General features: G+C 38.2%; 3 protein-coding genes across 13 annotated transcripts; 2 read left to right on the top strand and 1 right to left on the bottom strand.

Annotated features, from left to right (window-relative positions):
• Positions 1-93,235: 93,235 nt before the first annotated feature.
• On the top strand, positions 93,236-191,460 carry CHD9 (chromodomain helicase DNA binding protein 9). 2 transcript variants are annotated; one of them, XM_086621060.1, is made up of 41 exons: positions 93,236-93,274; positions 101,352-101,425; positions 102,214-102,302; positions 110,436-112,038; positions 134,884-135,221; positions 145,046-145,157; positions 147,988-148,134; positions 149,348-149,416; positions 149,505-149,560; positions 150,983-151,100; positions 151,606-151,692; positions 152,547-152,684; positions 154,902-155,023; positions 156,267-156,510; positions 157,650-157,826; positions 158,749-158,892; positions 159,400-159,655; positions 160,483-160,693; positions 162,806-163,001; positions 163,773-163,940; positions 164,526-164,705; positions 167,316-167,426; positions 168,108-168,304; positions 169,092-169,291; positions 169,799-169,958; positions 170,962-171,051; positions 172,109-172,212; positions 172,330-172,447; positions 173,125-173,182; positions 173,495-173,537; positions 173,688-173,907; positions 174,098-174,300; positions 174,551-175,459; positions 177,554-177,717; positions 179,726-179,998; positions 180,813-180,981; positions 182,028-182,167; positions 182,677-182,898; positions 183,646-183,774; positions 185,774-185,878; positions 187,963-191,460. In XM_086621060.1, the coding sequence occupies exons 4-41, from the start codon at positions 110,602-110,604 to the stop codon at positions 188,824-188,826; spliced, it is 8,679 nt and encodes a 2,892-aa protein (XP_086477186.1). In that variant the 5' UTR covers positions 93,236-93,274; positions 101,352-101,425; positions 102,214-102,302; positions 110,436-110,601; the 3' UTR covers positions 188,827-191,460. The 2 variants fall into 2 exon arrangements, with proteins under 2 accessions (XP_086477186.1, XP_086477187.1); XM_086621061.1 differs by lacking the exons at positions 93,236-93,274; positions 101,352-101,425; positions 102,214-102,302; positions 110,436-112,038 and adding an exon at positions 133,537-133,676 and having other exon boundaries at positions 179,726-179,950; positions 187,963-191,458.
• Positions 191,461-196,846: 5,386 nt separating this feature from the next.
• On the top strand, positions 196,847-221,589 carry RBL2 (RB transcriptional corepressor like 2). 4 transcript variants are annotated; one of them, XM_086620970.1, is made up of 23 exons: positions 196,847-197,041; positions 198,573-198,703; positions 199,561-199,761; positions 201,430-201,494; positions 205,645-205,773; positions 206,693-206,853; positions 206,959-207,023; positions 207,746-207,932; positions 210,095-210,261; positions 210,927-211,036; positions 211,906-212,009; positions 212,365-212,502; positions 213,006-213,170; positions 213,679-213,790; positions 214,458-214,730; positions 215,237-215,511; positions 216,080-216,256; positions 216,414-216,485; positions 216,865-216,982; positions 218,084-218,286; positions 218,716-218,880; positions 219,670-219,859; positions 220,211-221,589. In XM_086620970.1, the coding sequence occupies exons 1-22, from the start codon at positions 196,847-196,849 to the stop codon at positions 219,838-219,840; spliced, it is 3,384 nt and encodes a 1,127-aa protein (XP_086477096.1). In that variant the 3' UTR covers positions 219,841-219,859; positions 220,211-221,589. The 4 variants fall into 4 exon arrangements, with proteins under 4 accessions (XP_086477096.1, XP_086477095.1, XP_086477097.1 ...); XM_086620969.1 differs by having other exon boundaries at positions 219,670-221,589; XM_086620971.1 differs by having other exon boundaries at positions 218,713-218,880; positions 219,670-221,589.
• Positions 221,590-225,125: 3,536 nt separating this feature from the next.
• On the bottom strand, positions 225,126-242,443 carry AKTIP (AKT interacting protein). Of its 7 annotated transcripts, none has more exons than XM_086620977.1 (12): positions 242,424-242,443; positions 237,779-237,894; positions 236,305-236,510; positions 234,224-234,288; positions 234,029-234,129; positions 232,638-232,726; positions 232,466-232,564; positions 232,143-232,250; positions 231,387-231,447; positions 227,485-228,592; positions 226,844-226,981; positions 225,126-225,658 (listed from the first exon to the last, which is right to left on the bottom strand). In XM_086620977.1, exons 2-10 carry the CDS (start codon positions 237,818-237,820, stop codon positions 228,482-228,484), a joined length of 882 nt encoding a protein of 293 aa, XP_086477103.1. In that variant the 5' UTR covers positions 237,821-237,894; positions 242,424-242,443; the 3' UTR covers positions 225,126-225,658; positions 226,844-226,981; positions 227,485-228,481. The 7 variants fall into 7 exon arrangements, with proteins under 7 accessions (XP_086477103.1, XP_086477101.1, XP_086477100.1 ...); XM_086620975.1 differs by lacking the exon at positions 242,424-242,443 and having other exon boundaries at positions 225,126-225,240; positions 225,464-225,658; positions 237,779-237,859; XM_086620974.1 differs by lacking the exon at positions 242,424-242,443 and having other exon boundaries at positions 227,485-227,638; positions 228,084-228,592; positions 237,779-237,859.
• Between the last annotated feature and the right edge of the window lie 45,915 nt (positions 242,444-288,358).

Genomic DNA, 288,358 nt, shown 5'->3' with positions numbered 1-288,358 from the left:
TTTTTGTTTTGTGTTGTGGTTTTTTTTTCTAATCTAGCTTAAAAAAAATTAGAAATGGATTACAGCACTGCAGCTGTATTGGAATAGAGAGGAGAAAAAGAGGGATATCTCCATGCAAATTCACAAGCAGAGGGAACACTTCTCAACATCTTAAAACCCAGCTGCACAGCTAATTTGCCAAAACATGGGGTTATTTTCTTTTTTTAAAAAAAAGAAAAAATACTCCATTTTACAGCCATATGTGACCATCTCCCAACTTCTATGTGCGTAGTAGTTTGGAATGGGATGGTACTGTTTCTGTGTGTTTATTTAGATGAAGTGGAAAAAAAGTCAAACCACAACAAAGATGGAGTAGAAATCTGTGTAGATCTACGGGTAATTCAAGAGGCAATGCCACAGACAGGAAGAGAAAGACAGATATTGATGTAGCAAAAGAAAAATGAAGGAAGACGGTTGCAAATATATTTCTGGAGACTAAGGAGAAAGACACTGAGATTGCTCATTTTTTGGCCTAATGAATAAATCATTTCAGTTTCCTCCCCCCTTATGCACCTGCTGCTTTGAAAAGCCCCTTCCACAACCAACAACTGAACAGCAAATGCTGCACAATGACTCAAATGTTGCTGGAGCCATGCCAGCAAACATTACCACTCTTCAACCAAAGATAAACATCATATTACTTCATTACCCTTTTAAAACATATGCAAATTAAATCCATTATTCTTTTTTCTTACAGAAATGAAGTTCCTTTGGCTGGAATTCAACAGCTCCCTTTGTCATCGTTGACCATGAATGGATGAACTTCATGTAGATGATGCCCATTTCCCATCTTTGAATCAAACATTAATACCATTTGACAGTAATAAATAACATTTATCACAATAGGGATCTACTAATGATTTTCCCACTAAGCTGGCTCATCAGAACCTATCAGCTGACAACTGCATAAATGAGATTAGCATAACAGCTGCCTATGACAAATGTATCTAAATCACTTTAATGCCAGCTAGCTCTTTGATCTCCCTATCACGTTGTTGCCAAAACTAAATCCATTTCTTCAAGATACATGTTGTTTATTACAGATACATGTGTATATTCCACACCATTATGTACTCTAGAGATATCCGTAATTAAAAGAACTAAAAATACTGATCAGATACTGCCACTATAATGTAAACTTGCTACACTGCACTTCAGGAGTAGCATTCCACTGCCTACTTAATTCCTCCCCTCCCACTCCAAATTGTAGGATTCAGTGTTTAATAGCTTTGTGTTTGACAGAAAATACATGTTTTAATGTAAATGTGTATTAACTTCTCTTTGTGAGTATTGCTTACAGAAGCATAATTTTCATACAATTTCAATTAATTTCCCAGTAATATGGGACTTAGTTCCATGCACACATCAAAGCACTGAATGATCGTGTTTGTATAAATGCAAAAGTGACAGGGAAAGAAAAACTCGCTGGTAGAGCAACGTATTTGTGGTTTAATTGTTATTACAAGGGAGGTCTATGAGACTGTCATACAAACTCATGAAAACAGATTTCAGACTAAAACCAAAGCCAACAGCTCTTGCTGCACCTCTATAACAACATTTTTAAAAGCACTCCAACTTCCAAACACTTCTTCAGTTCAAAGTCAACGCACTCTTCAAGCTGAATTCAGACTGCCAGAGTTCTTAAGGTCCTAAAGGACACAGATGGCTTCCTTGATGTCTAAAACAAAGGGGAAATGATGCCCTCACGTGCTTCGGAAAAATCCCAGTTAGACTCATAACTTTTAGATTATATCCACGGTGCTTCAGAAATGAACAAACCAGATAAAACATGGGAAAAAAAAAGGAAAATACTAATAATTATATGTTCCCTGATTGTTTCCCCAATCTATTTTACAGCATTTTAAACTATAACTTCCAAAACCATTTACCTTAGCTGTGTTACAAGTTACTTTAAAAAAATGCCTATTTTCATCTGTTGGCACCTAGACATTTCGAAAAAAAATCCCTCCTTCTCAGTTTTGAACTATTTTGGAGCCACCAATCTGTTGAAACCTGCAGAAGAATGCCTATTGATTTACTTAAGCTTGGATTAAGCTTTTGATGACTTCACCTATGAAGTAACATCAAGCATGTCTACACTTGAGTGCCCTCAATTTAAAACCCAACTGTGTGTACCTTTCCTGGACTGCATAGCATTACACACGTTTATTCTGTAGTTTTGTAGAGATTAGCATTTGTTCTCCCATCAGTGCTTTCAGGTGAGTTCTAAAGAGAAGTGCTCATAACTACTTATACTTGAATCATCTTAATGGCTATCCTGTGAATAAATAGAAGGTAAACTGGGTACTTGTGCTGCAATTAAAATTAAAATGCATATCCATTTACCCAGTCAGCTAAGTAAATTCTGGAACATGAATCTTTTGAGTTCCACTGAGAACCAACATCAAGTGGCACCAGAGCTTAGTTCTACTAGAAGTAGCACCAATTCATGGTGGAAAAGGTTTCTAAACTAATGCTTCTAAAAGAAAAGTTTGAAGGGTTTTACATAAGCATGGAAAATGGGCAAGTATGAGAACTAATGAGATTGCAGGCTGAGAACTGTTGAACTATTCCAGTTACAGCGCTATGTAGCAAATATCTTGTTTTCAATGCTGTTACATTCACAAGCACTTTGTTCTTTCTTGCAGTTCAATTAAAATTCATAGGATGTTTTCTCCACATATTTTTCAAGTCTGCTTGCATTTTCCATATCTTAGAAAAATTTCTGGCCATTATTTTTCATGTAAAATGAACAGAATGTATGGTCTTTTGTCCAAGTCTTTTGTTTTGTGAAGCAGGCCATTTTTCATGGATGAAACTGAGGCACATACTTTCAGTTTTGACAGGATTTCTTATCATTCCTCCCAGTTAGCATTGTCACCTTTCATTATTTAATTTTGAAGTACAAGGAAGGCTGATTTATACCCCTGATGTATAATTACAGGCAGATGGAGGACTTGGAAAGTAGAAACACTGAATTAAGGCTGTAGCAAGTGCCTGTAAGCTTCCTGTGAAAAGTCCTCTCTGTGCCACCAGCTAAAAACAAAAAGCCAAACTAATTAAACTATATGAATCCATGCAGTTGTAAGCGCTGCATTAACGAACGTGAATACAAAACTAATAAAATACATTGGTTGTGGTTGCAAGGTAATTTAAAACGTTTTCAAGTACAAATGATTAAATGTGTTTGCATTAATCAGAATCATCTTTGAATGTGCTCATGGTCAGAAAGGCTTTTTTTTTAAAAAAAAAAACTCTACTTCACTTGAAATCACTTTGACACAAGTCCACTCTGCATTTTGGAGAGAAGCACTTTCTGCAGTTCTTTCATATGATAATGTACAGTATATTTCCAGCTGCCTTTTTAAAGTTTAAACAAACGGAAGGCTTATTAAGAAGATATCATAATTACATGCAGCTATTTTACTAGCTCTTATCTGAAGCAAAAGCAAGCAATTAGTTGAGAACATAAATTCATTCAAGACACTTACTGAACATGAGGGAATAGACCAGCAGGAGAAAATAGGCCCATTTTACCATTTCATCTTCCCTGTAGAAAGACAGTAAACTTACTCTACTAGGTTTAATACCACCTACAAAATAGCTCTTATTTGAAAAATGAACTAATATTTCAGAAGGCTTTGAGATTTTAGCAAATGGCTAAACATTCCAAAAAAGTCACCCTAGTAGTCTTAGATGGAGGACAGCTGCTTTGACAAACAGTAAGGAGTTGTTGTAGTAGATACAAAAAACTATGAAAAACATCACTGATGCAAGTGGTCACTGGTTCAGTTATCACCAGCAGAAACGTGAGCCCACTGCTGTCTTGAAATCCCATTTTACATCCAAATTACGGATCACTGAAAAGTAATCACTAATAAATCAAAATAATGAGATTTTTGCTTCATGCTGAATGCAGAGACCAAATGGAAAAATATTAGGAGCATTATTAGTGCTTAGTCTATTTGATTTTTCTCTGCTTTTTAAGCATTCAGTTCTCTAGAGTGCTGATCATGACATCCCCCACCCCCAAGCATACAAAATATTTCACATGTGTTTAACATTAAGCACATGAATAGTAGTGTAGAAGACTATGGAAACATTCAGGGAGGTTTAAAGTTAAGGACCTGCTTAAAAGTGACAGAATGGAAGGGAAGACTTCAGGCCTACAGCTGCCACGAGTTCTCACAATGATGGTGGCAACATGCACCAGAACATGATTCCCAACCACAGGAATCACTCCCAGCATATCAGAAACATCAACCCAGACGAAACTCCTCTGAGAGGACACAGCTGACCAGATTTAAGGTGCACAGGAGCCTGGACAAATTGCTGACCTCCAAGGGCAAGGAGCTGAAGAGGGCAGAAGGGTGAAGACTGTACAGCAGCAAGGAGGACAAATAAGATGAACAGGTTCTGCATGGATACATTCCTTCTCTATTTCGAACTTGATGTTTAGGACATCGACATTTCTGTCATAAGGAAAAGCTTTACTTAAAGCAGGGAGGGAAAAAGTCCAAGATTTTCAGCAGTTACTCTGTCATTGTTAGACTGCAGAATGACTGTAATCTTTCACTGAAGTTCGTCCCAGATAATCTGAGATAATTCTTCAGGTTCAGAAAATGATCATTTTGCTGATAGGGAGCTCAGTGTTCATTTTCAAGTCCTGGTAACCCAAAATGCAGTTAATACATAATGGTTACTTTGTATCCTAGCTTTTCTTTTTATATTCTTATTTCACAAATAAAAGTCAATTAAAAATAATTTAAAACATAAACAGCAAGAGCATTCGCTCTTCCCCTTTTGTTATGGGGGTAACCAGGAGAAAAAAAAAAAAAGAGTATTGAAAACAAGATCTTTTACTTTATGCTTAGAAATTTCTCACGTATTTAAAACACCACCTACATGCAAATCCTCTTTCTCTAGAAAGAGTGATAGAATATTTGTGCTGGAATTTGTTAATGCTTTCTAAACCAGTCGAAAAACAACTGTTTTTCTAGCAGAAGCATTTGGCAGGCACATAGAGTAATACTTTGTCTTTCTGCAGTTGTCTTCACTTGCAAATCTCAGTAACATTAATTAATTTTGGAGAAACAGTCTAATGATTTCTCTCCCCACCCCTTGTCAACGATTGAGCTCTAAATGTTTCTTTTAATGAATGAGACATAATTCATGCGTAGTCACTACTGAACCCAGCAAATTCATAATTAGTGACAATTTTGCACCTGCTGTTATGGGTAGATGCTGTTCACTTAAATTTAACTGGATACCTTGATTATTCATTGGAAACTGCATGAGATGGCGATTATCTTGCACATTTCCTGAAAAGAACATAGCAGTCACAACTTGATAAGAAAAAAAGAAGCCTTTTCAAGAATTTTCTAATGATCAGGACCCCGACCCAGCAATACATACCTACTTTGTACCTACGCACACGCAGTACATTCATTAACATTGAATCTCAGAATGGTTTGGGTTGGAAGGGACTTCAAAGATCATCTAGTTCCAACACCCCTGCCACGGGCAGAGACACCCTCCACTACACCAGGTTGCTCAAAGCCTTATCCAACCTGGCCTTGAACACTGCCAGGGATGGGGCATCCACATCACCCTCAAGACAATGGTAGTATTTCATATGTTTAAAACTTAAAAAAACCCCAAACCTAAAAAACTCCTATGATAATAAGTTTAACCATATTATTAAGTTACACTGCTAGCTAAAGTTGGGAGTATTATCTATATTTTTATGCAAGATATGATTCTGCTGGAATGCGTACACGACTCTCCAACTACGAAGGTTAACCCCAGCAAGCAATTAAGCCCCACACAGCCGCCCCCCTCACTCCCCTCTCCCTGGGATTGGGAAGAGAATTGGAAGAGTAAAAGTGAGAACTTGTGGGTTAAGATAAAGACAGTTTAATAGGAAAAGCAAAAGCCACGCGCACAGGAAAAGCAAAATGAGGAACTCATTCACTTCTTCCCATTGGCAGGCAGGCGTTCAGCCACCTCCAGGAAAGGGGAAAGCAGGACTTCATCATGCGTAACGGTTACTTGGGTAGACAAACCCCATCACTCCCAACATCCCCTCCCTTTCTCCAGCTTTATATACTGAGCATGACATCATGTGGAATGGAATATCCCTTTGGTCAGGCGGGGTCAGCTGCCCCAGTTGTGAACCCTCCCAACTTCTTGTGCATCCTCAGCCTACTCACTGGTGGGGTTGAGTGAGAAGCAGAAAAGGCCTTGACTCTAAGCACTGCTCAGCAGTAATGAAAACATCCCTGGATTATCAACACTGTTTCCATCACAAATCCAAATCATAGCCCCGTACTAGCTACTGTGTAGAAAACAAACTCTATCCCAGCTGAAACCAGTAGAATTGGCATTTGTGCTACCAAGATGTATTTGAATTTTGAACCACAAACATCACGAGGTAGCTAGGAAAGCTCGTTCTGATTGAAAGAAGGGACATATTACATACAGGAGATTCAAGCAGTCATGCTGGATGCATGTGTATTCAAGGCTGCACAGATATCATCTTCCTGCTGCTCAATACCCTAGAATGCTCAAAGGTAGTATAGATATCTGATCATTTAAACTTGGTTTTATTCTTAAAACCCATCTCCCCGTAGATTTACTAGTGTTTTTTTCTAGAAGCCTAAGCACCAGCTCTTTCAAAAAGAGAAGGGAGAAAATAAATCTTGTGTGTACAGACACAAATCTAAGGTACCAAAACAAATCCTCTGCAACCCCTTCAAGCATCTCACAAACCCAGAAAGCCAGAGGGTTGGCAAACCTTTTGCACTGGCACTGAAAGACAGTACATTTGGAGCAGTGCTGATGAGCCTGCTTTAGCCTCTAGGAAAAGCTGAAAAGGCCCCCAAGACTGTTCCCAAGAACGGGCTGGCACATGAGGTTTCTAGAGTCAATCCTGGACCAACCATGCAGCTGTGGTACAGTATAACAGCACGTGACTCAAGGTATTTTTAATTATGCCTCACACTCCAGCATTCGAAAATCTAAACACACACAAAGGCCACTACTAGCTGATGATTCCATCTATCATCAGTAATCAGAGTAATAAAATCCCCATTTTTTCTTCTTTTTTTTTAATGTCAGGTGATATTTGTTTCCTGCCTTATCAAAGTACCTTTTTTTATCTCTAGAAGTGAACAGCATAGCATGGTAATATTAAAGAATTATCTTTCTCTCCCCCCTCCCCCCTTTTTTTTTTACAGTTTGGAAACACTGCTGCACTTGCTGAACCTTTTAGAAAGCCTTATTTCAGTTTTCTTGTATAACTTTGCTTAGTCAATAATTACCAGAAGTTACTTTCTATTAGGTAAAAAAAATTAGAAAAACAAGAGACATTTGTCACATCCCTGGACACTATTCAGCAGAAAAGAAAATATTCAGCACCACTAACTTGAACAGCATCTTGCTACAAATTAAATTCTCTTATTGGCCTACTGATGTTAATGTCTAGTTTCTGCATCCTGAAACATTCCAGTATGATCCACAGACCAGAAGGGGATGGTTCTGAATCACGTTACAGGCAAATCACAGCCTTGTGTGCTTCTGAACTCTTGAGTTTCCCACCACATACTCTCAATGCCAATAGCCAAGGATTTAAACAGCACAACACCTGTCATTTAAGTTACTCTTACAGAACAGAAAACGCAGTTAAATATTTTCAATCAGGACCTTTTCACAACTATAACCAATCAGCAGAAGGAAAAAATAGCATTTCTAACCTACTTTACCTGGGTGAAGGACAGATGCAGAACCAAAATAATGCAAGGAATAAGGTGCTCACCTGGAAACTGAGCATGATCTTTCAGAGTACAAATCATACTTATGACTTTTTTCTGGGTTTTATGGTATGCTTTTTATTAAAATTAACATGATAGATCCTCAGTTACTCTTCATTCTACTTCAAAATGAAGGCAATGACCAACCCAGTACTGCTGAGATTCTTCTTTCATTTGACCAAGGAAACCATACAATGTACACAGATATTATTTCAGCTGCATGATTTTTGTCTTCTGCTCTTTAGAGGGCTCCTGCAGATGTTACATAGTTTTGCTTAAGGATAAAACTCTTCACAAGAAAAGTTAATACAATAAATTCTCTAGAGTCAAAAATACAGGACCAAGTAGGTATTTAATAATAAATCTGATCTTCCTGACCCAGCTTGTATCCTTAGCAAGTTGTCTCATGATTCTCTAGATGACTGACATAACAATTATCATAAACTGAATTCACTATTAGAATATTCACAGAAAATGCTATCATTTTATAATTATACAGATAGAATCAGACAATAAAGAACTGTATATTCAAGAACTTCTTCAAGTACTAAGGAAATCTATTTAAGTAGATACAGAGCTATCAGCATACATGAGTACTCCATGATATTTTTCATAAGTTGTCCATTCTAGGATCTCTAAATTAGAAAAAGTATTTAATTGCTCAGAACCACTGCCTCCCAGTAAACTAGTACCAGGAACTTAATCTAGGCCATTAAATTCACCGAGTATGTTATTTTAATCCCAAGGCAACCTATTCTGTTACAATACAGCCATATGAAGACAAACTGAATTTTTCCTAAACAGCTGTTGACCTCGTAGACAGCTAACAAAGCCCTCATATGCCACCAAGAAACATGCTGCGTATGCTAGAGAGCTAGAGGACTCCATGTTGAGTATAGTAGCATAAGAGGACATTTGTCCTGTAGGCTTCTCACAGAATGAAGCTGAGTTGGTCATGCAATCTAGGACCCTGTCAGATGCTCATGACAGCTTGCTTTCTCATCAGCCATTGTACCACGCTAACTCTCCTTGCTGGTCATGAAGCAAAGCCATAGCATGAGATTTACACTGTAACATATATTCAATAGATAAATCTTGGTTGAGAATCACAAATCAGCAATCCCCACACATGTACTCCCATTTATGAAGATGGTTTCTTCTCCAGGAAAGTGGTTTCTTTAAGAAGAAAACTCACAGGTACCGCAACCACACTTTTCAGATCGTCATGATATCCATTGTGCTCTATGTGCTTCAGAATTTTTACTTTTTCACTCAGAACAGTATTTCTTAACCTAATATAACACAGTTAAAATCTGATGAAACAAGGAACTATGCATACAGAGTATCAACCTATTAAGTAGCCTTAAGAGCAGGTTGTACTTAACATGCTGGCTCAACATTAGGAATTCAAGTGCCACATCAAAATAAAGCTGCATTCTTGAGTATTCTGTTTCAACAAGTGACTCTAATGAACAGAGACTCACTTAACACAAAAGAAAACACTGGAAAACAGGACACTTGCTCTTCAAGCTTATAGTAAATCCATTTAAAAGTGTTTAGTGCTGACTCAAGGACTGATGATATGGATTAGAACTCGGTTTTAGCATACACCTAAAAAAGCCATGAACGTCACATCTTAAATTCTGTCAAGATAGTAGAATTTAAGCTCACTTTATTTCTGATCTGGACTATAAAAGATTTGAAAGGATTAAGAAACTCCTCAGTATATAGAGAAATCACCATCTTTGTTGCTGTAATATAACCATGAACATTTCCTCATGAGAAATGTTTCCATCCACTTTCTATCATGTAAACATGTGTCAATTGTTCAAACCTATGGGAGAAAGACAAGCTGCTTCTCCCCCTTCATCTGTCGTTCAGAAAGTTGCTGCTTTGTCTTCAGAGCTCTGCTGATGCTGCTTTCAGCAAGCCAGTACTCCATTGTTATAGCTCTCTTTTCATATGCCTCTAGGGACTGAAAGGATGGTGCAGATGGTAAACAAATGTGCTTTATGGTCTCTGAGCTTAGACTGAGAAATTTAGATTTGCTTTTCATTTCTGGAACACAACTAAGCAAAGAAATTACTCAAATTTATTATCAAGCTGGTTCTCAGTCCTGTGCAACTCCTCTATGATTGTACTATCTAGCATAGATATTTCCCCTTGGTCTCAGAAAGCTGACTGATAAATGTGAAGTATTTGTTACTTACGTGAATTTCACCAGATTATTTCATTCTGATTATACAATAAAGACACAAGCCAGAGCTCTAATGAATTTAATTTTAAAAACATGAAGCTTTATAGCATATACATTCTATTTCACATGAGGGGCATGACATATAGGTCCTGAATTTGCATATACCAGATGAGTTCACAACTTAAGACAAAAATAGACATATGCTTCCTTCATTGCATCCTATAGCTAGCTCAGACAGTCTATTCCTGATAGGATGCTGTTCTCAGTTCTATCAGAAGTCTAGATCACCTTGAAAGGCAATGAAAACCAAATAGTTTTAATTCTAACAACAACTACATACCTATCTGACCAACATAGATCTAAGTAGCATCATGTAATTAGAAGCAGAGGTTTTGGTCAAGTATAACACTTTACAGAAAGATATAGCAATGGAAACAAGGGCAACCATTAGCATGATAACCGATTTTAGTTACTACAACATTTGCTGACTAAGATTAAAACAATATCCCAGATGCAACATAAATGTGTCCTTGTACAGCCAATTAGCTTGATCCCCTTTCTTGATCCCCTTTACCCTTTGCACACTCTTTAGAAGTAGCCCAGATGGCCAGGAGCCTATATACCACCGTTCAAAGAGAGAGAAACTGGAGAAATTACTTTCAACAGATTTGTTGCCTATTTTTCCTTATACCCAATTTCTCCATGAGCCTTTGGAGATTACAGTTTTGTACACAACTGGTCACTGTTTGAAGCTGATCATATCATCCACAATGAACACAGCTTTCTGCTGGTAAGGATTTTCTCATCCTACATCCAGGCAATCTAGAAGTGTTTTCAGATTAATTAATGTCCAGAACAAACTCCTTTTATTCAGCCTGGGTACTGGAGTACTCACGCAAAAACATGGTAAGGCTTTTGTTCTACTATTTTCAGCTTTCTTCTTATGTTTGTCACCGTGTCTCGAATTTAATCTTTAAATTACAGAGCTAGGACTTTCTGATAGTAAACTGCTCAGCAGCAGTTGTGCCTTCCTCTTGTCAGTCACCTGATCACTTCATGACTTTTATTCATCACAGCTTCAATTTATTCCTTGTGCAGAGTGACCAGATGCCAGGAAGGGTGCAGTGAGGAGGGGAAGGCAGAGAGAAGAGAAGATTGCTATGGTTTACTCTTTAGGAAAGAAAATAAATGCTCACATTTAAAACACATTTATCTAGCACAGGTCATAATAGTTGACTAAGTAGTACACGAAAGTTGACCAAGTCTCTTTTCTTCCTGAGACGTGTTATTCTGTAAATATTCATCTTGTATTTGGTCGTTTTACAAAACTTAAAGATCATACGGAAATTCACTGCATTTCTGCTTACCTTTTACAATACAGACAGCTTATGCAAGGGCTATATCTGCATCAACATGTTACAATAATACATATTTAGTAAGGCTGAAGCCATTCTTCTACCTCCATAAAACCCATCTCTGCATATACACTGTTTGAGCAGAAGCTCGAGGAGAACCCAAGAACTGGACAGCACTACATACCTATTGACATCTTTCATTGCTTAGCTGTGACTAGTGAGAGAAGCATTCTGTGCAGAAGAATTTTTGTGCAATGTACACAGGAAGCTGATAAAGTACATGCTTTCACAACATTTGCTGCAAACGTGACAATGCCCTGAAGTGCCCATACAGCAGAGTCACACTGGTGCAGCTATTCGTCACCTAATTCCCTGGTAATCAAGTGAAGAGAGATTTTTTTTCTTTTCAGACTGGTTCTGCACACTTGGCTCTCCAAAAGGCAGAATGATTAAAGCTGTCTCCTAACAGACATGATGAAGCAACCTAACATAAATCAACATTTTAAAAGATGGAAGAATCCTTTGACAAAGGAGCATAGCCTTTATTACCCAAAATAAATATTTCTGGTCTGAATTTACCTCCTCTTAGCTTCTTATCTTCAAATCTTAAGTATTACTTAAAGAACAAAACTGCCAGGCTCAATTAAAAGATCTGAGTTATGCATTAACGTAGCAGTGCTATGTAATAAGTATGACTCATACAGGAGTTCATCCATCTCAAGAGTGAAGCATACATACTGCCATGGTTACTGTGCGTAACAGAACACAGAAGCAAGCTTGCAACATGTTGCTAAATTGATTAAATTTATTAGCATACTCAACACTCCTTCCCCACTAATAAAAACTCCAACCCAATGTCTTCCATTAACATGGGCTAACAGTAACCATGTGACAGGAGCTGGCCTTTGTCATGAAGCATCCTGTGAAAGCCCAATCCTTTAATAAACATGTCAATAACTCACATGCCACAAAAATAACTATGCCAAGCAGACATCACCTGTGCAAATGCCACAACAAGGAAAAGAAACAGAGCAAACCAAAACATAAACTTCAAAACTCCACAAACACACTACAGAGAAAAGCAGCAAGGCACTCGGCCACGTGACTTGGCCTCAAGAAACAGACATTGTTTGCTTTTAAATCAATGATTAAAAACTTCATGTTTCAATTATTACAATATCAGCAATTGTTTGTTCCATTTCCTAGAAATAAAGATATCTGACTCTATCCACAACTTAAAGGCAACTTGCAATAGTAACAATGAAAAAAAGCAATTCATCATGCAGAAAGCTTATGTTGCCAATATCTGAGATGCTCGATGGATCAGGAAATCAGTACCTATACAGAGTGGTTATAGTACTTACACTAGAGACCTTTCCTGTCCAAGTTTCACTTTATACAAACTGTAAAACTGCTGCAAGCATTAGGCCTTGTAGGTATCAAAAGTGAAGGTGAGCAACCAGTGTAAAAAAACAGTATTGAGAAACATGTTCTCATTGCAAGTGTTAAGGAATAGTAGTCCTTTAGTTCAAATCACTAAGTTGTAAAAAGACCAAATAGCTCAGAGTTGATTATTTCATATTGGATGCAAGGGTTACAGCATATACTGGGTGTGTAGCATTGCTGAGCATTAGCAACAAGACATGCTGAAGCTCAGGCCACCAGCTGTGAACTTTCTCCTAGCCATGCTTTTGGCTGCAATGCATTTAATTTTGTTATTAGTAGCTGGCACAGTGCTACATTTTGGACTGAGCAATAGAACTGTGTTAACAACACACTGATGTTTTAGCTGAGGCTAAGTAGTGCTTATCCTGAGTCTGGGACTTCAGTTCCCCATGTTCTACTGGCGAGCAAGTGCACAAGAAGCACATCCCAGAAGATAAGGAGGCTACAGCCATCAGCAAAAGCTGCAACTCAGCAAGAGCAGAACAGCTGACAGCCTGCCTGTCTGGAGACAGAGAAAGTATTTGATACAGTCTTAGAAGATTCCAGACAAGAAGTCACCCTTGGACCAAAAGGATGCAGGAAGAGAACATGAGGCATGGGTGCATAGGCAGTAAATGCATAACAACTATTTTCTTTTACCTTTGGAGGCTTACTGGGCCCTCATTTACCTAAGGTAGGAACTAAGATTCTCTCTGGCTTTTCTTTACATTAATTGTCTATTGATTCAGTTAACTGCTTATTATGGATTTCCCCAGGAGATGTATATCTGATTTTCCTGTAACAACACAACAAGCATTTATGTAAAGCACTCCTGGCATGTGTTTTTTTCTCCTGCTTTTTTTTTGTTAGATGACTATTTCTATTACTTTTGGAGACCAAGTCTAAGGTAATAACCTCTGTCTTTCTGATGTTTAGCAGCATTAAGACACTCTCCTTACTCCCCTCCCCAAAGAAAATATCCACAACTAAGTCTTCTTCTCCACAACACACTCCACAGAAGAGAAATTGATAGGAAAGTCACTAAGAATTGTAAATAGTAGAGATAAAGATTTAAAATAATGACTATAGATCTTCTGCACTTTACATCACAGGACAATCAAAAAAGGCCATAAACAGTGCTTGCTTTAGAAGCGCTGATTTCTAAGCATTCACAAGTTTTAAACTAATTGGTTTCAGGCAATTTCTAAATTCCAGTTTCTAATAAAGGATTAGAGAGTTTGCAGATTAAAGGCCCTTATTCCTACTCAATTTTGAAAAACAGTGCCTCACAGAGACCTCAGTGTATCCCGTGTTAAAGGGCTTATCAATACAGAAAGAACCACGGGTCCCCATCTCCTGGATAAATCACACGGTCACTGAGAGACTGACTTAGTCCTGACTCAGAACAGTACCCAGAGCTCAAGCACAGGGACTTGAGCTTCTCCAAGTATCTTCACATGCACACCACAAGCTCAGGGCTGCCCTAGGAACACGGAGCCGTACACAAGCCAGACAGCTATGAATTCAGTCACATTCAGAAACGGCAAAGGGTAAAGTTTTTCCAGTTTACAGACATAGAAGAGCCCTCTCACCCTTCTAAACAGGGATCTGACAGACTGCATACAGGCAGGGAGCACTCAAAAGCATGCTTTCCTGATTAAGGATATAGCATGTTAGAAAACAAGGCATGGAAATGTGGGGACAGGGAAGAAAAACTAAAACATCTACAACCCTTCAGTTTTAATCAGCCAACATATAACCCACCACATGTGCAAATATGCAAATTTGAGCCAAGTCCCAGCATAACTGAAAGACAGAGGTAGGTGTGACAACAGCAAGTGTCAGACACTGTCGAAATAGCAGTTCTTCCAGCCAGGTATGACATACATACAGCTCTCCCACCCCACAAACAACATATCAGGATCTGTCAGCTTCTGCCAGACACATACATCCCACCACCAGACAGGCCTGCCTCAGTCTTTCTGCTTTCCTTTTTTTTAATATATATATTTTTATATATTTAAATTTTTATATTAGATTTATTTTACTTTTATATATATTTCAATTTATTTATATATACAAACAAAACAACAGACACATTGACACGCTACTATGTTTCTATCACAACCACATTCCTTCTCATCCCCTACACAACCTATTCACGTGCTGAAGGCAGCTTCTTCCTCTGTGTTTCCTTTTACATTGAAACTACCTCTTCAAAGTTTCAGTTTTCAAAATCCCCACTCTTTCTTTGGGAACTAAGGAAGGAGTAACTTGCTCTCAGAAGCCCCAGTCATTTGCACACAATTCTGGTGCTACCACTCAGCCTCACTGCACTAATAACGAGGCACTTGGGGGCAGAGAGGCTATACCAAGCACCACTGAAGTCCCTGCACAACACAGCTGAACTTTCCTCTATACAGACATAAGGCTGAAATTTATGTTCTGTGTGACAGCTATGGTTGGTGATACACTAGAAACCACAGGCGGTAAGGGTGTAATTGTCCAGGGATTTCTTCATTCTGGGTCCCCTCTCTGGAGACACCCAGCTTGAACTGTTTTTCTGGCTGTACCAACTGGATAAATTCTTTTTTTTTTTTTTTTTTTTTTAAGATTTGAAGTCTGAGACTCTGCTACAGGAAGCCTGAAGGAATAGGAAGCACCCGAGAGCAAATCAGTGTATGTGCAAGGAGTCAAAAGGGGCACCCATTTGTCCACTGTGAAGAGACTCCAGTCCTGGCTGATGAAGTCTCAGGTGATGCAAGTGCAATTGCTTGAATGATGTGTGAATGCTTAGGCAGTGTAAGTTACACTGAAAGTTAGCAAAATGAGGATAAGCTGGCTGCCTACTAGGTATATCAACAAAACTAGAATACAAGCAGTGGGTATTACCTGTTGCCTATTGCATATATCCAAACACAGAACGGTTACTGTGTTCAGTCTTCCCACAGGCAACATTTTAGGCCCTACAACACAATGAGACATTGCAGTAAGCTCAGTTAGGGCAAATAAGCCCTTCTCTGGATTGAAGTAAAGCACAGGAGAGGAGGTGAGTGAATAAACATGATTAGTTTTACATATAGTCCAGTGTTATCTTGTGCTATCACTCAACAGATTTGGAAGCTAACATGAGATACTATATGTCAAACATGCTATGTCACTGAACTTCAATATTGAAAAAGTAAATGTTAAGAGAAAGTAAACGTTAATTGGAAAGTTGAATTAATTGAAAAAAATACACAACTAAAATGTTTTTTGATGCTAACTTCCTAAGGGGATGAGTAAAAAAAGGATAGTACAAATTATTACCTCATGTGTATTTACTTAAGTTGAATTCTGCTTTTAAGATGACATTGCCCTTTGATGATGATAATGCAGGATCTCTTTACCCCAACAGAACCTCCAGAGGCACTGACTCTCAGAAAGCTCATACAGCTAGAAGAAATCAAAACTATTTCCCATTATACCTTCTTCATAAAGCTTTGGTTTCTCTACAGAACCAAATGGCATCTCTCTAAGCTTGTCCAAGACTTTCAAGTATATAGATCCGATAGCTTGACAGAAGTGTCCTTGAAAAGGTAAAAACTCAATTTAGATTACATTTGAATACATTTAACCTCAGAAAGAACACTAGCTGTAAGATTAGAACATCACAACCCATCCTGTCATCCCCATTATTTATGACTCTAATCTTTTCAGCTTCACTGGTTTTAAGGGGTTCCCAACACTTGCTCACAAGTGCCTGATTTCATGTTGAAACCCTAATAATGCATCTCTAAAGCATATTTATTATGATTTTACACATAGCTGAACTCTTATTAAAAACAATATTTAAAAGTGGACCTTTTCTATTCCCATAGAATAATTGGCCACAGTTATTTTAGGTCCAGCTTGCCTTTAATACTAATCTTATGTGTGAAAGGACAAAGGTAACTTGCAAAAGGTTATTTTAATAACAAAAAATCATTTAATGATTGATCATTATACATATCATATTGCAGCATGGGATCATACATAATATCAGCATGAGAGCATCTGTAATAGCAATATGAGGGCACAGCTCAGAGGCTGAGTGCATAGAAGGAATAACTGTAATGAAAAAGGTGAAAAAAATCATAGAAAAAAGGCCACAATTAGGGATACCTTTTGAAATGAAAGAATAAAGACTCAGAAAGTGGTATATTTAAGTACTTCTAAATGTGTTTGAAACTTTTATATCCTGCTCAAGTCCAAGTTTTTAATGAGACACCACAGATGAAAAGAGGACAGAAATAATTTTAAATGAACAATTGAGGGAGTACTTGAAAATCAGGAACATTTGAGGGGGTTTAGGGAAAAGCATTTAACAGAACTCCTGGCTAGAAAGGTTGAAAATGGCTTTCACATAACATCACTGTTGAAATAGCTGTAATTTCATCTCTATCTTTCACATACAACCCATATAAAGAAAGTACTATTGATCTAATAGCTAAAATATATACATCTCACTAGAAATACATGCACAACATTTGCTTAACACTCATTTAATGTCATAGGAAAGTGCCACAATTATTCATAGCAACTATACACAAGATAGTGTAATTTCAAGTCACAGTAAAATAATATGTGCCTCTTGATCCATTCAGTTTCAAATATTGTCCCACTTATTTGCTTTATGAAAAGTGTAGTTTAGACATTGTATGTGCCCATATTTTTCAACAATTACTCCATTTGAAACGTGTCTCACCTTCATTAGAATATAGCAGAGGCATGAAGTGCATAATGTACAATTCTCATAAGGCAAAGGGCATCTCAGAAAGATATTTCAATAGCAAATTGAGCTGGAAGAAAATGTGTCAGTTCAATTCACAAAAGTGAAGAGATTTCATTTTAACTTACTTATCTCAACGCTCCACAAGCAAGATTTAAGCATGTATAGGACATAATTTTAGAGACATAGCAATAAACTTAGCAATAAAAAACTAGATTCTCAAATGCTAAGCATTCAAAAATCAGCTCTCATGGCATTATTTACCAGGAAATTTTAAAAGATCTGGGCTCTTTGCAATTGTGACCCTACTGTAAATTATGACATATTAAAGAAAACTTCTCCACAGACCTCAGGATCTTGGAGAGACTTAATATCAGAGTTGAAAACTTTACCAGTAAAGCAAGCAGCAATTTCCAGTGGTGATATCCAGCACTGTTCATGGTACCACCCTCCTGTTAAAAAAAAAAGTACATCAAATTTGACTGATAGCAAGCAAGAAAAATAGTATTTTCACTTAGTTAAAAGAAACACTGTCCAACTTAAGTCCATAAATAAGATTCCTTCTTTTACATAAACAGCTCATCATGCTAATTCCCTAATACACCAAAACCAGCCAACTAAGTGAAAAATCAGTGGTATTTCAGAATAGAATCCTGTGATGAATTGATTCATTTCCCGCTCATCTATCCTCTCTACATGGATTTGTAGATCTCACATGTTGCAGACTGGCTGATAAAGGTACCATTCCCAACTCTTTGGATTTACCCCACAGCTAGCACACCTGATGCAGATGCAACATTGACAATCACTGTAAAAGAGGTTTCTTTGGCCTCTGACAAAGTGCAAATTCACTTTAACTTGTCTCGAGATCTACGACTTTTTTTTTTGCCAAATCAGTATCTTGGGAATGCTTGCTCCTTTCTGAGGTTTGGAAACAAATGCCTAGACCTATGCAATTGGTTGGAGAGAAAGTTCTGTCCACTTTTTAGCAGAAACCAATCCAGTATGATTTCAAAGCATAAAAGAAAAGAGATCAATAGCAAATATCTTCTGGCTTTATTCTATTTAAAACTGACTTTCTATATAGGCTATTTAAACATTTTATATTTGTGTCATATTTAAATTAGACGTTATTCCCATTCTCAGTATAGTAGAGTGAAACATAACCCTACGTAACTTTGCAAACTGCATTCAAAGCCTGTAAGAAATGTCTTGGAGCTGTGATGCTCATCCAGTGTTTACTGCTCTGTGATTTTATTGCATGTGCTTCTGTACACTCACGTTGCCACTCTCCACTGAATCCACTGTTTAGTTCAATGAATCTCTTATTTGATCAGTTATAAGGCCCTGAAAGCCATAAGTCTCACTCCCCAGCAAACCTACACTGACATTAAATACAGAAAGGTGGAGAAAAAAAACCCAAACAAATAAAAACCAAAAACCACCACCACACTTTGCTATACTCACAGCTCTTCAGTACACTCACAGCTCTTCAGTACATCTCTCTCAGATGACTATGCACCACGTACTCATAGCTATTCTGACATATCCCCCCGGAACGATTTTACAGTGTCTGATAATTAACTTTTCAGCTGCTGAACCTTCATGCTGTCCTACCTGCCAGGTGTTATGCTTTCAAAATGACATTACACTCACAGGATGGTGTGCCAGTGACTATGCAAACACCACACTGCTCCTTTCAGGCTGGCAAGCACATACAGACCTACATCTGGAAGCAATGTATTTTCTTGCTCAGTCATATGTATAACTTTGTGATAGGAAATACTGCTAACACAGCTTGGACAGAGTTTGGAAGGGTACTGAAACCCCAACCAGGGTAGACTTAGAAATATACAAGTTACTCAACTGAAGACCTCAAAAAATTTTGTCTTGTTTTTGGTGAACAAATAAAAATTGCAGAGGCTATGGAAACAAAACTATACAACATGTGACCTAAGGTGGGAAGAGGTTCTCAGAAGCTGATCTGAAAAAGCATATTAAATAGGGATTAAAAGATAAGAGATTTAAGGATGAGACAGAGCCTGGAACAAAAGTACAAACACCACAACTGTAATCCTAGCTCTGCCAGTACTATCACATGGCCTTCGTAAAGTCATTTAACCCTCACCTGGAGAAGCAGCTTTACTCTCTGTAGATTATCTTCCTGGGTACCAAAATAAGTTTTTCACTTAACCTATATTTGTGCAAAGTACATACAATGCATTTGGCATGTTGTTGTTCTGTTCCAAAGTTTCAAGTGATGTTATTTTGCGCACACTGACTGTTAGAAGAACGTGAAGAAAAGAGCAGTCCCAAAAGACTGAGATTTTAAATGCATATTCAGCACTACTAGATACACATCTTATAAAAAACATCCCACAAGGATCAGATCTATTGAAATTCTAGTCACAGTTCACATTAAGCCAGCTTATTGTTTTCTATTTAATAAAGGAATTATTTGAACTCAGAAACTGTTTGTAAATTTAAATACTATTCCTTTACAGAAGCTTCTTTTATTATTATAACAAGTGTAGGTCTTGACAAAGACTAAATTGCAGTGTTTGATATTTCCCCCCCCCCTTTCCATTGGGAACAACTTTGAGTGCTAAGGAAAAGGTAAAGACAGAGTTATTAGAAAAGCCTGCAATTGTGTCACCTCACAGTTTGTTTTTGTCTCTATTTTCCAAGCTGTACCTTTTATAACTTTAATTATATGCCTGTACGATCATGATTACGCTGTAAGACATTTTCTTCTAACAGATGGATCACATAGCTCGCTGCAGACACCTGTATAGCCTGTGGATTGCTTATGAAAACCAGACTTTTTACTTCCAGTGATGTCAGGTTATTGCAAATATGTACAGATTTAACAAAAACAAACATTCACTCTCTGCACAAGAGAAGTAACAGATTTTACCAATTATCATGAATACTGGAATAGGTTTAGCTGCTCCTACAACTTAAACAATAATTGTGATACAACTTCTACAAAGGTTTATGAGGAACTTGCAAGACTAGGAAAAGCCCATGACAAACATCCTTTTATGCGAAGTAGTAGTAGACAAACTCTCCCCTCCCTGTAACTGTTAAAAGTGGAACAGATTAATACATTGCATCACCTATCACGTGCAACTTTTTTACTCTTTCAAGAATGAAAAGATGAAGGACATACTCAAAAAATTCCTATGTAATTCACAAGTCTGAAAACATGAGTGTGCATTGTCCCTCCCCCCCCAAAAACAATTTTAACACAACAACTCTATAACATATTACAAGAAATATGATTAATGAATTCCCTTTTATAAGCTACATCTTTATTTATGAATATAGAGATTCATATTTTATTACCTGAAAATAAACTATAGCTCAAAAAGGTGACAGAAAAGAATAAATCTAGAAATAAAGGAAGCATCTGCCAAAGGTGCTACTGGTTCATCTGCAGAGAATAAACTAGTAAGTTATGTTAGGTAAAAACAACCTCTATGACTTCAGCTAACTACAAACTAAACATAGCATCTCAAGGGACTTAGGTAATATCCTACTGAACTTGATAAGACTCATGTTTTCTATAATATTCTCTGAAAAGGAAACTGTTTTCAGTAACACTATCATGTAACTTAGCATTTAGCAGTAATGCCAACTAACAGAAAATAATGTAAAAACATTTAAGCATGCAAAAGTTAAAACATTGCCTTCATTATCAGCTTTTATAGATTTTTTACACCCATTCTTCAGAGAGGTACAATACACATACCATTAAAAAAGGAGTATAAATTAAAAAACGGAATATAAGGACATTCTAGTATTTTGTTGTATTTAGCTGAGGGAGGGAGCATGCTTGCTTTTTTTTTTAATATCCAGTAACAAAATAACAAAGCTATAAAGTTCAAATATACTTACAAATGCTATTGTGATAACACAAAATGCAAATACGCTGCTGGATGGCAGCAGATGCAGCTTTCCCAAATCTGTAGTTTTCCCATACCTCTTCAAATGTATGTTTCCTAGTTCCACTAACAGTTCACATAGGTAGCTCACCTCTTATAATTATTTTTTTGTTCTAATTTTAAGTCTTAGCATTAGCACTAAGTGCAACTACCTGGGGAGAAAAAAAGGCTTTGGAAAATTGTATTTAAAGTTCCTTGTGAAATACAGCCTTATTATGAAATCTTTCTTGTTCTCAAGATATAGAACACTGTGCCAACTCAAATGTTCAGAATTATAGCCCACAATTCCATTCTGTTTGTAGTACAGACCTTCTGGCACATTCAATTTTTATTTTAATTATTTTTTTCCTGGGGAACAGAGTGGTCAGATTTATTACCAAGGTCGACTCCAAAGGCAATATTATTACAGTTCTAACAGGTGAATAAACCAATACATTTCTTCAAACCATAAAGCAACTAACTGCACTTGGAGAAAATAGATCTGAAAAGCTGAAGCAGAAGAGTTCAGAGGGGAATAACTGCCTCATTCCAAGAGCAAAATGATTGTATAATGTAGAAAGAAAACAGATTACTATTTCTAAATGTCTGCTCAGGTTCTAGAACATACCAGTAACCTAAAATAGATAAGACTATATTCTAGTCTTGATCCATCAAATAATTTTAGTACTCTTATACTCAACTCTTTTTATTCTTCATTTTCTGCCAGTGACATAAGAGTACAGCCTTAAATGGCAGGACAAAAGGGTTAAGTTGGTTAAAATTATCAGTGACAGTAAAAATTCCTTGCTTAAGCTATGGAATATCTTGAGTAAAAAAGGAGGGGAAGGACGATAAACTGGTAAATAATGTACCTAGCTTTAACACATTCATGTATGATTTAGTAGAAATAAGCAAAGGTATCATCAGAAAAACACAGCACGAAATCAATGTTTCATACATTATGGCATCTCAACGTTTCATACATCGTAATCTCAAAATACACTCTCAGAACCTCAGAAGAGGTAGATACGATGTAATTCTACACATCGCTAAAATGGAGCCACTCCTGGATTGGAATACAGCAGCAATCCAGCAGAACACATCAGTTTTTACGACAGGACATTAAAAATTACTGTTATTCACTTCAAATTGCTGCAGATAATTACAGAACTTAATTGCTAAGCTGGAAATACTCCAGATATGAAAGGTGCTAATACCTCTCGTCTTACAAAAAGTGACATGCTCTCTAATGATTCTAAGTATTATCCACAAGGCTTTTCATGCAGTACCTTCTAGCACTATGATAAAGCACAAATTTACGGCCAATTTGAAGAAAAGTGTAAGGCACCTTATGACAATATCATTACCAACTGTGAGGAGAATTTACTTGAAGGCGTTCCACCTAAGTAGATGGAGCATCTAAAAGCTTGTGTGGATAACAGTATTGCAGCCCAGAGTACACGGCTGGGTTACAATGCTTTTCTATAGAAGATAGCTAAGTAAATACAGCCTTAAACTGAACGAGCAAAAAGCCATCAATACCATGGAATTATATGCAGCTTTTCTTATTTGCTTTTGTTTTGTTGTGTCCTGTTTGTCCTGAATTAGTCACACAGATTTCCAAATCACCCAGCATATTCAGGAGACTTTGCAAAAATACAAGATCAAACATAGCATCAGAAGAAGAGACATATTTTAAAATATTGAGACCAAGATTAAGATCATCCCTCAGATTTGCTCTTGCAGTGCTAGCTGCATGATACAGCAAACCTACTCAGCCTTTGCTGGAAACACGCAACTTAAGAGTCTTTACACCTCCTATCATGAAGGAAACCCATTTATGTCTGATTATTCTTTGAAAAAAAAACCACACAAACCAAACACACACCCACCACACTAAAAGTCACAATTCTCCCATGCTCCTTTCAAACTTGTACTGTAACTCTGAACGAAGTCATTCAAATAGTAACATGCTGGTATGTTATACCAATATAGTCTTCAGTCATGTTCTCAATGATCTGTAATAACAAAAAAATCACTACAAAAATATTCTGATCATAAAAAACACACAAAAAAGAAATAATGCACTGAAACCAAATAATGACAGAAAAATACTTTTGAATTTCATGAAGTTTTGGAATTTAAACCATTTTTTTCATGAATAAGAAAAATTAAGCTTTGTACTTATGGATGGTTAGGTTCCCACTGATTTTCTCCATGTAGCTGTCAGATCTATCCAATTTAAGCACAGAAGTTTGTCTCCTTCAGTATTATTTTCAAACCAAGTAGAAGTTTGAGACAAAACATTATAAAATTTAGAACAGCTGAAACGTAGACAAAACAAAAAAAAGCAGAAAGTGATAGGTTGCAAGCTCAAGCCTTTAAATCATGAGACCACCGAGTTAATGAATATCCTGACTCATTCGGTGCAGAGAATGGCAATTTGCTTAATAAGCAGCTCTTCAGTACTTTCGTTAGTTGACATCAAACCTACTTTATTTATTGCACACTATTTAAAACAGTATTCTGGTAGGAGTTGATGTTTCCACTTAGTTTTACTTTAGCATTCATCAGTATTCTGTCCTACAATTTCACAAGCATGGATTAGCATTGAATAATCGTAATTTTCCCATGAGGGGAGGGTTTAGTATTTAACATGAGATTATTCTTTGACTTCTCATCCCATTTATTATAACTTTACAGGTCAGATTTCAAAGATAAAAGCCTAACTACCCAGCCTTGATTCATCACCAAAGGAGATGTACTATGAAGGAGGCACAGGTTTCAAAGAAAAAAAGTATGGGACTGTGTAATTAGAGTAGTTCATGCTGCCAGGTCATACCAGCACTCACCAGGGATGTTCGCAAGGTTGGAATTCTGACTGTAGTCTGCTAGAGAAACCAAAGAACAGCAATAGCAAATTATCACAGCAGAGTTAGAATACCCATCAGAAGATTTCAGATTTTTATTTTCACCATTTTTCTACTACCAACCATCTGAAAACTCTTATCTCCCAGTTGCAGTACTATCTCCATCTCATTCAATCCTTACTGGTTCCCATTCTACTGCTTATCCATATCCACACCTCAATTCTAATGTCCACTGGATTTCTCACACCTAAGTCTCCTTCCTAAGCCTGTTTCAGTTCCCCTTTTCATGGTTTTCTCCTCCTTCCTTTCTTCCTCAGACTCACTACTGCCACCATTCTTGTAAATCTTTTTCCTTATGGTTCATGATTAGAAGTGTGTCTCTTTAGTCACCTTTTTTTTAATCTCAGTATCCAGCCTAACAGGCAGGACTGATAGCATCAGCTATAACTTTTTTACTATGTACTATATACTAGTGAATTCACTTTGAAAATCACTGTGGAAACTACAAGCTTGGTACACTATTACGACATGTTTTAACAGTTTCACCTTTTTTTTTGTTTGGTGGTGTTTTTGTTGTGGGTGTTTTTGGTTTGTTTTGTTTTTTATTTTGTTTGTTGCCCACCCACCCCTCCATCACTGAAGAAGAGAAGCCATGCTAACAGAGCAGAAACTACCTCAAACTAACCTCTTCTACTGGACCCTACAAATAACTGAAGTACAGAGGCAAGGCCAAACCATGAACAGCACTACCTGCAGACTGAAATAAAAAAAAACCCACACACAACACAACCACCACACATCAAACAAGAACAAGCACAATTAAAAAGCGTTTAAAGAGTCAAGTAAAAATAAGAAAAAAAGAGTAAATAGGAGTTTCCCCTTCTAGAGACCAATTGAAATTTGATCACAGTCCTCTGATGTCAGAGTTAACTCAGCAACTGTTAATGAAAATCAACTTATTACTAGAAATTTACACTTATATACATGGAATTTTTCTACTGAAATCAGTGAAAGTTACATATGTGGGTCTAAGGACAGATCTAAGCTCTTTATAGTTCAAAAAGTTGGTATTAATAAGAGAGCATGCCAGATACCATGAAAGATACCAGAATTAGGTATAACAAAAGTACTCTTTGCAAGAGAGGTGTATTTTAATATTCATAATAGTTAGATTATGCTTTACTAAAATAGTGTTGCAACAGATTTTTAACACTTCTTTGACCAGTGACTCAGCCCATCTTATTTTAGAATTTTTACATCGATGGTAAATTCACAATACTGAGACATATCTTCATTAACTTCATAGTTTTTTTAATAGAAAGTGACTGGAACAAATAATGATTTTTTTTTTTTGCTCAGTCACCATACAATAGAAAAAACTGACTTAAGCAAGATATCAGGTAGAGATGGAAGAGGGGTGTGAGGAGCCTAGTTTCATTTTCAGTTCTAAAACATGGAAACTTGTCTCTGACAGAAGGAAACAGTCTGGCCAGCAGAGTCACTTTTCAAATATCTAGCTATAGTAACAATGATCAACTATATTTCCAATCTAATTATTAATATTAGCAGAATGATTTTGTTCAAAAAAAGTCTATTTTCATGCTTTTGTGAAATCTCAAATAGTGGTCTCAAAATATTCCCCAGCAAATGACACCATGTTTTACCCTGTGCACTATGCATGCCCCTCTGCTTGATATGCAAAATCATTTAGCATTATATACAGATTTGTGCAGAGCAGCTGAATTCATTGCTATATACAAGGGAAGGGAGAATTAATAAAAGACTAAGTTGGAGAGTAGTTTCTGATCAATGAGCCATCCAAACTGCTATAAACTGGATTTAGAATCATAATTATTTTATTACCTAAGCATCCTGCTTTGGATATGCGCTATACTCCTATTTTCTGGCCAAGTAAAGAGGTGTGTTTTTAGATTAATATTGCTATTCAGGGACTATTCACAGAGGGGAGAAACTTTGCAGAGGGGCTTATTGTCATCAATGAATTAAGATGTTTTGCTGTGGTGTGAAAGACAACGAGCTTGAAGTGGAACTTCTTCCAGGAGCTATGTAGTCAAAGTCCTGTGACCCATACAGGATAAAGACAAATTATGTTTCACATGCATATTATGGATACTGATTTGTCTGACCAAATCACCTTGTGGCTAGATGCAGATGGAGAAAATGAAACAAGAATCATGAGGTGCAACTGCAATTTTTTTGCTGCTTAGACAAGTCATCCCAGGATGACTCAAGCTCACCTGCTGGATCATACACACATACATATTTGTACATCCCATCACATCCTCCCTTTAAAACTTCAGAAAAGAGAGACTGATCTGAACAAAGGTGTGTCTCCTGTCTGGCCAATAGAAACGGAATCACATTAAACAAGTAGAATCATAATTTAAAAAAAATACAAGACATGAAACGTACAGTTAAGTCCCATGTACATTTCTATCTACTACTTAAAGCTCACTGAGTAGTAATGATGATCTACGAAAAGCCAAAGTAGGGAAAAATAACTCTGGGATTGAATCTGTTACTCCTTTCTGTTGAAATAAGTGGTCAATATCTTAGCTTCACTGACATTAGTAGAAAACTCTTATCGACCTCTGCAGAGCATAGATTGTACAGTGAGTCCAACAGTGCATTAGGTCCCATTTGTCTTTCAGAACTTCACTGAAAGGATTATCAAAAACAATTACAAGCAGTCTCACTACAGGCATGTGAATGAAAGTGTGGATGTATCTGACAGGTCTGCAAAGCTAGATAAAGCCTAGTATTGTAGGAACCAAAACCAGCACAATTAAGCAATATCATCATAGAGATAAGAGCATAATTTAAGTATCAACACTTTGAGGGAAGGACCAGTTAAAAAAAAAATTACTGAACTGCCTGAGAAACAGCTTTGTGAATCCTTGCATCTGTGTTCTAAAAAAGAGAAAAAGTGGCTTTTACTCCACATAGTCAAGATCAGTTTAGGTAGAAACCAGCCATTGGGGGTGAGGGAGAATTTCTGACATCATCTCAGACACCTGAATACTGCTCTGGATAACATTTCAGAGAACTAATCCATGCTTATGCTGTTTAGCATAGAAAACACGGAGTTCTCAGAAACTGAAACATACCCTACTCCTTTTAACTGTCATTACTTTTTGTTTGAATGACGTGTCAGTTATTTACAGCAAAGTAAATACTCTTCTCATAGTACTTCTCATTAAAGTATGCCTAGTTAAGTGCTGGCACAAAAACTGGCTAAGAATTAAATCAACTAAATTAGAGTTAGCAATTTATTCAGAAGAAGGTCAATGTGCAGCTTTCTCTGACTTGCCCCCTGTAAGAAAAATATTACAAGTTGCTTTCATATTTTGACAACCTGGTTTTGTTGGTTGGTTTGTTTTGTTGGGGTTTTTCGTTGAGTTTGTTTTGTTTTTTCAAATAGTCACCTTTATCACCTTGAAAACTCTATCGCAATCTTTTCACTACCTGAAAAAATCTTTTCTGCATAATACATTATCTTGGGTTTTTGTGTAAGAATCACAGTGCAAGGCTACTGAACGCCGGCAATAATTTAGTAGAACAAAGAATATTTTTATATGATGTGTTACAAAAAGGGAAAGAATTTCCCTTGTGCCATATTAGCAAACTTTTACAAGTATTTCTAGAATTTTAATTAGGACTTTTTCTTCTGATGAGAGATTATGCTTCAAACCAGTGTTGCTACAGTAGCTAAATTTACTAAGATTTCTACCTTACTATCTAAAAGTGCTTTTACATATTCAGAGTGCTAACTCATTAAGAATGTAAGAACATTCTCACAAACTGTAGTTGCTTATTTTAAGTGCTCTTGTTTGTACTTATTGTCTACAAGTGTGCTCAAATGAAGATATTATGCTGTAGTTGGATAACTAAAGGCAGCAACTATATCATTTACCTACAGCAGCTTATTCAAGGTTTCATCATCATACTGTTTGAAGCTGAAAATGAAAGATTTCACATTTAATGAAGACCATCTGAAGTGTCCCTATTGCAGCTGCAGGCTCTGTAGAAACTGTCATGCAGGAGGCAATATGCTGTATTGTAATGCAGATTTGCTTCAGAGTGCATCTGCAGCAACAAGATCATTTCCCATGGACTTCACTGTATTTCTTCTATTATTCATAGAACACAATGTAAATGAAGCTATAAATTTTACCACATACTAAATGTAGAAAGAAGATAATGGAAATTGTGAATTATGAATGAATCAGTGTTATTGTGATTCCTCAAGGATTCTGATGTAGATGATTACATGCAAAGACACTGTAGCTAAACTTCTTTATATTGATCTTGAAAAATGGTTCCAAGAGTATTATAATTAATATACAGAATTCATAGATTTGTTTTTCATGACAATGCCAAATACAACTAACCGTCAAAGGCAATTACATATCAATGCTACCTAGGGGCAGGCAAGCATACTTGTATTTGGAATTACTGAATTGGGGAGAGAAGGATAATAGCTTGGAAAAACGTGTTTCCCAGCTACCCACATGTGTTCTTTCACATTTAAATAAGCCACAGGCAAACTTGGAGTATTCTGTAGTGAGCACATGCAAATGCCAAGTAATAAGCAGTAAGATAGGGGCTTTTCTTTTTTGTAGGGTGGTTGAAACGAAATAGTTTCTTTAAATGAAAGAAGTATTCTACAAATTGTGCAATCAAAACAGCCTACAAGTATGAACCTGTCTTTGCCAGTTTTATCATGATAGTAAGCGACATTAATTAGTACTCTTACTCATTAAGAACAATGCTCTTAGTGATATGATCCAAGTCAGAAACTGCTCTGGTTCGATAATGTTTAGAAATTAGAAAAATTATTCATTAAAATTGCTCTAGCTATAACCAACTCTAGCAAAACACTTACTAAACCTTGGGGCAAGTCTAAATCCCACAAGATAGAAAAAGCAGCAAATGTACATTAAAATGAATTGGATCCCGAAATTCTCACCCACTGTGAAGCCTCTGGAATTTGGTCTGTAGCTACAGAGTAATTGACTGGCTCTGTCACTCATTTAAGCAGACTTGTTGACTTAAATACTTGTGCATGAAAAGGATGAACAAGACTTTCTTAGTTAATACTGCATACACCTACGTTCTGTACCAACCACATCTGCACCTTTCTGAGCATTTTTAGGTCACAGATTTTAGTTACCAGGCAATATGGGCATCTCATGTTCCTGAGTTTATTAGTTGAGCATCATGGGCAGGACTCGAGTCCTTGCCCGTTTCTTCCACATTAGAATCCACAACAAGAAAGTCAAATCCAAAGTACTTAGAGACACACCCTCTTTATATTCAACGGAGCCTCTAAGTTTGCGCTAAGGTATATGGTGTCAGCACAAAAACAGAGTTCAACATATTATCACTCTCCTATGGAAAAAACCTGGGATATGACAAAATGAGGGTTCTTAGCTGAAGCTCATTTCAAAGGACTGTAAAAAATCCAACATAAAAACAGGATAAACAACTAACTGTACTCAATTATTTCTAATATTATAACAGAAAGGAGAGAAAAAACTTAAAAATGACCTAGTGAACAATCTCACTGTGTTTTTGGCGAAAACGTTCTGTATTCCCATACAGGATAGCATTTACCTATCGTAGTTAGCACTTTGACGATACAAGCAGATCTTGATCATTTCTGATTTCTAACCTGTATTATTTGTTCACTAGAATATGTTACTCATGTTTATGATCCTGTAGGAATTTTATTCCACTTTAAGCCAATACAGATAGAATAGGAGTGAATGCAAGTAAGTTTGCTAATGTTCATTATCTTAGTACATTTAAAAAACACACAATAGCACAACTTACTACAAAAGTTAAAACAAAAAACACAAGCAGAATTTCAGGATGGTTTATTACAAGATTCCCTTTCTGGCACGAAAGACTTCAAAGAAAAAGTAGCGTATGTTTGTTAGCGTAGCACCACTAAACTGAAAAATAAAAGTGATGAAATAGACTTAAGAATCTTACATATAACAATATAGAACCACAAGTTTCTACTCTACTGCAGGATCTTGCTCAAAAACATCACAGAATTCACCCAGCCAGCTGTGATATGCTGAGTACACAGGCTTTCACTGTAACAGATTCTGTAAAAAACCCAAAGCCTACTGAGTTTAAGATTAGTCTGCTCTAAACTGCCCTATTCTCTTTTGTACATAGAATTTGTAAAGCGTGTTAGTTACAAATCTAAATTCATTCAAAATCATCCACGTAGTTAGTGTTCATGACATACTTTCAAGTACCACGCAAAAACTGCATAATTAAGCTCCACCACAATGGCAATTTAAATGATATTTTCATTTCACAAGTGGCAAAATTGAGAAGTGAGCAAAACTACCGATTCAAGATAACAAGAAAACAGTATTCCAAGTGACGAAGAAATCACAAGTGCCTGGGCTCATAATATTATCATCTTGTTGAAGTTATCTCTTGTTTTTTTTAAGAGGCAGACCCATAGGAAGATGAGAATTCGTTTTGCATACTTTTGTATAAACAAGAACATCCTATATACATTAGAGCAGACTGTCATGACATACATAATCATATAAACAAACATTAAATGGCAACGCATTATTCATAAGGGTTAAATACCAATCTACTTTATTAATAATTTATCTGTTAAAAGGTATCTATCTTACACAATTAATGATAAAAATGTAACAAACTTAGAGAATTAAATATAAACCTAGGTTTTGATTGACCAGGTGACTTTAAAATTAATGATTTCTAATATTTAGAGTGTTACATTTTTTAATATAGGGTTTATTTTCATTTATTATATTAATATTTGTATCATCTGTATTACTTAACATTTGAAAGTTACATCTTTATTTCTAGAGAAAACCAGTTTCACTATTCTTTTTGCTTTGTGGTATTGGAAATCCCCAGTAGTGCTACATCTAATTATCTATTTTTACTTCTCAAAAAGACCTACTTTTGACCCAAGTTGCTGTATGATTGCAACAACCTGCAATATGCAACTCCTGGTCCTCAACTTCTGACAATCTCACTGACTGTGAGGTCAAACATTAAGGGCTAATTCTCAAGGTACTAGCACAGAGGAATATGCACACAGCATGAAACACTGATATTATCAAATATAACAGCAAGGCTAGATATTCATCTCCTCCCCAAAGAATTCAGAAGCTTGCTCAATCCTGTGGACACCCATCCAATTCTGCCAACTGATTGTAGACCTTCGCTGCTGCTGTTAGCACACGTGCATCTTCTACAGACCCCATCCGTACTCAGCTCCCTTCCTGTTCTAAGGTCTTCAGAGGGCATGGTTGAGGGTGTCACACCACCTGCCAGAGCTAAGACACATAGAGGAGATCAAGAGGGCTACACTGCCAGCCTCAACAAGCTCAGCACTGCAGGGCTCCCTTCCTGCGAGCTTCACCCAATACTGAAAGCTGCGTCCTTTCCTAATAAATGTGGCCATTTTTAGAGCCCTTCTGTACAAGGTTCAAACAGTCTGTACAGTTTGGAAACCTAGTATACTAGAGAAAATTAAATGATGGCTTCCAAGCATCTTTAATAGCATTTAATCAATCAGAGGGGAACTGCTTCAGTAGCAAAGTAAGAAAAGCAGCGAGTCTCCATTATTTCCTCCCCATGGCATTCGTTACAGTTAGAGGAAATTACTACATAGAACATAGATTGTGTATCACCGCACAAATATGTCCTTTGATCTGGTATAGATGTACATACATTAGCTTTCACAACAAACATTTAAACAAAGTGTTTGTCTGCTTTCAAAGGCTCTTCTGAAGTTAAACTGGAATGAATAGGCAATTAAAATTCAGAAACATCAGATATAATTAAAAACATTTCCAAGTAGTTCTGTACCTGGTTAAGTGATTTCCACCTCATGAACTTTAAAACTGTTGTGCAGAGTAAAGAGAGAGTAATTCTCTTTTTAAAAGAAACATTGGGTTTCTTGTGTCTCCATCAAACAAGGTTTTTGTTAATTCATACTTCCAGAACTGACTGTCATGATGGCACAGTTGCTTTTTGTTTTCATTGCCATCACTAGGTATTGACAGGATTTAGAGAAGCATTTAACCGTATTTGAAAAAACAACCTGACATTTTTATGCAGTCAGTGCTATACTAATGTTATTGAAAAAAAAGTCAGAATCCTAGGAAGAAACAGTGAACTTAGTTTTGATTCTGAAGTGACAGTCAACCACCAGACAGACCAAATCATCAAATCCAAACACTGTTCAGCTCTGACAAAACAACTGTTTTCTCCCAATTTTGTTACTCACACTGTTCTATGCAACTGATCAATAGCAAGCTTCAAAGCCTAAAACCAGGTTTCAATTAAAGACTCACAGGAGGACAGAATTGTCTGCAGATTTTAAACAAAATAAAACAACCATCAAGAAGATACCCAGTCTAGTACTTGGCAAAGAGGACAGAAACTTTTGAAATCTTATCTCTTAAAGAATTTGATTTAACCTTCTGTTTTCTTAAGTGTATCCATTAACATTGACTCCATTGGATAAAAAGAAATAATAATTCAAATACATGTTACGAAATCACAGCAGCAACAGATATAAATATGAAGATACTTGCTACCACTCTTTCAGAGATTTTCCATTCAAGCTTCAATTTATGAAGACAGAAAAAAAATTCAAAGACTTAAACCAGGGATATTTATTTGAAGTTGAACTACTATTGCCAAACATGTTCTGATTCATTCTCTCAAGATTGATGACGTTTACACATCGATTGTGTTGAAGATAGATAAATGAAATACAAAAAAAATATCCAAGACTGAGTTACACATCGTTTGTCAGTTTAGTCACACGGATATTGCACATTGGGTAAAGATCTGGACATCCAGCAACAATAATTATTGATTACTGTGTCTACAAGAGTGAAGCTTCCAAAGGAGTATGAAGTTACTACTTGATTATTCTATACTTCTCAGAGATCAAATACACCTCCTAAGGAAACTCATTAAAAACACTCTCCAGAAGTTTGCTACACTTTACTGTTCCCAGTGGCTTTTGAGAAAGCCAAATGACAAAAACTCCATGACATGTCAAAGATCATATGACACGGAGGACTATGCTGAGAGCTGAGCATAGGAATCCTACCTACCTCCTGCTTAAACACTACTTTCTATCTGTTGAGCTTAGAGTCAAATTACAGAAAAGAGCACGTGACTGACTTCGATGGTCAAAAACCAGGCCTCCACTCCAGCAACAGCCTGCGTTTTACAAACACAACTATGTGTTTACAAATAATAAGTCACAAACAATGATTAAGAGCTTTGTTTTGCTGAGGTGGATTCCAATTTGCACCAAAACATAAGTCTAAAGGGATCTATTTTTACTAGGATTAAAAGAAAAACCACCCCAAAACCATGAACCTGAACATGCAGTACCATCACAGAGCTGCCATTACCAGAACTTCATTTTATAGTTCCCTTAAGTTTCCCTTAAAATACACCATGTACTGCTGTAAAGACGCTGCTGTTCTATTATTGCTATTTTCACACTGTGTTCCTTTATTTTACGTTTTTCTCCATTTGTCCATAGAAATCCATTTTGTAAAACATATTGGCACTCTTCTAAAATGTGATTTATGGTACCATTTAAGCACTTATCACTTGCTATTCATTCTTCCAGCTACATTATTCTTCTGGACTACAAAACACTAAGTACCACAGCAAAGCAAACACTTTGTAATTTATGGGTTTTTATTATTTTTTTCAGACAAAATACAATATTTTTCCTGGCCTGTTTATTAATAATAAACCAAAATAAATCTACTAACGATTTAGATGTCAAAATTCCTTGTTATTCATCAGCACGATGAAGCCTTAGGCCTTAATACTGGAAAAAATACAGTTTTCAGAAAGAACTCTTCCATAGGCCCCCAGTAAGTCTCTGTATTCCAAAGAGCAGTTTTGCTTTTCCTACCTATACCAGATAGCCTAACTAATAACACTCTTTTTGAGCCTTTCCTCAATTTTTATGCATAGACCATTACAGCTGAAACAAGACAAACATTCCTCTTCTACAACATAATCAATCAGATTAATTCTCTAATGATGTTAACTAGCAAAGTGGCAAGCTGACTGCACACCTCCACCTTAACTTTTCTAAAAAGCAAGCAGATAATAGTTTTTTGAAAAATAATTATTACACATACAAAGCTCTGAAGTCAATATTATAAGGCTTGCGAACTCCAGAATATAGGTTTTCAGGTATTTCCGACTCTGACATCTAGAAAAATAAGACACCAACTCACCACAGCAAGATTCATGGTACATATTAAAAATTTTCCTTCTGTTCAATCACTCAGTATGATACAGAATACTCTGAAAATAGTCTATGACCTGCCCTGTGAAACACAGGACCTGAAGAGACAAGTGAGTAAAAACAAAGTGGAAGCTTCCTGATTAGGACCTGCATACTCAAATTAGAGATAGCACAAGGCTTCTGTTGGAATTACAGGAGTTAATTCACATAATTGAGCATGATTGTCTGCCATCACTTCAAACAAACATCGATGACACATCAGAAGAAAATTCCAACTGTACTGGCAAGCAAATCAGTTTGGCTCACAGGAAAAGAAACTATTTACTCATCAAAAAATGTGAGATCACAAATCATTCTCTCCACTTCTCTTTTTTCTATGTATCATGCAGGCATAAAATTCTATAAGCAATCACATTTCAAAAATTATTTGATGTTGCTGAGTTCTAAGACACTAAACCAGCACATTCTTTAACAATTGTCCACTTAAAAGCAAGGAAATGAATAGGTTCGGGACATCAATCATTAACTGTCAGCATAAATGTCATACTAATAAAGTATAAGTAAACACACATATCAACTAAAAACATCACCACAAAGGTATAAATCAAACCTTAAAAGCTTTCTTTTCTTGCAAATAAAATACTACTTTTTACATAAACGGCAAATCAAAATATGCAGATCAACAGGTAACAAGCACTAATAATGGTCACCAGCCAACACTGACTTTGTTTTAAGAATCTTAGATTGGAATGGTGTGTAGCAGGGGGAAGCAGTTACTGAAAATTACCATTGATGGAGCACATCATCTGTTTTGTACCAGCAACCAACAGGCAAGTCAGTAGTCCCTAACACCTTTCTTCTGAGCATAGAACATAAAACAACCTTAGCAACTTCTAAATGTCTTAAGTTCCAAGAACTTTTCATCACATGAAAATTGATTTTTCCAAGATATCAAAGGCTAGAAGGTTTGGATGAAAAGTGGCAAGACAATTTTAAAAAAATATATAAGTACAGAAGCAAAAAGAAATGACAGGTAGAAGAGAACTTCTTTGATGCAGCAAGCACTTTTAACAGCATGTAACAGAAGCCAGTGCTAAGATCCCTCTTTCTCCTCCTCTGTCATAATCCTCAAAAGCGCTCTATTTTGAAGCCAAATAAAACTCCAGTCCAGCACTAAACCAGAGAATAAATGCAAAAACTGGGAGGGCAAAAGTCTAAGTGTATATGACACATTTGTTAAGTTTATCTTAAATTAGTTTCATCTTGATAATGCCATCAATATGAACACCCTAGAAAACAGATGTTCACTTTATAACCCTGCATCAAACCAAAAAGATAACATCAATTGTCTGAAATTTTTCACATTGATGGACAGAAGATGAACAACTGGGATTGCTGGGAAACAATCAGCTAACTCAGAGTTTGTTTCTGGCACAAGCCAGCATTTGCAGCTCCCAGTCTAGAGGGATGAAGACTTATGAAAAGAGTGTAGGAAGATGGAAAGTTTCTCTTCTCTTGTTGTCTTATATACTTCTAAAAGCACCTGGCTGGGAGAAGACCCAGCACACGTAGGCAGTTTAACAGGTGAGAAAGTGCAATTGTGCATCTATTATAAAAGTCTATACAACAAAAGCACATGAAAGAAAAGGTCCCATATTTCCACACATTTTTAACTCCACATCAAAAACTCAAATATTTTGAAGTTATCATATACAATCCTAATACCCAGGCTTTGTTAATTATAGTAAACAAAAATATAAAGTTGGAAGTAGAATGCTAACAGGAGATGATTAATCACTATTCAGAAGACTAGATCTGAGGAGGTGGTTTTAAGTATTCCTTCCAAAAGGGTTCAATTGTTCTGACAAAATATTTTGTGGGTTTTTTTATTAAAACACCAGGCAAATTAACAGACTAAATAATTTTGCTATTTTTCAACACAATTATTTTGTAGCTTTCTAAAAGAATACACACCTCTGTAGATACGTTCTCATACTTCACAAGCTCCACAACTGTTCCTTCGTTACCCTGGTGATTTGATCAATTTGACTGTTTAAATCAAGACAACATGAATTTACTTTAATACTTTATTGACTTCATTTCAGTGATACTAACTTCACTTTGGTTGCATGTTTCTGTGATTTTCCATGGTGAACATACTACATTAGAATTAGATACTGTGCCTCCTTTTTTCCAATAAGCAGTCCAAGCCTATTTACTTAAAGATACAGACGGATGTTGAAATCTAGTCTGAACCCTGATCTCTTCACCTTTATTAGCTTTTGCTTCTCACGTTTCATAGCAGAATCCACTTGAATTTTAACTACCAATAAGCTAATATTTACACCTACAGTGGAGGAACTTATAAACCATATCATTATAGTCAACACCTATCTGCTACATGATACCAGTAGCATATATGCTTTAACTAAATCACAGAATGTTTTGGGTTGGAAGGGACCTCAAAGATCATCCAGTTCCAACCCCCCTGCCATGGGCAGGGACACCCTCCACTACACAAGGTTGCCCAAAGCCTCATCCAACCTGGCCTTGAACACTTCCAGGGATGGGGCATCCACAACTTCTCTGGGCAACCTGTTCCAGTGCCTCACCACCCTGAGTGAAAAATTTCTTCCTTATATCAAACCTAAATCTCCCCTCTTTCAGCTTGAATCCATTGCCCCTTGTGTCCTATCACTCCATGCCCTTGTAAAAAGTCCCTCTCCAGCTTTCCTGTAGGCCCCCTTTAAGTACTGGAAGGCTGCAGTAAGATCACCCCGGAGCCTTCTCTTCTTCAGGCTGAACAGCCCCAACTCTCTCAGCCTGTCTTCATAGCAGAGGTGAAAGAGAGACAGAAAGCTTTATTCCTTCAAATACTGCTTAACTTTTAGAACTTGTGACCTCTGGAGCTTATTCATGTTCTATTTTTTCGTGTTTGTGAAATTGAAAGCTGAGAAGAACAGGAAATATGCAAGAAGGACATCACCAACAAAACAATATATAAAAGCCATTAAAAATTAAAATCACTAGAGTTGTATAACATGGAGAATTTGATTAAAATTTAGATATGGCTATATTCCAAATATCTACATTTTATTGATGTAACACAAGGTACAGAATATACCTGAAAGATGGAAACTCTATAACACATATATATGAGAAACATATACAAAATAGAAAAAGCGTATATACATAAAACTGCAGTATCTCTGTAGACACTCTAGCTTGGCAATAATTGCAGAATGAGTGACTGCTAGAGAACTTCAAGAACACCCTGAGATCTTGTAAAAAAAACAATTTCTGCTTTGGACACAGTTTCCTTTACAAGGTTTACAATTTTATCCTATTGCATACCACACAGAGCAGCTACAAGCCTATGTTATCACACCATCCAATGTATTCTTTGTGAAGAAAAGATTTTCTACTTCTGGTTTTAAACCAAGTCTCAGGAAAGGTATTCTAATATCTGGCTCAATCACTTTTTTGCAATGTTATTCATGGCTGACAAATCACTTAAACTGGGAAGATTAGAAAAACACTTCATCTCCATTCTCCAGTCTTCCCATCCTTGAGCAGGGTTGTCAGGCTAAGAAATAACTATGGGGAGTCTTCTGTTAAAATGCTAGCAGTGATAATGCACATTAATTTTCACCACTGTCTCATGAGTATCTTCACGCTGAGAAAGGAATCATAGTTTACATATTGATGAGAACAGCATAAAGATACTTCCCTGTAGTTTCACATAGGCAGTACACAAGAATAGGACTGCAGGGTTCCCAAACTCTCACCTGAAGTTTCTGTACAAAGAGGGACACATTTATAACCCCCTACTGCTACACAAAGAAGAAAATAATCTGTTCTCCATGCCCATCGTGGACAGGACTAGTAATGGGTTTAAATTACAATGAGAAAGCTTCAGCTTAAATGCAAACAAAAAGCCTTCTATTGGTAAAGACGGGAAGAGATTGCCTGCGGAGACTGCAAAGCCTCTATCAGTTCAAATCTTGAACAGTAGCTTAGACAAACATCTGTCCTAAATCTTGAGCTTGGTGAGCTTTGAACTGTCCAGTACATTAAGCATGGCAAAGTTCCAAATAAGCTCTCCAAGCTGATGAGCTCTCCAGCAATTTACATGTGCAATGCTATTCCAACTACATTAAAGGCTACTGAGCAGCAGGTACAATATCAAAATCCATATTTTTTATTTCACTCTCATCCCTAAGAAGCAAAAAATATATTAACGTAATGTTGTGGGTTTGATTAAAACCAGGCAGAAGAAAGCAATCCTTCACTACTTTAATTTCCGAAATTGTAACCACGAATTCAGTACCTATAAACCGCGCCCATGAACTCCATACACTGAGGAATATTCTGGTCTCAGTTACAAAACCCGAGTTCAAACTATGACAGTATCATAATTGATATGATCTGACCATTATAGTTAATATTCAACAAATAAACACATTGAGTAAGACAAAGAAACAAGATGAACTCACTAATCTTTACTTACTGTGAAGAAAGTGTAAACATACACATTCCACATATTTACATATGCTTCTGATAACCTGCTTTATGCTCTGTAGCTGACCACAGCAACTGTTTAAAAATACACAGAGCACAAGAGGAATTTGTGAGAGGAGAAAGTAAATTCTCACGTGGAAGTTTTGTTTATATTCTTACTCTTTCAAGTAATGCAGGATTTTCTTTTGGATAAGAAACATTCAAGAGAAGTTCATTTAAAAGATATGTTTCCAGCTCTTCGCACTTTCTGAACCTTGTCCAATTCATCAACATCCTTTTTAAAGTTTTAACATCAGAACTGGACACTAGCTTCCCCCTGGAATGGTAATATTAGCTAGGTACATGCTTTCAGTACCTCTGCTTACACACTGAAGCATCTCACTTCCTTAACAGGCTGGTTTACTCATGATTTAAGACCATCTAAGACTGAACTGCTGTCCCCATCATGTTCCTTCCCTTTCCACTCACACCAGCACTGGCTTTGTTGACACTAGTGATGTAATCTGACTGAAAATTTTTTCCTGCAGAGCTGGGAAAGGCCCAGCCAGAGAACAACAACATTTGAGGCAGAAGTGCAGCCTTCACATGGTTTATGGTAGTCCTGACAGTGCACCTTTCACAACAGGACATGGGCTTATTCCCTTGCCAATGATCAGTCTGCTACAGCATTTAAATACAAAAAAACCCTTATTACTAGAGCTTGCTTATTTTACACAGGTACATACACTAAATACTTCTAAATATTTTTATCTTATTACTTGGTCTTCGAGAGCAAAAAAGTTATTTTACTTGGTTTTGCATTACCGTTACAGTCAAATTCCACCACCATACTGCTTTCAGCTAAGCCTTCTGAGCTTTCTTTCACAGCAACCTGATAAATCGTGAAGCCGTCTTAGCTAGTAAACAATATAGGCACTCAGTCACAGGAATTGAGGAAGATGGATATCCAAGAGTGTTCAAATAGACTCCATGAAGACTTACTAACATGGGGACATCCTGTGGCTCCATTTGGCCACTCAGTTTTACTCAGGGTTGCTTTAATTTGAAAAGACACCCAGAAATGTCTTTTAGCATTGTGTGCTTGGTCCTGAGCAAGCAGTAAGGGACTGGAGTGGAGACCATTAAGAAAGCTGACAATCTTTCAGGAAGCTTTTCATTCATCTTTCTACTGACCACAAATTAACACCCAAAGAAAGAGAAGAAACCTAGTGCTTCAGTTTTAAACTTGCATGCCTCTTCTTACAACCTCCATTGAGGTTCTTGTTGTGTTACTCCAAGATCATATCTGAAATCCCTTGAGATCTTTAGACTTATTTGACACATCCCTTTTTTAAATATCTAATTCCACTTCAGCTAGTTATTTAATTGCTCAGACATACCCATACAACTAACTGAACATGACTCTTAGTTAATAGCCTAGAATTTAAGCCTCTAAAATAATCTCACTGTTACACTCTAATAGTAGGAACACAAGGAAGAGCAGTAAAGTCAGTTACGTGCATCAGTAAATACTTTATGTAATCCATTGTAAATGCAAAATCATATAGAACTACAGTTCTGCAGAAACGTTGCAGAGAATATGGAGACTTAGAAAAAGTATTATCTTGTTCACCATAACTGCAGACACTATCAAAAAATCAGACGTTTGGTACACTTTAAAATACAGTGCTTCTTTGTCCTATTTCGGAACTTAAGGAGTTGAAAGGTTTAATAAAAAAATATACAAAGCCACCATCATTATTAGAACCAAACTTTCATGATTGAGTTTCCAAACACAGGATAGCATCCTGATCCCTTCTATTGAAATTATGTTTTCTCATCCATTTAAAATACAGAGAGGATTCTGTTCAATCACCACTGCAGACACCAACAGTTCAAATAAATTATTACAGTTCTCTGCTGCATTGTATCCTTTTGGGAAAATTGCTGTCCTTCTTAGTATATAATGCACAAGTGGTGTAAGATTATTTCCGTCTTAGTTGTTACACAATATTTGAAACAGTCTTCTTCCTAAAATGGGCTTTTCCCCCCAGTTATGCTCTAGATGCAGCTCTCATTCTGCATTTAAGCAGGGTTTCAGGTGAATTAAAAAGGACAGATATGGCAGCCCTAAAGTAATATATGAAAGTCTTATTGTATTAGTCATTTTTCCTGTCATTTTGTATTAGTGTCATATTAGTCTAATGCAATACTAACATGATACTGAAACGTTAGCATATTACAGATTACTCAGTGTGTCAAGCTTGAGTCTGATCATATTACTTTGCTGTGTGTATTCCAGTGACGAAACCCTTCCCTTCCGCCCCCTGAAACTACGCAGCACTAACAGAAAACAAGAGGCACAGACTGCGGAACAGTTTAAGACTTGCATTAATAGGTATTAGCATCTCTTGTGCCAAATGAAAGAACCTAATTGTAACAGAGCAGACAATATTGATTCACTCTAGGAATTTGTTAACACAAGTAAGGTATTTCTTTTCATTTTAAGATGATTTTGAGTCTCTCCATACAGACAGACTGAAGAATTACCATCAAAATAGCAGCACTTGGAAGTGTTTCTATGATAAAGGAAATCCAATTAGAAAATAAAAACATTAGATATCCTCTTCAAGACCTCTTTGTGTTTAACCAGGATCTATTAAATTAAGTAGTAAAAAGATCTGTATGATTTTCTCCAAGTATATTTTATTCTAGCATCAAGCAGGAAGTCAACCACAGAGGGTGAGGAGGTGTGGCTGGGTTTTCCTGGCCAGGTCCTAGATAACCCAGCAGAACTGCAAAGAGTAATTTCTGACCTGGACAGTAATCATAGTTAGGCAATAGCATGTAAACAAATACAGAGAATAACATCTCAATCCAGTCAATCTACATTACTGTTCTCTTTGGTGATAACTATTAAAATACTTATTGAACAAGTATTTGAATCTTTCCAATCTAGGCACAAGTAGGATTGTGGGTGAAGACCACAGCCGTTACCAAGTGTGTGTTTCCTCTTCAGGTGAAGAAGTACAACCTGTGTTTCTGTTTCAGAGGTCCCATGACTCTTTCATTTAATTAACTACAGTATTTTGAATAAATATTTAAATAATTGTAAATAAAATATATTTCAATAAAGTGTTTATTGGAAACAAATACTTAGAAAACAGAAGAAAACAGACTAAACTAAGCTGCATTGTAAAGGGCTCAGTAAATTAAGCTTGATAGAGATACACAGAAGAACAGGAAACTTTTAGAATTTGGAATGTTCCTGCATGAAAACAGATGTTACTAAGAATAAGAAATAGTTTAACTAAAATAAAATCCAATTATTTAGGTGAGCACATTAACTACTGTGATTTATTCTAAAACTATAGGTAAGTAAGGAAACATTTAGAAAAAAACAGATTATTTACATGGTCTTTGCCTCCTATACTGATTATCCTGTATTGCTTTTGCAGTAATTATTATGCATGACATATCGGTTAAGTTACACAGCTTCCCTGGCTCATTAAGTTTTTATATTTTTTTATATCATTTTCCTCTACATATTCTCAGTAACTACTATGAGGATCACACGTAGTACTGAACAACTCCATCTAGTACGTGACCATAGAGTAAGAACCATTATGTGATGTTTACCTGTACAGACACATACATGTACTCTGACAAGAAGCACAAAAGCAAGCAGTATTTCTGATCGGGTTTTTTTTTTTTAAAAAGTGAAAGACGAACAGATAAAACAGTAATTAAGAACAAGAACGAGCAGAGCCCTAACAACCCACACGTGCAGAGTTACAGTACAATACTTAACCACATATTGCAATGGGATTTTTTTTGTATTTTAAAGTTTAAGTGTGCCTACCACACTTACCTCTGTTCAACTATATTAGAATGATATAGAGTTCTCTTCAGTTTATGCTAGAGAAACATAGGCATGGGCCAATTTACTTCTCAAATACCACCTTTTGTACTTCCTCACACGTACAAACAGGCAGCGCTCTGTATACACGCACGAATGAACCTCTCACACATACAGTTTCTCAGCTATCCCAGATACAGATGGGCTTTTGTAGAAAAAGGCATCATTCACAAATACTGAGTGCAAGACAACGTGACAAAACTGAGCTATTCAGTCTTTAGAGGTATTTAAGAGATAGTCGACTCCCTGAGTTTACTGCAAGGACTGGTGGGAATTTCAGCCTAGCTTGAGTCTTGATTTAAACCTGTAAGAGTATTAGCTTTTATACAATCAAACACTATAGAAAGCTAGCTTACCAGTTTCATGTCATTTCAGTGTACTCAAAGAACTGTAAGCATATGATTTGATGAGCAAAGTTTTACTGAATTTGAATAAATATTTAAAGCTTTTTAGAGTCCCAAGTAAACCCAATAAACACATATTTGATCAAACTGCCATCTGCTGGGTGTTCCTGGGATTTAAGCGGTTTGGTTAAACACACACACACTTACTTCTGCGTCTGAAAATATTTTAACAAGAACTATGAAAAAATCTTTCCATTTTCATCACATGTTTTTGAAGTTTGGTAGGCAATAACCAATTGCCCTTGTTCCAGCAGCAAGGCTGTCAGCAGTAGCAGCCCTGGGGCCAGGCCATGCTACAGACATCCCGTGACCCTGCAAAGCCTCATTCATCGTGCTCACATGAACACTCACATTCAGCTTGCTGGACACAGCTCAGCCAGCTTCACCCCTGCAGCCCTTGAAGAGAAGGGGCCACACAACAGAAACTACATTGCCTGAAGCAATTATGTCCTATAACCACACTATGTCATAGAGGTGCTGACTGCTTGTTCAGAAAAAAAAACTAAACACAAAACATGCAAAGAAGCGGCAAGAGGAATAAAAAGACGTAAAAAAGAGTAGTAACAAACCTCCACAAAAGTCAAGCCATATGTAAAAGAGGGGCAAACTTCCAAAAATTTCCAAGAATTCATTTTTCAGGACATGAAGGAAATATTTTGCCCATCAAGAAGCAAGGCTACCGTGATAGTGTACTAGACAAGTTTAATTACTGTGGTACAACCAAGTACAAGCAGAACAATCCCAGAAAGTTATCACGATGAGAACTAATGGTCATACACTAAACTTTTAAAGAGAAGATTTCACATTCGTTAGGCCCTGAAGGCAGAACTAAAACTAATATCTTGAGGCCTCCAAAAATGAAACTAAGCATATCATACAGAAGAATCACCTACTGCATTCATCTTCCAACACTCCCCTTCAATGAAAGTGCAAAGTAAAATTACAAAAGAAGCTCAGAGCCAGCAATTGGGAACTGGGCTGCTCCAAGAGACTGTTACAGAGGTGTTCATTGAGGGGCATCCTGCAACTTCTCCAAAGCATCTTTGTTCTAGGCGCTCAGGCTTTATCTGTTTTGCAAATCCACTGTCAGTAGTTGTTTCTTTCCTTGAGTCTCTGATTATGTTTTAAATGCCCTAAGTCACCTTTCTTAACACTTAGCTCTAGGACACTCAGAGGCCGAACTCCGGGTACCACAGTTTTTACTAAAAGACAAAACTGCTTCTAGGGCACAGGAAGATAACGGTACATTGCTATATAAACAGAATAGCTGCTTGGGGATTCACTATAGAAGCTCTAGTTGGAAGACACCACCACAGGTCATACAGTCCAATCTCTCACTCAAAGCAGGACTGCTCAATCAGGTCAGCTATGGTTTCGCCCAGCTGATAGAGCTGAGGTTAAAGTGGTTCATATGCACTTAAGTGTGCAAAAAAGCTTCATGAGAAAGAAATACAGCCATCCGTGATATTTGATGGGATCTTTCAAAGGCAGGGGCTCTAATCTCTAAAGGATAAGGCATCCACCGAAATGAAGTACTTGTAATGGGACAATACTAAAAAACAATCGTCTGTATATTTATTTAAAACACATGCATAGAAAACCCTTGTTTCAGTCTACTGTATAGTTCCTTTTGGGGTTTGCGTGGATTATTAGGAAAAAACATGCAAATTAACTTACAAGAACACTTAAAGCAAACATTACTTGTATATTGCTTAGTTATGCTACTTAAACTGTATTTGGATCATATTAGTTATAAGCCTAAAGGAGCTAGAGTTCACTGTTATTTAAACTAAAATAAACACTAAGTTGTGTGATTAGCTTTCCTGCACAGGAAGAAAAAATACATGAAGAAATATATACTAGCTTATCACACTTTCATACTGATGAAACTTTGTGAACAAAAACTTGGACTGATAGGAGTATATTACACTTAAAAAGTCATCTCCATAGTCTGAAGTTAAGAATGATGTTGCTATTACTACAATATAGAAATCAAGTGTAAATTGCACCAAAGCAATTTAGCAGAACTCAGAACATAAGATCAGGTTACACTACACTCTAATCCTATTCAGAACCAAGTCAGCTATACATAATTGCTGTTTTTCAGGGAGAATGAAACAGTCTGTAAATGTTGTGTAAATCACCATGAAACGCTTGGGGATCCTGATGGGTGGAAAGTACTATACAGAGACACATTATTGTCATTTTACATTTAATTCTATAGTATTTGTATTTTAAATCCAGACATTCTACAAAATTCAAACAAATGAGTGCTACATTCAGAGAAATTCTCCCTAATTTTCATCTCCCCCTCACCCCAACTATCCCTGCTTATGGTTACAAGGCGTGGTGTTGGATTTCTAGTCCTATATGACATTTTGAATACTGTCTGAAACTGCAGACTCTGGCATTTCCTAAGAATTACAAGATTAGGATCTTGTGCCAGATGCTTGCAAAACCTGCAGCCATTTTAGTCAGTAAGGGCCCATTAAGTTCTTTGGGAACTGCGGCAGGAGAAAATGCACAAATTGCAACTACAAATGCTAAGTCCAGAAAAATCAGTGCTCAAGAAGCCAGCCATGCATACATGCACTATATTTCAAAGGCCAGACATAAAATGGTGTTCTGGCTTTGTAGAAATAAAGTTTACAAAGTACCTAGGTTGAAAATACATTATTCCTCAGGGAGTATTGTTTGTGCCTGTCAGGGAAAGTGATGCTGGAACCAGTCAAAAAACACCCACCACCAGCCTGCTGGAAAACAGGATGATGTCATACCTGCATTATGGCATCAAGTGGAGGATTAGGGTTCACTTATTGACCATAATTTCTCACTCTCAAGACTTAAATTCTTCCGCATAAGAGACACCGCAATTGGATTTTGAAGGCCCAAGAAAAGCACTAAGACTTCTAAAGGCTTCCTACAGGTATACAGGCAGCAAATATTGACTCCAACTTAAACCTCAACTGAAAACACACTACACAATCAGAAATTGAGCTTTTCTGAAGTCTGAGGATATTTTCATGTGGCATTTTAGATTAGCCCCAGTACAGAAATAACCACAGAACAACATATCTGCTTCAACAAATTTAAATCTTTAAAATTTTGATTCCTTTAAAACATTTAGACTGCTTGGCATTAGAAAAAGTGTACATATATATTACTTGTTTACATGCACTTTGGTCATTTGCTTCTCATCTGAAACCTTGATTGTTACGCAAAGCGTAACCTTTAGGTTTAGAGCAGAGGAACTCAGTTCATTAGGGTGTTGGGGCCTTTTTTCGTTTTTTAATGCCCCTGCCCATCAACGACCCCGTGAAATTTTAGGATGAGATTACTACATGCACACATCTGAAGTAAATTACAAGTACCCAAACTCAAACTCTTCAAATATATATGAGAGTCAGATAGACTCAAACCTTTATATATCTAATTGAAAAATATCACTTTGTATAGTACAAGTCTTCAAGTCGATGCAAAACACAAGATTTTCATAGTTTGACTAAGAACACCTTGTTGAGGATATTTTAACGCACAAAACATCTTCAAAATGTTTTAACAATCACATTTTACATATTCTGTACACTTTTAAGTGTAAATTGTTTATAGTATGTGGGTGATCAATAAGCTTTTGACTAAGTAAACATTGAAAATATCTGACTTGGTAGAAAACATACCCATCTATTTTCTAATGATCTTGTCATAAGAAAATTGGTAAACATTTTCCTTGTATTTCAGTTCTCAAACAATCAGCCAATACTATACTAAGACTAAAGCAAATAATGAAGTCAGTATGACCCTAATATTCCTTCTTCATTGTTTAGTTGCATTGCAGGACAATTGCACAACTTGACTCAAAAGTAATAATTCTATCTTTGGGTCTCATTTGGATCTGAGAATGATTAAATATTGAAGTAACATAAAAAGTACCATTAGTCTTCACAGCAGAAGTGCTAAGATAATCTGCAAGATTCTAAGGTGCCATTTTTATTACTACTATACTTTTTGGTGTTCAGGTTGTTTTTTTTTCCTAAAAAGCTATGCACATAGGAACACCATTTGGTCATCATTGATAAAAGGGGCTAGAAAAGTGACACGATACATTGTGTCCAGATATATTGCAACATACATATTCAAAAACATTGTTATACTAACAGATCAACAAGCACTACATGGCATTTGTTGTACCCTCAATAGACTTTTACTTAACATTTCACTAGACTGTAACAACTCATTACTTTTCCTAATATTTCCTCCCTTCAGTGACCAAAGATGGACTTGCCCTGAAAAAAACATTAATCTTTTAAACAGCAGTATCTACTAGATACATTTGAAGTTAACTAGATAAAATCCTTTCTTATCTACAAATGCATTAACCATAGCTGAAACTGCGTTTGTGCAAATCCAAAAGTTTCAGGTATCAGGGAGCAGTGCGTGGACATCCTGTTACCTTACTTTGGATAAACTGGTCAAGCAAATGTTCTGAGGGCTCCATCCTTCAGATACTCAGAGGATGCCTCTTACAGAAGAGATGACCTTCATTCTGGTAAGAGACATCTAAAACAGAGGGCATGCCAAAAAAAAATCTACTTGACCTCAGGCATAAGCAACTTAAGCACAGGACCACTGAGAGAAAGTATTTCAAGACACCTTTTCCTAGCCAAACCATTCTATCTGGATTTCGGAGGTAAGGGCACAGGCAGGGAGAAACCAAAGAGGAAATGAAGGGCAAGGAGATATTTTGTTTTCTGTTTCAGTTTTCCACATGGAAATTCATTTCCCATACTAGGAAATTAAGGTGCGAAATGGAAGAGTTGCTATGGAGACCACAAGTTTCTTATTAGTGAACACAGAAATTAGTTGGAAGAGCTAGAGAGGACAGATGCTAAATGCCCTTTCTTACTGAACTCGCATTCATACCACTCTTGCAGTTTTTGCTCATGTTCTCTTCTGACTTACTCATGAACAGATCCTTTCAAAATGCATGGGGAAATTATGCCAATCAAATACAGAGCATGCATATTATTTCAAACTTTTTTTAAAATTAAGTCCATAGAAACATCACACACCTAAGCAAGCTTGTAGACTAACAAATTATGGGACGGTAACTGCAACTTACAAACACTTCAAGCTAAGTGGTTTATGTAAAATTCAGGGAAGGGGCTACATATTAGAAGTCACATAGGCAAAATCCAACACCTTCAACACACATAGGATTAACACAGAGAACAAATTGGAGTTAAAGCCTGAAATAATGCTCTGTTTCTGACTGGTGCTAATCAATGAAATATCAGAAATCCATCAGTCAAAATTTGCACCGTAGAAGCAGTGTGGGCACTAGAATGAAAGTCTAATAGAAATCCAAAGATATCAATTTCTTGCATCCAAGCAGCATCTGAACTCATAATACTAACTTAAATATACATATTACCTGAAGTTGAACTGAAAGGCAATGATACAGTATAACAGAAACACGTCTTTATTTCTCAGTGAATTCCCCTAATTTGATTTTGCATAATTGTTTCCTTTCAAATATACAGAAAGCTTAGCTTCATGATCCACGTGGGTTGTTAAACAAAGGAACCATGCTATAACCTGCAATTTCTATCTTCTCTTATTGCAATGATACAAAAATGTTTCCTGACAAGAAACAAGGAAAACATGCTGCAGTGCAAGATTCTTTAAAATTCCTTGTAATACAGCACATATTACAAATTCAGAAACGGCTCCACAGAACATATTTGAAAAATATGAGACTAAAGTACTCCCAAGAATCATAGTCTGTTTCTGAGGAAAAAAGCAATCATATGAAACATATGGCCTCTTAAATGTTTAATAATTTTGTATCAAAACTGAACAGCTAAATTTTGCATGATGTAAATTGTGAAGGAATTCGCATATTATGCTGTAATCTAGTGCAATTCACATAAAACTGCTTTTCTTACAAATCCCTATTTTGCCATCTTTACCCCGTGACCAGCTACAGAAACTAATAGACTGAAAATGACTGAATTAAAAATAAAAACCAAATTGGAATCTGACCCTTAAGTTCCATCAGTACGAATCAGATGTTTGTTTATAACTGTGTTGGGTTTGTGTGGCTGGGTTTTGGTAGCAGGAGAGGGGCTACGGGGTGGCTCTTGTAAGAAGCTGCTAGAAGATTCCCCAGCTCCAAGTGGGACTCACCTCTGGCTAAGGCCAAGCCAGCCAACAACAGTGGCAGCACCTCCACAATAACGTATTTACAGAGGAAGAAAAACTGCTGGGGGAAAAACCTGCAGCAGAGAGAGAGGGGAGGTGTGGTCCTCACCCCAGAGAGACACAAGTGAGATGCAAAACAAGTCTGCAGACACCAAGATCAGTGAAGAAGGAGCAGGAGGAGGTGCACCACAGCTGAGATTCCCCAGCAGCCCACGGTGAGAAGATTGTCTGTCCTCCTGCAGCCCATAGAGATGAACAGTGGGGCAGAGATTCACATCCAGCCTGTGGAGGACCCCATGCCAGAACAGGTAGCTGCATCAGAAGGCAGCTGTGGCTCTGTGGGAAGCCCATGCTGGAGCAGTACATCCCTGAAAGACTGCACATTGTGGGAAGGGACCTCACACTGGAACAGAGGAAGAGTCTAAGGAGCCCTCCCCCCTGAAAAGGAAGGAGTGGCAGAAAACCTGCGATGAACTGACCACAACCCCCACTCCACATCCCCGTGCGACTCTGCAGGGACGAAGCAGAGCTGGGAAGAAGGGAGAGGTGGAGGAATGTGTTTTTATGTTTTTACGATCTGGTTTTATTTTTCATGATCCTTCTCTGATTTGATTGGAACAAATTAAACTGATTTCTTTCCCCCCAGTCAAGTGTGTTTTGCAGGTAACCATAATTGGTGAGATCCCTCCCTATCCTCTTCTCAACCCATGAGCCTTTTGCTGTATTTTTCTCCTCCCCATCCCACCAGGGGAGAGGACTGAGCAACCACCTGCATGGTGCTTAGTTACCTAAACCACAAGAACAACACAAACTCATGTACTGAAGTACAAGAATCCTGATTATTTAAGCATATTGCTGAAGGGGAAAATGAGCTACCCTTTTCTACATTATCTTTCACTTCTTTTGTCATAGGTAAAACAATGAAACAAGTTTAAAATCAAAAGGTAAATTTTAACATGATACCATAAGGAAACCTTCAGAAGGTGAAGAAACTGGGGTGGCACTGATCTCTCTTAAAAGGGCCACTCTATTGCCAAAAGTGCTCCAATGCCATGCACCAGACATGACAGAAAATACTAACCCTCAACTTGACCAATACATGTCCAATCAGAGCATGGGACCCACTCCTGCTAGGATATTTTGAGTCATCTCCAAGTGTGTGTAAGTTTCAAGAACAGGAAAACAAAAAAATTACAAGCATTAGAACTTGGGTAACAGTGAGAATCTATAACTAATCTCACGGTATGCATACTTATCCCTTCTTTCTCATTTTATCATCACCATGCCCTTTAAATTCCACAATATTGTGAAACTGCTTTTAAGAACATTAAGAGCTAAAAGTGGTGCGAAAAAGAAATGACCAAAGCTAAATAAAAAAATTATCTGGTATAGTATATAAACTCTTTGACAATGTACATGAATGCCATCATATGAGGAATACAAACCATTCTTAAATGTTGCTTTTGCCTGTCATTTTGGAACTCCTTCAAAGTGTTCACCAAAACTCAAGCTCACATAAACTTTTACAGGTTCCCTCTAGAAGGCTCATAAGCCAGAAAAATTCTCCTTAAGAACAAAAATGTCCCTGACATTTTTAACTGTGAATGGAAATGGATCAAAACCAGCCCCAAAATAATTTGCGTAGCCAAACCTGAGGCAACTGACCTCTGGGGCATTCTATTGATGAAAACACATAGTACTGCACCAGTAGATTTGTGTTCAGAAAGCATAATGAATATTTTTCTCCCAACTGAACAATATATTAAGGAACATCTTAAAAATACTACATTAACTATATTCAAGAGACATATTGTGTAGGATATACCCTAGAAATATAGATATCACTTGTTTTGGAATTTCCCTCTCTTTCCCCTGCAAAGTGAAGAACAGTTGCAATGGCAAACTTGGTATGAAAAATAAGAATATTAGAGTAACAAGAGAAATGACAGTAGTAGTAAGTCATCATTTCATAGGGGCAGTTTGCTGAATCGTATTTACACACAATCAAATTTCTTCTCTTGCAGAACAAGATACTTTACAGGAAACATAACAAAACTCTAATTATGTTGTCTATAAGCTAACAGTATGTGAGATGGAAAACAAAATCAAATTCAAAAAACAACTTTGCAAAGGAGTATTTTCTTTTAGCAGCATCACTAACAGCAGAAGAGAGGTTTGAGACCTTGCTCCCTGAAGGACTATCTCTGTCTACAACCTATTCCTGATTTAAGGTCACTTCTTACCGCCTTCTGTAAGTAAAGGAATCAAGACTGTCATTTCATTCAAGAAGGAAAGGCTTTTACTTTCTCCTTCCTGCTTAGCAGAATATAGATCTGCTCACTTAATTATTTTTTAGCTAAATTACATGTACTGTTGCAGAAAACATTAGAAAGTTACATGGATAAAACAATATAGTCTATATTAAAAGACTTAATATACTACAGTTTCTTTAATACCTAGCAGAAAGGAAGGTATACCTAGCAGAAAGGTCTTTATATACCTTTTATAAAGAAAAACAAACCATGATTAGCACCAACACGTTTTTTCCTGCCTACTAGAATGGATAAATTTTTGGGATGAATATTTTAATATATACTAAGTACAACTGAGGTAAAACACATTAATCTGTCAAGACGCAAGGCTATTATGAAATTGGTATACCTTTTTTAAAAAGTAAAACAAAGACCAATTTTTCAGGTCTCATGCATAGAATATCCAAGTATTAAGTGGTCTTCAAAATGTATAATCAGTATGCTTCCCTTACATTATGATTAGCATGTAAGTGTTGAAGAGAAATGGTATGCTTAGAATACTTATTTGGAGAAAGACACAAATAGAATTTAACATCCTGTCTCAATTACTGAACTAAGGACAGAGATAATGCTGGAGGGTGGCAATTGTACCTTCAAGTTATGGTTACAGTTCTATTAAAACGAAATTATCAAAAGAATTTTAATAAGAACTTAAATTTTAGAAAACACCTTATAGCTTTGAGAAACACAGTTCTGAATATCTACTTACTAAATCAGAAAGTTCTTGCCAGTTAAGTTACAAACAAGAGGAGGGTCAGTTTCACTGAACTAATACAGTTGATAATAATCTAGGCTAAAGTCACCATTATTCATACGAAGTCCTAGGGACAGTTTACAGAAAATATTCTGCTGAAGTTCATATTAGAAGTGGGAAAGAAGAATCTAAGTCAGGTGATAAGTACCACCTTTTAAAAATTGTTATATATTTATACAGAAAGGGTATACACAATTGGCAAAGTCTGAATTGTACAATCATAGCAACCAACAAAAAAATTAAATATTTTGAGCAACCCAATTCTAATTTACTAAAAGAATGAGTCCAAAAATGGAAATGTATTGTAAATAGCACCATCATATTTGATCATGCATGCGTGACCTTAAAATGTCATCTTATCCCCTTTAATACAAGGAAGACTTCAAGATATCAAATAATCTATATGAAATAAGAAAACACAAATTTTATTCTACATGTTTTTCATATATTACACACACGTGAGTATATACACATTCCATATATAGACACACTTTTTAATATTTTTATAAACATATATATGGAACCACTGAAACAAATAGCATAATATTTACATCATCTATGCCTGAAACAAAGTACAATAAAGATAGAGGGAAGCAGGGTTATCAGTTAACTTTGGGACCCTTATATGAAGTCTAGTATACAATCCTATTCCATCAAGGAAAGTTTAGATTCTTTACAGTGCATATTTTTCCACTACAGTTTTTAATAAGCAATGCACAGGGATTACACACAGAAGTCACCCATATGGAAATCTGACACTGCCCAGGAAGTAAGATAACCTCTGGCCCCAATCCTGGCAAAGAAGTGCTGGCACAAATACTTCTATTGCTGAATTAAATAAAAGCACTGCTCCTCAGGCTGTACTAATACTTTACACTTTCACATTGCTTTTCATTCTTGTCCAACTATTGCATTTCTAGACCACTTATGCTTATTTGTGTTGTAGCTTCATGTAATTAAGAGTAAGCATTTTCCATTAAAATATTAATTTCTCCATGCTGTAACATTACTATATTTACATAAAATAAAAATATTATGTATTTGCTTCATTCTTGGTTGCTGGGGGACTGAAATATATAAAACATTTTATACCTTTTTGTTGATATTTTAGTTTTATAGAATTTCATGTTACACATGTTCAGTATTTATGCTTACACAATATGGATGGAATTGAGCGACACGACTCCTTTGTTTTCCCTCTTCTGCCACAGAATTCTGATACGACAGTGAGCAATTTAACCCTATTTTGTGTATCTGTTATTTGTACACTGTACATACTTGTCTAAACCAAGTTAACTCCCTTTTATAAAGAGCTCCTCACTTATCCAGAAAAAATATTTTAAAACACAAGACATTTACATCACCAAAACTCCAAGTTACATTTACAGGCTTTTTCATTCAACTATTAAATACATTCTATCCTGAAAGTATGAACAGTGTTCTTCAGCCAACTCTTCACATCCTGATGTTTGCTTCCTTCATTGTAATTTTCCAACTGCTGTCTAATGTATCTCTTTCTCATCAATAGTATAACCTGACAGGCACTACTGAAAAGTTCATCTAACTATTGCCAAGAACATGTACTTATTTTTGTATTTATAAAGACTGAAACATTTTCTGAAAACAGTCTAACAGGCAAGACTGGAAAAGTCTATAATACCTTTTTTATTAAACTTTTAATGTTGAAAAAAATTGCAGGTAGAAGAAAAAACTTAATCTCTCAAGATTTAGCACTACATATGAACATACAGCAAACTGTACAGACCTTCAAGTTACTTGCAAATCTAAATCTGACTCAAAGGGTCAAGGTTATTATAGAAGACCCTAGAAAGGGAAATCTACAGAACAGCAGAGTTGCATTATTTAATATTAATCTTTGAGATAACATTCTGTGCATAAAACACCAATGTTAAACAAGATTCCCTGAGATACACAGATATTAGTACTTAAAATTAAGAGTAGCACTGAGAAAATCTAAAGCAAAAATAGATTGCAATTTCGGAAGTAATGACTATTACTCAGGTATTAAGTACTTAGAACTCAGGTGCTAACTCTCTTTATAAACACTAGCTCATACACAGTAATGATTCTTCTGCTCTTTATTAAAAAAATAAGAAAAAAATTTTTTCGTCTTTAGCATGAGCACAGAACTTAAATCCAAGAGTGACAGTTAAAGAAGTTTTCTGAAGTCATATTTTGTTCATGTTACTTTTCTATAAACAAGAAACCTCAGGAGGTAAGAAAGCTGGTGAAGTTCACTACATGTAAAGCAGCCCACTGTCAGACTACTGAGACATGGATATATTGACCAAGAGAGCAAACTTTAACTTCACATCAGAAAAAAATCAGGATGCTTATATCTGTAACTCTTTAAATCACATTTAATTTATTTCAGTTTAGAAAAAAAAAAATCTCTCCCCTAAGAAAACATTGGAAGAACTTAAGTGGCCAGACTATTCATTTAAATGGCCAAATTATTTACAAAATCATATAAAACCCTGGAATTTGAAGATAAATACTGGAGAAGAGTTCTTACATAAAGCAGTAATAGCCTGTTAAAATTCAGAAAATTAAGAGCAATAATTAATTATAATTACATTTTTCAATATTTGGCCACAAAGCTGACCATCAAATACCTACTCTTCAAAAAAGAAAACAAAAGCAAAACAAATAATGAAAGACTTATAAGCTCAATGACATATACTTTGAATTTTAGAGACCCATTAAAACTTGTTAATAATAAAGTTGCATAGGTACTTATTCTGAGGAAAACTGCCTTATAGTTTATGGAATTTCTGATTTTCTTGACAATTTTAGTGACATATCTAGACAGTGATTTTAATATGTCATTCCATTTTTTCGAAGTTTGAATGGGAGATGGAACAGGTCATTACTGTACAGATATAAGCTTGTGTAACATTCAAGAATCTGGAAGCTGTGGCTCTTAAATTTGAAAATTAGTAGAGCTCTAAAAAGTAAAAATCTAATGGCTGATATTTCCTGGGAGATTACCTTGCATCCATTTTAGATGTTTAATATACACCAATCTGAACCCAGTATTACATGTCAGTTAAATAAACAGTTTCCTTCAAGCCTATCAAACAGCATCACCAATAAAGTTGGTCAGAAATAACTTCCAATCACTACAAAATAGTATTCTCTGTATCATTTTTACTGTCGTTCCATTTGCCTCAAATTATCATCTTTGCGCACATTTTTCTCCAATTATTACAACAAAAGCTCCTTTCAAGTCATATAAAGTGATGCTATTTTCTTCTTGCAGCAAGCAGCACTAACAGAAAGTAGCAGTGATACTAAACATTGTCTACAGTTGTTATGGAAATATATTTCTCTGCATCCTGTTGTCATGGAAGTTAAAGATCAAGGCAAACAAGCTACATACAATAGTTTATACTGATTTCAAATAACATTTGAAGGAAACATTCAAACCTATAATTTGATAAAAATCAGACTAGTTTCAAAGGCACTGGTTACCCAAGGCATCATTGCGAGACAGTTGTATTTTAATCAATATTTAATTCATTACTTACATCCTCTAGGTTCTATTAATATCTAGAGTTCAACCAATTTAACAGCTCGGGCACTCTCTAACTTCTAGCAATTTTTTATCCTGGCATTAGGCCGATTTTAGCAACATTCCAAATGACACAAGAGGACATTTGCTGACATTCCACATTTGTTTGTTTCTTTTAAGGCAAGACTGTTTACTTAAGTCTGTTTTGCAGCTGACCAATTTTCTGAAATGGCAAACCAGCATGCAAGTTTTAGTTCCCTCAACACAGAGCTACTATTCTTTTAGAAGTTACATTCAGTTTGTTCCATTTTTAATGCTATGAAAACAAACACTATATCACTATGCTTCAGGTAGTGATCAAGTCTCTGAACAATTCTTAAAGAAATTGTCCTTTTTGACACAGGTGTGAAACAGTGAAGTTTTACCTATGCATACACTGGAGAAATGCTGAGTGCCATATAGCTTTTTTTAGAATTCTTCACAACACTGGAGAATTTCATTACCACTGATGTTTTAGGAATGTACACAATTTTTTTCATTTCTAGCAGATTTCAGAATAGTGACTATTTGCTTTTGCTGATTTCAGCTTCATTATATTTTATATCATTAACAGTGGAGAAACTGCTTTCACTGCTACTTTGATTCAATTCAATAGAAATACTTACTGGAGCTAAAAAGGTAAGGATAGTCTCTTTTTTCTCTAGTGTTTACTCCTATTGTATAAGGATAGAAGGAATGAGGGGAAGACAGTTTTAAAAAAAAATCAAGTAACATCTTGCATTGAATTCTTCCCCTCAACAAGTTCTTCCTATATCAAAATCTTAAATATTTCAGCTCCACCTTCTGCCAATATTCCAAGCAAAACATCTGAAGCAGAATTTGTGAAAAAAGGACAACTGACAGCTTGGATGAGAAACAAATATTTTCACATTTGGGATACAGAAGATCCACAGGGAATCAATTCCAGAATGAAACATCTGCTACTACAAATGTTTAGCTAGCAATCAGCTAATATCCTAGTACACAACAGTGAACTCGTACTGTAGCATTACGTACCAAATTTGCCATGACCAAATTTCATCTCAGCCACCCTAGACTTTGAACAGGGCAGTTCAAACAAGCAGGACTATAGAAGACCAGAAATAATAAGAGATGATGATGTTGCATAACAATGACAGTAAGAAGATAAGAAGGGTTTGCAATACCAGAAAAAAAATTGCTTAAGGAAAAGAGGGGGCTGGTAATAGACAGAAACCACAGGGAGAAAAGACGACATCAGTCCTGAGAGACATTTTGATAGCAGACGAATACCCTCACAACACAGGAACAGAAGTCTACAGGGATAGAGTAAGAGATAGAAGGTAGTGCTGGAGAAAGAACTAATTCCGGTCTTGAAGGCAGGAAACAAACATCTGAAGAAATCAATTCAAGACTGCATTTTCAAGACCACAGTTTTATACGCATACCCTCTCAAAAAAATATTTATGCATGTATACAGAGAAATACCTTAACTTTGTTTTCTGATTTTGTTTTTCAAAGATGATATGTCTTAGGATTTTGAGAGTTTTCCATTAAAGAATCAGTATTTTAGTTAACAAATACAAGAACTATTAAGTTCTCGACCAGAGAATAATCTTAAGCCTGTGCATAGAATACACAGCATTATTTGAATTTTTTCCTGAGTTCTATCTATTGATACCAATTTGTCATGCAAAGTGATTTAAAGTACAATGCACGGAAGCCCATCGCTGCTTAAAGATTCACATCTGCACTTTTTGCCACACTTCCTCTTTGATCACTAGCAAATTTTCCTTGAAAACGCCGGTTTCTGATATCTTGATCTGCTTCCCTCTGTGTTAATGTAGAGAGAGCTTTCTGTGGAAGTTATCTGACCTTTTGTCAAGTGACTAACTCTAGGACTTCAAGTTCCTTGTTAGGTGTCCACATTAGCTCGAAGTACAGTATGTTAGCATGAAGAAAAAAAAAGAGGCAGAGTTTGCAACATTTTGCAACAATACTAGCTTGGATTTCCAAGGAGGTTAAACACACTAACACCAAATTATACGTCTGCTAGGAAATTATCTTCCTCCATAAAGCTGCCTAATCAATGACAGGAACAGACAGACTGCAAATCTAAACCAATTTCAAGATAATCTACATCTGTTTTGTCTAAAGCTGTGGTCAACAGTGCTCTGGCAAAAAGTACAAAAGCAGTTATACAAAGAGATTGTGAAAGAATACCCGATTTGAATCCCCTTTACATTACATTGATGCTTCAGCGCTATCTGGACAGTGACAGAAACCTCTGCTGATTAATATCTGCCATTTAAACTAGTCCAATATCTACTAAAATCTCCCGATTGAACTTACTAGTTGACACAGGCATATTTTCTCCACTTCTCTCTAGATCTGTAGAATTCATTCATCTGGTAAGGGGAGGATTGATTAACTATTTAAAAGCCCTGTGCAACAGGAAAAATTAGTTTCCATTGCCTGCCTGTATTCTGGGAGCATCCACTCAGCCTAGCTGCTTTTGAGGCCAGGAAAGAAGTCTCCCAAGAGTTTGTTGTGTTTTTTTTTTTTTCCCCTTGACATTACTTACCTAACACTAAATTTTGGAGCTATTGTTAGTTCTTTCTACCACAGCTTCCCTGCAGGCTGTTCCGTAAGAGAAGATAAGCCAGGAGTCAAGCTTGTCAGCAAGATAGCCACAGGGCTGCATCCTCATTAGCGAAGGGTGCAGCCCACAGTAGTTAAAGAGGAGCAGAGCAGGTCTGGTGACAGTAGTCAGGGTTGGCTAACAGTCCAATGAGTGTTGGAAAAAGCCATGGTGATGAGGCAGTCTGAGGTTAAGCCAGCAGGTGAGGTCTGCTGGTCAGGTGCAGGCATCACTGCAGTGTAGCTAGGGCAGAGAACAAGGGCAAAAGCCTGAATTTAAGTGCTGCTTCTGAGCTCAAAGAAGCACCCAAGTAAGGCTTCGCACAACTCTTGCGAACACAGCAGTCTGATCTGAGCCCTGAAAGCTGCACCACATCAGAGGGGGCCTCCAGAACATGCAGCTAAACCCATGCAATGGGAGGGGGCATTCAGGGAGCACGTGTGCTGAATATAGGCTGTAGCTATTTTAAAATTTCTTTTATTACTTCATTATTACACTGGAAACTAACCAGATCTTACATCTAGTTCTAGAGCACTACAAAAACTTTACAGTTATAGAAACTGTAAAGACACTCTTCCCATCTCAGTTTAGTAAACGAGTAGAAAAAGGGTACTAACAACAAAACTAGAGAATGGAAACAGAGAATGATAATCCGAGTGTGAATCACAGCATTGTGCCTATTATTACATGCACAGAAAAAAACCAGTACACTGAAGAGAACAGCTGGAGGTCAGCCAAAACTCTGGACTCAATCATTCAAATATAAGCACTTTAAGGCCTTTTATTCATGCATTTCGGTTCATTCAGTTTTCAGTTTTGGTTAGGTCACTATTGTTAAGTTCATTAAACTTCAGTCATCTCTCCACTGAACTGACTTTCTCTTAAAAGGTTAATAATGGTCATATAAGTTCAGTCCAAAACATTACGTTCTTTTTATAACAATAAAACTGTAACAAATAAAAGGCAAAGTGCCAATCAAATGAAAATGATCCCTCACTTCAACAATTTAGGTGTTTAAAGCATGCAAAGATAGCAAAAATTAATTTCAGAGTGATCAATTCTTGAATTTAAATGAATATAATTATGTAATCATTAAGTTATTTAATGGATTTCATTAGGCTTATATCTGGGCTTGATGTCATTGTTCTTTCCAGTTAACTCAGCTGTTACGATTAATTTTATATTACTAGCCCAAGTAGAGATCAGAGCCAAGATTCACACTACTTAGGTTCACATAAAACCATACAGCATTGAAATTGATGATTTCTTCCTCAACATGAATACACATTCACTATGTCCATACAACGGTAACAACCTCAAGTCCTATAAAATAGCATTGTTTTCACATTGTTTAAATGGAATCGAATATTAAGCCATTTAGCTCGAGTTGTCTTAGTTTAAGTGTGCTTCAGTCACATTATTTTAATATCTTGTTTTCAGGCATGAAAATAATAGGTGAATGCCTTACATTGTTGATAAATCTGTTTAACATCCATGCTGTGTTTTTCGCCAGTATTCATCTGTCACACACAGCTCTAAAAAAAAAATAGTACGTTCTCCCAAGTCTCACCCCTATCCTAGTGTTTTGCTTGATACTAAAATAAGATTTACCAAGGAGATGCAAAGATGGTCCTGCTCCAGCAGGGGGATTACACTATTTGATCCTTTGAGGTCCCTTCCGATCCCTAACATTCTGTGATTCCGTCATTTTAGGAAAAAAGTGAGATGCCTTGCTCCTGGGGAAAAAGCAGCTCTTACAATTATGAGCTTCTGCAAGTGTTGTGTAAATCTACCTCACACAAAAATTCCATTCCTACCACATTACCTGTTGTATGAGAGGAGGAAAAAAAAGTTTTCTGAAACCATCAAAATTTAATAAGACAGAAGCAGAATCATTTTGTCACCTTCACTCTACTTATAAGCTTGAAGAGATGTAATCGGAAGTCTGTTGTGAAAAACATATTAGATCTATTAACAGGTTGAGTTCTCTAAATAATCAGCTTCAGCAGAACACAACATTTAAAAGACATTTCCCACATATATATTTCAGATAGACATTACTGCTGCAGACAGTCTGCCTCTTACACACTTGCTTCATTTCTTTTCTACTAAAAGAAGTTATCCCTGACTACTTCTAAGTGATATGTGAACAGTAGTATACCGCCATCAGAAAAGCAGGATTTTTCCTCTTCCAAAACCACAACTTGGACCAAAACAAAACATGTAGAATCACAAAACTCCAACTGAAAACCATCGATAACAGTTATGCTCTACAGCAGCCTGATGCTTTAAGGTTCTGAGCACCTCCAACTTTCATTCAAATCAAGAAAGAACAGTACCAAAAGGTCAAGTTGAAGCAGTAGATGTGGGATGAAAAAGTTCAGATTGCTCAACAATGGATATCTTATCCACAGGGAAGACAAACATAATAGATTCAAGTCATTTTACCCTACATCTGACTTGCCCCCAAAAATACTAAGTTTCTTAAAACCCTGAAGATGCTATCTTATCTGACATTCAATGCGTTGTGACAAGACAAGTATCTGTACTATACAGAGCAATTCAATAATTTTAGTTCCTGTTTTCACTGAAGTTTCAAATGCTACCTGTTCTGTTTTGAAATAACCCTTAAGGGTAAACAAGGCACAATCAAAGCATTACATTAACATCTTCCACAATCAGGGAAAAATCAATTCCTGCTAGTGTAGAACACTGTGGGTTTGGATCTTGGGGATCTATTTTCCAATTGGGATTTATAAACAATCAGGAAGATACAGTTAGCATTACAGGACACGGAAGGTGAGAGAAATAAAAGGGTAGTTATACTGAAAGATACCAAAAGCTACTCCAAACCACAGATCCAACCTTCACATCCATCATTTTTACATAAACGTAATTCTCCTACCAAGGTCCAAAAGTCACCAGCAGAGTCGTATGAACATAGCTATTTGCAAAATATTGATATTCTAGGAAACGAGCACCTACTGTTCTAGTTTATCTGAACAGCCAAAAGATGAGGTTACTAAAACATGTTGAAGTTGGTTTGGTGGGGTTTTTTTGGTCCATTTGCTGACTTGAAGCGTTGTTCTGTGTTCAGAGTCTCTTTTGTTTGGTTTGAAGAAGGTTGAGTTGTGTTTTGGGGGATTTGGTTTGTTTGGGGTTTTTTGGAGGGTTTGGTGTTTCCCCCCCCCAGATTGTTTTTGTGTTTTTTTTTTAAATTCCTTCCTGCTGCTTAATTGAACAAACATAACCTAGAAGGAATGTGCAGTTTAACAGTGTATAATCTACATTCTACTCGCCTACTCACTGGTGAGGTGGGGTGAGAAGCAGAAAAGGCCTTGACTCTGTGTAAGCACTGCCCAGCAGTAACAAAAACATCTCTGTATTATCATCAACACTGTTTCCATCACAAATCCAAAACATAGACCCATACTAGCTACTAAGAAGAAAATTAACTCTATCCCAACCAAAACCAGCACAGTGAATTTCAAATATATGCTCAGTAATATAATGACAATGACCTTCTCTTTGCATTAAAATGAAAATATAAACAAACTCAAGAAATCTGGACTCAAACAAGTACAAAGATGTCATTCACTGCTGCCTCATAAAAAGAGCTTTTAATTAGCACACAAGAAAAGAGGGGAAGGGGAGACAAAATTGGTTTTGTTGCATTAGATTCCACAGAATTACACTGATAAACTCATATTAATGTACTTAAGCTAAAGGAATTTAGAACTGATTTTTTGATAGAAACGAAGAATAGCATAGAACAGACAAACAGATCTATAGTCTTAAGTGTTCAAAATGAAATATGCTGAGATAGTAGCATTTAATATTTCAAATGTTTCACATTCCTATGTAAATGCAAAATACCCTTGTACAGAACATCCTGCTCAGCTTATTTTCAAAACTGTGGAGTAATTTGGACTATTTAACTGCACTTTTCAGTATTCAGCTATTACAAAACTAAAACAGTCACTTGATCTAGCCATGTAACATCAAATCATGTGGCAGGAAAGGGAAATCAGAAGAAAGAGGCATAAACATTGTACGCCAGAGTCAGAATCAGAAACATGACTTGTTTTTAGTCTCATGCAAAAGAATTCAGGTATCAAAAGTCAGATCAAATACAGCACAAAAACAATGAAGCCTTAGTTTCCAATGAAGAGAGGATGACAAATCTTTTGCAGAAGATTTAGTTCCCCCGATGAACATTCAGTAGAGCTACAGAGTGTGGGGAACTGAAGATCAATAACTGGATTTGCTACAGAAATTTAAAAATAAAGAAGCTGGGTTTAAGTATTAGCAGCAATAGTCTCCTTAAGCAGATGCCTGCAGAAGTTGTCTCTAGAAAGGGCTCTAACGAGTTTACACTCTTATTCCACCCATCCTATCCATAGGGGTAGGCTACTAATGATTGTTTGGTCCTTTCACAGCAGTTAGTGTCTTATGCCTCACTAGATTAGATAAATGAGTTAATTAGAGATCATGAGGAAAAGCTTCCTAATGATTAAAGCAGACATTGGACCAGCTTTCTATTTATTCCCCTTCCATACATTTCAGTTCTACCTGATTTACATCTGCAGTTGCATGTTTGTGAATCATCATGTATCCATGAGCAATCTACCTTCTCTTCACTTTCAACATTTTTCGTATATGAGAAATGTAACTAATGCCAGCATACACTGCTTGGCAGGTATCAGGTACCCGCTCAAATAATGGACAGTTAAAACGATGTTTCAACATAACCATATAAGATTGCTCAAATACAAGAGCACCCTAGAGAAACAAATGGGTCGTCATACTGACATACACATTTATAGCTGTAATGGCTCAAGATCATCAGGCACTAAAACATATTCCCCTTAAGACAGTAAGTTGCTTATAGGGTTACAGAAGTCTCCTCTTGTAAATTCTTTCTCTTAACTGGAAGAGTGGATGAGTTTCTTCTATACAAAAAACGTAAGACCACGGGTTTGGAGCATATGGTCAGAATGTTTTGTTTTTTAGGCAGAATGTATGAAGTTGGGTGACAACTTCATAATAATGTTACCTGGGCAGACGTTCCAGCTCCTTAGCCACTTGTAAGTAATGAACTAGAAAAGGTTTAGGAAGTTCACATCCACGTTATTTTAAAATTAGGTTCCTCCTGATTATACACTGAAACAGTGACCACAAACACTTACAGCTGAAATAATTCTTACAGTAGTTTGGGTTGGGGAGTTCTTTTGAGTGGAAGGGGAGATAGGGACAGGATGACACAGGAGGAATAGCATAAGTTGATCATAAAAGCTTTAAATCGGAGGGGAAGTGAGGAAGAAAACTCTACAAAACATGGAGACAATTGGCAATTCTCCAATGGAACCTTTCATTCAGTAAAAATTTAAAAGAGATAACTTTTGAAATTAAAGAAGTTTTAATATGGTTCTACATTTTCTAAATGAAAGGAAGATGTCTGGTGCTTCAAAACAGCTTTTTGTTTAAAAGCATTGCGATATAACTTACAGTTATTATGCGAGCCATCTGTTCACTCAAGTGCTTCTCCTTTGATTATTATCAAATCTTAGGAATTTTACCATTCATCCTGAGTTTGCTTCAGAAGACATTTTTTGTTCATTGTTATTATTAAAAACAAACAAAAACTCAAAGCAACTCAAAAGCAGGTATCTGCAAACCTCCCAATGTTATTCACACAAGGCAGATCCCTTTAAAAAGTTTCATAGCAATTCAAGTCGTTCGTGTCTGAGGATTTCCTTCTGGCATCAAATGTGGTATCAAGTAGATGGCTATTTTCCCCCTCTTAACACTCAATGGAAGAGCTGCCAGTGCATGAAGGAGCTTACTGCTTATGCTTTAGTAAGTTTGGTTGTGGTTACATAAGCTTTTATTGAGCGAAGTTAGCCAAACAATAATGTCATCATCATGCAGTATTGAACAATGAGCACAAGTGTGTTTTCTGAACTTCCAGAGCAGCTGTTTTGAATCAAATGCTTATTGCCCACTTTTTTCCTTTTTCTTTCTCCCTTTTTTTTTATGAGACACTTAAGTGAACAGAGAATAATACAACTCAAGAAAGCCGAGTGTTACTGCAATTTTCCATCCTAAGCAGAATTTTTTCTTTCTTGGCTACGTATTAACTATAGTTAACTTGCAAGTATGGCAAAAGTTACTGAAATTCAGAGCAACCCCATGAATCCTATAAGGTAACACTATTTGTCTTACATATACACAGTATTTAGTATCCTACAAGCACTATACTAGTTTATGACAGAAAATCCAATCCCAGAGTTGGATCCACTGTAAAGGTTCAACCTCAATTGATTTTTAATAGCTTTTTTCCTGTGTAATTCCATTTTGAAGCCTTATGCTGTCTGCTCTTCACTCCCTTTTTGCGCAAAAAAAGAGATGTTATCACTCTACAACTCAATTCAAACACTAACTTAAAGGTTCACATCCAAGCCCAAGGTGATAATTACATTACAGGGAAATACACCAATCTTAGCTGTGATCAGCTGACTTCTGTCTTTTTATACCCTAACAACTTTCAAGGAGTAACTGGAACAAGCTATGAACTTCTGTTTATAGCTTAGTATAAAGTTTACTCCTGCTCTAAGAGAAAAGTTTCATTCCCACTCTTCCTTCTCTTTCGAAACTCCCTCCTAAATATTCCAGAAAAACATTAACCACCCATGTGTTGAAGGAAAAATCAGAACTGTCCAAGATGAATTTCAGGTAATGGAGCCTGATAAACATTTAGATAGTACTCTTTTGCATGCAAATCTATTCTTCTGACTTTAAGAAAGGTCTTTCTATCCTTTGAAATATTAGAAGGCCTAAATGTTGAGGTTTATCAATACAAGCAGTAGTACTCCTTGTAAGGAAACTCCTATATGATCAAAATGGAAGTTTGCTCCCAAAAAGTGTCAATTTAAAGCTCTGGAAACACTAAGATTTTGAAATCCTTAACAGAATTACTCATTTTGTTAGTTTTTTTCCCCCACCTGACCTCCTTTAGCACAGCATAAGCCTGCTTTTCCTCATCTATTAAGACATCAATAAAATCATTCATTTACAGTTAACTGCAACAGTACTCACATTTAGATCTGAATATTAATTGACTGATAATGAGATGATAAAGCTGCTTTTCTCCACAGGTGTACCAATCAATTGCAATGAAATTGAAGAAGTATTTTTCTTTACCACATCTAAAATTAAAAAGTGATTTATATTTTCTAATAAAGTGCTTTTCATTGATCTACTCCTGAAAAAGTATGCTTTCATTTGCACCTTTTAAAATCATAATAGTTTGTTTGTATAGGAATGATTTTCCAATATTATTTTGGCTCCAACTGATGATTAGCTTTAACATGGCTTTGCAGAATTTAAAAAACCCTCCAAAGAATTTTTAACTTCTAATAAACTTTAAAATTTCCCCTCAACAGAATCAACCTTTTTCAAGGCACGAGAAAGTATCAGAATAATTTTTTAAGTATTTCTCTTGGACTTCTCCATTCGTACATACTGTTTACTATTATTGTTAGTCAATGTAGCTTCAAGGTTAACATAGTAAAGACTTTTGCCAGCCATCAGGAACAAAATACAGCCTGCAGCAATTGGAAGTACCATTATCTATTGAAATCTTCTGGCAGATGTTTTAACTAACAGAGCAATTAGATTTCGCTTCAAAATTTGTCTTTCAACTGATAATAATTAAGGAACAATGAAAAGAATGCTGTATTCTGAACATGTGTTCAAATAGCAGAGCCAGTGTAGGGACCAGGAAAATTGAGTACGCGTTGTTTGCTTCAGTACCAAGAGGCCACAAGAAGAATGAAAATACGGGTTATGTATATGCAAAATATCTATAAATATAGGTATAAATATTGCTATACACTTGGAGAAACCAAGGACAGAAGCTTGGCCTCAACTCCTATGAGCTCTGGAGGTCTGGCACCTTACTGAGCACAGGTGCATAACCAAGTTGGCACCCATTATACTTGCAAAAAACGTGTACTTGATTGAAAAAAATTTCAAATCAACATTTAATATTTTGATATCTGTAGAACATAGATTTATGGATTATGAAGAGTGACGGGAAAGATGCAGAAAAGCAGCTATGTTTCCTTAGCTGAATGAGAAGTCAAAACCAAGGACATCATTCAACATTCTCATTGATTAATCACCATGTAACTACCTACTGTTGAAATGGAAAGTGACAAACTCCACCACAAGCTTACAAAATTTTTCAGAACAGTAAAGACTGTACTTAAAGCATCACCAAGTACACTTACATTTCAGACACCAGAAGAGTCCTAGATATCAACTATGGATCTGCAAGTGACTGTCATTCCAAGAAGGAATATCTCTTATCGAAACACATATTTAACACAATCAGCTTGAGTGAAAGCATTAAAAACAAATGAACAAACGTTGCTCAGTTATAACATTTATTTTACCAGAGGATTTAAGCCTATCCAGATGGGATGTGATGCTGGCACTACAGACAGCAACCATCCCAGTACAAGCCAAAGTGAGAAACAGGCAAGCCAAGAGATATCATTGTTCTGATATACATACAGTAAGACAGAGTCTGACCAACAAGGAAGGTGAGTCAATACAAGCTCTGGAAAGTTTAAATAAAATGGACCAGGGCTAGGAAGCTGACTCCAGGACAGATCAGGAACCAGAAGTAGATAGCTAAAGAGATGAAAGTGATGCCAGGACTTGGAGTTAAAATCCTAAAGCACTTAGTCTTAGTGAAGAGCAAATGTGCAGCTGAGACAGTACTCAGAGTCTAAGGCTTCTCTTGAAGGATCTGTTTAGAACAATGTCACAACGTGACAGGGCCTAGGAATTTAATTAATGAGCAAGTATTTGTAGTGTTTACCCAAGACATTTTTGGTACATGATCTAGAATAAGTTCATCAGAAAGCAGCAATTTTAGCTGACAGAAGCTACAGAAGTTAGATGGATGAAAGAATCAAGAATGTAAGTAAGCAGCATTTACTGCAACAGCCTTTAAGTAGACTCTCTCATATACTTTGTAGACAACTGAAACAAATACTCTTTTTAATTGGAGATCACTTTTCCTTACTGCAGAAATGCATGACAAATACAGGAAATAGCTTTCAGTCATAAAGTTTGCTTTCAAGGTTTCATTACTTTTGGAGTTTTCTAGAACTACATGCATAGACTCATGAATAAACCAATTCATTTTCCTCCAAGTATTAATTTGGAAAATTTAGCTTCTTAATGGTATCATCTAGCCACACCATACCTCCATACATTGAAAAGTAAGTTTTCTCACCGTACTGTAAGAGTGAAATACATTTAAATGAAAATAGATTTTTAATCTACTGTTTTCCCTGGTAGACCTGAAGTTAGTTGTCTCTAATTTGTTAAGCATCATCCTCTAAAGATCACAAGCCTAAACTCATAATTTTTAACTGTACTTGAAGATTTACTTTGCACATTTGAAGAGTACACAGTTCAAGACATTCACTATAATAAAAATCTTACCTCTCCAGCATTATTCTGAACTCTCCCCAGAGTGCTACCATCACACTCCTGTAAAGCAAAGAAAAAGCTTTGGTTTTGCAGCTTAATTTTTTTTTTTTTTTTCCAGTGGCTCAAAGTAACCATAGTTTAGAGGCAGCATTTATTTCCTCAAAGATCTCCCAACAGGACTCTCCATTAAGCCACTGACCTTACATTTTACTGCTGCTTAACTTAAACTTTAGAAGTAATTTGTACTCTTTGGAGTCATATCTGACACAACAGCAAAAACACTCTAAGTTTAACCCAAAAGCTCAACCGAGGGGAGGCACACAGCAAATAGTCTCTAAAACCAGCCTCCATTCCTTAGTGCTACAGATGCCCAAAGGTGGCCAACAGGCACTGGTTACACAACAGCTGTAACGGCAACAGAAAAAACTTCAGAACATAAGCACTAGGTGAAAAAAGACTTCAAGCACTCAATTAATGACAAAGACAAATTTATATCAAAGCCTTGAAAGTTAAAAACATACAGCCTTTCCGACTGGGAGACTTCAGAGCTATGCAATATTACTGTCTTGCATTCCGCCCTACTGGCGATCAGCAACGACTGTTTGCCCACACGGCTTAGGAGGTGTCAGTCCCGTAATCCCTTTTACAGCATTGCCCTCTAGTGGGTTTTGCCGGCAGATATTTTCTTAAACAGCTCAATTCAGTGCCTCAGTGATTTAGCACATATGAAGAAAGATTAATAGGTCTCACGAAGTATTTTTATATTCAATAAGTGTTCGACAGCTGGGAGAGGAGGAGAAGGATATGCAGATAAGGTCTCACTTCATCTAACCCAACCTTCTTGGCATTTCAGTTATTTATAAAAAGTATTTTTCATTACAGATGGGAAAGACTTAATTCCAAAAAAGCCTAGCACATAGATCTCGCCACAAATTCCAAATTCAGACTGATTCACCTCTCTTTCACTCCATATTTTTACTAAAAAGGAGAATAAGCCTCATAGAACATACATGAAGTTTTGTTGGCAACTTATATGAAGAGTTGCATTTAATTTTGCTATGGAATAGAGCACTTGATTTAAAAAGTAATTTATTTATCTATGTATAATTTTACAGACACACACTCTTAAGCATTTACAATAGAACTAACCTCTTGAGAAGTGTTAAGCAGTTATCAAAAGCTATTTTTAGGGAAAAACAACGTAACATGAGTTTGGCTACATTTGACCAAGTCACAAAAACAGTACTCTTGAATAGTTCAGCCATCAGCATAATGCTTTCCAGGCCCTTAGGTATGAGGGGTAGGGGGAAGCTGCTTCAAGAGGTGTTGCTTGTTTGGTGAGGTTTTTTTAAAGTAGACTGTACCAGGACTCAGCAATATTTCAGTTACTTAATAGTTATGCAGCAACTCTCACACAGGCATTTTTTTTCCCTCCTCCTTTGAGTAAAACATAATACAAACTGTTTTTCCTCCGTAAGAGAGATACAGAGGTAATAAGAAAAGAAGAAAGCTGAAGATAAGGGCATGTAACAGCTCCCAGAGTACAAAGGTAAGATTACAGAACAAGGGGATGGGGAAGAGCACAAGCAAAAAACAGCAATCAAATTCCTGATTTTTGAGGTCAAGTACTCTCATACTAAACTAAGACCCAAGACAGTGTGTGCCTATCACATTGTTTTCCATTCCTGCAGCATTCGTGAGGCATCATGGTACAATGTATAACCTTCTGAGCTAACTCTACACATTAGCTCACTGGCCATGTCCAGGGCTGCACAACACTATCGCTGCAGGTGAACCCAGCAGAACTGTATTCTTAAAATTGCTTTAGACATGAACAAATTTATCTGTGTCTCCCTCAATAGCAGTATCTTATTACAGCTAATCTGTTGCAGCAGCCTAGACCCAAAACTCATAGCTCTGAGGAGCAATACCTCCGATACGCGCATGGATTAGCTGTGCCACAGAGGAAGATGCTATGAAGGAGGTCTGTAGGACAGACGACTAGGTAACTCTTTTTCAGGGGAAAGGAAGAGACTCTTGAAGACAGCAGGAGTCTTAGAGCTAAAAGAAGCCAAAAAGCAGCTCATAGGATTATCTCTTAGTGAAAACAGAAGAAAGAAGGGACTTGTGTGCAGCATCTAAAAGAAACTACAAGACATTCAGTACCAGTAGCTGACAACCTAAAACCATTATCTACTTAACTCGCAGGATACGAGAAGATCAAAAGTATCAGAAAAAAAATTTTGCTTAGAACAACACAAGTTATTTTCTTACTATAAATACACTATAAACTACTAGTAAGTTCTGTGACTTCAAGTCCGTATCAAGAAGTGCTAAGTAACTATCCAGGCAATGCTTTAAGCTAAGCACTTGAGGATCAAGTGCTATTTTAAAAATTCATGTTAGAACTGTCAGCTGTAAAGCACAGGAACTGAACTGGCAGTCAAAACCGCAAGTAGTACAATTTTCCCTGTAACTGCAACTTTCTCCTCTCACAAGGGAGTGGAGCTGTACATACACTTGGAAACCCTGCACTGGGTCCCCACAGAAAGAGAAGCACACCAAGGTTTTTTATATGACCAAATATGGATATGTCAGGTCCCAAACTACCACTAAGAACTTAGGTTCCTCTTCACAAGAGCAAGAATGAACATATACATACCATGTACACCATCAGTAGCAACAGGCAGTTCTGTTAGCAGTGGCCACTTCCAGTACTCAGCCAGGCTACACACAACTTTGAAACAATCTGGGTGATGCCCATCACCTGGACAAGGAACACCTGCACCACTTGGTTTAACATCACAAACTAATTGTGCAATATTAACCTAAATTAAGATACCAGCCACCCCACCAAATCTAACAGTTAAACAGCTATACAGTGAGAGTAATTCCTGTTATAAATTACTGGATTTGACTCACATGAGCTTAAAGTTACTAAGTACACAGAAGTACAAACAAGGCTACCTTAGCTGTTTGCCTGAGCACTGGTGGTAAAATTATGCCTAGGCTGCTCCAGTTAAACTCCCAGTTTATGCCGAGATGCAGTTGTATTTCATACTCTCAAATGAACGCCACCAGCATTTAAAACAAGACATGCTAATGCAGACTGACAAAATCACCAACCATGTATTTAGCTAAAGAAAGGCTGTAAGTCTGCTGAACTATGTCTTAATTCTGAGAAGCATTACACATTTATTTGGAAGTGCCCATCACCTTTAACTTCTGCTTTCCTCACTGGCTTTTGAGGTTATAATGAAAACAATCACAGCAAGTAGTAGCAGATCTAATCTGCCTTTCCTACTCATCTGTCCCTCAACACAAACTGAAGTAGGTCCAACAGATATACTAAAGAAACTGACATTTACTGAAGTCAGACCGGTTACTGGACTTAAAACTCCACATTAGTGAGATACCCAACATAGCATGAAAGAGACTCTCTGGAGGAATATATCTCTTATTCTTCCTTCTCTACAAAAGGTTAATTTTGTCCTTTAAAATATAACATAACTTGAGTTAACTGTATGAGGTTTGGATACATGAATAAGATAAATATTACTGTCTAAACACAAATGAGTGACACATGGCTTAAGTATTTCAAAGTATTTGATTTAATAAAACCCAATATTTCCATCTACAGGATTTTACTTGTTGACTTAATCAATCATTTTTCACCAGATGATACATCATTCAAGGGCAAAACAAAAGACAACCCCTCTCAAAAAAAAGCCTACTCAACAGTCGATAAACAAAAACTATCTCGTCTTTAGTAACCTCCCCCCTTCCCACCCAAGTTAACCTGTCTTTAAAAAAAACAGACTTTGTCCTCTACGCAGTTTGAGGCAAGATACTACCATCCCTCAGAAATAGCTCCTTCTCAGATATTTAAGCAGATAGCCAAGCATATAAAGTATATGCCTCTTAGAGTCAAAGCCAGGTACAGTCCCATGACTAAACTAGAGCTTGTTCTGAATTCAAAAGCAGATAGATGCTCCTTTGCAGCTCACTATACTTTTAAAATCAATTCATTTGCAGGCTCACCACATTATTTCAAAGCAATTAAGATAGATATGCCAGAATGAGGTAAGACTACCAAACACCAGGCTCAGATAATTAATAGGCTAACCAAGTAACTTCAAAAGCTGCCATATTTACAAAAACAACGTTCCCAAATATATTTTTTCTTGAGTTGTTACATATAGCCATCAAAAATCCCGAAGTTTAGTGCTATCACAGAGCAATTATTCAGCTCTGCAAATACTTCAGTTATAAACAGAGCTTGTAACTGTAGATAAGTTTGGGTTTTATATCTCCATTTAAGAAATACACAGCTTTCAACACCTTTGATAGACAAGCGATTCAAATTTCACTTTCTCAAAATGAATATAATTATTTTTCGTAAGCACTTAATTAATGAACAAGCTTTTAGAACTGTTGTTGCAAGTCTTGGCATCAAGAGCAATCAAAATAGATAATAATCAGGACCTGGGTTTTGTTTTAAAAATCAGTTAATGCCCAAGATTTAGGGCCTCATTGATTTCTGTCAAATTACTTGAAATGTAACAACTTTCCAGGAGGCAATGTTGATGGCAGGGCTTCTCACGCAACATGCATCCTTTGCCATTTAAGCTGATGAATTCTCTATGTGAATACTCAAGGAAATCTCACACCAGTGTCTGCAATTACAGATTTCCTTAAGATCCAATATGAAACTTGCCTTTAACTCCATCGTCTGTCAGCAACACAAAGATCAATCCCTTCAAACACAAAACGCCAATAAACAAGTTGCTTACTTCATAGTTACTTCACAAATACATCACTGTATTTGGAGCACATCAATATCCTATTTCAGCTTGTTCTGTCACATGCACTGTCCCTTATAGCTAAATTCTGGGTAGCATTGCCAGTTGTTTCTGTACCAAGGTCTCCATTTTCTCTTCTTCCTCTGCCTGTCCTCCAGGCTTCTGGGCAAATTCCAGAACTGTTGTGCTCTTACTGGTATTGCAACCCATTTTGGTCTTCAACAGTCAATACAAGGACTTTTTGTAAATGCCTGTAGAAGGCTCCCTGCATTGCAGAAGTTAAGACCAAGGGAAAGAACTCCAAAGCTAAACAGCCTTCCCTATTGTATTGTCAAGAACAAGTACGTTTAGTTTCTGTGACAACCCACTGATCCTGCCAATCAAGCATTGGCTAATAAGGAGCTATGGTTTACTGTAGCCAGCAGAAGTCAAGTTTTTAGACTACAAAACTGCTCTTCATTAGTGTTTTTTCCTAACAGTGCAACTCACAATTGCCTTGCCCAAGGAAGTCTGTGTTAAAAGTTCTAATGCTAGTTTTAAAAGAACCCCTTGATCTATCCTTGAGGGAAAAACCATTTGCTCAATTCATCTACATAATCCAGTTTCCTCACTTATGTCATGAAATTATCATTTTGGGTTAAACATGACAACTACTGTAACAAAATATTAGGCTACTGACATGCCCTAATGCCTTTCCTGTTGACCTTTCAACACCACTGTGAAGTAACAGTGAGAGGTTTAGTAATCACTTGCTACTAAGTAGGTGATTTTTATCAAGCTTATGTTTTAGCACCATGGAACAACTTTTGATTTCCTCAACCTTACTCATAAAAAGTGTTTTGGTACTACCAGCCACAAGAAAAAGCTCCAAGAGCAGAGAGACCTTGTTCAAGTCACTAGCCTCTCAGAAGCAACAGCAGTCCATACGTCCAAATCCTCTTAAAATATCAGCTTGAAACTTAGACTTAAGAAATAAAAAACCAAAAAAGATTAAAAATCTCTCAACACTGGAGTAGCTTGAAGTTTTCAGTTGAAAAGCAACACCAAAAGCACACACTCAAAACTCAAGCATGTCAAATAGCACATCTCTACCAGATTCTAAACCAACAAGCCAACTGACATTCTAATCCAGCAGACAAGATTTTCTATTAAGTGGTACACAGTGAGCTCACAGTGACTGGCTTATACTATCATTACCCACTACGAACTAACTACAAGCTACCAGTACCCTCATTACCACCCTCCATTTTATTCAACATACATTAGGAACACCCAGTCAACCACTCACCTCTACAAGCATTGGTAAGTAAACAGAGCAGGAAAAACATACTTAATTAAGAAACACCTGAGGAACACAGGTTTATATAACATGTGCATCTTGGAAATTTAATTCCTTCAACTTTACTCTTGCATTCAAATGTCTAGACACCAAAGCAACTGCAATCTAGTTACTGAACCTTGGAATTTTTATCTCCTAGACTGACTTAAATTTTTGAAACACGCATGCTGGGTTAAGAGGGGAAGACAGAGGCATTCAGACTCTCAAGGGACATAGGAAGTCTTTGGTTTCGTAAGCAAAATCCAGGAATATAATTCTATACTTCTGCACTTCACTTTGTATGCGTTATCTACTCTAGTATGCTTTTGCCTTTTAATTCAGGCAGGCCTTAAGAGGCAGAACGATCTTCCTTTAAGGAGTACAGTCAGGCAAAAGTCTCAGCAATTATCTGAAGTGGAACACCTGTGCAGTGTGTTTAGTGGTCTGCATTTTCAGAACACTACCTCAAATCCCCCACTAGATGGTAGCTGAATACCATGTTGATTGTGCAATACTGTATGGTAGCTGCAAGAGCTCCACCCAATGATTACAGTTTTACAGGATTAATTACATTACCTTTTAATAAAAAAAGATACACTCTGAGATGACACCATCTTAAGTTTAAGGATAAGAAGTACTTAGATAATTACACTACCCTGTTACTTAAGACTGCTTTGGTCTCATTGACTTTCACTATGCTAGTTCAGTTCTCTTTGCAATAGTGGGCAAACACGTTTGCCAGCTTTTTTAGTCAGGTATTTCTTTGGAACAGCTCTTGATTTAACACATTTACTTCCTTTCTCTGTTGACAGAAAAGGCCTTCTTGTTTTGTAAGGTTCTTTATTACATCCCTGAAAATACTCAACAATTCATAGATTCATAGATTTCTAGGTTGGAAAAGACCTTAGAGATCATCGAGTCCAACCATCCCTAATCCCCATTAAACCATATCCTCAAGTAGCTCATCCACCCTATTCTTAAACACATCCAGGGACAGGGACTCAGAATTCAAACCTAAGTTTCTTCAAAATGAGAAATCATTTATCTAAATTACTAATGACCTGCTTGTAGTAGTGGCCTAAGATTCAGTGTAATTCAGATGGCAAGCATCATATATTAGAACTGCACAATAAATGTAGAAGCACTTTCATATAGAAGTATTTGAAAAAAGCTTAAGGTGTTATTGATAGTACTTGTATCCTAGTCTCAAAGTTTGACTTTCTTCTACTACAGTCTGGCTGCACATTGTTTTAGTATTTGGGCAGCAGTTTTTTGTACTGATGTGCTACAAACTTAAACAGCAACAGCTATCTTCTACTCAATTGCAGCAAGTTATTGCTCCCATAGCAACCATAGTAGTTTTTCCATCCCATACTTCCTTTTCAAAACTGGAAGTGCGTAACAGCCAGATGAATGAGAAGGTCTACTGCATGCTTTAAGTATAGAATGCTACTGCACTGCATTTGAATAAAGGAACTAAAAGACACTTTCTATAAACAAACTAAAAGACATCTTCTTTCCTTTGTCGACTCATTAGACAGACTATTACCAGCCAACTACTTTTACAGAACCACCCTGAAGGCAGTAGAGAAAACTCCACATTGATACATATTACTGAGCATGTTGTGCTGTCTTAATTGAATATACTTGTATGCTTTATTTCCCATGACAGTAAGGGAGATGACCTGATTAACATCATGAGCCCATCACCTCCAAGGTTCAAAGGCTGCCTAGCAGACCTCATTTACAAAGCAGGCTCAGTTTCATTTTGCTTCTCCTAAGATTTGAGTTGAGCAGCGTCCATCTATCTCCCCTAAAACCAGATGAAAACCTCCTCTCAACACTTTTATATAAAAAGTCACATACCAAGCCTAATGATGGTAGCCACCATGCAATCATAAGCAACGTGGGCCATAACCACAGCAGATTAATCCAGCTGACTAAAAACTACCAGAGAGCAGACTGACTCCTGGGAACTGAATGCTTTAAACCACTTGAACTACAGTTTGAGAGATGTTATCTTTAGTCAGTTTCTGACTTTACAATTTATGAACTCCTATGTTATAATTCTAATATTTTAAGAAGTCTAGGAATAGTGACTAGTAAGTCAGCTACATGAGTTCCAGATATACAATCCAGTAACAGAAGAAACATCCCATGCTCCTGAAGGGCAGATTGAGAAAACTTTCCAGGACAACCTTTGAAAAAGTGATAGTTTAAATAAAGCAGTAATTGTACAAGCAATGCCTTGAATCTAGCTGAACAGTTTTACCATTAAGACAAAAGAGAACCTAGAAACATATTTTTGGGTCTCAATTTACCTAGGATAGACTGATAAAGTTACAAGCAGAAAGAGACTCACCTCAAGTCACATAACACACATGAACATTCCCATAGCACATCTCTTCCGCAACTCCTAACAACTTTAAGAAATGGAACCTCAATAAAGACCCTACAGTGAGCTGTATTACCCTAGTCATGCTTCCTCCAAAGAAGAATGGTACTAAAATATTTCAGGCTAGTGAAATGGATCATGCAGGAATACATCATGTCATTATTTCATACTACAACTACACTACATAAGATATTAAGTCTACAACTCATTTTGGGCAAGAAGGCAACTTCTTAAAGCAAAGTCAGCAGTCTTCAAAGAGTTTGAACCTCTGTGTGGATAAACTGTCAGAAACAGCTGCATCTTCCTACAGCAAGCAGGCTCAGCACATTGTTTCCTCAGGATGCCTGAAAAATGTTTCCATAATATGAACTACAGCTGTACACTGCTCCAGTGATAACATTCACTCAGCACTGCACACTGATGACAAGGCTGGTTGGCATGTTCAGGAGAATTGCCCTCTGTCATGCATTTAGCTAGTACTTTTGCTAGCCAATATGAGGAAAACCATAATTTTTGATCACCAGCAGCCAGAGCCACCCAGTCAAGCCCTTCCAAGCATGAAGAATTAATTGCAATTACTTTGCAGGTACACAATCAAGATACTTAAGTTTTGTAGGTAACATAATATATTGTTTCCTTCCCCACTATTGTGTTCTGTATTTCCAATCAAAATACAAATGAAGTGCTGAAACTTTCAGTGGCACATCAGGTACATACTTTCACCCTCAATTTACCAGAGTTTTTTTTAATTTGAATGGCTAAATGAGACTAGTGACATTCTGTACTTACATTAATTATCATTCTTGAAGAACTGGCCTGCCTACCTCAGATAAGTAACCTTAATAGATTTTGCTATGAAATTCACGTCAAGTCAGTCTTGTTTCAGCTCCAAATAGCAATATGAAAAGAGACTATTTCCTAATTATGTTTAATTAGTAGACATCCACAATTAATTTAGCAGTATGCTCTCAAAGGAATGCCTACTTGCTGTTTATTAATCTAGAAGAGTAAGATGGTAAATAGCTCAACAGAAAACTCATCCACATATGCCTATCTTTGTGTCTCAATCCTAACGTGCTTTTCTGTTGCTGTCAAACATGCCTGTGTTTCTGTACACTAAGGAGAAGAAACCACGACAATCTGTTCTCTCTTTAGAAACACAAGCTGTGTTTGGCTGGCTGAAAAAAAAAAGTCTGTCAAACTAGTAAATATGTTATACAACTTGACAACTTCACTGAACTAAGTTTAAGAACTGAGCTTTTCGAATTCCTAAGTGAGTTACATCACTTTAAGCTGTGTGTGCATGCTTTTTGAACATTATTAAGAAATGGATGTCACTGAATTGTAAATGCAAAATTTCTGCCTTCTGCCAGGTGAGGGAGAAAGAAACAGCAAGCCTACAACACAACAAGAGAGAGTTAAGGACTCAGATTCTAAGCTTTTGTCTACTCTGACAGAAGGCAAGTTTACCTCTGCAAAGAAAACACACACTACAAATTTCCCACATTAAGTTATGTCATAACTTGTTTTCCATTTCATTCTGTTTCATTTGTTACCTAGTCTGAACTGCAAGCTAAAAATAGTTTCCATTAATGATCTGACAGGTATTCTCTATCAGCCAGACAACATTCAGCTTCCATCCAGATTTACTGGAAGTATTCTTCTGTGTCCCTGAATATCGGAGACAGCATTAGACCTTAAGTGACATGGTTTGTCACAAGGAAAGAATTCACAGTATCATCTCAGCAACTACTGCTAACTACTAGAAAGTTTATGACCTAACAAGGTCCTGTGGACAGAGAGAAAAAAAACCCACAAAACAATACTGGAACAGGTTGCCCAGAGAGGTGGTGGATGCTCCATTCCTGGAGACGTTCAAGGCCAGGTTGGACAAGGCCCTGAGCAACCTGATCTAGTTGGAGATATCCCTGTTGCTTGCAGGGGGGTTGGACTAGATGACCTTTGAAGATCCCTTCCAGCCCTAACCATGCTATGAATACTATTCTTGTTATTATAACAGGACACGTCAAGCTTTTTTACCTGTTCCCCTTTCCCACCCCTCCTGCCCAATTACAGAAGTATCCACTTATAATATTCCATTACCAAACACACCAAAAAAAGTACAAAACTAATCTGAAAAGAGGCTTTTATTTTTCCAGCTTCCCTTTCTGTACCCTAGATGCCTTGCTTTGCAAATAAAATTTTTCAAAGTCCTGAAACCTAGAACGTGCATGTTCTAATTGCAAAGTCTGCATTAGAGCAGAGAGCATCAACAGTCTATTACACAGTTTAGTGTTGCAAAACAGTCTAAAAACCTGGATGTTCAAGTACTGCTTTAACACTCACTGCCTACAGTAATGCATCAGAAGACAAAATCCATCCATGGAAAGGGACAGAAGAACAAACATTTTAGAAGTGAGTAGTTGTACCTGGTAGAGACATTAACAAGACACACACTTTTAAGTTAAGATTACTTACACTTTAGGCTGTTTTAACAGTTCATTAAATAGTACACCTTCCTCTAACAATGAAGCAGAAAGTAAACATCTTAGGTTTATAAACTGAAATCACATTCTTTGTTCCAAGTTAAAGTAGAAATTGCAGTTTTACTGCAACAGAAACTGCATAGAGACAGGTTCTATCATGTTTGGGACAGAAAGAACAATGAAAAAGGAAAGATAAAGAAGGCAGAGCTAAGAGTAGAATGACAGATATATTCTCGCCATAGACAACATAACAAAATTTTGCAAATAAAGATACTGAAAGATATCTGCAATTTGGATGGCAAAGGTCACATAAGTCTGAGACCATGACAAGTTCAGGAAAAACTCAGTGCTGTATTGACATACTTTGAGTGTTAGAGAAATACACAGAAAAAATAGCCTGCTGCTCTTGCCAAGCTTTTCATCAGTGTAACAGGTGATGACTGCAATGAACAGTATATTCTAGGATGGAAGGGTCTTAACATGAAGCATCAATAATCCTTAAAAATGAATCAAACTAGGCATTTCAACCACTAGCTCAAAATCAACACAGCCATAGTAACTTTTTGGCTTTTCAACAATACATGAAAGCTCTATCACCACAGTGATAATTACTTCAGAAATTATAGTATTTTCATCAGAAACCCTCTGGAGGAAACAAGTTCCAGTTGATCTATAAACTTCAGTAGTAGTGACTTTACGGTACTACCAGAAAAAAAATACGAGTTTTCCTTTAACCAGAGAGGACACAGGCAATTGAGAATTAGCTTCTGTATTATTTTGCATCTCATTGCAAGCTTTTACATAATGTGACCAACAGACTTTATAGTAGACTGTTGATGCAGTGAATCAATTCTTTCAGCTGTGCAGAACAAATCCTTAACTTCCAAGAAAAAGTTAGACTCAAAACAAACTCCATCAGCTGCACTTGAACTCACTTGATTCTTCAAGAGATGGAGTCCAGTTACTTTATTCTGCCAACAGAAACTGGAAGATTTAAATCCCAGTACACAGTTTTCACTTAATGAAACACCTTCTAGGAAAGTCCTTGATCTTTTCCTCTAGTTAACAGCTACTATAGACCAAGTAAGCCACCTAACACACGAGGAAAGATACCCTGATATTTCTGCACAAACTGTGCTAGACATGCTAAGAATACATACCATGACCAAAACACGCTTCCCAAAAGACACTGGAGTCCGATTTTGCAGACAGTCTGTTCATGGTTATTTGCTCTTTGAGTCAAACAAAGTGTACTTCGCAATTAATTTTGGATCATTTTTAAGATGTGGCAAGGTGCTCTCAAAACAGGTGAATTAACAGTTCAAAATGAAAGACAACAAAACTAAAGATGGAGAAAATGGGCAAACTGGCAGTAGTAGCTGCTGAGCCATGTAAAGGGAAAGTTTCAAGGGCACAGATATCAGAGAAACTAATCAGACATTAGGAGACCTAGCACTCCTGAGAATTAGTTTGCACTGAAACAACGCAACCTATGCCTCAGGATTACAAAATGAGTCTGTCTGTACCCCAAATGAGCAGAGTCAGCTTCATCCTTTAAGGTATCCCCCTTAAACACTCAGCTTCCAACAGGGAAGCACCTTTAGTGATCATTTCTCAGCAGAAAAAAAACACACAATACCTGTAGAGACAGAATCAGAAGCAGTACACAAAAAGAGAGAACTGGACTAGTGACTGCCAAGGAGGGGCACATGGAACAGACAAGTGAATGAAATGTATACTAGTCCTTCAACTTGGAGTTACATTTGTCAAATGACTACAGCAGTATTTTAACATATGTGAACAAGTTCAGACAGCTGGACTATTTCCCACCCCCCAAGCTTGTCAAATACAGCAGTGCCTGAGCTCTGTAGGGCCATTTATGGCTTACAAGAGAAAACCACAAGCCTCAACAATATATTGTCAATACAGAGCTTAGGATAGATGTTTTAGTCCTAAAGATAAACTGAATTAAAGAAAGTCATATTGACTATAGGTTTGTTTTTTACTTCTAAGGTTTCTGTATTAATGCAGTCCAAGGAAGACATTCTAATATTTTATTAAATACTTCCTCTAGTTGAGTTCTCTTTTGGGGCAGATAATCTCACAGGAAATGTTCTTTCTTGTGTTCCAATAGTAACTTCCTAATATTATCATTAACAAGAATGTTGGGTACATAAAACACTCAGTTTCTCTATTTCAGCTTTCAAAACCAGTTTTCTTGGAAATGCTGAAAAAGGTTGCCTATCAGCTCCAGTTAAGAAAAAAGTTAGCTTTAGCTAATAGAGTTCAGAGATTCTTGCTCCAAATGGAAGGGTTTAACAGCCAAAAAAAATTAAAGGACTTCTGAATTAGTTTGTTGTTTAAAGTTCCTTCTAATTCCCCTTGAAACAGTCCACTTCAACACAAGTCAAGGAATTCAAGTTTAACAGCACCACTGGACAAGCAGCTGAAGCAGAAATTCCAAGTCTAAACATGAGCCTCTGTTTGCACACTAGGTTCACTAGCTGGAATTAAGATTCCAGTCTTCTCACAATTGACAGTTAATCATGACTTAGTAACCTTTCATAAGGAGAAGTTAAGGAGTAAAGTATTCCAGCTGGTTAATATTTTCAAGTTAAGTCACAGTAGTGTCACCGCATAGATTTGCAAACATACTAACGTACTGCAATACACCACTGATTTATCCCTTCCCACATAGGTTCACAGCACATTTCTTAAGTCACACACGTGCAATGGACAGCAGTCATACAACATTTTAAAAAAAAGACTCAACCAGACACCCAGTGACTGTTATTGTTCTTGATGCATTATTTATCTAGACATTCTTATTTAAGAAAAATTGCACTCCATTTCAAAACTGCACTGTAAACAAGTCCATCCTGACAGCTCAGTCTTAAGTTCCAAAATTTGAACTAATTGTCCCTGCCTCTCACCAATATGAAGTTCTTACTGTTTAAACGAAAAGTTACATTCTCTTGACATTACCTTCAGAGCACTGCATAAAAAAATAAATTCTTAAGCTAAATCATGTTCTTGACATCCTAAATTCACTTTGCTACCAAAAGCTCTCCTTACTCTACTGAAGCATGTTACACCATTTCTTATTCACTTCTTCAATAATCTTTTTTCCTCACTGTATATTTGGATGTCTTTATTAGCTTTACCAGCCCCTCCTCCGTCCAGCTGGTGTTGTAATCCTATAGCATATATGCTTTTCAAAAGCATACAATAAAACACTATAATATAAAGCACAGTTTTTCCTCAGTCAATTTTTATGACCCCTTTAGCTATTCCCATAATTTGGTTCCAAACCTGCCTTGTCTCTTCAGTGATATATGCTTTTTTGTAGCTTAGAGTTCATGAGTTTCTATGTCATTCAATGGGAAGTAATTTCAGAAGTGAAAGAGCCATTATGAAAAATTGTCAAACCAGCTTGTTGTAATGAATTTCTTCAGCAGGTAGACCCTAAAAGACCAGCCATTTGTGAGCTGCCAGTCTCATATTTCCACTGAGAAAAAACTTTCTAGACTAAAAGTTTAAATCCAATGAATGTGTGGTTTAAAGGTAACTAGTACAAAAAAGGACTCTGCTTTAGAGTTCAGACACTATTTAAGAAGTTATGTATCAACAACTTCAGTAACAGATCTAATACCTTAGTTTTGTTTCAGTTAAAGCACAGAATGAAATACACACCAAAAAACAGGCTGCAGAATTAGGAAAAATTCACCCACAACTAATCATTCTTTCATGAGTCAGACCTTGAGGCAAGAGAACTCTATGAAGTGTAAAGACAAACATGCTCCTCCAGCTGTTTGCCATACTTATTGGACATAATAAACTTGATATGCTGGAGGCTATAATTAATCTTTACTAAGTGAACACTCCTCTTATGATGACTTGCCTATGAGCTGTCTAATGACACTTAGGGCTTTGATAAGTAAATAAATTAGTTCATTATAGTCAGATAGTCTTTCCTTTTTTAAAAAAATAAGATCACAGATTTTTTTTTTTTAATGTAGCTTGCCTTATTTAGACTTCACCAGCTACAATACTTCAACCCTGAAGCTGACATTTCAAAACTCTCGACTCAAATTTCTCCATTACTTTCAATTATTTAATTTCTGTTTAAAAAAAAGTTGGCAATCTTTACTGGTAAGAGCTTGGTTTTCAAATTAATTATGCTGGAGAGCAACAATATTACTTGCCTTTCTGTTTCTACATCTCTTGGCAAGGCTTGTGTCTCACAGTAATGTGCACAAAAGTAAAGTTGCAGTGCCCTCTTGTGAGCAGTCAAATCTCATTTTTGCAAAAGCAGTTTTAGCATTGATCCTGTGACGAGTTGGGCATTTATGCTACAAACTGCCTTTCTTAAGTAGAAGTGTGGTACTATGCACACACACTCTCCCCCCTCCCCTTCCATCTAACCAGTCTGAAACTGATAAAGATGCTTATACAAAAAAAGAATAATTAAATTCCACTGAACTCAGTAGAAAGGGAAATAGACTTATTTCTTTATTCTTAACTTCCAAATAGGAGAAAAAAAACAGTTTCTTAGAGCCATTATGATGGATCAAAATCATCTTTTATTACATGCTACTGGAAAACACAAAATCACAAGTGCACACACACGTACACTCAAGAAGACTTCCTACAATTTAAGCACTAAATAACTAGACTGACAAGGACTGGAGGGAAGGTAACTATTGGTGGAAGTTAAAAAAAGGAAGGAAAACAGTTTGTAGTAAGGCAAGTAAAAGCAATAAAGCTGTTGAACAGTAAGACCCAGTATAGCCAAAAATGCAATCCTAATTCCTAGATGTCCACAGGGAACAATTACAACATGGTGATAAAAGTCTGTACAGGAAATGCACAGCTGGTTGGACAGAACAAATATTTAGGATTTCATTTTTACTGAACTACAGTTACAAGTTAACTAAAAGTCAGCAGTTTAACTCTCAATCATCCCAAGGCTAATTTCCAGATTCCACAGCATTACAAATATCTGAAAATTTACCAGAGTTTTACACCACCAATAGAAAACTAAACAAGCCACACAGAAGGACCAGAAACAGTTGCAGAGAATTGATTCTGTTGCCTAGGAAGTACTTGTTGGAATTAACATTCTGAAAAGTGACAGTGCGCTATCTGCCAATAAGTATTTTCCTAAAAAGACTCATATTTCTCATTTGTCTCACACAGATCTGGTTTATTTTATGTAGTACTAGTAAACCATGGAACAAAGACAGTCACCAGTAGGCTAAGCTGCACATGACTATTTCAGTAATATCTCCACAGGTAGGATTTTAAAAGGCCTTTAAGTTTAAATTTCACCATATTCTTGCACTTCGTGACTAGTGAAAAAGTTTCACAGAAATGAAGCTTAACATAAGAAACAAGCCAGAATGTTTGCAAGTCTTGAAAAGTTCATCTTACAGCATTAACTAATCACTTGTAAACAGATGTTAAATATTTGACTTCAGCCCAGAGAATCAAGGTCCAAAGGAACTTTGTTTGCCTAGGCCCAGATCCATAGAATTATTTCAACTGAATTTAGGCACACAGGTCCAAACTGCTGCAAAACCCCAGTGAAACAAAACATCTCTTCTGTGACTTGCTAAAACCACTGTGGCAGCCAGCCACATCTCTGTTCTGCTTCAGCTCCCTCTTAGATAGTTTCAGTCCTGCAGACAAGCAGAACATCTCCAGGCTCCTTGTGTAGCTCTTTCAGGACTCCTGCTTTACTAGGGATTGCCCAAATCACTTCAACCAATGACTGCTGAATCCCACACACTTGACCTCTCATCAGCCCTCAAGAGAAGATACTTTGGGGCACATAGATGTAAAACTCCCCTGGTTTACAAGTTTTGCAACCAGTACCCTACTGAAAAATGTATAGCAGGTGCAGCAACCACACTGAGCCACTCTGGAAGTGTACTATAGGGACCAACAAGATTTCCGGTCTAGAGCAGATGATCCACATGGATTACAGCAGTGTACATATTTTAAGTGCTCGACTACATCAGTTTACAGGATTCACTAGTATTAGCAGTTACTCCACAATACCTTAGGAGCTCACAAGACAGCCATCTGCACAAGCTATATGGTACTGATGAGGTTTACATAGTACCAAGTTTATTTTACACAGGTCTTGAACCACTGATCTTGCTTCTACTCATATCAAGTTGGAAGTAAAGGGAAGATAGTTCACTTTAAACATGCAATCCATGACTGACACCAAAAAATATTTTTTTTATATTTGTCAAGGAGCAGATGAGTTTTAGCCTAAGTTAACAATACAGAATTCCAAAGAACACATCCTCATTTTCAGGTTCATGATTACTTGGCTATTACCTCAGTGCAAATTTGAGATTTACTTACTGAAGCCAAAACTGACAACAAGAGATTGTATCACCACTTCACAGCTTCATTACAGGTTTAGTAAAGCAATCAATGATAATCCACGTTTCTTATCAAAAAGTTGACCAGTTCGTTTGGCATGATACGTTTTTTAGCTTTACAAAACAAATTCCTGAACACATTCAGGATAGCACAGGAGATTTCTGAGGACATTCTAGTGATCTGGTATTAGAAAATAAGCTTTAGGAAAGCAAGTTCCTACCAGTCCTCCAGCCTGTCCAGATCTCTGAATGGGACTCTTGTCTTTGACCATGTCAACTGGTCCTCCCCAATTTTCATGTCACCTGCAAATTCCTGTGAGCAATTGATTGCAAACTCCTCTGAACAACTGAAAGATGTTAAACAGAACTAATGTCAGTATGAATCCCTGGGGTATTCCACTTGTTACCAGCATTTGCTTAGAGTATTAAACACTCTCCACACCTGATCACCCAACCAGTTTTCCACTCATCTGGTTATCTACCTATTCAGAGCATAAACTCCTAGCTTGGACATGTGAATATTGCCAGACATGGTGTGAAAAGCTTTGCCAAAGTTGAAATAAGTGACATCCACTGCTCTCCTGTCATCCACAAAGCTAGTAATTTTCTCCTGGAGGAACACTCCACATCCTGTAACATTAGCTAAGGACGTTCTTAACCTTGCTAGCAGGTAAAAATTCAGCTTTGGAGGAAAATTAATGTTTTAACAGCTTCCGAGTACAAACGTATCTCCCCAAAGACCACAGGAGGGCAGCAGGAGCTTTCTAGATAGTAACAGCTTCGCCTTGCACGGCTGGTTTGAGCGCCCATTCATACGGCCCGGCCATGCTCTGCTTTATCAAGCCACACCAGGTAGATGAAAGCCTCGCACAATACAGAGATCAAACCCGAACTCTTCAAAAGCCTATCTGTGACGGCAGGGCTCTCAGGAGGCAATACATGCATGCTGCACGATAGGAAACAAGTCAATTCCCAGGGTTTATTTCACTGGCTTAGTATTACATGAAGAGTAAAAGGGAATTAAGAGTGAAGCATAACATAAATACCTGTTTCCCATTTTGTGGAAACACACTTCATATGAAGTCAGGAAAAAAACAGCATTTTACACCGAAGTACTACATCCAAACTTCACATTTTAAGGATTTACTTCCTACGCTGCTCACAGTGGGTGACATTATGCATACTAATAGAACCAGCCACATTACATAAATCAGTATTTCCAGCTGAATTTTCAGAGGTGCCTAAGAGAAGCCAGTACATAGATCATAGCACTACTTGCTAGTTACTTACTTTGTTTTCTGACAAGTTTAAGGGGCTACAACACTACTATCTGATTTTACAGCTAGCTTTGGACTGCAAAACAGTCCTGAAGCTAGAACCCTAACAAGCTTCATAGAGCTACATGGGCACATCCCACAAGACTATTGATTATGATCAGTAACTATTTATAGTGTAACTTTTCTTGACTGTGATTTTTTTTCCTTCAGGAGGGTTCCTTCCCTACTACAGTGCCAGAATACAGTGGCTGATAAGCTATTAACTTACTCTTATATTTTATTTTGTACATTCAAACTATCTGAAGAACTTCTAAACTCCTTTCTATGTAGTCTGTTAAGAAGCTTCCCTCTAGTTTCCCTCTCTAGTGTTCAGAATTAGATAAAGCTGCACACTGATACTACCCTCTCTTCCCAATGCTTACCAGACATTTACCAAAGGCTTTGAATCTTTAACATATACCTTATTTTCCTATAGTATGCACTTACCACTTTCACCTGAGTTAAGAACATCAAAAACCTTCAACAAGGAGTAGAAATTACCGCTAATCCTCTATCCGTCTTCAAAAAGAAAACCCTGTGGCTACACCTACTCAAATACTCCTTCCAGTAAACAGTCTTGTCTTACAACACCTAAAACCAGCTCTCTGCATATCCTACTATTAAAAAAAAAAAAGCAAAGAAAAACCACAGCAAAGAATAGATTTCAGTTCTATCAGGAGACTTCCTATCTCACAATCACAAGCCAAAGAAGTTTTTTTCTTAAAAAACAAAAAGCATACCTCTACTTTAAACTCCTAATATACTATCTCCTTTCTTCTCCTCAGAGAAGATACTTAGTCCTTAGTTAAGAAAACCCTAAAATTTTTCCTAAAGTCAAGAAGCAGTTCCCCACTCCAGTAACCTTTAAAGGCAGTCCAAAAGCAACAAACAAAAGTAGTTACTACTACAGTAAATAAATCCTAGTGAAGAATACTTAACAGTACAAAACTTCAAAGAGAATACTACACTCACTGTAAGCTACACATCAAAACCAAAGTCAAGTAATAGCAGATACACTCAGTCTCTACAGATAGAAACAAACAGAAGAGAAATGAAGATTAAAAACATAAATCCTCATACTTTTTTAAAAAGACTTCGCTGTATTTCATTTTCAGCACCTCACTAGTACAACTCAAAATATTCAATTATCACATCAATTAAACCCCTCCCAAGTTTCCTCTAGACTTCAGAAACAACATAATCCCATCCAACATATTTCTACTTTAATAAAACCTCTTACCTGTTATCTCTACAGCTCTTACTAGCTTCCTTCTCTCTTAACAACTCCTTTACATTCAACCACTCTACACAAAACTGCAGCAAGGCTTCAGTGCTGTCTTATATAGCCCAAAAAGAGCCAGGTGACCTTCATTTCTATGCTCCACCTGGTCATCAAAACCTCCAACTCCGGTCTTTAAAGGGCTACTTTCTTCTCAGAACAAATGCCTAAAAGAGGACCTATATGACCTTTCCTTTTTGAGTGTGATCTTTCCAGACTACACTTTAAACCCCAATTCTCACCAGATTCACAAACTGACCTCAGTCCATCAAGATATGAACTTCTGTTCTCTCAAAAGGCAATGCAGCAAGCCTTTGTCAAAAACTAAAACTGGCTACCAGCAGCAGTCCCCTAAAAAAATATGCTTTTAAAATTTCTTAATCAAAACATGACTTAGTAAAAAATACTTTTTCAGTGAGTTCAGATCTAAAATGTTCTTGCTGCCTATTTCATTACAGAATTCATTTTAGTACTATCATTGTGGTTTTACGAATTAACAGTGTACTTGTGGCTGTCATGGCAAGCAGACAATTAACTACAGCTGTAGGTGTTTGAGGAAACAGCAATGGAAGCAGTTTTAGAAATCAGCAGGTTTACTCAATTTACATCAATAGTTTCCTGCTGCCAGGTGAACTTTTAGGACATGTCATCCTCAGAATAAAACCGTCTAACTGCCAAGACATTTCCATTTTACAAAGGAGATTACTTTGCAAATTTAATTTGCAAACAGATCTTTATTTGTAGCTGTTTATTACAATATGAAAGGTTTACATTCAGAGCTCCAGCTTCTCTTTCTGATCCATATCCTTGGACGCAATTGTTCCCACACACAGAGTCAAAAGAATTAAATTTTGTCGTCATCTCAAAAGATTTATAACCATACCCTGGTTTACATCTGTCTCTGCAAGGCCATGAGAGAAACCATCTGCTTTCATGTGCTTACTTTGCATCTGCAGTGTTTCACATCTGCAGGTGTACAGCAGAGCTGCTCCTTGCATGAGCTGCAGCGTATATTCCAGATCAAACCAACCTACCAACGGCCAGCCAACAGCACAACAAAACCACGCGGAGCTCCCCAGTTCGAACTGTATGGGAACCTGTGACTTCGAATGTGTTCAGAGGTAAAATGACGTGAGCCTTGCAGATTTGCTAATGGCTCCAAAACTCGTCTAGAGAAAGTGTTTTGTTCCCTATTCACGCAGGTTGTGGAGGCAATGCACCAAGCAGCCAAAACACCTCAGCAAGGGCCCGGTTTGCATGGCATTACAAGGCTTCACCTGCATCACAGATTCCCACCAGGCTTTTAGAGCACGTCTACAAAGACTTATGAAGAGTTGCTCTAATAGCAGCAATCTGTGCAGACAGCTGCTCTTTGCTTTCCCGAGTCACACAGAGTGGCTACTGAGAAGGATCAAAGCAGTCACTGTGGCAACAGTGGAATCTCAGCAGCTGATTCAGTGCATGTGAACTTCATTCCAGCCCTGACCTCAATACCCCTGCAGCAACTTCCATGGATAATCAAAGTACAGGAAACCAGGCAAGTGCAGCAACTGATTTCATCTGTTGTTTTATCTTGGAAAATTTTATCCTACACTCACAGAAGGATAAAGGATGAGTGCCCTTGTTTTGAGTACACAGGACTTCTCCCTCTGTACACGACAAGGCATTACAAGGCACACACGTGGTAAATCCTAAGGCAGAACAAATCGCTGTGTTCTGTGGGAGTCAGGAACATAAAAAATGCATGTGTTCTAATTCTGTTGTACATGAGACATCTGAAGAAAAATATTTATGGAAAATACAGGAGGGGAGAGACACATTATTATTCCACTCTTACCAAACCCAACATTTTAGAGGAGTCATCTGTATGCTATGATGGATCAAGGCAATAGAATTCCATTATGAAGTAGTGGTGCTGAGAAAACAAAGATTTCATAAAATGTACAAAACCTGCTAAAATTACAATTGCTTGAAGCAATAGTAGGATTTTGGGTGATACACAGTGGCAGAAGTTTTGATGGAAAGAAAATTTAACACTGTGCAAAAGCAATCGCTGAAACTGAGGAGATATTGACATGTTTATGAAAACAAAGCCCAAACCAAAAATCATTTAATTCTTTATGTTTGAGCAACTTGGGTTTTTTTTCTAAATTCCAAGAGGATCCATCCAGACATTAAGTGCTCATGAGATTCAACGTCCTTTAGAGCAACAGAATAACCAGTCGCATGATCCTATTTTCAGTCATTCATGTGATTTATCATTCTAAGCCTGTGCTCTCAACTTATGACATTACCATTCACACTATCTACAGCTGAGAGCCCTTCACAGTGTTATGATACTGTTGATAGCTTTATGAAGGGACTGCTACAATTGGCTGGCTAATTCTAATAAAAGGGTGAAGGCCACCTTTTTTCCATAAAAGCACTTGCTTCTTTCTCTATAGAGGTTAAAAAAAGCAAAAACCTCTGTGTTTTCTTTTAGAAACCACTGGGATGAAAAAAATCAGGTATATTCATTTTTTAAAGTTATTGTCAATTATTAACAAAAGGCAATTAGAAAGGAGGAAAATCTATAAGGCTGACTAAAAGAAATTAGTACAGAAACTTTAACAAAACTGTTAATAGTAGGAGCTGAACAGTCAAAAGAGCAACAATCCAGGAGCGAGATGGATGTTTTAGCGACAAAAGAGCTGAGAGGTAAGGAGAAAGACAAAGGTACTGTAAAGATACAACATCCAAGTAGCTTGCTTAAAGGTTTGTCTTCTGAACTAATGCTGAATAAGAACCTACCTAATCCTTGCACCTACAGAAGCTCAGTTAAGCTCTTCAGAAACCCTGAAATCAATTAATGTATTATAATATATAGCGAAGCATGTAAGACACACAAGAAGTCTGATATTGGTTATAATGACAAACTTTTATCTTAAATGATGTCCTAAATATAGAAGCAACAGGTTGGAGAGAGCTGTAAGTATATCCCTAGTTCCCTGCTAGCAAACTACAGAAGGAAACCTTAGGATGTGATTTTTTTCATTGTGTCTGTGCATATAGTTCTCCCGGACATATCCAAGTGTAGCTAACTCTGATTGGGAATTCTCTTATACTCCTGGAATTCTTAATTTAGTCCTTGGGTCAACTCAGAAAGAGTTATGTAACTGTGTACCTAAATAGCTTTTTCTATTTATATGCCACTATAGATAAAACTGCAAGCTAGACCCTCCTTTCAACCAAACTATATAAACTCACTCCTTCAGCTTTTTGTTCTGAATTTTTGCTGCGGGTAAATGAGTCCTGTAACAACTTTGTTGCTCAAGACTCTCTTAAAGTTACTTACAATAATACGAATGTATTGTGTCTTCTTTCTCTGCTACTTCTACTTGTTGATCTTGAAATCAATGTTTGGCATTTCCTGCACTTTGCTTTATCTGATTGAAGAAATGCTACATAAAACCACCGGGAAAGGCTCATTGTTAACTTTGTAGGAATGTACGTGCCCCGTTAGCACATTCAAGCGATTCATTCGCAAAATGCCTCGACACGGTGCGCCTGAGGTTATGCTCGCCCTGTCTGGGGTCCACCTTTATTTACCTTTGAAAGGCAGGAATTCTCCTGCTCTCCCTGCTAGTACTGGGGCTTCAGCGCAAAAATCTGGCGATGCCATCCATAGGTCAAACTGACCGAAATCCTGGTCACGCAGGCTCTCCCCACAGCCAGGGGGAGAGTCCTCGCTAAGGAGCACGCCGCATCCCGAACGGAGCCGGTAAGCCGACCCCGAGCGCCGTCATGAAGTGAACGACCATGTGTGCGCGTTGGCCGAGGCGGGACCCTCCTCCCGCGGGGCAAGGCCGCGGCAGGAGCGGCGGCCCCGGCTCTGCCCTGGGGCGCGGGGCCGCCCGCCGCGCTCGGCACGAGGAGAACGCCGGCGGCGGCTGCGCGAGCGCCGCGCGGAAACGTGCCGGAGCTCCAAGTTTCCCTTTCCCAGGGAAAATCCCCGCTCCCCGCGCCGCCCAGGGGCTGGCACTGCGGGCGGGCGCCGCTCCAGCCAGCGCCGCGACTGCCGCTCCTCCGCGGGGACGCCGCCAGCAGCGGGGCCCACCCGGCATCCCGGGCCTGGCCTCTGCCGGAGCCTCCGGAGCCATCGCGCCCGGATTGGCTTCTGCGAGCGAAGGGGGCCATATTGGATCAGCGCGCCCCGCCGCTCGCGCACCATTTTATCGGCTCCGCGGCGGCTCCCCCCGCCCCCCCCCCCCGCTCAGGGCTGCCCCCTCCCGCGGGGGCTGCGGCGCGAGGTGAAGGCGCCTCGGGAAGGAAATTCGCACGCTCCCGTTTCCCCTCTCCGCCTCCCGCGCACACCCCGCCCCTGCGCACGCCCCTTCCCCTGCTCGCGTCCTCACTCCGCCCTCCTCTTCCTCCCCCCGCTCGCGGCCCCCTCCGGCCCCGCGCCGCCGCCGCCGCCCCCCCCGCCCCGCCGCCGCTCACACCCCGCTCGCTCCCGCCCGCCCTCCCTTCCCGAGGCGCCGTGTCAGCGCGCGGCGGCGGCCCCCGCGCGGGCGGCCAATCAGCGCGGGGGTGACAAATATGCAAATGCGCCCCCCGGCCCGTCCCCGCGGGTTCGCTGGGGCCGGTGGGGTCGCGGCGCGGAGCGAGTGAAACTTCGCCCGCAGCGCGGCCGCCCCCCCCCGCCCCGCTGCGCGGTGGGCGGCGGGAGGAGCAGCGCCAGCCGCGCCGCCCTCGCCCCTCTCCGCCGCCCGCCTCTCCCGGCCTGCGCCAGCCGCCCTACTGCCCGGTAAGTGCCGCCCTCGGCCAGCGGCTCTCTGCGCGCCCGGGGGGGCGGGGGGAATCCCCGAGGGGGGAGGGGAAGCCGCCACCACCGCTCCTGCCGCCGCCTCTGAGCCGCCGCGTCTGCCCGAGGCCGCCCCGGCGGGGAGCTGTCAGGCGCGGGGCATCTCCTCCTCCTTCTTCTCCTCCTCCTCCTCCTCCTCCCCGCGCGTGTGCCTCCTGCCGGGCAGCGGCGGCGGCTCCAGGCGCTGCCGCCGCCGCGTAATGGCGAACCCGGCGGTGAGTACGTGCGGAGGGACGGGCCGCTCTCCGCCACCTCCGGAGCAGGCCGCGCTCCAGGTGCCGGAGACACCGGCTGGCCCCGGCGCCCCGTCAGCACCCCCCCCCCCCCCCCCCGCCCGCCCCTCCTCCCGCCGGGAGACCGCGCGGCGCGGCCTGCTCGCCGCTCGGGCTCTCCCCGCCGCCGCGCCTCGACCTGCTTCCGCCCCTCGCCGACACCGGCGGCGTAGCCGGCGGGCGCGGGGCTCCTCGTCGGTCCCTCGCACCTCTCCGGCGGAGGTGGGAGGAGGAAGAGGGGCGGTGGCGAGGCGAGCTTTTCCCGGGGGCCGCGGGGGTGGAGAGGGGCAGGATGGAGGCGGCGGGGCGGGCGCGGGGCGCCCAGGGATGCGGTCTCCGCCGCCCCCTTCCTCCCTGCCCTGCGGCGGGGCTGTGGAGGCGGCGCGGGGCCCCCGGGCGGAGGGGCGGCCGGCGGGTGGGGGCAAAGTTTGGAGGGGAGGAACTGGGCCTTCCTGAGGCAGCAGGGCGAGGGAGAGGCCGAGTGTCTTGCCCCGGCCTCGGTCAGGTGGGAAGATGGCAGGGCGAAGGGAGGAGGGCTGGTCTTCTCCCTCAGGGGACTCGGAGGAGAAGGTTGGATGTTCCTCTGTCCCTCAGCGAGAAGGTGGCCGTGGGAGGAAAGGGCTGGGTGGGGGAAGGTAGGGCAACGATGTCCCCAGCCACCATGTGTCGTTTGGGAAGGGGGCTGTGTGGCGGGGAGGGGATGTGGCACCCTCCCAGGCGGAAAAGCGGGAACATTGGACCTGGTTTCTCGCTATGCGAGATAGTAGAGGTGGGCAGAGGGAGGAATTAAAATAATTTCCCAGGGCAAGCAAAGCAGTAGGAAAAAGAAGAGCTGCTTTTTGGCAGCCCACGGGCTTGGATCCATGACAGCAGAAAACGTGGGAGCTGGGAAAGGAATATGGAAGGGGTGGCTTGGCATTGGAAGAGGTGTCTGGGAGAGAGGGAGATGGTCATGCAGTCTGCTGTCCTTCTGAGCTGGAAGATTTCTGGGGAGAGGAGAACTGGTGGCGCATGGCCGCAGGTTCCCGCTGCATGGGTGGAGGCTTAAAAAGGGACTTGGCTGTGAAAGTGCAAGGTTGGAATTTATGGACTGGCATTTTCCAGGTAGGAGCTACCAGCTGACTTCCTTCGGGGATGATAGGGAGAGGATTTTGAGGCTAGCTCGGTGCTGTGTGTACATAGCACTGGGTGGATAGGTGGCATGCGTCCTTAGGGGAGAAATTATGCTATTTCCTGCTGAGGCTTAAAGCAGTGAAATGTGAAAACCTCTTTGTTCCCTCTTCACATACAAATTTTTTTTGTGAACAGGGATAAAAACCAGGTGAAGGGTCCAGAATTCTCTTATTTGGCTGTATAGCTTTGACATTGAGGTTGATGCATACACTTTCAGTTTGTAAGAAATGGTTTGCACTCCTCATTGTCTGTCTCAGAAGTGTCTCGAATCCTTAGTAATTATAACTTCCTTCAGTTCATGAAAGTTGTTCAACTTCATCAATGAGAAAATAGAGCTCAGTCTCTCCCCCTTATGTGGAAGAGATCTCAACCCTTTAGTGTTATAATGCGTGCTCGTGGGGGACAATATAACAATCTGTGTAAAGGGATAAGGTTTCTAGTTCTCCTCTTGTGTCTTTTTTGAGACTTTGTAAGAAGTAATCTTCCTCTCTCAGGAAAACCAGGCCCATCAGTCCTGCCAGCTCTCTGCATCTGTTTTTAAACCTGCTTCATTTGACACCATCAAGTTCCCATTTGACAGGTGTGAGATAAAACAATTATTATGATGAAATAGTTATTTTACATAAGCATTTTTATCCAAATACAAATATATAAGTATGTTTATCATTCAAGGCAGATTATTAACATTCAGTCATCTTTAAGCAATATCTGGATTTTTAGCCTGGCTCTGATTTTTAATTTATTGGTGCATAGATGAACTTTTTGCTAGTTTCTTTCGCAAGGTAAATATTTTAGAATTAATAATTATTCCTATCTTATACTTTGTTAACTGTTAAAATATGAGTAGCAATTAGTATCTTTTGTTTTTACCTATTCATAAAGTTTCTACACACCCCCAACTACTAAGGACTTTTTCATTGTTTCCTGCATCTGGCAGATGGGACTTCTGAAGCACCATGGACTTCACTGCCCAGTTTTTGTAAACCAAAGAGCAAAAATTTAATATACATGTTCCTAAAAGTTAACAGATTCAGGGATCTGTGTGTCAGGCCCGATGTATAAATCAAGGAGTCACAGAGAAGTTAGTGGCAAGTAAGGTAGGGTGTGAACTTCACATATCAACAACTTTGTGGTTACTGCCCGTTGTGAACTCTCTAACCTTCAAGTAAACGTGAAGTAGTTCTCTCTTTTTTTCTTCATTGGTAGGTAGGCTACATCAATTTACTTTGCGTTTGTAAGATGGCAAGGGCAGGCACATAAGTAGTTACAACGCGTCTGCGCTGGTTTAGTTTGTGCTGACTGACTTGTTTGTGTTTAACTAAGTAGTTCTATTTATAGGAATTTATGCTGCTCTTCGTGATGAAGATGTATTAACTTATTTCACTCTGAGTAAGCTGTCATTTTTACTGTGAAAAGAACTGGAATTTTCAGCCTTAAAATTTTTCAGGAATTTTGAGGGATCTCGGCACCTACTTGTTTCAAATGAGCTGCTGGTGCTAAATACTCCTGAAGATTAGCCCAAGAGTTCAGTCATGGAGAAATGTTGATGAAATCACAGTGTGGTTTTTAAAAAGTATTTTTAGTGATGTTATCTAAAAGATGTATGACATGAACCACTACTGAGAGACTATGGAGGCCCTAAAACAGGCATTGTTCATTTGTTTCCTTTTATGAGAGAGACACGTTAGTGATGCAGGCAGATTAAAACAAAAAGATTGACATGCTGCTTTAAAATTGCCTTGTTTGTGCAACCCATAAAGTAAATAGATGCACTTTTGTTATTACTTGCTTTATAGGCCTAGTTCTAAGATATTTTTAATTTTTTGGTGTATATTACAGTTTTAACAATACAAATTTTCCCTATAATTAGTGTATATGTACCCTTCAAATGCTTTAAAAGTACAGGTAAGGTGGACAATTATATATTTTATGAGTCTAGATTCCCTACAATGCCATTTTTCTTTTACATCAGTCTTGTAGCGGTAAGTGCCCAAACACTGCATCGTTGTCTGTCTTTGATACTTTTCATGCAATTTAGAATAAGGATAAGTTGGATCTGGTGGAATCAAGTGGCATGATCCTGTTCGTCACTCGATTGCAGTATTCTGCTTTTTTCCACTGCTGTATATGAACTAAATTCTCAGTGCTGTTAGATAGTTATGTTCATAAGTAATCCCGTTGAAATATTTTTCTGTGTTTAACTGAAATAATGGTAACTCTTAGCACTCAGTTTATTTTCTAACCAAACTACTTTTGTGGATGCTTTATATTCTTCCACTGACCTATCTATATTTGTCATTTCACTGGTTTCGGTTCTATCAAACTGTGGAGCTATGAGCTTAATGAACACTTAGAAATCTCACGCTTCCACGGGCTCACATAGCATACTCTGATTCTGTTCTCTAGTACTCTTCCTGTAGTTAGAAACAGTGTTTCAGGAATGGCGGGTATCTGTGTACACATAAACAGGTGATGGAGAAACCATCTGTTTATCGATTCTTGAGTGCTTGACTAAATAGTCAGCATTATTGGGAATATTTTAGGATATTATTGAAGTATTCTCTTTCCCTTTTGGGAAAAGATGCTATGATGCTAAAGAGTAATTCTTTTGCTGATACAAGCGCCTCTGGAAAGAGTTTGCAACTCTTGCTTTGGCTGAAGGAATAGCACAATTCTTGTATTTTGTCCATCTGCCCAGTTCATAAATGTGAGAGTGAGCTGGCCAGAAGTCAAACAGGCTGAACATGCGACTTTCTTATTTACAATAGTGCAGGGAGGAGCAATCTTTCCTTAAGCAGTACTTTTTCCTAAGGTATTACATGAAAAAACTATGCTGTGGTTGACAATGACCGTGTTTTTGAGTGACTGCAGTGCTGAAAACTTGCAGAAGACCAACTCTAAATCAAACGCTTTTTAACAACGTGGTTAATGAAGCTAGGGCTTGACTTCTGAAATATTAGCGTCTTAGTAGTACTTTTGAAACATACATATAGTCATATTCAAATGGATACACAACTGTCTTAAAACGAGCTTTAGTGAAGAAGGAAAAGGCTGCTTTTGGCAGCTCCTTGGAACCGGTTCACCTTTCAGTGCTGCCTTTACATTATGTTCACTTGCTAAGCTGCAAGAAACAAATTACAAGGGAGGAAGTGTTTTAAACTCAGAACTCAGCAGAGCTCTGTTTGTGTGATGTGGCATCTGTCAGTGAGCAAGTGTGTTGAGATCTTCAACTTCATTCATACACATTATCTGAGATGCTGAATATTAATGTCTTTACATGCATCTTTTTTTTTTGAAGATACATGTTTTTGTTTTAGTCTTAAATCAGCAGATAAAATTTGAAGGAAGGTAGAAAAATGTTCCCCATCCTTTTTCTGAAAATAAATAGTAATTTTGACTTTGTTCTTTATCTCAGTCATATTAGAAAATGTAGTAACTCTGGTTACCAAATTATTTCCTTCTGCAATGCATTCTTGGGTGCTTTTCCTTGTGTTGCATGAGCAGTATTAAAAGGTTGGTTCGCTCTTTTATGTTGGTCACTAAAATTCAGGAATTCCTCCAAAATTTATTCTGCAAATGGATTTTGAAGAGTAAGTGATTTTAGTACATTTGATACTTAACACCCTAATGAAGAAAGTTTTAAGCTTCAGAAAGATTACATCTGTATAATGGCGTGAAAATGTACCCATCTGATATTCCATATGTTAGAAGAAATCTGAGAATTAAATAGGATATGTTTTTGTTTTCAGTTGCCCTGAGTAAAGCCATTGTAGTTAGTGACTTCCACCAACAGTACAAACAGTGTTAGGTAAGACAGTGGGCCAGATTCCATATCATATGATGTTGCTGGTATCGGCATGTAATTTTTGAAAGTGTTTTTTGTTGGTTTTCAGAAGCTAAACTAAAATTTAGTTTCAGAGCCAGATTTTTAGGTAAATTAAGACTTAATTCATAGTTGCCCTTGAGGAACAGATGAGTATTGTCCCATTTAGCTGGGGAAGTTTTTTAAAAGTCCACTTTGTCAGGCTCTTGTGGCAGAGTATTGATGTTACAGTAGAAGTCGTCTGGAGTCTGTCTGTTGCAAGGGAATTCAGGAACATACCCTGAGTGTGCTGGAAACCATGAAACAAGATGCACAACGTTGTTTTGCTTGAGTTATTATCAGTTTTAATTGATTTCCTAATCAATTTAGGAAATCATATTTTCATAGTACATTGAACAAATCACAAACTCAGTGTCTTGCTTAACACATGCTTGACAGGAACTTTTTTGAGAAATTTTCATATCAAATCTCTTTAGACATAGGGTTTTGTTTTGTTTTTTTTTTTCAAAAATAGAAAACTTGTACGCAACCTCTCTCTGAAAGGTAGAGACTTCTGTTCTAAATGAAACTCCTTATGCCAGCTTATGTAGTGTGGAGTGAGAAGTCTGAACCTCTTCTGTTCAGCAGAGTGCTGTCACGGTTTCCTAATCTGCTTGTGCCAAGACTTGAAGTTGTGCTCCTTTTTTTCACAGAGAAGACTTCTCTCTGTCAGTGTCAAGTCTTCACAACTGTTGGTCTGTGCTCATAGGTCATGATCCATGGGCATCTGTAAACCAGCCATGATCTTTGCATTGTTCTAGTTGGTACTTCCAGGCTATAAACTTGCAGTAGTTCACAAAGATGCTTATCAAGCTAGAACTGAGAATTGTTGGAAGTTAGTATGGTATCAGATTGTGAACTGAGAGAGGGCTATGCTGTCTCTGATGTTTTGTAACGAAATCTTGGTTTAGGCCACATGTGAAAATGAGAAGGCTTTTTTTCTGGTTTTCATTGCAGATGTTTCTCTACATCTTAAAATGGCAATGTAGTTCCGCAGGAAAGATACCAGAATTCAGAAACATATTTCTTAGGTCTAATTTAAGGTGTAATGCTGAAATTATGACAAAACTGTAGAAGCTCTATAATGCTTACATTAGAAATCTGAACAGCACGAAGAGGATTATCTTTTTAAACTTCATAAGGAAGCTTGTGTAACTCTTTCTAGAGACCAGAAGTAAACTGTGAATTACAAATACGTTACACTGAATATGTTATTTTAACTCTTTTGACAATTAAAGAGAGTAACATGAGGCCTTAATATTCTGTACAGACACACTAAGATTTGTGGACAGATGTCTTAAAGAAAAATTGGTTTTAGCAGTATTCAAGCCTGAAGAAAAGAACATGGGGAAATTTTATCTGTGTTAGAAAAATAAGCAGAAACTCACTGAAGTCCCAGAATTTATGAAATTGTTCACAGGTACACTTTGGAGAAGCAAAATGACAATGATGTTTAAAAAGCAGGACTAGCTAATAGTACAGCTTCCTTCAGTAGTCTTGTGGCCAAAGCCCTGAACTTCTTATCAGTTATTTTCACTAAAATAAACAGACTTGGGGATAAACTTTGTACTTTTCAAGAAGATTCTCCAAACTTTTGGTGTTTTTCTAGCTCACAATCAATTGTAGCAAATTAAGATGTTGTCATTCTCTGTATTGTTATTGTCCCTTTGTTGCAATTAATGCCCACGAAACACAACAAAATAGAATGTATGTATGCACCTATATACAGCCCTTGTAAGGCAAAGTCTAATAGATTTGCTTAAACTAACAAGAGGAAGAGTCAAAATAAATTGGGAGACTATACACTGACGCGTGTGTGCATGTTTTGTTCTGCAGGCTGTGCTTTGAGGGCAATAACCTTGGCACAGAGGTGAAGAAGGTAGTTGAAAATAGAAAATTTAACAGCATCAGTTTAAGTTTCTAAAGGTGTTTGCAAAGACTGAAGACATAAAGGCACACAAGGATTTTGTACAAAACTAAATTGTTCTATTAAATTCGCATGATATTTTAAAAAAACAGAAATGGGGGTAAAGTGGTTATTCTAAACTAATTGAAATTAATAGTTTGTTTCCCGTTACACTAATGTGTATAAAAGACTATGTTTTATTGTTCAAAATTTTTTATCAGTAATGCTTTAGGATTCCATCAAGAACATAAGGAAATCCATGTGCGCTTAGGGAAATGTATTTTTCTTTCAGTGTTTTATGTTTTCGGTCTATGAAGAAACTGTATTAGTTGGGCTGTGGAAGATAATTTCTTAGAAACTTTCTAAGATAGCTTTATATGTATCTAGCCATGCTTACAATAAATTTAGTTTTGGTTCTGTTCAGTAAAGTATAAGCTTTGTTGTCTATCAGTGAATTTTCCTAATTCAAGATTCAAAAGCAAATGTTAACACTTTTTTTATAAAGAAGACTTTACAGAACACTTGTTTACCACATCACATTTGACATATGTATACACATATATATTTTTATATATATGTCATTAAATTTTACGTGCGTTATAGATTATTTGAGAATCTGTGGAGACAGATCCTGTTTTGCTTCTTAGGAAGGCTCTAAGTTCCTTTTGTGCAGATTTCTCTTTGGCACTTAGTGTAACTATCAGTGATTCTTTCACTGTCTGAAGTATTTCTTGTTTTTTACATTTAGAATAACGTGTCATGAATGTATATTTAGTTATGTATGTGTTTTTCTTCTTTTCAACATAGGATTTTTCAAACTTTTAAGTACTCCACAGTTGTCTCCATATTGGAAGCTGTTCAACTGGACACTGTCCTAAAGAGTAAGAAACATCCTTTTTCTATTTATTTTGAGGATTCATGAAGTATTCAGTTGAGGAAGGATCCAAAACAGCTATGTTTTGGGTAGCCAAGAACTGAAGATTGTGTTTGTGTTGTATGGTAGTTAAAGGGGAATTAGGTTTCGTTTTTTTTTTTACTGTTGAACTCTTACAACTGAGATAAATTACTTGCAATTAAGCTTTCAATTTTTCTTTTTCCAAATTAAAATAACCTTTTTAATGTCTTTATTCGGTTAATGTATATATTGTACAACCTTATAGTATAACTTTGTTTAGTCAACAAAGAACTTTTAAATAAACAGAAGTTTAGGAATTAAAAAAATATATTGGAATGCTGCGTAAAAATGACAGTTAAACAATTTCAAACTTGATTCTAATTTCTGGCTGTGAAGAGGACTTTTGCGTGATGGCAGCTCTATGTACAGGGCTCTTTCCATTGGCAGGTGTTTTTAAAACCTAACCGCAAAACTTTTTTTTTTTTTGGTCCTTATGTTTTGTCTTGAAGTTGCCCTAAAACTTTGAGTATTTTGGCACAGACTCTGCCCTTCAACCTTAGAGGTTTATAGGGTTGGGTTGTTCTTCAGCGGTCCTGTGAGCACTTTAGTTGCCTGTTTGTCAGACATGTATAAAATCCTGGCTAGTAGTGATTGTGTATTAATTCTGATGTTCTTATTTTTATGGTATCTATTTTTGAGTTTTGAGTATTGCATTTGAATGTATACTCTTGCAGTTGGTTATTGTGTGACTTGTTTACCGTGGTTCATTTTCAGGTCTCCAATGATGAGGTATCCATCTGGATTTAAAGCACATCTCTGAGCTTCTTCATTCTTCATTAGAGAGATGTGTTCTATGTTCATGGGTAAGGATATTTTTCATCTTGACTTGGGTCCTTTTCTTAAATATCTTGTGATACATTTTAAATTCAGAAGATTTCAGCAACTTGTTTTTATGTCTTACAGGTTAATCAGATACTTTTAAAAGTATAGAGTTCTTTAGGTGCCTGTGCTAGATCTTAATTTTGACCCAAGCTAATTAGTAAACTTTGGTTCATATATCTAAGTATCAATGCACTAACTAAATCACTCGCTTAGTATTACGGCTAGAGAAACAGCATGGTGGTTTAAAAATTGGTCTGTGATTTGAAATTCCTTTTCTGATATATTTAACAGTTCTACAGGCTTTAATTGTGCATCTCACCGTACGTCTTTTGAATTTGGAGTTTTGGGAAGAAAGAAACTCTGTTCTGGAAAGCAACAAAAGGAAAGGACCTGAATTTTGTGCAGTTAAAAAAACCCAACACTTTTTTCCAATATTTTAAACCATATTTTATCTGTAGTATTACAGTAATGACAACTAATTTGTAGAATTACACACCCCCACTTCAAAATAGTAGAAACAGAACAACTGAAAAAATCTCACTAGAAAATACAGACTTTTCTAAATACTACCAGTATTTTTAATTTTTATAGGACTCTAAATAAAACAGTTAAGATTACTTCATACATTACGGAATTTGTTATAATGTGTTCTCTGCATATATTAAGCACTGATAGCTGAAATATCATTTTGAGACTTTATGAATTTACCTTGAGCTGAAAATTAATGTTAAAATGGATCTTTTAAGGAAGTACAGTAAATGGCTCAAACACATGCTGTGGGACTTTCTGATATCATGCTGTTTTGTACAGAGAGTTCTGTGATACACTCTTTGGTGTGGTTTTGCTCTGTTCAGCTTGAGCAAAGCTGTTCTCAATAAAGAAACTGCCCCACTCACAGTTAAGGCAAACATCTTTGAGAACAATAGAAATTTGTCTGTAGTTGTATTAGAAGATGGATTTTCTTTCCAAGTGAAATGTCATTTGTCATGTTGGTTGACTTGAACTTTTATGAATGACCATAGCAATTAACACTGAATATTTTTCTTTTCTTGCATAAATCTTTAGTATTTATTTCCCAGAGACTACCTGTAAGAGAGGAGGAGAGGTGGCAGAAGGGAGTTTGTGCATGTCTGGGGAGTAGAGGGGAGAAATAGTTACATGAGGGGTTTGGTGCAAGCAAGACCAGTGTAGGTATGAGAACAAACTACTCTGAATTACTATGACAGGCACACGCAAGCCAGTTAGCTCCAGTTTTATTCACTTACTCAGAGCTGGAAATGTAGCCATGAACCCAGTCTTGGAAATTTAATTCAAGATCATCAGTTTCAAATCTTTCTCTTCCTATTCTTCAGATCAAAATGCAAGGTACTTGAGTTATCTTTTGAGTATTTAGCATGATGTCTGTGGGCTCTGTAGCAGAATATAATTCTAATCGAAACTGGTATGTTGAGGGTATAATTTTACTAAAGGGACGGCTCATTACTGGAAAATAATTATAAATGCATACCAATGAACAGCAATTTTAAATTAAGATAATGCATATTTATATATATAATTGCATGTGTGTCTTTTTATTTAATGAAACAGGCTACTCAAACAAGTTTTCTCCTAATTTTTGTGATACCAGTAAGAGAAAATGCATCTTTTCCAATCCATATTTAGCCACGGATACCATTGCACTCTTGTGCAAAGACTTGCTTATTCCTTTCTGTTAGGGAATAAGAGTTCATCTCTACTAAATATTCTTTTTTTAATCTTCTATGTTTCTGGGATTTCAAGAAAGTGGTGCTCTCCCTGTGTGCATTTTAAATTTAACATATACATTGATCTTTAAATCTATAATAGAATATCATTTATATTGGCACATCAGTGGGAAGTCACTTACGTATTTAATTTGCTGCAGCTTTTTGAACTCGTTCAAAGCTTTTGTTATAATTAAATCCGACAAATAATGATAGTGTAATTGCCTTTTAGTATTGGGGAGGGAATGTCTCTATCGCTTCCACATATTATGCAGAAATGATCAGTTTTTTGAGTATCTGTTTTTTAACATGCTGTGTTGTCTTCCTCTTGACGTGGTGTTCCATCTGCTAATAGATGGGCAAAATGCTGCTGTGTGCTACATAGAACTTAGCAAACAACTGTTTTTTCAGTCTCTTGGGCAGATCTCTTGTGTGGAAGCAAGTCTGTTATGCCTGTTTGCATTGCTTTCCCAAAAAACCCAAAACCAAACCAAAACACCTACTTTGCGTGCATATAATTTAAAACACTCCACTAGTTATGACTGTCTTATTTACCCCTTCTGTGTTCTTTACCTGTGCACTGGATTTCTGTTACGTCATGCTTTTATGACTTCAGTTTTAAATCCTTCTGTCTGCTAACTTGTCCCTAGCTTCTTTCTGAATGGCTTCCACTATTTGTCTGGGGAGCCATTGTTTCAACTTTTGTGAAAAACGGCCAAAGTCACTGATTTCCTCTTACCTATGATACTGTCAGACATCAGTCATGCGAAGCAGTGATACTTAGTCTATCAAGGTGTGGAAATGTGGGTATCATGGTAATGTGCTGAATCTTTACCTGATTTAGCTGCTTCTAACCAGAGTAGCCTGTTTTCTGTTGTCACTTCATAGAAAGTAATCAACAATGCAATTAATGAAATAGAACACATCAGTAGTTTTTCATTTCTAAGTGGTTTTGAATATAAGAAGGAAAATTTGAAAAAAAACCTAAAAGTTTAAAAAAGTTAAAATTACAGTAGTAGTACATGAGAGCTGCTTTTACAGATTCAGAGGAACAACAATCGTGCATGTTTTACATTGTTTGTGTTTGAAAAGATAGTTTTAGACCATAAAGAAGACAACATTGTTTTTAGATTAAAAACATGGATTATGCAGAAATTAGTATTTTTTTCATTCGCTCAGACTTGTAAGATCTATTTTAACACCATTTCTCCTATTCTCATAGTTTGGTTTATATCTTTAGTTTAAAACAGATGTCTTAATGTTAAGAACTAGTAGATTAAAGATGTATGGGTGTTCAGTTTAATGAATAGTGACCAGGTGAAAAAAAATAAGAGCTGGGAGATGTTTTGTTCTGGTCCAAGTGTATTTGCAGAATAACTTAATACTTCTTGGAGAAGATGCTATGTTTTCTGTGAGACATAAAATGATACAGTTGACAATCTGAAAAAATGTACTGTTTAAATCCTAGATGCTTTAGCATATCTGAAGATGCCAAACCTTGAAATGTGTTTCAGCTTAACTTGGGGAATACTGTTGATGTTTCCTGGTTATTAATTTTAGAAAACTTCATGTTATTTAAAAACAAAAGAAACACACAACCTTTTTTCAGAATAGTGAATCTAATGTATGATTTTGTTACACAACCTTTAGATAGTAGTTACCCTGTAGTAGTAGTAGTAGTTTCTGTTGCTCAGTTTTCTTCATAAAATCAGCTTGATTGGTACAAAGTTGAGGGTTGAAAATAGAAAGGGAGAAACTGAATACTAGCAAGAAACATTGCTGAATGCCTCTAGGTTCCATTATATTTAAAAACCAAACCAACACCCACTGCAGAAAATTCTAAATTTACCCAATATTTTATTGTTGGTAAATGTTGAAGCAAATCGAGCTGATAGGGGGCAGTAACTTCTTAACTTCAAGTACAGCAACTGCAGTGATCCAGTTGCTTTATGGGGTTGTACCTCTATTGTGGTGCTCATTTTATTGTCTAGAATTGGTCCAAGCAGTGCTTAGACATCGATGCTGTAGAAGAATCTTGCTAACTTTAAGCTGGGTAAAGATTAATATTAAATCAGTACACAATAATGGTAGAGAATTTAGACATACCAAGTATTAGAATTAATATAGTTTTTACAAGAAGTGTAACTTCTTCACAAATTCTCGATGTAAGAGGGCACAAAGATGTCAAATTGTATTTGCTAAGAGCAGTCAAACTTTAGATTGTTGTAAAATGGAATTACTTACCATAACAGTGACTGCTTGTGGTGAGATACTTAGTTTTGACAAAACAAAGATTTTCCTCTTTAAGGAAGAACTCTTTTTTTTTTTTAAACACGTTCTGCTTCTTTTACTGTAGTTTGCTTTATTGAGTAGGGATTCAAAACTAGTTTACCCATTCTGATTAAAAAAAAAAAAGTAAGAAGTTTTCATGTCAGAACTTTGTTGTTTCATTAAGTTGGATGTGAGGAGGTAGGTTGTTTTTTTTTTTTAAAGGAAGAGACAGAAAAAATAGTACTTGTGTGCCAGTTAAGCTCAGAAATGCAACAGAGTTTGCCTTCATGTGCCTTCACAGTTCGCAAGCTGAGCATGTAATGTTTCTGTATTCGAGTATAGCAGAGAGAAACAAAAGGGACAGTTGTTCAGTAAATTTGGAAGATGACTTTGTGTGAAAGGCTGGTTTCTCCAAATCAGATATTCTTGAATTTCCAAGTTATACTTTTCTTTGGGCTGAAAAAACATGATGGCTTTTGTAGACACTGAATAAAAAGGCTAGAGGTAAAAAAAGTACTGCTTTGGTCAGAAAACAAGGTGTCTTTGCAACAGAGTTGTGTTCAGGCTATCTACAGTGGTATCCTTCCCAAAAAGAGTTTCGAGTTGTTTGGTTTTTCACTTCATGATCTCCTCTGTACAGAAAAGCTTTCTTCATAATAAATTTACATTGATCTAATTAGCCTAGAGAGGTTTCTTACGTATCTAGCCTTCAGATTTCTCAGTTTGGAAGTTCATCTGTGCTATCCCTCTTGTTTGGGCCCTTGAAGTGAAGCTGGCATCTTCAGGTTGTGTTTCCTTTTTGTACCTATTAAGAATTATTTTTTTTTCATGAAGCCTTTTCATTTTAAAAAGTTTGTGTTATTCATCTAATTTCCTCCTTTTTTTTCCTTATGCTGAAAGAAAGTAGGCAAAACTAAGTTTAAAAGTGTTTCTTGGGTTTTGAAGAAAATTTCGATGAGGCAAGCTCAGAGTAACAGTGTAGCAACTGCAGTGTTGCCAGCTGTTATGCCTGCTTTTTTTTCCATTTTTTTACCATGAAGATACTCAGTCAATGACACACGAAGAGATTGTCTGGCATGTGTTTTTTAAATACAGAATTGTTTTAATCCCGTTTGATAGCTCTAGGCTACTATGCAGTTAAACTCGAGAGCATGAAGAGTAGTTAATTACCATAGAGTAGCTGACCTGTAAGTCACTTACTGTATGTAAAAAAAAAAAAAAAAAAAATATATATCTGTACGTCCTATTATATCTATGCCGCTAAAGATGGAAGAAATATCTTTTTTCCTATTTTTTCAAGTTAGCACAAATCGAATAGCCTTCCTTACAAATCGCAGTGAATTATAGTTTATATCTGGGCATAACCAAGGAGCTGTATGCAGTCTGCTGAGCTATTTGTATTCAGTCTTAATACGTAAACTTTTATCGATACAGGCTTCAAATCTGCGTTTTTAACAGTAGAGTCCTTGATAGCCTGGAACATGACATTTTACACATGGTTACCATAATTTCCATCTATCTTTCCCCAGATGGGGGTTTCTTTAATTAGATCATTTGTCTATGTCTACGATATTCTTTCCTTGTACTTAATCTGACTTGGTTGTCTTCTCTTAGCTAAAATAGCTCTTCCCTGACTTATCTTTTGAGTAGAAATATCCTGAGATGAGAGATTACTGTATTAGAAATGCTCCAAAACCCTAAAACCATGCTACATCATCTGCTTGGATCCTGATGTTGGTTTATCAGCTGTTGGTAAGGTGTTTGATACTGGGAAAGTCATCATTCTTTTCTTTTTAATCATAAGCAGACAACTTAACCAGTGTTAGAAGATAATGGGGTCTAATTTATGTTAGTGCTTCCTTTAACTTGGGACTTCAAGAAGTCCTAACTTGAAGCAGTGAGTTGTACATGTATCATCTGGAATCCGTGACTACTTTGCTATGCTAAGCTGTCACCTTCCTAAGCTTCTGTGGCTTTTTTATAGCATGTTTGTTCTCTATACTCATAGTCATTAACACTCGTACCAATCCATACCTGATAGATGTCACCAGTTATCATAGAACCGTAGTATGATTTGAGTTGGAAGGGACCTTAAAGATTATCTAGTTCTGACGTCCCTGCCATGGGTGGGGACACCTTCCAATAGACAAGGTTCCTCAAAGCCTCGTGCAATGCGGCCTTGAACACTTCCAGGGATGGGGCAGCCACAGCTTCTCTAGGCAACCTATTCCAGTGCCTCACCATCCTCAGAGGGAAGAATTTCTTCCTTATATCTAATCAAAATCTCCCCTTTCAGTTTGAATCCATTGCCCCTTGTCCTATCACTACACACTCTTGTAAAAAGTCCCTCTCCAGCTTTCTTGTAGGCCCCCTTTAAGTACTGGAAGGCTGCTAGAAGGTCTCCATGGAGCCTTTTCTTCTCCAGGCTGAACAGCCCTTCTCTCGGCCTGTCTTCATAGGAGAAGTGCTCCAACCCTGTGGTCATCTTTGTGGTCCTCCTCTGGACTTGTTGCAACAGGTCCATGCCCTCCTCATGTTGGGAGACCCAGAGCTGAATGCAGTTCTGTGAGAGGGGTCTCACGAGAGCAGAGTAGAGGGGCAAAATCCCCTCCCTCGACCTGCTGGCCATGCTGCTTGTAATGCAGCCTGGGATACGGTTGGCTTTCTGGGCTGCAAGTGCACATTGCCGGCTCATGTTGAGCTTCTCGTCAACCGTCGGTGTCTTCCAGTGTGATACGAGATCCATCTGTCCTTTCTCCGCATAGACCAGAATGCGGAGAATGTTTTATATACCCAAACACTCCACAAGTTTTATTAATTTAGGTTAATCTTTATTCTAATTACGGTCGCAACACTTTTGTGGACGAGGAGTATAAGCAGAACAGGTTTTCATCAGCTTGTCAAAGACTACTTTGTACTTAAAAGGTTCAACATGAACTTCGTCCATCAGAATATTTCAGATTTTCAGTGTGTCATTTTCTGGAATGATCCTATACTCAGGTGAATTCGTTAATGAAGACTTGCAGCTGAAATGGAGGAGAGCATTAAGGTGAGCTTTAGTAGTTGGGTCAGGAATTAAAAGCTGTGGCTATTTTCTTTACTTTTTTTTTTCTTTATAGTAATTAAATACATGCATTGACAGGATAAAGAAATGATTATTCCATGAAGATGCTTGTTTAAAGTGATGCTCCTCTAATCCAGAGGTTTACTGGTTATCTGGAGAGGTAAATTACCAGACGCACTTTCATTCATTTCCCATTCTGTTTGATTACACTACCAATAGGCAAAATTTTAGACTAAATTTAAACTAGCCATCCTTCTTAGCTCCTCTTGCCTGAAATCCCTGATGGCAAACTGATTCATTGGTGATCACTTAGTGATACTATGAATAAATAGAAAAACAACTTGTGCTTCAAAACTAGATAAGTGTGTAAACTCCGTTATTGAACCAAAGGTAGTTCTTTTCCCATGTTTATCTTTGGCTGTATCACTGTATTCATCCTCTTGTCCTTCCTTTTAGTAAGAGTTCTATTATGTATTTAAGTGGGATAAAATACAAATTTTCAGAATCTTACTTGTTGCAACTTATTTAGAAGAAACAGATTATCTCAGCTTTTCCTACTGAAGTCAAGGTAGTTTTGTTTTTACATGTAGTTTGTAACATCTTAGGTTTCTTGTTTAAACACACAGAATTATTGTGTGCATTTTATGTATGATATCATTTCTTTCTACGAACAAATTTTAATTCTGGACTACTAAAAAACCACTTTTCTGTTAGAATTTGGTAGTTTTAATGAAAATGGCAAAGGAGAATCTAAAATTGTGGTTAGGTAATAGAGCAAACAATGAAAAAAATGAAATAATTAAATTTGAAACATCAAATGTTACTTCAATTACATAAGGCACAAAAACAATGAACACTGCACAGGGCATCGAGTATAAGCAAAAATAACTGAATTGATTTGTGGTTTAGCTGAACATTGTGAACAAAATATCAAAAGTCTGTAAAAGTGTTGAGGGGGAAGGAGCGATGAGGAGAGTCATGAAAGTAATTTTTCTCTCTTTTTTCTTTCCCCCCCCCCCCTCTTTTCTCTCCTATAGGATACTTTAAGACTTTAAGATGAATGTTTCATCAGAAGCACTAATGGATGTTGGCATGCCTTGGATAAAGTGGTGACCGCTGGATGTCATTTGTTTCTGTTCACCGCAGAGAGCCAAAATTGACTCCGTTTGGAGTTGAGCAAAAAAGCAGTACAGACCTATCAAGATGACTGATCCTATGATGGATTTTTTTGATGATGCCAATCTTTTTAGTGAGACCTTAGAAGGTTTGTCAGATGATGCCTTTGTTCAACCTGGACCTGTTTCGCTTGTTGATGAATTGAATTTGGGTGCAGAATTTGAACCTTTGCACATAGACTCATTGAACCATGTGCAAGATGCTCAAAATCAACAAAAGATGAGTGAGTTTGATCAGCTGAATCAGTATGATTCTCTGAAACTTCACTCAGTAAATCAGTCTTTTAATAGCTCAGCTGACAATGTCTTATCACCACACTCTCAATTCAATTGTTCACCAATTCATCCGCAAAACCAGTCTAATGGGATGTTTCCAGATGTGGCTGACGGTAGTCCGATGTGGGGTCATCAAACTGCCACAACTGTTTCAAATCAAAATGGGTCTCCCTTTCACCAAGGACATTCTCAGTCTATGCAGCAAAACAAAAGCTTTGTAGCACACCATGACTTTGCCTTATTTCAGGCTAGTGAACCGCAGCATCAGTGTGCCTCGCTACGGTCGCAACAAAGCAGAAACAACACGGGGCAAGATGCTCTGAGTCAGCCAAAAGACTTCATGGAAGTTAACGTATCTACTTCTCACAGAGTCAGTGTTAACCACCCGCCTCCAGTTTCTAATCCATCAACTTCACAGCAGCCTCTGTCTGTTCAACAGTTTTCTCAAACTGCAAGTGCTTCAGTACATTTTTGCGGGAATCAAGAAGGAAATTTTGGTGGACAGTCCCCAACTATTACTCCATGTTCTGTCAATAACAGCCAACGATTTTCATCTCCTTATTCTTACTCCAGTAACCACATTTCTCCTACCAGCCTTCTTCAGTCTCCAACAGCTCTTTCTACTAGCCAGCAGACACACTCTATCTCTGACTTTACTGGAAGCGATGCCTTTACATCTCAAACAGGGACCAAGCAAGAAACAGCTGAGCACATGTTGAATTCTAATACACCTCTGAATTCAAGTAGTTTTCAGATGTTGCATTCTGCGCATCCTCAGGGCAACTTTAGTAGTTCAAAACTCTCTCCTGTGAATATTAACTTTCCAGCTTCTGCTGGTTCTGCTTCTCAGATAAGCCATTTCACTGACCCTATTGAGAGCAATGGTTTTACGTCTTTAGATGACAACTTACTTCATCAAGTCGAGACTCATAATGAACCATTTACAGGACTTGACCCAGATGACCTCCTTCAGGAAGACCTTCTGCCACAGTTCGATGATTCTGCGTTTGTTCAGGATAGCACAAGCCATGTTTTAGAGCATGACCTAGAACACCACATTACCCCACAGCAAATAACACAGTCATCTGACCTTGTTCGGGCACAGTCTCAAGGACAGATCCATCCTTGGCCTTCTTCAGTTTCTAATCAGCATCTGCAAGACAGAAGTCGTGTAGCCTTACAAGGACAGGTATGTAGGGATTTGGGGGTGGAGGGTTGAGCTGTTTGATTTGGTTGATCTGGTGAAATGAATAATAGTGACTGGTGCTTGTGTCTAAGCATGATAACTGAAGTTCAGTTTGACCCTGAAGAGGTCTAAGATACAGGTAGTTTAGGGGGAAAAACCACCTGTTGATGCAGGCCTTGCTTTCTCCTGTTGGTTTCTTACCGTTGCAGAACACAAGATTTATGTGGTCTGAAATATTTATTCAGATAAAATGGTGCTGGTCCTTCTCCTGTTTGTATTTCCTAAGTACAGCAGAGGAAATTGATTGCTTTATGATTTTGGTGCAAATATAATGATTTAATGTCTTGTAAAGTACTTATAGCAACATATAGAAGCTTTAATAAGGCTTATATGGCTGATTTCCTGCAAGAATAGCACTGGTTTTCTTACCAGTCCTTTGCTTGGTGTCTTTGTGCTTGTGTTCGTTGGCTAAAAATACAAACTTTTTTGTTGTTGTTTTTGATATGATTAGTGATCACGGAAAACATGTAAAAGGCTATGCCTATGTTTGATTTTGTTACTTTTAGCTAAACCAAAAAACTTTGCACTTGTTTTAGTGTAATGTGAGCATCTACTGCTGGCATTAGATGATTAAGGGAGTGGAGCATCTGCCTTATGAGGAAAGGCTGAGGGAGCTGGGTCTCTTTAGCTTGGAGAAGAGGAGACTGAGGGGGGACCTCATTAATGTTTATAAATATGTAAAGAGTGACTGTCATGAGGATGGAGCCAGGCTCTTCTCACTGGCATCCAATGATGGGACAAGGGGAAATGAATATAAGCTGGAACATAGGAGGTTCCGCTGAAACATGAGGAAGAACTTCTTCCCAGAATGGGTAACAGAACGCTGGAACAGGCTGCCCAGAGAGGTTGTGGAGTCTCCTTCTCTGGAGATGTTCAAAACCGCCTGGATGTGTTCTTGTGTGATCTAATCTAGGTGGTCCTGCTCCAGCAGGGGGATTGGACTAGATGATCCTTTGAGGTCCCTTCCAATCCCTGACATTCTGTGATTCTGTGATCTACTGCAAGTATTAAAGCCCTCTGCATGGAGGATAGAATAGCAGAAAAATTATGTTCTGTTCTTTTAATGTTACATAAGAGAAACAAACTTTGCAGACAGCGCTTTTCAGATTATCTGAGATAAATCTGAAATTATTTTACATTGTGTGAGCATTGAAGAGTTCAGAGAGGCAATCCTTCAGCCTGTTTCTTATGAGTGCTGTCTCATAACATCTGTAACGTAGTGAATTTTCAAATAGTTTTAATTGAGGTATTAAATCCACTTTTTTAATGCTGAACTTTTATCTTTGTATCATCACCTTCTATATAAGTGTCAATAAATTGAAATGTAGACTGGTGCTTCTTGATTGCTTTGGTCTCTTACGAGAGTAGCTGCACTTCTAAAAAATCAAACAAAATAGGGCAAGTAAAGCTATTTTTTCACAACACTAACCAGCAAAATCATGTTTTTATTACAGCTACTAGAAACATCAGCATATGTGAGATTCTTACAGATTTTTCAGCTCAAAAAATCCTATATAAAAAAAAAGTACATCTTGAATATAGGAGAGACTTAATAAGCAAAGGCACAAATAATTATTCTTTCAGCTTTTAAAATTAATCAGTCTTTAAAGCAATTGATATGATTTTGGAGACTGGTTGAGTGGCTTTCCTCCTTAAGGCCTCAAGAGTGGTATCAGTGACTGCATTACCTCTAAGTTAATACCTTAACGTTATCACAGTTTGGCTCTGCTTGGTAGCTTCCTGCCCAAATTTGATTTGACAGGAATGACTGAAACTTCTTCAATTATATGATTTGGCAGAAGGAGCTGTAGCTTCTGTATGATAAATGCACATACTCAGGTGCCATGGCTGATTATCTAGGGCTTCCAAAATTGTGAGACTGTTGAAATCCATGTACATGTGAACAATGAAAATAGGAATTTTGATTTTAAACTCCTGTTTTAAATTCTGGTAGGAATTTAGCTTGTGTTTAGGAAAGGAGAGGGATTATAAATGTTTTCTAATTTTCAATCTGTGCGTTGAGAAATAGAGGCAGCTCTGACATCAAATCTATACATGCAGTCAGCTTTAAAAGGGTTATAGTAACTATATTAGTTATCTATACTCTTGGTACCAATATTCTCTCTACCTAAGAGTATAGAATGGTGTCTTACTGGAAAATATTATTGGGAAGGAAAGGGACTTAATTACTGACTCTTGCTTCTACTTAGCTTGTGGGACACAGGCCTGTGAAGGAGGCAATGTAGTGCTTTTTTTTTTTCTCCTCCATTAATTTTGTCATTAGTGTAGAAATAAGAGTTTAACATGTTTGATCTTTGGTCTTGGTTCAGTAGATTACTTCTCTATTACAACTTCTGCTTATGTTTATGGAACAAGTAATTTTCAATTCCTACTAGTGAAACCTTTTCTGTAAAACTGTGGTGTGATGTTACTGGAACATGTATGCAGCTGTGTATTTGGGGATAGCTTGATGAGCTGAGTGATGCAGTAGGTGCATTCTGTTGGCTTTGATAAACATTTCTTATTTTTGAGGTCAGGGAGGGGAAAGAAGAGGGCACAGCCCAAGTAGCTACTCCTGTCAGTTATCTCGGTGACCTAAGGACACTTGGTATAGTAGCTACTAGTGAAACGTGAGCCTGTTTATTACCGTGTGTACAGTAGCAGAGGGGGCAGTGCCCGAGTTCCCTGCTGGGAAGCGGAGCAGCAGAACCCGGAGTCAGGAACAGTAGCGTGGAGGCTGTTGGTCACCCCTCATACTTGGGGTGAAGGGTGAAGAGGAAGTGGATTCCAGGAAAAGTGGGAGTGGCGAGAAATCCAGGGGTTATTTTCATTTGTGAGGAGCATGTGGGATACAAACCAGGTGGCGAAAAGTAGGTCTAATAAAACTTTCTGGTGCTGTGACTTTTCTGTTGTATGCATCAGAACCTTTTGACACTTGCTTCGATCTCACTGCCATCAGTTTTAGCACTTTCTTCTGTAACTAGGAATAGAGGGAAAGTTCTAAGGCCTGTGGAGAGTGTTTTAAGTTTTTTGGGGTTTGGTTTTCATTTTTATTGTGGTGTGAAAACAAAGCAACTTTACAGTATTTAAACTTTTTTTACTTTTTTTGCCTGGAACTCTGAAATGAAACAGACAGAAAACAGCTATAAAACTGCTTGGTTTGGTTTTTATTATTCGGGATGTGCAATAAGCTGTATAAATTGGATTCTGACCCTGAGTTTATCTAATAGGACAGAAGTTTAATGTTTCCTTCAGAAACTGGTTGTGCAGTGGTAGCTGTGAAACTATTGCTCGGAATGTATTGATGGGGGAGTGAGAGAAGCAAACCATGTAGAAGCCTCTTTAAATCAGCTGTGTAAGTAATATGAGTTAGTAATAGAAGAGTGTAGTGATTATTGAAGCTAAGAAGTTTCAGATCTGCCTCTTGTCTGATTACAGTTCTAAGTGGGGTTTAATTCTCACTTTTATTCTTCAATCACTTTGTGTAATTTGAAGTTCAAGATGAGTTTTTTTTTGTTTGAGCTTTTTACAAATGTGTGTAGTTTAACCAGAGAGGAAGAAGGTGGGATAAGGGATGGGGAGGGATCATTGATCTTACTGAAACTGGCTGTCTTTAGACTAGGAGTTGGATGGGAAGGGATTTTGATAACTTTTGCATGTAGTAGTTAGGCTGAAATGTGTTTTGCAAGACAGTGTTTCATGCTGGCTTTTGTACGTAGTGAGGAAACAATTACTAGTGGATTTAATGATTTTCATCAGTTTTACTTTGGTAATGATTGAGATTTTTTCATATGGAAAAACTTTTTGTTTTATGAAATAGTTAATGAACTGTAGCTATTGGAATGAACCCAACATTAGACAACCAAACATCTTTGGCTACAGTTATGCTGAGGTTATTTAAAATTAAGAACAAACATTAAATACTTGTTTCATTATTTGAAAGCAAGCATACTCGTGGCATTTCTATTCATACAGCTATTCTTTTGATAGAAATTAATTTAAAAATTAATACAATCTGTTCAGTGTAATAGTACTGCAGAATTAAAAACAATCTAGAATGTCTTATGCTTCTATTATACTTTCCCTACCTGCTGTAATGAGATTATGATGGTAAATAAATTGTGCCTCTTATTTTTACATCATGCATCTGTAATCAGAGTTAGTTCGAGAACAGAAAGTGGAGAAATGCGTTGAATAAACATGTAGCCTCAACTTTGACTAATATAACACTTCTAATCTTTTTAACTTCACTTAAAACTGTTTTGAGTTTGCTAACGCTAATCTATTTGCATTTCATAAAGTTAAAAAAAGATGACAAAAATACAGACTTCGACATTCAGTTCTGCATATTTAGAAGAAAAAGGAAGTTGGAAAGATAATCTGAAGTGTAAACTGTCTTAGGAGAAACTTACAACCATCTCACTGTATGTTATTTTGTAGTAAGTGTTTTAATCTGTTCTGGTTACATACATGAAAGCAGAATAATTGAGGTTAAACTGGAAAATAATATTCCATTAATAATCTTAAATTCTATGGGACAAGGTGGGTAGTCTTAGTTCCTAAATCAGGTGTATGTTTTTTTCCCTTGTGTGACTAAAAGCTTGGAGCCTGACTTGATAATTCAGTATATTAATGAATTCCAGTGTATCCCATCTGACTCTTATTTTGTTTGTTTTTTGTTTTTAAAAAACGGACTTGAAACATGCAAGTGCTTTTATGCTGGCAAGCACGAGCTTTCCTATCACTTGTTCTGTGTAGGAACAGACGACACTATTTTTGGAGATGATTTGTCTTGTCCTTGTTGAAAGCTTAGCAAAGAAAGGCTGAACGTTGTAGATGGTTGCTTGGTTGGTGTCGTACCCTGGGACACCTGTATATATCAGAATGGTGTGACCTCATGTAGGAGCCTGTCATCAGAGGTGGAACTAAGTTTCACCTGAGAAAATTCCAGGCTTCTGTGCTGCTGAGATGCATGTCCCAGGTAGTCACAGCCCTTTTGCTTCTGGCTGTGTTAGCGGATGCCTCCCTTTTATACCAACTCTATTGTAGACAAGTATCCCTTGGATTATTTCGCTTATGAACCTCTTAGTCTGCCAATGGTTGCTGTTCTATTTGCATATGAAATCTTGCACTATAAAGTTTTTATGACAGAAATACATAATAAGCAGTGATAGATTTTCTTGGCTAGTGATGGGATGTGCCACAAGCCAATTACTTGATATTTGTGGTTATGGAAGATGTATAAAAGTCAAGAATATAGTATTTTTCAGAGTGTATTTCTTACATACTATGTAGTTTAGCTTTAAGTGAGCCTGTAATGAGAAATATTTTCAAGTAATGAACTTAAAATGTCTTGTTACAACACGAGATTGTAAAATTATCATGCTGTTATGTTGCTTGTGAAGCAGTGAATGACAGATTTCAGTGGGACTGAGCATAATAAAGTACATGTATCAAAATTTGCCCTGCTTTGCACCGTCTGAAAACTGAAATCTAGACCTCTGTTCCAGTAAGCATTTGTGTTTGGAGGCGGGGTGGGGTGGAGGGGCGTTAAAAATTGTATCTTGTGATCTTGAAATGTAAAATACACCCCCCCCCCAAAAAAAAAAAACCATCCCCAAACCAAAAGAGCCCTAAAACCTTGTTCTTTTTGCTAAAATGCTTAAGAGTGCTGATATAGCTCCTGTTAAGTGTATCCGCTGTATTTATATTGTTCCTTTAATTAGGGTTCATTTTATGGGTGATATCATTATATTAAGAAATGTAAATATTTGTCTGAACTTTCCTTTTAAACGTTTCTAGGAGTTGTATGCTCCAGGTTTAGTTTGTTGTGCTTAAAGAACAATTTTCACCTTCTTTGTAGTTGTAGGAGCTTAATAAATTGTCTCTGTCACAGTGAGGCAGGAGAATTCAGTTGTCATTTCCAGCACTGATCAGGTTTATCATATATGTGCAAGTAATGAAAGTATTCCCTCCACTGACCTTTGTTACTGTATTTTCCAGCTTTTTTGCTTTCTTTCTATTGTTTTCAGAAAGGCCTGAGCAAGTAGGGGGGACTGAAAGTGGCGAAGCTGTGTCAAACGCAGAGTTAATGACAGGAGCAGGGCAACATCTCTGAGCTTGAGCAGTGCATCTTCTGGACTGAACTAAGTCTTTTAAACTGTAGCTGTATGTCATATGTTCTCGTTACTAATCTGTGGCTTTTTTGCCAATGATGTATTCATCATTGAAGATAGCAATATTTTGATAGCTTTATTTAGTTGAGTGTGTGTGCAATTCCTTTTGTATATGTTTTACCTAGGTTTTATATGAACATTTTATATATTTTATTTCTTTTTAAAATGACAAATTGCATAGGTTGGGGAAAGGAAGTACATGTTACCTTGTAACACAGTTACTGATTAATATTTCTCATAATTTTTAGTTACCCATTTTTCATTCGCCTTGTTTTTCCTTTCAAAATACAGCTGTATAGTAAGGGAAAGACAAAAATTGCTGGGCTTTCTAAGAACAGGGAAAGTGGGCCAGAGTATCTGCTTTACTGTTTTCAAGGCTTTATGAGTTTGTTAGTAATGACCATCTCTGGGTAGAGTGAAATTGTTTCATCATTCTTCTTGTGTTTAATCTTTTTTGTTATCACTAATGCTCTTCTTAAGTCTCTCTTGACCTTTGTTGCTTGTCAAATCTTTAGGTTGTCCAATTCTTTGTGTCTGTTTCCTCTTTAAAATCAAGTACTTGCTGTTGTAATGGTTGTTATAATTTAAGAATATAATTTTTCCTGAGATAATTGCACACTCATTAAATGACTGCAGTAATTGTCTTTAAAATGTGCCAAAAAGAGAAGCGTTTTTGTAAAAAAGTGGTTAACAGATGGCAAGCATAGGAAGGAAGCTTCTAGCTAGGTCAACTTATAGGAGAAATCCTACAGATATCAAGGCAAGGCTAGATGACAGAAATAAGTAAAATAGGTATTATTTTTTTATGACATTGCAGAATAAGTGTGATTAAATACTCTAAATAATTATTTGCAAGCAGATGTCTTGTTAACACTGAGAACTATAAAGCAATTCAGTAATGTGAGAGTACTGATTTAATTGTGCAAGTTTAGTGTCTGGAAGAAGTGGTACCTAATTACAGAGAAAATAGAAGACAAACCCTGTCTTAAATTGGCTTCTAAAGACAGCAACCCTTACTATAGGCCGTTAAAGCTGTGGTTCAATATATGCCTAAAGTATAATCAGTTTAAGGGAAAAAAAGTTTATGGAAAAAAGCTCCTATTCTTCCACTTTGTATTGCCTTCATGCAACTGTTTGTGCTGTGAACTGAACTGGGAAACTGATTCAGATGCAGAGAAACTTTTTACTTGTTTTATTGGAGGTGTTTTTCAGGAATGCAAGTTACTAGTTTAGTTGTCCTCTTAGTTGTATGGAATTTTGTACCATAGAAACGGGTGGAGAGAGAGGAAGGAGCAGAAGCTTCATTTTCTGCAGTAGAGGCAAAATAGTTGTACATGGAACTGTGGCCTCAAACGCAAAGAAAGTGCAAGTGAGCTCGTTGTGAGACTGTCCATCAGCACTGGTAACTGATCCTCTCCGGTGTCTAACGCTGTTATCCAACTTCAAACATACCATTACATCTAAAACTTCCAGAACAGTGCTGCTTCTTGAGACATTTTGTAGAAAATCAACACTTTGTAAAGCATTAGTGAAGTGTTATTACTGAAAGAGAAGCAGAACTTACAGTTAACCAGTAGTATGGTTAACTTATAGTTAACCAGTAGTATGGTTTTGAAGCCAAAGAATCTGAAGTATATTTGGAAGTCATATTGCTTTTGTCCAGATGTCTGTGTCCTTTGTGACTCAGGTTTTGCAATTTCTTTTTAGCTGTTATGTTAATTCTAAATATATTGAGAGATGAAAATATTTTCCAGCACTTTGTCCACCTAACAGCCTCCTATATCTGGAAAAGGTATTGTTTTCTTTGTTCATAGTCAGGTTAAGAAATTTGCACAAGTTGCTAGTTACGTGGGTTTCCAACACAGTGTCTATCTTCAGGTGTTCAGTGGAATGAATTTGGGAACTCTTAAGGCTAATAAAAACAAGTGAGTGGATTTCTAGGATGAGGTCATTAAGAATTCTGTTGGTTTGAATAAGTTTGATAAATGAATCTAGGAATGTAGCTTCAGGCAAGAAACAGTTGACAAGTCTTAAGTTTTTGAAAACTGTAATTTGTAGTAGAGATTGATTTTTTTTTTTTTTTTTTTTTTCTTCTTTCATAAATGTGACAGAGTTGTTTTGTGTGGGTTATTTGGCTTGCGTTTGCACTTACTGGGTTTTTCGCTCCCTTGATGTCTTACTGTGAAGGCTAACATTTTAATTTATGTCTTAGGAAATTGTTCCCATCTTTTACATACTGCCTTTTAAGGAGTTAGTCCGTATTTGAAACTAATTCCAATGTTAGTAGCATACTGTATATGTGCACATAATGCTATTCAATAGCATATTGAATTGCAAACCAGAACTAGTTTCATAGATTGATAGGAAGGCTTCTTTTAAGAGATATTTGGGACTTGACAATTCAGTTTTAGTTAATATGTTGGAAAGAAAAGAGAGGTTGGTCGTAGTGTTAAAGAAGACATGACAAATATTTTGGTTCTGAAAAATTTCTTTTCTTACAGTTTGAATCATTGTTTCAGAGAGTTCTGACTGATAAGTTTTAAAAATTATCTTAAAAACTGTTTCACTTTACCATCTTTTTTCGAGTACTATGCATAGGAGAGTTCTGTAGTAGTACTCTAAGCAAACTCACTGGAAAAACATAGGTATTGTGCTTTTTGTGACTTGCAGCATGCTATGGCTTACGGTATCTGGTTTTGTACTTCAGAAGAATAAGAAGTAGTGCTACATGATGCAGTACATTGGGTTTGGTTTTCTTCTTTGCCAGATCTTTGTAGCAGCTGCTCATGAGGCCCAGGTATGGCTCAACTTGATACATAAATTTTGTTGAAGCAGGAACTTTGGTTCTTCAAAGTCTTAAAAGCAGCAACCAGCTGTGACAGAACACAAGTTGTCACAGGGAAAACGGGCAAATTCATTTGAAGGAACATACGAGTGACAAAATCAAACATGTGCTTTACTGCCTCTGAGTTTAGCAAGAACAATTTTTAAGAAAGATTAGGTGGGGAGGATTTTATTCAGGAGCATTTAATTGAGAAAACTAGATTGAACAGGAGTGGTTTCATTAGGCTTGCATATATGCTGAAGTACTCTTTTATATTGGAGATTCTGGCATAGGAAGCTGTTAAAGTAGTTCATTTGAAGCTGATACAAAAATATTTAAGTTCATTTAAATTGAAGTGGAAGAAGTATGCCCCCTTTTAATTTAAATGGAAATATGCCGTGCAGCCAGTACTGGTTTTAATGATCCAAGTGTTCAAGGCCAGGTTGGATGAAGCTTTGGGCAACCTGGTGTAGTGGAGGGTGTCCCTGCCCATGGCAGGGGGGTTGGAACTAGATGATCTTTGAGGTCCCTTCCAACCCTAACCATTCTGATTCTATGATCTTAGTGACTCTCTAGCTGTTGATGTTAAAAATAGATCACTTTTCCCATTTTCTGTCAGTATGTTTTAATGTATGTTAAGAGCTGGGTTTTTTTGTCTCACTGAAGTTACAAGCACTGAAAACATTTTGGTTACTCTTGTTAGGTATAGAGGAGTACTTCAAAAAAATTCGTGGTCAGAGATTGAGTAAACTTCTAAACTGCTTCTTGTGAATAAACTTATGGTAAATGGAAATCTTACATGCTAGCCTCTCTGAATATGCAGTCTATTTTGATTTAAATATAGTTTATTATCAGTATTTCCATATTCATATGGAATCAATATCTTTTTCACATGTCATCTTTCACAGTACTTTATTGTTCTGCCATGAATGAGCAGTGAAAATACGTATGGTTTTTAAAAACTAAATATGTATATATATATAAAAAAGGAGATTGCTGATATTAGCATAGAATCATTTCCTTACACTGACCAAGACAACAATCAGTTGCAGCATGTTGGTTCAGGAGCTTTTATACCCTGAATAAGCTGCTTTGCTTAACTTCTAAGTGAATTTTATTTTACCATTGCACTGAATGTACTACAAAATTTGAGTAGAATTTGGTAAATTTTGCTGCTAAAACACGTTGTGGAAGAGAATCTGTCTGTGTTGCGTTTAATCTGTGGTTGTCTCTCTGACCTAGCCCGGCTTTCCTTTCTGTAGGTAATTGCAGAAGTGAGGCGTTGATACAAAAGATGGGCAGGTTCCTGCTAGTTCTGCATAGTTCTTGCCTACTTGCCCTTTACTTTCATCACTTTGGTAGATTAAGTGACTCCTTTAAGTAGCAGAAGAGTACAGAAAATTGGCCATGGACAGTTCTGCAGCTTACAGCCCTTCATGACTGTAATGACTTCTGACTCCGGGGTACAGAGGTTTTGAGGGGTAGAGTGTAAGGAAATAGTGGCAGGAATAAAATTCATAAGGATGAAATGAGTTTTGTATAAAAATATTTTCTTACAAGACCACTCCCATGAGAGGTGTAGAAGGAACACGTTAACTGAAATTAAGTTTTGACAAGAACCAGCTACCATGAAGGTACCGTTGCTTTTTGTTGCCAAGTAAGAGATGTGTGCCTTGCTGGTTTCTTACTGTGCTTGGGCTAGGTGTGCTGAAGCTGATCCTGGCTGTTTGGATTAAGGTGAATAAAAAGCTCCTTGTGTGGTGGTCCTTTTGGAGGTAGTTTGAGTGGGTTTTTGTCTCCTGGTCTTCCTCTCTGGGTGGTAATGGAAAACATGAGAAAATTAATCTCTTGGTGGCACATAGAAGTGTTGGCCATTTAGAACACGGGTGGGCAGCTAGCAACTTGGGAAAATGCAAACAGGAAAACTCTTTTTCAGTTTAATTTGGAGTTTTTTGTAATTTTGTTTTCTGCACACTTCTGCAGCCAATTCTTTGTTGTTTTACATTAAAATTATAATTTTTAATGATTTCGTCATCTTATATAGATCATAAATTCTATCTAAAAGTGAACAAAATCACTTGATTTAAGACTATTTGAAAAGAAGACAGTAGCTAAAACCTGAATACTTTTGAAGTAATATGGAAATGTACTGAAGACTGTAAATCTGAATAGTTGCTATGTTATTTAAATGGTTGGGTGCATAGTGAAGAGGTTAGAAAAAAGCTATCTCAACACATTCAACTCTCTCGTTTGTATGGTACATGTAGGTTACTCAAATGTTCCTGTTTCCTTAAAAATAAATAAAGTCAAAATTTCAGGTGCTATTTACAATTTTAAAGCTTTATGCACTGGGACCCTTCGGGTCAGTATTGACATTCTGTTGTTTACACAGGTTGGGTACGTTGTGTTCATAACTGGTGTGCCTTGAAGTTGGATTATTGAACTCCTAGTCTGCATTGGCTTGATGCAGTTTCACTTGAGTGTGTTTATGTACTAAGCTGAAGTTAGCAGCAGAGTTCCAGTGGATTAGTGTGAGTTTATTTGAAGTGTTACAAAAAAATATGTATTTTGAGAAAACCAATAAAAGATGCAGTGAAAAGTTCAGTATATATTCTGTTTGCAACACTTCTTTCTTCTGCCTTAATTTGTGCATGGAGTACATTTCATTTCAGGTATTTTTTTCAAATCTTTAACAAAAAAGGTGAATTTTTAATTCTTACCACTCTGATTACAGAATTCCAACGTTCTGTATTTCTAAGCAAATACAAGGTTGGATTTTATTTGGCCCTTTGTTTTGCTTTCTGATTATGCTTGCAGTTTTGGAAAAGTGCTAATGCTTAACTTCCTTTTATGACTCATAACGCCTTAAAGTAAGCTGCTCTGTTATTATAGATCTTGTTCCATTCCAGACAGGCAGTTTCTGAAGGCATCTTTCCCATTAGAGCCTAACTTCCTTTGTGTCAGTAAAAAAGATTATGTTTCGTAAGTTCTACTTTGACCATGGTGTTGCAAGATTTGGTTCTGCATTTAAACCTGAGTGTGTGAATCTTCTTACTGACTTCAGACAAGCAAACTTGTGAATTGACCGTTCTTTCAGGATGGGAGCTTTATAATGTCAAAAGAAAAAAAAAAAAGAAAATAAGTGGTAGTTTCTGGAATTGATGGTTAGAAATATAAACTATTGCAGCAGTCTTTTGTTTTGTTTTTGTTATGAATAAAGAATTGAAACAGTCTGGAGTAATCAGAATGGAAATATGTGAAGTGGAATCTTTTCAGGATATATTACCCTAAATTCTAAATTTCGATATTAAACTTTTTGGAAAAGGGAAGAGTGATAAACCGTGCACTTCTGGGAATACTCAAATTCCTCAAAACTTCAAAATTAATAAATTTTAATTTATATATAGAAAAGTTCTCTTCGGTCATAATATAATACTAGAGAATGATGTTATGCATAGACAAATGAATACTTCAGTAGAGGAACAACAGTTTTAAATATTGTCACAAATGGACAAGTACACTCCACAGCATTTGCCTTTTTTAAAGTATTTATTCAGACATTTCTTAATCTATATAATAAGATAATTTGCCATGGGAGTCCTGTCCGTAGGTGCATGTTGAAGAGGCTCAGATGCAGAGGTAGGAAGGAAAAAACCAGAAGTTAGAAGGTAACGTTAGGTACTACTATGCATGAATTTAAAACAAGAATAACAAAACAGGATGTGCAAAAGATTGACATTCTGGCCACTTAGTCAGAATATCTTCTGAAAAACTATGGATCCCTATAGTGTTTCCATGGGTCTTTGGTTTTAATGCCTTTGAATTCCTTCAGGGAAAGAGGAAGAGGAGGTAGGTAACAGGAAGGCCCGTTTAGCAGTGCTTTAGCAGAACTTTTGTTCAGATTTTCTTTTGTCAGATGAAAATCTATACGGAAGTAGAGAGAAAAAAAAGAATGAGTGGTTTATGCAGTGTCAGAGTGTTGGATTTTGCAGCTTGTGGTTACCATAATTGTAGTGTCTTAGGTGGATTCTCAGAGGTCCAAGAAGGATTGAGCTCATATTTCATTTCACTCAATAAGATATCTCTTCTCTGCCTGGCTGTCCTCTTCATGTAAGCTTTAGGCACATCTCTGAGATTTCTCTTCTTCTATATTACTTAATTTGATCAATGGGTTAGAAATTATTAGGAGCTTGGAAGCATAAATGCACAAACTTGTATTGCACTGTATGACCCTTGTATGGTTGTATAGCCTGTTTTTTTAAAAACAAGCTGGCTAAAAATTGAACAGCTGTCTCTTGCAGTTTAATGTACATGTATAACTGTAACCTGAGAGCTGAAAAACAACTTAGCTGAATATTTTAAAGCTAAGTCTTTTGTTAAAGAATGTATGATTGTCAAAGATTGGCTTTTTAATAAGGACAGAAGTGTTCCTTGCTCTATGAGGGACAACTGTTCTGTCATTTGGGGCAGGGCAGGGGGAGGCATTTAGTGTATTTTGGTGTTTTATTTCAGATCAAGCAACTTGGGAAAGAGACCAGTCAAGTGAAGTTGTTAATGATATGTTTCTTCAGGGCAATCAGTGAGTGAGGTTTAATGAAGTTGTAGTGAACAAATTTATAGAATCATAGAATCATCTGGTTCGAAGAGACCTTCAAGATCGAGTCTGACCATTCACCCTGCACTGTCAGGGTCCCTAAACCATATTGCTCAACACCAAATCTACACGGTTTTTAAACACTTCAGGGATGGGGACTCCACCACCTCCCTAGGCAGCCTGTTCCAATACTTCACAACCCTCTCTGTAAAGAAATTCTTCCTGATATCTAACCTAAATTTTCCCTGGCGCAACTTGAGGCCATTGCCTCTCGTCCTGTCATTCTTAACGTGGGAGAAGAGACCGACTCCCATCTCCCTACAACTTCCTTTCAGGTAATTGTAGAGCAATTTTGCAGCTTGTGTAATTGAATTGTAGCTTCATGTCGTGTTACGCTTAGGTTACATTAATCTTGAATACGATAACTGCATGCGGATGTCTTATGTGTTCAGTGATGAAGCATCCAGCTGGGGGAAAAAATGGACTACTGCTATTTTAAATTTCAAAACTTGTGGTGTTTCCTAGACTGGCATGGGTTGTGGATGGCATAGGGATGGTTTAGGAAAAAATCCACTGGTGTCGGTGGAACTCTTCCTGCTGCTTTACCATCCAGAGCTCTGTAGACAACTGAAGAGCGATGATGTGGTTCACAATACTGATACTGGCATTTGTCTGCCCTCTTTATTCATATCACAGCTACATTTGCTTTTTAAAAAATCAGTAGATAGTAGCAGGAGGACTAGAAAATTTTGCCTGCAGTAAGTTTATACTTGGTACGTTTTGTATTTGTTGTATTTTCAAGATACCTGATGTTTGCAAACTGGAAAGATGGAATACTGATTCATTCTCTAACAGAATAATTGATTTTTTTTTCCAAAAAGCCAAAAAGACTTTTTTTCGAAAGCCTCAAAAAATAATCCCAGGAAATGGGATGGATGACTTTCCTTGGGGAGAGGGAGAAAAAAACCCAAACTTGGTCCAGCCGAAAGTAATTTAGGAATTTCCTGTTATTTGCTTCCATTTTGTGAGGTGACTTTGTTTTCCCTTACTTTGAATTTAAAATATAATGTAAAAATAAACTGAATTTAATCTTGTGAGGGAATGCAGGGTTTCTTACAGAAAAGAGCAAAGTTAACAGCTTATTCCAATTTTCTCCAATATTGTTACTCAGCAGGTTATTGAAGCACCAATTACTGGGGTGAGAGATTACTTTAACTGACATTTGTTCAGTGATTAAAGACTAGTGAGTTTCAGTTAATGTTATAATTTTCGGGAGCATTGGTAATGGTAATTAAAAAAAAAAGTCATTAAAAAAAAAAGTTGGGGAGAGCTGTTCTTTCTTGCTGCTTTGAAGCATTTCCCTCTCCACGGTTATAGAGCTGTCTGGTTTTACCTGTTAGATAAGTTTTCCTTTTATAAAAACATGAATGTGTTCCTGAAGCAGCTAACTCTTAACTGTACTCTCTAAGAATGTCTTCGATGTGAGATTTCAGTGGATCAATATATTTGTAGGGCTTTATCTGGGGGGTTTGAACTCTAAGTTAGACGAGCCTTTTTAAATTGGAAAGATCTGTATTGTTTTCTTGCCCATAAGTATTTGGTGAAGTATATTTGGTGAAGATTTATTTCCAGATGTGTGCCCAGGACTTGTTTCAAACAGTGAACTGAAACCTGACTTTCCTTTTGTAGAGTATTGAGTTAAGTCAACTCTTCTAAGGAGTCAAATAATTGTGAAAATTGTCAGGTAAGATCGATCAAGAGGACGAGAAAGAAACAGAGTAGTGGAGCTTTTTTTGCAAAAACATTTTGGCCCTTAGGATAGATATTAAAGGCTTTATCTGTGGAGATATGGCATGACTCTGGAATTGTTCTGAGCCTAGTAATTCAAATCTATTGTCCAGCCACAGTGCCAGTTGACTTTAATATGATCAATATGTTGTCTTCATATTGGAATCCCCAGTTTTCTCACAGTAAGTATAGTGGTACTTCTACTGGGGACCCCACCCCATGGGTGGAACAAAAGATATGCAGTACCTCAGGCTTAGATCAGTAGAAGTACTCAGTGTTAGTAGTTCTGCACGTGAAAAACAGCACCTGAGAAATTCCACTGAGGCAGAAGGCTTTACTGGTACTGTATGCCATTTCCCAAATAGCTGTGTTCACCATTACCAACTAGAACCGAAGAGAAGTGGGTACATGATGTGCACAGAACTCCAAGCCACTGAAAACCAACGTGTATTCAATGCTGTAGCAGAGCAAGCAGGATGAAGTTCTCAATTCCTTTCGCTTCCTGGCAACTTAATATGCTCCCTTACATAGTATCTTGTTTAAGAATTACAGTGAAAGTTGCACTCAGTTTTCGTACCACTACTAAATATTAACAAAACCAATATTTTTATATTTGACACTAAGCACCAAAAACCTGTCTTCAAACAAAATCTTCCAAATGGAAACTTATGTGTGGTGTAGACTCATTCTCTAATGGCCCATGCTGCCTTTGCAGCGTGCCCAGCTTAGCAGCAACGTTGCACAGTGGCTTGATTGTCTCCCAATGGATGATATGGTAGATAGAGGCTTACTGATGAAGAAGCTGCCACTAATCAACTGTGGTATCTAAGCTATAGAAGTGGTGAAACATGATTAGGCATCTGTATTACTGAGTTCTGTAGCATTTAGATGAGAAACAACACCCTTCATAGAGAGCACGTGACATGCAAAGCAGGGGCTTGGTTCATCTTAGAAACACAACTAGTTTAAGGTCGCTGACCTTTACATTCATGTTTTCATTTCCGCGTGAATTTAAAATTTGGTTGCAAGCTTCGTGTTAAATGCCTTGTGAGGTACAAATCACAGTAATGAAATTTGCATCCTGAAGTGACTGTTTTACAGACAAAAACTGTTGCCTGGCCACATTGCTATAGTTGTTAGCCATTCATTTACCAACATTACAGATAACAAATGTGGAAGATGGAAAAGGTAGTTTGTTTTTTCCCCCCTGTATCTTTTTCCTTTGTTTTCAATCTATCTGTAACACATCTATTTTAATTTGGGTTAGGTTTCACATACGTGTGTATTGAGATTCTGTATCCCTTAAACACTGAGATGTTCATTAGTGATGATAATAAGCAAGAAAAAGAAGGAAGAGGATTAGCAGTATATTGAAAGAACCACTATTTGGAATGCTCCATTGGCTGTCTTAATAGTTCCATATATGCACCAAAGAGAATGGAAAAATGAGAGAACCCCATGGATCTTCATTGGCCAGTGCTCTTGGCTTTGTAGAGCAATCCCAACGGATGGTGTGGGGCAACTGTTGAAGAAAATAAAAAGCAATTCAGAAGGAACTGTGAAGGGGGAAAAAAAAAAAAAAGCACTTTTCTGGAGAAAAGAAACCCTGTTGCATGTTTAGGTGATCTTCCTATCAGTTGTGCAAAAGTCGCTCAGTTAACTGTGGAAATCTTACTTCAGTTTATCCTCTAAAGAAAACCACTTCTTTTTCTGGGATTACCATTCAGCAAAGGAGGCTCCTTCTGAATGCATGTGGGGTGACACACATTCTTATTGTAAGGGATCTTCTGCAGATTGACTCTGTCAAGGGTGTGAACTTTTTTTTTTAACTAGATACGCTTTTTGATTATAAAACCACCATTAAAAAAAATCATTAGAAGAGTTACTTATGCAGACTATTCTAAAGGAAACAAGTTCAGAGTACTAAAATGGAATTCAAAAGTCACTCAGTTGAGTTGATGCATTTTTTTCAAAGTTGCATTCCTAAATACAGTTTTCTTTTAAGATTTTTCACTGCAGTAGCTTAAAAGCAACTGCCCTCTTCAAATTTTGGTGTGATGATAATATGGAAAAATGAGAAACTGATTTAGACAAAACCTCAAACTGTTCATTATCATTAACCAAACAATTGCCTTACCAATGCAATTCATTTATTCGTGTCATGGTTGTGATATTGATACTATTTTGGTGACTTGACATGCACAAAGGGATTCCTTGCTTAGTAATAAACATGGACAAAGATGATGTGGTAATGCATGAAGATCAGGTTTCCAGGTGGCTAATTTTAGCCGCTTTCAGTGCGGTTGATGTCAAGGTCATCTTGATTATTCCTAAGGACCTGGTAGACTAGCAAGAACTTGTTGTGCTCTCGAGGCATATGGTACGTGCATCTTCCTGCCAGTGTGTGCTACTGCCAGGGGAAGTAACAGAATCATTGAAGGCGTTGGAAACGTAAACCGTAGCTTTCTGTTGTTAGACTAGTTAGGGTCATAACTTAGTTCTCAGTGGTAGCTAGTGTTTGGGTGAGTGGATTTACAAGTGAAAATCATTATTTTTAAAAAAAGTGCTGTATATAATTACACCATGAATATGAGACTCATTAAAATTCACGGGAAAGGCATTACTAGTCCTTAGACTTTATCAAGAATGGATGCAACTCAGAAGAGATACTGAAAGATTTTGTGCGCACACAAAATTGAAAGTAATACTTCTCTGTCAATAATGGCCATACCAACTGTAAGAAAGGTGTTCTTACAGTAGCAATCAATGTTTTATTTATGGAACAGATAAGGCAGGATTTGGGAGAGTTTTCTAGGAGACAGAAGTTTTTTTCTATGTTAAACTTGCTTTCCTCTTGGGGCTTCTTTTGTAGTGATATGGAGAGGATGTGAAGAAACTGTCGATTGTTGTGCAAATTAAAATGGATTTAGGCCTTTAGGGGACAGAGAGGAATCCCAGTGTCCATAAAGGTTGAGGACAGCGATTTGTCCTTGCTGTGGGAAGTACTGTTATGGCAGTGAAGGTCTTCAAATATGTGTCCTGTGCAACCCACAACAAAATGTTGGAGAAATGCCTTTCTATGAAAAGCTTGCTAAGCAGAGTACTGCTAGCTCTTGGGAAGACTGCTGTCACCATTCTGTCTGTCAGTATTGCCTGGTAACTTGATTGCTTTTACAGTAGTTGAATTAAGGTATCGTTCAGACACGTGTAGTGTGCCTTCCACTCCTGCAAGACAGCATGTGAAATCCTTCTGAATGCTGCCGAGGAGAAGATGCTCCCCTGGCTGCTGTGAATCGGGGTGTATGTGGGGAAGTCCACAGTTGTTGTTTTATCTATTCCACTCCTAGTATTTTTCAGGGCTAGCTCTTGGTGTGAGCAGCAGTACGGCCTGTACCTGCTGCTCTGAACGGCTCTTGCAGGCGGCAGCAGCAGCATGGATTGACACGGCGGCTGCCAGTTTCCTGCTGCCCACAGGACTGCGGGGAGCAGCAGCGAACTGCCGGGAGGGCGGTTCACTGCACTCGGCTGCTGCTTGGCAGAGCTGTTGGCAGCAGCAGGTACCCGGGAGCTCTCTCTGTGCAGCCTCGAGATGACATTGCATTGGTTTACGTTCAGTTATACTTGAATGATTTTCTTAGTAACATAAGTAAAAACATATTTCTCCACATAAGATCTTCAGCTTTTAAATACATGGCTGCCTTGGGATCTTCCTTTCCACCTTCTCCTATACGTTTGTCACTTAATTTCTTTCTTAATACTGATGGGTGGAATAGGTTTGTAAGCTGTTGGCAAAAAGATAGGCTTCTTTAGGATGTTTGATCTGCATCCTCTCTCAGTGAGGGGGAGGAGTATTTTTTTCTTGGCAAAGTACTTTGTCCTTTTTGTTGTCAATGCTGTGTAGCTTTTGAAATGGTTTTCAGTCTACATGATGATTTATAACTGTTTAACTATTTATAGCCGCACATTTTTTGGAAGCATGACATGATTATCAGAATAAAAGACCTCTGCTGAATGAGATGATTTTTGTTGCTTTAGTTGCTAAGTACACGCAGATATTGTCCTCTGTAGTGCAAGCATGTTTCTGGTTCTTCTAATCTCAAAACACTTGTGTTGCTTTCCAGTTTTTGGTGGGTTTTGTTTTGTGGGTTTTTTTTTTGTGACAATAGTGACTTCCTTGATGAAGGTTTCATTACGGCTTTGCTTAGCTTAGAATGGCTGGCTGGTGCCTTCCTGGATCTTCGTGAATGTCCTTTCCATGTGGTTAGAAATGTCATAGCAAAATTTAAGAAAAATACATTCTTGGTTTTCTAACAAATAACTTACTGCTTGTGCAGTGCAGGAGACGTAACTTATGAACAGGAGCAATAGTATAGAGCAAGAAGCAGGGGGTCGCCTGAGGAATGGAAACATACGGTAGCCTAATCCAGCATATTCACAATTCTACAGTAAGAAATCAGAAGTTGTTGAGCAATAACTTGGGAAGCAACTTTGAGCTCTGAGGAAATGTAGCATAAGAAACTTTGTTTTGACAGTAGTACGATATCTGGAAGATAATTTCAAAACAATTATGAAAAAGCCACAATTTCTATATTGCCCACTTAATTATTAGGCATTTTTTGTTTGTTTGTTCACTTTTAGACCAGAAATGTTGAAGAATGTGCCAATTTCTTTTAAAAATCCTCTAACCATACTGACTTCAGTAGCATTTGGCTTAGGGCTGCAATTATACCATAAGTACATTACGAATATTTTTTGTTTAGCTGATGTTAAAATGCAGAATAGTACATTATTTAGCATTTTTACAAAGTTATGAAATAATAAACCTAAAAGATAAATCACTGTAGTTTGTTATAGATACTGTAACTATAATGTAGAAACATCTTAGCTAGACTTCTCAAAAGTAAAATTAAAATTTAATAATTGTCATTAAGCTGCATATTTACAGAAATATCTTTGACTTAAGTGGTATTGTTAAGAATCTATTTAATGGCTTGATACCACTAGTATTTTCAATGGACAATGAACTTCAAAATAGAAGTGAAATTCTTGCACAAGCCTAATCTTAACAATCTCAAAATCCTTGCAGTATTTTTTTTTCTGGAAAACTACCTGTGTCACAAAATAAGTGTTATATGAATGTATATGCAGCATAACAGAAATCAAATCTGATCTTTCTTCATTCTTCTGAAAAGAAAGGGTATTGCTATAATGGAGCTATGCTGTCGAAAGCTGCTTGGTTTTTTTAATAACCTTTCAAAAATTCCGATCATATCTTTTATTTGATTTCGTTTGATACGTTGACAATACGTAGTTAAAAACTCTTCTAATCTTTTAAAACAGCACTTTAAAACAACCTTGGAACCAAGAGGAGTTTAGCACGCAGCCGTGTCCCATGCAGCTGAGGGGACTTTCCTGCCAGGTGTCCCGCAGGCCTGGACAGGGCGCGGGAGGTGAAGTCAAGCCAAGGAGCGATTCCATTTCCCGTCGGAAGCAGGGCGGGCTGCAAGCGAACGCTTGTACACTCCCTGTTGATAGCTTGTCGTAATGAGTTCGATGAAAAAATAATAATAAAGTATATTGGAAAGCAAGATAGTTAGAGGCCCCAGACCGAGGTTTCAGTCCCTGTCCCCGGCCCCGTTTCGCCACAGAGGGATCTGAAGTGCGGAGCGGCCGCGGCTGGAAGCCCCGGGCGGAAAACCGCCCGTTTCCCACGGTGTGGCGGCGGGGGCAGAGCGGGCCGCGGGGGGTTAAACTGCGGAGCCCCGTGCAACCATGACGGTAGCACCATCTGCTGGCCCACTTCCGCAGAAGGAGCCAGTGTTTTTAACGACATCTCTAATATTCATGCTGATGCGTTTTGATGCTTTGTGCATTCGTTTCGTTCCCCGCTTTGCCGGAATCTGGCTGCCCGCTGCCAGCTGTTGCCGAGAGCCCGCTGCGGGGGGCGGCCGGCAGCCCCTGCCCTCCCGCAGCCCCGGGACCCGCGGACCCGCGCCGGCCGGGGGAGGAATATGTTGGTAAATCACAACGTGTGTTTGTGGAGGGCTGCGCGGATCTTGGCTGCGGCTCGCTAAATAGGCCATTTAGCAATCTTCTCCCAATGCTTTTCTCCTGAGCGCTGCCTGGGGTGCGGGGAGAGCGGAGGGCAAGCCTTTGTCTGACGCCAAAAATGTCTTCAGCGAAGAGGCCAAGAGGAAGGGTAAGTGAGAGCCGGAGTGAGTGGGAGGAGGAGGGGTTCTTTGGGCTAAAAGGCTAATGGGATTGAATAACCTTCCTTATTACTGGCTGCTGCTGCGGGAGCCGTGCTGCATCGCCATCTTGAGCTTGTTGCTGTTTGCTCGGGTCTCGCTTGTTTGTTGTAGCCTGTAGGCCTTAAGGTGGCATTTTGGGGAGCGATCCCCAGCCCTGCACCCTGCCCGGGGCCGCAGCGCTGCTGCGAGGCATCTGTAGGAAATGTACCCGGTGAAGTGCACTGGATGTGGCCAGAAAATGTGTTTGGAAATTCCTGGTGGCTTTTCTTCATGCAGTAGGCAGAGGCGCATTTACGGGTGAGAACGTAACATAACTGTTATCTGCTGTTGTGTGTGGTTTTTTTTTTTTTTGTGTCTGTTTGAATAGGAAATTCTTTCCATTCCTCAAAGGGGAAGGGGGGAGGGGAGGAAAGCAAAAACATGTCTTCTAGCCTGTTTAAAGGGAGACTGATCGTTCGAATATCGCGTTCGTAGTGTAAACAATCCTGCCTTGATGAAACGCTGTTTAAAAACCTGAAAATAAAAACAAGTTCTGTTTGATAACTGAGGCACTGACCTCACGTTGATCTAAATAAAAGAAATACTGCTTTCTGATCTTTTTATGAATGTAGAGCTGTGCAGTTTTGGTTTTGTCTTCTGTCTGTTTTTCAATCTTGATTTTGTTCCAGCTTCTGCTCTATTTAGTGCTGAGTTAGTCTTGTAGATCTTTAGTCTGCTTTAAGGTATCTCTGGTCCTACTGTCTCACCAAAGGCGAAATACTGATGCTGTTGCCTTAGAGAGTTCTTTGCTTTTTCACGTTTTATGAGAACAACAATTACTGGAGATGTCAGAGGTGTCTGTCAAATGTATGGGTATGCTTGAAAGGTTAAGGATCCGTGTCTGTGGAAAAAGGCTGAGAATTTTAGAAAGATATTTTCTTACCGATTTTCAGTACGTGGATTGGTTGTTTAAAACCCACAATTGATGTACTTATTCTGAAACCCACGCCATTCTGTGGTATAGACAGAATTCCTTCTTTTGTATCCGCGTGAGTCCTTGCCAGTTTATTTTTTAAAAAATGCATATGCAGATCAAAAACATTTGCATTTTTTCTTTCAAGAAGTGTTTATATTCTTAAAATAAGGTGATTTTATTTACTCTGTCTCTTGCTACAGCCTCCTTCCTCCAGGAAGACTGATGGTTCAGGATCATATACTAAGTTGCAGAATACCCAGGTGAGGACAATGCCTGAAAAGAAGCAGAAGAAGAAAGCAGACTCGGAAAGTAAACAGGAGAAGGCAAATCGCATAATATCTGAAGCGATTGCAAAAGCAAAAGAGAGAGGAGAGAGAAACATTCCACGAGTAATGAGCCCTGAAAACTTCCCCAGTGTTTCAGCTGAAGGAAAGGAGGAAAAGAAGGGTAGAAAAGTTAAATCCAAACCAAAGGACAAGGAGAGCAAAAAACCGAAAACTGGTTCCTCATCCAAACTTAAAGAGAAAACAAAAATTGGGTAAGTAGATTAAAACGTCTTCTTACTTCTCTTCAGGCTGTAAATCCTTGATTAAAATGAGAACTGCTTACTGATAATAAAATGTTCTGCTCCACTGCCTACACAAAATTCTTCCTGATTAAGTCCATGTGTGGACTCTCTCAGTCAGGAACAAGAATGCTCTGTTTTCTCTTTAGATATAATTGTAGGACTGTCCTTTTGAAAGAAATTATTTTAAATTCATGTCCTAAAATACTCTATGCATACTTTAAAGCATAGACGAGACCAAAAGTATCTTTCATCTAGTGTTCTCATCAGTTCTGACTCCAAATTAAGTTTATCTGATATTGTAAATGCTGTCTTTATCAATTGTGGCATGTCTCAAGTACAGCGTGCGTGATAAACTGCGAGAGAAACTGGAAGCTTAATGAACTTGTTAGCAAGTGAATATTCTTAGAGATATCACATGTATCAAAAGTAAAGTGCCTATTGGAAAAATTGTATTCGAAGCACTTGGTAGTCTTCTGTCATATCTATTTAATCTGCCCTCTTAAAAATATTGCAGATTCAGCTGGGTCAAGCTGGGGGGATAGCTTTGGGTAGGGAGCTTTCAAGAGACATTAGATGTTAGGATGCTCCAAGGGATTCAGTAGGTAGCACGTTTTCCGACTCTAGAGCGAACCTAGTTCTCCTGTATGCCTTTAAAGTAGAGTGTGTAATTTCCAATTTTAAGCGTGTCAGTCAGGACTTGAAATGGAAATCTTAGCTACAGACTGATTCTTATGTTTTAAATCCATGCTCTTTTCGTGGTAACAGAAATATTAACTGGCATGTCTCTCCAAATTTAAATGTCGCATATACATATGTATTTTTTTCATGTATAGGGAGCAGAAATGAATGTTCTTTTAATCAGTCCATTTCTCTACATTTACTTTTTTTTTTCCTAGAGATCAGTGCTTTTCTTACATGTTTGAGGTAAACAACTTCCTTGAAGTTATCCTATAGTATAAAGGTTACTGCTCTAAACTCAACTTGATTGTTAACGTGAACTTTCATGGTCTTAATTTCTTTCTCTTCCGGTTATGGATTGGCATATGAATGCTGCTCATAAGACTCTTTAGTGCACTGTATAGTGCTTCCTTTTCTTTTTTTCTCCATCTTATTTAAAGTGGGATTTTGCATGTATACTTCCGAAGTTGATGGCACTTTCGTGTTTCTGAATTTACTTATGTTCTGTAACAGACGTTTTGTGGGTCTGTCTAACCAGAAAACTTACACCCTGGTGTTTAGCTAGTGTCAGTTTCCTCAAGCTTTGTGTATTTCACTCAGTGTGCTTTTTAGTGATTCTTTTGGATACTTAGCAAAGCTTCCAAAATATCATCCTTACCATATACTGCATAGTTCCTGTAGTATTTTTACTGTTTTTAATCAGAGAAGTGAAATAAACAGTTACCTCTGACTTATACTTTTGCATTCAGTTTTCTGTCTTCGTGAAACGCTGAGCTGTGCACATCAGTTAGGGTCAGTTTTCAAGATTTCATGAGATGGCATCAGCTGAGAAATAGACATTTCTCAAAGTATGTTTTTAACCATGGTATCTGTGCTTGATCCAAAGTACACTCAGGCTGGTAGAGAGACTCCCATTTCATTAAGTGTGGTCAACTTTTAATCATTTTGCAGTGAGCCATGAAGGGTTGCTTCCCCATTATTTACTGGTTGAATCAACTAATGCCCCAGTCGCACTCTGTTAAAGCAATACCTGGCAACATGATTGAGTTAACTACGTGGGATTTAGCAGTCAGATCTTGTTAAGAAACAGTGAAGAGAGTCTTCTAGAGCCATGTAGTACTGATTTAACAGAATTTCTATGTATTTTTATGGACAGCAGTAAATCAAATGTTTTGAGGCAACCATACTTCATTTTTGTATCCAAACAGCTTCATGTGTTGCTTTGTTGTGTTAGCACTATTTTGTATTATTTATATAATACATAAAATATTAACTATTTAGCAAAGAATATACTACATGGGTTCTGAAGAGCAGAAATTGCAAGACGGCCTTGATTTTTTTTCTTAAAGAATAATCTTACCAGACACTGTTTTCTGTGCAAATGTAACTCTTGATCTTAAATAAGAAGAATATTTACTGTAGAATAGCTATGCTTGTCTTTTCAAAGGTGGTTAAAAAAAATTGTGTGGTTAATAAAATTGGTTTTGTTTAGAGATGAACAAAATTAAATGACTAGTTAAGAGGTTTAGATGGCTAAACAACTCTTCTGAAGCTTTCTTCCTATCTTAGATTCTTAAGAAAATATTTCTTAACTAATCTAAGCACATTGTGGAAATTATTGTTATGTCAAAGTAAGATTGGGGTTTGAGATGTGTGGGTTGCTACATTGATTTTTTTCGTTTATCTTAAAATAAAACAGACTCTGACTGAATCTTGGGAGAAAATTTTACCATGCTAAAATAATGTCTTTAGAAGATAGGTGCTTTATTGGGCAAGAAGGGGAAGGGAGGACTTCAATTCTATGAAAACTTTTGGTTTTTTTCTTGGAAAAAAGGAGTTTTGAGATCTGCTTACAGTTGGAAGAGAACAATTACTATTTTTTTCTTTTTTACTCAATAAGGAGAAAAAAAAATAGTGAAGTCGTATATATGACATTGCTTGCATTTAAGCAAGAAAGAAAACCCAAAGACGCTACGAAGTGCCCTTTTGATTAAAAAGATAAATAAACAATTTCCAACTGTTACTATCAACTGTAGTTCTTCTACAGGCAGTAAAATCATGAGTGAAACCTTACAGCCAATAGAAGTCTAAGGTCAAAAGAATAAGCTAAGTATATGTTTTTGACAGTAGTGGAGAATTTGGGTGCATCTGCGTTTCCTTTTTAGAAGGAGGTCTACTATGATATGTCCATCTCAGATGAGTGTCTGTCTTTGTATTGAGTGTTTTCTCTAGCAAACACATTTAACTTGCAGTAAGTGTTAAATAGCTGATTCAGGTTGGATTCTGAGAGCCAGACTAGTGCAGGAGGTGGTGTGAAGTTATGTGTGTTTGAGAAGATCTCAAGTCAGACGCATTTCAGGTGACGCCTGTTTGATTTATGGGCTCGTATAGACCTGAAAGAGCAGAAACTACTACCAAATACCTTGATTTTAATTTTTCTTTGAGAAATGTTTGGAGAATTATTTTAATTTCATCTTTGACATCTCTGGTAGCATCAAACATAGGCTATCCAATATGAGCACAATTGTACGTTCTCTAGTCCAGCACTCAAACAGCAAAGTCTTACTTTGATGGTGATGATAAACTTCACTGAGATCGCGGCACGGATCCTCTCTGTGTAGCATATCCTGTATTGCTCTCGAGGAGGATTTGCAGAGCTGCACAGCTGTCCATCTGTGGAAACGATATACTCTGCCTTGTTGATCTGGTAGAGCTGGAGCTGGAACACTAGTTCCTGAACAGAACTTGATAAACTTGCCTGGTAGCCATCAGTAAAAAAAAAAAAAAAAAAAAAAAAAGAAAAAAGTGTGTTTTTGAATGTAATACAATACTGCTTTTACGGAAATTGTGTAGCCCTCATCTAGGATCAAGATGAGTTTTAACTACTATGTCTTAATTTAGGAGATGGCATGACTTTTAAACAGTCTTTCTTTTTTTTTCCTTGCTAATTAAACGTAATTGGTATGTGTTTGGGAGCTTCACGTTAACTGTTTACGTTTCTTTTAGTGATTTCCTCTGAGATCTACAAGTACAGAAGAAATATTATAGCATGATTCTTTCAAATTTATCATTGCTAGTTATAAATTAATAGCAGTTACTTTCTAGGCAGGCTGTAGTTTCTTTCTAAAGATGTAGATTAAGGTTTTTAATCCTCTGACCTGTTGAAGTGAAAGAAATAATGCCTGTTAATTTCAGTCAAATGGTTTAGAACTGGATTCAGTAATTAGTAAAGTTTCTGTACCATAAGCATTGATGAAGATAAATGACTAAATTCATTTATTACCAAGACCATTATAAGCATATGACAGAAATTATTAGAAGAATACATGCATAATAGATTTAACGTTACCAGATTAAGTAACCAGTTTGCTTTATATGTTGATTACTGATCAAGTTAATTCTTTAAAATTAACTTTACAATTTTTAAGGACTGCAGAACCACTTTTCACATCCTGGTGATCTACCAAGGTGTGTTGATGTTTAGGAATCTATTTAAACTCTTAATATTTTTGAGTAGAACTTGTTTCTATTTATAAACTTTTTCTAACTGATTATAATTCTACTTTTTCCATTTTAAGGTGATACATATTTAAACTAAAAAAATCTACTTCTTACCACTTGATATGAAGGATAGAAGAACTATGAATTTGTGAACATTCTGTTGTTCAAAAATTAGATTGGCATTTAGATTTTATAGCTCTCAATGTATTCCCACCTACTCAAACATAAAATTAAATATCATGGCCCTGATGAAAAGCAGCAGCTTTGCATTGGTGATGTAAAGGACAATATCAGCAGACTACATTTAGCTTTTTTTTTAATCACGGCATAGTTTAAATAAATAAATCCCCCAGATCCTAAGAATTGGATTTATAGAAGTTCGATTCAGGGTGGTAGTTCTTAAGTTCAAAACTATTTCCTGTTATCAGAAATGTCTGTATTGTTTCATGTGCTAAAAAAAAAATGGTGGATTTTTTTTTATTAACCTTTTAATTATGTAGTAATGAATCCAGTAAGTCCTATGTGATTCTGTTCACTACTCAAATGAGTAAATGTCCTTATTGCCTTGAAGTAGATCTCACATGTACTGTTTACAAGACAGAGCATTTTAGGGCCTAAGACCCTGACAGCAAATCTTTATCACTTGTTGATGTGATACTATTAAGAGAGTTTGAAACCTTTGTGAACTCAGTTAGGAACAGGAGACGTGGGGAAGAGAGCTGGAAGGGAAGTGATTCACCTGTTGCACTGATCCTGTATTGTTTAAGTTTAAATGCACAGAACTTGGAGTGAATTCCCTAGAAGGCAGGCAATGGGAGTTGTCTTTTGTGTTTCATGTAAGTCGGGAAACGTTGGCTAATTGGTCTGTGCTCAAAGGGAAGAGATGCTCCCTGAATCTTTGTTCCGTTAGATCATAAACTACTTCTGTCATGATTAGAAACGGCACACAAATTCCGAATTCGATTGTCCTTCTGGGATGTCTTTGCATGCACTGAGCTGTGACTTCTCGGTGAGGTTTTCTCTGCTCCCAGGTTCTAGTTTTGATGCACAAGTTGGGTCTGAGTGACATAATCTTAAGTTTCTACTGCAAAATACATGAATGCAGCATAGCGTGGTCTTACTGAATAAATAACTAAACACTTGTTTGTTCTCTTGCATTATTATTCCAATGTTATATGAACTTAAAATGGCTGTTGGTTCTAATACTGCTATAGGAGTGTGTTAAAAATCTGTGCACAATCCAAAAGTGATTTATCTGAAATATAACTGGAGGAGGAGACAGGGGCTCGTATTAGTGTGTTAGTATTATTTATTAAACGTATACTAAAAGGATAGGAGCAACCAATTTAACTCCCATTCAAAGAGGATACACTATCTTGTCAAATAAATATCTGCTTAGTATTTTGCTAATAAATAAGATTTTTAGCTAAGTTTTAGTCATAGAGAAATACTAATACTGTTGATAACGTAGGAGTTTTTTGCTAGTAATACAACTAAGTGCTTTGACAACAAATTAAAATATTTGGGAGGTGACTTTGGACACTAATAATTAGTTACTTGGTTTGGGAGAATTGAAGTAAAATGATGTATTCAAGGCATGCGTTGAAGGCCAGCAATACTTAATGTTTCTTACATGCCTAATGCATATTTTCTGTTTGTCTTTTCTTTCCTCTTTAATCTTTTCTCCTGTTCACTGTTTGGAAGGCTTTGAAAACTGTTCTTTGTAATTTTAAAGCTGTTCAAAGTGGTGACAACTCAAACAGAAGGACAATGGAGCAGATTCCTACTGGTCCTTAATTTATAAGAGAGAGGTTCCAATGCTCCTTAATAGTGGTTCCTAGTGGTCTTGGTGATACCTTAAGTCTTTTAGTTTTGTGGATCTAAACCACGTTAGGAGTCTTGTGCTAAGGATCAGAAGTAATAATGGCTGATGAGATGATTTTTTTTAAAACTTTTCCCTTGGTCTAAGTTTCTCAACATCTTTAGTTCGTAGTTACAGAAGAAGGTAAGATATGTTGAAGAAATCTACAGTGATTGTTAAAGTATTTCTAGATGTTATGTAATAAGATACATTATAAATTATAAAAGGCAAGAGAAAGTGGAATTGGAATGGAGTCTAGTGATATTATTTATTCTGTGTCTACAGCGTGCTGTTTCCTTTTCATAGAAACAGGATAGATAGTTTCTGTTCAGAACAGTTTGTTTCAGGGTGGAAAAAGGGATTTTAGCCAAGGATCTTTGTGCCTTCATGCAGAAATTTGTAAACTGGCAAGAGAACTTACTCTCTCAATGAAAAATTTTCACAGAATTGATCCAGTTTACAAGCTTCTGAAAATCATTGTTTTCACATAGCAGGTTTTTTAGAAGTTTTTGGCCAAAATATGAGCAGATTGCATTTTTACTAATAGAAATGTGTGACTTTGGCACCATACTGTTGTTCAGCAACTTCTGATAGCAAAGAGCATTGTGGTTCTGGGCACTGGATCAGAAAGAAGTGAAACTGTGTGTCTGTTCCTCTCATTGGCACCATATCCAAAGAGAGGAGGAAACATTCTGATCTGTGACATGTAGAGAAGATGTTAAGAAAATTTCAGGGAGATGCTTTTGAAGAGAAGTACTGGGGACAGGGAATACAAGATCAAAATTAAACAAAAAAGCTGATATGAAAATGGAATATTATGTGTAAGTCAGCAGGGGCAGAACAAGATGTGAACAAGGAGGTCCTACAACTACAGAGAGGAGAGGAAAACAATCTAATCACAAAATAAGACCATGTTCTAAAAGGGGAGGTCCTTTAAAAGCCTCTGCTGTTCAATGGATACTGCTACATCCCATAGTAAAATAGTCGTGGCCTTTCTTAATTTGTGCTTCTTGAACCCAAGAGGAACTGGAGCCTAAAATATTGGGCAGTAGTGCATGAGATGAGGATAAACTATGGTTGCACAAATGCAAGTACTTAACAGAGCAACATGCATTTATGAAGCGTTTTAGTGTACCATTTCACAGAAGAGAATCTAGATGTGGAATAGGTTGCCCAGGAAGATGCCAGCCTTGGAGACAAGCAGAACTTGGACTGGACTGAGCAACATAGAAGAACTCTGAAGCTGGCTTTGAGTAGGGACTAGATGTCTTCCAGAGACCCCTTCCAGCTTGACTTATATCTCAATGCTTTTTTGATGGAAGAACATTTGGTTATCCTTGTCCTTCGTTATTAGTAGCCTTGTTTTTCATTTAAAAATCAAAACGTGTATCACATTCACAATCGTCACTGCATGCCATACATGCATCAGGCTTTACTCCAAACCAGAGAGAAGACTTGGGATCGATCTTATTGGTCAAAACCCAATAATTTACAAGTTGTATTATGAGAGTTCAATGGATTGAGTGTGCTTTATGACCAGTGATTTCAATGAAAAGATCAACAAGGGGCAGGAACGGATCAGCACAGCTTGTTGCACTTCATAACATATGGACAAAGTTTAGAAGAGTGCGTACCCAGTTGAGGCTGGAGTTTCATCTACGCTAGTATCCTCTCTCCAGCAATGGCCAGAAGCAGATGATATAGCAAGAAATTAAGAGCAGAGAAAACATACACGATAATATTTTTCCAAACGCCAAAGATGCAATCCAGGAACTTTGTGGAATAGGTACTGTTTCATGGATTTACTGGTCTTCCAAGAAATTCTCACTCAAGTTTATCAAGTTTACCTTTAAATCCATATTAGATTTTAGCATCCACAATTCCATTTAACAACAAGCTCAGTTCAATCACAGTGTCTTGTCTGCATCGCTTTGGAATGTATTAGCTAATCTGACGTATTGGCCGACAAGTGCTAATGTAACATTTAAATTCTATGAAACAAAGCGAGATAGAAATGGAAGAAGTGATTTATCCAAGTCCATCACTAGAAGGATTCATGTTGGACAAATAAACTGAGAAACCGACAGTCTTAAAATAAATCTTGATCAGAAGAGCAAGTGGGGGTGCGGGGGGTGGGGGGGAACAACAAACTACTCTTGAAGACAGTAGGAAAACCAGTGTGTTTCTGGTTCGAATTATTTCCTGCAATTATGAAACATGTTTTCTAAGTAATAATTAAACTGAGAACACCTAATGAAAAGCAAGGGTTTGAGAACCAGATTTGCTTTTGCACAAGCAGATCTGTGGTTGTGCTTACTGCAGCTTAATTTCAATATGGATTCACCAGGGCCATTCACTTCATACTAGAAGTAAAAAAACACAGGATTGGAAAATGGCTTAGTGGGGTTTTGGGTTTTTTTTTTGCCTTTTGACTGAACATAGTTATTAAATATTGAAAATCAATGAAAATGTCTGTTGCTGCTTAAAATATGCTGTAATCTTTGGTAAGCCATGTTGCTTAAACGATCTATAGTGTGCAGTGTTTTAGTAACTTAAGATTTTCATTTTCTGTGTGGACTGTTAGTCTGGATGTAGCAAATATGTGACAGTTCTCATATCTGAAGGCTTGCAAAGAGAAGCAAATGAGATACAACTGTTTCAACCACTGCTTTCTCATCAGTGGTTTTTCAGGTGACCAATTTATTTGATGCTATTTTGATATAAAATAACTTGTGTTGTCTGTATAGAGACTGAAGTCTTGTGTTTCATTTGGTCCGTAAAATGGCAGAAGAGGTTTGTGTGCTGGAACAGTTAACTCCTTTTCTGATCTGATGATTAGGTAATACATAAAATAGATATTTTAGGGCAGCTCTTTATCTATGATCTTGCTGGATAGTTTGTCATCATTCTGCAATTATGCCATAGAAAACATATTTCAAGAGGAGTATTTGGCACATTTCAAATAGGGAAAAAAAATATTTTGACACCTTTTAGTTAAAAACAAATCAGATTAATTGGTAACATGATTTACAGTGTAACCTTTAAATCTGAACAAAGAAATAATTGGTACTTTTCCATTAGAATTTAACTAATTTATTCAACACACTGTTGGTTCTTAACATATCCTGAGAGGTTCTGAGATTTCTTACAGATAAAACTGCTGGATTTTGAATACAAATGCTTTTTTACTTTTCTTTTTAAAAGGTAAAAAGGATTTGTGCAATTCCCTCATTTTTACCATTCAGTAACTTATTTAAACATACAAGTTTTGCATTTCAGACAGCTTTGAATGTTTTTAGATTGTTGTCCATAGCTATTTTTTTGAGTAAAAATAAGAGAAGATATGTTTTGCAAGGATAAATTGTTTATGATAAATCATTTACTGTTGTCATGTGCAGATGGTATTTATGCTTTGTATAGTTTACCATTGTCAGTGAGTTTAAAGATTGGATTTTTCATCTCTCTTGCTCATTTATAGATTTAAAATATGTATGATAGAGAGGAGTTTGTGATAGTAAGGTAACTGCTTGCCTGTAGAGAAATTCAGTAACAGTAGTAGAAAATGCTGTCTGCTGTAAAGTAGTAGCTTTTTTGTTTTGAGACATATTTTTCATGTTTCAGTCAGTGGTGCATCCTGAGTTGTATATAAAGAAGCATACGGGAATTGCTAGTGGATCTGGCGTTATTTTTAATCTTGATGTTAAGTAGACTAGTATATCGTGTTCACTGAGATGTTGTGTTCTTTTCCTAACAGAAAACTAATCATCACACTGGGGAAGAAGCAGAAAAGAAAAAACGAATCTTCAGATGAATTGTCTGATGCAAAGCAGACTCCGCAGCGGCAACTAAAAGATGAAGACTCACAGGTAAGTAGTCAGAGTTTTGCCTTTTTAAATTTGTATGTGTTGTTATTTCTACAGGTCTTTTTTCCCTTCTCTTCAAAAAGTTTTATATTCCTTCTGCATAGTGACAGTTACTCTCTCTTTGCTGTCTGTCTCTCATAGGCAGAACTTTACATTATCAGCTACTTTTCCCAGTTGAAAATCAGGAAATCCTACAGGTTAGAGTCCCCTTTCTGTAATGGGACGTCAATGCCCTGCTTGTATCTGTTGCATTTCAGTACAGAAATCCATAGATTTGAGATTGTAAGTATTCATCTATGGAGCTGGCAGTTAGACCTGATCCTTACTTTGGCTGAATTTGTGCAGAAAATGCAGAGATTACCTAATAGAAGGGACATTTATCTTTGAGGACATGTAAAAGGCATGTTTCAGACTTTTCTGTTTTTTCTGAACTCTGCTTCTGTAGAAACTGAAAGAATTGGTTTCTTGCAGTATTGGATCTCAAGGGAGCAATGACCGATATGCGGATAGGCTCTAGTTGCTCGTGGAATACTTCTGAGGGAAGTTTCAGATCAAGAAGTAACGTGATGGAGTCGTTCCCTTGAGGAATATGTCCATTGTAACTTTATGCAATTATTTCGTAGACGGCTCTGGTATAACAGTAGCATAGCTAATTATTTACAAACCTTATGCACAAAGAAGTATGAACTGTTTGTAAGAGATTATATCCTATTTATGCATATGTTAGTAACAGAATTATGACTTTCTTGCCTTAGGGCAAACTCGATTAAAAGTAAGGTTATGTACTGGAAATGCACAGGTTTTTATCCTGTGGCAATTTCATCCACAGAGATGAAATCAGTATTCAAAATAAGGTGTTGTTAAATAAAAATTAATTGCATTATTTGATGGCAATGTCAGAAAACAATTATGAGATACTGAGTTGCCCTTTAGTATTTCACAGATAATAATGCTACGGGCAAAAAAAGGATCAGAAGCCATTTCCCAGAATGACTTTTTATTAATATAAGTGATAGCTTGTCTTAGGTAAAGGTTACCTGGAAGAGAACATGAAATTATTCATTCTTGGGGGATTTGTCTTGGTATAGAAAGTCCATTTAGTACACTAAAGGAGATGAAAGCAGGTTTGGTGGTTCTGAGGTACTGTAACTTACTAAAAATGTTCTGTAATCAGATAGGTGTAATATAGGCCAGCAAATATAATACAAAAGATTGAAGATTATTTCTTTATTTTATCATAAACATAGTAGGAAGGGTTGAAAATGCTGGTTAATCTGTCATTAGTTTTTGAAAAATTAAACAAATACTAAATGCTAAATTTCTAATTCATACATTGTTTTGCATTGCTCCTATTAACTGGCATTTAAAAAAAAAAACTACTTCTGTCAGTAAACTATTGTTGATTTAACTATAATGAGACATTTTATGTCAGATAAGTATGTCTGTTTAAATCTGAATCTTCTTTGTGCTAACACCCCACCCGGCACACACACTTTTTAACTGAAGAATAGCTAATGTGGCTACATTATTGTGGAAAGTTGATTGAGTAGATTGATGTATGCACTTGCCCCACCTTCTCCAGAAGAATGGTGATGCCCATTCTTTGATTGTATTTACTGTATATGCAGTGTCACTACTCTATCTACCTTAACAAAATACATGTAATGTATTTGTTAAAGTCTAACTAGGTCTTCTAGCAGATACTAGCCAGACCACGGGCTGTATTTAACAGTCAAGAAGAAAGTTCCTGTGCTGCAATCTTACTGTTACTTAATATCTGCTCTGCAGAAGCCAGTATGACCACAGGATTTTGTTTTTTGTTCTATTCGCAACTTGTTCTTCTCCCAACTGATTACTGCAGTGTATTGCAACCAGCAATGGCTTGTCCTGAAGAAAATTATGCTTTGCTGAGTATCTCAATATAATTAATTAATTTTATAGAGTGTTTTACTTTTGCTGATTTTTTTTTTTTTGTGACTGTTCAGTTCTCACAAGCAGGTTGCAGTGTTTTCAAATGTTAGCTGACTAGTTTGATTCGGCTATCATTATTTATCCAATGAGTTTACTAATTAATCTTATGATTAAGTATGCAGTGTCTCATATGTTGGTACTGAGGGGTGGAGAGGATATGTGATATCCTAATAATCTAAGTATTTGAAACTTAGTGAGTGAGAAGGAATTATTTTCTTAGGCTTATTGTCCTCAGATTCATGCAGAAACAAGAGTGGAAGATTAGATAGATAAAACACAGTAAGCAAAATGCTGCTGTTAAACAAGCTTGATTAAGGTGGAGGAGAAAACAAATGCATTAACAAAGCAACAAACTTGTATTAGCCATCGAATCAGACTTCATGGGCAATCTGACCAATGTGATCTAGTGAAAATCTTTGCAACTTTTTGTACAACACTATCATTTAATAGAGACATTTCAGCATATTTTGTATTTTTCACTCAGATTCTCGAATTGGACAGTAACACGCTGCTGTTACACTGCATTATGAAATTGCTGTTGAAATACTGATGCTTATGGGAGATCTATTATGTAATACCTTTGTTTCCATACCCTGAAAATATTGGTCCATGTTTGCTTTTGAATTCTAAAAGTAAAAGTGTCAAATGTTTATATGAAACAGAAAAAAAATTAGTTTCATTGATTGGAAATAGTATATGGCTACTTCTGTCCCCCCGTGATTCACATGCTTCATGTTTTTTAGCAAATGTTGACCTTTGGTTTTTGATACAGCTGAAGTGTTGCTTAGAGTGTCCTTAAACTTCTAATTCATGTTAGAGGGAGCTTTTTGTAAACCTCTTGTTTTCATTTTCCTGTGTACAGAAGAGAAGATCAAATCGTCAAGTTAAAAGGAAAAAATATGCTGAAGAAGGAGAAGGAAAGCAATCAGAAGAAGAAGCTAAAGTTTCCGTTAAGATCAAAAAGAATTCTGCACCTTTACCTGCTGAACAGCCTTTACAGTTATTTGTGGTAAGCAAGAACTGTCTTGGTCTGTAGTGGGAACTTCCCAGTTGTCTGAAGGAGTTCAGTGAATATAGCTCATAACTTGGAAGGGGATACATTATTATTACTAAGCCATAGTTTATTTAATGTGACATTTTGCTAAGATGTTGAAAACTGGAAGATGTGGCTTATTGCCATTTTTTCTTTTGTTCTAAACATTCGTGTACTTAACGAAGGTCAAGGAGAAGTGTAAGGGTAGGTGCAATGATGTGCTATGGTACACAGGCATATGAAAAAACTGTGCTAATATTACCATGACTCTTTCAGAGGTACAAAATGAATCGAGCCTATGGAGATCTCTGCTTACTGAGATTTTTATAAAGGATACTCCTCTCTTTTTTACCCCCGTCAGGTTTACACTTCACTGTTTAACTGGTGCCAGCTCTGGTACTCAAACTTACTGTTGAGCCATTCTACGTAAATAAAGTGGCAGGAAAGAAACAGGAAAAAAAGTGTTCATGAGATGTTTGAAGGAGTCCCAAAGTTGTAAGGGAGGGGAGAAGGATAGTGTGATTGGGAAGACATCAGAAAAGAGGGAAGGTGACTTTGTTGGAAGCAACCTTTAAAAGATTGGCTCTTTGTCTCTGAAACCACAGCTTCAGTCTCTGCAGACCGAAGTAATCCCCTATCTGTGTCACACCTAAGCCCTGCTGGAATTCCCAGGCATGACCTTGTCTACCTGATTCCACAGCATGTTTGTTATCTGTGTTTGGAGTAAACCTGTTGAATTGAGTTTGACACATGCTGCTTTTGTTTTATTAAATTTTTTTAACCTGTCTGCCAGAGTTCTTATTTCTCCATTTCTGTATAACACAACTCTGACTATGTCCACTGCATCACATCAGCCCAGCAGGGCATTCACAGTGAGCCTGTGTCTGGAAAGCGTCAGAATCACCACTGCTTGCACTATAAGTGTGTTTGGCAGGGGAGCATAGCATCTGATGCTCTTTGGAAGTGCCAGACTTCACTGTACTTTTGCATGTATTTCTCTCTGGATATAAACCTGGATTTTCAATTTTACTCCGAAACTCTTAAAGAGAACGCTACTGGTAGAGGTCAAATTTGCCTTTATTGTTGATCTTTTAACAAGCCACTTGTGTTTGAAGGTTTTAAGCCTGATCAGTTTGAAGAGAGGGCATTTACTGCAATTTATAATGTCATTGTTTTCCTTCATTTATAGGAAAATCCAAGTGAAGAAGATGCAGCAATTGTAGACAAAATCTTATCCTCCAGGGTAGTAAAGAAAGAAGTAAGTGATTGTCATGGCATGAAGCTGCTTATTTGAAAAAGGGTTTTGTATCCATCGTTTTACGTTTTCCTTGAATTTCCTTTCCTAGATATCTGCTGGGATGACAGTAGAAACAGAAGAGTTTTTTGTAAAATACAAGAACTAGTAAGTATTAGAAAGTTGTTTCACTGGAGGTGTTGACTGAAATAATAAGTACCATATTCCTGTACTGAAGTCTTGTATTGTTTGAAGATTACTTAAAACCAGATTTTGTCATCTTTCGAGGTTGAATTTAATCTTAGAATTGCTAAGAATCTGCATTATAGTGTTAGTAATAATTTGTAAAATATCAGTGTTGTGAAACTAGCACTGACCAATAAGGTGACAGCCATTATTGCCAGAAGAACAGAATTTTTAGAGAAAGTATATTTATTACATTTAGCATGGGTATGTGTCTGAGGCTGATTTTGATTTCATGAATTTGAATCAGAGCTACTTTGTGAACCTAGATTAGTTTTACAGTGTCATACATTAAGGAGAAGTTGATGTAGGAGTCAGTCTTACTGTTTTAAAAACAAAAAAACTTCTAGCAATAGAATTTATTTTACATCAGAAGTAGGAAAAAAAAGAATGAAGAAGAAAGAGACTTTCTCCATATCTTCCTGTTTAAAATTTCATACCTATCTTTCTGTCACTACTCTTCTTGATGTTGAGAAGGCAAGCGCGTTTTTAATTTTACCTCTATGAGTAATTACATTAGACTCTTGCTAATAAATGCAATTTTTTGAGACTGTGGATTCACATGTTTCTGGAGATCATTTAGGTCTTGTTGTCTGAAAGGGTAAATGTCTGTCTTTTCATCCAAGATTCAGTAATACCCAGCAGTAGCTCTTCTTTACTTCTAGCACATCTTTAGAAAGCTTTAAAAGTGATGAAAAAAGATTGAAAAGGGCATGTGAGGAAGAAAATGTATATACTTCTGTCAAACCAATCTAACTTAAGAAAGGCTCACTTGGGGTGCCATTATATGGTGTAGATACCAGTGCTCATGCTTCCTCCTTCTTTGGACTCTACTCCTTCGTGCTCCTCTCCCAACCTGATCCGATGGTTCCTTCCTTTTTGACATGGGCTCTCATGCTCCTCAGTCATCTTTTAGATGTGCTCAGCTGGGTAGTTCAGCAGTACTTGTGAAGAGATGTTCACATGAACTATCTGAAAAAGTTAGCTCCGATATATTAAATACTTTATATCTCTGCGTATTTTCTGATAGAGGTGTCACACTTTAAGCTTGGTTTATTTAAGCTCACTTTAAATACACTTATTTCTCTTCTTAAGGCATGTGAAAGAAATCTGTGAATCCATAGAGTTCTGTAGATCCTAGACGAAAAACTTTGCCTTAACTAGACCCTGTAATATGATTATTTGGAGGAATAATTCTTTGATACTTAAAGTGAATTCTGTCTTAAATAAAAAAAATGTTCTTTTTTGGGTGAAATCCTGCTTTATAAAATATATTATTTTAACTGTATATTAAAAACAGACAGTAAGCTTTTGCTTTCACTAATATATTAATCTCCGTAATTACAGCTCTTATCTCCACTGTGAGTGGGCCACAGAACAACAGCTTTTAAAGGATAAAAGAATCCAGCAGAAAATAAAACGATTCAAACTAAGGCAAGCACAAAGAGCTCACTTTTTTGCAGATGTGAGTATGAAATATACAATTAAATAAGCTTTTTTTCCCCTTGTAAAATTGTGATAAGTAGCTGTTGAGAAGTAAAACTTAGCCATCATGGTTGGGATTTTTGTTGCAGCAGGGGGTTGTTTGTTTAACATAATTTTAAGAGCAACTCTTCTGGAGTCACTGAACTAACCTGGCTTGCATGGTTTAAAATTGAGATTGTTTGGATAACTACTTAAAAGTGGTAAGGAGGGAAAAATTACGTTACTATGTCTAGTTTCTCTACTAGATGACTTTGCCAGGACAGCACTTCTTCCCTAAATGAGTGCATTTTCTGTTCTAATGTCAGATCTCTCTTTAGTGCCAGTTCCCGCCCCCCCCCCCCCCCCCCCCCCGAAAAGGATTTTAAGGTGTGTGCAAAAGCCTCAATAGTTTCCAACTGTCAAATTCATTTTATGTACAGTGAGACCAAGTCTTAGCATATACCAGCTTTTTTGCCTCTTTTCTGACTTTATTAATCTTATTGCAGATGGAAGAAGAACCTTTTAATCCTGACTATGTTGAAGTGGACCGGGTATTAGAAGTATCTCTTTGTGAAGATAAGGACACTGGTGAGGTAAATATACCTTAAAACAAAACAGGAAGATACTACTCCATGTAGTGTTTGTTAATCGTAATTTTAGGAGATTTCAGAGTACCACCTTAATGATTTTAAGCTTCAATAATTTTTTTTTATGAGACATGACAATCTTGGAGTTTCCTACGTTAGCTATGTATTTTGAAATAGAACCAGAGTGCAACGGCTTATATTTTTATTAGTATTGATAGGCCATAGTAGACAAAGCTTAGGTAGTTACTGACATAAATGTGAGGTTTGACAGTTGCCTTGTCAATTCTGACAAAACATTGATCCAAGGTACTGTCTTTTCTCTGTGATAGTGACAAGGGATAACTGCTGAAAAAAGCACAAGGCAGCAGGGCAGTGGTGGTTCCCTCTTCCTCTCTGTGTCCCTAGGCTTTCGGCAACCAGTGACTGAGAGGTGTTTTGGTAGCCACCAGTGGACCTTTCCCTCTGTGTTTATCAAAAGTCTTTATTAGCTTCAAGTACCTTTTCTGGAAAGCTATTAAAGAAATGTTCTGGATAGCACCCTCTGTAGTTAACATCTGTAGTTAACTGGTTCTCCCTGTCTTCCCCTGTTTCCACGAACTGTAGTAATGTAGTAGTTTCTTTCCTAAAACTTAATTATGGGTCAGTGGGATTGGAAAGTACTTCAGGGGTCTACGAGTGGCAGAGAAGCCAAAGGCGAGAGAGTGAATAACAAGAACCTACACAGATCATCTTTTAAAAAGTATCAGAAATTTCTATTTTGTTTCCAGCTCTCATGTCAGTTAGCTACTCAAATAGTAAAGCATATTAACAGTCTATATACTAAATTAAAAGCTGATAACATTCAGAATTTTTTTCTGCAGCCTGTTATTTACTATTTAGTAAAATGGTGTTCATTGCCATATGAAGACAGTACGTGGGAGCTGAAAGAAGATGTAGATCAAGCAAAAATAGAAGAATTTGAACAATTGCAAGCTTCCAGGCCTGACTCAAGGAGATTGGTAAAATTACACCTAATTTACTTGTCTGTCTTGGCAATTGGATTTTATTTTCTCAACTTTAAACTTTTCTGTTAAAACATAAAGCTTATAGACATTTTGTGTAAAAGATCTTTGAGCCTTGTTACCTGAGAATAATAATATTTTCAGGTAGACATACATAAATATTTTCATCTAATTTGTTACTCAGTTTAAAAAAAAATGTTTAGGAAAAAATATGAAGTGCTATAACTTTCTGAGCTTTTAACTGAGTGATGAGCAATATATAAACAGGCTATCACAGAATCTAAACACCATTAAGATGAAGAGAAAACAGAGTAAGTATAAACATCCTTTTATAGAGAACAGAGTTAAAGCCTTGTGCTTCAACACTGAAGGAAATGGGCAAACAGAGATCAGTCAAACAGATTCTGTAATTACTTCCTGCTTTTTCTTCTTGTCCTAAAGGTCTAGCTGAAAGGAAGAAAAGTACGGGTAATAAGGAAACGTGTTTTATCTTTAAATTATCAATCTTCCATCTCATAGAGCAGGAGAAAACAAAATGGTTTTATTTAAGTCCTGTATGTTATTGTCAGGTTGAAGACTTATGTCTTGTGTGGTATAGTACAATACTTGTTTTAACTTATTTATGCTATGTAACTCAATATGCAAAATTTTAATTTGTAGGTTTTTTATTTTATTGTAATGGTTTTTCTATATACAGATAATGACAGTAGTCACAGTTAACGTCTTCATATTATATTTAGTTCATTTTTCTAGTATTTGAAATCCTGCCGTTTTGGCATGTGGGAAGAAGGGCTTTTATACCTTTCTGTTACTGTATTTGGTTTTGAGAGAAAAGGACAATTAAAGTGCAGCCATACAGCTAACAGTCATCTTAGCATCAGCAACAAGTATTTCTTGTTTCAGGCTCCAGAAAGCACAAGAGAAATATTTGCTGGCTGCAGCCCTGCGAGCAGGAGCGTGGCTGCTCCTGGTGTGGGAGCGGGCAGATGGCTGCCTGGGGGTGAGGGGAGGAAGGCACAGCGGCTGGGCAGGGACAGCCACTGCTCTGCTGAGACCTGCTGTCAGGTGGTGCTGACGGCAGCAATAGAGAGAGAAAATCAAATCTAAATTCAGAGCTGCCAGATAAGGCCACGTGAGTCTAGAGTGAATGTAAGCTTTTGTAAATGCTGAGAAATGTTAAAAAAATATAAGAGTTTACAGCTAATCAGAAAAGCTCTTACTGAAAATATTTTGCTTGAATATGTGAGTTGACACTGGGATTCAAATGCTATCTGAAGAGAGAGTTTTCTGCTGGAATCCTGCGTAGTTACCAGTCAAAGCTTCGAGATTTCTCTAGGAGTGGCTTTCTAAGGTAATGGCCAGCCTGTTGAGTCTCCAGGCTTGCGAACTAGTGGGTGGGTGTGTATGCATATATGTATATAGAAAAATATATAGTGGATTTTTTTCATACGTAGCCTCTCAGCTTTCCTTTAGCTTGCTAGGAATATTAAGATCGTGTACCTTGATACTGTTACAGTCTGCTTTGTCAAGTCCTTTGTATCATGACCCTGCATCTGCTGATACTGTGTTTCATCTGATCCCTCGGTGAAATCGATTCAGGGAGCTGAACCACTCACAAGTCTACTTTTTCGTGTTCGTGTTCCCGGTGTTGAGTTCCTGAATGAGCTAACTGTGAGGTCGAGTGATTAGCAGTGACCAGGGCACATGCTGAAGGGAAAGGGAAGATCACAGTAATTCAGTGTAGATTGCTCAAACCACTTCAGGAGGATAGCTTCAGAATCCAGAGTTACTCAGATGTTGGGGATTTTGGTAGTCCCAAAACTCGGTCGGCTGTGGTTGTAGGTCGGCTGTTCTTGGAGCTTCTGAAGTGAAGATTCATAGATTCTTGAAGTTTCTCATATAAACGAGTTGGTGTTTCAAAGTACCAGTGCCACGCTATTTGTATGCTTAGTTTTAGAAATCAGTTGCGTGATGTTACTATAATATAGTCTTAAATTTAAAAAAAAGTATTAATTTATATAGACGAATACAAATTTCAGGTTTCTGTGGACTAGTCATTAGTAAGTAATGTTAACAATTATAACCTTCTGAGTTTTAAAGTTGAATAGTTACACTCTAAATCTGAAGTTGTTACACTCAGGAAATAGTGGGTTAAAACATTTTGGAAAAATAAAGCTTGTATCAACTTGCACATGTATTAATCTCCCCTTAAAGGACCGACCACCTCCAAACTCCTGGAAGAAGATAGAACAGTCCAGAGAATACAAAAATGGCAATCAGCTCAGGGAATATCAACTGGAAGGACTTAACTGGCTTCTGTTCAACTGGTACAATAGGTATATGCATGGAATGGTTTTTAATATAAATTTTAAACCATATGGAGTGAATCACTGTTATGGGGGATGAATACTGTTTTAACTAAATTTATCTTAGCTTCTCTGCTTATAGCTAAAAGAACGTAACTGGAAAAAACAAAATTCTCTTCCTTTGAGTATACAAGTATGTTTTTATCAACAAGAGCAACAAAAAATCTTAATAACATAACTGAAAATAAATTTTCACTGGCTATGAGGAAACTAAAACAAAAAGCAACTTCCACCAAAGTACAAGCTTTCAGAATTTTTGGAGCAACTCGTAGACCCTTGCATCTTTCAAAATTATTTCTAGAATTAGTATGTATTTCAAATAAAGTTACCTGTCTTCAAAAATAAGGCTAGTAAATAACTGCGTTTTCTGTATTGTAAGATAAAAGTTAACTTTTGTTCAGTAATACTATAACGGATTAACGGCGATATAATCACTTTGAAGATTTTTTCCAGAACAACGTATTTTCCCTGTCTCTAAGTTGGATTTCTATTCATGAATCTTCCTGCTTGCTTTATTTCCAAAATATGAGTTGCCTGACCTTTACAGAGATGGTGTCAGTGAGTGTACCGTTTTAGCATACGTCTGAAAAAAAAAAAACAATAATTGTCTTAATTCTCAGTCAAGCACAACATAGCTGTGTGAGTATCTGTGCAAACAGAGTGAAGGGCTGGAGTCTGTGGCGGAGGATGAGCACCTGCTGGTACTTCACGTGGTAATTTGGTTATACACATCTGTCTTGGTTTTGGAAACAAGGGAAATTTGTCAATATGCTATAATGCACTCCTTTATGTGAGCGTAGCTGGAATACTTTCCATCTGTGACTTTGATGGAATCTTGATTAATTTCTAGCAGTTTTGTCAAAGTGAGTGTACTGTGTAGGAAATCTGATTAATTTGAATTCCTTTAATTAGGGCAGATGTAGTCCCAAAAGAATACTTAGGGGATATTTTTCTAGGAGAACCTCATGGAACATTCCATTCTTAAATCTTGGCAGTGCTAAACATGATTGAAAACTTGTGGTTTTGTGTACCAAATTCATTCTTTCACAATAACCAGGGAACATTTGCGAGCATCTTTGAGTGCCTCAATTTTGATTATTGTTTTAAACTGGTGTGTTTGAGCTTTGTTTTTATAAATCGTCCATTTGAGTAACAGCTTTAGTGTCTGTATTTTCTTTGATGCTAATAACGAATATATGTCTTTTACTTTCAGACGAAATTGCATTTTAGCGGATGAAATGGGTCTCGGCAAAACCATTCAGTCAATTACATTCCTCTATGAAATCCTCCTGGCTGGGATAAGAGGGCCTTTTCTGATCATAGCTCCACTATCTACCATAGCAAACTGGGAAAGAGAATTTCGCACGTGGACTGACCTCAATGTTGTCGTGTATCATGGAAGCATGATCAGCAGGCAGATGATTCAGCAGTATGAAATGTACTTCAGGGACTCCCAGGTATTGTAATTTCACTTTTGTGCAATAACTTAGCCCAAACTTAGCTGTTTCAGGTAGCAGTAATGAAAAGTATTCTTGACATTATCTGTACATATGTCTTAAATGAAAGTAATTTTACATCCTGTGATGCGCTTGTTCAGGGTGTTTTTTAAGCTTTTGGCGTATCAATGTCTTTAACATAAGCTCACTGAGTACATTTTTTATAAGTGATTGCAGCAAGATGTATGTTTGAGTACCCTGAGTAATTTGAAATTGAATAGCAGTGACGCTGATGCTCATGCGGAGATTAAAGAGTTCACAGATGGTTGCTGTTGGGTCCGGAATTTGAAGAGCAGTGAGAACAGAAATACCGCCCATAAATCGCTGTGTTCCCTTTATGTAGCTGTTGATTCCCCTTTCCTAGTGTAAACTGGCGTTGTCTGTGTACGATTTGCTTTTCTGTCTGAAATACTTCACATTAAATTACCTGAAAAAACCTTGAAATCTGACTATTTTAAGAGTTTTTTTTTGGCCTTGTCTATATATTCTGCATAAATAATTTTTTTAAATTATCGTGGTATTTCTACAAAATTGATAAGGCCGAAAACTTTTTTAAGTAGCGCTAAATATTAAAATAACATCTTGTTTCTCTAGAGAGTTATTGCATACTATCTTATTGAGGGTCTTATGTATTCTCTTTGTCAGACCAACGAAGTAGAGTAAGCTGGATAAAAAGTGTTCATTTTGTTCTCAGGTGATAGTTTTATTACTTACTGTATAAGTGCTAAATGTATTACCGTCATATGTTGTGACTGATTGCAGGGTCTTTCCTGTCAGTTAGTCTTTCCAGTTTTCCCAGGTTAAAAGTGTGATACTACCTACATGCACCTTTTGAAACAGTTGTGTTAGGTGGTTATAGCTGTAATTTAAAAGTGGTTAAAATTTTACTGTTGGTTAGATGATATTGGATTTATGATATGGATAATTACTCATTAGTATTAATTACAGTTATAGGGATGTAATAAATGTGTATGGGATAACAAAACAGTTTGTAACGTAAAATCTTGATATCTGGCTTTTGATAAAACTTCAGCAGCAGAATGTTCAAATTGAGTCGATTCAAGGTAATGTAACAGATTTGTGTGTTGATGAATCTCTAGGGACGTATTGTTCGAGGTACCTACAGATTCCAAGCCATTATCACAACTTTTGAAATGATTCTTGGTGGGTGTCCAGAGTTAAATGCAATTGAATGGCGGTGCGTTATTATCGATGAAGCTCACAGACTGAAGAACAAAAATTGCAAACTCTTGGAAGGACTAAAATTAATGAACCTTGTGAGTAACGAACTTTTTGGGTTTGATTCTAGTTAAGTACAGTACGATAATAAATCACAAATTTGTTGTACTTGCCAAAAAGATCTCTCAAGCAGTCTTTCTCAGGAGATACCCGAGATTCCTGATACTCTCTTCAAGTGTATGTATTTTTGATAGTTGATGCTGGTGTCTTTTTGATAAAATAAAATGTGGCAAGTTCTAAATGTAAGCAGAATCTATTTTTCGTGATACTATTTTGTAGTTTGTTTTGATTATGATGAAGATATGATTTACAATTCACTTTATAATAATAAAATCGTTTTTGTGCAAGTTTCTGTGCAGTAATTAATGTTTAGAAACCTAGAAAGTATTTTAAACAAGTTATTTAATAATAAAAGCAAGCAAGTCATAACACTACTAAGCAAATAATAGAATTTAAAATGGAATTATTGTCTAGTCCCATAGTTAAGGTTTTATTTGATGTACTGCAAGATTTTTAAAAGCGGGTTCTACCAGGAATCTTGAGGCTTTTGGTGTGTTACTGCAGGATGCGCTGTGACTAGTTTTGCATTGTTTTTTGTTTTCGTTATTACTCTGATACACTCATTGCTGCATGTTCTCATAAGTTGTCTTATTTCCTTTCTGATATATACTTAGTGTATATTTTCCACACTATAGAGAGAGGGGATTATACATGTGCGATTATTACAGGCAAAAGTTGAAGGGTTCAGTCATTTCTTCATTATAGATGCAGGAAAACAGAATTTAAAGAAGAGCTAGTCGGAAATACTTCTTGTTGTTCTTTTATAAATCTATTTACCTGTATTACCTATGTACTTAGTGACAAGCAGAACTGGTATTTTAAGGTTATGACACTGAGACTTAACACAAATTTTTTAAATGTTTGCACGTAAGGTCATGTGAGTGTTATTTCCTTTTATAGGAGCATAAAGTGCTGTTAACGGGTACCCCACTGCAGAACACTGTAGAAGAATTATTTAGCCTCCTTCATTTTCTTGAACCATTGCGTTTTCCTGCTGAATCTACATTCATGCAGGAGTTCGGAGACCTTAAAACAGAGGAACAGGTATTGCATGTTGAATAAGTTCGTTTTGAGCCTCAGTGTGTAGGAGTGACTTCCCTGAAGGAAAAACATTTGTTTTAGATAGTAACTGTTACTGCTCCCCACCCTCCCCTTCGCTGCCCGCATATCACCTGTGAGTTCTTCTGTCATGCAATTTCTCTAAACTGTGCAAGCAGTAGAAGACAGTTAAGCATGATATTTTATGTTAAAGGATAACTTTCACTTTTTTGTGTCGGTTTTGTAAATTTGGAAAGTAAATAGAATAATAAAAATTAAAGTTTTCTGGCTTCGTAGGCAGAGCCTTTGCAGACATGTGCTAAAAAAAAAATCTCTTTCTGGTTTTGGAGTACATAAAAAGAATTCTTTAGTAATTAGGGGTTAAAAATAAGGGTATATCCCATCTGGCAAATCTTCTGTATGAGTCTAGCGAAAAAGAAAGTGATATGGAGTTCAAAAATTTTGTTTAAACTACACTACTACTTTTCCAACAAACTGTTGTGTTTCATTTAGGTTCAGAAACTCCAAGCTATCCTGAAACCTATGATGCTCAGACGACTAAAGGAAGATGTAGAAAAAAAGCTGGCTCCTAAGGAGGAAACTATAATTGAAGTAGAACTAACTAATATTCAGAAGAAATACTATCGAGCAATTTTGGAGAAAAATTTTGCTTTCTTGTCCAAAGGAGCAGGGCAAGCAAATGTACCCAATCTGGTTAACACTATGATGGAACTCAGAAAGTGTTGTAATCACCCTTATCTCATCAAAGGTAAATACATGATAAAGACTGATTATATTTTTTTAAACTACTTTTGTACTTCTGTTTAAAATATTTAAGAACGTCTGTTGTAGTTCTTTGACATTTTCATCAGACTTTTCAAGGATTGGATTAGGTGGAAGCATTTTTTTTTGATAAACGTGAGGCAATATTGTGAGGCAGTTGCATGTTTGAGGCTTGAAATGCGAACTTGTTTTGTAGGATTTCACAGAACATTTAGAAGCAATTATCTCAGGGAAGTGTTACATCTCTTAAAAAGCAGTATGAAAAAGAACATATGGAGCTAACTTAAAATTAATGCTTCTAACAAGTGATATGATCTGTATCAGTCTTCATTGCTTTTCACACTCATTTAGTAAATAACTTCAATGTTTTTCCTGCTTGCAAGAAAATACACTTTAAACATCAAAAGTTTTTGCTATGATTTCATAGTGGAACTTCAGAAAAGGTCCTCAAAATACTGTTTTTAAGACTCGCGTCCCATTTAAAATATCAGAGACTTGTGATTTTTCTGATGTTTTTTTACACAACACTTGAGAACAAGTTGTATTTTTGTTTTTGCAATTTGAGGGGGTTCATTTCATTTTAGGTGTGTCATCTGTGGTGTTCTGCTTAAAAACTTCAGACTCGTTTTCAAATAGTGTGGAAATAAATGTTCTTGCTAGACTTTAGATCCATCCAGAGCTTTGTGTTGTCTCCAGCAGTGGCTAGTGGGGATATTTAGAGTACAAGCACTGATTTTGGTAACTTAGTCTTCTGTGTATGCAGAGATACTCATGTAAATACACCAATAGATGCAGAAATATATTCTTTGATAGGTGCTGAAGAGAAAATCCTTGGAGAGTTTAAAGAAACATATAGCCCAAGTGCACCTGACTTCCATCTGCAAGCAATGATCCAGTCTGCTGGTAAACTGGTTCTTATTGATAAACTCCTTCCAAAGATGAAAGCAGGAGGCCACAAAGTCCTTATCTTCTCTCAAATGGTGCGCTGCCTTGATATTTTGGAGGACTACCTTATACATAAAAGGTAAAATACTGCATATTCTGTCTCCTGTAGCATGTTTTCTCAGTCGGCATATCTTTGAATGTTAGTGCAGGATTAATAATTACATCATACCAAAGATAGAGGTGGTTTTGTTTTGTGTGGTGGTGTTGTGGGTTTTTTGCCTAATCACTCTGTAACTTGCTGTGTTCTACGATAGCTTATCATTTATACACTAACAAACGAAAAACTTCAGAGAACTAAAGAGAGGTCCTTGGGTTAACCATGTGCCCTCAGTTTGCTGCTTTTTTTTTTCTAAACATTCTTGTACGTATGCTCTGTTTATGCATTACCTGTCAGAAACCAAGTAAGGTCAAGCTCAGTGTTGCTCATCCAAACCCCAGGAAGCACAGAATGTGTTCTTTATTTACATCAGGTTGAACCAGGAGTAATGCAGCTCCTTACTCCCAACAGAACATAAGTACAAAATTATAAACAACTGAAGGTTTGGTTTTTATTAATGTAAAAGTAAAAATGTGCTTCCTATCTTTCCTTCATTATTACTGCTTTGAATTTTGCAGCAGAACTGAACTGCCAGCCATAAAAGCAGCTCCTTAGATCAGCTTTTGCTGTCACATGTAATAGCACCCTTTGATTGCGCTGTTGACTCTGCGGAAACCAAGAGCTTATTTAAGCACGTGACTAAATACTGTGCATAAAGCCTTAGCACGTAAAAATCTAACCTTAAACTTGGTTACAATCAGTAGTTGCTTTAACAACTGTAAAAAGGCATTGTTCTGGTTTTTTTAATACTCCATTTGTTGAAATGTACGTACTGCTTTGAAGTGTATATTGTCAGTGAATTACATTGTAATATAAATTTAACGTGGAAAAAAAGAAAGTAACAACGTAAAGCCTTCCCGCAGTGGATACTGGAATGTATACTGAAAATCATTAGTAGATTGTGTTAATATCTCTTTTTGTGATAGTTTTATATAACTTCTGTACATCTGGATTTTGTTTCATAAAGCTATCTATTTGAACTGAGAGGTCAAATTTGTATGTTTTATTTGAATAGACTAAGTAATACTATGAAGTTAAAATTATAATCCAGTATGGAAGATATTTCTTTTTCTGTAATGATGTAACATCTAGACGAGTGCATCGTATCTACAGGTAGAATTTTCTGAGATGTGTAGAAGCTGAAACTTGTCCTGTCCTACTGTTTGATTAGAAATGTTAGAGTGCACACATGATTAGACTTAGTATTTAACAGAATTCATGACTGTAGGAGATGGCTGCCTGCCAAAATGCCTGTGGTCCTGTGGATTATCTGCTGTGCCATTTTATAGCTGATGAGAAGAAAAATGGTTGTGTAGCTTTTTGACTAGTAGATACACATTCAGCATCTTACTTGATTTACAACGTACAGAAGTATTTGCTTCCCTTTGGAACATTTCAGTTGATTTCAGAAGTTTCATATGAGTCTTTATAATTATCAAAAGTATCAGAAATGACAGTTTTACTTCAGGCTTTTAAATTTTCTGGTTTTAGTTTAGAAGCCCTGAATTCGTTGATGCCTTGATAAAGACTGTTAGAGGGGCTGTCATGTAATTTTTGTTTCGTTTCTTAATCTTGACAGAATCAATACACAGTTTTTCTGATGACAGCTTACCAGGTACTGCCTTCTGTTGGTTACTTGGTTGCCCCTGATGTGTTTATTTTGGTATATAATACAAAAGTACACTGTCCTGCTTCTGTCACCTTAGGCAGGGATCCAAGAATAATAGCATGTGAAAAACTTGTAAGTGTCCACGTGGGACTTCAGGTTATGGTGTGTTTTAATGCAGCTAAGTGCCATGGTAATCCCTGTTTCCTGGTAGGTATAATCAGGTGCTTGCTTTAATGGACAAAGTTCAGAAGAACTTGTCTTAAAATGCCTGATGTTTGGACTTGCTGATGTGTATTAGAACTACAGATAATGTGAGTTCTGTTCTGATTCCTGGTACTGTTACTCGCTGATAAGCAAAGTTAGTTTATATCACTTCTATTCACTGTAAAGAATAAACACGCAAGCAGAGGATCTGTTCTAATCCCCCTCTAAATTATGACAAATTTTGTAATGATTTGTGTGTGTGTATTTGTGGCCGTTTCCAGATACTTGTATGAACGCATCGATGGGCGAGTACGAGGCAATCTCAGACAAGCTGCAATTGACCGGTTCAGCAAACCAGACTCTGATCGCTTTGTCTTCCTTCTGTGCACCAGAGCTGGTGGTTTGGGCATTAACTTGACTGCAGCAGATACATGTATAATATTTGATTCTGACTGGAATCCTCAGAATGATCTACAGGTAACTTCCTTTAGGCATAATAGTGAGGCCAAAGAAGTCAAGCCTGGTTGATATAAATTGAGTCACTTTGAGCATTGTCTCTGTTTTGAACATGTATCATTTGAAAATGTTCAGGGGGGTTTTAAGGCATATGTTTTAATACTTTTTGATGATTACTTTCTCCTTGGATAGGAGAGGTCATCTGTGTTTGGCTGGGTTCTAACCTTTTCATTGAAATTGATCACTCTTTAAATGCACAACACAGGTAAACTAAGTCAGTGAGTTTATAAAACCTAACGTTTTGATGAAGTTATGAAACCAGGGGTAGAGTCTACATATGCTGACTAACAGTTTATGGAAATAGAACTGTTCAGCTAAAATGTAATAGATAAAAGGATTAATATGTATTAAGAAACAGTGAGTTAATCAAATCTAGCAATTGGATGCTGAAATAGAATCCATTCTCTAGTTGCAAACCGTTTACCATTTTAGCTGGAGATCAGATAACTTATGAGCTAGCATGCCTTTTTATTTTTGCAAGAGAAATACCCTTCAGTAGCATTCAGCACAGATCATTCATTTTACTTACTACACTGTTGTTAAAAAAACTGTTCACAATGTGGAAAACATCTGATAATAAATTGTGAATTTAGTAAATGTGAATTGACTTCCTTTCAAGTTCGTGCTATTCGTTTTCAGATTGTACTACAGTAGAAACAATTTCTTACAAGAATTGTATCTTATCCCTGTGTAAGTCTAAGTTCTTATTGCCATTGTCCTTTCCTTCAAAAGGCTCAAGCCCGTTGCCACAGGATTGGTCAGAACAAAGCAGTGAAGGTCTACAGGCTGATAACGCGTAACTCCTATGAGAGAGAGATGTTTGACAGAGCAAGTCTGAAACTGGGACTGGATAAGGCTGTCTTACAGAGTATGAGTGGAAGAGAAAACAGTGTTGGTGGTGTATGTGGACTTATTTCTTGAAATAACTTTCTTTTTGCTTTTGCGATCATGTGGGGACTATTTTAAGTTACAGAAGCTACCATTTTTCTGGTTTTTGCATTTCTGTTACGTTTTCTGATGTGAACTAGCAATATAGTTGACATGATTTTAAATGTAGTGGGTTATTTTGTTTTAACTTTGACCTTATCTACCTCGGACCTTAAGAGGTAAGAAATAATGAAAGATTTATCAAAGATAAAAGTTTCCCCTTGTTTTCTTGTGTCTTCTTATGTTAATATAATGTGTTACTTTAATATGAGATTTACACCTAGTATTAACAGGTTATTTTTTTAAACTTGTGTTCATTACAGTGTTGAGAATAGACAAAACAGAAAAGATACATTCTTGTAAAAACGTATACTGTAACCAACTAAGAAATGATTTCAAGTGTCAGCTAGATTTTTCTCTTAGTTTTTAATAATCTAGACTTTAAGTTTATAAATTACAAGGCACGGTTAGGTTGCAGAAACGTTGAAAAGGGAAATAGAAAAAAGACTTTAGGGGATTTTTTTTCAAGACTGTCTAACACCTATCTTATTTGCTCAGATCCAGCAACTCTCCAAAAAAGAAATAGAAGACTTGCTTCGAAGAGGTGCATATGGCGCCATTATGGACGAAGAAGATGAAGGTTCTAAATTCTGTGAGGAAGACATTGACCAAATTTTGCAGCGTCGTACTAAAACTATCACGATTGAATCAGAAGGAAGGGGTTCCACGTTTGCCAAGGTGCAGAAGCAGCAAGTTTTTCTTTGTCAGTATAGAACTGTAAATGTAATTGAATGTTGTAAAGCGTAGGCTTTTTTTTTGTCAAAAAAAGTTATGTTTACTTTTATCTAATGTATGTGTGTATTAGGTACTTTTTTGGATTCTTGCATCTCTATGTTTGTATTTACATGTGCACGTAGCAAAATCAGATTTGCATGTACAGATGCAAAGAGCATGCTTGAGCAAAGATGAGTAATAGGTGTGTGATGCTTTTCAAAAGGCTAGGAGTGGTGTGAGTTATTCTTGGTTACTGCAATCCGTATATTAAAACAGTTTTGGTTATAGATCCATTTGTATTCAGATATATTAAGAGCAGGGAAGATTAGAAGAGCAGTCTTAATTAATAAGACTTAAAATTGTCGGGCTTATTGTAAAGATAAACATAGGATATTGTTTGAATCCTGAGCTTTCTTGATAAAAGTTTGAAAATCAAAATAGCAAAGCTCCTCAAAATTGCAGGAAGTGGAGAATATATATATATACTTGAGGGGGAGCTGAGAACGTAAAGTCTTAGGAGTAATAGTCTAGAATAAAATTGGACTGACACGTTCTAATTTTTGGGAGGTAAGAGAAAAACAGTAGTATCATAGCATCCCAAACCTGTGCTTGAAAATTGGTCGAACAGAACAAAAAGTAAATTTCCAAAGCATGTGGAAATATGATTCTGAACAAATACAAAATCAGGTAAATTAAAAAATATATGAATTAATAATTTGGAAAAATAAAATAATCAAGCCCTATAACTGAGCTTGGAATGTGGGTGCTTCACAAATGCAGTTGTGACAATTCAAAAAAAAAAGGCAAAAGGAAAACACAAGAATATAAATGTGTATTTGTTATTGATAAATACAGACTTATTTAGGCTCTCTTATATCTTGCTGATTGTGGCTTAAATAAAAATAGGATTCTAAAGAAGAGATAGGAAACCAATTAAGGAACATCATCATCATCACTGTCTTTTTATCAGAAGAGTTAAAAATTTTTGTATGTATTTACTCTTTTCCCAAAAGCAGTGTATCAGGGTTTTTTAAATGCCTTCTGAAATTAAGCTTATTCCACGCTCTCAAGCTTTGATTGTTGGTAGTTTAAACACTCCTTTGAAATTTCCCTCAAGCAAGTACTTTTGCATGAGATGAAATCCCTAAATGCCGATAAGCCTCTTAAAAAGATTCTATTTTTTTCCATTCATAGATTCATAGATTCATAGATTTCTAGGTTGGAAAAGACCTTAGAGATCATTGAGTCCAACCATCCCTAATCCCCATTAAACCATATCCTCGAGTAGATCATCCACCCTATTCTTAAACACATCCAGGGATGGGGACTCAACCACCTCCCTGGACAGCCTATTCCAGTGGCTGACAACCCTTTCAGAGAAGAAATACTTCCTAACATCCAACCTGAATCTCCCCTGACTAAGCTTATACCCATTTCCTCTTGTTCTATCACCCATCACTAATGTAAAGAGCCCTTCCCCCACCTCCCCACCATCCCTTCTCAAGTATTTATAGGCCGTAATCAGGTCTCCCCTCAGCCTCCTCTTCTCCAGGCTAAACAGCCCCAACTCCCTCAGCCGCTTCTCGTAAGTTTTATTTTCCAGCCCCTTGACCAGTTTAGTCGCCCTTCTTTGGACTCGCTCCAGGAGCTCAATATCTCTCTTAAAGCAAGGGGCCCAAAACTGAACACAATATTCCAGGTGCGGCCTCACCAGTGCCGAGTACAGGGGCAGGATCACTTCCCTGCTCCTGCTGGTCACACTGTTCTTGATACATGCCAGTATCCCATTGGCCTTTTTGGCCACCTGGGCACACTGCTGGCTCATATCAAGCCAGTAGTCAGCCAAGACCCCCAGGTCCTTCTCCGCCAGGCAGCTCTCCAGCCACTCTTCCCCGAGCCTATAGCGATGCTTGAGGTTTTTATACCCCAAGTGAAGGACTCTGCACTTGGCCTTATTAAAGCTCATGCCATTGGCCTCAGCCCAACGATCCAGTCTGTTCAAATCCCTCTGAAGGGCCTCCCTACCCTCGAGCAGATCGACACAGCCTCCCAGCTTGGTGTCGTCCGCAAATTTACTGGGGGTACATTCAATCCCCTCATCCAGGTCATTGATAAAGATGTTAAACAGAACTGGACCCAGCACTGAGCCCTGGGGAACCCCACTGGTGACCGGCCTCCAGCTGGATTTAGCCCCATTTACCACCACTCTTTGGGCCCGGCCATCCAGCCAGTTTTTAACCCAAGGGAGGGTGTACCTATCCAGGCCAGCAGTTATCAGTTTCTCAATACAGGTAATTCAGATTCAGACTTAGAAGCAGAAGAATCTTGCTGCTTAATGTTCTTCTCTCATGTCGGTGCATAGAAGTTCATTAGATTTTTCTGATATATTATGGATCTGATTTTAAAAAATGAAACGGGAGGAGAACTTTTTTGAGTTTCTTTTTTTCAAGTCTTAACAGCTTCTTGGGAAATTGTGATGAAATAAAGTTATGCAGTCTTCACAGCACTGAGGCATTCAAACTCTGCAAACTTTTGATGTATGATGTTGGTAAGACTTCGTTTTATTTATTACAGGCTAGCTTTGTTGCATCTGGAAACAGGACTGATATTTCACTAGATGATCCCAACTTCTGGCAGAAATGGGCTAAAAAAGCAGAAATAGATATAGATGCTATCAGTGGTAGAGTAAGTACTTCTCTTTTTCAATGCATGTTTTTTTAAGTGTGTGCTTCCTGTTGAATTCTGGAATAGGAGGTGTAGGATTCCTGGTGCTTCTTTGATTAATATTTCCATAAATCATACTTTTTGTGCTGGTTAGTTCATGCATGGGTTATTAGCCTGCTCATAGCTTTAGTATTTCCTGGCTCCTGCTTTCCTAGAAGAGTTTTTGGGAGTCTTTTGATTTTTATTGAAGACCTGGAAATGATTAAAAGCGTGTAATTGTTCTGATTGCTGTGTGTCCTGTCTGTAAAATCCTGAACTGAATCTGCGAATTAGCTGCCTAAGAATTGGTTTATCAATTTTATGATACCGATAGTTGTCCTGTACTAGAAGACATTCCCATGCAGTCAGTTCTGAAAAGGTTTCGTTGTCCCTTTTTACTCACAGAGACTGCAGCATAGTCTGTGTATATATTCAGCTCAGATAAGGTATTCAGTATTGTTTATAGCTCATGTGCTGGCACTATGGTATGAAACTCATTTTTTGTTGCCCTAAATACCACAAAATGTTTTGCTTGCTTTATGGGTGTTTACTGTGATGTCTTTGCAAAATACCTATTAGTGACATGAGTAGGTGGCTGCAAGTGCTATCTACAGAAAAACTTATCAATTGTTTCTCTGATAAGGTTTGTTTGAAATTTTGCAGAACAGCCTGGTTATTGATACGCCAAGAATTAGGAAACAAACACGGCCCTTTAGTGCTACAAAAGATGAGCTGGCTGAGTTGTCTGAAGTGGAGAGCGAGGGTGATGATAAACCAAAACTCCGCAGGCCTTGTGACCGTTCCAATGGATATGGAAGAACAGAGTGCTTTCGGGTGGAAAAAAACTTACTGGTCTATGGGTATTGTATACATCCTTCTTTGTTCTAGGAAATTTTTTTAAAAAATAGTATTTTTTCATGTACTAAATTTTGTTTATGGAATAACTTTCAGTTACATTGGCCATAACCTGGTGCCTCTATATAAAATTTATTTAGAATACGAGTTTATGTGAATTTATCATGTACCCTGCATAACTTTTTCTGACAATTTGCAATTGAAGAAACATTAAAGAGAGGTGAAAACCTTTCTTTGAAGGAGATTATGACATTTAACCTTGGCACTACAGCAACCTCTCTAAAAATCATTACAGTAAGTGCTGCAGCAGGCTCAAAACTCTAAATATTGAACTAAAGGTTTGGTAGGTGACTTGATGTTTGTAATTGGAGAGCATCTTGCACGTCACATGAGGTGCAAATAGGAACTGAAAATCTAACCAGTTATTTTAAGCATACTTACATCACATATGTTGATTTGGAAATAAAATCTTAAGTCTTCTCTCCCCCATCTTAGAAGATAAATGACTGTGTTTGCTTTATCAATATGAGTTCCCATTAGTTTTGTGTCTTAGAAGCCTAAAACAATCATCCATATTTTTTTTGTAAACAGGCAAGTTTTGTTTAAAACTCCATTTTAAACATACGGAGTTTTGTTGCAAGTGTTACTTTGATATTTCTGCTCAGTAACTTAAGCTGAAGGAAGAAAGTGAAAAGCTAAATATTTTACAGAGAAATTCCCTTTTGTAACAGAAATCTACAGGCTACTTGAGTTTCACTTCTAAATGCCAATTTGTGTTTCACTTTGGAATAGGTGGGGTCGATGGAGAGAAATTTTGTCACATGGGCGCTTCAAGAGACAGCTGAATGAACAGGATGTGGAAATAATTTGCCGAGCTCTATTAGCCTATTGTCTTGTTCACTACAGAGGGGATGAGAAGATAAAAAGTTTTATATGGGATCTCATTACCCCAACAGAGGACGGGCAGACACGAGAGTTACAGAATCATCTTGGTAAGGACTTAGGTGTTTCTGCAGTTAAATAGCTTCATACGTGTATGCCTGCGGTACTGGGATAAAAACAGCTAAAAATTCTCTCTGAATGTGTCCTACTTGAAATAAATGGCATTTATTCCAGATATGCAATTCAATTGGTGGGAAAAGAAGTGTCATTTCTGCTTCGCTTTTTATTTCATTGCTTACCCAAATGAATTGATATACTCTGTGTAAGCTTTCTTTTCATTTTGGTTCATAAGAAACTGTTCTGTTTCATAGTAGGTGACATCACAGTCCCCTTCCTTTCCCTGTCTCCTGCTTTTTTTGCTTAGGTGTTGAAATGTACTCCAGAGATGCTCTAAGAGACAAAAGAGAAAAAAAAACCTCATATCCAGAGCCTGTGATTATAGTATTTTTTTCTGCACTGCAGGTCACAATACTGGTATAGGGTATAGGAACTATAAGTATCACGGGGGATCTGTACCTGCCTGTTGCTGTTACTGTATTATATTTTAAATTATATAGGCTTATCAGCCCCTGTGCCTAGAGGAAGAAAAGGAAAAAAAGTGAAGACCCAAGCTAGCACTTTTGATATACACAAAGCAGAATGGCTTCGAAAATACAATCCAGAACATCTATTGCAAGACGAAGGATACAAAAAGCACATAAAACACCATTGCAACAAGTAAGCAATAGCTGAAGTGTGAATGTCTTCCAATTTTTGTGTAAAAATTCTTTTTTATTCTAATTCCTCGTTGTCTTAGACATTAAAAACCTTGTGTCACTATGAAGAAACAAATTTTAATGTTGTGAGACTGATTAGTATAAATAGGTTGCAGTGTATTAGGAGGGTAAGTGAATATTTCACATAAAAAAATAATTGTTATTGTTTTTTAAAGAAACTGTATGTTTGTGTATGTACACAGAAAGACAAAGGGTTCTTCCTAGCGTGTTTGGGGAGCCTTGTATGAAGTTGTATGAAGTTTTAAAGCAGAATATGACAAGTTTTTCTAGAGAAAAATGATTTATGTATAACATGATTTATGTATACATAAATATACATAAATCATATACATATGATTTATGTATAACAAACTCATTCATGGCTATGCATGAACTTTCAACAAGCTAGTAAGCTCAGATTCTCAGCCGCCCAGAAAACATGCCAGGTAAACAGCAGAAGATTGAGGGACAAATACTTTAGTGCTTTCAATTTCTTTGCTAGGCATTCCTAAACTGCTTAGTCCTTAGGTTGAGATAAAGCATGAAGACGCTATTGGGATCATGCCACAAATTTTAAGCGAGAAGGAATTAAAAGGTGATGTGAAAGATACTCACTGTCAGCCTGCTCAGATCTTTTTACGGGAATCTTCCAAGTAGGAAAATCAAAATAGCAGCTTGTTCTTATCCGTATTTTATAAAACAGGTGAAGAGTTCTTCTCCTGGCCCAGGGCTTTGTCTAGAATTTGAAAGAAGTTTTGCAATGAAATGATTTGTAAAAGTGGTTGCAACAGAAAGTGTTAGGTGACCTCAACTGGAGGTTATCTCTTCTTATTAATGGAAGGAAGTATGTTTTAGGAAAATGACTTGAAAACTTTTTGATGTTACAAAAAAACTCAAAACCACTCACAACTATTGAAAGCTTTTAGAGTACTAATATCTGTATTTCTTTTTTTTTTTTCGCTTAGGGTCTTGCTTCGAGTAAGAATGCTGTATTACTTAAAACAAGAAGTCATTGGCAATGAATTCCAAAAGGTGTTTGATGGAATTGATGCCAGGTGAACTATAGAGAGGTTTTTTGCTTGTTTATTTTAAATGTAAACTATCAAATGAAAATTCAGAAATCTTCCTAGACCTAATAAGAGATATTAAAACCTAATATTTGTATCCTTAGGCTGTGAGAAAAATGTTTTCTTTACTCTTTGTTTGCAAAACGCTTTGTATCCACTTGACATGACCAAGTCCTGATTCCTATTTATGAGCGTAGCTATAAAGAGAAAAATTATTAAAGATAAATAGATTGAAAAAATGAGTGAAATATAAATTTTTATATACTTTACATTCTAACTCATGGGTTTTTCCTGCTTCTTTATGCGAACTTTTGGTTACATGCTGCATATTCCATTTAATTATTTTTTTTCTTCCTGATTGAAGTATTTCCATTTGCAAATTACTGAACTCACTGCTACAGGAGCTTGTGGTGGATAAAAAGTTTTTAATTTAATTCAGAAAGCTGTTATAAATATTTATGGAAGAACAGTCCATTCCATTATTAAACACAAAAGCAGATGAACCTTTGTTTGCCAAGTTTCATAAGCACAAACTGCTAGGAGTTGGCAGAGTTCACTGAGAGAGGAAGAATTTCGTATGCTGGTTCTGCTTTCATATACTTTCCCTGTTACTTATTTCTGTCAAATATAAAATGCCAAGCTGAGTGTCTTGTGTTGCTGGTTTTAGACTCTTACTGAATGCGAAGGTGGAAGAATTGCAGGCCTCAGTTTCTCGAGGTTATCAAAGTTATTCTTAAATATAAACTAACTTTGTAAAATGTGGCTTATATAACTCTTAGTAGCGTAACCATCCACTTGTTAACTGTCACTTGCTATTAAATACCAAAGTAGGTTAAAAAATTAAATATTTCAATCCTAGGAAACTTTACAACCTTCAAAATAACCTTTGAATTAGTTTATTGGAAATGGGATGTTGTATATATGTGTATGAAGAGGAGTTTAAGAATCTCACATAAATACAAATGTACAAAGAGAAAATAAAAAATGCTTTTCTTCCTCTGAATATTATTGATGATGGTGTGCTGCTGTTGGTGATTCTCCGTAGTGAAATTGATGTTTGGGTCCCTGAGCCAGATCACTCTGAAGTTCCTGCCGAGTGGTGGGATGCAGATGCAGATAAATCCCTACTAATTGGAGTTTTTAAACATGGTGAGTAATACACATGACTATGTATTGACTTCCCCACTCCTCAATATAAACACCCTATACTCAGTTTTTCAGTAGCTTCCTCTAAAAGTTGAATTTGTGTCACTTTTTCCTTTCTAGGTTATGAAAAATATAACACTATCAGAGCAGACCCAGCGCTGTGTTTCTTGGAAAGGGTTGGCAAGCCGGATGAAAAAGCAGTTGCTGCCGAACAGAGAGCAAATGATTATATGGATGGGTAGGAGCACTTAAAAGCGGGCATGAATTTTTTGGGGCCCTCAAGTAAACAAGATGCAATTGATACGTTGTACTTTCATGTGTCATCTTAACTGATTTTATACTAGTTTCATGTCACTGTAGTGAAGAAAACTACTTTGATTTTAATCCTGCGGAGTTAGGAACAGTGTAACAAAACCAACCAAGTTTGAGATTTCACGGTTGAAGGAAAAACGCAGCCGCTCATTGTTACAAGGACTGTACTTTGTGTTGCTGTATCAAAAATATCACTTAGACACTGAAGTGCAAAAGCCTTCAGAGTCTCAATACTACAGACGTATTTACCTTGATTTCAGGTCAGTCAGCTTGGTGTGTTAGTCTTGTGTAGCTAACCAGTGACCCCAGTAGATCAATTTGAGTATCACTGATAACTGCTGAAAGGGAGAACTGCCTTTATTCATTGCTTCATCAGTGAGGTTGGAAGCTGTGGTCATAAAGAACAACTTTGAATGAGAGAGTGAATTGGAGGGGGGCAGGATTCAAGCCAAAGCTGCTGTGAAATATTTTCCTTGTTTCAACTAGAAAATTTAAAATACAGGATACATAACTAAATGTAAATGAGTTTTGTTTAATTGCAAAAGGTTTAAGGACTTCTAAAATACTATTAAGATGGGTTCTTCTGTGTTAAAATTTTAACAGGGATGTAGAAGATCCAGAATATAAACCAGCACCAGCAATGTTTAAAGATGACATAGAGGTATAGTAGTCACCTATTAATAGCTCCTTTTAACACACTTAGAATATAATACCTCCACCTTCTTGTTGAGCAAATTACTACATTTTCCTCTGTTTCTCTAAATTGATAGAACTTATTCCATGTGTCTCTGCAGTTGGGGGCATGGGTGGTGCAATGGGAGTAAATTTTTGTAGTATGCTTTGTTAGCCACCAAAATATACATTACTCTTGTTCTTTGCCGTATTCACAAATTGTCTGCAAGATTCAAGTTTAACCTAAATCTCTGGAGAGGGCTAATTTTTTAAACTCTGCTTCATTTTTGTTTTTCTGCAGGATGATGTTTCATCCCCCGGTGACCTAGTAATAGCAGATGGAGGTAAATACATAAAACTTAAAATCTGAGTCCTATTTTGAATTAATTCGCTGAACTCTTAGCTGAAAATGTATTTAGATTGCCTAGTATAGAACCATAGGCACCAGCAATGATTAAATTCTTTATTTTTCCTATGGCTTTGTTTTAATACAGATGGACAAATGATGGAAGGAGACAAAATCTATTGGCCCACCCAGTCTGCCTTAACAACGCGTCTTCGCCGCTTAATAACAGCTTATCAACGAACAACTAAAAATAGGCAGGCCCAGCAGATCCAGCCGACGTTCCCAATACAAACCAGTATGATGCAGCCTCCGTACGAAGAAGCTGCTCTGAATCCAAAGATGGCTGCTAAGATTGAAAGACAGCAAAGGTATGTGCAGCATGCAAATACACAAGTTTTAATAGGTACTTAGATAAAAACCAAAAGTATTTTATATTAAGGAAATGTATACAAAAAAAACAAAACAAAAGTATTTTATAGTGAAGAAATAATAATTGCTCGCTGCATGAAATAGTGAAGAAAATGACAGAATTTCCTATTTTTTTTCTTGCTGATCAAGATGGACAAGAAGAGAAGAAGCTGACTTTTACAGAGTTGTGTCTACGTTTGGAGTGGTGTTTGATCCTGAAAGGGGACGATTTGATTGGACCAAGTTCAGAGCAATGGCTAGGCTGCATAAGAAAACTGACGAGAGCTTGGAGAAGTACTTGTATGCGTTTATGTCCATGTGCCGGAGAGTCTGTCGTCTTCCCTCAAAAGAAGGTGAGTGTGTATATCTTCACTTCTGGTTTTATCTTCAATTTCTGTTGCCAGTGCTTTTCTTGAAAAGGTTTCTTTCATGTGTTCTGAAATAAAAACGGAGGAGAAGGAAACAGGAAACATGTTAAGCGTAAAATTTAAAGCTTATAATGGGGAGACATATATTAACTGATTAAAACCATCTCCTTCTAGTATTGATTTGCAGTGAGGGATTTTTTTGCCAGATTCTCATCTTTGTTTTGTTTTAATACAGAACTTGTAGACCCAAACATTTTTATCCAACCGATTACAGAGGAGCGTGCTTCTCGGACTTTGTATCGCATTGAACTCCTGAGGAAAGTGCGAGAACAGGCTCTTAGACACCCACAGTTGTTTGAACGACTAAAACTGTGCCAGCCAAACCCAGACTTACCTGTCTGGTGGGAGTGTGGGACTCATGACAGGGATTTACTTATTGGAGCTGCTAAACATGGAGTTAGCAGGACAGATTATCATATTCTTCGTGATCCTGAACTCTCATTTATGTCTGCCCAGAGGAACTATAATCAAAATAAAGTGGCACTTTCAAGGACTTCTACTCCGCTCTTGCATCAGTACCAGATGGCATTATCTGCTTCTCCTCTTACACCTCAGTCAAGACTGTCAGATGCTAAAGTGAATGCTTTTGAGGACACAAAAGCTAAAAATGAAAACCTGAAAGAGGACCCTCAGTCTTCTGAAGAGGAATCTATGTCTACAGAGGAGACACAGACAATAATGAAATCGGAACCTTTGAGTCCAAAAAATGGCACACCAATTCAAAACACAGACCACAAACCTAGCATGAAGACTGAAACGGACAGGCGCATGGTGGCAGCAAGGACAGAGCCTCTAACTCCAAATCCAGCTTCCAAAAAACAGAGAGTCAGCAAAAGGGGATCTGACTCTAGCTCTGACTCAGACTCTGACTCAGATAGATCATCCTGTTCTTCCAGGTCATCATCTTCATCCTCTTCGTCTTCCTCATCTTGTTCACATTCTCGATCAGGCTCTAGCTCTTCATCATCTTCATCTTGTTCTTCAGCATCTTCATCCTCCTCCTCATCATCCTCATCGTCGTCGTCATCATCATCGTCATCATCTGAAGAGAGTGATAGTGATGAAGAAGAGGCACAAAAACGTGGTATGTGTGCAGTCTTATTTCTGCAGTATAACTCTTAAACTGAACAAGTTTATTCTTAATGGAAAAACGTCTGAGAAAGAATATTAAATCCTACAAAAGTCAACTGACATACTTGCTTGATTCTTCAAGTGGGTTGTAAGAATTTCAGCCATAGAGCGTTTTCTTTGCTTCGTATCAGTGCCTTGGATGAGGTAGTTAGGATTTGTTGACTGATTCCCTAAGCAAGCTTACTGTGCTTGTGGTTCATGTGTGGGAGGAGAGTTGAATGGCTAATGTTTTCTAGAAATATATTATGAGCATATAATCCCTACTACTGTTGGTTTTTCTTCCTAAATATAGAGATTCTTTTGGTTTCCCTGTTTGTTTTTTTCACTCTTGCTCACCTGTCTCTGTGGCTTCCTCATGGAGCTTTCATGAAATTTGCAAGCTTCTGCCTGTCCAAGCTATAGAGTAATACAAACTGCTTTTTTTTGTAAACTGGAGGTGGCCAAGCAGTGTACTTGCACTTTAGATTTTCAAACATCTACCTGCTTAGAAAAGACTGAGGCAATTATGGAGCGTAGGACCAAATAAGAGACACTTTTTGAAGCATCAAAGTAGAGGCAAAAACCTTGGATCAGTGATTTAAAATTTGTAATAAACCAACCAATCATTATTTTTAATACATTCCTTCTTTTGACCCTATGCAGTGTCTTCTACTCTTGCCTCACTGAAACCAAGAATGTGAAAAGAGTTATTTGCTGTGTGATAACAAATGGTAGTAGAGAAAGGAAGAGGATGAAGTTAGACAGTAGGATTACAAGCATGTGTAAATAAGCGATGTTTTTTACAATATCTCAGGGAAAAAGGCATTGTGTTAATCATATGGATTTTTGTGTCTGTGGGAATGACAAATGGAAACCCTAGGGTTAGTTTACTGGGAAATTGGTTACTGGGCAAGTAAAATGCCACTTGAACAAAATTATTAAGATGAGGCTGCTGCCTGTAGCAGGGGAAGGAAGTTTTCAGAGCAAACAGTTGTATGCAAACATGAAAACAGTGAGAGAAAAAGAATGCTTACATAACATAAATATTTACATCTAGATGGTGTATACTGTAACATGTGCTACAAGTCCAAATATTAGGCTTGCTTTCTGCCAGCTCAGTCTGTTTAAGCAAGTAATTGTGCCATACTCAGATGGCAAAATCTTGTAAATCAGTTAGCCTTTCTTTTTGTGGCTATTTTGCTGTAAGTTGGTGATGAACAGCTTGGTAAACGCTGGGAAACTTTCTTAATTTCATTTGCACTTTTAATTTGAAGCCCAGATTTTGTTTCTCGGGCTGTATGGACCTTTGATATACTTTTCACACATTTTAAACATCTTTTAAAGGAGAGCTAAAATTTATCAGGTTACCTGATACATAGCTATTAAGGACAAATTTGAGTTTTGTAGAATTGTCCCTCAGTATTCTTACTTGTGCTGATGGTAGTATTTACCTTTCCAGGTTTTCAGGCAGCACCTTTTTTTTTTCCACTTTCACACTGTTTTCCCCATGTCATAGTGAAACTTATATTATTGTCTGGATGGAGGCAAAAGTAAAATAATAATGAAGAGAGAAGTACAAGAAAGAGGACACACTGGAAAGATACTAGGAAAAAATCCTCTGTGGTTAAAATGTAAAAAATTAAATGATGTGGACACACATGTTGAAGATATGGAACATCCAACATTCCACCCAGTAAATGAAATGGGGTGTTTTTTTTAAAGTAGTATCCCAATAGATTATATGTTTTAGTGCAAGTTGGCTTACCAAGGAAATATGTTAAAATAAGTAAGGACTGCCTATCAGATTACTCTAAAGCATTTCTGTTTTAGAGTAGCTAGATGCTTGACGTATTAAGCTCTTAAAACATTAACAGGAATATGTGTGGAATTTATGTGCCTAGAAAAGGATCAGCAGTCATCCTGGAAAACCTAACAGATTAATTCTTCAGTTTAACTTTGTGTTTGGACTTTCTCTGAATATTGTTCTGTGTATTTTGTTAATCTGAACTTCTTACAGTGAGCGTTTAACTCTTTGATGACATCAAGTGATATTAATTGTTTTATTTAGCAGAAGGAACCCCACATATAAAAGCATATGATGAAGAGAGTGTAGCCTCTCTGAGCACAACACAAGATGAGACACAAGACAGTTTCCAGATGAACAATGGGACACCAAATTCCAGTTATCTCCTACAAGGTGGATACATGTTAGCTGCATCCTACTGGCCAAAGGCAAGTTGATAATGTTACTTCGAAAATCAAAGTCATACAAGAAGGTGACATGTGACATTAATATTCAATTAAATATGTGAAAACCATACCACTGAGTTGTGGGGAGATCTTGGAAATAAAACCGGAGTTTTGTTCTTGGTAAATTGTAGCAAAATTATGACAAAGCTTTTTATACATCAATCGCGTAGCTATATCTGTAAAAGAGAGAATGTTCACGTAGGAAACAAAACTTTAAAGGAAGAATATTTAAGATGAAGATGAGATAATTTATCAGGTATTTGGATGATCTTAAGTCAGTCAGAGTAATTGTTTAGAGTAGTCCAAAGAAGGTGAAAAATGAAACAGAGCAAGAAATCTAAATATTAGAAAGACTTTCTAACAAGTAGTAGGACTCCTCAGTTACATTGCAATATCTGAAGTTGTGCTAAAGCATAGGCTGGCTGGAGCACTGGTGTAATACAACTTTTACTTTAAAACTTAACTCTTTCATTCTGTATGTGAAATTCTAGTGAAATTCTAAAGTATGCTTTGAAAAGATAAAGATAAAACTACTAACTGACTGGAAATTCTTGTTGTTTGAAGTAAATACTGAATATTTTTAAGTTCTTTAGTCATTTTTTAGTTTTTGACTGACATAGCTTGGAAGATCACAGAGCAGTTTCTTAACGCTCTCAATTACTAAGAAGCTGAAGCAAAAATTATGAATTACTGGTACATAAACTTTAACTGTGATAAATTTTTGGGTAGCTTTCTTTCCTGACATATAAGGACAATGAGACTGACTTGGACACTTTCTGGGTCTGAAAAATGTACTTGCTTCTATAGTCAGTGTTACACATGCAAGTTTTAGTGGGTCACCTTTTGTTTTTTAAGCGTAGGAAAGCCCAGGTGATGTTAACTTTTGTGGCAGGTTTTTTTGATGCATATGTTTTTCAATAGTTCTGAAGAAATTTTAGCATGTTTAGTGTGTTGGTAGACATAGGATATATATTAAAATGCCAGTTTATTATTTTATAAAAAACACATAATTTTGAAATCTCCTTCTGTGGAAGAGACATGAGTTGCAAATCAGCTTGAAAATTCAGAGCCAGATCACAAGCTTGTAGTAAAGGAAGAGTTTCAAGATCAAGTAGTTGAGTAAAGTCTGAAAAGGAAGGCAACGCAGGAGACAGTGATGAAACAGGGAAAATAGATGTAGGATCTGAACTTCAGGAGCTTTTAGTTGTTGTTACATTTGCTCCTGGAAGATATATTTAAATCTAAATTCTACTTTTCATAATTTTTGAATGTTCATTTTGAGAAGGGAAGCTTAACTTTTCCTGTCACAGGTGCTTGGCATTCAGAGTGTACAAAATCAGACTTTTTTAAATACAGGGGAGGGTCTTGAACTTGACAAAAAAATTTTTGCTTACAGAACAGGTAATTTTAGTGTTCACATTTTTTATTTGACAAATAATTACACTCTGAAATTATCAGAAAACTTGGTAGTTTCTGGAGTCTACATACACTTAGCCGTGTTTATAGGGACTCAAGATCTGTGTATTATGCAGGTGTAATGAGATGTGAATAGAAGTCTGTGGTACAGTTTTATAAATGCTGTTTGCCAGACACGTTGTGGTGCTGCTCACAGGTTCAGGCTCTCTTACCAATGAGTCAAAGCCAGACTTAGAAATACTAGTTTGGTAGCTACCATATCTTTCCTTCAAAAATCGGTGAGGGAGTGTGTTTTGAGTATTCGCAGGCCCCAGACCCTGTACAGACGAGAGAGATTGCATATTTGTTAACAGGTGGTGAAATTCCATACGGAGGTGGCTTTCAAAACTTTTACAGGGAATCGGTACGAATCCAGGATCTTAACAATCTTTTAAGTCCAAGTCCAATGATTAAAAATAATGTAATTTCTCCTCTTTTTAGAATTGGAAGATAATACATAATATAGATACGTACATGTAATGCATACCGTGTCGGTAAGCGTTACTCTTAAGAAAAAATTTTCTGTGTCTTTTAGGATCGCGTTATGATTAATCGACTCGACAGTATTTGTCAGACAGTGTTGAAAGGCAAATGGCCTTCAGCAAGAAGGAGCTACGACAGCAACACGGTGGCATCTTTCTACACAACCAAACTTCTGGATAGCCCAGGTGCAGCTGCAGATTACAGTGAGCCCAGTGCACCAACACCCCCTCTTGCAGGTGTTAAAGAAGAATATGATCAGTCACCACAGATGTCAAAGGTGAAGAAGCATGTACGAGAAAAGGAGTTTACAGTGAAAATCAATGACGTATGTTTATTTTTATTGCCCTAGGACCTGGTTGCGATTGCGGTGTGCAGCATGCTTTGCCTGCAAGTGGCTGCCTGCTCTCACTCTCACTTCCTTCACACACTTGTTTGTGGGTATTTGGGTCTGCTGCTTCTGGGCATTGAGTGTTTGGGGTTTGGTTTTTGGGGGGTTTTGGAGTTTGTTTCTTTTTTCCTTTTTTTTTTAATTTGCATAAGCCACTGGAAGGAGTCATTGTTATTTCTCTCTCTAAATTGAAATGTTGCCATTCTGGTGCTTCCTCAGACAGCCTGTTCTATGCTGTTTCTAAGAACTCTGGTTAGTAAAAAAAGGTATTTCTGTTGTTTGGCATTTTTTAAACATTTCAGCATGTCCTATCCAGCAAGCACTTCATTACTTCCTGGCCTTTTAGAGGTTATAGGTAAACCTCCCAGTTTAAATGCAGGCTACAAGCTGCAAACATTTTTATCTGTAGTTTGAGACCTGTTCATAGCACATAAAAATGTGTGAAAATTTCCTTTTGTAGTTGGGCTTGGCGTTTCTTTAGAATTGGATTAGGGAGGTAGACAGCTGTTCAGTGTCTGGATTTTTCACTAAAGATAGATAATTTAAAATTTGATATTCATAGAAGTAATTCCATGAAATTTCTGTTCACATTAGTTTTTTACATGGAGAAGCAGCCAGACTTGTTTTAAGATCTAATACAATGTTTTCATTCTTCCTCAACTCTTCTGGAGTAACTCTTTGTGAGAATCCTGATTAAGTAGTCACTTCTGCTTCGGAAGAGACTCTTCTAACCCTGGCATTTATTTAACAGGAAGGTGGTTTGAAATTGACTTTTCAGAAGCAGGGTCTGTCTCAGAAAAGGCCATTTGAAAGTGAAGAAGGTACTCTGGGACAGCAGCAATACCTGGCTCGGCTACGCGAACTCCAGAATGCTTCAGAAACCAGCCTTGTGAACTTCCCAAAATCACTTCCTGAATCAGGTACATAAAATGTCAGAGGGCATGAGGGTTAGTATTAAATCTTACCACCTTGGTTCTTCTGTTGATCTCCATGTATATGGCAGCGGAGAGAGAGATTTGCTATGTTATTTGTCTGGAGGAATTCTCTCCAGTGTGTTAGGAAAACTAGGCACCTAAGTTGAGGCATGAGGTTGGACTACATGGATGCTCACAGTGTCAGGTACTGCAACGTTCATTTATTAGAAGGATGCCATTAAGCATTATAGACACCCCCAGAAGAACAGTTTGATAATTACAAAGTGTGTCACTCCACACTGAGAGTAACCAGTTTAAATCAGAACTGATTGTGGCTAGTTTGTAAGTAAAGATGAAGAGTTCCAGGTTTATGCCTGTCAGTTTGCACTCTTCGTACTCTTCCGTGTGTCTTATGTAAAGAAACAGTGAAGGACGATAGTCTAGAACGAATTTCTGGCTTATAGCCAAAAACTTACAGCTTATTTTCATAAAAAAACCCCAGTAGGTGTATACTGACAAATAAAAATGAGACTGAATTAAGCAGTTAAAATTTGGATTAAAATATTAGAATTGGGTGCTTGATTAAGGCCAGCTTCTGACTAAATGACTGTAGTTCTATGAGATTTCATACGTACATGGATGGGAATGTTTCCTTTAAAAAAAAAAATACTACCCTTCACTTGCATTTTATGCTTGTTCTTTTGCAACATAAAGTTAAGGTCTTGTTTATAAACATTTGTTTAGGGATGTCGGCCTCTGTGTGTGTGTAATGTCTGCCTTTTTTAACAGCTCTCCTCTCTGTACAGATCTTTTTGGAGAGGGCAGGAGGCAGTAATAGGAAACTTTCTTAGTAGAGTGGCTTTTCGGAGCCTGATATTAATAGCATTTTAAACAGTCATAAAACAATAGGCAATTTCAGCTAGATAATACATGTAAAAGTTACATGCACTTGCACTCTTTCAAGTAATTTTATTTCCTGCTTTTATTCAGGCATGTTTCTTGTTATAAACCGCTCAAGCATCTGACACTAATGTTACTGCATCATTAATTAGGTACTTCCAGTCACTTAACAGCCAGTGCCAATGGAGTCATAGTTGACAGTCAGCCTGTAGTCAAAAAGAGAAGAGGAAGAAGGAAGAATGTGGAGGGAGTCGATGTCCTCTTTATAAATAGAAATAAACAGCCTAATCATGTAAGTAAACTTGATTTTGTGTCCAAAAATAAGGTCCAAGTTACTGTTAATCCTTTAACTGAGCAAAACCAGCCATGAACATAAAACAAAAACTTAATTACTCTAACCTATTGGGTTTGGCTTTTTTTTCCTGAAGTTGCTCACTGGCAGTTTATGACAACTCAAAGGAGAACTGGTAGTTTTACCAAATAATAGATAGACACAATATCGATAACTATTTTCAAAAAATTTAGTTCTAGTTTTTATGAACTGTAGTTAACGATGTATTATTAAAAGCTTGTTATTTGACCTAGCAACACTTTCTGACATCCTTTCCTGTAGCATCTGTTACAGGACCTGATTGTACAGTGACTTAAAGGGAGCTGTCTATGGCATGGGTAGTCTCACTGAGTCCTTGAGTACGTGCATAATGATCGGCAGGACTGTGGCCTTCATTGTATCATGCATGAAGTCATTGTGATGGTTTGTTTTCTATGGAGAACTTAGTCAAATGTTTTGAATTTCACTAGGTTAATCCAGGTATTAACTCCTGTCAAGTTGCTGCAGGAATAAACCCAGCACTCACTTACACGCAGTCCCAAGGCATGCTTGATGCAGAGAGTCCAGTTCCTGTTATTAACTTAAAAGATGGAACAAGGCTTGCAGGCGATGATGCCCCCAAAAGAAAAGATTTAGAAAGGTGGCTTAAAGAACATCCTGGATATGTTGAAGATTCAGGAGCTTGTATTCCTGTGAGTATTCCTTTCAGCTCTGCTTTAGCTGAAGAGTAAGACATTCCTCATAAAATGTATTTGGATGTGTACTCTGTGTTGTTCTTCTGTTTTGTTTAGGAAAAGGAAAATGTCCGTACCTTTTTACATAATTTGAGCTCTGCGAGCCTTCCTTTTCCCTCACAATTGTAATTGCCAAGAAAAGCAATACTAAACAAAGACATTTGATCTTTGTCTAATTTCACCTAGAAATAAAAAAAAAAATCATACTACCATGATCCTGATGATGACGGCTGAAAATGTGTAACAGCATATTTAGTGATGTGCAAGATGATTAAAGACTTTACTGCGGGATGTATCTCATACCTCTGTTATGTGCTGTGGTAGCGATGTTCGTGTGGGTACGATGTTCTTATTGTGGTGCCTCTGAATTTGAGATTTGTTCATGTGGAACAGCATGCAAGAAAATCCTGTGTGTGACATCTGGAGTAACAACCTTCTCCATCAAGATGTTATAATACAAAACAGTAGCAACATTCCTGCTGGTTAAAGCACTGTTGAAAATTGAAAAATTGTTAAAGCATTGGGTAGAGATATGAGAGAGAGAATTTAGTGCTGTTTACTGGGCTGTTTATTATATGATTGTGATTAGTAAATTAGTATTGTTACTAAAATATTTCTGAAATCACAGAGAATGCACAGATATTTTACCGTTTTTAAAACAGTTATGTCGGAAAGATAATTGACTTTTTAATTCCTTTATCACAGAGGATGCAGCTGCACGATGGGAGGCCCAAACAAAAGAGACACCGTTGTCGAAATCCTAATAAACTGGACGTTAATAGCTTGACTGGTGAAGAGCGCGTTCAGCTCATAAATAGAAGAAACGCGAGAAAGGTATTCATGATACTGTTCCACTCTGGTGTTTCCCCCCGAAATGAACAACTCCGTATACTGCACTTGCTGAAATACTGTATACAAATGAGAGAGTTTTGTTCTAAGGTTTTGGCACAGAGCAAGCAAGTCAATGACAATCTTCTTGTAAATGTTTTGCAACTGTGAAAATATTTAAGATAAGGCTAGAAAGTTACCCTGTGGTTTATGTTCAGGTAGAATCGAACTCTCAATATATTGCAATATTTGTGCCATTGACTAATACCCAGGCATGGCCACTGAAATAAATGTTGTCCTGATCGAAGTAGCAGCTTTCTCACAAGTTCTAAATTCTGTGTACATCTTCTCATTATGAGTTTTGACATGATTAAAATTATATTGGCGGTTCAATCTACATAGAAACTTCTCTGTCAGAATTGCTTCAATCCAGTGTACTGGGTTATTTGGCTTTTTTCTTTTTTCACTTTCTCTGGGATTTGACCTTTGTGGTTCACCAGTATATATCTGTTGTAAACCACATTGCTAGGTTAATCAGCAGTGTAACAGGAACAAAAGTAGAAGAGGCATTCTTGTATGAAATCCCAGCAGTGAAGGATAGGAGACCAGGTGTTGAATTCAAGTTTTTAGACAGGTGATTGAAGTTTGGGAAAGGCATAATGCATTTGAATAGGCTTTGGGGCAGGCTAACAGGCAGTATTCAATAAAAGCACGCAGAACATTGCTGTTCTTTATTGAACAAATGTGGACAGATGTTGGGATGGTGTCTTTGAATGTCAGCATAGTACCAGAGCAGCAGTCCAGTGGGAGTCTTTGAGGTATTGTGTCAGAGTGTGGAGCATTTTTTTCTTGTGATACTGCTAGCTTTTCCTTTTGTTAGAGAGCACTTGCAAGGAAACCAGGAAAATCTTTTTATGCTGCTATATTAAGGTCAGAAGCTTTTTGCATCTGTAGAGGAGAGTGAGGCAGAATTTGAGTCTTTAATCTCTCGAGTGCATTGAGGCAGCAGCTCTAAAGAGGAACCTGCATGGTTGCTAGTCTCTTGAAAAACAGATCCTTGGCTGCTCTACAGTAAGCTGTGCCCTGAGGAATCTTTTCAAAGTTGATGATCATAGAGCGAGAGGTTTGATCTGTGCTTTCTGTAAAAGCCTGATGATGGCTTTTTCTCTGTTAATAAATTTCCACACTGTAGTTGAGACTGTTACTTTATTAACCTGTTTTCCCATTTATTAACCTGTCCCCAACTTCTCTGCATCCCCAAATTCTTTCTGTCTCATTTTCTTTTTTAGTTCCGTTATACATGTAGTAGTAGGGGGTGAGGGGTCCAAAAGTAGCCTACAAAATGTGAGTTTAAGTTGCAGTTTCTAGAGAAAGCTGAGCATAAGCTGGAATTCTTTTTCACTTCTTTCTACCATTTCTTCTTTCTTCCTGGATCTGAATAATACTCCTAATTATTTGAAAGCTTACTTTCCTACTTACGTGACTTTATTGGGACATGCTGTCTAGCAATCTTCACTCGGCCTTTTTCACAAGAAAAAAATAAATAATGTCACAAGAGAAGCCAAGTCTCTTAATAGAAGTATTTTTGGAAGCTGACCCAAATGATAGAATAGGACTGATTTAGTGCATAAGGAAAAGTTTAACAGGATTGTAGGTACAACCTTCTTGGTAATACTTAAACCACTTCTTCTCTATTCATATAGTTGCTCTTCCATTCATTGCATGTCTAAATAAGCCTGATATAAACATTAGTAGGAATATCAAATATTGAAGTTGCAAAGTGTGAGTTTAATAGATGAGTTTGAGTTTTGTTAATTTAGAACAAATCAAGAATACCTCACATTATACCACCAGGAATCAGTCCAAAGCTATATCATTCTCATTGATAATTGAAAGTGAGACTTTATTGGTATTGTTTTATATAAAAGGAAAAAATAAAACCGTGTCAGGTATGAATGTTGCCTTTATTAGAAGTATTTCCTGACTTCTGTCTTCTGCTTCTCAGGTAGGAGGTGCGTTTGCTCCCCCTCTGAAGGATTTGTGCAGGTTCTTGAAAGAAAATCCAGAGTATGGAGTGGCTCCTGAATGGGGAGAAGTTGTAAAACAGTCTGTGAGTATTTGTGAAATAAGATAACCATGACATGAAATATACCTTTAAAAACAAACAAGGCAAACAGGAAAAAAAAGGCATGCCAAAAGGCACTCTTCATTTCTGGTATTATACTGAGTGTGGAACATGAGTCAATGTTGGCTTTTATTCTGCCGACTCGGGTCCCTAAACTGGTTTGCTGGCACAGCTGTGAGTAGGAGGAAGGGAGGGACAGCGGATGGTAACCCTGAATTAGAGGTTTGGTTGAAAGTGCTATAATACTGTGATTTTTTTTTTTTTTTTTTTATCTCATAAATGTAGCCTTGAAGGTTTTTTAGGAAAGATATTAGCCCAAAGAATACTTTCTTATTCTTAAAGTTGCAGTTAGGAAGATGTAAATATTTTATCTTAAATACTTATTTTACATTTTATTTTATATTTAGTGTGCATCTTTTAAGAAATTACGATCCTCAATCAAAATGTAACTCAAGTATTAATATAGCTATCTTCCATTACATAGATTTTTTTTTTCTACTTAGCAGTTTTGGTTTTAGCTAAAAATTAGTGTTGAGATTCCAATGGAGGGAACAAGGCTAAAATATATTTCTAGAAGTAGATCTGCACGACGACTTCAGTGTTGCCCATGTATTCCTTCTGTATGGATTACCAACGAAGTTAGTGATAAGAGTGCTACATTCCCTGGCAGTCCTGAGCCAGCTTCTCACTAGTAGCAAGATGCATTCAGTGAGTTTGAGGTTTTGTTTTGTTTGAGGTTTGTACTTGGTTAAATTTTTAAGTAGTAGTTTTTTTGGTAGACGTTGTCCAGAGTTCCAAGAAAACAGCAAGTACACATTTTCATTACAGGAACTATTTTATAACTGTTATCTCTTTCCTTTTAAGTTTCAAGTATGGTGTAGGGATCTGAGTTCATTCCCTGTTTGCCTTGAAGATAAGGATGTATTTTGAACTTCAGAAAGCTGCTTTGTATAATAAATAAGGATTTCTGAGTAACCACGTTACTCTTCCATGTGTCTATCAGAAGTGAGGATGTTTTTTTGGTCAATACTCTTGCGAAGTCTTATTTCCTCACCTACTATAACTTGTCAGAAGTATATTATGTTTATGCCACATCTTCAGCCTCTGGCGAATAAACGAGCAGGTTCTTTTTTTTTTTTTTTCTAGTTCACTGTCAACAGAACTTGTAATCTTTCTGTTAAGTTCTAAATGCCAGTCTCTCCAGTACCCTTGTGAGACATTCTGTAGAAAAATAGATAAGTAGAAACAGGATTAAACTGTAGTGAATAAAGATATAAATAATAGCAGAATTACTTTTAGAATTTAGTACTGATCCACAGGACGGAAGAACAGAGCATGACTTCTGAATTCCTCTAGGCTACTAGGCTAATTTTCATTAGAGAGATTTGCTGGGGGGACAAAAGGCTATTGTAGCATTGAGGTGAGTAGTAGTTGATCTTACGATTGCCATTTTCAAGAGGAGTTTGCAAAACAATGCACTTCAAAGAGAATACTGGTGTCTGTTGCACTTCTCCGTCATTAGGTAGAAGGGCTTACTGTGCAAGCCCTAAGAAGTGGTGCTCTGAATTTCATTTTAATTGAACTTGAGTCTTTATTGTTTGGATGAAATGAAATACGAGGACGTTAAACAGACGCTAGCAATAACAAAAAGGGCTCGGAGATTGCTGGTCTGTGTGAAATCACACATTAACTAATATTTTTCCTTAAGCTGTCAAATTATTGGAATGTGGTAATATTGCAAAGCAGTGCTGGTTTAGGTCTTAAATTGAGATTGTTTCTATAATTAGCTATATTTGGCTTGATCTACAAACAAACCTCTAAGGATGAGTTAGAGGATCTGAGAAGACACCTGTGTAGACCTCACTGTGGAAATGGGCCTTTAGATGTTTGAGATGTGACAGCACAAAGTCACCGCACATTCCTGTGAGTTGTCTGGAGATCAAGCTGCTGTGCTAACACACCAGAATACTCTTTGACACCGTTACTGTACGCTTGGGTCTCTTATCTGCTTTTACTTTTCCACCTTTAAGCTCTCAAAATACTAAAAATACCCAATGTTTCTCTTACAGGGATTTCTTCCAGAGGGTATGTTTGACCGTATTCTCACTGGCCCTGTTGTGCGGGAAGAAGTAAGCCGGAGAGGAAGGCGCCCCAAAAGCGAGATCGCGAAGGCAACGGCAGCTGCAGCAGCCGCCACGGCTGCAAGCGTGTCAGTTAACCCTCTTCTAGCCAACGGATTGCTTCCAGGAGTGGATCTGCCTAGTCTCCAGGCCTTACAACAAAACCTGCAAAACCTGCAGTCGCTGCAAGTAACAGCAGGATTAATGGGAATGCCAGCTGGCTTAACTACTGGAGGAGAAGCGAAGAACATGGCTGCCATGTTCCCCATGCTGCTGTCAGGGATGGCTGGATTACCAAACCTGCTGGGCATGGGAGGACTTCTAACAAAGTCTACAGAATCTATTTCAGAGGAAAAAAAGGGAAGCGATTCAAAGGAGGCAGATACAAAGAAAGAAAGGACAGAAGACCAAAATACGGATACTGGTGGTGAAAACTCTGTTTCAAGTTCTCCTTCAACATCCTCTGCTGCTGCAGCTGCCAATCCTCTCTCTCTTAACCCATTACTTTTGTCCAACATACTTTACCCAGGGATGCTTCTCACTCCAGGCCTTAATCTTCATATCCCAGCTTTGTCTCAGTCTAATATTTTTGATGTACAGAACAGTGAAAGCAATGACACAGGCTCAGCCAAGCCTACAGAAGAAAAGGAGGAAAATTCTAGGGTTAGAGATCAGGAAGACAAAGGGGGAACAGAGCCAAGCTCTCACAATGAAAACAGCACAGATGAGGGTTCAGAGAAAGCAGATGCTTCATCTGGATCTGATAGTACATCGTCTTCATCGGAGGATTCAGATTCTAGTGAAGACGACTGACCCCAGACTCTGCACTTAAATTATAAACTGATTTTGAATTTATTCTTTAATTATTTCATTGTAAATAACCCAGTGTTGAGTGCATCAATGATTTACTGACCGAACATTTCAGTATTTGTTTAGAAGTGCAAACTGCTTTCAGAGACGTTTTGCATGTAATATTTCTTGAAGTTCATAGGTTTCTGAACTTGTATGTACTATCAAATACACAATGGTGTAAAATTACAACAAAAGGCATTATAATTTTGTTGGGGGGGTTAATTTTATGAAAATAATGCTCAAGTAAGAGCTGTATATTTAATATATTTGCAGTGAACACAGAATACTTTATGCATATTATTGATTTAATTTGAATATAGTTTTACAGCCTCCTTGACACTTATAATTTACAGATCAAAACTCAGCAATAATTTGGGCAGCTAATGAATGTCATGAAAGCTGTAGAATCTACATCACCATCCATTGCTTTAATTACATGAAAATGCTCTAGTGTTGTGATGCACTGCTGTTTCCAATTCAGGTACAAGTGTGTTTAAAAGAAGATAAATTTTTCCCAATCAGCCAATTAAACTGGCTACCTGTTACCTCAGCTGAGTTAGTTTAGGAAGTTTACATTGGTTTCTATTACTTGTTTTCAGGTTTTGTTTTGTTTTCTAAAGACATCCTGTATATCATGTTAAAATCTGAGTTACTTGAGATGTGACCGTTTGGGTTTTTTTCCCCCTTACTACAGCTGTTCTCTTTGACAGCAGTAAGGGGAAATTAGAGCAAAACTGTCTTATCTCATGCTACTTGGCACCGTGTAGATCTATTTAGTTTACACCTTGCAAAGTTTTGGGCTCCCTCTACAGAATTGAAGTCCCAAAATGAGAAGTAGTTTCCCCAAGACTCAGAAGAGGCAAACTGTCATAAAGTGCCACTGAAAAGACCTTTCAACACTGCATACTTCATGTAAAATTGTTTGTTTGCTTTGTTTGTGTAGATTTCTATTTGTGTTTTATGTCATAAAACCTCCTGGAGTTACCAGTTAATAATGGTAAATAAAATATAGATAGTTTTGAACTCCTTTTGAGTTTAAACTTCTCTGCAGATTTAAATCTGACTCTAATTATTTAGTATTACCCAAAATCATTATTGGGATACCACTTCATCTATTATGCTGAGTTACCCGCTAAAGAAAAAGCACTTTGAATAGTAAGGAAGACAAATTGTTCCAAGAAACCACAGTAACAGGGCATAAAGCATCTGTTTAAGTCCAGATCCTTAGAACCCTTTACTATATAAAATCTGTCTAATATTTGATGTGTGATATGATTCCTCCTTCATCTTAAGCTGCTATTACTCTGACACGGTCGAGGCCCAGATTCACATTTACAGAAGTTCTGAACTGACTGAGACTTCGGTTGACCTTGGTTACATCATTTGCAGTCCAAGAATAGGCAAGTGTTGAGAGAAAATAGATACAGGTACTAGTAGAAGTCATTGAAAAAGCTTTACAAAGGGATAAATTTAAAAATAAAAAACAAAAACTGTATATTTTGATATAGTTCTGTTGCTTGCTTGTACAGTAAAACAACTGTGTTGTTTTTTATCAAGAACTTTACCAATGAAATATAAGTTTCTATGTGCAAAATAACTAGCCCCATGATTAGAAGCAGTATTACATGTAATTACACAATTATACAAATACCATTTGGATTGTGCTGGTTACGTATTTTCCCAAATAGTATTCTGATTTTTGGCCCTTCATGCAGTGTCTTAGCAATAGTGAAAATTAAAAACTGCCAAGAGAAGGGGGTAGCAATTCTTCATCATGAGAAAAAAAAAAAGTATTTCATATTTAATATTTTTCCCTTTGTAATATAGCACTTTTATTTAACTAGGATGCATCTATGAAATAGCCAAAGTTTTACAAACAGTTACTAACTTAGTTTGCTGATGGAATATGTCAACGATACCATCACTTCCCACCCTTACCCCACAAAACAAATCCTAAATCTTGTGGCTAAAACCTAATTTATATCAGATTTATGAAATAAAGTATTTTCCTAATTATGGTCAAGTGAGTTTGGTTACCATTCTAGTGATTCTTTCTATGTAATAAGGCAATTGCAGTTTCAAGTAATGAAGGCTGGTGTAGACTTGAACATAATATATTGGGTTTATTTTTAATCAGTTTGAACCAGAAGGGGAAAAAATGTCCCACTATCAGCTAAACTATATGCAAATACGGTTGTATAAAGTTAAGGGTTGTAAGGAAACCTCAGTAGAATTACACTAATACTGAAGTTAAAATTAAAAGGATATCCAAGGTGATGATAAAGTGTGTGTTGGTAGTTACTAAAAGAACCTTAGCTGTTATTGCCTTGTATTTCTATCCCTTGTTTCAGGCTTCATGGATCCAAGTCTTAGTCCAGGTTTTTTTTGGACATTTGCAATATTTGCCAGTTGTGTTCTGTGTAGTCTGAATTTGCTTTCTGTAGTTGAACAAGCGTCTTAAAAAGTCATTTGTAATTTATTGAATTACTTTCTATGATGTTCTATAGAGCAAATGGAAGTTTAATTATTTTTTATTAAACATATTCTTTGACTACCCATGATGTCGGCCTCAATATGTGAAAACAATGCTATCTGTGTAAGGATTAAACGTGTATCTTTCAGCAGCAAAGGGTGAGTTTCAGTGTTAAGCTCTAAAATTGAAATTATTCTTAAGAGCTTAGGAAAAAAAAAATCAACCAAGGCTGCAACCCCTCCCACCCAGGACTGTTGTATAATTTTTCTAGGAATCAGTTTCCTGTAATTCTGTTGGCTGTTGTCCCAGCCCTTCAGTCGTTAAGTTAGAAAGGAGTATACAGTCTAGGTTGTGGTCCAAACGTTGACTTAATTTGAAATCATGATGCATCTAATGTTTTAGGGTAAGCTTGTTGGCAGTGGAGTACCTTTTGAGTCTTTCTTTTTAAAACTCTGCATTACTTTTTACATGCTTACTACATCTTTTATGTGCACAGCACTTACTATTGCTATTTTTCATGTATTTCATACAGGGCACGGCCACTTCTCCTGAATGCAAGTTGTCTCCTGGTTGTCTTGTTTTCACCTGTCATTGCATTTGAACAATTCAGTGGTATCCTTCTTATTTATTCCAGTCTGAATTTTGCAGATCACCGTCATCCTTTTTGAGCTGCTGCTTTCTCAAATCTCTGCACAGATGGTAAAAATGCACATATACATGTGAGCTTTGTTCTCATATTCTCCTCTGTTCCTTCTTGCCTTTGAAGTCCTGCAGAATCCCTAATAGTACTACTTAAAATTTATTTTTAGTTCCTCTATTAGAAAACTGTCACAGATTTAAAAAAAAAAAAAAGGGAAAGGAGAAGTCATGTCTTACAATTTTAAAATCCAATCATCTTAGTCTGTGAGTTAAAATATAACTAGATCTATTTTTCAATGAAACTGTTTACAGGGAACAGATGATCTAGGCACAGTATTGCTGCTCAATTTCGTGCTCTCCTTTGAACTTTTTTGAAATGATATCTGGATATGATTATTAGATGAGACTATTAACAAGGTGCTCCAGGCAAATTCTTGTCCTATTGGTTATATCTTGTCTCTGAGAAAATTATTTCTGCCATGTTATTTAGTAGTATATTTTTCATTTATTGCTTGGTACAACAGTACTGATACACCATCAAAGTGAATGTTTACTTCTTGATGCCTGCATTTAAGCTGTGGCGAAATGAATCGTGCCTGGTGTACATGGATCATATAAAGGGATCTGCAGTGTAAAAGGGATCTGCAGTGTAGCTTTATATGAAATTACTTGGGATACGAAAGTTACTAATGTTCAGTTGTATAAACAGTTTCTGCTCTAGTTCTATTCCACCTAAAATGATCTTCAACATCAGCAAGCTGTTTCAGTATGTGGGATTTACACGCTGTAGTTGACCAGCACTTCTTACATCTGTACTTTGGTGGGACACTGGGATTACGCTGATGTCTGCAGAGGAGACTGATAATACTAGTGTAGCTGTGGGAGTTTACAAAATAATTCTCCTGGCTTATCTAAATGGCCCTGATATTGTACAGCCAGGTGGTGTCATTTCTTTGTCACATTTAAAGGAAATAAAGATACTAGCTTTCCATAACTAAACAGTAAGAAAACCTTGGTCGCTTTAGGTAATGATTTGTAAAATTAATTATTTCTGTTAAAAGATACAGCATGGACTTCTGATGGTCAAGTGTCTCTGATGACAAAGGTAAGTTTCAGTTAAAATTTCTCCGAGGAAAACTTCTTATAGGAGAAAACCTTTCCCAGCTTTTATTAAACATGAAAATATTGACAATATGCACAGAGGAAGGATGTTGAAATGCATAACAACTCTAGTGGTATCAGTAAATTGCATCATTCATTCCAGCCTGCCAGGTATTATTGGTAAACATTATCTTGCTTGTTATATTTCAATTTTTAACCCTGCGTTTTAGCGACACTTATCACTGAAAAAGAAAGAAAAAGGATTAGGGGAAATTTTCCACAAAATAGGGTGGGCTGAAGTCTTGACATGGAGAAGTACATACAGGTAGTTATCTCCATTCAGAATAGTTACGACCCCAAAACACTTCGACTTACATTTTTGAAGTTTTAACTTCAGAATATTTTGTACTCTAGCTAGCTAGCATTCAGATTTCTTTTTAAAAAACTCAAACTACTTAGCATTAATCAAACTCTAGTAGAAGCCAGGGACATGTTTGAATTAGACAAATTAAAGCTATCTTTTTTTTTTTTTCAACACTGCCTCTTTTCAGGCTCTCACACATGAGGAAGAAAGGAAGGAAAGTGTCATTCACAAGATCCTGCTGTAGAGTTATTCTGCAAAACATGGGCTCTTTCTTTCCCCTGCCCCTTGCCTGCTTTAGCTGTGAACGAGACTGAGAGTGCAAAATGGTCATTAGTGTTCCAGGTAAGGTCTCTTGTGCCTGACTCTCTTACGGTCTCTTCTGCATATAAGGGAGGCTGGTTTGGGAAATACTTGGGATCCTAATATCAGAAATGGCATCACATCATTTCTCTCTTTCACCAGTGCTCACCAAAACTGATAGTATGTCCTCAAGCTGTTTTCTCTTCCCAGAAGAGAACAGTTTTTGATTTGGGAACTACTGTGTCAGCTTCTCTGCTTCATGCTGTTTGATGTCTGTTCAGCTTCTCAAAGCAGGTGGTAGGAGCTCAGCTTTTTGCTCCTGTAAGGCAGAGTTTCTAACTGCTAGTCTCTAAAAAGGGTACACTGCTTCATGTTTTTAACGCAGCAGTAATTCTGACCTAAATGAAGGGAATCTTTTTGCTTTTTAGTGTTAAAAATGTTTGAGTCATGAGATTAAATGGGTGAAATCTTCATGTAATCATTGGACTTCTTGAACTGAGGCTTAAGGTAAGATACCAGATGTTGGAAGATTCCTAATAAAGCCATGTGCATTGACAAAATATCATCAACAGTATGAGGAGACTGGCAGTGTTGGGAAAGAAGAATACTGGAAGTAAGTATTCTGTGATTTTTTTTTCTTTACACAAATACTTCCAAGAGTTGGTCATCTTGGACTTTGCTTATTAAGAGATCAGACTTTGCCTGGTACGTATCTAGCCTTATCTGGGAGGCTATTTTATTTCCCTGCAGGTAAACAACATTAACCAGCATTTCAATAATTCCTTGTCCCAGTCAGCCTTCACTGCTTGGGGACACTGCACTCAGGGCCTGCGCTGTGACTTTCCAGTGCGTGTTTGGCCTCAAGATCTGCTACCTGTTTCTTGTGTTTCGCAAGGAAACTACAGTTTATTATCAAAGTCACCAGGATAGAACAAAAATGAGGCTATTTGCCTTATTTTTGTGCAACCCTGTTTTGCAAAGGCTCACTAGTTGTTCTGCGAGCTGCAGACAGTACCTGTGTCCCTGGAGTGCCACCTGTCTGAGGAGCTCAGCTTGCCACGGCTGCAGTCCCCAGTGTGACGTGAGCGGAGGGGGGCACAAAACAAAGAAATACCTATGCCCACAGCTCTATGAGTACCATTTGTAGTTCATACAGAAGTGCATTTCATAGCATGTTCATAAGTTAAGCTTCTGAAACTTCAAAAACAGTGAAAAACTATTTTATTTTAAGATAGCCTAGCAGTTGTCAGGGACCCAGACAGAGATGATGTATGTGGTATCCCCATGAGAGTTTTGCATTGCTGGTAACACTAGTCGCTGTAACTTACTCTTAAAATATTGGTACATACAATATGGAATCCAGTAGTGGAAATGATTCCAGCAATTAACGTGTCAAATGAGGATGTTTCTTTATCTCATTGTTTGTGTTGAACATCGCTGCTGTCGTCAGGGATGAAAAAGATTTCAGTGTGTCTAATATGTTTAAAATGTTTCTTGTCCAAGTTTTCAGTAGACTATTAAATGAAAAATTACCTTATTTGAAGTTTTCTACATGGGAAGAGTCAAGTTGAACCCTTTATTTACAACGTCTGGATGCATAAAAACAAGTAAGTGTGCAGGTGTAATTGCAGCATAATAACCTTACCTTCAACCTAGGCATGTTGATCTTTTAATACTGTGGGGGTTTGTTTCTTTTTTTTTTATCCAAAGGATTTTGAAAGAGTAGATTCATGTTTCTCAGTAGAAAGTAAAATACTGTAATAAGTAATTGCAGCTGTCCGCTTTAGTGAATCCTGTAAATCTGGTTTAACAGAAAAGCCCTACAGTACAGTGTACAGACTCGTGGCTGGCAGAGAGCATCCCTCAATGCCCTGTGTACCTCGAAGCAGCTGCTGCCTCACGGCAAAATTCACGGCTCCTCCATGTCAAAAAGAAACATGTAAGACATTAGATACAGCCTAACTGTTAGTTTTTAATGTTACAGTGAAATGGGCAAGACCCCCAGGTTGTGCTGGCAGGCCAGGGGACTGCAGGTATAGAAGGACTTTGCTGCCATCATCATCTTCCAGCACCAGCTTGGGCTTTCTGCTGCCATCTGGTGCTCTCGCTGCTGCCTAGAAGTGCATACTCATGTCCTGGAAAACATCTCAGGTTAGCCAGATCATCTTTTCTTTTTTTTTTTTCTCTGAAGCTTTCATTGTTGTTAGCTTTGAAATGCTAGTAGTACAAAAGTGAACAGGCACAGTCAATAAATCTCCTTGTTTAATAAAGTGCAGCCGGTTTTACTGATCTCTTAATTCACATGCACCTGCTCTAGGACTGACCTTTCCTTAAGGCTTATTTTTGGGAGTCCCCTCTCGTCTCGGTAGGGCCTTTGTTGCTGTCTCTCTCCCCGATGTGCTGCTGTTGGAAAAACTGAAATCACCTGATTGAGTCACTGGGACAGCAATTTAGACGTTTTAACTTAAAAGATTCAGATCAAAAGTGAATCTTTGTTATTTTGTGGCCTCGCTTTGAAATTTTATTTTCCTTCACAACAGTATAAAACCCGATGTCATTGGTTGTATAAACGCTCCGCACAGTTGCCTCTAACAGAACTTGTCTCTTTACTTACGCCTGTCATGATAACCGTCACGATAACCGTAACGCTCCCGTGTCGCTCACGAAATGTCGAATCCTGGCGCAGGGTCGGTGACTCCCCCGTTACGCGTGAGGCCGCTGCGGCGCTCCCTGCCGCAGAGGCACGGCCTAACGGCAGGGCAAGGAACAGGCCCGGTCCCCGGGAACACCCTCCTCTCCCGCCCCGGCCCGCCCGCCATTCCCGCTGCCCCGCACGCCCTCTGGGACGCGGGGCCGGGGCAGCCGCCGCGGTGCACGCCGGGAGCAGAGTCTCGCATCGTCCCGGGCGTGGTGCGCCTGCGCGCAGCGCGGCCGCGGACGGGCCGAGCGCGGGCCGCCCCAGCCAATGAGCGGCCGCGGCGCGGCGGCGGGGGTGGAGCCCGGCGCGGGGCTGTTTGGATTCGAACGCGCGTCGCCAGCCGGCGGGGCGCGGCGCAGGCGCAGTGCGGGCCGCGCGCGCTGCCCCCTAGCGCCGGGGCGGCGGGATGCCGGGCGGGGAGGAGGACGAGGCCGAGCCGGGGCCCGGGGGCGGCCCCCCCGCCGCCCCCTCCCCGCCGGCCGAGGAGGGGGACACCCGTCAGCGCTACGAGGAGCTCTGCAGCAGCCTCAACATGGACGAGCGCGCCCGCTCCGAGGCCTGGCTGAGCTACCAGAGCATGAAGCGCAACTACACCCTGGAGGTGAGGGGCGGCGCGGCTGAGGCGGCGGGTGAGGGGGAGCCGCTCCGCTGAGGCGACGGCCCCCGGACTGGCGGCCCGGCGGGAGGGAGAGGGTTAAGCGGGGGGAGGGAAGGGGACGGCCCTTGATGCGCGGCGGCCGCTCCCTCACACCGCCGGGCGGTAGCGCAGCCGAGTGGGGGCACGTCCCGCCCGCGCAGCGCGGCCCGTCGGCCTTCGGCCCGCCCGGGGGTCGCGCCTCAGCCGCGGGAAGCGCCGCCGAGGGACGTTCCGCCCCCGCCCGGCTCCGCGCCGCGATGGCGGCCGCGGGGCTACCGTGGGCCCTCCCGCCCCCCTTCCGGCTACTGAAATTGGGAAAAAAATCACAATCCTGAGTCGCAGCGGTGAAAAGGCGTTAAAAATAAACGCGGCCCCGTCGCTGCAGCCTTTCCGCTTTCAGCCGTTCGGCTGGCGAGCGTCATGTCGCTGTCCCGGTGGGCGTTTCTCGGTGGCTGTTGCCGTTCACAAGTTGCCCGAGCAGATGTTTCCAGCGCAGTTACCACAGGTTGGGGTTTGCCTGAGGGTGGCACAGAACTTGGCGAGTGGTTAAAAGCGCGCAGGGTTTGTAACATCGTTCTTCAAAACGGTCACACGAAGTGACGCACCCGCTTGCTTTGGGAGATGCCTTTTCCCGGATGGGTTTTTAAAAGCAAAGGTGGCGCTTGTGATGCATCGTGTCCGTTCAGAGGTATTCGCCCTTCCTTAGGGCTTCCCTTTCCGCAACCGTGCAGCTCCCGGTGCAGCGCAAAGGCGGCTTCGCACGGGTGGAAGGCGGTCAGTCCTGCGGCGCCCGGAGCTGCGCGCGTCTGCCGGAGGAAGGGAGTGTGCTGGTCTGAAAGCGCCTCTGTCACACGCTGCTCCTAACCGTCAGAAAGAAAACCTGCCTTTTCCCCCAAGGTCTGTCCTCGCTGGGACCCGAGAAACCTACAGCATCGCATTCTGTACTCCTTTTCTTACTGCCCTCCTATTAAAACTTTTTTTCTTTAATCGAAGAGGGAGAATAAGAATTGAAAGGTTTTCCTTGCAATTACTGTCTTTAGGTACCAGATTGAGTAATTGTTCTGTTGTGTAATACAGAGAAAAATGGAAACTATGTTTTTCTGTTCGAGGCAGAAGAATGTTCTGATAGGAAGGAACTGTAGCTTTTATGTTTGTTTTTTTTAACACTAAGGCTAATGTTTTGGTTTTTAACAAAATGGTATTGTAGGAGAAGAGCAACACAAAATATATTGTTAAACTTTGGGAGAAATGTGGAATTTATAAAGGTAACTACATAATATTAGTTTTGACATAGTTCAGTGTTTAGCATCTGTTTTTCTTGTAGGTGAAAACACAGAGCGGCTCAACAGAACTTCAAAACAACTGATCAACTTGGGTTGAACTTAATTTGTTTAGGGTGCAGTTTTATCCTTTTTCCTGATGCTGGGTGCATAGCTGAAAAGTACGTTTTCCTTTTCGGTGAAGTCTTGTAAGTGCCTGCTGTTTGAATCCACAGGGAAATGACCTGCATTGGCTGGCATGTGCCTTGTATGTGGCTTGCAGAAAAGCAGTTCCAACTGTGAGCAAAGGGACAGCTGAGGGAAATTATGTATCTTTAACCAGAATTTTGCGCTGTTCAGAACAAAGGTAACTTTTTTTTTTGGTAGTTTTTAAACACAAAGTTTCAAAGGCTACTTATCAGCTTGTGAAATATAGGAATTGAGTATAAAGGCTAAACATCTTTATTTTGTTAGAAGGCTTCAGTTTTCATGTATTCATGCTTTATGAAACTAAAGTGATGTCAGAATCTCATAAACAAGTTTGTATCAAATGTTTGTGTCCATAAAGCAATGAAGAAAAACTTCCTGAAAGAATTGACGTTATTTATTACCAATCTGATTGTTTTGTAACAATTTAGTAGATTGGCAAAAAAAAAAAAAGTTCTTACGCACTTTTTCTCCTCTTCTTTACTGTTGAAGCATTGCTATTGATTTAAACAATACAAAGCTGTTCCTTTAAAACCTTTTTTTTTTTCCAAATCACAAATTTAGAGAATTGAATGTGGATAAATAAATGAAAGCCAAACTTATGAAGTGAAATTTACTGAAGCTTAGGTTTTTTTCATACTTGGTAGAATGTTCTTCACATTATAGAACTCAGAATCTGTTTGTTGTAAGTTAATAAATTATTCAGAAAAATGAGGGAAATTTGATTATGGAATAATCTGACCGTTGGAGCTCATCGTCTCTTTGTGAGGAAAAGCCAAGAACTGTGAATATATAGTTACCATGATCATCAACCGAGGATATAAAAATATTTTCCAATTGTCTGAGCTCATCCTCGTTTATGGGTGAAAGACTGGCTCTGAGTACGTTGTCGTGTTTGCAATGCCACACCATTTTATCAGTAGTTTGGGAAGTAGAAATTACACTTTTGTTGAAAACATACAGTGTATTTCTGCAAAAAAAAAACCCTTCCAGATCTAACCTGTTTGGTATTTTCAGCTTGATCGAGTTTTTTAACAAGATGAAAAAGTGGGAAGACATGGCAAATCTACCTTCCCAATTCAGAGAACGAACCGAGAGATTAGAGAGAAACTTTACAGTTTCTGCAGTCATTTTTAAGAAATATGAGCCCATTTTCCAGGACGTTTTCAGATACCCTCAAGAAGATCAACCTCGTCAACAGAGAGGGAGAAAACAGAGGTATGTTTCTGCAATTTCCAGAGATTACTGGTACAAAAATACAGTGAAGTTGCTCAGTTGTTTTAGTTGTATTTTTGATGGTGTTTTCGTAGTAGTTCTTTATAATGTCAGAGTTGATCAGTCCGTTATTGCTCGCAGCAATTTTTGAATCTTTTTTACAGTTTCGAATCTGACATGGTGCAAGAAATCCCAAAGCTGTTAAGTTTCTGTGATTCGGGGGGTGGGAGAAAGGGGAGAGATTAAAATCAGCCTGTAAAGAAGAGAAACGTTAGTATTTTTAAAATGAGGAAGACTGGAAGAATTTGATCGTTGTACGATCAGTATAGCCCAATAGTTCATAGAGCAACTCAGCCTGTTTCACTGCCTGGTAATTCCCATTGTTTTTGTCATAGCTGCAGATTTTCTGGATGTTTTACTTTATAGCAGAAGCTTTATTTCTTTGTTACTGTTCGTATTAGGAGTGCTGCAAAAATTAAGTGCTGGCCTTCTTTTCTGGTGGTTCTGATTTAACAAGATTTTTGTCTGCTCATGCCAGCATTAGCATGGCTTACATTTCTCTGTGCCACCTTCTTTGCTGCTTTGTTCTATCCTGAGGATGAGCTGCGATCCATGACCTAGCACTTCCAGTGATACGTTGTGTGGAAACAAGGAATGATGCTGTGGAGTTACAAAAATCGATGCTAGGGGACAGTTGGGTTTTTTTATTATTTGTTTGTTTTTAAATCCATCCAGTAAATACTTAAGCATGGTTTCTGATTTTTATTTTTTTTTTAGAGGGGGAGAATCAAAAAAATTGGATGGATTGGTTACCTTTGTCAAGGTTTTTATGTGACCAAGAACACAAACTGAACTTACTAGCCAGAAATGTGGAAGTAGGAAGGATATTTAGGAAAACCATCCAGTATGGTACACGTGCCAGTATTAAGATATAACAAATCCTCAATAGCTGCAGAATTTTTTGTTTAAGAAGGGGCCTCATGAATGAGTTATATTTTATTTGAAAGCAATTTAAACACAGACCAGCAGAGGAGCTTAGTTCTGATAAACATCTAACACGTTTCGAAATTCCCTGTACTATAGAAAGTGCTTTACATTAGTACACGGGTGACGCTCTTGTGACCACACAGTTGTGAAAGTCTTGCCCGTACTGAGTGTGTTGGTGTCAACACAGTGTAACCTCTGAGAACAGTTATCCGTGCTTGTGTTGCTCAGAATGCTTACGGAGAAGGAATCTCAGCTTTTGCTCTCCAACTATTTCGATGACTACATGTACCATTTGTTGTATGAAAAGCAGAAATAACATATTCTGTAGATTTTAAATTCAGATACTTACTTACCTGTTCTTTGGAACTAAGGTCACAGTTTTGCCATAAAGAAAACATTTAGCTATCCGTGTTTAGCATTAAATTTAGAGCAATTTTTGGCTCGAGTCTTGGCCTGCTTCTGATGGAATCTGCTGTAGTCGCGTTTGAGTCATTACGTGCAGACTGAGACTGAGGTTCCGCTTGCGTCTGCGCTACACCAGTGTGTGGCTTGCTTTACTACCTGTAGTGAGGTTTTTGTGGGAAGGGTTTAAGCTTTGAGAGTGAAGGAATGTGGTATGATGTTCTGCCAGCCTTAATTCATTGAGCTTATTGGGTGCCTTTTTGCTGTGTTTTTCCCCAAAAGGCGACAACCATGTACCGTGACTGAAGTTTTCCAGTTTTGTTGGGTGCTGTTTGTTCATGCAAAAGGTAAGAGATTAGAAAAGGGATTAAATATGGAAAACCTGGTTTTGTTAGTCATTATCGTATATCAGTCTTTAAACATTGAATAGGTGCAGGAATTTCTGAATTCGGAAATGCCTTTGGAGAAGGGGCTTCCTGTAGAAGAGCCTGAAAGAATGTATTCTGTCTTCCTTTCCCCAGCTGTGTATTTTACCACACTTCTCAGATGCACTACTGTATTTCCAAATAGTTTGGTAGCTTTTATGCGGAACGTTTTTACAAAGTTTCCAGTATTGAGTAGACTTCTGCTGTAATTCCAAGGGAAAAAAAGTAGCTTAGAATTTTAGTGATGAATTCATATGTAGGTGGTGTTGCAATTAGGTAATATATGTGTGTTTACTAGGAACAAAGACTATTTAAATTCCTCCTAAGTTTCCAGCAACACGAAAATATTTAATGAATTTTTTCCTACAACCTAGTAAAAATTTATCATAAAACTCTAGATGTGAATACTTTCACACTAGTATCACAGATGGCATTCTAATTCTTTTGGTAGCCTATGTGCCTCCCTACCTTTTTCAAAAATAAGCACTCAGCAACTGTACCAAATAACTGTATGCATTACCCAGGGGGTCTGCATGTGCCTGTCTTCCAAGGGTGATTTTCTCCTGCGTTATGTACTACTATATATACAAGGGTGATATGTACTGCGTGACATAGCAGTACATATACCGATGGCTGACTGTCTTGAAGGCTTTGGAACATGTTGTGTTTCCTTTGGAACATGCAAGGGCATCCTCTGTGAACACGCTTCTGTAGAAATAACGCAGTGAACAGACAATGTATTGCAATGTATGGATCACCTTTATCGTAAGAGCAGCCTTGAAGCTAGGAAGAATAGCAGAGGATTTCAGGGGTTTTTCTTGATAGTGACTGATGGGGAAAAATCCGTGGGAGGGAACAGGATTAAATCCTTATTTTAGGCTTAAATTGTTGAGTCATCCAACATATAGTCTATAGTCTTTCTTCATCAAACCTGCACCTTAAAGAGTTGCTGCATAGCCAGGGCTTTATCCAGGTACTGCTTGGATGAGTGTTCACTGACACAGTGGGAATTCTGTATAAGTAAGGCAGTGTTTTGAGGAGAATAAAAGAGAAGGTTGATATTCCTCACTGAAATAACATCTTTGTAAATTTAAGTCCATTGATAATTTCCAGAGATTTTTAAATAAGTTTTCATAAGATAACTACTAGTAGAAGAAAACTAATCGTGTAATTTCTACAAGGAAAGGGAAAAAGGAATTTTGTTTTGGTTTTGAGGTGTGCGGTGGGTTGTTTTTTTCCAATTTAAAGGTAAATCAGTGTTCAGATTCCTGCAGTGTGCTGTGGTTTCCTTAATTGGCTGTTTTGAGGATGGGACAGAGTAGGCTGTCACAACATTGAATTACCTGGCACTGGTTTTGTTCAGTGCAGATGAGCCTTTCTTTCTGCACTGTACCGTGCTCCCTTTTGGAAAGTTCCTGGCAGCATCACTGGACCTTCATGTCCTCGTGCAAAGCTCAGGAAGGGCGTGGTATTGCACGAAGTGTCCTGAACACTGTGCCTGGTGTAGAAGATGCCTTTTTCCAATAGGCTGCAAATTCCACTTAATTGGGGAAGATAAATCTTTCCTAAACAAGTATGTTGCTTGCAGCCCTGAAACACAGTGCGATTTTAATCTTTTTTTGTTTTTCAGTCCAGAATAGCTCTCAAGTAGTATGAAGTGTCTGTTCAGTTCCACTGGGTGCAGAGGAGAGGTCGTACTGTGCTGTATTCCCAGTCAGGACTGTACTTCTCTAGCACTTAGGCAACTGAGAGAGTACGTAGGTCAGTCTGAAAAATCATAGTATTTTCTTTTCCCTTTTATAAAAACCCCGCTTCTGTGCATAGATTGGACAGTTGACAAGGTTCAAAGGGACTTTATGAGTCTCCCTGTTCCTAATTAACTACATCATCAATTAACCACGTGTTAATTGGCGAGCAGTTTCCAACATACAAATTAGAGAACGCCATGCTGATAATGTAGCCTATTCAGCTTCACAAGAAAAAAGAAAATTTACGGTAATTATAAACTGTAAAAGTAGTCACAAGTGGTGAATTTGTTAAAATATGGCAGCACAAAAATGTAAACTAAACGTTGACCATTTAAAGCATTAAATATCCCTGTTAAGTTTTGTTGGCGGTTCCGAGGGTTGGCAGTGATCCTTATGGTGGCAGCCACCCGTCGGTGGCAAGTTGAGGCTTGTCTCTGATTCCAGAGACGTTCAGTTTCACAAATGCCCAGAGTGCAGATGTTGGTCATACCTCCGGAGCGCGCTGCAAAGCAGGATGGTGGCTCTGCTGTGCCAGACTGCAGTCCTTGTGCACTGTTTGTAAGAATTCGGCTTTAAACTCTCTGCCTTGACTTTTTCTTTGCTTTAAAATGGAAATGAAAAAAAAATCTCTTCTGCACTGAGATAATTGTGTTTTCATATTTGGTGCTAGGTCGTGAAAGGGAGTGGCAAGCTATTGTTTGAAATGTCAGTGACAAATCATGTGTGTGGTGCTGTAAAATTAGATTTATTTTTGACTGTGCTGACAGTAGCGATTGCCATGTTGGACTTCATAGTTATGAAAGTGAACTTATGTTACGAGAGCTACTTCTTTTTATTGATTAGCATTTTGCTATTGTATTTAGGACTTTCATTGCTTTGCTGTGAACTTTTAATGGTTTGGAAATAACTGATAAATGAGTACCGTTAATATAAGTTTAAAGCAGGCTTTATTATTTTAAATAGTTCCATTTGTCTGTATTGAAATTCTTTTTCTTTTAACAAACATGGAATCAGAAAATTGAATATAAGTTTGAACAAACTGGTATGTTACTGGTGGAAAAGTAACAACGTAATTTAGAAAAATTCTTTAATCATATATACAGTCTGATGTGTTCGGAGTTTGTTACTATATGACAGATCTCTTCAAGGAGTTAAAGCTGTTCTTATAGTGGGCTCAGCTGGCTGCTTTGGAGCTTACCTGGAAAAAAAAAAAAAAAGAGTTGAAGAGTTACTAGTGTTGAGTGATAGAAAATCATCATGCTGTGCATGTAAATTAATGGAATTGTGATTTATGGTACTAATTAATGATGGAGTTTATGTCACAAGACTGTTTTTAGCTATGGCCATTTCCTCTGAAGGAGTGTCATAAACCTAAACGAGTTCAGTGAAGAGTCTGAACATAATCTTTGTGGAAGGTGATAAAAGAGTGGAGTGGTTAAGGATTCTTCTCTACAGAAAGGGAATAAAAAATACTTTAGAGATATATGAAATAAAGCTACATTGTAAATCAGATCAGAGATATACGTTTTAACTCTTTTGTAAAGCACAATAGAAATAAATTTATTACAGCTTGTAATGAGCATGCCCCCAACAGAATTTTTATAGGGAAAAGAGACTGGTGAAGAAAAATCATCTCCTGACTTTGGGTTTGGACTCTATTCTGAAGAATAGAGATTCATTCTGGAGAAGGAGGGGGAGTTGAAGGAGGGGAGCACTTGCTTTTTCTGGGACATTTGAGCACTTGGCCTTATCCTAGCAGAAGTTAAGAAGTTCTTTACAACACTTCCCAGCAACGCAAAATTGGGGAAAATGAAGGACTCGTCTGGAACCCGTTCTTCCCCCTTGTGTGCCTCAAGAACCAGATTGTGCTTCAGGCAGGTGGAGTAGAGTCTGTTGAAGGACAGAACTTGTGTTGCCCGAGTTATGGTAACAAATTTGCCTCCCTTGAGGCGGTTTGCTTTGTGCTGTTCGTGCTGCTTCAAGATATTTATGGACTGATTAATCAGATTACCGAGAAGGAGGGAGTCTGCAATGTCACATTTATCAACGTTTTGGTAAGGTTTGTTTTCAAAACAGCGCAATTTGAGTTCCTGCACAATTGCTGCTGTTCTTGAAAACATATTTTACTATTATATTTGCTGTATTTTATTAAGTGTGTGTCTGTTTTACTACCTGCATTTCTATCTGGATATTTATAGTCACCAAAGTCTCTTATTTCCGAGACTGTTATTGATTGTAATACAAATCTCAACAGTTTCTTTGTTAAAAGAATGTTAAATCTATGCAAATTTTAATTAATCTCTTATGTCTTTCTAATATTGAAGGTAATTTTCCTATGATCAGTGATGACTTGGTCAATTCCTACCATCTGTTGTTATGTGCTTTGGATCTGGTGTATGGAAATGCTCTCCAGTGTCCTAACCGTAAGGAACTTCTGAATCCTAATTTTAAAGGTGTGTTGAAAAAAACTGTCATCTTTATCCAAAGCCTCCAAGAACTTCTAAGGCTACTGAAATTAATAAGAGCCTATGTGGCAGAGAATAAATTGAATAATACTGATTTGAAATATGTGGGAATTACTATTTTCTGTATCTGACTACACAGTTAGATCTCTATTAATGTAGTATGTAATAACAGACTACTGAATTTTGTCAATAATATAGTAAGTCAAGAATTTAATTTACTATGGAAATAATACTATTGAAGGAAGCTCCAAAGTAAAAATTTCAATTAATAACCTTTTAATGTCAGCAATGAAAGAGTGCATAATGACGCAGTCGTTACTGGACGTGCTCAGACTGGAGTGTTCCCATGAGGCAGCAGTTTGGAAAGAGCCGGTGTTCAAACATGAGAGTAGCAACTTGATTGTTTCTCTCTCATTTCTGGGTTGCTGCTGTTCTCTTTCTGAAGAGAGTGGAAATGTAGGTTGACTTGAAAACCAGAAATATTTAATAAATGAGTGGTGAGAAGTTTCCACTGAATTTCTGATGTCATTCTTTCCAGAGTTACACTTCGTTTTCAGTGCTGGACAGTATTCACCTTTACTTTGTAGTGGTTCGAATGTGAACTGGGACCGTTATCTCAAATTTATTTGACTAAATATTGTAGTTCACAGGTGTTTGATCGATTTTCTATTAAAACCAATATTTTTATCACTTAATACCTAATTTTGTAAAATCTCTAACTCAAAATTGACTTGATAATGTTACCAAATTGAGTGGGGATTCTATAATTGATGATTCTTTCAAGGGAACTAATTAGTTTACCATTTTAATTTCATGCTACCAAGATTACACAGCATAGGATTTAACTTTAATAAGAAGACAGGATGTGGATTTGCAAAATTAAATAATGTAGTATTCTTAATTCTAGGTCTACCTGAAGACTTTCATAGTAAGGATTACAAAGTATCATCTGATCCTCCCTGCATCATTGAAAAGCTGTGTTCCTTACATTATGGGTTAGTTTTGGAAGCAAAAGGCATAAAGGAACATTTTTGGAAGCCATATATTCGGAAACTTTTTGACAAAAAGGTTGGTCGATAAATTGGCAGCATGGAAAAATTTCTCCTTACTGATTGTCTTCAGAACCTTTTTAAGAACTGAAATGTCCACTCTTTGTTCTTAACTGTCTTACAGCTTTTGAAAGGAAAAGACGAAAATCTGACTGGATTTCTCGATCCTGGGAACTTCGGAGATAGCTTGTGAGTCGCTGTGTTTGCGGTTTGGTTTTGCTGATTATCCCTCCCAGCTGGAGCACAGTTGCCCTTGCGTTGCCCCAGTATCAGCAGCGCTGGGCAGTTGACTTGCGTGTTCATTACCGTTTGTACATTACGTGGCGTTTCAGTGCCTTTTCCTCGAGGTGGTGCGGTCCGAGGCACAGCTGAAAGTGGAACGATTCGTCAGGATGGTGTGACTTGGCGTCAGCTTTTGTTCTTATTTTTCTATTTTTCCTCGAGGGTTTTTTGTGTATAACTCAAAGCATTAGTGTGAAGATGATGTGGGAGCACATTGAGTGAGTGGGAAGTGGGATGGAAAAACTGGGTTTGGTGATATTTTTTTCTTTATAAACCTAGAGATTCTTATGAGTAGGACTTATTTTCTTTTAAATGTTATGAAAATGGTAAGCGAGGGTTATGATGACATGATGCTGTGTAAGTTCTTGAGGAGTTTCCAGCCAAATACGAGTTCTCAGCATTTTATTATGTTCCTCCCACAGCTGTACTAAATGGAAAAATAATGTCCTTGCCACTGTCACATTTAAGAGATGTAGATTTTAAAGGAACTCCAACGCTTAAGTTGGGGTTAAAAGAAGTTCTGAGGTAGACTTGCAGCAGGCCAGAACTGTGTTCATTCAGTCAGCAGGTGAACAAAGCACTGTCTGAATGAAGGGGGTTTTGAGTCTGTGCTTTTCTTTCTGCCGTAGCAAAGCCATCAACAAGGCCTACGAGGAGTATGTTTTGTCAGTAGGAAATCTGGATGAGCGAATATTTCTCGGGGAGGATGCAGACGAAGAAATTGGAACTCTCACAAGGTGCTTAAGTACAACTGCAGGAGTGGAAACAGCTGAGAGAGTACAAGTGAAGCATAATTTGCAGCAGCACTTCGACAGGGTGAGTGTGACATGGTCTGTGTGGCTGTTTTACATGGAGAATGAGTTGAGTTATGGCTGGTGAAGAGAAGCATCTACTGAAAATTGTCATCTCTATTGTTCAAGGTGATCAGGGAGCATACACAGCACAGCTGATTAGATTTTGTAATTGATTAGATACAGCGTTCACTTTGGGGGGTTTGGACAGAATTTCTCCATGCGTTCAGGTTTTCTGTGATTAAATCCAGTGTAGAGAATATTTAGGTGGTTACCTAAAGAGAGGTCTTTAGGTAAATCTTTAGGTGGAGATTTTCAAGCACAGCAGAGCGGGCAGTTCTCCGTGGTGGTTTGGCAGGTGCTGACTTGTCCTGCAGCTGTCGGGGCCCTCCGGAGCCGTCTGTCCGACCTCCCCTTCCCTCATGCCCTGTCCCGTGTGCAGAGCTGCTCACACACGCAGAGCTGCTCAGCGTTTTGCTCTGTGCAATCTTTTTGTCTCTGCTTAACAGATGTGCTCCAGGTGTTAGTACCGCGTCAGTGTACACTTTTAGTTAGATCACTAGGGAATAGTTTTCACCTTGCTTGCCTAAAAGCATGATCCATAGATACATCTTTATGTGTGACTAGTAAAATAGCACAGAATGTGGTCTTTGAGAGGATAAAGAGCACTACGTGTTTCAGAACAATAAACTAAAGACCTACAAATATCAGGGCTTTGGGATGACTGGAGTAGCTTTTGAAAACAGGCACAGGCTTTGGATACAGGCATGTATGCATGATATAGGATATCAAAGAGTTCCTGAAGATGGAAAAGAGATCTTCAAGGAGGAAGGGTAGAAGGCAGGCAAATAAAGAAGGATATAAGCTGTATTAGCACAATCAGATCACAGAGAGCAAAAGGATAAAACAGTCTAGGTCACCGAAACAGTGACGTGGTCTGTTCCAGAGAGCCGGTTGATGGCTTTTGGCGTTCCGGAGGGAGAAGATCAAAACAACCTTATCTGCAAAGGTGGTGCAAATAGTTATTCCTTTGCTTCTGATCCATTTAAAGAAACAATCAGCCACTGAATGTTGCTGGCATAGCTCTGGGGGCATGACTCTGGTAGGTTTGTGTTGTGGTGAAGCGATGTGGCCTGTAGGACACCTGTAGGTGGTGCTCTGGGGAGCGTGGGGGGAGCCCTGTGTCCTGCAGGGGTGTGGAGGCAGAACAGGAACACTCCTAGAGTGCGGGGGGGAACGTGGGAGGAGTGGTGGGGGCCTGATGTCATGGTGAAAAGACTGCAAAATGTCATGTATTGATTAAAATAAGGAAAACCTTTCTTGGTTAATTGTGCAATTAGGTAATTAGAAGATGTGTTGGTTTTGCTGTACGCTAATAGAAGGAACATCCTTGATGTGATAGTATTTTGATGTGATGACTTGATCTGATGAAAATGAATTAAAATTGATAGGACAAGGGGCAATGGATTCAAACTGAAAGAGGGGAGATTTCGATTAGATATAAGGAAGAAATTTTTCACTCAGGGTGGTGAGGCACTGGAACAGGTTGCCCAGAGAAGTTGTGGATGCCCCATCCCTGGAAGTGTTCAAGGCCAGGTTGGATGAGGCTTTGGGCAACCTGGTGTAGTGGAGGATATCTCTGCCCATGGCAGGGGGGTTGGAACTAGATGATCTTTAAGGTCCCTTCCAACCCAAACCATTCTGTGATTCTATGATTCTATAAAATGCTAATTGTTAGATTCAGGAGGACTTTTCATGTGAGGAGTTAAACATGCTGAAAGGAAACCCTGGCTCAGCACACTTTCCTCACAAGCTGCAGCTACCTGTAGTACTCAAGGGATCTTAAGAAGGGACTGCCGGGATGTTTTGGGATTTTTGAGACTGACCTAGTTGTTTGACACGTCACTGCCGGTATCGGCATTCATTGTGAGGTCACCTCCTCTTTGTCTGTATGTTTATCCAGTGCTGCTCGACACGAACATCAGGTGGCACAGAGAACTCTTGCGTTGCTGGCTGTTGGCTGAGTCAGGAACTAGTTTGGGCTGTGTGGTTCCTAACTGTTTTTTCCAGGCATGTATCACAACTCAGGATGAGAATTCTAGAGACGGACACTTCTCGGTTATGACCCGTATCTGATCTGAGTTTTATCATAGTGTACAGCGACATGTTTATTTTTTGTCTCTTCAGTCCAAATCACTTAGGATTTCAACCCCGCTTACTGGCCGCAAGTATATTAAAGAGAGCAACCCATATGTGACACCCGTTTCCATAGCAACGTACAGTTTGAGCCGCCTCCATACGATGCTGGCAGGACTGAAGAATGCCCCCAGTGAAAATCTGGAGCAAGTATTCAGGTAAGTTTGACCTTTAGGTAACCAAATAATTGTTATTTTTAAAATAGTTTTAATAGCAAATGTTAATGGTGAACAGTGGAATTTAAAATGTGAATGAGTCTTGAAAGGTTCTGGAGTAAAACAGGACCCAGATTTAAATTCCAGAAGCCTTTGTTCTCTTCATTTCGACACATTTGTGCTTAAGAGGCTGATGGTTGTGAGAACATACAGCGTTTAAACCCCAACAGGGCTGAGCTTCTCTAACAGCAAATACAACATTTTCAGGACGTTTCTTCTTCCTACTTAGCAAATCTCACTGCGTAGCAAATCGCTCCATACTGTAGGAGATGCCAAGTAAAACTTACTCTCCGTGTAGATGAACTGTTGCTTCAGGTACAATGTATTTTAAAACCATTTTTGTATCCCATGGAAAACGCTGTTTAAATATTTATCCCTGATCATGAAAAGATGTGCATATTTACGACAATGTACACAATATTAACAATAACGTGCAGTGCACAGTTCGCAACACACACCGTGAGGCACAGGCGGGTGTGTCTGTATTGCTGTGCAAGGTATTTACAGTGTCTGCTTTCATCATATTATAAAGATAGTTGTAGATTTTTTATTTTTGTTTTTGTCTTAGTAGGAATAGTATGTTGAAAATGTTTTATTTTTATTTTCAGGGCATGTTCCAGAGACCCTTCTCAATCTATTGCAAACCGAGTAAAAGAAATGTTTGAAGTATACTGCCAGAGCATGCAGTCTGAAGGAGAATTCAGTAATTTTTCCAAAGGTGGGAAACGTTTTACTTACACAGATAAGAATTAAAATGCCTGTAAACACATCGATCTCTCGTAATTAACTTACAGCTTTAATTCCAGGTTCTACTTTAGCACAAGTGTCTTTTCTATTACTTTTGCCTTATCCTGTATTCTTAGGGCATGGCAAATTTCAACCCTGCACACAATTTTGTAATCAATCAGCCCTAGCTGAAATCACTGGTATTTGATGATACTTCCAGTGCTACAGAAGTGAAACAAAAAGCACCGTTCAGGGAACCAGTTTTTCTCTCAAATACAAGAACAATAGCTATGGCATGGATTCTGTGACAGGAATGAAAAATCTGACTAACTGTAGTCTTTAAAAGCCTCACAGCAGTTTCAGCTTACACAGAAGGATAGGTTAGCACAGACCATAAAATCCTGCCAGTATAGCCACAAAGCACTATCTGCAGAGTTGTGATTTGTGAAGTGCATGAGGACAGGCTGAAAACAAAGATGCTCTTGACCACCCTGTTTCTTAACAGGGCCGTATGTTCTTGTCAGCACAGCTGCTTCAGGGTTTGCTGTTGCACAGTGCAGGTTGGATCCATACAGGCACACATTGCAACGTATTTCCTGAACTTGAAATATGTATCTGTATTGTTCCATACAGTGTTTTCATCAAAATCTGACTTCAGTAGTAAGGTTTTCTGCTCTGCGTTCTCAATTTAGTGCAGCACAGGAGAGGGATTCCTGAGTTGACCTTAACTGTTTTAGTCCTGAAAGTATGGCAGTGCAGAAATCCTCACAGACTACTAAATTGTTGTATCTCTGTAGCTTAAGATGAATATAATTCTTTTATGGCATTTTAGAATACTGTTTCTATTTAAAATTCCTGCAGATGTTGCTAGTAAGCATTTTCGTCGTGCTGAGGTGCTGTACTACAAGGTCTTGGAGTCAGTCATTGAGCAAGAGAGGAGGAGACTGGGAGACGCTGACTTATCTGTAAGGAAAACTCATCAAATTGTACCTTATTTTTGAAGTGGGATCTACAAAAACGAGGCCAGTTGTAGAGCAGAACAGGCAGCTGTTTAACATGAGGGTCAGTCTCTGAAAGGTGGCCCGTAAGTACACCTGGGTGGAAGAAAAAGTGTACGAGAAATCATTTGTGTGTGCAAACACAGGTGAAATTTTTAACGAGTAAAGATGGGTCGTTTTGGGTTCTGTTTTGGCTCTTACAAAATAGCATCTCTAATTTTTATAAGCTTAGTAATGGTGCTGTTGAGGCAGAACAGGAAGCGTTTCATTGTTCTACAGTGACGCTGTAAATTACGCACCAAGATTTGCGACTCCCTTGCAGGCAGTACTGGAGCAAGACGTGTTTCACAGATCCCTGCTGGCCTGTTGCCTGGAGATCGTTACCTTCACATATAAGCCACCTGGAAACTTCCCGCTCATCACTGACATATTTGACATTCCAGTTTATCATTTCTATAAGGTAAGGTGTTTGACAGCTAGGAATGTTGATCAAGCCATGAGTACTCTGCTGACTGCTGTTAAGCAGTAATCTCCTTACCTCCATGTTAACTTGCACATTAACCCTTCATTTTCAGCTTTGCCCCTTTTTGTGCTGAAAAAATATTACCCAAGTGACTGTCATTCTGGGGTGTGTCTTGGGCGTGTAAAAGTCAAAGTACTGCTAGCAGTTCAACACAGGAGCAGTATCCAAGTATCTGTGTCGTAACTAATGGATTATTGTTTTATCCTGAGCTGCTGTTGCAGCTGTGCTGCAACAGAGCTTCACAAGTTTGGTTTGTTGAGAAAGGTACAAGATCTGTCTTCTGATAAAACCGCAAAGACAACATAGGATTGAGCCATAGTAATGCAGCCTTAATATTGCTTACAGTCTCCTTTTCCTTGAAAATCAGGAATCAGATCTTTCTGTAAGAAGAAATATATGGAATGAGTACATTATGTTGCTGATAATTATCTGCCTTACAGGTCATTGAGGTTTTCATTAGAGCAGAGGATGGCCTTTGTCGGGAAGTAGTAAAACACCTCAATCACATTGAAGAACAGATCTTGGAAAGCATGGCATGGAAACAGGAGTCCATACTGTGGGACAGAATCAGAGATAATGAAAACAGAGTTCCTAGTTGTGAAGAGGTGAGCACTTCTTCTTGTATTTTTCATAGTTTTCCTAATCAGATAAGAGGGTAGAGAGTGGAGGTTACACCCTGAAGGAGAGGCTGTGCATGTCCCAATTTCAGCTTCACCCGACAAGCACAAAGAAAACAGAGACTGTAGCGTGCTCTGCTCTGTCCATGAACATCTCAACAGTGACATCCGAACCGGGGACGTGCAGCTGAGATGACTTTCACCCAGGATTTGCCTAGTGTAGCAGAATAATGAACAAAGTGGACACGCAGGACGGTTTGGACCAGTCACTCACCCTTGAGTCCTAGGCAAGAAGAAATGTTGAAGACAGTACAGACTTGTAGTTGTAGTCACAGAAAGATTGTTACGAGTACAGTATCGAGTAGTACAATCACTACAGAGTTTAAGTTTTTCAGTTCTTATTGTTTCCATACAGCTTTGCTGTTCAAAATTTGCAGTGCAGCAGCTTTTGTTCCGTAGTCCATCTGTGACACAGACACTCTAATACCTGTTTTAGGTAATGCCACCTCAGTATTTTGAGAGATCTGCTGGGAACAGTGTCGTAGGTTCACCACTGACGCCAAGACGGATAAATGAGGTTCGCACTGAAGCTGGAGGACTAGGAAAAGGTGAGACTTTTTCAAGCACAAAACATACTTGCACTCCTTAGCTTTAAAAATTAAAGCCATAGGCTAAGTGCTGTACAGCACGGAGGGTGCTTTAATGTCAATGTGCAATTAATTGCAGACGTGTAAATGGTATTCCTGTTGCACCTCGCACAGTTGGGGCAGATGCCTGCGGTTGTTACTTCAGTGTGAACAGAACACTGGTTTGATAGAGGGTTTTTTAGGAGGTTGTGTGTATGAACAGCATCAATATATGTATACATATATATATTTTTATATATATAAAATGTTAAATAGTATATATTACATTAAATAATATTTATACACACGCGACTTGTGTTCTAAGCAGGAGCAGTTTGTTTTATTGTTGTACCAGAATAGAAGCTCCACTATGTATTGAGTTAGGTGAAGTCTCAAACTTTTTTCCTGGAAAAATAAAAACGTAATACATTAGGTTAGAAAAGTATTAAACACAGCATTATTTGAGGTTGTCATCTCTAAAAGCAACCTGTAAGCCACAAATGTAGACATAAAGAACTTTTAAAGATGCTTCCTGAAGATTTCTGCATGACATATTTTGGCTGTCAGTACATTTCTGTCATGTATTTGTACAATAAGGGGTAATACAACACGAGTTAAATTACGTGTGTGTGACTTGTTTCATCCACAGGCCTTTCATCCTCTCCCACGACCCTGTACGACAGGTACAGTTCTCCCACAGCCAACCCCACGAGGAGAAGACTGTTTGTCGATAACGATAACGCCTCTGACAGCGGCACCGCAGTCCGCGTGTCCCAGCAGCCCGTGGTGAGCACCGTGCCAGTGCAGAACGTCAGCCCCGAAGCCATGTCAGTGACGCCGGTGCCCGGCCAGACGCTGGTCACAGTGGCAACTGCCACCGTGACGGCCAATAACGGGCAAACCGTTACCATCCCAGTACAAGGTGAGAGAAAAGCTACTGTGGAAGTATTCAGGCTTGTTCCTGTCAGAGTAATAGTGCACCATAAGGGGGAAAGGGGCACACAGCACGCCAGTGCAGAAAAAAGTATGTTTAAGGATTCATAATTGGGAACAATTGTGTGAATAGGTGAGCAGAACATGTACAGCACAACGGTGTTCTGACTGCCACCATCTATTCTACAAAACTTTGTTATTTCACTCCACTTTCCTTCCTGAACTAGCATGGGATGAAAGTTGCATTAGGATTAAAAACTTAGCTCAAGTTCATTATCTTCTTGTCTCCTTATGATAAAAAGTCCAAAGTATTTTAATGAAACAATTTCATATATAATATACTAAGTATATAGTTAAAGTTATAAGCAACTAATAAAAGAATTACTGAATTCTTAAAAAAAAACACCTCAACAAAAACACAAGCAACCACAAAACACACACCTCCCACCACCACGCCTCACTCTTATTTCTGACTCTCTCTTTCTTAAATTACAGGTATAGCCAATGAAAATGGAGGAATAACTTTCTTCCCCGTCCAGGTGAATGTGGGTACCCAGCCTCAGGCTGTCTCTGGTGCCATTCAGCCTCTCAGTGCCCAGACTCTTGCTGGTACCCTGAACACTCAGATGACTGGAGCCACACTGCAGTTACCCGGCCAGTTAACCGTGCAGCAGATCCCTCCTGGAGAGCAGAGACAAGCCCAGCAGTTTACCACTGTCACGTCCAGCAGGCCTCGCAAGATGGGCTCACTTTCACTCTTCTTTAGAAAGGTACTTTCTACTCTAATTTGTGCTTTGCTGAGATTGTATTTTGGCAAGTCTTCAGTAATTTTTCAAGTATGGACTTAGTAATAAGGAAATATAAATTTTCAAAAGTTAATCTATACCCTTTGTCTATTCATGGAGACACCTGGAGAGTAGTTTTCTTATGCAGGCAACTTCTCACTAGCAAAGGAGCAGACTGGCCCCACAGCCAGCACGAGCTGCGAAGCAGACTGTGTTCTTGGCCAGCAGGTTCTGAAAGGTGTCCATTTTCTTTAAGGCTCTCTGAAAGAAGAAAACTCACCTTTGAGACATTCTGGCTTATCCAGTACAGTGGTTTCTGTAGGCTCTGCAGTGCCTGTCCTGCACTCAGGATAATCCATGGGTTTTCTTAGCATCAGTACCATACAGGGAATGTCTGTGTCTTGCAAGCAAAAAAGTTGAATTTTGTCGTTGTTCTTTTGGCTGATTGTTTGCACCAGTTGCACAGAGTGGGCATGTCTGAACCGCCCTTACCCTTAGCTGGGTAAGAAAAGCCGCTCAGCGGTGGCCCTGAGCCCAGTCTTCATTCCCACAGGTGTATCATCTGGCGAGCGTTCGTCTGCGCGACCTCTGTGTCAAACTCGATATCTCTGATGAGCTGCGGAAAAAGATCTGGACGTGTTTTGAGTATTCCTTGGTGCACTGCCCTGAAATCATGATGGATAGGCATCTGGATCAGCTGCTGATGTGTGCCATCTATGTAATGGCGAAGGTAAGGTGAATAAAGAGAAACAAACAAACAACTTCTTTAAGACTTCATATTCCAAAGATTATGATTCTTCAAAAAAACCCCAAACAAAACCAACCAAACAACACACAAAACAACCCACAGAAAAAACTATTAACCTCTTCTGTCCATCTACTCTTAGGTTACTAAGGAAGACAGATCATTTCAGAACATTATGCGCTGCTATCGGACACAGCCACAAGCCAAGAGTCACGTAAGTACAGTCAGTATTAAAGGGTGGTAATCTGGTTCATTAAATGCTTTAGTTCTGTTTGCTTTTTCAGGTAACACCTAGTGTTAAATGAATGCAATCTGTGAGCCGTTCTCCTCAAAAGACAGCAGTCATATCCAAAATTCTGCACTACTGAAAGCTTTCTATGCTAAACTATACCTAAACCAGAAAATATCTTTACTTGGAACCTAAGGAGGCGGTGCCTACCGGATAATACTCCTCTGAGGAGTCTGTATTTTCCCCTGTCAGAAGCAATTTGATACCACAATGCAGTTTCTAAAAAGTAGATACATCATGCAGACTATTGTTTCCTGACTTGTCTAATCATCCATCCTTTGTTATGCTCCTCTTTATCCCGCAGGTATATCGGAGTGTCCTGATAAAAGGCAGGAGACGACGACGATGCTCTGGCAGCAGTGACAGCAGTAGTCAGCAGAACTCACCCACAGACAGAAGTAAAGAGAGAAACAAAGAAAGAAGTGAGTGATTCCAGATGTTTGTTTTGAATTCTGTTTCCAAAACAGTGTGCATAAAGTAAGAGTTGTATTTTGTGTCACTCCACCCCTAACAGTTCCTTCTTTTGGAAGGAACTTGTGTCCAAGTTTCCTTGGACACAATTAAGAATATATTGATAACGTTTAAGAGTTGCTGTAACTCAAGCTTAGCATTACACCCACTTTGACAGTTCTGAACCCGTCACACAGGAGCGTGCCGTGCTGGCTGCCCTCAACTCGAGTTCACTGTTCACCAGAGAACAGCCTTAGTAGAACGAAAGGCAGCGGGTGCTGCTCGCCGTGTTCACAGCAACTCCCTTCCTTACAACAGTCCTGAAGCTGCAGCCGTTTCTTTGCGGTAGCTGGCTGTCTTCAGAGATGGGAACAAACCAGCCCCCCACAGCGTCTGTTTAGCCCGTCTGACATCTCTGAAGCTTCTCTCCTTGATACTTGAACTGACGTTTTCCTTGAATTAACTTTTATAATGGAAGGCAAATAAGGTGATATTGTACCACTAGTTTTCAAGATACTTAATAGACAACAGTATAAACTGCAGGTATTAATGTTTTCTGTCACAAAGAAGTGGCAGGGAGGGGAGAAAAGAATTCCATGTATTTCGCAACTTGCTACATTAAAGCAGCAGGAAGTATTGCCCAGCCAAGTATTTCTACTACTGGCTGAAAAAGACTGCCCGTCCTTCTCTGAAATTGCGCCAGCTGGCAGCAAGAGCTCCTGTTAGAAGTACAGCACAAGTGCCTGAAACATGGAGCTTTAGCTCACATTGTGGTGAGACTCAGCTTATGCAGAAAAGCCACTTGCAGTTTTATCCAGTGAGAAGTTAGAAATCAGACGTGTTTCTGAGTACACGTACACAGCAGTTGGTTGGTCTTGCACAACATACTGCTCTTGTGTAAGGAAAGCTGCTAAAGGAACAAAATTAGCATCATTGACACCAGATTCAGTCACTATCTGCAATTCCAACATCTGGAACGCAGTTTTGCACACAGCCGAACATCTGGGAGGGAAGGGATGGGAGTGCCTTGAACAGTTGAGGTGACTAAAGGGAGGTGGCTCTCGCCCTCACAGCCAGCAGAGACTCCAGCCCGGTGATGCGATCCAGCAGCACCCTGCCGGTCCCCCACCCTAGCAGCGCTCCCCCAACCCCCACCCGGCTGACGGGTGCCAACAGCGACACGGAGGAGGAAGAGCGAGGGGACCTTATACAATTCTACAACAACATCTACATCGAGCAGATTAAAGAATTCGCCCTCAAGTATACATCAAGTGCAGTAAGTTCAATTCTCTGCTTTTCATTAGTACATAGGTCTTTTTACTGTTGGTACAGTAAAGTACTCTTAGCTGACCTCACTGTGTGCAAATTCAAGGGGTTAATTTTTTTATGACATTAATTTCACCTCAAGGACCTACTCTGCTGCTGAAGTATTAAGTACCTTTGATGCCCACTTGCTGTTTCCTGTCTGAAATGCACAGCGCTGAGCAACGTCATCTGCCAGCCTTAGGGTTAGAAAAGTAAATTAAAAAAATACTAATCTGGTGCAGTAACACACCAACACTTGCAGCTGTTCTAAATATGTACGGTGACATCAGGGAAAAAACACTCAACTGTGTTTAAGGTGACAAACTCCCAAAAGCCTGACTGTAGTGACGCCTGCGATCAGACGCCGATTACTGAGTGATTTCCATTTTCTGTTGAGCAGACGGACTCTCCTCCGCTCTCACCCTACCCGTTCGTACGGATTGGCTCCCCTCGCAGGATACAGCTCTCCCAGAATCACCCTGTCTACATCTCGCCACACAAAAACGAGTCTACTCTCTCTCCTCGAGAGAAAATATTCTACTATTTCAGCAGCAGCCCATCTAAGGTGAGACTGAAGGGTTTTAGTTTACTTTCAAAAATCCTTAACGCTGCCTTTTCTTGCTGGCAGTGAAATGAGAGAAGATCGTACAACATACCTCCCTGTTTACATTGGTTAAGATGTACCTTCCCACCTAACGCTCGCCAAACCCATTCAGTTATCTAAGAAGCTGTAAAGCGTCAGGTGGCCAGGCTGCTGCACACGTTCAGGAGTTACTCTTTGTGCTGGCACACCTGAAAGACCCAGGAGATAGGGCAGTGGTGCCCTTTGCTGTCAGGTAACAGCTGGGGTGCGGGGTTGGAGGCTGCTCAAGGAGCAGAACACCAAGTACAGTTGCGTGCTCTTACCTGCCATGGGAGGGAAAAGCCCGGACAACAACTAGCTTGTAACATGAGAAGACTTACCAGGTGACTAATAACTAAATCCCGTGATCTCTGGTCACCAAAAAGGAAGCAGAAATCTTCCTTCAGAAGCATCTTCCTTCTAGATGGGAATTGTTGCATCTATGGTGTAAGGTAACAGTTTTAACTATGGATGGGAGGCCTTTCAGCTCTACGTGTGCTGAAACCACAAGCTTGCTCGAGTCCCAGTAAGACTGCAGCATACTCTGTAATGGAAAGACCAGTACAGCGACTAGAAAGGTCAGTCTGTCACAGGAAGCACTTTGTGCAGTACAGATCTCCAGAAATAAATGTAATTCTGCTGCAATGCAACCAGCAGAAGTTCACGTTGTATTTTGGTAGTCGCAATAATGGGAGATAATGCTGCTTTTCCCTCCCCCCCTCCTCTCTCCAGAGGCTAAAGGAAATTAACAGCATGGTTAGAACTGGAGAAACTCCAACAAAGAAGAGAGGCATTCTCTTGGAAGATGGTACTGAAGCACCAGCTAAGCGCATCTGTCAGGAGAATCACACCGCGCTGTTAAGACGACTACAAGATGTAGCAAATGACCGAGGGTCTCACTGATTCTGCTGTTTCAGCACAGGTATTCCTTTCTGCGGCCAGGCTGCTGAGCACATCCCATGGATTCACCAGGCCTTTGCAAGGGCCTTGAGCCAGGCTGTCCTCTTCCCACCGCACAGCCCTGGTCGTGACCCATCTCCTGCCAGGCTGTGCTGAGCCTTTGAGTTGTCAGGAAGGGGCCGGAGGAGAGTCCCCCTTGATGCCCGAGACAGGGAGGATGCTCCTCACACCCCGCGCCCCACCCTGTGGTTAAACTAACCACAAGCCAAGCGATCCGACTCCAGGCTCTGGCTTCAGAAGCAGCCAGGGAGCTTTTTGTTGCTTGGAGAACGTGTCCCTAACGCAGCTTTCTGTGCTTCCTACCTTGCAACAGGTGTCTCAATCCCTTTGTTCCGACCAGTCCACTTCCAGTGTTCTTACCAGTGCTTTACTGCCTTCATCTTTGCACTGGAAAGTCAGACGTGCATCAGAGGTAGGAGCGCTGCACCAGGAGAAACGCATTTCAACAGTCTCCGCGTTTTTACAATAACAACCTCCACTAAAACAACAACTTACAAGCAATATTCTAGCATAGACCAGTTCTGCTTGGAAAGGGAAGATGGGAATAACCTTTTTTAGCCCTGAAGGAAGCTGTCTGAGTGGACCCTTTTCACAGTCAGGATGTTCCGTGTGCCCCTGAAAACCACCACGTTCTTTTGCTTTAATGTTTGGGCACCATGTTGTATAAAGGTAGATAATCCTGTTTATGCATTTTTTTAGCTGTGCAATGTTTTAAGGTGAACTCTTGTTCCAAAGGTGGCACTTTCGATGGGGCTGGGAAGCGTTTTTAAGGCAGATGAGTTTTGCTGTATATTTGCAACGGCACTTTCTAAATGTGAATATTTTTTTCAAAGGCTGACTTGAGATGTCTTTCTGCATTGAAGCAATTTGACTTTTGTATTTATTTTCAAATTGATGTCCCGTAGCTCCCCTCTTCAGCAAATGGCATCAAGAATCCATTTTAACTTGATGCCTGTGCAGTAAGGAATGCGGGAAGCCAGGGATGTTTGCTTTTTCAAGGAATTTTATATGCTTGCAATGTTTCTCCAGATGGCTTTTCTTGAGAGTCAGGGACTGGCCACCTCGCTTTCTCAGTAGAAGGATGGTGGTGTCCATCTCTTACAACGTATACTTAGCTTTTTTGTTTGTTTTTTTAAGGACAAGACATGGGGGAGTTTGGTATTGGGTTCTTTTTAATGGACTAAATCAGGCTGCCTGGGAGAAATCTCTCTCCTACTACCAGGACAAGAAAGCAGTGCATATTAGACTTACTAGTGGTTTTCATTTAAAATAATTCCAAAATACCAGACTTAGGAGGAAGGCATTAAACATACTAACAACCATTACAGTATTCCAATTTACTCCTCTCCAGTGATGTAACTGGGGACAGTGTTGTTCATATAAAGTGTAGGACATGCGGATTCTAGTTGGTTTTATAAGGAAGCAAAAGTTAAAAGCTCTATGTTTTCAGTCATTCCTGCTCCTCTGAGTAATGGGAAAATTTAGGACTTAATTTCACTGTAAATTCAATTAAAGTCACATAAAAGCATTTTTCATTCTTACCTGCATAACAAACAGGCTGAAGTCGAGAAATTGTGTAGATGTTTCTGTAAAAATATTTATGAAATTGTCAGACAGTTGTCACTCTGTACCATTTACATTACTTTGTATGAAAATATCGCAAGTGTATTTTTCAATAAAGAATTTATAAACTCACAATTTTATGTTACTGTGTTAAAAAAGCATTTCATGTGCCAAGCTGAAAACAGGCTGCAGCTCTCAAACACGAGGTTTGACTGAGCAAAATCAAATATCAACCTGATCGTATTGCTGGGGTCCACAGGGCACGTGCTATACTCAATTGCAAGAACATCAGTCAAAATTGCAAGAACATCAGTCAAACATTAATTAATGCTTTAAAATAATAATCAAGCTTATTAGTCACACAACAAGGGAAAGGGTTTACTCTTGCCCTGGTTTAGTCATCATGTTTGTTCTGAACGCGTTTCCTCCTGCTGCTCTGCCAGAACTTGGCAGAGCGGAGCCTGCGGAGGGACCGTGCCAAGGACAGTCCACACCGGGAAGTCTTTCTGGAGTGCAGCCACAGGCTCCTGGTGCTGCTCCTCTTCACGGAGGAGGGGGCGGCAGTGGCACCTACACTGCCGAAGAGGACCCCAGAACAAAAGGGAGCTGCTCTGGCTGCTGTGCAGGAGCTTTTGATACAAGATCTCACATTTTAATGCAGTGAAAGCGGAATTATTTTCATACCTACCAGCCTACGTGCTCATGTTTGAACTAAATCAGGGAAATTTCTAAGAATTCTGAAGTTGGTACAACTGTTTTGGCCACTGGCAGCCAGGTGCTGTACTTTAGCACCTACAGACATACCGCTTTCCCCTGCCTTGTTACCTAGTGGCCCTGGCACTGTTTCATCAGCTTCTGGTGGTTTCATCCCGTTCTGAAACCAAGTTGTTCATTAACCCTCAGTTGTAAATAATAATACATGAACAATTTCTAGTTTATACTTTTTGAAACAAATGCTAAAAAAACAACTTCAACAGAGGTGTTCCAAAGGTGGGGGGGAAATTATCAATCTAGTATGTAAACATGATTTAAAAAAAAAATCTCAAGTAGGTTCAGCATATTTGTCTCAAGACTTTGGATAGAATAGTTGGGTTGAAGGGACCTACAATGATCACCTAACTGGTTACACCTGCTACAGCATAACTTGTGTTTCTGATATATTCTTTACAGAGCTCAGTAATTGCAAATATTATAATAAAAAATGCCACTTTGTCAACGTATTGACAGGGACTTACATTTAGTTTCTCATGAGATGATATACTAGGAAAGAGGACAGCCCAATTCAGGAGAAAGGATCTGATTTCAATGGCACCATTCCAGTACTCCTTCGCCTCCCTTGCTCCTGGAACAGCTTCTTTTAACACAAATCTGATGAGAAGACAACACGGTTAGTGTTCTCTCTCTCAATCTAAAATAAAAAAAAAAATCCAATTATTCATTCTAAACTAAACAAAATTCAGCATTCTTTAAATCAGTAAAATTATTCTCTTTTAGCATGGATTTAGCTTGGAGCAATCCAACCCACTCACCAGAGCCAGAGGTCTGTAACAGCTCAAAGGTGAAAATGGCTATCTGAGTAAGTTTTGATTACATCATCATTCCAGCACTCCTCCTCCTCATTGGTTTGACTGATCTTTAGCTGCGGTGGTTTCTAAACACCAACAATCAGCCACATAAACCAGCCGCAGCCACATCTCTGAACTGACATTACATAACACTTACACCAGGATTTGCTCCATATTTAGCTCTCCGCCCACCCAGCCCCGTCAGTTGGGGATGCAGACGCTCTCCACTTCCTACAGCGGCAGGAATTAAGGCCTGTGTCCAACTGAGATGAAAGAGCAGCCCAAGATTAGAAGGGATTAGGCGTCTACATGAGTCCTTCACCCAAGCGGATTAGGAAATGTGCGAGTCAGTGAGTTATTACAAAGGCTTCTGAATAATCGTAAGACTAGAGAGGAACTGTCCCTTCCAGTGTAACACTGGTTCTGTCTCCCTGCCCAGCTGGTGCTGCGTGCTCAGTCTCCACACTGGGACTGTTTGCCACTTCCCACGAGTCCTTTAACTACGCTCTTCTAATGCTCCATCTGAAGCACTGCAATTTCAGCCTTCCCAAGAAAAGTGTAAGAAAAACAACAGCAGCAACAGAATTACTGTTCACAGCATTTTAGTAGCTACACTCCAGGCCAGGACACCAGCCCTCAAAAACTTCTCCCACATGCTTTCCTTGAAAAAAACTGTGTCCTCACTCTGCAGGCAACACAAGGTCAGTGTTCAGATCAGTTCCTCCATTTCTGTTTTCTACTGCAAACTCGGAACAGGCATTTGACAATTCCAAGGCCCTTCCAAATCCTCGGAACCTGCCAGATGTCCGGAGCACGCAGGCTAACGGGGGCATTCATGGCACACAGGAGAGCTGAACAAGGGAAGTGACACGGAGCCACCTCCTGTTCCTCTGTACTGCCTTGCAAGGAAGCTGGCTGCTCCTCTCAAGTTTTCAGAAGTACAGCACTGTGTCAAAGACCACTTCAACTGTGCTGAATTCCATTCAAAGACTTACCCAGCAGAAAAGACCTACTGGAAGCAAGCTGCTCCACAGCAGGGTCGTGCTTGACTAAAAACCATGTATTTGTCAGAAAAAAGGTTAACATCCAATGGAACATGACATGGAGGATGGAGTGAAATTGAACAAATGCATATTTAGGATTATCAGAAATCTGTTCCCTAGAACACAAATTACAAAAGCCAGAGACATTACGAAGGATTTTGTTTTTCAGTAGGAAATCAGCTGCACAAGAGGCAAGAAAAAGGTAGGACAGCAACAAAAGAAACATTTTCCAAATATTAAGCCAGCTGTCAGTCAGTTGTCAGCCTCCCACACTCCCAGTAGTCTGATTTAAGCGTGAGACATCAGCTGTGGCTGCTGCACACGCTCCTCGGTACGTTGTGCCACACATCCACCCCTTCCCAAGGCCATCAACGTGCCAGGGAAGGTGCCCACTGGACACAAGTTGCCTCCTGCACACCCCACCACCACCACAGACTGCAAGGCATAGCATTAAGAGACACCAAGAAGGACACCTAAATGCACGAGAAGGATCTAAACCTGAGCAACAAGTGAACTCTTGCCTAAGCTATTCCGAGACAGGCCATTCCCCGGGCACCCTCCCTCTAGGGTTGCGAAACAGCAAGCATGAAAAACACTGAATTGTGGCCAACAACCTAAGGACACTCTTGGGAACAAAAGGTCTTCAGACAGTTCCCTTCTTCAGCCCTGGTATACGTGCACGAGCACGCAGGCCTTTGCTTCTACAATACGGCAATGCCTTTGCTTCCACCAAGTACTTCAGAAGGACCGAGGCGGGAAACAACTGGAGACCCACAACACAGCCACTGTTACAGCCCGCTCCTGCGCTGCCGACGAGCTTGTTTTGCAGGCACAAGAGGAAGGAGCCTGAGCGAGACACCAGCTCCCCCACTGCTGCCTCCTGCCCTCCCTCCCTCCCTCCCTCCCTCAGGAGCAGATCAGCAGAGAGATCACTCACCCTTCTCCATGAGGGGTGGACATGGTCATCCATCTCTTCAGCAGATTCCAGGGAGAAGCAACCACGTCCATGCTGGGAGATGAAGCCAGGAGCTCTCTGCAGAGCCGCGTGGGGCCCAGGAGCTGCCAGCACACACTCCACGTGCCACCTGGGACAACATGCTGCACCCAGTTGTGAGCACTCACAGCCTCCTGGCCCCAGGGTTTCCTCTCACCAACGGCGGTGAGCCCGACAGCTTCCACGGTTGGCAACACAGGGTAAGATCAACATTATTATCCTTGAAAGACTAAAAAGTTTCAAACCCCTACTTTACACTGGCAGTAGTTTCCTAAAGATGACTGAATCAGGAGGACTGGAGCAGAGAAGCCCTCTGTGCCCAGTTACTCGTTGCTTCGCTCACATGGGAGGAAAACCACGTACACACCCACGCTCTCACCCCCTCTAGCACTGTTACTCACTAGCTTCTCAAGAAACAGCTGTGGCACTAAGCAACTGCTCCAGAAGGTGTCTGCTTCCTTCTGCTTTCCCATGGCAGGTAAGGAAGAGAGGGAAGGACAGAGTCTTTCTGCACATGTCATCACAGAACTGACAGCAGGAACAGAAGAATCACCTGCCTTCTTCCAAGACCCACAGGTTTTTCCTTCTTTTCTATACTGACACATAGAAAAAAAAAAAATGTAAAAGGGTTACAGCTATCTGCCATCCAAGTCCTGTTCTCAGAAAACAACTAGCTTTAGCATGCAAGATAAAGAATGCAAAAGAAAGGTAGAAAAACCATCTTTAAATAAAAAGGTAGAATGTTCTACTATAGGAAAGAGTACACAAACCCAAGTGCCAATTCGGAATGCTGCACTCTTCTCAGTTTTTGATCTGAAGACAGGACTTAACAGTTCATTTAAGTTCAACAAGGCCAAGTGCAAGGTCCTGCACGTGGGTCAGGGCAATTCCAAGCACAAGTACAGGCTGGGCAGAGAATGGATTGAGAGCAGCCTGGAGAAGAAAGACTTGGGAGTGCTGGTGGATGAGAAGCTCAACATGAGCCGGCACCATGCGCTGGCAGCCCAGAAGGCCAACTGTTTCCTGGGCTGCATCAAAAGGAGCGTGGCCAGCAGGTCGAGGGAAGGAATTCTGCCCCTCTCCTCTGCTCTTGTGAGACTCCACCTGGAATACTGCATATAACAAAGTTGGATTGAGCTCTGAGCTAGAAGAGACAGATGTGTGTTGGAGATGGTAGAAGCTGAGTTTACGCTGAGTTAATGGCCCTACAAAACCATACCAAGCCACAGACATCTCACCCAGCTATTTACTCATCTTGGCAAAAACACTCTTGTGGAAGATCTGCACTCTACCAACACTTTCAATACAGTTTACAATTTAAAAAAAAAAAACAAACAGTGCATGTAAAGCCATTAAATATTTTTAAATCTGCTGTACTAATGCACATGAGCAGAGTTTGGCAGAGCCTTCAGTTTGCACAGGCCACACCTCACACATACAGAGTTAGCGAGAGCTTTCAGAACGCCAAAGGCAACAGCTCAGTTGCAGAGACCTTGTTCAGGAGCATCCGCTTGGTAACTTATGCTTGCAATTCCTCGTACTTTAACCTTGAATTGGTTCAGGAAGGAGCCATTCTAAATTATCTCTCTCGTGCTATACTGAGTATAAACAGGTATACTAAGGTTTAGAAAGAACATTTTAGCATTTAGTCAAGAACCTGGGTCCTGTAACAGACACTTTGTAAGATGAGGGGAGTTAAAGAGGAAGGAGTAGCCCCAAGAAATGCACCTTTGAAGGCACTTCCTTCTCCACCTTAAAAAGGATCCTTGATCTCCACATACCCTCTGCATTCTTCTGTCTAAAGAGGAATTCCAGCAGTACTAGAGACACTCCAGGCAGCCCCAGGAAACCGCTGGATCTCAAAGGCAGAAGCTTTAAATGGTTTAAAGCAACATCATGCATTAAGATGTCAACATTACCTAAAACAGAGCAAGGAGTTAATTTATACATGTTAAGTGCTGCATAGAAACCACTCCAGTCATCCTTAACAGTAAGTTAAATTGATCATTTGGTACATGATAGCATATTACTTGTGAAGGCTTTGTCTATTTCCTTAAGAACTAAGACATTTTTCTCAAAGGGAACAGGGAAAGGTTGTTATATGACAAGTGGATTTAGATTGTCAGATAAAAACAAAAGACCAAAAAAACCCAACACTACAAACCCCAAACACACACCACACCACTCCCCACCCTCCCCAAACACCACATCGTATTTATATATGAAATTACTACTACTTGTTACTAGACAGTAGGGTTTGCAGTACAGGTGTGAAGAGCCAAAGAAAACACAGCCCAGCTGTAAAGGGTTAACATTACAAGTCTGGATAGGAAAATCCTGTTAGGCAAGAATAAAGCATTATGCTTGGCTACAACACTAGGAAGCCTCTTGTGAAAAGTAGATGATTCTGTCCTGAGCTCACACATGCTTTCGAAAGGCTTTCCTGTATGCGGAACAGAACTGTATGTAACCAGCCTCCTCAGTACATCCTATTATCTCAAGAACATCCTGAAGATGTATGCAGTAAGTGCATATGTGACCAGGTGCCTCCCCTTGGGTTCATCTTTGCTAAATGCCTACAATACAGACAAACAGAGGGACCAAAGCTAGATCATGGTTTCTTTTTATTTAAGATGTCACTATTACCACACATTAGTCAAGCTATCCTAAGTAATGCCCTAGACACCTAGGGAATCTAAAATCCTCAAAGATTTTATTAGCTCAAGAGACCACCATTAAAAGCTTTGATTTTAGTGTTTATGTAATAAAAGTCTAACAAGCCTGACATTCTGCTTTCGCCCTGTCAGACTAATGTGCGTTTCAGTGACAATATCCATTTACAAATCAATAATACATCATTCATCATCCCCAGCTTTACCTCTGGAAAGTGCTAAATGGCGTCAATGAACCGTCTATTTACAATTTCAAATACTAATATATTTACAATAGAAACCAAAGTATTTAAAACCATTAAATATAGTGTTTAACTCTGCTATATTAGTTTACATGAACACAGCTTACCTCTGGCATCATATTTCCAATGCCAATATTTCTGCCAGTAATTTTTTACTTTTTAAAAAATTGCTATTCCTGGAGGGAAAAAAATAAAAGCTTAAAAACCAACCCAACGTCTCCAGGCATTTCAGAGCCCTGAGGAATTACCCACCCTAGACAGTCTTCAGGTAGAAGCACTGCAGTGTTCAAGAGAGACTTCCAAACTTCAGGCAAGCCTTTGAAACCTAATGCATATGTAAAACATTAAGAGTCAGTAATCCGTTGAACAGGTTTACTGGAGTCACTGCCACCATTCAGTTTTCACTAATCCGTAGTCAAGAAGGAAACTGCTGCTTTGCCGTTTCTCCCTTCATTACATTCCCTGCACCCACAGAAAGTGTTTTGTGCACCACAGTCCGGACAAGCTAAGAAGGCATCGTCTTCTCTTCTTTGCTGAAAGGCTGAACTGAGCCAGGCTTTACCCACGACAGGCCAGAAACGTGCATGCTTTTGCAGTGCTGATCATCTGCCTTCTTCTAGGTAGAAAAAAGTTGAAATCAGAATTATTAGATACCCCAAGCCCTCTGAAGTCCCTCCCCATTCATTTGGCCTTTGGCAAATCCAAGCCCAGAAGAGGCTACCTTCGCTCCCTCTCCTCAAAGAGGAACAGTAAATGGCTGTTGGGTTAACTTCTGTCAACACGTGTGGCACCTGTAGAACTACCCTGACATTACAGGAGAGTTTTAATGCCTCAGTTGATGTACTGCTACCCCATCTACCATAAAGATTCAAAGACACTCTTTGAATAGTGCCTTCTGCTTGATGGCCACAGCCCAGCACCACTGCACTGCTATTTGCCAAATTTCTCTGTTCTTCAGAACCAAGTGCCAATCCAAATCAAAAACGTTTAACTGTAGCACACTACCTCGTGATGCTGGGCATACCGTGGAGGGGTGCTCTACCCCACCAAGGCTTCTGAACGCAAATTAACGTATCAAGGTAGCAACCAATATCTTTGCTACACCACACAGAGTTTGTTGGTGCTTTCCAAGGACGGCCCTTCCCTTCCACGAGCATCTATCATGGTTACATTCTTGAACACTAACTATTCCTACCCAACATCGTGTAACAAACATTTGAGACTGACTATTGTAATTTAGAACACAAAACAAAAAAAGCTTCAGGTTGAGGGAGAAAGGTGCAATGGCAAGCATCTCTGGACTTGAAGTAGTTTAAGAAAATTAGTAATTTAGATATCTACTCCAGCAGGTCAAAGAAACAGAATAGCTGGCAGGTTTTTTGCCTCCCAGGAACTAGCCCTGCCTCCACACTGCTACAGGCTCACCGGATCACCTGTATGACAACTACAGCAAGCCTGCGATGACGCACCAAGCCCTAGAAAGGGATAATTATGTGAGCAGACTGTCACGCTATGGGAAGCCTGTTGCCCGACCAAGGAAATTAAATCAGCAGGAAACCTGAACCTGCGCTTCTCTGTCCCTCCCCATGTTCTGCATAAAAGGTGACGCCGCGTGACAGAATTGCCACAACGCCTCCGACAACAGCCACAAGAGGGATCAGTTAGGCTTGAGCCTGGCAGAGCAGCACCTGCCTGGCTTGTGCTGCACACAGGACATCATCTCGCAAAAGCCACGTGCTGGGACATCACGGCCTTTCCTGAGCTACAGTTCCAGAATAGCCTAGTTGTTTCAGACTAGGAAAGACACAGGAATCATACGGGTAATAAACAAGGATCCAGGATTTCAGAAGAAAGGAAAGGCAGGTCACATGATTAGGTAATTTCTTTTTAGAAGGAAGGAAAAGAACATTCTCAGCTATACTAATGTTTTGAAACAAATCTCCTAAGGCACAGAAGTTAGGTCATTCCTGCTATCAATACACCACTAAAGTGACCATACATGCAATAGTTACTGAAGATGTTAGTTTTCACTTAAAAAGAAATAAACATGTACCTCCAAAGAAAAAAGATGAAAGAAAAGTCATCACTGGCATTGTGTTTGCTATCGGTCTCTGAGACAACATCACATCCCTTCCATTTCAAGCACCTCAACCTGTTCTCTCTCTTTAGGTCTTTGATTTAAAGGATAAGAAAGGAGTTGGAGAATGAAAGGGGGGGAGGGGGAAGTAAAAAGTATTTAAGTTTTTATAAGAACATCAATAAGTCAGAATCTGATCAAGCATTTTCCTATATGTCCTATTTGTTCTAAGGCTGGAGAAAGGTCACCTCACCTCAAGCCCTGCTGTGACTCCAGCAGCTGGGAACTTTGCTACACTGAGCTTACAGGCAGCATATTATATTAAGATCAATGTAAAAAAACCTCATTCATGCCAAAAGACATGCAAGAATATGAGTCAAAGCTTGCAGCAAGGAAGAATGAAGGTTGTACTGACGAAAAAAAAAAATATTTTTAAATTACCAAAAAAAAGGCAGCAAACCACATTATAGCTCTAGTGCAAGGAGCCCAAGTCAGTAACTAAAACATTCAGAGTGCATTTCCTTGCCAGACCAGCAAAGACAGCACCACCATTTCAGAATCCCTAGGCACTGCAAGTGGATTGACTTGTCATGCTACTCAATGCAGACGCAGAATTGCTGCGTGTCAGCTCTTGTCAAGCACAAAGAAATAATTAAAAACCAAAACACAGCCCTCTCCCCTAAACCCCAAGGTGTTGCTCAGGTGAAAGCTGTATGAACCAAAACATTCTGGCTTTACCAGTAAGAGCACTTTGAGATAGAAGTAGCTCTAAGCACCCTTTGATTAGCTGATACTGTCTTACTAGAAATCAGCAGAATCAGAGATGTGAGCAAGGTACTCTGTGCTTGTGCTGCTTCAAGAAGTTGGGAATGAGAAGAAAACCCTGAAGCTTTGCTTCAGTAATGAACAAAATTGTTCATTCTTCTTCAACAGAAGAGAACAAAGAAGCTGGGGACTGTCAGGTTATGCAGAAGTGGTAACGGTCTTGACAAGCGCAGGACGAGCTAATAGGCAGTCAGAAAATCTCTTCTTTCCCCTTCTTCCCTCCCTTTCATCCCCAAACAACAACAAAAAAAAAAATCTGCCAAGTGTGACAATTGTACTAACAAAGCTTTATAGATGGCTAAGTGATTAATTGCTTAACACAATGAAGTTAGGCCACTGACATAACCGCTTGCTTAAGGAACCAAACCAGTTTCAGCACAGGTGCCCATCCAAAAGAGGGGTGGAATAAGCTCTGTCTAGTACACCTTCATCACAGAGACAGAGAACCTGTCTTCCCTTACCAGGCAACAAACCCTTACCATAGCGAGAATCTGGACTCTGCACATACCTTCTGAGTCAACATCTTCTCTCTAGCTTCATCATGTATAGCTGGATTCCACGGAGAAAAACTATGGAGAAAGTACAGTTATCTCTTACTTTGCATTTTCCGCAAACTACAACATAGAGCAGAAAGCAGCTATTTTCCTTGGTTTAGTCTGCTGCATTTCAAGTAAGCTACAAGTCTGAGTTTTCAGTGTTAAAACATACTGTTAAGAACTAAATTCACATTGTTATGGATCTTTTCAACAAGAAACATTTATATTTTCATTTTTGTTTGCAAAGAAAGCTGGCAATTCAGCAGCTACTACATGAAATACTACTCATTCACTGTGGAGCTGACTGCTTCATGCCCTATGCAGTCAAGCTTGAAAGTATTTTAGAAGTATGACCAAAGCTACAGTCACGCAAACTGAGTTCGAGAAAGCACAAAAGCAATATATACTCTACAGGTATCTCTACTTGAGGGAGGTGGGGTGTTTGGGGGCTTTGTTTTGTCTGTTTGTTTTGGGGTTGGTTTGTTTGTTTGAAGTTTTGTTGAGATTTTTTTAAGTCTTGGTTGCTTAGCGAAAAAACAATAAACACAACTGTCTGATTACCTTTAAGATTCACTCAATACTAAACAAAAGGAAATGAGGATAGGACTATTCAAAGCATTGCTATAAATTTAAGAAAAAACAGGTCAGTCACCTTGGCAGAGAAAACAGCTTTAGGAAAACCTGCTCTCGAAACGCTAGGACATGGTGAATTTGCTCACAGTACTTACATGATTGCATAGGGATCCTCTATTTTGGGCTGATCAAATAAATGACTGCTGCATAGTTTGACACTGTCCACCACTTTACTTTTGAACAGCTGAATATCTTTTTCATACCTGCAAGATACAATTAAGTAATGTTTAGTAAGTAGGCACAGGTTTGCTCTAAAATCACAGACAGGCTTGGCAAAGCCTCGACTTTGGTTCCCAGTGCAAACAACTCCGGAGGTAGACACCACGAACTGATAAGCAACTTCACAAACATCTTGCTTCTGCAAGTCTGTGCAAAGATCACTTAAGAGACCATGTCTATGTGCATGGGAGATACTCACAGCACTGCAGCCTCAGGGTTCAGAGGACTAGTAGTATCGATCTTGTAGAAGACTCTGCGAGCGTACATTAACACCTGCCATATGTGATTATGATTTCGCCTAAAAAGAACAAAACACAATGAAGAAAGGAACAAACTTCTTTCAGATAATACATCAATATGTCAGCACTCACCTCCATTTTGCAAATGCTCTTTTCACATCCAGTTCACCAGACAAAGGATCTACTAGCGGATGGAAGACAGGCAGATCAAAAACCAAGCGCTGCGTTAGAAAAAAGAAATTCATTGTGACAACTTCAATCCTAATGCTAAAACCTCTGGGTGAAGGTCAGTCAGATGTTGCTTCCAAACACTAATCAATGGTTATTGTACTAAAAGGAGGCAACTTCAAGTGATTTATACCAACTGTTAACCAACACACCCACGTTACATGCAGGGTGTTGTCCCCTCTCCCGTGCTTATCACCAGATCAGGAATTAATCCAGCTAACTGCACAGGCACTAGTGCCAACACAGGTAGTAATACCAGATAAGATCAGATTAAAGGAGTTTTTCTAGTTTAGCTATTTGCGACTCAAAGCTTTTTACATACTTGAGCTACAATCAATACTTTTTTAATCCTTCACATTTTTAAGCAAACTGTGCAGTGACACCATGGCGTCTTCAGTTCTGTACAGCTAGTTTCCTCCGGTATCCATGCTTTCTTCCAGAAGAAAGCTTAGTTTCAACAGGAAGGCTTTAAAGCCCTATGCTAGCAATAAAACGACAGCTGCATGAGAGATACTAAAACCTAATCTTTGAAAGAAACTGTCTCCTACTGGGTCTGTCCTTTTAAAGATGATAGCTTTACACAAAACTTGACACCAAGCAGAGAGCTTCCCGACATAGCAACTTGTTCTCAGCTACAGCAGTTACATACACCTGTCCTCCAATCCTCCTCTTAAAGGAATTTGGCCAGGAAGGGCGGCTGCTCTGCTCTGGAGAATTAGATTGCCACACGATTTTTTTATTTTTATTTTTTAATTAAGGTAATAACTTGGATACTTTTCCCTAAAAAGACAAAGCAGAGATGGAAGGTAACACCATACTATCTATCTCCTTCTCCCTTTGTTTCACCAACGTTCCCCTCAAGTTCTTTTAGTTCTTTGTTTCCAAGGAATTTAGAAGAGAGACTGGCAAGAAATCCTGCAGTACTACAGCAAGCACAGCACAGGTGCCTGGATTTTGTTTTCCATTATATCACTCCGGAGAATTTGGACACTACTTTAAGTGTTTCAATGTGAACTTCCTTTGTAAGGAAGCAGCAGATCAAGAGTTGAAGTAAAGAACCGGTTGATTACTTAATACTCGAACACATCTAACCTCAGGAAGCTCGCTCTACACCAGCCTCAGTAATCAGGGTAACACGATTCCTCCACAGACGTTACAAAATACGTGCAAGGCCTCTCAACTGAACAAAACTAGTTCAGGGAAATGAGAAGCTAATTGATATATTAGCTTTAACAAAAAGTCATATTTAAAGCCCCAGAAAAAAAGAAAAACCCAAGACAAACACATCGACTCACCGGGCAGTCTCCATCTGGGTAATTATCAGGAATATAGACAGTAAATTTAAACACACCATCCTGGTAGAGCCCATGTCTTATGAATATTACACCAAACCACACTGCAAGTGAGAAAATTGAGTTGGCATGAGCGAAAGGGTTTTTTTTAAAAATAAAATATGTATATAAAATTGTGAAAGTTTAAACTTCACTTACTTAATGCTGATCGGTAAGATGGCTGTATGTAGACACCTGGCAATTTCTGCTTTACAACCAAGGTACTGCAATTAGAATGAGTATTTAGAATAGCTCCACAACCACACCAAATCGACAGCAAGCTGACCACAGTAAACCCAGAACGTACTACCAATAGCTTAACGGGGGACTTCTTCCACAAACTCACACCCAGTTCCCAAGGGAAGACTGCTCACAGGAGAAGGTGGCAGAAAACTAGTGAAACCATATTCTTTCACTCTTGCTTTTCCTACTCCTCCACTTAAAGAGTTACTAACAGAAAACATTATTTAGCCTGATAAAACTGTAAGCAGAGAAGTAGAAATAAATTCTTCCCCCAGTAGATGCATTTAGTGCATGTCAATACTGAAATTTCCACCTTCCTATTGAATCCCTAGTTTCAAAGTAAATATGAAAAAAAATGAATGCAATTAAGTAATTTTGAATGCAGATTTGCAGTCAATTGTAGTTAATTAGGAAACACGACCAAACTTTAACTTCAGTTTTAAACAAGCAGTTTTTCAGTTTTACACGAGACTATGCTGCAGGTCAAACAGAAATTCACAACTAACAAAATAAAGCAACAGAATAAAAAGGACAGTCAAGAAGTAGGGTACATTAGAAATCTGGACCGAGTGATTCCAGACATCCCATGACCAGGATGCACCAAGTCTTCTTCCCAAACTTGCATTCATTTGCTATTTCACTTCTTGTGATGACAATCCAGTCATGATCTTCAGTCACCAATGATCAGTGAATTATGAAAAGAGTTTCTACCTCTCCCTTTGCATTTTAGAAAGTCCATTTGATAATCAACAGCACTACCAGGGCAAAACGTGCCATTTTTACTATTTTTCAAATCAATAAGCACAAGAAGTTGTTAGTAAGTTTAACCAGCTGTAGCTATAGGGCAGGCAGATTCTACTGAACACTAGAAACGATAAGCTAATTTATTCACTTCACAGGTTTTCCAGTTTCTTGGCATATGGGTCCATTAAATTGAACTCTGTATGTTTGCACAAATAAACAATCTCAAAGAAAAATGTAACAGTTATCTGCTTACCATTTCTGTAATACTCATTATTATTTCCCTAATAACAAATTTTTTAAACTAGATGAGATTACATTATGGTATCAACATATTTTTGCATACTACAGAAGAAAAACATCCTTCTTGAACTAAGATGTCAGGGTCAGTTCCATGACAAAAACATGGAAAGACTGATGTTTTGAGAGTTCTCAGTTTCAATTTAATGGTTAAATGCAGGAACTGAGACTTAGTGTTGCATAAGGACTCCAGGGATTTAATTCCAAAAGGCACTACATACTTGAGAATCCAGTATGTCTGTCACAGAGGAAGTTCCCTCAGCTTTGTAGCGCAAAACAGTTTACGTAACTTTCTATAACTAGAAAGTTTTGCAGACAAATAGACATTCGTATGCTCCACAGCAGTCTACAAATCACTACGTTGGAGCAAATGCAGCTGATCCAAAACAAGCTATTTAAATCACACTAACTCCTTCCTCCAAAGTTTCTTGTTAAGTATCACTGAAAGACAAGAAAGAATATAGTCTTCCTAATATCCATTTAATAAGCCGTATCAGGCAGCACTCAAGTGTTCCGTGTAACCACTGAAGGAAGCTCCCACATCCTAACTGCATTAGACAGCACCATACTTTCATAACTGTCTTCTCACTAGACATACGGTGCTTCCGTTTTAATATTTGTTTCAAAAATGCAGTATTTCGGACGAAAAAGCTACCAGGATAACTGGTCAGGATGCCTAAACCCAACATGTATTTACTGCAAGACTGAGAAATATAATAATTCAGAGAATCACATCTAAACACATCCCTTAAAAAAAAATTCTCATCGCATTTTCCTCTCCCTTTCCACCTCCAGAGATTGAGGCTGCCGCTCCACTTAAGTTTTACTGCCTTCCTCAAGGACTATGCCAGGGACACCATGCAAGAACTAGATTCCCGCATGGTTTCCCCCCCCCCGCCCCCACTGAAGCATAAGCCTTGTGACCTAAAAAAGACAAAAAAAAAGTGAAAACCTACAATTCTGCAAGGAGAGAATACTCCAAATAAAAAGGCCCATAAGAAGCATGTGTTCCGTTTGTCGACTGGGACGACATGGCAGGTGAAGCAGGCTTGGTTATTGGCACAGCATTCTTTGGAATAGAAGGCAACTGTTTCTTTGTAGAGGCTCGTAGAGGACTGGTTCGCAGCTCTCCACTCAAAGTCTTCTCTTCAGCGTCAGGTCTCTGTCAGATTAAAACAGAACTAATGAGATTACAGGCCATATTTCATAAACATTTAACATATGAACATATTTTAACACAGGTTTAAACCCATCCTTGCTAATCACAAGTTTGGCCAATGAAACATATCTCGGGTTTTAGTGTTCTATTGCTTGGGGGTGGTGTCTCCTTGGGTTTTGTTTTTAAACAGACTTTTATTCAATCAAACTTAGCCCACAAGTACAAGAGTAATCAATGCTGGATAGGAAATCTGCAGATTAGGACAAATGCTTAAGGAGGCTTACATTTATTTAGAAACTGGAACCAGATAGCATACAACATCAGCTTAGAAGTCAATCTATTTCTAGCACGCAGTGCATCAAGATAAATCATTTCTACTGACAAGCATCCTCGCGTTCTAGACTTCAAAGAGTCTTTAAAAGTAGTGCCTCTGCTTAAGACACCAACATCCCACTTGGAACTGATCATATAGCCCATTCCCACTATGAGAGAATCACCATTTGACAGTGATATCAAGTTTAAACAGTTTTGCCATGGTAACCTTTTTATGCCTATGCTCTTTTATTAAAAAAAGAAAAAACAAACGAAAAACCCTTTTCTACTTAACTGGTCACTGCTACACTGCTAGCAGACACTGTACTACGTACAGACCTCAAAATCATTCTACAGATAGTGAAGACAAACCTGCAGGCTATAGAGTTCTGATTAGGCTAGTTGTGGTGACTAAAGGCTTGATCTAAGCTGTAGGTTTTTGAAGCGCTCAAGACTTGGACTAGTAAGAATACCTATGCCACAAGCATCATCAACAAAGTTACATGATTTGCCCTAGCACTGAACACCTGAGAAGCAATTAACCCTACAACTATCATGTTTTCATCGTCACTACAATCTAAAGTAGCAACAGCATTATTGAGGCACAGTTTTGTCAACGCTCGCTGCGTGTGCAATACCTGGCTAAGCGCTATGTAAGACAGTAAACAAATGTCCCAAGGAAAAAGTGTTTTCAACCATTTGAACAACTCTGTTTCTTCTTTCCTACTTAAAGATGCTTCAGATAAGAAAAGTCAACAAATTCTGGAGTAGATTACATTCACAGGCACCTTCCAGTTAAGGCAGCTCAAAGCTAGCTTATGCTTTTACTGTAGATGATCACAATCCTCAGGATAAAACACACACTCCCACTGTATTTCTAGGTCACCTGATGGCCTTTCCAGAACTGCTACCACCCCTCAACGCACGTTAACGCCTTCTGGCATCCATTCATTAAATACCTTGCGCACAGAACTTGTAGACATGCTCCAGAAAGGGTTCATAACGTGTATTCTGAATAAAGGACTGCAACTTTTCAGAGTCTTCAGAGTGTCCTCAGGTCTCACTGGTTTATACCCTAGAAATAGACAGAATGAATATGCATTCTAACACATAAACAAGAATCAATACATGAATTGGATTCAGATCTAATTCTGCAGCCAGCTTCATATTTCTGTAACTTCGGACGAAAACTTCCTGCAGTTAAGACTGACAATAGTTAAAATTGCCAAAGCTCTATTATATATTAGACTCCAGGACAACAACATAGCTGTCTATGAAATCGTCTTTGTGCATGAATCCCTGCCTTGTTTCTGCTGAAAAGACACTCGAGGTTCTCCATTCCGTGTTTTGTCCTGCCAACCAGAAAAAAGACCATCTATTGGCTTAGCACAGCCAAGAAAGATCCTCCAGCTGTGCGAACATTAAGAAGTCACCACTTCACCATTTCAGTCCAGCATCAGATAGTACTGCAATGGCTCCCTCCTGCAGCACAGTTAAGCGTCACCCCTCGCACACACTGCTGACTTTGCATGTTCCTGAAGCACTCCAGTTGGAATAAATCTCTGCTGTTCCTGGTGAAAGAGATGATCCTCCCATTGAGTTTGCATCACGCGTGTGTCATTTTGTTTCCATCTGCATTGGAACACCACCAGGAACAGATAAAGCCACAGTTGTTTTTCTGTAGCTAGTTTAATGGTTTCACCATGAGCACTAAGGCTTAGTGCGCTTTAGACCAGCAGTTCAGTAACAAGGACTTCAGCAGCATTTGGAGTATCAGTGTGTCATCTACTGTGTATGTCCCTGTTTTTCTCTCTCTCTTTTTTTTAAAAAAGTCTTGCTATTGTTTGCACAAGAATTCTCATCTACAGCACCTCTTGTCTGGCACAGCCTATTTACTGTCTTCCGCCTCTCCCCCTCCCCTAGTTCTCCTAGTTTCCCTCTCCCTCCGCATTCCTTCATTTCTGGCTGTATTAACTAAGGTTTTGAGGCAATTCACTTGACTCGGTTTCTTTAACACGAAGTTGTAGAAGACTGACCAAGGCAATTCATAGGATGTGAGAGAAGAGAATGGCACAGGCTTCTGTTGTGGTCAACACTGAGGTTTTCTACAGTAAGTAAGCAAAGCACCACCTGTCCACACATTGCTTTTGTTAGTTTATAGAGAAAACGGTAATATTGTGATTAAAAGTCTTCCAAAAAGGAAAATAAATGCCAGACTTGTTAAAAAGAAAAGAAAAACACACCAGTCGATTCAGCCAAAGAAAGTCTAGCAATGGTAAATTTTTAAAAGAAGCACTGGTATCAAATCATAGGTATCCTTCTAGACTATATAGCAGCCAAGCACTCAAAAAATGCAAGAACCATTCACAGAAGTGATGAAAAGTAATTAATTTCCTCACCCCAAAATCATCTCAAACATTCCAGTACACAATTCCTCCAGATATTTCTCCTCTTCAGCAGAGAGTCTCACACCATTCTGAGCTACTGAAAACAGAAAGTCAAAGCACGGCTACCAGGCTGGGGCACGTCCTGCGATAGCAGGGAGATGATGTTTTCACTTTTCCCCATCTCCTGTCTGGAAAGCAGAGCCAAGCCAGAAGGCTATGCCATGGGCCTTTTCTCTTCCATGAAACCCAGCCAGACTAAGACAGCCAAACACTAGGCTAGGAAGGTACAAGATGTTTCCTCCGGGAAACTTCAGAGTAAGTAGAGGGTGGAGGAACTGACGCACAAAGAGAGCACCCGAGTGCTACGGCTTTGACAAAACAGAAAAGTGCTGGAAGCTGAGTAACAGGCTGGAAGACAATTAGCTGGAATCTGGAGTGATTATGAATTTTCCGTGGGATTTTTTTCTTTCTTTGTTTGGTTTGGACTGGTGTTTTTTTAAGACTTGGTAATATAAATTGCATTATTCCAGAACCAGAGGTATGAGATACAGGAGCTGAGCGGGACAAAGAATGAGGTATGCATATAAAAACCAGCCTAACCTATTTCCAGTGAAATAAGGAACTGATCTAGAAGCTTGATAACTGGTGCTAGATGGGAGTTCAGTCACTGACTCCACCCTTCAGAAGGCAGCTATGCATCTCAGAACACTTCCAGATTGGTTGAAAAGCTTTTCATTACAGAGACACCTATTTACAGGCTATTAAAAATGGTTTATATCTCCAAATAAAACATGATTTTAGCTCTAGTTAAACTACAGAGATTCTCCTGCACAAAGAACTTTTATCCAGTTGCATGCCAGTAAGAAGTGATACATGATGTTGCCTTAGTGTTAAACTGTCTACAGTCTCATTCACTTGTTAAAATACTATTTATGAGGGAAAACTAATAACCTCAGAGTACCAGCTTCCCAGAGGAGGATCATTCAAAAAGCCTTTCAAGGTGTTTTAGAGTTTGTTTATTTCAAATCACGCTCAATCCTTCTAGCTATGCTACATGGGAGTGGAGAAAGATTTCAGTACAGGACACATCTTCAACTCCTTATGCTCTCTAGTGCCCTCAGCTCAGTATTTCCTACCCCGCATCAATCACAACTGAAAAAACACATATGAAAAAATAATCTAGTGACAGCACATTTAAGTTGGACTGTTCATCCTCCTTCTCACTATGCAGAAGGTCTGCAGCAGACAAGGAGTGCCAAGGCCCAGTATCATCAAATGGAATTTCTGGGAACTTTAGTCATTCACTCTCACACAGGCTACAGTGCCTGCTACACGGTACCCACCATTACGGCAGCGTGCGGTGCTGCAACCACTGAAACCATTGGCTTCCTAAAGGAACCCAATACACTCTCTTCATTTCATGAAAAAGGAATAAATACACCCAAAATCATCACCCTGTCTCCTCTCACATCGTCATCGTTCACAGTGCCTCACTTCAGAAAAGGCTTAACAGCGTGCTGCTCAGTAATAATTTCTACTAATTTCTACCACTTCAACAACAGAAAGTAACAGCAACCCTCCCAAGTGGGCCTCCACCCACGGGCTTCTTCAGCGTTTTCCATCTAGTACAACATCAACTAAAAAAAGACACAACACGAACTTGCAAAGAAACTTTATTTCAAATGCTGCTGCTTAGAAAGAACCTCGATACAGCACTGTATTACTAAGGTCCTACCACACCTGGACCAAGAAAGCCACCTGCTGCCCAGCATAACCTTATTTTGACTTTCACCAGTCCTGAGGCACACAAAACATCACAGCAGTCAGAATAAACACAAACTCATGCAGTACTTCATCATCACTCTAAAATACTTCAAAAAAACTAAAGTTACCAAACCAAAATTGTAAGCACTTGGCTTTTGCACCTTTTTCACACTAGGTATTCTCATTAAAGACTACTTCTGTTACTTATACCTACTGTCGTATCACGTGCCATGTTTTTCCCCTGTTATCAGCAGAATCATTAGATTAAATACATCACTAAACCAATTCAACAGGAATTCCCCAATATTTTCTAGAAACATACAGGACTCCTCAAGAACAAAAAAAAATAGTGTATAGACAAATATAAATAATATAGATTTATATATACATATATGTTTTAATACGTTTTATTCCCTACCTGAAAGGGAAGGGAACCACTCCTACACCTGAGAATAAACAGAGCTCATAAGGCAGAGTACTAGAGAAGAACAATACATGTTGATCACAACACTGTCACATTACAGTTTGTCCAGCAACTGTAACTGCCAGTTTACACCAGAACTTATTTCTCCTCAGCACATCTACTCCTGATCTTCTCAGGACCCCAGGACCTCACTAGCTCACGCCTTAACCTGCTGGAAAACGAGGGATTGCCGAAGGAACGCGGGCAGTGAACAGAACACTGACCAGCCAAGCCTGTTTGCCAGCTCTTCCCCCACAGGTGGGTTACACCTTCATACCAACACCTGCTGCTGTGACTTCGATCCTCCAACACACTTCCCAAGGAAATCACAACCCATACCAATGAAACCAGCTCCTATACAATAGCTACCAGTTTAAAAGACTCACGGGGATGACCTGCCGAGATTCACGGGACAGCTGAGTTTCCAGAGGGGGCTGTCAGCTGGAGGGCTGGCGGGTCATGGGAGGAAAAAGCCACAGTTCTGCCAAGTCCGGAGCCCTGCGCGGGGCGAAGCCTCCGCTGCCAGTCCCCGGCAGCATGTCACGGCCACCGCAGGGGGAGGCCGCGTCGCAGGGCGCGGAGGGCAGGGCGCGGAGGGCGGCCCGCTGGCGGCCGCCCCGAGCCCCGGTGCTCCCCCTCGCCGCGCAGACCCTGGAGCCAAGGGCCGGCGGGGCGCCTCACGCGGCGGGCGACGCCGGGCCGGTTCCCCCGTGAGGGACGGGGCTGTCCGGGCCGGCAGACGCTCGGCGCGGTGGCGGCTCCCCACGGGGCGGACGGGAGGGCGCCGCCCGGGCCGGCCCAGCCCGGCGACAGGTGAAGGCCTCGCGGGGCGCGAACAGGCGACCCGGCGCTGCCCGCCGCCCTCCCGCGCCGGTGCGGACCGTCCCCTCGTGACCGCCGCCGGCGCCACGCCCGGGAGGGCAGAACCGAACCGGGCCGGGCCCGGCCCGGCACTCTCGCGCCGCCGCACGCAGGCACGCGCTCGCTCACCCGCGCCGAGGCTCCCGCCGCTCCGCTATCACGCGCGGCCCAGGCCCCGCCAGCCGCCGCCGCCCCTGCCCCTCTGCCCCCGCCGCTGCCCCATTTAAAGCCCGCCCCTCGGCACCGCACATCCGGGCCTGGCCGTGCCCGCGGCCAATCGCCGCCCGGCTCTTCCGGGGAGACTCGCGGGGCGGGGCGGGGCGGCGGGGACACAGCCAGCCAATGAGAGCCGCCGCCCGCGCCCTGCGGCAAGGGGGCCGACCCCGCTCCGGCCGCCGAGGGTTCGGCCCTGCGGAAGGGACTGGCCCGAGCGCCCGTCCGTCTCGGGGGGGCGGGCCAATGGCGCCGCGGTGACGCACCTGCCGCGCTCTCAGCAGGAAGAAGGCGCCGGGGCTGCAGGAAAGGAACGGCTCTCATGGGCCTGCGGGGGGGAGCGGGGAGCCGCGCGATTGGCCGGCGGGGCGCGGGGCCGCGGTGCGGGGCGGTGCCGCCGCAGAACCGCCGCGGAGCGCCGGGAGAGACGGGGGCTCACGGCGCGGGTCGGCGTCCGTCCGTCAGTGCGCCCGTGTCCGAGCAGGAACCGCTGGTTCGGTCCGCTGGGCCGCGGCCGTGTGGCGCGGGCGGAGGGGTTAGACCGGCGGACGGCGTCACGTGATCTGAAACAGAGGGGAAAAAGGCGGCGAAGCGGCTCCCGTAGGAGCCGGAGCCGTTCCTCGGGAAGCGGCGAGGAGCAGCTTCCCCTCCGCACAGCAGAGCGCAGTGCCGTGCGGGCAGGGGGTGCGAACACATCGCCCCGCGGCGAGGCGCGGGCGGAGCGCGGCCGTACCCCCGTCTTTGCGATCGGAACCCCCCGGTGCGAGATGGGCGGGCGGCCCGTGGCAGAGCTGCTGCGGAAACGGCGAGAGGAAAACCGGCCGCAGAAGCGTAGAGCGGGCGGGCGTCCGCTCGGTGCTCGGCGCAGCCCCTGGCGGATAGTTCCGCCGCTAACGAGGCACGTACAAGCCCGGAACTCCAGCCCCTGGCTAGCGATGGCTCCATCAGTCATGGAATTTTGCCACTCGTTTCAGCAGGCTTCTAAAAAGTGACATTTTGCAGACCACATTTTAGCTGGTTTTTTTTCAAGTTATCAGCTTCCAGTGCCATTGCAGAGCAGGTATACATACGTACACAGTGTTAATTTATAGTTAGCTATACATATCTGTACATTAAAAATTTAGCTCTGAAAGGCTGCTGAAGAGAAGGAGCAAAATAAGTGCAAACTCAGGAGTTAGTCTTTATTTGTAATTAGACTCTCTCTGAGCCCACTAGAACAATTGCCAAAAAGCTATTCCAAAACTAAAGTAATTTGTCAAAGTTTGGAAGTTGACAACAAAATCCATCCTACCTCAGGTGTAAAAATTACAGAGAAAATTAAAAATCAATGAATACAGGGTGGGTGTTTTTTTTTTCTTGTTCCTAAGCTAGAAGCAAAAATACCGCACACTAAGGTTCTCACTTTGTCTCAATTATTGTAACCTTCTCCTGTCTTCTGTCCTCAAAATGTCACTTTAAAATCTTCAGTCAGGTAAAATAATGTTATTATTCTGGCCAAATCACTGTTTCAGTTTCTAAAACCCTTTTGCAATTCCTGTTCTTCAGTGTTTGAAATGCGAGCTCTTTGCCCGCTCCTCTGAAGTGCTGTACAACTTCCATTTAGGTTCGCATCCCAAATTCTCTACCTTCCACTGCTACAGGCAGTAACAGTCACCTGTTACCTCCTTTTCTGTCTTAGTCTCTTTCCTGCTATATATGTTTTCTTTTTTCTGCTCTAAATCTTTTCCCACCACCTCTCCTTTGGAGGTTACGTTTCCAGAAATCTTTTTTACATGGTTACCTTCATCACTGGGCTTTTCAGACCTAATTGTTCCTGATAGTGTCTTGCCTGTATGAGCTCCTGATCTTGCTAAGGAATGCAAGGTGATCATTAAATGCTCCTTTACCTCTCATGCAGATGTCATAGATCTTGTGCTGCAAAATTCCGTGGCTTGAACAATGTTTTAGTGTTAATTGAATGAACACGTTCAGGATGTTGTAAAACTATCTCGCAGTCATAATGTGAATAATATTTTAATTTTGATACCAAGGATTGAGAGGAATACTTCATCAAGCCACTGAACACAACACTCATCCTTCCAAACCCCACTATAGTCCAAAGTTTCCTGTTTTGCCAACTACAGAAATAATACTTTGACAAAAAAGAAACTAACTTTCATCTAACACATTTTCTTCAATGCTTTTTTTTCTGAAGCACTGATAAGGAAAGTGCTTTTTCTATCTTTTTTTTTTTACTAGAATCCTCTGTAATTAATGTACGGATCTACACTACCATCATTTGTGTGAATCCAGAAACAGTACCTGTTTGCAATCGGGATGCAAGGTCGTCAGTTAAAATAGTGTCTCTGTGCTTTAACGATGCTAGATGTGTTCCTGAAATATCAAAGCACTCTGGATTTGTTGCATCCTTTTGTCCTGTGTATGATCAAGCGAGGAAATCTGAAAACATGTCTTTCAATAGAAAATGACAGTAAATCTTTGGGTGTATGCATAAACCTCCCTTAGCAGTACTGATGTACAACTGCAGTGTAATAAAATTTATTCTCTCCTTTGCTTTTGAAACTCCAAACCAATCCAAATAGATGTCTTGGGTGAGCTTTACACATCAGGAAAGTTAAATGAATATATAGCTTACATGCTGTAAATCGATAACACCAGAATAGCTAAACTTAGATATAATTACCTTGAAAAGGAATGCAGAAAGTTGACCTGTGGGATGAACTAAAACACAGAAGCCTCAAAAAATGACATGGTAGACTAGATTACCTTCTTAGTCATATCAGATCTGAATGAATTCTACTTAACAGATTCTTTGTATTTTAACTAATACAAGATAATAATTGTGCCTAGAGTGCTTTTTGTATATTGCTTACCTTATGGAACATTTCTTTCCATATGGCTTGGTACCTGTAGAAAATATTGTAAGATTAGTACAAGTCTAAATAACCTTTAGATACTTTGTATCTGTTTCATCCAGATGTCTAAATCATAGACTTATGGAATCATTTAGGTTGGAAGAGATCTTTAAGACCATCAAGTTCAACCATTAACCTGACAAGGACTGCCAAGTCCACCACTAAACCATGTCCCTAAGCACCACAACTACATGGCTTTTAAATACCTCCAGGCATGGTGACTCAACCACTTCCCTGGGCAGCCTGCTCCAATGCTTGACAACCCTTTTGGTGAAGAAATTTTTCCTAGTATCCAGTCTAAACCTATCCTGGCAGAACTTGAGGCCATTTCCTCTTGTCCTATTGCTTGTTACTTTCAGGTAGTCGTAGCGAGTGATAAGGTCTCCTCCTGAGCCTCTTTTTCCCCAGGCTAAACAATCCCAGATCCCTCATGACCTGTATCTCTGCGGAAGAAGGAAGAGTGCGATGGCCATGTCATTTAAGGCATATTCAATATCCTATTTAATTGTTCAGTGTGCAAAGACACTGGGTAGTTCTGACAGACTTAATCTGGTCTAGAGTTTCATCTTGTGGTGGCAGCAGTTTTGAGAAGTCATCTGAACTCGAGAGATATGAGGAAGGTTAAAATCGGTCTTTAATTAGTTTGAGGGAATGTCGGCACCACTAGGTGGTGTTCTGCAGCTGTTCTATGCGCATATTGTGATCCATAGGCAGATAAATGACAAAATACTCTATTGACGGAGACACGATATATGCTGTGTGACAAAAGGAAATGATCAGGCCTAGTGCTCCTAGCTGCAAACAAATACATATGCTGATCTCCCACTGAAGTCCCTAGTGGTTCTATAGGAAGCCTAACAAAATAATTTTGAAAGAGAACCTATATGACTACGCAGAACATTACCTTGATAACTATCGATATTAACGTGACTTTTTCTTTCTAAAAACGCAAACATGAAAGATGGCATTTTCTCTTTTTCAAAGCTAAAAAGCAGAATTACAAACATGGTTAAAAACCTGAACCCCTGAACATCTTTTTTGTACTTTGAAGTGCAATGCCTTTGTGATTCATATACTAGAAAAACACAGTATCAACACTTAATCTAAGTAAAAATAAAAGCAGTCAAGTAGTCAATTTAGATTTATCTTCTTTTACCTTTGTGAAAATGAGGTACTCTCCGTTGCAGGACTTATTTTAAATTTCTCCGTGCTGGTCTCTATTTGCATAGTTATCGAATGGTGAATATGGAATTGCTGATAACAGGCCATCTTGTTTCAGTAAACCAAGAGAGAGAAATTATTGGATTCCTAAAATATGTTGATAAACATACATGGGTGTTAAACGGGTGTTTTCATTTTAAATACATCCATGAATCACTGAACGGAAGGAGGTTATTTCACAGTGCACAACCTAGAAGTTGAGAATAAAGAGGAATACATCATGTCACAGTTCTCTCATGATTCCGAAGGACAGTAGTACAAACGACATCTGGGTAAACTGTTTGCAATGGATATCTTCTGGTAAGGCTAGAGCTATGGAATGTGTCTGGCCCTTCTTGCTAGGTAATGCCAGGTATGTGCCAGAAAGGTATTTGATTTGGGAAGGCCTCCCTGGACCTTATTACCTGAAATGCTTGTTCCCATACAGGCCTTCACAGCTTGACAGAAAATGCTGTCCAGATCTGTGGTCCTGCAGCGCGTGCTGAGCTTTGGGTCTCCTGAGCTGCTTTGGCACACTGCTCCATTTGGATTTGAAAGGAAGTACTGTTTTTCCCTCTTTCGCCCAGATTTACCTCAGCACAAGACAACGCCTGTTAACAAAGTATAGGAGAGAAAAGATCAAAATTAGTAAAGATTAATTAGAAGTCCAGGTTTTTCATGAACAAGATTGCAAACAAAGAGCAAATCAAGTACAAAACCCCCCTCTAGCTTACAGTTAAGAGTGTCATATTTCTCTAGTTGCTTAAAATCAAGCATAAGCTGGAAACTTTTTCTTATAGTACTGTCAGTTAAAGATGTTGTACTTATTTTTCTTTATGTTTTTATTACAGTGAAATTGCTAGAATGGATGTAGCTATAGATGCACCAACATAAAATGCTTTTGACTGCATATTTATTTTCCCTGAGGAACAGATAAGAAGAAACAGCGCTAACTGCATCATCAAAATTTGTCATTTAGTTCCTAGGGTAGAATTGCAGGATCTACTGTGGTCTCTGCTCAGTCAGCAGCAAACTCACCGTTAAAACAGAGAGGCAGAAAAATTATATTTATGTATTCCCAACAGAGAGCCTCCTATCTACCCAGACTCACTTCATATAAAAAAGAATACGTAGGTGTATAATATTCAGACACTGTTATATTTGCCTGGCTGTCACTGTATTTAACGAGAGATGGACTGTATGAATGGTCCCAGGATAGCAGAAGTTATCAATGCCTAATTAAAGATCATGTCATAGCCTTCAAACTACATTTCCTTCAATATGTCTCACATTGTGGAAAAACTAAACATTTAAATCTGAATGTGTTTCAGATTCCTTAATTTATGAGTTGGAAGCCTTAGTTACTGTGAGGCCAACTGTGCAGAATTCAGAACCATGGAACTTGTAAAACTGATTTACAATACTTTTTTTATTCCTTTTTTATTTGCTTACCTAGTAGCTCTTATTTGAATAGTGAGAATTACAGTTCTAAGATGAATTTTGATTCTGCGCAGTATGTTTTTGGAAGTAATTCCCCATTTTGAGGAGAAGAAGGACTATTTTACCAATAAATTTTTTAAAAAAGTTAGATACTTGAATCTGACTAGAGGCTTATAACATCAGAATAAATTCCAGTAAAGAAGTTTTAGATCTCAATTGCACCGTTTTTCTACTTATGGGAATACTTGCTTATAGGGTAAAATATCCCAGAAAAGATAAGTGGTTGGGAGGCACTCAATGTGTTTGTCACACATTTTGAAAATACATTCTGTGAGTATCAAAATCATAGGAATCCTCTGCCTTGTAAATTCTAACACAGAAAATTAATCTAGAAACCAGAAATCCATACAATTTATTTATAAAGAGACATTTTTAGGATAAGAGCCGATATTTAATTCTTATCTACGTATGTCTACCGATGAATTAAAATTCCTCATTTGGGATTTTTTACAGCCATTCTTCAACAATTTTTAAATAAGGTGTTAATTAGACTTAGAGCTGTAATTACTCATGAGTAAGTTTAGTTGGTTAGGTGGTTGGTTGGTTTGTTTGGGTTTTTTTTTGCAATACCTTCCTTTCATGGAACAATTCGAATCTTAATCATGTAAAACACACTTCCAAACAAATAGGTATTTAATCTCCCAGTCTCAAGAATAACTAAAATTACAGATTAAAGAATCTTTTTGAAAAATCAGTTTTGCAGAGAATAGTCATTAAAGTGCATCTGTATGAGACAACTTTGGCAAATCAGAGAACACAGTCCGCATAAACAAGCTTTGATCAGCAGTTTCCACAATATCATTATGAACTCCAGCTTTTGCTGTAATGGTATGATATGACGAGTGAAAGGCAGACCAAAACCAATTCATAACTGTGATTTTCCATCTGAAAATTAATTTGTTGACTGAAAAATACCTACCTAATTTCAGAGATGATAAGACATAATGAAGTAGGACTGGTTTTTTTCTCCACTCACACCTTGAGCCATATTTCTACACAAAAGTCACTTTCCTCCTTTCATCTTCTTATTACTTTCCTGGTAAAGTGACACATTAAGCAGGTATGTAAGTGGTTGGTAATTTTAAAAAGCTGCATATTTAAAAAAACTTAGTGTATGACTGATCAAAGAGCTGAATATGAAGAGTAAAGACTGGAGAGAGAGTGTGAATATGCAAAGGAAGCTATCCCATTCAATGGGAAACAGCTATCCAAAGATTGTGTCTGCCCAGCTCAACTAATACAGTTCCAAATAGGGATGATTTAGGGCTCTTTAGTCCGGAACACATCAGTAAGAATTAGCCAGATCTGATACTTAGAGAAATAATGCAGAGCATCCTCTCTATGTGAGAAAGCGTACCGCATCACACCAGTTAAAACTCGCAGTTCACATGAGATTTTAAAAGTTTATACCCTCTCTCTCTCTCCAGCTAAAAACCCCACACATCTCAAACATGCAAATCTGTACTGGGCTCCTTGCTTCAAAGGCAGAAAGAAAAAGCAGGATATGAACATGTCATTTAGTAAAGCCCCATGCAGAAAGGAATGCACTTGAATAAATGGCATGCCACTTAGCAGCACCTTATATCCCATGCTTCCAATCCGTGCCATAACATCTTGCCTTCTTTAGGGCTCACCCAGCCCCTCAGTGCACCAGTCTCGATTACTGGCTGCCCTGTCATGCAGTCTGACACGTGAGGTTGGTGACCTCAGTGTTCCAATGAATGAAAAGTTTGTGAGAAAGATTGTTTCTCTTCCCTCCATCCCTCCAAATAGAAACTATAGCCTACTACCTACTCAGAGTTTGTAACTCAGGACAGAGAAGCTACGTTTGCAAACATAAAGGACTGAATAAAAATTCAGAAACACCCCTCTCACCCCCCAGCTTTTTGAGGGTTCTATATTATGTATATATATGCTTAAACTAAACAGAAATACTATAGATAGTATATAAAAAAAAAAATTACTAAATCTAGCTCTCTCTAAAGCTAAACTGAACACAAAGAGAAATAAAAGACAAACAGCCTAGCATCTTCCCGCAGCCTGTGCATCCTGGCTTTCAAGGTAGATGTGGATGTGGTCATTCTTCCACTGGAAACAGGCATGTAGGAGCTGGGTATGTCTCAGATTTGTTCTCAAATTTTTAGCCAGCACAAGCTAGGCTGAAGGGTGGTGTGGGAAGAGTGTAGTATTTTGGTTCCGCTGCAAACGGATCCCTTGCAATGAGCAAGAGAAAGCTGGTCGCAGCTCCTCATGTCTGTAGCTCCGCCACTACCGAAACATGGCCACGCAAACCCAACACAACTCGGCACAAATTAATGTTTCGGGGACATCAGAGACCAATTAAAAGTATTGACAAAATTCCTGTAAGTTTCAACAAGATTTCAGTTGACATACTGCATCTATGAATAAGAACTTATGTTGGCAAAAAAAATCTTCAATGAAACAGATGTGGACAGGCATGTTCTGAGTGTTCTATTTTTTTAGCTGGAGTTTGGTAGCTTTTCTATGTCCCCTGCACCTGCAACCTTTTCTTTGTAGGTTGGTGTAAATTTGTACCTCCCGCTCAGTTCTTTCCATTTCCTCGAGGTACTGTGATTCTCCTTTCATTCAGTCTTATCTTCTGTCCATTTGACAGTTACCAAAACCACAAGATGTTGGGAAGTTGAATTTTTCTTCTTTTTTAAGGGACACAAGTAGTGACTCTGCAGTTTCAAAACGTGGCTTGGCTGTTTGTGGTTTCCCTTTATTACATAGCATTTCATTCTAAAAAGGAAGAGTGTGAACTGAGATTAGATTTAAACTGAGTATTTCCAAACATCATGAGAATTCCTCTATCAAATAAAACTTTCATCTTAATTATCCTTAATAATTTCCACTTTGCAAATATAAGGTCCCTTAATGCCTTTGGAAAATGAAGATTATGAGAAAGAGACTATACAAAGATAATCATGTCTCATTTTGCAGAATTTTAAACACCTTATTTCAGATAGTAAATCTAATGTTAATTAATAGCAGGGTATAATATTAGATTTCTCTCTCTTATTAAAATCCTGGATAGAACATTCCCTGATGCAGTATTTTCTCTGTTATTTTCTATATTGGTTCCAATTTATAGCAGAGCGTATTGCTGAAAAATGTCAAGTAACTTATTCAATAGCCGAGCAAAGAGCTACTGTCACAATTGAATTACTTTTCATTATTTCAGTACAGACTATGTAATTATAAATTAATTTTCCTTTTCAGTACCTCTGAAAATCCTGTCCACCAAAGTTTTGAACACAGGCAGGTGCTTTGGATATTTGGGCTGAAGGGAAATTCCCCGTTGTCTTTGATTTATGGCAACCTCAGCCTGTGTGTATGCGTATGAACAAGTCTGTGTACACAAATGCATAGAGTACTAATTCAAACACACCAATACCTTTTTCCTTTTTAAGACTGTTGCTACTTCCCATTGTAAACTGCATAAATGTGTTCCTAAAAAGGAACGTGCGATGGATTGTATACAAAAGGAGAAAGCGAGCCAACTTTAAAACAATAGTAACACAACAACTGTACTTCCATGTGAGAAATCCATTAAGTATACAACAAGTTAACATTTCTTCCAAACACTCATTACGCTTCATAAAGCCAAATCAGCCACCATGACAAAAAAGCGTATTTAGAATTAAGATTTTTTTAATATTGGAGATTAGAAAGGATCAACAACCACTACACGGACAGGAAAATGAAACTCTCCTTCCTTCCTCTCTGAGTGTTTTGTGATGAATCTGAAGTAAAGATTTTGTTTCAAAACAGTTTTAGGGCTTGCTGTTGAAGTTTGCTGTGGCTGGCCTCTGGAAATGTGGTTTAAAACCTACCTACCATTTAATTCGCAGAAAATGTTTTGAATCTGCTCCTATTGACTAAAATGGTGTGGAATCGGTCAGGCCTAAAATTAGCTAAGTAGAACTGTATTTTTTAAAAACAACCCTCCCCAAAACCAAACAAACCCAGCAAAAAACCACAACACAAAACAAAAACCCGAAACCCAGAAACAAACAAAAAAATTCAAACCGAAAAAAACAAGCAATCAGGCAAAATAAAGTTCTTTACAGCTGGTAATGCAATTAATATTTTGATCTCACTATAAAATGATTCCTTACCAAACTATGACAATAAATAATATTATAACTTTATCTCATTTATATAAAGAACTTTCACAAGTCATATGGCACTTCAGCAGCCTTGAATTAAGGAGAAGAAAGGATGAGGTGGGAACGGTCCTCTGGAGATTCTCTGTCCAACCTCTCTGCTCAGAGCAGGATCAGCTAGAACGCATTGCTCAGCACCATATCCAGCTGGGTTTTGAATATCTCCAAAGCTGGAGAGACACCACAGCCTTTCTGAGCAACCTGTTCCACTACTTGATCACCCTCACGAGACCTTCAGTTTCGTAGTCTATATAGGCTACTGTGTAGTAGCAGCACCAGCTGGTCTGTAGCGTACAGCTCTTTGGGTCACAACATAATATGAAAGCAAAGAGAAATTGTGGAAGAGGATAGGATGAGGAACTGTATTTCACAGAAAAAAATGCCATGTAAACTGGAACAGCCATGCTGACTGCAGGAAAGATCTTTAGTAGCCTCAAACTTGAGAGAAAAACCTCTCATCTCCCTTTCCTACTCACTAGATCTCCATCTATGGGTGTTTAACTACCTGAAGGAAATTTATATGCTTTTATCAATTTCTTCCGATGAACATTTTGTTATTCAGGAAGGATAATGAGAGCTCTGAGTTAGAATAAATCTACACTGTTGTGTGTAATGTAGGAGAGAAGCATCCAAGATCATTTGTGAAGCAGAAGCAGCCTAAGCAAGCAACGTTGTGGCATCTAGCTAGAGTGTGCTTGTGATACCTGCACCCCACATTTCATGTTTGGGTATCTCTATACCACACTGCAGCACACCGTCCAGTTGAACTCCGTTGCGTAGACTGTCAGATTTAAAATGTTTCATATCATAATCTGTCTTAGTATGAGATACACCAGTGCTGAGTTGATAACAGACCTGATACATTTTTCCCTAGGAAATAAAAGTTACAGGCATACAAACATTCGATCCATCCCACAGTGATAAATAATGATCAAGATACATAGTCAAAGGGTGACCACGACTGCTTCATAGGTATGATCATTTGGACAAAAATACAAACTAAATACTAAATGATACAGTGAAGAAAAGAAGAAATGGAGTCCTTTCTTGTATTTCCAAAAAAATATAGAATTAAAAAAGCTCAGTATTAGCTGGTCATTACAACTGCTATGCCTCCCTGCATCCCAAAATAAAGATTAATGTTATACCAAACACTGCTCAGATATCTGATGTCATTGCTTACTTGTGATAAAAAAGACAAAGAGCCATGTACACATAAAAAGCTGGTGCAATGCCATGTTAAGGGATATGTTAATTTTGCTACAAACTACTGAGAAAGAACTCAATTACAAGACGAAAGAAAATAGAGAGAAAATGCTGGGAGATAAATATCTTTTTAATCTAGTGTGGAAAGCCATAACAAGAACCAATTTCAAACAAGACATTCAGTAAATATTTTAATGGTGAGAATGATTAACCACTTAATCTAACTAATGAAAGCAGTTATTTTGTACCTCTTGATTTCTTCAAAGTGAGTTTGAAAATCTCACAGTATAAATTTGTTTTATCTGGCTATTGATTTCGATATCCCATTGACTGGATCAAACATATTAGCCAACCACAAATGCTGGAAGTGCCTTATTAGTCCTTTTTTGGACTTCTGTGATTTAACGGGCTCTTCTACTATCCCCATGTTAATATTACCACTAATCACTCTCTCTTTCTATATCTGACTATTATTAGATGGAGTTTATAGTTTACAAATAGCAAAGATATCCTGAAGTTTAATTGCCTTAAAGTGTTAGTACTTCCTCTGACCTACCAACAGAATCCCAGTTAAGCTCAATGCAGGACGTGGAATAAAAAGAGGGAAGCTGAACATAGACATATTCTCTCATAGGTAGTTTTAGTCTGATTTTTTCATTTTCTTTAAAATAAACCATTAAGCATTTGCTGTTTGGAAAACATTTAAAAATACAAGTATTTTAGGCTCCTAATGAGTGTGCCACTGAGACTGAATAACCCCCAAAATACGGGATCATGAGTATTAGCACATGGCAGTGACTGCTATATTAACCGTGCAGTGAAGGAGCCGAAGTTTGTGTTACACTGATAGATTCCTCATTTTAACTTCCACCATCCATCATAGTAGAATCTACTAGAAAATGGAGTACAAATCATTCACGAATTTACAACAATAAGTTGAGCTAGTTCTGTGCTATCATTTCTGGAAGTGAATGCCTTTGTCTTGCACCCTAAAGGCTGTTCATATGCATAAATAGCCCCTTTTTTTCTGTTTCTGAATCACAGTGTCCAGCCAATACAAAAAAGATTATGAAGTATGAAAACTGCACGTTTCTCCACCACAGAACAATAACAAGATCTATACTTTGATTTCCTGGGAAATAAAAATTGTAGCTATACTTCCCGTCAGCTCATTCCTTTGAACATGTTCTCTTCATAATTTGGATTTTGAATCGAGTTTAAATGGCAGTTAAAAATTGTATGTGGCAGTACACAATGAAATTTAGCTTGACAGCTTGGACATCAAAACTAAAAATAAATGACTTCACATCCAAATAATAAGTAATAACAATGTTAGCCTGCATAAGAATAGCAGGACTGGATTCAAATACAATATTAATTTTAGGGATATGAGTGACTAGGGAGAGACAGAGGCAAAGAAACAAATCCTTCATATAGCAATAGTCTCTTCTTATCCCCCAGGCAACGGGCTGCCTTTCACCTCAGCGGCAGAGCAATTATGTGGCATAATGACTGCCGTGCAAATAAGCAGAGAGATTTTATTAAACCAAATGAGCAAATCATCTGCGTATTATTGCGGTTTGATTGACAGTGACAAGTGTCGAGCAGACACGGATGTGAATATGATAAAGAAGCTTGCAGGAAAGCTCTTGATAATGTTACTCTTGATAAAGTTGCTCGGCAAACCTCTCTAAGTAAATAAAGGGGAAGGAATATGATGCATATTAATTCGCATAGTTTGCAGCCTGCCACAGGACTAGAGGAAAAGTTGCCACAGGTTCAGCACGTGGCATTTCATATGAATTCTAAAATTGCATCTATGAGTCTCGTAGACTTTACAATAATATATTAATATTAAAAGTAAAGGTCATTCTACATAACAGCTAAGCTGCCTGAGCTTCACCCTTTATATCAATAACAGACTCGGGTCGGGGGCAAGAGGTGGAGGAAAGCAAGCGGAATGATCTGAATGATGTAAAATGTTACTGCTGCCTTTCGCTGGGATGCCCATTTACACCTTTGTACTTTCAGTGGACAATTACATTTCCGACAGGCCTGCCATCGGAATGATCAAATCAATGCCTTTCATGGGGGAATGTGATTAATTGGCATGGGCCTTCAGGCCTCCATATAGGCTACTCTTACATTAATGACTCCCTGATGACATCATGACTGCAGATTCCAAAGTTTCACATCGTTGCATTCGGCATGGATCTTAGGATAATTACTTTTGGCACATGAAATGAATTTACGAAGGTGACTGGGGAGCTTTGACAGCAACACCCATGGAAGAAAAGCAGCGTGGATAAATTCACCTGTGCTGTGAATAATTCACTTACATAATTAATAAATCTGGGCTTACAAGTTGAAATTGTTTTAGTGGAGAAACCATGTGATAAACAGTTCTCTTTCCTCCGTTCCTTCATTTTTTTCTATTCTTTTAAATTTGAATATGAACAAGCAACAGTGTTATGCCACACTTCAGTTAACATTCTGTTGCCATCAAATACCATCAGGTTGCAGATTTTCAGTTTTTGAAAAATAATTGTATCTGAGAGGAAATGTTCTTGTCATATGAAGTACACAGTAAAATGAGGAAAGCATTTCTGATTTCTCTTGTAATACTGATCTGAATATTGATTGGGACATATTTCAAAGAAACCAACTTTGCAAGGTTCTGCATACTCTGAGCTGATTCCTACAAATTTTGTGCTTGACTTTAACTATGCAAGTAAACTTCAGTACAGCATTCCAGGGCTGACATACTCAGAAAAACTGAGGCTTGACAAAAAACACTTAATCCCTCTGTAACTTACTTACATGAAAGATATCACAGATACATTTTCCACGACATGAGCCCTCCAAACTCTAATGAGCAGTCCAAGGGGTATGAACTAAGGAAAAACCCAACAATAGAATAAAATATTTAGTACAAAATCCATTTGTTATAACATTTGTTATAATTCGTTGTATAAGCTTTTTGTTATAATTAAAATTGTACTTACACAAAGATCATCATTTATCATTTAAAAGCATGAGATGACATTAATTCCACAAAGAGGAACTAGAGTATTCAGTAAAATAAGTTAGGATACTAGCCTACTCCAGCAAATGGTCCAGTTGTTGCAAATTAATTAGTAATTTGGTTTTATATGAAAAGCAGAATAAAATTTCATACAGTTGCAGGTTTTTCACTGTTTTGGAGTAAAATGTAGCAAAAGCATACACTATCTACACACCAGGAAAAAACTGTCAGGGTAGGAATTTCCTATGCTTTAACACTGCTGTTTGTGGGTTTGTTTTTTCTTTATATCTTTGAATACAATTTTTAGCTTTTTAATTTTTTTTTCTTTTTGGTAAACAGGTTTAAGAAATAGTACAATCCAGACAATTTTAGAGGGCCTAATATTCTTCAAAGTGTACCCAAGTTGATGCACGCTGGTCATTAAACACAAAAGTAAATACTCTGGTTATCAGATTTTGATCATCTTCAAAACCTAATTACTGATAAGCATTTTTCTTTTTTAACACAAAGCAGTTAAACAAATATTTAAATAAGTCAATTGAAGTCCAAACTATCACATTCTAAAAAATTAACTTTCCTCTAGGAGAAAGTCTGAAATTTTACAATGAATTTACTTTTTAGATCCTAAGATTTAAATATGAAGTAAATTTTTGTTATTTAAACTAAATATTAACTACTTAAAACAGTTTTACGAGTTTTCTTAAAGTGCTTGTGAGCCTTCTGGTGTAAATTATAATCACATCATTACTGTCACAACCAAAATAGTGCATGTTATGCAAAATTTTTTTAATGAGACAATTTAGAATCTATAAACACTGAAAAACAAATATATTAATCACATATTCAAACTTAACTGACACAGTGATGTTTTCTGAGACTACAGAGTGGATTTCATAAAATAGCATTGATCTCTGTTCATTTTACTAAGATGTTGTTAATTGCATGCCAAAAATAATTACATAATGTTATTATAGGAAATTAAAGAAGTATGGAAATTCATTAAAACATCACACTTATACGTTTTCTTGTCGCCATCACAATGTGGAGAGATATTAAGCTGTAGTACTAAACAGTTTCAAGACTTTGCCACCCACTGAAGAAAAAAAATAATTCTAATCTTTTTAATTAAAATTAGTCACTTCTGTCACTCTTAAAAGAGGATGAAAATAAATAATTCTTATTCTTAAAAGAACCAAATTTGTTAAGAGTAGTGAAATACTACCTTCCGCTTTTAGTGTATGGCTAGAACTTCACACGTTCCTCCTTAACCTTCAGGCTCCTTTAACAATGTCAATGAAATGGTAGGGGTGCACGTCTTCAATTTAAGTTTTAAGTAACGAACGCACATGAAGTTATTATTTTTCTGAAAATTTAGAAAACAAAAAGCACCCAAAGCTTTCACAATTCAAAAAATAGGACTGAAAGGATGAATGAATGCTATATAATTCCTACTTCTTTGTAAAATTATGATCCCCTTCAAAAAAAAAAAAAAGTCTGTGCTTATAGTGGAAACCTGAAAATTTTTCAGAAGACAACATAAATCTGTTCATTGTAAGAACACAGTTCAACTTTATTTAAAAAAATCACGTCTGTATATTCTCTGCAAAACGAGTATGGATATGCAAGTGTGTAATCTGAGGAAAACCAGACCTTGACTAGTCATGATTATTGGGGAGATTAAAAGGCTGACTCACTTTGTAACCCTGCTTTTCAGGGTATGCAAATGGCAGGTAGTCTTTGGGGATATGGTCTTCATTCCTTGCTTTTGCGGAATCAGAATTCATTGCAATGCGTAGTAAGGCTGGCTCTCCTGGAAGGAAAGAAAAGAAAAAAAACAAAGCAATTAAACAAACAAACAGAAGAGAGATTTCAGACCCTAACTCGAGAGACTCAAGTTCTTGAAATGAAGTGTGCAGCAAGTAGCATTCACTGACCCTACGTTTTTTGCATCATTAAAATCTTACCTATCTTACTGTTTTAACACAATATTTATAAGGAACAAAAATTTGCTAGTAGTCCAGTACTGGAAAAGAAATATTTCCAGAGCTAAAATATGAAGAAGAAAACATTTTACATTTATTTTCTAAAATATTATTACTTATTATTTTCAGAGTTCCTTTGAGGGAGATAACCAGCTGTTATGATAACCACTATTAGAAGTTTCTCCAAAATAATGCTTCGAAGCAGAATTGCAACCTAAACAATGTTTAAACTATCATGCCAAGTCTAATTAATTTTTTACTAAATGTCAAAAAGCAAGCATCTTCTGATGCTCCATTTTTTTTTCCGAAAAATTAAACTGATTTGCTTAAGAAGTAATACTAAATAGGGACTTAAGAAAACACAAACGTTGTTAATTTTCACATTCCATATTCCCACGTTTATTCAGTGAAATATTTAAGGATATTTGAAGAGTAAGCATATGCTAAATGCTTTTTCAAACTTCTACTGTTCTAGGAAACCTGGAGGATATGACCTATTGAAGGCTACACCAAAACATGTTATAGGCTACATGTTTGTGTAAACTAATTGATGGCTAGAGAGATAAAACGTATGTATCACTGTGCATCTCCCTAAACAGGCAGCAAAAAACCGCCCATGACTTGCCAATGCATCTGGCCTTGGATTCTTCGCCTGTTAATTAGGCAAAAGCTTTAATTGTTCTGGAATTCTTACAAAGCTTATCGAGTGAGAAAAGAAGTACTCAATTGTTGTTAAAGAAAACTACATGTTGAGATGGACCTGGCCCCTAAATCCTGGCATGGATTTAGCTTCTCTGGTAATATCAAAGTAGTGCAGTTGATAATGTAGTTTTAACTGTAGATAGAACTTAACTACTGTTATGTAGTTAAAATAGTTGGATATCGAAGTCATTTTTGAATGTCTTTCTTACCATGCAGGCTGAGGCTGGTGTAACTTGCAATTTGAGGACCAATCCTGGTGACAAGAAGATGGAAATATAAATACATTTCAAATCATTTTTCCATCATACTATCCAAGCTTAGGATCGCATGCTATCAGTCATGATCTGCATTATATATGACAGATTGTCACCTTCCTACATTCATTGTAAGAACTAAGTGTTATGTCTATAGTAAAAAGTGCCAGATAAAAATTTGCCTTTTAAAAAATAGCGTAGAAGCATTCAAATCACATAGTTCCAGTGCACTTCAGAAAAAATGACATATTACAGATAGAGGAGGCACTGATACAAACCCCTCTTTGGGGAGGATCACAGCATGTGTTAAACTAGGGAACATTTTAGATTTAAAAAAAAAAGATAAGTTAAAAAATCAGTTAAATTACACTTTAGGCAGGTATTGTTCATGTATTCTGTGAACTGTAGCTCCTCCTCAGCTCCAGATAGTCCAATAACATCTCTAATGATACAAACTCACAATTAGTTTCTGTTTTACATGAAAAACTGATAATCTGAAAGCAAAGTGCTAGTCAAGAGTTCCCTGAGAGCTCTGAGGGTAAAGTGATGTCTCCTTAGAGGTATCCCATTCATAACTCATCTCATGTGACCCTTCAGTTTATGAACTCTGACAAGATCACTGCCCGAGGTAAGGTGGTATGGCTGGAGGCCATGACAACACGTGTGAGCAGTACAGGCATTCCAGCCAGGCTACAAAGTTCTCCGTGATGTCCATAAGAGAGAGCACCTTTCTGAAGCAGCTAACGCGGAGGTCATGGACAATTCGTAAACTTGATCAAATTGGAACATATCCTGCACAACTCAGAAGAGTTCGTAAAACTAAAGGCAATCATAAAACAGACCATTGAATTTTGTCTCAACCCTTTCATCCTTTCCAATTAAAAGCACCTTTAATGTAGAAAGTATCATTAAAAAAAAAAAAAAAAGTGAACCATACCCAAATACGTTACTTGCTCGGCTAGCACCTACCATTTATTTTGGTACATTCTGTGATACTGACACTAATGAACTTTGATTGAGAAGCTATTTTATTGGGGCTTTTTTAGAAAAGAAAATACAAGATTATTACACAGAACTTTGGAGAAAGTAGGAAACCTAAGAACTCAAACTGCACAAAATATAAACCACAACCACCTCTTTTTTAAATTAAGTTATAAACATTTGAGGAAAAGCTAGAGAAATAAAGGGATGAATATGCAGCTCAAAGTGGTATAAAAAAGTACATAAAGTCACAGAATGCACATTCATTATAAATATTCTACCTTCAACAAAAAAGGGGGAATATTCTGAGATAGGAGAAAGCAAAACAGGTAGAATGACTGTGTCTAAATCTCAGCATTGTCCTTGGATCCAACCGGGACACAGGCAGGGTCTGTGCACATCTCTCAGTCCCAGGGTACCCCCTGCCCCACCCGATACACTCCTTCCCAAGTTGTCCAGATTGCGGGATGACGACTTAGACAAGTTAATTCTATTTATATAATTTCATGTCAACACGTTAAACTTGTGTTTTACCCCAAACTCCCTCAACTATTATCAGTAATATCTCAAAAGAACTGAAGTAGGTGGTTGACAATAACAGTAAAAGGGATTTTTTTTTTCTTCCTTTAATTCGAACACTCAGAAGGAGAAAAACATGCCTCCAAAGCAATGAACATGCAATTCTACTGAACCTAGCATATGCTTAGCCACTGGATGCATTTCTGTTGCTCAGGGTGGCACCAGAAGTTACATGTTACATTTTTCATTCTCTCCAGTGGTAATTTCTTGGTCATTTACCTCCTCAATAATAATGTTTAGCTGAGTAAAATTATGCTTTAGGCTTTAAGTCTTAAAGGTTCCTCCCCCTTTGCTCCCCTCAGTAGCATGACTGATTTCAGCCCTTTAGAAAAATAAGCTTACTTATGAGACATTAGTGGCATTATTGCCTCCTTTAATATTCGTGACAGTCTCCAGCAAATGTATCACAAGTTGGCATTTATTAGTGCTAGGCACAAGTAAGGGGCATGTTATTTGATTTGAATAACAGCTTGGAGCTACAGTTTGAGTCCAGAAATATATTAGTCAGAAACAATCTCATTTAATAACACAGAAACTAATAAAAGAAAAGTATTCCAACTGATTCAAAATTGAATTTATGAATATTGCTTAGCAGGATTAATGATCAAAAACTGAACCTGTTTGTCATGTTATAACAGACTTTTCGATTTAAATGCAAAACTAGAAGTCAATGAGTCCAATGGATTGTATATTGCTTTGAAGAAAACCAGTTCATTTTACACATAAGCTTTGAAATTGGCAATAAACTTTAATTACAGGGTCAGATAATCAAATTATAATCAAATAGCCTCACATAAAATCTATGTTTGAAATTAATGAGATACAATTCTACTAGTCTGTAATATTGTACCTCTGAAACTTACTAAAAGACATTTCATTTTCATTTAAAAGTCACCTTAAGGACTTTTCCTTCAATTTCTTCTGCATAGCTCAATTTTATTTGGAAATGTCTCATTTTTAGACCACACAGTTCTAAAGATTTTTGCATATGGAAAGATCATTTTTTATTCCACAGATTTTTTATTGATAATAAGAATTTTAATATAGTATTATTAGAAATCTTTCAAGTAGATGCGTATTTATGCATTTTCAGAGAAAGCAACGGTTCAGATAATAAACCTGTATAGTTGTTCAAATGCACAAACTTATTAAAATTTTCATTTAAGATGAAATTTTTGATGACTGATCTTAACTTGCAAGTGCAAACATATATGCTAATGTACACTGCTGCATAATCTATTTCTTTTCTGGGGTATACAACCATGATAATTTCTCCCTGCATATCTTACCTTATTTGGAAGAAGAAATGTATCATATTTAAAACAAAAGATAGAAAGAATAAATCCAAACCCGCTCTGGCTTTCTTAAAGATTTGCTGCATGGCTTCAGGCAAGTCACATTATGTTTTACAGCTGAGCTTTCTCAAGGAAAATGGCAGTTACAGCTTAGTACAACTTCGGTACAACATCATTTGGTTTATCATGAGATCTTATTAATTGTACTACGATTATCAAAATGAAGATGCAACATTGTCGGATAGATAACTTCAGAGTTCATTAAACAAGCAACCATAAAAGTCCAGAAAAAGTCAAATACTTACAAAGTCATCATTCTACTCAATGGCAATGTAAGTGCTTGATAGCACCATGTCATTTTTAAAAAAACTATGTCAAAATTTACAATCTTTATACCCAAAGTACAACTGCAAAATTTTACTACTAAGCAAAATATTTGTACTTTCAAAAAACAATTTATTCCAAGTTAAAAAATAAAAATTGAAAAAATAACTATTTAACACAACTAATCATCTAATTAGATGGACTAAAACAAGGAAAAATAGATCTATTGCACAAGAAAGTCACTACTCAGCAAACTTGGGTATGAACTTATGAAAGAGTAGTTACTTCCCACATCTCAATTAGGTCTCAACAGGGCACTGTAGTCACCCTAAGCTAGAAAACCCATGGAGAGAGTGGCTCTTCCAGATCTCAGGTGAACTAGGTCTGGACCTGGCTCGCTACGCAAACACTTGCACTACGTGCCAAACACAGCACTCTGAGCAGCATCAGCAACTGTAACGCACGTGTGTGTACAGGGCACCTCTGAAGGGGCACCTTGCCAACAATGCACTCCTCAGCTGCAGACCCATACCCACCACTTCCCTGGTAGTCCACAGCCCCACACTGGACAGCTCTCCCTTGTCAGTGGAGTGCAAACGACCTTTTCTGCCTCACACATGAAGTTTTCAAAGTGGAAAGACAGCCCTGCTGCTATGCAGTAACGCGAGCTGCGAAGGAAGCTGACTGACAGATCTATAGGGGTGGGGTAGCTTAAATGTCTTTCAGTAAGTAGCAAATTACCTCCATTTACCAAGAACTAAGACCATACGCACAGCTGCTTAGTGTAGAGCAGCATCTATTCACACATCCATGCCCTAAAACTCTCTTAATATTGACATTTTTTTGGAGAACACAAATGAACCTTTAGAAAGTTAAGGGAATATTACAACAAATCCTGTTGATTCTTCCAGTGTAAGAAGCAACAAAATCGTATCATTTGAATCACAACAAAGATTTTAAAAGTAATTGTCACTAGTATATAATTGCTCAAAATAGTTAATATCCCTGATTATGATGAGCCATACTGTGAAACTAAGTACTGAGGCATGGTAGGAGCCTTTGCCATTCATAGTTCAGCCTTTTTTCTGTCTCAGATTATGCTTGAGAACATGCATCATATTTGGAATAGCCTTAAAAACTCTTAAGCAGTGGAGATTTCCTAACCCCATTTGTGAAATTAATCTATAACTTTACACATCTCACCGTTATAAAGTTTCTTGTCTTTTGTAAGTGTGATCTAATTTCTGTCAGTCTCATCGCTTCATGGTCATGTAAACATCATCTTAGGTATTTAACAATTCAAACGCTACCTTCTCTCTACTCTACCACATACAGCTATCAGCCAGCAAAACTTGCCTAAATAAGACATTCAAGCTGAACAAAAACCAACCACAAAACAAAAAAGATAGAATATGTATTGTTAAAAGCAGAACTTTCTTCTGTTTGATGATAAGCAAGGTTGAAAATGTTCACATTTTACATGGTATCTCTGCCTGCCATGGATACAAATGTCTCATGGTTTCAGTCATAAATAACCCGTACTTTGTCTCCTTTATTTTCAGTATATATATTTAACCAGAAAAGATAAATTACAATTAAACCTCTCTCTGTAACACATTTGACTGGAAAAGAGTGATAAGCACATATGCATGCTAAAATTACGCTTTCACTATGGTATCCATAGAAATTCAAAGTAAAAATATCAAGCCCAAACATGCAACAGCTTTAATTCTGATTGAAGTCTGTGCATCATAACGCTTTTCCCCTCCGCTCTCCTCTGTAATATTTTAAAGCTATATATGTTCCCCTCATCTCTATCAGTTTCTGAGTGTTTTATTTCCTTGCAGAGGAAAAAAAGCCAATAAGGGCAAACATGACCTACCTAGTAAACATCTAGAAAGCTGCAAACAACTTTAATTGAGCTTGACATGTTCGTGCTTTCAGGCAACGGATCATGAGAGCAGATGAAAGAAGAGACAAAGTCGAAGACTGACCTTGTTCACAAGACTTTTAGGAATCCACTTGTATAACAGCAGTTCACTGGATGCTTTGCAGAGCGGAGAGAAAATCCAGGCAAAGACCTCACGCATCAAGCCTTAAGCATTCTCTTCAGATGGATGCTTTGCACTCTGATGGTGACAAGGCAGGTGGATTTGAATCATGCTGGTTAAAGTGGGAATTTTGATAGTAATTAAAACCAGCAAAGATATCTCACGGAATAGAAGTTTTCCTACTTTTTAAACTCCAACCTCTCAATTTTCAGTAAGCATTAAAATTAACTAATTTGGTGGCATAGTTTAGCATTAAAATCAGAGTTACCACAAGCAGAATATTAACAGCAGTTTAGGGCATGTAGAATTTTCACAGAAATAAAGCTGAAGGAGAAGGGAATTATGAAGATCTCACCTGTATCATGGTGATCAGGTGAAATTGCAGCTCTGTGCAGTGATTGTCACACAGTGTAAGAACAGCCTGGAGGTTACAGGACATTCATTGTTTGCCAGTTGAAGCATACTGACATGTTCATTTTGTACAAAATTTCTTTACCTTCAAAGTTTTGAAGGGTTTTTTTCACCTCTTCTGACTTTTACAGAAAAACATATGTTTTGGATAGGAATCCAAATTCCTTCTCTATGAACACAACACCAAGTTGGTACTATTGGACATACTATTACCCCATTTTTTTTAACCTGAGTTTTGGAAAAAAAAAAAGCAAACCCACCACAACCATTCCGACAGGCAAAAGTTTACTAATCTTCGTTTGTTTCCATTTGAAAAGAAACAGATGCTGAAATCAGGTGGGTTTTTTTTTTTTCCTTTAATCCCGTGTATTTATAAAGAATGCACAACATTTTTGAACAGATGGAAGTTGTTTCTTTGCTTCTTGCTTCAAAGTCTTTGTTAGTCAGCACATCATACAATCATTATATTGAGGCAATTTTACTGACATCCTTGTTACCACATCATCTATTCCTTATGAAGAACTCTGAATAAAGTCTTGAGGCCCAATGTATCCAATTCATTATTTCTTATATATGTATCAGTATTTTATTGGATCCCTCAAAGGAGTAAAATCATGCTTGGAAACATAAAAAGTACAGCTAAGTGTCCTTACCTGCTAGAGTGTTCTAATTTTTGCAGAAATAAATATGATTTTTATCTACAGGTTTTCACATCATCCAAATTATTTTTTTTTTCCCCTGTTTAGGAACTTCATCCATGAGAATAGTATTTTTTTCAGTTCATTTCATACCAAACGTTGTATGAAATTCCTTGAGGGTATTTACAAAGGTCATGCTTAACCCAGTAGTCTAAGCTCTCTTGATTGCTTCTCTCTGGTAAGAAATGATTCCACCCAAAGGTGGTCCATCAAGGTTTGGTTAAATTCCTGATGTAAGTCACTTTGCAAGCAACTTGTCTTTCTCTACAGACTAAAGAGCTTGGCAAAATTACTAAAACAATTTAAGTCTTTGACCTCAGTCCAAGAGCAACCAGCTCCTCCTTGGTTCCTTATATAAGGCCATTTTGTGAAAACATCCAGAGTTGTAGACTGCGAGAACCTCACTCAGGCCCAAGCATAATGTGCAAAATGCCAAGGGTTCCTGCAGTCCAGCAGTTTAAAAATCATGATGCTATCTATCTCCTTCTTCTCTAAGTAGAGTTTGATGTTACAGGTACCCATCGCTGGAGAGGCTCAACCAGCACAATTAAAACGAGCCCACATTTAGAGGGGCCGCATTCTGTTCATCTCTCCATATGTCCTGTGATCTGACATACCAACCACATTTATCTGTGCACACCAACGCCCCATCCTTGCCATCATCAACAGTTTTTCATCTCGTGTGGAATACTTCATAACTTGATGAATGAGAAGCTTTTTTTGTGATAGCTCAAAAAGATACTGTCTCAAGTAAGCAGTTTATCAGCTGCTTGTTCATATGTAGCATAAATTTCAAGACTCTATTTTCAGTTTCAGCAACTCTTGGGTCTAGAATTGAAAAGGTGTGGGTTTGTTTTGTTTTGTTTTGTTTGTTTTTGTGTTTTTTTTTACCGAGTTCACTCTTTCTTGTCTATGGAAATACTTGCAACTAGCAATGGAAATGCCCTAGTGCATTTAGGAATGCACTAGGAGAGCAACAGTAGCATTACCATGATGTTGTTCACGTCCGTGGCACAGTGTGGTAGATCTGTAACTGCTTGGCAAGTTTCCCTCAGAATACCTGAATCTACAGAATCATTCAGTGAGATGCATGGTCTATCCTGATCATAAATTTCCAACTAAGAAAATAGTCTTTAACCATAGTCATGAGTTACTTTTGCAATAATTTGTCTTTGGAAAACTCCTACCCCCACACGCCCTCCCCCTGACCTCCCACCCTGGTAATAAGCTAGCAATATCTCAAACCCTTTGTGTTCCTGTGTCAACACGATCCCCAAACTGTAAGTGTTAGCAGCTGTGCACAATATGAAAGGCTTTTTGAAACACAGGGAGACTAAAACAGAAGCAATCACAAGAGCCTCTTTGACTCTCAAAATGCTAAATCACATACTGCTGATCACTGAAATGGTTTCCTTTCTCTACCCAACTTATGTAGTGGTTTTGCTGTTCTGGCCAAACTACAAATGAACTTTTTGTAATAGGAGGCCTAAAATCTCTGAACATATGTGAGCATCCAAAGAGTTGGCAAGTTTTGGACAGCCTCAGCTTTCTTTCATTGTGAAAATTTCTCCTCACTGATTGTATACTCAAAATAATTTACTTGTTTTAAAAACTATTCACGTTTCTTTGGATTATATTTTAAATTCATACTGTAAGGTTACTGTGGTTTTAAATGTATAGGTTCCTGCTCATCAAAATTTTGCATGCATCAAAATGCAACTTAGGTAGGCTGAAGAAAAAAAAAAAAAAAGAGTGCAACAATGTTCTGTAAGGCTGTAAAACATGGTGACACAATAACACAAGACAAAAAGCCAGTACATTAAATGATCACAGACCTTGTCTTTCTCTGTAGGCAGGCTCTTTCTTGTCTTCCACATTTTCTTGTATTTGCTGATATATTTTTTTCAAATCCATTCTAGAACAGCTGATACCTGCCACAGTGTTAAGGGTATTATCTACTCATGATTTAAAAAACCCAACCCAAACCAAAACCTAACACACAAATTCTTCAAAATTATTTTACTGAACTTCCTCTAGTTCACCAAATGTCTAGTACTGCAAGCTTTTTCTTTACTTGAGCTGTGAGTGCTTTTTATGCCTCTCTCAGAATTGTAAAGAAATTTCCCTTCCCCTGCTGGCAAATGGTGAGAGATAACTGCACTAACAACAGTTTCACCCATGTTTTCAAACTTGCATTAGCTCAGTCTTGTTGATTTGGAGCACAAGTCCTGATTTTTAACCAGATAGTTTCTTTAATAATTTTGCTGTTCCTCAGTTAAGTGGGGAGCACAGCAATGAAACTAGTTTAGAGAGATATTTTTTGTGGCCACATCCAACTCCCTTTTCTTCCCAATACTTTCCTATAGCAGCATCTCCTGGAGCTGCTTGTTCTTATTTTGTAACTCCTGTTTCTTTCCTTAATATTTCTCACTTGTCACAAACATTCAGGGAACAGACACACATCAGTTCCAGGTCCAGATCCACAAGAACATTAGCAAATAGGAGTTTTCATGTACAGGTTACAAGAGGGTACCATCACCTGCTCCACAGAAATCCCGTGTGCGTTCTCTGCTACTGTAGGCTACTCTCCAGTAAACAGGAAGGTAGTTGCTCACTGCTCTTGAGGTGCTGGGAGTAAGCAACTAAAATTTACTCTCAGTAGACAGCTATTGCCAAGACTTTTGCAACTGCATGGAGGGCTGCTGCAAATGGATTCAGTGAAAGCATTCACTTTGTGTGAGCTTTATTTTAGAAGAAAATTGAGAATTGGATTTTTTTTTGCGTGCTATTTATTAAAAAGTTATTAAGTATTAAAAAAAAACCCACAGCCCTAAAGAATTAGTTGTTTATCCATTGTTCAATTGCTCAGTCTTCCTTTTCTAATTAAGAAGTCCAGTGTTCAACCTTAGTTAATAGACAGTTATCACCTTCTTTAACAACACTCTCTTTAGATTCTCACAACTTTTTAATGGGCTTGGTCATGCTCAAGCAAATGCCTACTGTTGCATGCATTTCTGAGCTACTGTTATGCAGCCAGTAGCTAAACTCTCATCAATACAGATTAACTGTTCGCATACCAAAACTTCGAGACTGATCTGTGCACCTCTAAGCTTCGTCCTAATGACCTCATGTGTCCGTTTGCTTAAGTGTCAGACTTTCAGTAAACCATGTCAATGCTTTGTATTGTCCCATATCTAGCCCTCCTTCTTATTGCCATTTTTGATATTTAACTATTTCCCCTAATTTACTACCTACTTCTACTTGTTTTCTAAGTAGAGGAAAAGATTTGAGGTTTTTTTGTTTGCTTGTTTTTACTTACATAAGATTAATTATTCAATAGAATAGCACAGAGACAGTAGTAGAGAAATAAACATACTTGCTCTTAGGTATTGCTCAGCTTCCATTTTCCTTACAAGTGGCTGTTTTCTCTTCTGGTTGACGGTTCCAAAGAAATGGAAGACCTAAGTCAGATTCTAATTCATATGTGGATGGCAAAAGTACCCCAAAAAAAGAGCACTATTTCAGTTACTTAGTTATGTTAAGTATTATAGCTGTGTCTAATTGTTATCTTAAATCCAAGGTGAGGATAACATCCAATCTATTTCAACCAAAAGTCAGTAGTGGCTTAAAACCAAGAGGATACAAGAAGCCTATTAACACATTTAGATTGTAAGTACTGGATGGTGCTCATCGTCTGAGGAACCATGTTCTTGAAGAGCCTCTCAAATAGAAATAGTGAGGGGGCAAAAATCCTAACAATTTAAAAAATGCAACTTGGTGAACGTGTGAGTGAGAATACATGGTAAGATTTTCTGTGCCATTTGGCCTTTTGATAATAAAACTACTTGAAATTTAAGCCAACCCTACCAGCATACTGGCATATATAGTCAATATAAACTTATTTGCTGCTTTACTGGAAATAATTAGAGATCAGATACTTTAACTTTGGCTGCAAATCAGCTTGAAGTATGCTGACCCAAATAAAAGGAGAGAGCTTATTATGTTAAACATGGTGAATCAATGAAGTCCCAGAAGCAGAGCTGCCAACAATGGTAAGATTTGCTTCTTCATGACTGTAGATGGAGCCCTAACATAAGTAAATACCCTCTCTGCAATAAAAGTTCGGAATTTTGTAGAATATATTTAGAGGCTTTTCAGCATTTTTACATTATTGAGGTTTTAATTTTCAGGACAAATGATATGAGAAGCCCACTGTTCCCCTGGTTTCTCAATATGCCGAACTGATTCAGTTCTTCTCAAAAATCCAGAGAGAAAGAAAGAAAAACAGTTGTTCAACTTCTATTCTGTCCTGCAATTATCACCTACTCAAACCTTCTCTAACAATTTCTCAGCTTAAGGGCACCTCTAGGGCTGTCAGTCCCGCTGAATTCATTTAGAAAATGAAATCCAAACCTGACTATTCTTATTCATCCCCTACACCCATTATTCCTTTCATAATTTTATGCTACTGTACTAAAAGGCAAGGCCACAGCACATTTTGTGGATTTTATTGTATTACATATAACATATACTGTTGAATTGTATATGGATTGTAGAAATCTTAGTGAGGAAGGAGGGATCTTAGCACCATCTGACTGAAAGATGTTGGATAAAAGAGAAGCTATTTATAGGAGTAAAATATGTCTGCAGTTATCACAGTGGCTAACGATACAGGGTTCATGTGTACAATCACACCTTTCTTTCCTATAACTCACTTCTTAAAAAACCAAAGTATTTCTTGATTCCTTGCAGCAAAACAAACACAAACCTCCACAAAGCAAACAAGCAGAAATATCAAAACAATATATTCTTTCATACATCTCAAGATGTTTTGTCTATTTCAAGCTCTAAGAAACAACTGGTATCACTAATGCTCTGGAAGTCAAAATAACATCCTAAAAGCTGCATTCCAAAAATTTCACATGGCTAAAGGTCACTCTCAAGAAAGCCAGAGAGATAAAAGGGAAGGAACAGAGTGGCTTACCGGTAGAAAGTAGAAATAGGGACGCTGTACTGCACTGTGGGATGGGATTGGGTCACTCCACTCCCTCTCAAGGTCTGCAGTTTCAGGTAATTGCCTTCTATATTTACGAGAGAGCTTCTTGGCCAGCACACAAGTACATACGAACCACAGGTGATCTAAAAGATAGCCATCTGTCACAAATGCTTCATTTCCCTTAATTTATGCGAAACTACCAGGTAAGTGAGTTTATTTGGAGACAGAGGTTACCTTGCGGTAAATATCTGTGAAACTCACAGTTTTACACGCACTAATTGTCAAAAATATTAATTTTTAGTACATGTTCATGAAAGTAAACTTCTGATTGTACAGTAAAGTTGTACAATTATCAGTTCACGTTACATTACTTAACGACGGGACAGGTATCTCCATTTGAACTAGCCAGTACTTCCAGGCTGAGTACATTTACATCGAATACAGACAAAGAAGTTGAAAGTAAACTAGAATTCAAGCTACTGTTAAGCTGGGTCAATTACACACCCCATGCATTTCATATAAATTGTGTATTTAATATCAGTAATTGCCATGAAGATGATTTTCAGGTTGAAAATGATTTGCTGATTCAATTAACATGTTATGTTAATAATAAAAGCACTTGGGAATATCTAAGTTTATTGCATGGTAATGGATTCTCAGAAAAGAAGTATGATATGTCCTATTTATTATAAATTGTTGCTTTCAGTTGGACTTAGACTATAAAGATACTTAAGGTTAAGAATATACTACACTGATTTGCAGCTTGATTTTGTTAATTGACTTCATTTTAGAATCAATTATTTTGTAGCAATTTATAAAACACAAAATTGTCTATGAGGAGATTAATTTTTGTAAACTGATGAGCTAACAGTTATCTTCTCATCACTCAGAGAATTACCCTAAATGACTGATAATAAGCCTCCTCAGCTACTTTAATTTCTTTACTGAGTCACAAGACAGATATCTGGTCATTTTTACATATGATTTTTTTAAATCAAGGAAAAGCAGTCTGTACAGATGAATGACATTAAATTTAGTCTATCCAGATGCTGGAATGTGCTCCAAATTACATCGTATGAAATAACATCGATGTCTGTATGTTCTGTTTAAACACAGTTTTTCAGAATCCACCTAATTAAAATGAAGTTGTTTTTAAAAGCTAACCTGTCCAAAACATACCAAATAAATTCCTACGTGAACTATTTACTATTTTAATCTGTAATCACTTACACAATACTGTCTAGTAGACGCAGATACTGTATAACATTAAGAGATCTATTTAACTCACTCTCTTTATAAAGATAAACAAAGAAATGATCAGAGAAAACGAAGAAAATAGGTCAGTTCTGTCCTATGGTGACAGAATCAACATATCTGAACCGGCACAACCATAGTTCAGAGAACTTCCCTTCCAGCTCCAGTGTTTGAAAGCACTTACTTGAGCTTCTTCATGACTTGGATCACCGCTGAAAAGTAAGGCAATTGCATTTAATTGCAGCATCTTCGGGTACCTGTACCCTAAACCCGGGACCAAATATGTTACATAATAAGGTGTAACAAGATAATCTCATATTTCAAGAAATTCATTAGCCAAATAAAAGAATACTTTTACAAATAAAAGTAAAAATACAAATAAAAAAACACTTATAGCAATTCATTTCATTAAGATCAACATGTTATGTTATTTATTTCATAACTCTGCTAAGGCCTTTTTAAATAGATGACAGTAGAATTTGTTTTCTGGTGTTCTGGCTTACATTAGATAACCATTTTTGGATTTTATGCAAGACATATGGAAAAACTCATCACTGATTTACTGCACATTTCCACACACAGTCAAACTAATATCTGATCACTATTGAAGAAGCAAAACCCTGCTTGGCAGTAAATACATAAGCAAATTTCCAAGCACATGGATGTGTGCAGCCTTATGCAAGAAAGCCTCTGCTAGTCAAAATACAAACTGACGCACTGTAGCATTTACTGGGAAAAGGTAGTGGAAAATTTAAATTGAGATTTATTTTCACTTCAGAAACTACTGCAACTGAAACAATTGCAATAAAATCAAATAAAAATATTGCAATATCTATCTCCAATAGTTAGTATAATAGGGTTTGAGGTTTATAATTTGTCTGTATGATAAAACCTTGGGAACATTTTATTATTTTTAATAACTCTACAAGATGGTGGTTTTCAATGCTAGTCATGAAGATGAATCTTTGGTCATCAATTCAGTGTTTGTAATTCCATTCATGCTTTTGGGTGACAATTTGCAGTTATCCATATTGCTGCTTCCAAGAATAAAAGGTGAATACTCTGCCTCAGTATTGTTTTAAGCTTTCTGTCCTAAACTACTTTTTTGTGAATTTAGGCTTTGTGAAGTTAGGCTACCACAGCTAGTTTTAGTATCACCACAGCAGGTGGAATGACCTTTACCCCATGCCTATTTTACAATGTGTTTTGTGAGACTTTTGTTGAGTTATTTCAGAGCCTATTACTATTAGGAACAATATACTGCAGAAGTTAGTGTCTTCTAAAAGTAAGATTTAATTATTTTTGCATTTTATTACAGACAAAGCTAATAATTAGAAAGTGTCATTAGAGTTAAACAGAAGTTTGTCCTCTGTTTAAGGACTCATGCAATTATTTCCTCGCGGAAAACAAAAAACCAAACCACCCCAAAACAACAGCAAAACAAAACAGTGACCGATAATCCTGATTTGGGAAGTATTTAACTGCAGGGCATGGTTCACAGATGTTTTTGCATCCTCAATAACTATCTTGCCCATAAAGCTAACTTTGATGATATGAAAATGTCAACAAGAATTACCAGGCAGAAAAATCTCAAAAAGTTTTTTGAGGTTAAATGGCAGTAAGGAGCCATCTTTCTTCAAGAAAAGAAGCAAATATAACCCATTTTTGATGAGCAGATGGTCCCCTTGAACAAAAAGAGAAGGATTCCACTGGAAGAAAATAGAGTATTTGAAAAGCAAAATCATGCCTTTTGCTAGGTATTTTCTGTCAGGCGTACATAGTAGTTAATCCATTTTTTAGCCAGATTAGCTGTCAGATTAACACATTATCCATGTGAGTCACAGTTAGTTTAAACCAAGGATGTGCCTGAAGAATGACGTGCAGCCACATGAAGGAAGATTTACAGAGGCTGACTTACACCACTGCTGTGGAATGCAAACCTTCCCCCCTTTTTTTTTGGCTAATGCTGGCCAGAGCTCTACAAACAGTCGTTCTCAATTGCTGTATCATGCTGAGTTGATACAAGCCTTGATGTGGATTTGAACATCCTTATGCAGGCCTTGCATCTGCCACACACACCCATGTATTAACTCCAGGGCATATATGCCTCTATTGTCTGGAAAATATATATTGAAATGTTAAAGAATTTACTTACTCAAAATGTTCTTTAAATACAGTGCGTTTATCCATTCAAGAGCATTTGACTTCTTCTGGAAAGCCAAGTTTAAGTCAATTCAATTTCATAATAGAATGACAGGATATGATCTGCAAGCAGCATATATTTTAATCAATCAAGGGAGCACAGATGGAAGTTTTCACAAGCAGCTGATAGGTGTCAATATCCCATTTAAAAAACACACCCTGAGTATATGTACCTATTGTTAAATCTCTCAGATACCAGGTAAAGAAATATAATAGGAGTAATTTCATCTCAATTCAATCATGGCCCATTTGGAATAACTCATTTCTGGAGACACCATCTTATACACGATTGCACTATGACATGTGACTGCAGCTCAGAGTTAAAGAACTTGCCCCAACCAACATTTCATTTCACAGCAGTATTTTACTCTCCACTCTTATCCACTCTGTGGCTTTTTTTTTTTTTTCACCCTTCAGCAGGCCTACAAAGCCCCTTTTTGCACAGCCTGTATCTGTATTTCTTTATAATTTTCCAAAGTTAATAACCAAGCTAAATGAAGGCAAAGCCTCCTCTGAAACAAGCTTTATTCCAATATATGAAGATTTGGCAACAAAAGGAAGCCTTCCTATGGAAGCTCCTTAGAAGACAAGCCACAGCCAAACATACCAAGTGGTGCCGTAAGGATCTGAGGCTTTTGTGCACACTCAATGTTTGCCATCTATAGGAGCTGCTAGAAGTAAAGGAATAAGCTTTCATTTTCTTGCCTTTGGCTCTCTGTATTTGGTCATGAGCTATCTAAACAGTCCTGGCTTATCTTGCAGGCACATCGGCCAGCTGGTCTCTGTGGACAACCCCACTTATGCAACAGAGCACACATCAGAAGATGAATGTTACATGTTTACAATCTACGGACACTTTGAGAGTGTGCCATTCGTGTATAGTTCACAGCTACTTTGGATTAGAAAATCTGTAGAAGTCAGCAGATTTAACTCTGAACAACAACAACATAAATCAATCCAAAACTTTTGATGTACAACTGTATTAAAGAATGGAATTCATTCAGAAATGAGCAAGCATCAGATTTTAGACCAAAGACATGAGAAACAGAACAGCCTTTTGTATCAAATGAGCTTGTTTAAGACAATTCACCAATTCAGGCCAGAAAAGATTCTAAAATTAGATTTAAAAAAATTTGAGGCAAAGAGCATCTTAAATACCAATTTAGAGAAGATTGGTATTTCCAAGTGGCGCATCTAGTCTTGCTTTTAAAGCCAAGTACACAATATGAACACAACATGAAATACTCTCTGTCAAAGCAATGTGATTTCTGATTGCATGAGAGTTAGCTTCAAGTCTTAGGTCTCTACAATGTCGTTAAAAAACATTATAGGAAGAAGCACGGGAAATTCCAATCAAGTGTTATTCCAGTCATCCACATCTAGTGCGTGTCTATGTTTAGCCTGTGTGTGTGGCTAAACATAGCCAGCTGTTATATCACCCAGTGACACCTCCCACCTCAAGAAGGGGAATTGGAAAAAGGAAGGAAGATCTGTGGGTTGAAATAAGAACTATTTAATAATTGAAATAAAATAAATTGAAAAAAACGATGATGATGATGATGATGATAATAGTATATACAGACAAGTGATGTATGGTGCAATTGCTTACCACTCCTTGACCTACATCCAGCCTGTTCCTGGCTAGCAATCCCAGAAACTGCAATCCCAGAAGACAGAGAGTAGACCTCGGGAGCAGAAAGACGGGTGAGACCCTCCAGGGATGGCGACCATTGAGAAAGAGAGGCTGTCCTCAGCAAACTTTCCCATTTATAGTGAGCATGACATTACACAGTATGGAATACCCATTTGCCAATTTAGGTGTCAATCACCCTGGCCACACTCCCCCCGGGTTCTTGGACATCTGGGTCCTTAGCAAAAACAAGTTGAAAAGTCCTTGATCACTATGGATACCTGCATACCACTGCTGGTGACAAACTAAAACAAAGTGTCTTATCAGCTTTGTTCTCACCAAATCGGGTGCTGCAGTCTTCTTAAAAATGCAGTTCACTTTAGAAACGTAGCTTTTCTGAACAGAAAACTGAGTCTATAATTCTTTTGCAGCAAAACCAGGACAGTGAGGCAACTGTCAGAGGCTGAGTACTTACCATCTTACTAATAATGATTCATTCAACTTATCCAGCTAATTAAATCAGATGTCCCAGCTATTTCACATTCTCTCTAAGTAACATCCCAGAGTCAATAAATTCAGAAGTAATAACAGAAGTGGTAGAGACACAACTTACGTTTGAAGATTTCCTGAATTCACTAAGAAACAAGAATCCATGTTAAGACCAAGTGAGACTCAGTATTGCCCCGTAACTTCAGATGTTCAACTGAGTAGTAGCTCCTGCATCAAGCTTTTCTCTCCACAGAGAGAAACAATAACTACTCATTCCTTTCATTCTTTGTTCTAACAATGAATTATTGACACAAATACTGTCCCAGTACAAATGCTGGTGTTATTTCCTGTTGATAAATGAAGGTAGTTCCCACCCTTTATTTTATCTCCAAAGCACCAGCGTAGAGGTGGGGAATCTTCTGCTTTAATGTAGATGATAATGAAATAGTAGAACAACAGAGAAGTAAAGAAAACTGACAGATTTTGTATGTGTTTGAGGTAAGGGATTATTTTTTTTTTTGTCTAGTAGAAACATTGTTTGAATTGTTTCCCCTTATTTCATTTTACATTTCAAAACAACATTCTTTTCTAAGTAGACAATAGGAACCAAGGAAAGAAACCGCATTAAATCTCTCAAAAATCTTTCTAACAGGCTTCAGGCTATGCTGTACTTTTTCTTTCAAATATTTCCATCTAAAATCAGATGTTAACTCTCTGAGTGAACCCACGTGCAACCTCTTTATTGATCAGATTAATGGCTGCGGAGCAACAGGCAACAGAACACATTTCCGCTCACATAAGGAATTCATGACTTTCTAGAAAACTTCACGTGATTGCAACTCCTTTTCAGTTAAATATGTTGCAGCGAGCAAAGAAGGAAACAAACTGCAACAAGGTTTAATGGGAACCTACAGTCAATGCATTGACACAAGTAGCAATTTGTTTCTTTAAACAGGACCTTGCTAATGGTTTGACAGTCAGATTTTTGCCTTGCTATACCTTTGAAAATAAAACAAAAGCCAGCCTGTGCTCTGGGATACTTCAGATTGCCCAGTGCAATATCTCTCTTTGTTGCTGCTTTTATGCTGATCCAAGGCACAATCAGCAGAAGAATTTAGTCAGCTTCTGTGTTATATCAGCTAAGGAATATGTTAAGATAGACAACCTATAAGGTGAAAATATAGAGGGAAAATACAAAAAGACAATATTCTATACTATGTTTGCATTTATACTAAATATCAGTGCGTACTTTTAAATCTATGCAACATATCGTCTTGATATACACAGCTAAGCACACAACTAATGGTGGGATTTCACTTCTGGTCACTTTGATCAGCAGGAACATGGTAGATATACACAGGACAAAAACATGATGCTTGTGCCACTAGAAGAGCAATGGACTCAGTAGCATCTGATGTAAAGGTGACAATATAAAAGTGAAGTTAAGGAGCGACTCAACATTCATACATATGATAAAATCTGTACTACAACAGTAAACGTCAAAAAGCAAAACCCTGGAACTTAGGAAAATCTCCTCTTCAAACATCTGGTCAACCTTTCTTTAAGAGTCTAGAGAGTCTAGGATTAGAATACTTGGTGTTTTTTTTTTTTTTTTTCTTTTTCTGAGAAAGACATCTGTAATATTGCCAGATGCCTGTTTTTAAGGTTGATCATTCTACATCCTTCCAGAAATACTGGATCAGATCTGTTACTTGCTCTGACCCTGTTTGTGAGTGCTTACAAATACGATTGTTCTGCTGTTCTTTTTGTTTTTAATTTAATATGGATGAATTTACAGTGTATGTTTGGATTACAGTGAAACCCTGTTAAACTGAGCATTTTGGGACCACATCACAGTTCAGATGATCAGGAAGTTCAAACTTGCGCAACACAGTGGTTGCTTGTTCAAGTCTGTACTTTCACATACACTAATGACTTCAAAGCATATGTACACTAAACCCTACATTCTTGAAATGATAATAGTGGCTGCAAGAACAGAGATAGTGGCAAGTCAGCAAACCACAGAGTGATAAGTTGATTACTGGGTTACAGAATAGTCACATTTCACTCTGACCCCAAACTTAAAACTGTGTATAGTTCATGACCTCTGGCATGTAAGGAATTCAAGAAAAAAGAACCCGAGCAATTAAAATACATGACCTGTAATGTGCTTCAGCTTTCATAACCTCAGTTCCTGATTGCTTTTTGTTCTTTTTCTAGTTTAAAAGCATCTGCTGTACTCTTGTCCCAAGCAGGACTACGCTGAATGCAGTATAGAGCTGAAGAGCTCTTTTGAGCAACGAAGTAGAAAGCCTAACAACAAAGAAGTTAACATATAAGGCTGAATTTCATGTTCCAATGTAAGTGACTTAAGATTTACATTGTGGAGTCAGACCAAAGGTCCATCTAGCTGATTATCCTGATTGCTGCAACGACCAAGACAGCCTAAATAATAACAACAGGGAAAGACCATACAACACATCCTCCTAACGTTCTCTTACTCTCTACCTATTTTCAGTTCAGGGCATTTCTGAGTGACAAGCGGTTTCTAAGTATTTAGAAAGTCTCCATGGATTTCTGTTTCTTAAACTTGTCCTGTCTTTCCCTGTAGGCATGCAAAGATCAACATTTAGAGCAACATCCAAGGAGAAGTTGCTGCTCCTGGTTGATATCTCCCCACAGTGCCAATGAATCCTCAAAGACAGGTGTTCTACAGAAATTAGGTAGTATGGACATGAGCAACAAGTACTAGGGCTGAGAGGAAAAGAATGTGTGTTGCCTTCAAAAACACACCATTATCGCTGGAATCTCAGCACTTGGACAGTTGTGTTGCCACTTTGCTACCGACATATCCTCAACACTCACCAGTTGCCTCAAAGTATTTTTTTTTCCCTACTTTTTCTGTTTTCAAAATAATTTGTATGTGCTACACAAAGTTCGTAAAACACTTTAAGGATTTCTTGTTGGAAACTGGAAATCAAATCTTAGATTTGAAAAAAACTGTTATTTCATAAAAATATCCAACAAAAATGGTTTAAATCCTAATAATAACAATGTAATAAATCTTATTAATAACAATGTAATGAATCTTAATAATATCAATGTGATATCAGTTGTCATCTGCTATAATGTTATGTTTAGCATTTATTACTGAATCATTTAAAATCCTTACATGCAAATTGTTCCGACAGACATAATTTGAAAGCATAAACATTGGCAATTGTTTTGTTACCACTGCAGCTGTTTTCAAGTATCATTTGTGCCATATAAATAAGAACACATACTCACATTGGGAGTAGGACAATGCTTTACAAGCTTCCCAGAGGTTTGGCATTTGTGATTAATTTCTCCTCAGTCTTTAAATTATTTATGCATGTAATGATTTTGAGCTGCTAACTCTCACTGCTGACAAATTCACAGTAAGCATTCATAGGTAGCTAAGCTGAACTAACTACTACTGTTCAAGGGTTAAACAAAAAGTTAATTACACAGTATTCTGAAAAGGAGTTTTGAAAACCTAAATATTATAACCTAATATACAAATATACCTTGTATACTTGTTTGTTTCCTAATGTTCACATGATTCGAACAAACAAAAAAATTACTCAACCATGTGTGGTTGGTATGTCATAGAAGGTTACGTTGATTATTGTATAATTGAAATAAGAGATGAGAAACAGGCAGTCTGCAGCAACTAACTAGGCTCTGAGAAGGAATATTTTAAACCAAATCCCTTTAAAGGTTTGTAACACTCAGTATAGATACAGCTATACTCAAATTTTTTTTTTTTTTAACTTGAAGTTTTATATTTATGGAATGAAACACCGATGAATATCTCAATAACATTTTTCTTAGTTACACATTTATTTCCTTATGTCTGTAATCTCTGTTTTCCCCTCTTTAACTGGCTTCTCACCTTTACCTAACATTGCATGCATTGAACGGTAGAGTCACACTGTGTAGAAACCCAAGAAATTTCCAATGCAATAAAGAAGTAGGAAAAACAGTAAGGTCATTTCAACTTAATTCCTCCGTATATATTTAACATGCCAAATCTGCTTCACACTCATGTACAGGGCTAAATAAAACTACATAGATCACTTAATTTTAATATTTAATCTGTTCAGTGCTACCTACTGGCTTTCACTGGTGCACTCTTTGGACTCGTTTTCTTCCTGTAACATCTCATCTCATATGAACCGCAGGTCCACATGAAATTCGAAAATTTAGAATTAAAATATGTTCTTTAAAGAAACAGTAGACAATTTCATTTCAAATTTTGTGAATTACTATTCTGTATGCAAATGTCACATTAGACAGTAGGGGGCAACTTTCACCTGCAAGTCATACTTTATGTATTCTGATATATAATATAACGACACGAAGTGGGTGCTTTTAGTACTTACCTAAGTTTATTGTGTGGTCTATATAATTTTTTTTAAATGGAAGGTTTCATTTTTAAACCCCCATTTTGTTCTTCAGGCAGTGTGCTGAGGAAATGGCTGGTTTACATACTAGAAAAGTGCTGCAAGACAAAATAACAAACTACAATCTCAAGTTGAGAAATGAAAGAGAAGGACAATTATATAAATCTAGTTTGCTGTCATAGGATTAAAAAGAAATCAATCTCAAAAAGATTATTTTTCCACACTTACATTTTGATAAATAATTCTTTCTCGAATAAGAAATTTATAAAAACAATAATTTAACACCCTAAAAACCAGAGCAGGGACTAATATAAAAATAAAAATATTAATTAATGATATTAACAGGCATAATTAGACTATGTTTAACAATAAATCCATAATTAAGAATAAATTGATGGTCTATATTGTGTGTGAAATTTTTCATCACTTGAAAAATGAACATTTTGCTACGAATTTCTCCTGACAGCAAATGCTAAAACCAGTCACAGCATCAAAGAATAAAAACAGTCAGACATAAAGCAGTATTTTTTCCAAGTGCAATTAACTATGTTATACAGCTATGATTTGCGGATTAAAAGATTATATAATTTATGGAATTTAATATGCAACTAACTGATGGACCTTTAAAATTCATATTTAATTTTTAAAATGATAGGATTAGTGAAAGTAAAGAAGTAGGGTAGCGCTGAAAGTATTTTCACACCAAACCCAGCCAAGTGGAACAATAATACTTGTAATAAACCCACAAAACTATGGCTAGTCTTGCTATAGGTTCACAGAATGAAGTGGTTAGACCTAGGGTGAGTTTTTAGTAAATCTGGGTAGAATCAAGATTTCTAGTGAAGGATGTCAAATACTGGGAGCCAAATCATACAAAACTTCATGCTCCTTTTAAGCTTCAAACTTACAGTAAAATGCACTGGATGTCAAACTGCAGTAACAAAGTGAGAAACTGACTGCAGACCTTTTTTCTAAAGTGTCCTGAGATCCTTTGATAATTCAGGTAGGTAACTAAATGCAACAGTCTTTGTTAGGGGGTCAGAATAAATTCTTATGAATGTCTTGTCTGGCTTTAAACCCAAAGAAAATGCTCTAGATATTTGTTTTTCTCAGTGATGTAGCTAACAACTATTTCTCTAAATATAAACCCACCTTAAAATGTAAATCTAGTACACTTAAACTGCATTTTAATTAATAGACGGAGCACAACATAAACAAGGATGACAAAATGTGAAAAACATTCACCCTCTAGCAGTTCCTGAAATGAACCCACATTTTCCTATCAATACTCAAAGAGCACGTGGGTAACTGGTAGCAAGAGTACTACTTTACAAACAAAGCTAATCATAAAAATCATAGTAAAAAAAGACAGAGCAGGAATTTTACCACAAGAGATTACTTGAGATTACCTCATGATCTCGTAATTTGTGCTGTTTTGCAAATTACTGAGTGGAGTTTTTTGATGTTTGGGTTGTTTTTTTTTTTTGTCTTTTATCCTATGGCTGAGATGCATCTTGCTGTTTTATTCCTGTGTTTTGACAGGACTGAACTCCAGCTGAAACCAAACAGTTGGTTTCAACTCACTTTTTCTCCCCCGATCATGTTCTCTCTGAGTGCCCTCTCGTGAGTTAACGTGCCACGACTAAGCTTCCAGTTCACTTGCTTCATGGCTGGATCCAGGGTTTGATTCCAGATGGACAGTCGGAGATGTGGCTCCTTGGGCAGACGAAGGTCATCCTGGAGGGACCGCCAAACAGACTGAAGTTGTGTTCCTGAGGGGCAGCACGGTGTGAAAGCTCACTTCCTACAGGAAAACCACTTCTTCACAATGTTTACTTCTCTATCAGTTTTCTTTTTCATTTTCATTTCCTCATCCTATTTCTCCTCCTTTCTCGTCTCCCAGGATATCTGCCATGCGACTTCCCCTCAGGCTCACCTTTTCCCTCCGTTTCCTCAGTGACACACAGCACTCCCAAGAAGGAGCCCGTATTCCCCAGGCATTCAAAACTCACCACAGCCTTCACAGCCACTCTGCCTACTCCAGGTGGGCATAACTCAGATCTCACACGTCCTGCCTCCACTTTCTTCTTCACCATCTGCCACAGCAGCACCAGGCTGCTTCCCTCTGTCTCCTGAGGTGGGCTGGTGGGCGGGAGCGGTGGGAACAGCGCCCCTGCTCATGGAGGGCTGCTGTTACAGGGCTTCTCCTCAAACAGCCCACGCCGAAGCTGGAAAGGTTATGAAAAATTGCTGGTCCTTCCCGCTTTCTCCCAGATGACGGGCACTGATGTGTAGAATTAGCTCAAACACGACAGAACAGTCACAAGTAGTTACATTTCTTCTCTCGTTATTTGTAAAACCTCATTTCCTCACACGGCAAGCAGAAAGATACAAGAGAAGCTTCCAGAAAACGGCTAATTAATTTCATCTCACATTTGAATAAAAGCCTTATTTCACCAATATCCCAAATGCTTCTATTCAGCACCTTTTCAAGGATTCCTTCTGTTGGGAGGAGAGGAAGCTTTTGGGGAAATGATGGAGTTGGACAGGCAAGCTCCTGGGGTCCTCCTCAGCCTCAGTCTTTCTGTGATCCTGTGATTTTTGAGGCAGTGCTCTCTGGTTACAGATAAGATCTCTGAAGTCCATTGAGAGTGCAAAAGGAAAGAAATCCTAACAGACAATATCCACAGTTACAATATGGCGATATCCCAGTCTACTGCCCTCTTAACTATAAACTAATTCTATACCCCCAAGAGCTCCATCTCTGCTCCACGTCTGTGCTCAATCTCTGCTCCACGTCTTTCTGCACTGTTTTTTCCTGTCACCATTGTAACTTGCAGAAAGTTCACCAAAATTTACAATCAACCAAGTGCAAGAGTTAAGGTTATGGGCCTGATGGGATGTGAGCTTCCCACTTACTGAAGTGCAAGTCAAACACAAGCAGCCTTTTGATTTATAGCATCTAAAGAGTTCTCGCCAATTTTTCAAAGCCTTTCTATATGCTGATTTTAAAAACAAAACTCACCTTTAGTAGAAAAGTCTTCCTTCCACTTCCCTGCTGTAGGGAGACTGTCCCCCGGAGAATGACGAAAACAGGAATGGCATGTCTCACACTCCACAGACTTCATAACTTCTGTACACTCCCTAAACCGGCCAAGTCGAAGAGAGAAGATACTGAAGAGAGATTTAACAGAGCTACAGTAATCAGTGCTTTCCATGACATGTATGCTGTCAAAGGATCCATTTACAGCTGTACAGGGGCCATGTCACAGGCCCCTGTCCTATTTGTCTGATGTCGTGGGTGGAAACGTAATCCCTCAATACTCTCACAAACTTCTGTGCAAAGCACTGTTGCTAAAGGCTTGGAGCAGATAACTGTGAATTTCACTTTAAAATAAATTACATGTTACACTAACTTGTTTGACTTCTAGATAGGCTACAAAAAAACCTCATATATACTCTTGCTCAGGTTATATTTACTGTACGCTGATACACAACCGGTGCTGCTTTATAAATACTTCCATTTTTGTGTACTTCATCTAAGATGTAAATTATTTGACATTACCAATCTATTGGAAAATTTCCAAACGGGTCTGGTTTTGGTATACTACAATAAGCGCTTATTACAGAGGAAAGAAGGTTAAAGACTGTTTTCAAAATGTAGAAATATTTTCTATTTTTTTTCTTAAGTTTGCTGTGTTTTATTCACTATTCATGTACTGTGTGCTTGGAGTCAGATCCTGATTGGTGTGTCCTCCTTTCATTTCTCTGGGAAAATTGCCCTATATATGGAAAAACATGTTTGGTTTTTCATTATCATTGAAGTCAAAGGCAATCAGCTATTGTAGCTATTTATACTTATGAGTAGGTAATCAGAACAATCACTGGTTGCATGACAGTTATTCAAGCAAAGAAATTTTTTTTTGTAGTAGTAGTAACAGAAGGAACACATTTTTCCAATGTTTTTTCAAGGGAAGTTCAGTTCTTGCAGCTTTAATGCATAAGGAAATAATTTTGCATTCAACAAGAATGACAGTTTGTCTAAATAAAAAATAGATTATTTTCCAAATCCACAAAAATGTTAAACAAATCATTGCTAGATCATGTGCAAGACCTGTCTTGCACTGTTGCTTGTATTGATGTTGGACTACTGAAGAAAGATATATTTTGATACAAACAATGAGTGTGGACAGAGGTTCCAGGTTTACATCCCTGTTTCTCACAGCTCAGGGAACACAGTTTCTTTGTAAATCTAAAATGTGTTAAGAATTCATGAATGAAGGTCATGAAGATTATAATTTCAATGTCAGCCTGGTCTTGTTTGATTTATCTGTTTGTTTTCTTACTCTTAAAATAATCTAAGCCTAATATAACAAAACCAGAAAAAAAAACCCACAATAAATTGGAAAAAAGATCACTACTGAAATCTGCAGAAAAATTATCTGAGCAAACCACATAGTTAACAATATCACAGCTATTTTTTGTCAATTGCTTCACAAAACTGAATGGAAATTTGATGGCATACTGCAAGACAGTGGTCATGAACGTCAACACTAAAATGTATAGTTATTTGTATTTCTGTGCAAAATGCTAAAAGACTGAAACAAATGACAAATATGGTCATGCGAATGCCATCCACAGAACTAAAAAAAAAAACCAATAAAAACTAGGTGATTAGATAGTATATTAAGTGCAAAAGCTGTTTCCACATGCTTAGATCTAGATTTGGCTTCAGTTTTGATTGAAGTAATGTTTAGAAATTTATCTCCTTTTTTTTCAGCATGAGAACAGTCAGACATTAGCACAGGTTGCTCAGAGAAGTTATGCAGTCTCCATCCTTGGAGGTTTTCAAGATCAGATTGGATACAGCCCTGAGCAACATAGTCTAATATTACAGCTAACCCTGCAGCAGTCTGGACTAGAGCCCATCTGAGGTCCCTTGTAACCAGAATGATCCTATCCTGATACAGCATTGTGGTAGAATTACTACTACTAAGAACTTCCAAGCATTTCTGTTTGAAGGTTCATAATCGCTTAATTTCTTAGACAAAATCTTCTCAACTGGTATCTGACAATTTACAAGCAGCTCTCATTTGAAATGAAACTTTGCTAAGACTGAGTTAGACATTGATCCCATGAAGTGTAGAGAGCTTGAAATATGATTCAGCAAGGACCTTAGAAATAAGAAAAGCTTTTTAATACCTCTAAAGCCCACAGATGCATGACTTAGGAGGAGTTTGGTGCTTACGAATTAAGATCGAAGTCTCTCTACGTTGTATACGACTTTCAAGGTCATGTCCTGTAAGTGCTAAGTTTATACTATAATAAGAAACAAAACATAGGTCAAATTCTTCCCTTGAGAAATTATTCTGATGAAATCAAGTTCTTCAAAAGTTACTTCATCCCATTTTAAAAGAGGCAAAGAGAATTAAAATTTGTCAGCAATATCAAAACAGAACTAATGAAAAGCACAGAGCAGCACACCTGTAGCATGCTGTGCCAAAAGCAAATTTTTATCCCATGCATACAAAGGTATCAACTTGAACTTCTATTTTGCAATGAATTTTATACAGGCAACACAATGCATTCAATTTAATATTAGTTGCAAGACTGAGATCTAGTCCAATTACTAAGACCTATATCATAAACAGTAATGTTAAGGAAGTCTTATAAAAAAGTATTTATTCTTTTGTGGAACACATCAAAAAACTGATGGATAAATAATTATCATTATCTGCAAAAAGACTTGTCCATCTAACTGCAACATATAATATTTCTCTGGCTCTGAGACACAGAATAAAGTTTGTTGCACAATCTTAAGTCTGTATATGAATTTATTTCTCTGTTCTAATACAAACAAGAAAATTAAATTTAACAGCTACTATTTAGTATTTGGTGACTTCTTGAGTTATGATAATGTCTTACTATGCCTTGAAATCATAAAAAGCATTTTTAAACAATATTACTATTAACTTAAATACTGCTTTTTGGCTGCAGAAGTTCTGTGAGGCAAGTTTATTGATTTTTTTTTTTTTTAATGCAAAAAGGATTATGCTTACTTACATATTGCACACAAAAAGGACACTTTTTGCCTTAGGCTAGAGAGTAGACAGATGTAAGCTTTCTTCAAGCCATTCCTAGGTAAAATCTGGACAAAATAGTACTAGATTACATTTTCCACTTTCCCTGCACAGTGCAGCATTTAGATTTAGGATTTAAGAGCATGTTGGAAATACAGACTACTTAATGCAAGAACAAAACTTTCTAGTAAGTTCATATGTTTATGTTGCATAAGATAATACAATCCATCTGTTGGAAAAATCCTCACTGAATATTATATCTGTCTTAGTAATAAACATGAATAGAAATCAAGATTTTTTTTTTTTTAAATCCCAAACTGAGTAACAGTGAGCCTTACAAAGAAATATGTTTAGGAACCTGAGACAAATTATACATGTTAATGTTGGAGTCACTGAGAACAGTTAACACAATGTAACCAAATGTCAACTGGAATATTTTGCAGTAACTTACCAAAGGGGTCTGTTTTTAATGAATATATGAATGCTCGGTTTCTAAGTTTTCAGCTTCAGATGGTGAAGATTAAGTGCTAAGGGTGTTACTGTAAACGTTTAAGTGAGATGAACATCACTGATATTCTAATTTTACCACATGGTTTACTTCAGAAGAAAACAAGCACCAGTTACATAGTTCTCCTGCAAGTCAGCAAACAGTCACACACAAAAACTCAATACAATTTGCTTCTTTGTTTATGTGCAGGATATTTAGTTTGGTTTGCAAAGTATTAAAAGAATAATAAGAACCTCCTGACAGAATACCGCAACTAAATTTCTGAAAAGCCACTCAGTTAATCTCAGTGTTGAATCTAGCTGTTTCAAATTATTGTAATGTATAATAACAGTCTTATTGACAATATAGATGCGCAGAGCCAAAAAAAGCTAGAAAGAGTGGCCAAAATGATGAACTAAGCGCCAGCCCAAACGACAACAAACATATGGCCATTAACTGAAGAATGGAGGGGTTCAGGAATGCAGCTGTCTGTGGCCTCCCAAAAGTTCCAGAGGAATGAAACTCTGCGAGGACTGGCAAAGTCTGGATGAGAAGTACTACTGAAGGTGGTAGGCCTAAAATGGAGTCAGCCATCAGATCATGTCGGAATTTAGAAATTTCTGTGGTCAGAATATATTCATTCCATTGGCCTCCTAATGTACATCAACAAATTAATATTGTATGGATGTCATTTCAAAGCCTACCGAAGACGAAGAGCCATTATTGAAGCCATTAGAGCACAGATGGTTCAAACTATATGCAGATATTCATACTTGCATTTCTGCATTATAGCTGTTTTTTTTTTCCTGTTGAACTGTAATGAATTGTCTCATAATCTATTCCATCTTCTTGCCATTAGCAGGCTTTGAATGTTCACAAATAGGAGCAAAGAACTCATTTTCCAGAGCTTTAATCACACAAAGAGGGAATGCCTAATTCTCTAAATGAAATGGTCTGTGATCACTGAAGCAGA

This window comes from Tauraco erythrolophus, chromosome 15 (assembly GCF_009769465.1).
Source record: "Tauraco erythrolophus isolate bTauEry1 chromosome 15, bTauEry1.pri, whole genome shotgun sequence".
In the NCBI taxonomy this organism is placed as follows: Eukaryota; Metazoa; Chordata; class Aves; order Musophagiformes; family Musophagidae; genus Tauraco; species Tauraco erythrolophus.
The sequence above is the reverse complement of the archived record's forward strand: the minus strand, read 5'-3'. Positions and strand labels throughout refer to the sequence as shown.

What these genes read in the sequence shown, in the direction of transcription:
- CHD9 (XM_086621060.1), top strand. Translation starts at nt 110,602, where the DNA reads ATGACTGATCCTATGATGGATTTTTTTGATGATGCCAATCTTTTTAGT. An exon ending in GTGTAGCCTTACAAGGACAG is followed by an intron (nt 112,039 to 134,883) that starts GTATGTAGGGAT and finishes CTCTTGCTACAG; the next exon opens with CCTCCTTCCTCCAGGAAGAC. An exon ending in ATCCTCAGAATGATCTACAG is followed by an intron (nt 163,002 to 163,772) that starts GTAACTTCCTTT and finishes TTCCTTCAAAAG; the next exon opens with GCTCAAGCCCGTTGCCACAG.
- RBL2 (XM_086620971.1), top strand. Translation starts at nt 196,847, where the DNA reads ATGCCGGGCGGGGAGGAGGACGAGGCCGAGCCGGGGCCCGGGGGCGGC. An exon ending in ATTCAGTAATTTTTCCAAAG is followed by an intron (nt 211,037 to 211,905) that starts GTGGGAAACGTT and finishes AAATTCCTGCAG; the next exon opens with ATGTTGCTAGTAAGCATTTT. An exon ending in AGCCACAAGCCAAGAGTCAC is followed by an intron (nt 216,486 to 216,864) that starts GTAAGTACAGTC and finishes TTTATCCCGCAG; the next exon opens with GTATATCGGAGTGTCCTGAT.
- AKTIP (XM_086620977.1), bottom strand. Translation starts at nt 237,820, where the DNA reads ATGAACCCTTTCTGGAGCATGTCTACAAGTTCTGTGCGCAAG. An exon ending in CTACAAGTTCTGTGCGCAAG is followed by an intron (nt 236,511 to 237,778) that starts GTATTTAATGAA and finishes TTAATCTGACAG; the next exon opens with AGACCTGACGCTGAAGAGAA. An exon ending in AACCCTGAGGCTGCAGTGCT is followed by an intron (nt 232,251 to 232,465) that starts GTGAGTATCTCC and finishes TGTATCTTGCAG; the next exon opens with GTATGAAAAAGATATTCAGC.